Source organism: Rissa tridactyla, chromosome 1, assembly GCF_028500815.1.
Source record: "Rissa tridactyla isolate bRisTri1 chromosome 1, bRisTri1.patW.cur.20221130, whole genome shotgun sequence".
Taxonomy (NCBI): Eukaryota; Metazoa; Chordata; class Aves; order Charadriiformes; family Laridae; genus Rissa; species Rissa tridactyla.
The window spans coordinates 117,118,721-117,362,513 of NC_071466.1; the positions used below are offsets into that span (position 1 = coordinate 117,118,721).

Sequence of the window (243,793 nt, forward strand, 5' to 3'; positions counted from 1 at the left end):
AAGATGACTGGGAAATACACCCCACTGAGATCTCACAGCGAAAAGGAGTGGACCATCACGATGAATATACATGAAACCACAATGGTGATTTTGTGAACAGCCTGTTACCAGCCAAAATTCAGTACAGCAACTAGTTGTTGCTTAAGGTTTAGCATGTGCTCAAGTGCTGTAGGAGTCAACAAAGCATGAACTGAGTACATTCTAGTTCGGTTAGGATGCATCTGCATCTGAAGACAGGGTAAATCTACATCTGAAGACAGACTAAAGCAGGAACAGTTTCATTGTTTTCTCATGTGACCTTCCAAGTAACTCTTCCCTTTGCTGACGAAAGCTGATTTTCCATCACGGGTAATTATTTAGCTAATACAAGAAAACACTTAATACAAATTGCCAGTCTCAATACAAGAAACCTTGTACTACTGGACCAACCATCACCTTAAACTCTTTAAATATTGTAGCCATTTATATAAAGAATGTGCCATCAGGAAAAACAGGTGACCTCTTTGATTAACGGTTTATTGACTCGTACATTCAAGAAGCTTTTCATTCAGTAACGAGGGTTATACATAGGCTCCTATCTGTCTCCTCAGCAGTTACAGCTACTGCTTTCCTTGGCCGCTAAGAAATGTTAAAATAATAAATCTTTAACAATTATTTTTGAAGAGGCTTATACTGAAACGCTAGCCAGAACTGGTGGGTTCTTCAGCATTTCATTTAATCTTAGACTAAAATCACTTGCTTTTTAAACAGTTTCTCAGCCTTCCCTCCTCAATAGATAGAAATTTAGCATCTGGACTCCCTAAACACATTTTGTGCAGTAATTAATACACTGCCATGTACTTATTTGTATGGTATTTATCTCTACAAATAATTGTTTTTGAAAAATACCCAAGTTTTCTAAAGACTCTTAGCCTGCAGCAAGATGTTGCTATCCTTTTTACTTTTAACAGAGGCTCAGCTGAAGGCATAAGGAAAAATACGTAGAGTTCCCAAACTGCTCTTGCAGATCTCATCCCTTTGGGGATGGGGGAGTGTGGATGACATGACAGGGTGGGGGGGCAGATTAAGAAAGTTAGGATTTGAAAGCTATATAGTTCAGCTAAAAAACATAACAATAAAAAAAATTGTCCCATATTTTTCCCCAGCCATCTACCACTACTGAGATGTTGCCCTCAGGAAACAACAACTTCATCTCCCCTGTCTCATACAGAAGAGACAGTGATCTCTGGAGTTTAAGCGCCAATGCTTTCTTTACAAGTGGAAACTTGAACAACTAGGAACACCTGAAAGGATAAACTTGACATCATTTTCTACAGAGCCTTATTTGCAAGCTGTTAGATTTCATTTGTACAGTGCTTTTCACTACAAAGCACATTTGACATTAGTTCTGAGAGTTAGTTTAACTTTCTAACAAGACACAGATGTGGTATCATCTCTTCTGATAAAGCAACTTCATAATTGCTTAAAAGCTATTCCCTCTTCCCCTTTTATATGCTTATCAACTCCCTCGGGTACTTGTAGTCACTTTCAATTTCATTTTACCATAGAAATACAATTGCTTCAGATCTCATTGTCAAAACTCCAGGTATTTTTCCTTTGCATTATCCTAGTGCGTATATTCAAAGATGTTTGGGGAGATCTAGGATCTTCTCCAGAGGAAATACCTGTATTCGTAGTTGCACTGGTTTCAGCTGGAATGAAGTTAATTTTCTTCATAGTAGCTCGTATGGGGCTATGTTTTGGATTTGTGCTGGAAACAGTGTTGACACAGGGATGTTTTCATTATTGACGAGCAGTGCTTACATGGAGTCAGGGTCTTTTCTGCTCCTCACACCTCCCCACCAGCGATTAGGCTGGGAGTGCACAAGAAGTTGGGAGGAGACACAGCCGGGACAGCTGACTTTGACTGACCAAAAGGATATTTCGTACCATATGATTTCATGATCAGCATATAAAGCTGGGGAAGGAAGAAGGAAGGGGTGACATTTGGAGTTATGGCATTTTGTCTTCCCAAGTAACCATTACACATGATGGATCCCTGCTTTCCTGGAGATGGCTGGACACCTGCCTGCCAATAGGAAGCAGTGAATAGACTCTTTGTTTTGTTTTGCTTGTGCGTGTGGCTTTTGCTTTACTACTTCAACTGCCTTTATCTCAATCCATGAATTTCCTCACTCTTCTGATTCTCTCCCCCATCCCTCTGGAGGAGAGTGAGCAAGCGGCTGTGTAGTGCTTAGTTGCTGGCTGGGGTTAAATCACAACGGTACTATGCAACAGAAATGTTTCATTTACAATTTTGAGCATTTGCAGTATGCAAAAGGTTTAAAATTGGTCCATGAGAAAATAAAACTCACAAGATGAGAATAAAATATTCTGAAGACTACACTAACAAGCATGGAAATATATATACACAAGTAGATTTGTTTTCAGTATTTAGAATGAATATTTTTCCTCATTTTCTTGTCTTGAATCAATTGCAATCTCAAGCCTTACTCCTCCTGGTTCAAGCACACACAGACAGACACATAAGAGTGGATACAGGTATTTTTATTCCAGTTTCTGATCCACTGTTCACACTTGATGACAAAAGAAAGCTTTTCCACTTCAGCTTCTAGCTTGTTCCTCTTGCCTGAATTTACTTGCCTGTACTTATTAGCTTGCTTACTGAGGTCTCAGTGATTCCAGATGCTCTGGGGATGTAAGCAAAATCTGATAGCCCCAGCAGGGAGCAAAATTTCAGTAGGTTATCCTTGCCTTCAGAGACATAAAAAAAAGCATGCAATCTACTTTTCAGGCTGCTACCTACTCAGGCCAGTCTTAGTCAAATTATTTTCCGGTGATCCCTGAAAATCAATTAGGTGCAAAAATTATCACATTAATGATAATACATGCAGTGGATGTAATAGCTTAAACTTAGAGAAAATCCTGTACCAGAACTGAAAGTTTCCATCTAAATTTCTTGGTTAATGTTTTAGAGAATTTAATAGAAAAAGAAAAGTTTCTTCATACACACACACAAAAAAAAAAAAAGAGAAAAAATCTTCCTCTTTAAAACTCTTTCGTTCTTACTCTGCTTTTTTTCTTCCTCTTATCAAAGGTTGGAGGGATGATAAGGAATACCAAGAATACCAAAAGGAATACCAATCCCTTCTCATAACAGGTTTGATTTTTCAAATGAAATGGAAAAGAGTTACTCCTTTTTCTTTTTTTTTTTTAAACCCACGGTTTGTTAGGAATACATGGAGAACTTAGATTTAACCAAAAATACAGGAGCTATTTCAGAGACTCAAAGCTCCCTAATTTCTTGCCTTCTGAATGAGCTGATATATCATACCATATAGTAATATAACTGGATTGTCAGCATAAGAGAAATTAAACTCCTAAAAGACTTTTTTTTTTTTTAGGGAATAAAAAACCTGCTTAAAAATTTGAATAAGTACTTCAACTTTTTAAAAATAACTTAAAAAATAATTGCTGGTTTAACCAACATTTTGGCAAAGGACAAACAAAACAAATTCAGTTCCTGAGCTTCTATTAGTCAATTGAAGCTCAGCCAGCCCCTCAGCAGAGGTGTTGCCAGTTTTCACCAGGCAGAACGCTGGCTGCAGCTGTTTCACCTTTAGTGCAGAACCTACTTTGCGGCACTACACACCAGCTGTAACAGTAATAGTTATGCTACCGTTGTTAATCTGAGGCAAATAGATTCCTGATCATAACTGCAAGTTTACTTTTCCTTTGTGCTGTGTTTTCTTGTTGAAGGTGTTTACCGAGTACAATGCAATTTACTTAGGGACTAAACTGGACAGAAACCCAACAGGTCTCTGCTTTCAGATACTTAAGCCTCTGCACACGGTGGGCAGACTTTTAAAAGCAAATACCTGGTCTACATGCAAGCAACGTGCTAGTCTTTTCTCCCATTCACTACTGTCAACCACTAGGTGGTAATGTTCACTCTGCGGACCTTCCGAAAGACAGCGTAAACTCCAGCTGACGTTCAAATAAATTCTCTTCTCACTTACACTGGTGCAACGATGTAGTAACCCAGAACTAAATTTGACTTGTTTCCTTTCAGATCAACAATTTTATTTATTTTTAACTGTGCTCGGTTTTATGCTAAGCACAGAGAAGCATGACACAGCACCCCCCATGCACTTGCTGCTGTTTGTTCCTTGGACCTGTAAACTATTCCAAAGCAGCTCCACCTACCAGAGATCAGTTTCCTAGAGTGGAAGTTTAACAGGGCAGATGCATGCTGCATTAGTACCACCAAAGCTGATATAATAGTATTTTCCTTTGTTTCTATGATATTGGAGCTAAGAGATGATATAAGAAAGAATACTTTTTTTTTACTCCCAGTAAATTCAGGATTTATGATTTGCTCATGAAACATTACATTTACGTTACAATGAAAAGCATACAGAAGAGTTCATACCAATTATGCACTGAATTTAATGAAGACTGAATATTCCTCTATGCATCTAAATTCTTCTGTCCGCTGAAGAATTTATGAGCAAGCGTGACAAAAAGAGGAGGAAGAAAGATGTATTTCAGCACAAAACCCGTACGCTTCAAGAATTGCACGGAATGAAAATCAACATGGAAATATTCTGAGCACAAGGCTGAGAAATTAAAGCTCAGTTTCCACTCCCAGGTATTTAATCACAGTATTTTCCTGATATTACCATTTCCCTTGTTCTTGCACCTGTTTTATGAAGTAGGTGAAAGAATGTAACTGCCACAATTACTTGCAATTTTTTTTTTTTTTTTTTCCGGGGGAGCTGAGGAACAAGGAACAAAAGAAGGTAAAACCATGTTTCTGGTTCTGCAAAGGAAGCAATTTAAATGAAGGTGTTTGTTACAGAGATTGAGAGAGAAAAGAGTAAGGTAAAGAACTTGGTTAAGCTATTTCAGAGACCTCCCCGAAAAAGCCCAGCTGTCCAGGGGTTAGATATATGTCTGACTGAGAGCAGAGATGTGAAGATGAATCTCTCATCACATTGCAGAATGTCTTTCCTACAAAGTGAGCAAGACAGTCTCCCTTGCTCTCTGTGTTCAAATAACAGAATACTTAAAGGTTCAGACAGGAAAAGCTTCAAATATCATGGATGGAAAACAGGCAGAACCTAACCCAGCCATACTTGCTCAAGAGATGAAAGCTTCAAATTACTTCTGTGAAATCAAGTAACAAAAGAAACGCTTTTGTGTTCAGTCCGGTGTCCTCCTGGCAACTAGGCAGACCCCTGTGCAAACATTTACTGCATCACACACGGATGTTGCCTGCATTGCAGTCTGACATGTGGGAGAGCCCTGCGTACAAATGCTCACCCCATTAAAAAAAACAAATCACTATACTGGCTACTATCATTCTCTGTTGTAGAACAAAACCAATCCATCACCATAGTCAAGGTGGCAGGAGGAAAGCAGCTGCTTGAACTGCAAACTTCACTCTTGTTTACAAGTCTCTCGAATAGATTTGCAGGTATTACTGCAATTACTTGGGAAAAATGGGGGAGTTTTAAGAAAACAGAAAGAAAGGAGAGCAATCCATCTTATCTAGATAACTCATCAGAAGATACAGGCACTGAAAGCAGGGGAAAATTGCAATGCACAACAAACTCTCTGTTTTATTTCACCACCAAAGAAATCTTTTATAAGAGTGGATAACAAGATAATTTGAATTACAGACAAATAGAACTTCAGGTCTTGGATTTTCTCCTCTTTGGATAAACCGTAGTTCCAAAGGTCAAACTGAAGAATGGTACAAAGCAAGCAAAGCCAATGGACCTGTACCCACTTATACCAGGTCATAATTTGGCCTACTTCTTTTTGTGGGTTTTTTGTTTGTTTGTTTGTTTTTTTGTGGTTTTTTTTTTTTTCTTCTTTTCTTACATTTCCTCTCTGGCTCATTTCATGAGAACACAACAGCCAACTCAAATTAATTGCATCTGTTAGATTTGTGCTTTCTTCCACTATATCTGAGCCTCCCTGTGAAGGATTCCTAACTCCATGTAAGAGGACTCTCATGAGTTGTCCTTGACTGTACTCCTCATTGAACCACCTGGAGACCCCACAGTAATATTTTTATGCAAAATTGTATTAGATCTTATAAAAAGGAAAAAAACTTATTACTTTTCTTCCATACATCTGCATTCCATTTTCTTTAAATAGCTGGAGAATGGTAGAAAGGTCTGGGCAATGTCCAGTGAAATAGACTGGCCACTGAGCCATGGCCTGAAACTGTGCTTCGCTATCATAAAACAGGAATTATTCATGTAAGTACTTCTCAGGTATTTATAGGTTGTGTTGCACATATTTCAGGAGTCCCTTCATAGAAGCAGTCTGCCAGCTAACAACATCAAATATGAATGTTCTTGAAAAATTCTCAGCCATCTTAAACTAGTAGGGCTGCAGCTGTATCTTCACAGTGTGAAGATACTCAATGTGAAAGCTTTCGATGCTCAAGAATTCTCAGGAAAGAAATAAAGAGGGATTTTCCTCCCCTGTCTTTATGTACCTAAAGTATAAAGATGGAGTATGATTAGGCCACTTTAGACTACCTTACCGATGGAGAGATATAGGTGCTTTCAAGACATGTTTCACCTTAGATGTTTTTGTCATTTATTTTAGGAAGAAATGAGCTGCTTGCCAGAGGTACCCTCCTCCAGCAATAAAGGGACCCTACACATGGTCAGAGGAATGCTATGCCAAATAATTACACTTGACATTTAGCTATACCATTATACTAACTATAACCAAATGGAAAATACGGGTAAAAACAGGAAGTGACCCAGACCTTGACATTACAGACAAATTATAGACAAGTTAAGTAACACAATCTGGCCAAAGCTGAAGTAAATCAAGCAGTGTTAATACAATGACTACAGAATGATTTCTTCTATGCCCCAAAACATGTGACAAAGAGGACCATATAGTTAGAAGCACACACTTAATGCAGTAACCAGATGCTAGCTCTTTTAAAGCGGGTATTGACAACATCTGAATGGGTTTTGTTCCTGTATGACATCCTCACGTGACTTAACTTTATCAAGGTTTTCCAAGCCAGGCCATCTTTCTTACTCGCTCTTTAAACATAACATGACATACTCACAAAACCAAATAAAATATTAACTAAAAATCATCAAAACCTGAATTTATATCTTAAGTCATATTGAACTGGAACAAAACGGACAACTTTTTTACATGAAAGCCATGTTTTCTGGATTGTGTTTTATGGGAGGCTTTCGACACTATTTCCCCACAATATTCTTGTATGCAAGTTAGAACATTATGGTCTGAACGGGTGAACAACTAAAAGGATTAAAAAAACCCCAAACAAACAAACAAACAACTGGTTGAGTGACCAGGTCAAAAGGCAGTCATTAGTGGATCCTACTCTACCTGGATGCTTGTGACAACTGAAGTATTTCAGGAGTCTGTACTATGCCCTGTCCTGTTTAATACCTTTATCAGTAACCTGGAAGGTGCAACAGTATGCACTCTCATCAAATTTGCAGATGACACCAGCCTGAGGAACCAGTCAATATACTTGAAGGCAGGAACATAGACGGGCTGGAAGAACAGGCCAACATGAACCTCATGAAATTAAGCAAAAACAAATACAAAGCCCTGGAAAGGACAACCCCCTTTCCTGGGCACTGCTAAGCCGGAAGGAGCTCTAAGAAAAGGACCTGGACATGAGTCAGCAGCATGGTCTGGCAGCAAAGATGTTCGACAGTATCCTCATCTGTAATAACAGAAGTACAGATGGCAGACTGAGTGAAAGGATGATCCCTTCTCTACTCAGTACTTGATAGACCACAACTGGACACTGTGTCCAGTTTGGGGTCCTGTAGTAAGAGACAGCTGTCGACAAACTGGTGCAAAGATCGACAAAGTTCATCAGGGTTCAGTGGTGGTTGGTCAGGGATTGGAACACTTGTCCTGTGAGAAGCTACAGGACTGGGGCTTGTTCAGCCTAGAGAAGAGCTGGTTTCAGGGGAATCTAACAGCAGTTTACCAGTGCCCAAAGGCATTGAAGAGTTGGAACTAAACTGTTCACAGCAGTGCATGACAGGAAGATAAGAGATGACAGGAGTAAGCTGAAACAAGAGCAGTTCAGACTAGACACAAGGAGAAACTTTTTCAGGGTAAGGATGTCAGACAGTGGAGCAGTTTGCCCAGAAAGACTGTAGAGATTTTCAAGACCCGTCTGGGATAAAGTCCAGAGCAACCTGTTCTGATCTCATAACTGACCATGGTTTGGGCAGGAGGTTGAACTAGAGACCTCCACAGGTCCCTTCCAACTGGAATTATCCTGTCATCATATGAACTCACAACTTTGACATTTAATATTAAAGGAAAATTTAGCATTAAGTTATTGAGAAACAAGTTGTGATGAAACACTGGCTGTGATGAAAACCCAGATAAGTCAATGGGAGTTTTCTTTGTACATCTGACTGGAGAGCTTCAAACAGTCCTCTTCTCTGTCCAGAAGTCAAGTGCAGGAGAACACTTTTCACACATTGAAGGCACTTCAACATTTTGTTCCCTGCTTTCCTGCTAGCAAATATATTACTGAAAAAAAACAAAAATCAAGAAAAAAAAGCAAGAACAGTCATTTTAGACCTTGCTCTTGCCTCTGCAAACACGCTCCTAGAAACTGCAGATCAATGACTTGTAGAAGAATCAGCCAGATCTGCTTCCTTAGCCTCTAAATGACTAAAATCCGTACAGCACTTGGGAGAACTTCGGGGTGTAAATAACCTCCATGCAGATACAAAACTGAACAATCTAGAGAATAACTCTCCTGCCCTGGATATCCTGCTGTATTCCTACAAGTATTAGAAAAGGTGTGCACTTACTCCAGAAGGTAGAGTTGAACATCTTTTAAAAAAAAAAAGTAATTGTGTATAATACATACAACGTGTGTTGTAGGCAACTGGTACTCACTTCTGATTCGTCTTCCTGAAATCAATCGGAGTTTTCCCATGAGAAGGAACAGCCCAAAGTTTGAACAAAATACATGCCCATATTTCTGCTCAGGGAAGCGAGGAGAGGGAAGCGGGGTGGGGAGCATGGACATACCAACACATTTCCTATAAGTTTTTATGATTCCTCCCCTCCACACATTTGAGCATTTGAACTTGTTAGTAGAGCATTTTGGGCTCAAAAGTAATATAATTTCTTTTTAAAAACCTGAAGGCTTATTCTATTTTATGATCTGTAATTTTTAAGCAAATAAGTCTGAATAACCACTAACTTGATTTAGAAGCCACACAAGTCTTACAGATAGCAACTAGCCTACATACGGGGTTTGGGTTTTTTTTCAGCTGTCACATCTGTGAAATACAATCATCACAGTTACCACAGTAAGATTGACGTTTTTGCCCAAATTCCAGCATCTAAACCTCTTAAGAAGAGCCAAAGCTTTGAACATCTGTAATTCTGATAGAGTCTGTTATTTTTATGTGGTATCTCTGTTTACTTCAGACCAAGACAGCATAAAACTTAAGACAAACCTGAATACAATACCCACTTTTTTACTGTAGCGGGATGCACATAGCTCTGGCCTTGAACTAGACCTACAAGAGGAATCACCATATAACACTAAAGGTACAAAAGGATAGTCTACAAGGTGTTCTGGTAGATTTTTCTTTATGAACTTCTAGTACAAAAGCACTACTAACGATTGGCTGATACCTTATTTAAGTAAAGTTCCACTTAAATGCTTGCATCCATCAGGGACATTAAAAATAGCAAGAAGCATCAAAACTAAATAGAGGTCAGCAATAAAACTATTTTATCATGGGAGCATTTTCTTAAAAAAACCTCAACCACTTACAAGCATAATTTCTGAGATGATGGCATTTCTTCTTCAAAGACATTTGACATTCAACGAAAACCATAAGGATACAATAATACATTTGAACGTTAAGCACCTTATCCATAAGGCAATTATCTATATACATATTTTAATCAAACTTTTGAAGTGGTAGGAGAGATCCAAAGAGTTAAAGCGATACCAAACATTTGCTAAATACACTTCAGTAATTGCTTGCTAGAGACGGATTAAAGAAAATCTAAGAATTTTAGTAGTTCTTTCTAAATTTAAGACAAAAGATTTGAAGGTGTGTGTTGTTAAGTTATCTAATTAAAATGTTAGCTTTATCTATAAGGTAATTCTGATAATTCAAGCAGGAAGGAACTGGGTTCCTGTAAAGCCTATCTGGTTAAAACTTCATGGTTTGGCATGATGATTTCTTTCTGATGCAAACAAATATGAGTTTTCAGTTATTAAGCAAGGAGACAAAGCCTTGTGACTGGAATGTGGATCATAAGGTTAGGCTGGTTTGACATCACAGCTTTTAGTGAAACATAAATAAAGTTACTGTAGCAATTAGGGTTTTTGACAGAAGATTTGAGGGACTTGTGACCCTAGCAATGTTGCCAATATGATAGGTGAACTCTTTAGTTTAATAATGGAAAGATACCCTGAATAAGTCATAATATATATATAGAAAATTTGGATTTACTGTAGTAAAGTCATCTTTTTCTACCAAGAAAAAAATACATTAGCAATCTTTTTTTATTATATCCTTCATATTTCTAAGCATAGACTTAACTTTTAATAAGAAAGAATTTCTTAATAAGAAAGAAAGAATAAGAAAGACCCTTACACGTCTTGATTTCTGCCTGCAACTTTAACAACTTTAGCGTGACAGAGCAGAACCAACCTTGAGAGAAATAAATAAATAAATAAATAAATGCCAAACAAAGCAACAAAGACAGGAAGTTTTATTTCTAGAATGAGGCCTAGCAAGGAAATTTGCTCAAAGATGCCCAGTCAGTCTGATGCCAAGGGATACGTAGCTTCAGTGCTGGGAATTTTTCAGTCTGAAAATGCAGTAGTGGTTTCTATTCTCAGTAATATAGTTCATCCAGCTGCTCTAAGGAATACTCTAGCATACAATAGCTGCTACATCTGACTAAATCAGTGTAAATGCTGGCGTAATGAGACATCTCCCTAAAGTCCCACAATACCAAAATTTAATGTAATATCTAAATAAAGATATCTCACAAAATAGCCACGCAGACTTCTGGAGTTTATCCAGCACTGTAGCTTTCCAGAGAGAGATCTAATAATCTTGCTGATTTTTTTAGTATTTTCCTTCATATGGTTATTAATTGCTCATAATTGACTACTACATTCAGATCCCATTCGATCAGTACCTTTATTGTTTACTGTCCCAGTTTACCTTCCTAGATGAGAGAGGATGAGGTACTGTTAGCCATTTTCTCCTCTACCCATTATCCTGAATCTTATCTCTGTTTACTGGATTTAGTTGCAAATGATTTGAAATAAATGCCAAAGCTGACATACAAACAGAAGTTTAGGTTTAAGTCATGTCCCTACCATGGTCATGCTTACATGTTGAAGTATGAGATATTCTCCAGAGACAGAGATATAAAATGAAAACAATGCAATGCCACAAGCTTTCAGCTTCTGGATCGTAGGTCTAGGTGCCTGCACAGCTTCAGAAATCTCAGTCAGGGGCATTGCGAGGAGTCTGCACAGAATCTCACACACATTCAGACCTTTTGAGCAGCCTACAGTTTTTTTAAAAATCAAATGGTGCTTTCGAGAATGAATAAATCTCTTGAGAGGGATCCCTAATACCTAAAATTCCTTTTTCTTTTTTTTTTTATTTAAAGGATTTATCAGCAAACGTTAGCAAAATTTCCAACATTCTAAAAGGTGGAATCTTTAAATTAAAGATATAACCACAATAAACACTAGCTTAGCGGCACATGGAGAGAGATACGAGTTTTCTTCACTCATTATTACCTTCACCACTATTCATCTCCTTTTTTCCTTTCCCCACACAAGGTGTATAGTAAGAGCATTCTATATTTTACTGTTAGGATTTACATTCACCTTCTGTTGCTCTTCCTTCCTTTATTTTAATGTTTTCCCTTTAGAGGATTCCAATCAGTACATTTTCCATTTCATGGAGGCAACTTTTGCTTCCCTATGTTTTCATCACCTTGTCTCCACTTCCGCATGACTTTTCAGGTCTCTAGCTCCCAGTATTTCCACCTCAGCAAATAACCTTCCTCAGCTCTTCTCATCTTCCTACATCAGTGAAGCGCATCTCACCAGGCCCTATTGACACCTTGTCTTTCCCCTGCATTGACCTTGAAACCTCAGAGCCCGGCTGCGGGTCCACCAGGGTGATGTGGTGCCCTTCCTCTTCAAGCAGTCCTGTACCACAGAACCTCAGCAAGAGGAGATGGGCTGGGGACAGGGGCTGGGGACAGTGACTGGGTCACTCCCAGGCCCCAGCAGGACCCTCAAGCTAAAAGCAGAAGGCCCCTGACAAAGCTTCTCACGGTTTTCACACACAGTTCTTTTTCAAATATAAAAATAGTAATAAAAAAAATTTAAAAAATCAGAAAACCATAGAAATTGGAGTTGGAGAAGATACATAAGATACATCACCTTTCCACATACTAACATATTTTTCCCCTACATTAATTGTAAGAAGCTTGTTTGATGAAACTTAGAGTTTTTCACTCAAGTTTGTCTGAGGGCATTAAATGTATTACGTACAATGCCTTGCCTCCAATAAAGCTAAGAGGTGACCCTAAATTAAAATTCAAAGTCAGTATTATCATGGGATATATGCAGAATAAGATGAATAAATGCTGACAAATTATAGGACAAAAAAAAAAAAAGAATAAAACGTCACTTGTCACTGTCAGGCCTCCTGTCATTGATGCTGTTTTCAGAATGGTTGAAACATCAGGCTAATCAAATGACCTAGACGGTTACACAGTTAAAAAACATTTGTCAGTTTTTAACTGAATCAATCAAGGAGTAGGGTTTGCTACAATGTACCTCTAAGAGGACTACACAAAAGCTGCTTTAAAAATATCGAGACCATCAAACTAACAACACTAAAACATTTTAAGCTGTAACGTGCTCTGCTCTTCATTTATGCCACTGTATGTAGAGAGGGACTACCCCTTCTTCAACAATTACAAAACATTAAAAAGTTCCCAATTTTTTCCTGTTGAAAAAGAAATTTAATTCGGATGTATTATTCCCCTCCCCCGTTTTTTCTTCTAGCTCTTCAATTTCTACTTTGTGTGTTGATCTAAATTCAAATACATCCAAACATTTACTACTCTTACTTTTCATTATAACCCATGTTACCTGCCACTTCAGTCGACTCCACCCCGGCCCAAAAAAAGTTTCTGTATTTCTGCCCCAATGATCTTTGAAGCTTCTTAGTGTCAAGCTGCCAACTCACAGGTGCATACCACTGGACTGTATTTTGTCTTAAGGAGAAACCTGTTCAAATAATTGTGTAGGTTTTATAAATTGTGTCCTTCCAAAAACACAATAAATCAAACGGAATATACCGAAGTTATCTCCAATGCTGAAGAAGAGTGCCTCAGTCTGCTGGTTAATGACCCCGAAGCAGAGAAAGCACTACTGCCAGAGCTGGAGACGTGCATTTTTCAATGCAGGGTTGCAATCTAAACAGCAAAATAGAGTATTGTTGTTATACACTTTTCCACTTCATTCTTTACAGGTGGTGTAAGAATCTACTGTTTAAGTAGTAACTACGAGAACAAGTACACCCAAGGAAAAAAAATACAGTGTCAGTTTGAGAAGGTATTTCTGTTTACAGGGACCACAGTGCCTGTCTCAGGTTTGTGAATAAAGTAGCAGCACGCAGCTGATACGGTGGTATTTTTAAATCTTGCCTTCAAATATCAGATTATGTTCAGAGCCATTCTTTTTTTTCTTGCTTACAGCAATAGTCTGACATAAGCAGAGGCTAATGGCATAGGATATTTATACAGTGATCTCACAGACCTTGGATCTGTGCAAGCAAGTTCCATTAGTTAAGTCAAATCCCAAGACAGTAAAGCTGCCTAATGCCATGTCATGGTGTCACAGGGTGTAAGGTCACAGTCACTGCATTTATGGAAGAGCTCACTCCCAACCACATAGTTAAGTCAACGCCATCATTTCCTTCCCAGATATAAGGGCCTCGAGCATGTTCTCCACGCTCATAAGGGTCTCGAGCAAATGCCCATGAGGACTCAGGGCCCACTTAATGCACGCAGTCCAGGGGGGCCCCATCCCACCACAGCCATGGCAACAGGGCTCCCTGACAGTGCTGTGTGACAAGGAGCCTGCGACCAGGGCCAACCCCCGCCGCTGGGAGCTGCTTTCGGCTGAGGCTCCCGTGCTCCATCCCTGCCTGAGCTACAGCCCAACGGCATCTCAGCCCTTCCGTGCCTGGCCATGGCCGCCACCCAGGCTGGGCCCACAAGCAGGCTCACAGCCTGGCCTGGCCTCAGGGAGGTGCCTGATGCCTGGGCCACCCCCCGACCCCCAGCTTCCCCAGCTGGGGCAGCAGGACAGGCCCTGGCTGCCAGACCCTGCCCTGATGCCCCTGCTATGAGGAGGACCTGCGGCTCCCGGCCCCTGGTCCACCATAACACCAGGAGGCCCAGTATTCAGAGACACGCAACAGTCCTGGTTTGGTTTGTTTTTAAGTTTATATGCTCAACAAAATTAAAGCCTGACACTTTTATGTTGTAGCAAGCTCTGATGAGCAAGTACTTACTGGCCAAAATCACCTCAGTTCAATCAAATTATATAAATCTTCAGTTCTCAGTATTGCAAATTAGATTAGTAACTGACTGGAGCAAATGCAGTCAGTTTTGAATTAGGAAAGTGAATAATACAAGTGGATGAAAATTTCTCAAATACTTTTCTGAAAACTAGTTTGTTTTTTTTTTGAGGGGGTGGGGTATTCTTTCTTATTTTAAAAAACTATTTCACAGAATTGATGTATTTTGATAATGAGCACTTAATGAGAGTGACTGAAGAACACCCAATGACCCAACACCGCAGGTATTCGTCTGTGGGCCAGGAGGTACCCAGCCTCGAGTCCCTCAACAGCTTGCTTTAGACCAGGGGCAAAAGACAGGAAAACCCCGAATCCCAGGCTGAAGAGTCACTGTCTCTTGTTCTGTCCCAGTGAAAAAATGGGGGCAGTAACTCAGGCAAACCCTCTCAGGTTGATGCCAAACACCAAGCTGTGGCAGGCAAGACCCTTGCTATCAGAGGTGTGCAGCTGTCAGGCAGTTGAAGCGTAGCACCCCTAAATGGCTGGATGTTTTCTGGGCTCCGTGTACCATAGCATTGCTCTCTACAACAGGAAAGAAGTTTCTCTGCGGCAGCAATCCATATTAAGAAACCTACCATAGGAGCAATAGACATTGTATTGTGTGGAGGCAACGCTGTGACCTTCTCTGGAGTGCATTTCTCCTGCACCTTCGTGGCTGTATACACTGCAGAAGCTGGCTCAGGAATTCAGCCACATTGAGGACTTTTCTTTCCATTGGAGCATACGGGACCAGCTCAGGTTTAGGAAAAGGCAAATGGATTTGGAGAGACAGAAGCCTGGCAGGAATTAGGCACCAGAGCTGGACATCCTGATCTGGGAAAAAGAAAGGAATGCAACAAGGCATGACGCTCAAGGAAAGTTTTGGTGAGTGATCTTTTAGAGAGTGTGGAAGTCTGGCCAGCAGCAGTATACCTGCTGGTGCCGTGTGCTGCTTCTCTAACACTTCTGATCACTCAAGCTGCTTTTTCTTATGCTGCTGCCACAGAAGAATCTGCGTGAGCACCTGGCACAGAACAGAGCTCCCTGCTCATAAAAGCTGCATCTATAATCCTACTGCGCTGTAAATTATTTTGACCTCCAAACAGAATGTGTCATGGACTAGCAGATGTCCTGTAAACTATTTCCTTCCCTCTTTCATTCTGTTTAGGTCTAGACACATACATTAAGACTGCAGATTAAGCACTGAAGAAACGTTGCTGAATGCCACGACACGCTTCAGAAAGAAAGGCAGCCGCTATTTACCTGCCATGCTGCCAGTCTCCTGCTGTATTTACATCAGGCCTCTCTCTGCATCACTTATCACAGAAGGAAGGGAAGACAGATCCCAATGAGGGTAAAATTTAAATACACTTTTCCACTGAGTCAGTGCAGTACATTTTACCTGTGGTTTTAATCTACATATTTTACACCACTATTAAGTGTTTAAACCACACTCAGATTTCGTTGTATGTGCTTGTGAATTTTCTTTATTTTCCCTTCCTCTCTGCTTCTCCCAAGAGATAACTGAATACAAGGTAAATGGCAGTAGTATCATTTATTTCTTTCATTGGCAGATACGCAGGCCAATCTTACCCTATACTATAAACAACGAAAATTAGAAGGTCATCTGTTCCACATTGTAATAATGCACAGAGACTTTTTGTCCTCACAGGAATTTGATGTTCTAAAATGGATTTTAAGTGTAAGGTCTCAATTCATTAAACCTTTGACACTGCATTCAAAGGAAAAGGAAAAGTGATTTATTTAATTATAATCCAGTCTTCCTGTTTGCTTGCTATTACTACCCTGAAAGAGGAATCGGGGTGGTTTTTTGCTCCTGGTATGCATGGATTTCTTGTGTAAAATCATATTATAAACCCTATTAAGCTGACAAAGAGCTCCATTAAAATGATGCTAAGGATCCTACTTCAAATTATGCAGGGTGAATTAATTAGCTGGCAGCTACCTTTACAGAAGCAAGCCATCAGCTACAGATACGTCTGCTGGGCAACTGTGACCCTACCTGCCTCAGGCAGCCAGTCCTTCACTGAGTATGACTGGCCTAGAAAAGCAAATAGAAACGGTTCATTGCTATTTTTGGAGTAAAGTCATAATGATCACACACACATATTACTTGAAAGAAACTTTTCTTAATAAATTCATACAAAGCAGTCTTCCACTATGAAAAGTGGGTTGGAAGGGTTGGTTTGTTGCTTTTTTAGTAACAGGAGGAAATAGAAGAAACGCTGTACTTAGCTGTCCCTGTAAATTTCCAGGGAAGCAGTTCTAGTTGTAATGTCAAACACTAACAGATTAGTTTTGCACTCCAGAGAAAGTTTGAAGTACAGGAGTAAGCCAAGAGCTGACTCAATCCATGCTTCAAAGTATCACACTCTCCCATCTGCAATCTTCCCCTCAATTTTCCACTGCACTGCCCATTTTAGCATAGACCCTTGTCTGTAATCACAAATTACAACCCGAAATAACCAACATTTTCATCACAGACAACAACCTATCTCTGAAGCGTCATCTGTGGGGGTTTTTTGCTCCATGGAAGTATAAAAAAAAAAAAAAGGTAACTTGTTGGAAGTTCTCCCCCTGTGAACATTGTGCACATTTTTTCTGTTCATGTTGCATCTTTCTATTTTGGCCCAGCTTAGAGTAGTTTAGAGACCTCTCCATTCCAAAATGGTAAATCCTCCTTGTAGGAGCTAGGGATGGAGAAAAGAGCTTGAACAGTTTTCTGGTTTGATTGTTACAGGGGTTATTTTCTAGGGAAGCATAAAAATATTTTGTGTGTGTATATCTTTATAGAATACACACAGCTTTTATAATGAAAGCTCAAAGACTTTTTGGAGCAACCCATGCCTGGTTACCAAGAATTGAAATGTAAGTAATGCAGGAAATTCCCTTTTTTCTTAAAAACTGGAAACTATTAAGTTCCAATTTTCCATGCATTCAGTGTGAGAAACTCGTACCACAGGGAACCAAACATGTTTGGCTTTGCAATTCAGTACCAAAAACTGCAGAACAGATAATGAAGAGAGGCAAAAGGAAAACTGAAAAATCGGAGTAAATCTGCAGATACATATAAAACACTGATTGCTTTCAAGAACAGGTAGGAATCTTTGTTATTAACATGGCAAAATAGGATGAAATATGTATTTAACTAATCACAAGTGAAGAGATGCTTTTGAGCCATAGTCCAAGCTGTCCAGTAATAGAACGGTTTGTGACATCAAGGAATAAACAGCTGATAACAGATGACTCAAAGAGCTTCTGCCCCTAGTCATACTATCCTATACCTTCGTGCTCACATACTTGTACTTTTATTCATATAACTTGCATGGCCTCAAGTAAAGCCTATGTTCTGTTGATCATCCGTCACTTCCAAACAGGAAAGAAGTTCCATAGTCACCAACAGTATAAAACATCTCAGATTTTACTGCAAAACATGTTTGTGTAATTGATAAAACCATATATTTGAAATAAAATCATTTTAATACCTAAGCAAATTTAATAGAAAAGGCATACATAGAAATGACATGAATCTTTCCCTCCCTTTCTCTTCATACATGTATAGTTTTTTTTACACAGAATCCTTTATACAGTAATACTATTTTAAGCAAGAGAAAGCTCAATTAGTATCTCAGCAAAACAAAACTATGTTGCCTTAATAGGAACAGCCTGTGACTCCAAGAGAGCAAGCTGTATTCACTGCTTCCACAAAGTCCAAACATTCAACAAGGTAGTCAGACATTGCATAAGCAATTAAGAATGGGACCCAGGGTAATGTAATACGAACATAATTCACGAGATAAAGAACTTTAAATGCCAGCATGTCAAGTATAAATTGGAGAAGACAGAGAAAGCCAAGCTCAGCCCTGTTTTAACTTCACTGACTTCAAATATATCTCTGAGGAACAGGACATATGCAGGCGCAGCATTAGTTTGAAAAGTCTCTGTATTTCAAGTTGTCTTATCGTTTTTTCCTCTTACACCTTTAAGCCTTCTGATGCTATTATTTAAGAAAATAAAACAACTGGCTTATTTGATATTAAGAAACAAAGAAATGTTCTAACATAAAAGTTGGAACAGAAAAAAAATCTATAGGTTTTAATACAGTCTGTAGTCCCCATTTCACCTTATCATAGGATTCTTTCTTATAAAAAAGATTTTGAAAACTGAAAAACATTATTAGGTCAGGCAATACTGTATTTTAAGAACATATGTATGTTTCAGGCAGTTCCTAGCAAAATACAAGCACAAATACAAATGAATCTTTATGCTGGTACCTTAATACAGACATTATAAACACAAATATAAAAGTGCATTGCAGGCTGCTGGTGGATGAGTACTGAATTCTTAACTACTTCATTTGTCTTGTGTGGGAGCACAATAGATGTCATGCAGCATTAGGACATTTAGATAACCTTGTGCCCAAGCCTTTCGTCTCAATGATCTGAGTACAATAATGTACTACCGGAGACATATGTTCCTAAGCGTCCATTTGTCAAATAACAGGCAGTCTGTCAGTGTATTTATATTTCCCTCATGACATACCTGTAGGTAATTTTACAGAGGGAAATGTCAGTAGAAGGAAGACACCCAATTAGGACAGAACTTTAAGGCAGAACAGAGACTAACAAATATGGGAAGGATATAGGATCACAGAGGTCACATGTTAGCAAGATGCCAAAAGCTACAAAATCCAAGCAGGCTATTACTTCTTATTAATGAAAACTTCCATGAAAAAGTGGAAGAGATATCATTCTCTTTTGGAAGGGGAGGGAGGAGGCACAATTTCCCAGAGCTTTCCTGAAATACTATACTATTTAGCAACAGTTAGTGATGCTACTTAAAATGCTTTTTCAGAAACCATGAAGAAATACAATGGGGGATTTTTTTGAAGGCACTAAAATGAATGCCATGATTAGGCTTACTCTCCAGTAAGTTACAAGTTACACACATTAATTCATGAAACAATTTTGTTGAAGTCCTGTTTTATACACAGTTAATGCATTTTATTTTTTTCATATCGCGTCACTTTCTACAAATGGACGTTACACGCCACATTCAAATGCTCAAAAACCAAAGAAAACTTGCATTCTTTCTACTAGCAAGCAAGCTTTCTCCCTCTTCTACATAAAAAGTCACCTCCAATTTAACTAACTGAAAACATTAGAATTAGGTTTAAGAGAAGGCCATCATTTGAGCTCTGCCATACTTCACAATACAAAGCTAGGAAAAGGCTATAACATTAGAGATACAGTAGCTTTAATTAATCTCCAATAAAGACAAATATTTTTCTTTTATATATATGGGGTGTTTTCTTGTTAATTTATGTAAATCATTAAATTATTAAATTATTGAGAGAAAGAATTAAGATGGATTGCAAGGACAAGTTAGTTTCCAAATATGTCTCTGTACCTATGCTAAGGAAAAATAGTACAAATACATCAGGACAACTTAGGTACTTTGGCCAAAATTTCCTGAATGGAACACACTTGCTTTTAGTAAATTTACACTTCTGTCATAAGCATCTTTCACTGGTCATCATTAAAGGCTGCCAGTTTACTTAGTGTGGTGATCTAACATGAAGTCATTTTAGCCACAGGTCACATAAATCAAATATACCACCCAACACATACATACAAAGAAAAACTAGTAGAAAGACAAAAATATCCTTAGAAACAGATCTTATGTTTAACTTGTTAAAGTTTTCAAATCAACTATCTTGAGGAACCTTTGGTTTAACAGTTAATTTGAAATACCTATAAAATTGTGTAAAAATATCAAGATTATGCTTTTGCTTTTATCAAGATAATCGCTCAAGAACTGAAACAAATTCAACTAAGTAATGATTCTAGGCAACAGCTTCACTTTTCTATTTATAAGGTCTGTCCCTCTATTCATAGCAATGAACAAGGTCTAGTAACCCAGTCCTTTAAACCTGAAATCAGATCTTTCATGAGACATTTCTGTTTTGTTCTCTTGTAAAGACTAACTCCTATAACTCCAGTCACAAGCACTGTTGGGTTTTTTCTAACTGAAAAGAAAGGCTGCAAATTCAAGTAGTAATTTTTTTTTTTTTGGTATTTTCAGGGTCTACGTTATTTAAGAGAGTCACTTACCATTAAAAAGTGTTTCTTACCCTCAGCTTCTGAAATTCAGTAGCTTTCCTGATAGAAAATACATTGCTCCAAATGCCTTTGAGAAATTTCCTAGCAATTGTCTGGGATCTCGTTTGAGAGAATAAGATAAGTGTCCATGAAGTATGCATGTGTATACTACGGGGAAAAGGATAAAGGCCTGAATTTTTTCCTGTTTATGAACTTAATCTGATAGATTAATGTTGACGACATTACAGTAGAATATCATTGCTCTCAAATCTCCAAGTTTTCAGTGGATAAAACAGCAGAGATGAATGTGCATAGTGGTATTTTAAGTCATCACAAAGATACAGTAAATAAACTCTTGCCAAGAAAGACGGAGTAAATAACTCCAGAATATTAAGTGCTTCTGCACATGTTTACAAATGCCAATACTCTTCACAAGGAGGGTTATTTACTTTCTGGGTTTAAATAATGCTTACAAAGTGTTTGCATAGTCATTCTTACATGAAAACAGCAGACAGTGTTTCATTTCTATGGGTACCTGCTACTTGTTCTGGTATCTAACTCTCCAAATTGTTTTATCTGTAGTAACCAATCAAGGAATAAAGTGCAAGAAAATATTGTTAAACTTTTCCTCTTTGGAGGCTGACATAAAGTTTCCAAAGCCATCCACAAAGCAAGTCTTGGCTTCCAACATCAGTTCTGTATTAACTGTTGCATAATTTCTGTGGTGTTATTTAGGGACTTTGTGCAGCCTATTGGAAAAATAAATAAAATTTAAAAAAAAAAAAAAAACAGAAAAAGAGGAAGGGGTTGGGATATCTTTTAAGCCATCTAAAGTTAACTAGATATGAGTGGAATAATTACTGTCTTTCAGGGGGTTGATGACTAACCATGGATATTTTTGAAGCTACTGCTAAGTATTCTAAATTTTGTTTCATATTGTATTCTCAGCTGGGCTGTAGCATGCTAGAAGTCTTTTATCATTTTCAATATACAAAGCCTACATAGTTAAAAACAATAGTGGTATTTTACAAAGTAAAGAGAAGAGCCTTAAAACAGCAGGTGCCAAATCTGTAGCTCAGAGATAAATTAGACATTCATGCTTGCTTAGAAGGAAGGTGGATTTTAGTCTATTTTCCTCCCAGAAGTTGGCATGAATATTTGAAGACTTCAATAAAAAGTATTCAAACCCTCTTAAACTTCACAACAATCATGTCAAGATCTTGACCATATTAGAATGTAAGGGACGTACTGGTTAAAAGGCATAAGGGATATACTGTAGGAACAGCCAAACTTGAGGAAAATAGCTGAAACATAAACACACTTAAAGCTTCCAGGTCCCAGATGGTACTCGGGTGGCATAGCAAGGGGACTCCATGGGGTCAGACAGACTGCACAACAAATGACTCTGTTATACCATATAATTTCACACAGCTAGCATTGGCATGGAATAGTTAGATATTAGCCTATCTTGCAGAACCAAAAAATCATACATTAGAGATTGTAGCTTTACCACTCTGGCCCCTAGAATTGCTTTTCCCTTTGGGCAGAGTATATTCTGGGCCAGAAGAATGTCCCGAATGGTCCTTCTTTATTTAAATAGCAGGCAGGAGATAATTACCCTGCCCAGCAAGCCCTTCTGAGCAACATACAGTTTTTAATGTCTTCAAAAACAAGTGCTGTGTAACAAAATTACCTCCTTCTGGTATGAGAAGAATCAAGCTGTTTGATCTATGAGAAAAGTCAGGCCTCCATATCATTACCTGGGTGACAGTGGTGAAGTAGAAAAAAATTAAAGAAAACACCAGGAAAGTGCAGAGAGTAGCAAGTGTGCAAAGCTATTTTTGGATCATCTTCCCATTTTTATAATTCAATAGCATTTGTAATAAGAACATCACAAGCTGGCTTTCAATTCAAAAGTTTGTTTCAGCTTTCATATTTTTCACATTAGCAGTCATAAACACAGCTGTCTACAAATTTTATTATAAATTTAATCATGCAGAATGTGGGTAAATAAATAGTGCAACTTCCAAAAAGACAACTGCTTCCACTATAATTTACAGTAATAAAGTACTAATTTTAAAGTTTCATTGTCATCAAGACACTTCAATAAAAGTATTCACAGTGTAACCCTGATAAAAAAAAAATAAATTTAGAGACTATTTCATGTTGATCAGAATGAAACATATCCCGCAGTACTGTTTGTCTTGCATTAAGTGGCTAGTGGAAACTTTTCAGCATTTCTCAAACACTTCCTGCCAAGCAGCACGAATTTCCTTCTAGGACTAGTATGGATAACCAAATCAACATAAATCCAGCCTATTAGTCAGTCAAGGATTTTATTGTCTTGTTGCCTCAGAGAGAAGCTAAGATGAGCCCTCCTTTTCCACTTTCCTTTGAGATGCTGCTACCTAAGCACGGTCTGTCCAGAAGCAAGAGCACAAAGGAACGTACATGTACCACTGAGATGTGTGAACATGTTCTGCTCATGCTCTGTTGTGTTGGCTTTCTGCTTACCTGGCAACAGTAGGAGCAGAGATAGCTTATTCCAATGGATATTTACCTGAACTTCCAAAACACAGTGCTGCCCCGTCCCAGCTGAAAATAGAGCAGCACGATAGGGAAAAGAAATAAATGCAAATAATGCAAAGGAATCAGTGGTGAGAATGCCTCTCATTAAATGCTCTGCTTGTAGGCAGTTTTCCTAAGTATAAGGACTACGTATGATCAATACTGCCTTTAAACATGTGTGTCTTTTCACCTTTATCTGCAGTTTCTATTCTTGCCGGGTTTATCTCTGCTAATCCCAAAAGAAATGCAGAGGTGGCAAGCACAATTCAAGTTTCATGAAAGTGATCAGTCAAATAGTGCCTGCAGAACTTTTACAGGTGTCCCCGTACTGAGAGAAAAAGCTCCTACATGAGCTAGCACGTTACAAATCACCAGAGAATCCCGGTGAAAGAAATACCTCCCCCAAGCCTATAATTCGGAGTCTGCAATTACCAATTTCCTCATTTCTGGTGCTCAGGCTTGTACTTGATAACAGAGACAAAGAATTCCAACACAGCATTCTGACACACTATCTGAACACTAACAATTGGTATTTCCCGATGCACACCTCTATTGCCCTCATTACTGCAACAGTATAGTAACACTGTAAGCCATTCTCCATCCCTTTCTTCTATGAAGACATTATCTGCAATTACATTACTAATTCAATAGAAAGCAGGTGGTAGCTTCAAAGTTAATGAGAATGGAACACAAGTAATGTTTTGTTTTCAGATTAAGAATTCCCTAGAGAAATGACAACTTCATAAAATCACTTACAAAACCAGGCTCTGCCACTCTGAAGCAATAGTCCAAAACCTGAGCACAATTATATTACCTTGTTGGGACTATTCCCACAAAGGATTGGTTCAAACTGCAATCAAATAATCAAAAGCTAAATGCAAAGGGAATCGTCCTCATATCTCAAAAGAAAATGAGGTTCTAGGAAATAATGTTTATTAAAAAAAGTTTTAGAAGAGAAAAATCTGAACAAACCTTAGTCTTAGAGCAGCTATTCATGCCTCTGAGTTTTCCTCACTAATACTTTGGGATTTTGTGCTTTTAGCAAAGTTATCTTCCTAGTGCTCTCATTTCTTTCTCGATGGCTTTAGAAAGTTCAATTTTGTAGAGCTCTTGTATCTGTTTGGTCACATAGAAAGGTATTTAGCCTTCATCAGAAGTTATTTCCAAAATCATATCAAAATACACCGGAAAACAAACTACCAAAACCAGTTTTAAGCAACAGAAATTCCGCTGCACCTTTTCACAGTGGGACCTAACAAGATATCGCACTAGGTACATAACCCCTTTTTGTACTTGCATGACCCAAGAAACTCCAGAGTTAATAAAAAGCCCTATTTAGTTCTATGGACTTCAGAGTAATTGTGCCACTATTCTACTAGAATATGCCCTAGAAACCCATAGAATTTTAGTTTCTTAATTTGCTCGTAAGGAGCAAGCCTTTCTGTCAAGAAAAAAAATCCACTTCTGGAATGTATATAGAAATCAGACAAAGCAAGAGAAAAAAGCCTCAACTTAACAGACATGGCAACTACTAGAAACAAAAATACACTATACATGAAATTAATTCTGGAGTCTCTAACTTCAGTTATTTCGAAGTTATTTTCACTGCAGTTTTTGTTCCTTGTGCTTGTCCTATGGCCTATTTCTTATTTAGAAAGAAAGAGAAGAGAGAAAAATGAACTTCCATTCTGAGAAGCACTTAGATTGCAATGAAGTAATAATAATTAATGGCATAATGAGCTTATTGCAAGTTGCATAATAACATATCAACATTATTACAACTAACTTTTAGCCCAAGAAATAAAAATATGTAAAATGTTTCCAAACAGGAAACACAGGTAGAGAGAGAAAGCAGCTTTTCAAACCACAAAGATGTTATATTAAAGTCAAATCGTACTTCTGTTGACAGTGCCAAGAAAGCTATGATAAATTGCAAGTACTAAAGATCTCAGTTTTACAACCACTTTGAAAAATGGCTTCTCTGTAAGCATAAGACAGACAAATGACATGCTTCATTCGCCCTAAAATGGCCAGAACAAACTAGGTGTTGGTTGAATTGCCATTCTGTGAAGCTTCCCCAGGGCCTCAGTGACATGCTCCTTGCTCATGCTGGGCTAAACTGATTTTAGCTAAAAACAATTCTAGTCTGCCAACATGTTTGTGCTCTAAGTTGAAATCCATACATAAAGAGAAATTTTATGCTAATACATTTTCAAAGATTAGACAAGCCAAAGCAACATTGCCTTCAGAGACTGGAGTAAGGACTTGCTAGCTGCAAGGACAACCCCATCCATTAATCCTACTGCTGCATTTGGACCTGCAGCAGAATGTTTCACACAGTATATGAAGCTAAGCTAAGGAGTAATACAAGGCATAAAGTCTCACCTTCTGACGTTCCCCAAAAATTCCTGAGAATGCACTGTAATTGGTTTGCTTTAAAATATGGCATAATTATTATTCTCCAGTTAAATATAACCATTGCTTTGTTATCAGTGCAAACAGACCACACATTTAGAACAGCCGGTTCTTGCATGCTGCTATCAGCTGACATGATCAAATACAGTATTAAATATCCTCTTTATGTGTTGAGGAAAGGGTAATAGCAGAACTTTTATATTCTAGGGCTTCAGACACTATGAAATAGGGCAGAAATGGCTGCAGTGAAAGGCTGTGATAGAGAATAACTTATGTGAGTAGAACCAGCAGTCTCCAAGAAGTATTCCTTCATAACCTTATTCTTTTTCCCAATGTCCACATGTGTTTAGGATTGGCAGAAGATTACATCATTTCCCCTAGATTAGATCCAGAAATTATCTTCCACACATAGAAGATTCTCAACCCCCTCCTGGCTGCTTACTGCTCCTGATCTTGCCTCAAAAACCAATTAAGTGTCTTTAGGACAGCTCCTTTATTTGCACCTTGCTGATAGTTCAGAAACACGATAACATCATTGCTCCAAGGCTCTTGCCTTGTATCTATCCCCATACTCAAAATGGCATAAGATGACTATAGCATACAAGATCAGAAAAAGCTGATATTTCCGACATCTACAATTCCAGAACGAACTAATACTACCCAAGTTGCATTTAGTATTTAAGTAGATCTATGGTCTAGATACTGACCCATGCAATTTCTTCACAATTATTAATCATCAAGGTTGGATAGGTGTCAAGGTAACCTGAAGAGTGGTGTTCAAACTGGCAATGGAGCACAGGTCTACTTAGCACTTGAGCACTACCTGCACTTGAGCAACTCTTCTTGTTTCCTTATCTCAACTTGTTTGCTGTGCAACAGCCCTCCAATCTCACGTTATGCTGACACTGGGTAACATAGTGCCACAGAAAGGTTCCGGAAAGGTTCCTTTTTTGTAGTCAATCTTTTTCTCTCACTGTTCTTTTATTCCATGACTCATGTTATCTTCACATTTAAATAGAGAATAGAAGGCCTTTATCTTATGGTTCTTCACAGAGCGCATTAAACATACACAGCAGTATCCAACACCAAAAAAAAACAAACCCTATGCTCTCTAATCTTCCAATCTAATCATGCTTAAGCAGCAAAACTACAACTTCTTATGAAATCTATCAGCATACTCTCTCCAACACATCTTTACACAGTAAAATGTCACTGAATTCTGAGACAGTACTCTGCGCTTCATATTTTGAAGATCAAGACTCAAAATAACTTTGCTTCAAGAACTCTGTGAAAAGTCTTTCTATTCTGCCACTGAAAATAGGCTCTCAGACAAGATCCAGCAGGCTTCATTCCATTATGTTAAGCTTTTTAGAAAAAGACATTTAGATGTGTTTCCTTCTTGTCCCAATAGTTTCAGCAATACGGCTGTTCTCTAGAGAGTAGATACAGGGTTAATGTGCATGCAGCTTGCCTCATCACAAAACTCCTCTGTTGTGCCATCGTGTTACAGACTGCTCCGTTAGACACCAAATGGGCAAGACAGGACAAAACAGAAAAAGAACAGAGGTAACATCTTGAGAAAGTTAAGAATCAGCATTTTTACTTTCAGCCTGGCTCTTTTCAAATGAGCTGGTAAGTGAACCTCAGTGGCATTTGATATTCAGGCATAACTTTCTTTCCCTTCTATTCATCTGGAGCAACATCTGGAGAATGTTATCCTAGTTTAAAAATAGGAAATAACCGTAGGCTAATCAAAATGGGCATGTAATGATGAGAAGCAGCTGCCTGCACAACATACAGGGCCTTCTAATTGTTCACACCATTATTCCTCTCCTTCAGAATAAGACTCTTGGATCTGCTGTGAGTAAAATCCGACTTGGGAAGGTGTAGCTCTGTGGTGGCACACATTTACACTGATATTTTTACACAGAACTTCAAAAAAATCAATTAAAGGTCACTTCAAAAAACTGAAAGCCAACAAGAGGAGTTAGAGTCATTGAGTATTAACGGTTCGTCATGAAACAGTAGGAAACAGAGTCCTGAAAGGCATTTGCTACAGCACTTTTGGAGACTTTCAAAGACAGGCTAAAGTCAGTATTAGTCATGGATGAGCAACCATTCTCAGGCTGAATGTACCCCTGCATTAACTGGCTTTAACCCAATTCCCAGTTTAAGTTATAAAATCCTTTCAATACCTCAGTAAGACAGCTCAACCTGATTCTGAAAGAACCTTTTGCTGTACTTCAGTTTACATTTCAAATATTATAATGCCAGTTCCCAATGGCTGGAATAATAGTTTCAGTAATTGTATCAATAAGGAAGTGACCCGACGTTTAAGACAACCAGTTCCTTATTCCATCGCTTTTCATAATACACCCTGTTAGAGTATATTGCAAAAATATGGCGATAATTTACTGCTGTAATTTGAAAACAATTGACTGATCATATGAAGCGGGACACAGAGAGTCTTGAAAATAATGCAGGTGAAGTCCTACACCATCTAAACATCAAATATCCCATGAAAGTTTATTTTATAACTTGTTCTGCAGTGGGAAGGCATTAGACAATACAAGTCAAATGACATGCTTCACTGGTTTAGTTTTTGTCCACACTCCTAATGACTCAGGAATACTTAACTTTTTTTTTTCCTTTTTATAAAATGACCATCATGCAGAGAAAAGCTGCCATGCTGTCATGTTCTTACATTCACTTGAGCAAATCCTTTCACACACATCATTATTATTATTATTATTTCAACCACATTTTGAAGAATTTCTCACTTTCTGAACTTTTCACTTACGAGTTAATCAGTAAAATCAGAGTCCCAAGAACATGGTAAAATGAAGTTTAGTAAAAGTCTCACAATAACAAGATTATCCATTAATCACTTCAGGTTAAAACGGATATATGGTAAGACCTTACATTTATCACTTTTGCCACTTGAAACAGACTGAAAAGCAATCAAATTCCACGTTACTACCTGTTTCTTCAGCAGAGCCCTGAATTCTGCTGATCCGACAAGACTGGTATTCACACATTATACATGCAAACTATCAGCAAGGTCATTAATTAACACTGCTACTAGGAAAGACAAGGTAGTGCTTTGGGACTGGAGACATCTTGCTGAGCTTTGATTATCCCCTTCACATTTAGAAGCAGCTCCTTAGGCCTTTAAAGACACACATTTAGTATTACAGGGGTCTGTTAGAAAATTCAATTGTCCTAACAAAAGTACCAGGGGTGAACAGAAGATTTTACAGTTCAGCACTACCCTATTCAAAATTGTTCACAGGCAATAACCACCATTCATCTTGTGAAGGAAATACATAAAAAGGACAACTCATTGAGGACAACTCATATCAGCTGCTACAAGGAATTAAATGAAAGGAAAGGAAATCCATTAAAAAGAGAACAAAAAGAACATCTGATGCATCTCATGTGCATAACAAACAAGAAACAATCTATTAAAGTTTAGCCTATGCTGACATTGATTTTTCTGCAAGAATGGATATGACAACATGCATGTTGTCAAGATTTCCTCTGATGTGGCTCAGGATGAGAGAGGAAAAAACTCATTCAAATTGAAAAAAAACTGAAGAAAGAAAATAAAAATTGTGTCATCCAGGGGCTCTGGTTCACAGGGCAAGGCTATCTAAGGCAAATTAATACCACCAATAACCACTGTTAATGATTATTTACAGGCTAAAAAGTGTCCCATTTTTTTCCAGAAAGCTCTTGTCAAGACTCCAAAAAAAAACCTCCTGTAGAATCAACATGGCAAAATGTGTCATGAGAAAATGCCTGAACAGTTATCAAACTCATGCCTGGTAGCAACAGAGGTGGTCAGCTCCCACCAGTTTACACACATCATTTCTGCATGAGCTGCAGTGAAAATAACTTTAGAAAGTAACTACTCCTGAGCTCGTGTAAATGTATACAGAATGCATACAAAAAGCTTTACTCCGAGAACACAGTTAGAGCACAGCTCATTAAAACAGCATACACTACTCACTCTGTTGTCGTTAAAATGAGACAAGCCAAACAGCAAACCCTCTTGCATAACCAGTTGCTTAAATAAGATATAAATAACAGAGCATATGCTGTTTTTCAAACAACTACCCAGATTTTCAATGTGGTTGCTCCTTCTTCTTACAGTGAAACAGCAATTATTTCCAGTGGAATAGGCCCACCATCTGAAGCTATTGAATACACTTCAGTTTCCATCTCTCTGAAAACAGATTAGCTTGTATTAACATTGGTCTCATGATTTCATCATCAGCCAAAAGCACCCACTTAGTGCTTTCTGGGCCACAAAGAATGGCAAGATCCCTCCTCTCTTCCCGCGTCACCAAAATAAAAATTTTACAATATCATAAGCCTGGTCGGAAGCACTTGCACCTTAGAATTAGAGCCTGGATAGGTGCCAACTAGCAAGAAACAGCAACTGTGACAGTCAGGGAAGCCCCATTTTTACACAGGGCCCTCACCAGCAGCACCTGGGAAAGAAGGGAGTCTATTCCTCAGTCTTTCCATGGCTGTCATAAAGCCAAGCATATAAGCCATCCCACCAGTGACAGTCTGTTAGCAAGATGAAGACTTATTCCCAGGATTTTCAATGGGAGCTAAACTGTGAGAGAGTCTGAAGCCTTCATTCCAAAAGTAAAGTGGACATTGGCATCTGTATGGAGGTAAAGACGAGGCTATGGTATTACAGTTAAATGAAACTTCTTTGATTAAATTTAGTGTTCATTTGAAGTGTGACACAGCCTTAAAAAGAGACATCTCATATATTCTGAATTATTTAAAGCTTACATACAAATTGATAAAAAACCTGAATAAACAGTCTTAAAATAACTTTTTAAATTAGATTGTTACAAACCTAAAAGCAAAATAAAAAAGGAAAATAGGTTGGATTCCTCCCCTGCTTTGATCCTGTATTTTTAAACACATTTCTCTAAACAGGAGCAGAAGATAGTATCCTAATTTTGTAGAGGTATAAACTCGTTTCACTCCAGCAAGAGATTACTTCATTTATGCTTAACTCTCATGTAAATCCAGATCAGTTCATTAGGTATGAATTTTCACATTACATTTCAGAAACAAATATTCCAGAATTTGCCTCAAACTGTATGTCATTCATACTCGGAGCTAAGTTACACTGTCAAATTATGTCAGCCATATTAACATCTGAGCTCCCAATTTCTGATAACCATCCATGAGAGTCTTTAATCTGTTTTTCTCTCTCTCCATAGTGCTTCACTGCTTGTACTGGAAAGAAATCTTATCTAGAAGAATGAAACAAGTGGAAGATATATTTCTGATTCTTCCTCTTCATGTCACTGTTCCTTTCTCAGTGAAATGAGGAATAAAAAGGTCAGTAGCTATCTGTCTTCTCTGTAGAACTAGCACCTTCCATAGCAAGAAGCCAGAGTGGAGAGTTTCAGTTGGCTAATATACGTCACTGACCTGTATTGCTGCAGTGATGAATAAACTTTTATGACTACTTTAGACCTTGCACAGCAGTTGGGAAAAAAAAAAAAAGATATCCTTGTTTACTGGATGGTTTGTATTCAAAATGAAAACCAAGAATACAGGAAGCTTCTAGGGAAAGCAAGATGCTGAATAAAACCAAGAAGAGTCCACTATAAAATGAGCACTTATTTGCTCTATTTAATGGATTTAAAAAGAAAGACCAGTTCCACTACTTGTAAAAGATTTCAGGAATTCCTAAAGACTAGACAGACTTGGCAAGTTTGAAATGTTTTTCCATTGATGTTTCACTAGTTATTAGTGTGTTTCAGAGAAGGATTAACCTGTAGCCTAAGCTACAGATTTCAGAAAGGCTCTCCATAAACATAAAAAATGTTGATCTAGATTAGCAATAAGTAAAAATGGACATAATTTAAGGTAATATAAGAGCAAAGGGAGTGAATCTGATCAATGAGCTGACAATCTTCAATAAGACACAAGTGATTTGTAGGAGTACGTGGTTACAGAAAAGTTGAACAGCAGTTATCTTCCTTAGTGTATAAAACAGCCTCCATGCCTGCTGAAGTCCAACACTGTCTGACCAGGTTCTTCTAAATATTTGGCACGAGAATAGTTTAATGTTTAATACATGCAAATGTACTTATTCGCAGATATTTGATGTTATGTGGGATTTTTATTTAACAGAATGATACAGCAACATATTGAAATCACAATATAGCAATTGCAACATACAGTTCAATCACAATACAAATGTGATTCTTATTACTAGCCTCGATATGCTCACCATCATAACTTTGAACTTCCTTTCGTTGTTAGTTGCTCAGTTTTTATACGCTGTTATCGAGCTAAGACAAGTATAGACTGTCCCCATGCTGGTCTGGATGGCTCAGGAGGACATTCATGATCTTTCAATTAACTTTGACAAAAACATTTGCACAACCCGTTGATCTACTCAAATGATACAGCCGGTTAATCTAAAACAAAGACCATCCTCTGGTCCCCTTTATTTGGGGAAAAGTTCAGAGTGGGTTTTTGGGGGGTTTTTGTTGGTTGGCTTTGGTTTGGGCTTTGTTTTGGTGTGTGTGTGTGGATTTTTTTTGGGCGGTTTGGAGGGGTTTTTGGTGTTGGTCTTTTTTTCTCATTTGTTTGTTGTTTTTCAACAACTGAGGTCAGTTACTCTCTACTTTCGTCCCTGAGCCAATCACCCTTGCCCATCTCCTCTGAGCCTTCTTCCATTGCAGGGGTTAATTGACTGGTCACTGTGCTGTCTAGATCCCTTAACCTTGCTGTCTCTCAGCCTTGCCTTCCTCTGTCCCGTCTCTCCCTTCCCTTCATTCACCTCCTCCTTTCTCACCCACCTTTCCACCTGGAATTGCAATCTCAACATCTTGCAGAGGGGGAGAGAGCGGAGCCCCGCATGGCCTGTACATACCTCAGCCAGGTGCTGTAGCTGGTAGCAGATACATCAGAAACACTTTGAAGCCCTCTCAAACATCCCAGGAAAATACAGCCATACCTTATATGCAGCCAGCCCAGGATATACACAGAAGATTAAACAACATTCAAGCTAACTGTCTCTTTTTCTAATATGAAAAAAAAGTTCTAAGCCACAAACCCTTCCCCTTCCTTGCAACGTGCCATGACTGAAACGAGATAACTGCCAATTGTCAAAAAATTTTAAGGAGCTTCAGAAAACCCTCTCTTAACAAAACTCTCAACTCCACCACATAATCTTATTTACATATTGCTAAACAACATTTTGTGTATACGCCTGACAAATTAACCCAATAGTGCATATTTTAGTGGTTTAGCATAACTCAATTTGCATCACAATATAGCTTGCTATTTGCAATTGTTTTTATTATAGATAAGATGCAAACACTCATCAGTAAAAAAGCTAATAATAATAATGTGGTATGTACTTAAATTTCCTGGGCACAGTCCTCTGTCATTTTAAAATGAAAACAAGGAATCAGAGGACTCCAAGACACCTTAAGAATCATACTTCAGAGAATCCATACCTAGCAAGCTGCACATAGCAAACTCTGCCAGGACAATTTTCTCCAGATTTAGGCCAATGACATCAATTTTTACCATGCATAAACATTTGTCTGATATTTCTACACAGCAGACACATGGTGGACAATCTATATCTCAATTTATCTGTGAGAGATTAGGAAATATTTAATGCCTTAGTTTAAGAATTAAATACCAGGTTAAACTCATAACAAAGCCCTTAAAAATGACTACAGAAAAAGGACTATTTTAAAAAGCTACAGAATCATTCTGAGGCTGAGAAGATGGTAGCTTCCTTGCAGAGAAGTTGAATTCATTACTCCCTATATTTTAAGGGAAGGATGAAAACAGTGCCAATGTTGATACTTGAGCTTCACACTGGAAAATGTGGCCCCCTGAAAACGTGGTGGATTCCCTCAAGTGCTGGGTCCTGCTCCCAGTCAAAGTGACAAAGCCGCACAGTGGTAGCCACTGAGTGTTCAGCACTTTTCCTTTCTAAAGGCCACTTACCTTACTTGTTACTTAAGAAGCAAAAATCACATCCCATGAAGCTAACTGTCATTATCCCCTTCTGAAAATGTTTTCCAGCACAGTCAGCAACTTTTATAAATTCTTTCACCTCTACACTATATTTATCCCATGTAGCTCCTTACAACCTCTGGTCTTAGAATTGCACAAGCTCCTTAAAATTGTCTCACTTCATGTACAGCATTTTTGTACTTTTCTACTTGAAGTTAATGTATTTTTCTCATTACTGTCACACAGCTGTTTCCCCAGCTCTTTATTAAAGAATTAACTCCTTATTAAAAACTTACCTGGACACCATCTGAGGACATTAAATGTGCAGAACTTCCATCCCATTTCAGTGTGGTTTAAAGTAGCCAAATATCTTGTAAACCTAAATTTCTTGAGCCTGAACTAAAATGCTCAGTTCCCAAATGCCTTTCAGCTGGATTTCATGAATATCACATCAATATCCTTAAAAAACGCCAAAACTTCTCCACAAAAATTTCTTTACAAAAGCAATTTTTTTGAGCCCAAATAATCAGAATGCATTAAGAAATTCCACTAATATGTTGCAGATAAGTTGTTAGGACCATCACAACAACTTTAAAAGTCTGTTTGCAAAACATGCAAAAATAACAAATATTCAGAAAACTTCTTAATCCCACCAAATCAAAAAAGAGCTGGTAGCAAAATCAGTGACTGCTACAGGGTGTCACAAGTAGCTAGCAAGTTTACAGGAGAAAGATCTGAAATAAAGATTTAAAATTGTCTTAGCACAATAGCACTTTTTCAAGTATATCATATCTCAAATTCAAACCTCATTCCTTCAGCCTAAAGTATGCCACATTTTTTTCCTATTTTAGTGCATATATTATCACATCATACCATAGTCTAGTGATGCTCACTTTTGAAAACGCTACTCATTCAAAGACAGCTTTGCAAGAGTTATTGTGTTTATGTTGCTCAATGTATAATAAATATAAACATTGCCTTTTCCTATAGCAGATGGAAAGTTCAGTTCTTAAGATTCTGATTAGCAAGAAGCTCTTGTTTTGGTTTTATGTGAGAAAGATGTGGATTAAAATCCAATTGAAGTCACAGGAAAGAACTTCTTCAGTGATGAATTAGACATTTAGCGGCAGAAGCATTCCATGATTTGGTATAGATTATGCTGAATCAGTAACTTAGAAAGATTTAGGCTATAATAAAGAAATGAAGTTTTCGGACCTTTTCCCATTCCTGCAGTGTCTTTACAGGAAGTAATTTGAGGGCTTAGAAGACCCCCCTGACCACAATTTTTTATAAATTCCTAATGAGACAAAAAGGCTGTATTCATCTTTGAATAATGATGAGCTACCCTACAGCCATCTACTCTGATACATGAATAACATGTCTTGGCTACATCTCCAGAACAAAGCTTGTGTCATTTGGTTAAGTCATCTAAAACCAATAGTACTTACTGGTATACAGCAGCGGTAGTCGTCAATTCCATAGAAATTGCAACTTTCCACAAAATGATAATTCTTACATAGTATCCCTTTAAATAAGGGATAAAATAAGACAAGGGATAAAATAAGAAAAAAAACCAATAGCAAATTGGTGTGCAGTATCTGCAGCATACATGAGGTACTATGAAGTCGTATGCAAAGTAAGGTAAAATGAAACCACACCTAAAGCATTTTGATTCCAATTCAGCAAACCAGAGTTTATTGGCTTTTCTGTAAGAAGAAAGCAATTTCTATTTCTACCTGGTAAAGGTCAAAATTTTAATTTCAATTTGAGAATGAAAGGATTTGAAATACTGCAACTTCCAACCAAAACAAAACCCAAGGCTTTGAATTCACTGTGCTCTAAATAACTAGAAACACTGCACATAAGACTTTAATAAATAAGCTGCTGCGGAACTGATTCAGTGCTTATAAAACATTGTGAATGCTACTTGTTGGTTTGTTTTTGTGGGGTTTTTTTTGTTTTTTTTTTTCTTCCCTGGATTAGGGTACATAACAGCTCCAAAATATCTACCCTGTGGAAACAAAAAAAAACCAAAACCCTGTAACAGTGTCAGAAGGCAGGATAAGAATCAACATGAAGCAGGTTTATGACTTCGATTATAGAGAACTAAACATGCCCATCAAACAGTTATCTAAAGACTGTTGCTACAGCCTTCAGGCAAGATCTGTCACAACTATTGGCCAGGAGCAAATGGAATCAAAATGGGAGGAGATAACATATAGATTCAAAGATAGTCCAAGACTACCACGAGCCATAATATTATTTATTTGCTAATTTAACAAATCTATTCATTTTCTCATGAACCTGTAAGAGCTATTATATTATACATTAAGTAACTAGAGGTGTTATCAGTAGGCACAGCAGTGAAAAACCCATGGGTTTTGAGCTGAAAATGTGAGCAACTGGTAAAAGTTTCAGCGAAGAAACAACCTTAGTTTTTGTACTTCGAACAGCAAATGAAGCTGTTTTATATCTCATTTCAAAAATCATGCTTTGAAAGCCAAAACCCAGAAAACAACAACCAATTTTTTGAACTAGCTCTATTATAAACCATGACATCAACAACAAATGTGAACATAATACACTCTCTAATACAACATATTCCTTTATATTTTGGATCCAAACATCACAGCAAGAAGGGGACAGTACAATTCTGTGGCACTGAAAGTACTACAGACATCTTTTCTAATTTTGCTTTTCTTTTGGGAAATTTTCTATAAGAGTACAGACTAATACTATTTCCCAAATACCGATGTCACTGAGATTGCAAATGGACCATTGGAAATATAGTTACATACACAGCTGATTTCTCAGGCCCTTGTATTCTTCATGGGTAATGCTTCACCACAATTATTTTCTTGGCACAAATAGCGATGTAATGATAGACATGGGCAAATCTCTTTTCAGTTCAACAAGTCTCCATACAAACCAATTTTTCCCATCTCAGATTTTAATATTAAGTGCCAGAGTAATATGATAACTGCCTACTCCTCACTAACACATGTCCTTCCCAAAGATGAGAATTTTCCATTGTTAAGCTATTAACTTGAGGGAGAAAGAGGAAGGGGGGAAATCTGAGAAAATAACCTAGCTATAGAAAAGTCTTAGAATACTGCCATCAAAGGATTAAAACATGTGTGCATGTGTCAGGGGAACAAGAAAAAAGTTGTACTCTGTTCACTTACTTTAAACTTTGACAGTGATTAAAACTGATTATTTTTTTATTATTATTGTTGTTCAGACAATTCTATTTCAAAGAACCACAGAGTAATAGAACGCTTTGATTTGGAAGGGGCCTTAAAGATCATCTTAGTTCCAACCCCCCCACCATGGGCAGGCATACCTTCCACTAGACCAGGTTGCTCAAAGTCCCATCCAGCCTGGCCTTGAACATTCCCAGGAAAGGGGCATCTACCACCCTCCTGGGCAACCTGTTTCAGTGTCTCATCACTCTCAAGAGTAAAGGATTTCCTCCTTATATCTAATCTAAATCTCCCCTCTTTCAGTTTAAAACCGTTACCCCTCATCCTATCGCTACACTCCCTGATAAAGAGTCCTTCCCCATCTCTCCTGTAGACCCCTGTTAGGTACTGGAAAGGCTGCTATAAGGTCTCCCCAGAGCCTCCTTTTCTCCAGGCTGGACAACCCCAGCTCTCTCAGCCTGTCTCCATGGCCCTCCTCTGGACTTGTTCCAACAGGTCCATGTCCTTCTTATGTTGGGGGCCCCAGAGCTGGATGCAGTACTCCAGGTGGGGGTCTCATGAGAGCTGAGTAGAGGGGCAGAATCGCCTCCCTCGACCTGCTGGCCATGCTGCTTTACATGCAGCCCAGGATACAGTTGGCTTTCTGGGCTGCAAGTGCATGTTGCTGGGTCATGTTGAGCTTCCCATCAACCAGCACCCCCAAGTCCTTCTCCTCAGGGTTGCTCTCAATCCATTCTCCACCCAGTCACACAATGTGTCATAAAACATAGAGAGAGAAAGCTGCAAACCTCTGATCAAAAATGCTCTTCCCCTTCTCTGACAGATGGACCCCAGTAGACCAGGTTTCTCAAAGTGAGTCCCATGGTCTAAGTAGCCAAGCCCCTGGCTGTGGTACCAGTCCTGTAACCATTTGTTGATGCACTAGCTTCCACTGGCCCTATCAACCCCCTTCCCTTTGACCAGAAGGAGCGATGAAAAAATTACCTGTGCTCCAGACTTGCTTACCACCACTCCCAGGGCTCTGTAATCCTTCTTGATACCCCTTCAGACTTCTCCTGGTGGTATCACTGGTGCCCACGTGAAACAACAGCAGCAGATAATAGTCGGGACTATAGCCTCTTGGTAACACCCCTGATACGAGCCACCGGTAAGCAGCACACCTCCCTAGAGAGTGCATCAGATCAGCAAATGGGTGCTTCTGTACCTCCCTGAAGAGAGTTGCCTATTACTACCACCTGTTGCCTTTTCTTAGCTGCACTGGCTGTTCCACAGGGAGCAGATCAGACTGCCATACTCAGCTCAGGCACCTCTCCTGATATGACTGGTCTTTCCTCTTCAGTCTGCAGAGCAGTGAAGTGGTTCTGCAAGGGCATCTCAGGCTTTGGAAGTCTCTTGGAGGAATTCTCTTCCTCCCGCTGGTCCATGTCGTTGCAAGCTTCCTTTCTTCTGCAATATTGCTCCCCTGCCCCTTCTGTGTGTGCCAGTAGGGGAGGTTTTGGTTGTTTGGCCATGGGCTGTGGGTCCACTGAAGACTGCACTTGGAACGAGCTATCTAACTCTTTCTCAGCCTCCCTGATACTACACAGCCTCCTCACCGCCTCTTGCAGCTCAGCCACCTGCTGCAGGAGGTCCTCCACTTGAGCAGGCAGGTCTCCCAGCTATCCCTGCCCCAGGAGAACGGTCTAGGCACCTCCTGCAGTCTTAAGTTTATACTAGTAGAATAATTCCACTTGGATAAATTACCCCCCCCAAAAAACCAACCAAACAAAAAAAAACCCATGAAAGCTGCCAGAAGTTAGTTCTCAACTTATTTTTCTTGCATTACAATATTTTTAATAGGTCACAGCTGGAGACAAAAGATAGGAAAAAGTCATGTAGTCAGGTGTCTTGGCTTCTGAAAGATTAAAAATAATCCCTTGGACACTTTTTCCTAAATAAAGACTCTATCTATAGTAAAACAATCCAAACATTTTAAAAAGTCCTGTGATCTTTGAGTCAGTGTCATGTGGTATTAGACTCTAGGCTTTACAACAAACTGATATGACTTAGTAGTTTAAGGGACTATGTGTAATTAATCAGTAAATTATTTATACAGCCATGAACAGCTGCTCTGTAGGATTCAAGACATGATCCATGATATTTATAGAACTATTATGCCTAGTCCTGCTTAAAAACTGGTAAACAATGCAAGCAAAATGACTATTAGAAAGCCACAAAAAAGATTGCACGTAGGAACCCTAGCCTAAGCCTCTCTCAAAATATGAGTACCTTGTTCACCTACATTATTGTAAATATTACCAAGAACTTGCTTTTTTAAGTTTTGGATAACAACTATAACAATACTGCTAAATTAGAATGTTTTTTAACTTCTAGTTCAAAACAGGGACAGATGATACAGCAGAAGTAATTCACCTCATAAGAAGCACTAAAATTAGGACACAGTAAAGCTTTTGATGAATGAAATTTGTAATACCCTTAGCAGCTGTGTTTTGCCTTCATTCTATTAAGATGACTGTTTCTCAGAGACTAATCTAATAAAACATAATAAATTATGTCTGTTTATCCTTCAATTTGAAGACTGTAAAGCTTCTAAGATATCACTGTCTTATTCAGATTTTCTTCATTTTGAGTAAGTGATAATAGATAAAATGGTTTTGTGCGTTTAGAAATACCGTCTTAGTAATATTGAACAAGCTGATTTCCGCATTTTACCTTGTATGTTAGTTATATAATGCTTTTATATTACAAAAATATAATTTCAAATTATGTTCCGTTTTTCATGTGGTAAATGCAGATAGCTATGACTCTGAAATACTAGATAATCAGTTGCCTGTTTTTCATAGGGCAGAAGTAATCCACTTTTTTTAATTAAAAATGTTCCAAAGCTATTTCTAGAAAAAGGCATTATTTCCTTTTTTCTTTTTTTTTCCTCTTTCATTTTTAATTTTTTAAATCAAATTAACATGTGAATTGTAAGAAATGAATTATACGACAAGTGTTCAGTTTTAGAGCATGCTCTGACAAAGTAATAGTGCAGGGAAGGAAAAAAGTGAGCAATTTATATGACACTTTGAAATAGTATAAAATGATGGCAAATAAGTTGCTAGAATTCTGAAATTTTCACATAAATCTTAGTATATTTATGATAATCTATTTACAAAAAATGCTTGAGAAACTGTCCCAAATGTCACTATGAGGATGTTCATGGTAAGTAAACTAGAATAATTTCAATATATCAGAGCTAACTTGTACCATTTTAAGGTTCACAGACCAGATGTCATAAGTCAAGTAGAAACAGAACCGAAAGGTAATCCTTTACATAACAGCGCTCCTATTTATTTGCCCTAAGCAATAGCTTATTCTTCATTCTGCTATATCTTACACAAATCCCATCTTGTTTTCTACTGCTATGGGGATAGTAACATTGGCATTGATGAATGAAGAGCAAAAAAACCCACATAACGTAATCCTGCCCACTCTCGTTTCCAGATTTCTTTCTGGTACAGTAGATTCCTATGTGTTTTCATTTTCTTGAATGCTGTCATTTATTTTTATTTGATAAACCAATTCAAAGCTCATTCACATGCAAAGCTAAATCAGACACTGTTTCATAATTCTGATTTATGCCCAGATTTTGCTATCTTCAACCCCATTGAGCAATATATACCTAAAATTATTCGCACTGATATCAATATAAGTCGAGGGGCAGAATATGGTCTTTAGAGATTACTAATACATTTGATTTCTATCAGGGATATCAAGTGTGTTGACTTTTTTTTAGCCTTGTTTTGAACATTTGGAGCCAGATTTATGCTAAATGCCTATGAACACAGACTCAGGCTGGAGTAAATTTGATACAAAATAATTTTCAGGACACTGTTTTCTAGCCAAAGAACATAGCTTCTAAAGTAGCGGAGTCATTTCAGTAAAAGAACATGCATACTTACCAGCTGCAAGTATTTAATCTCAAAATAGCAGAAGAGAATTTGCTTATTTGACAACACAAACAGCCGGCAAGTAACGCAAAGAGTACACCCAAAAGATATCTCTCAAATCCAAATGGAATACATACTGAGAACTCCCAAAATGAAATCTGTATCCACAACCACATTTACACAGATAGATAGAGGAACAACTGCTGATATTTCCCAAACAGCTCTCAGGAGCTAACACCCCTTGCACTTTTACATTTTAATATCCTGTTTTCTTTAGCAGAAGGCATCTACAACCAGGCTAAGAAAGAATGAGATGAGCCAGCGTGCGCTGTAAACACCCAACCTATCCTTGTCTGCTATTGTGTCTTTTGTCACTGGACGTGAAAGGGGAGATTCCTCCACTTAATAGTATTTCAAACTGTATTAGTGTTATTTATCTGTACTGTAAATCCAACTGAAAACATACAAAACAGAGCAACACACATTTGTTATGCTGATCAAAAATAAAACTTCAGGTCACTAACTTTCTTATTCTATTCATATTCCCTTTTTCCTCCTTCCCCTAGGGTTTGTGATTAAGCAGCAGAAAGTGTGGGGTTGGGGCCTAAAGTTTCACGTCTCATAACGGACGGAAACCAGTCACTGACAAAGGTACAAAAACCAAAGCAACTTGCAATATAGCTACCAATTCAGTCTTCTCCAAAGCTACAGAATATATTCAGTTAGCCTGGATTCCTCCTGCAGTGCATGACTCTCTAGAGGCACATCACCTCTAATAAACAGAGCAGAGATTAGTGTCTCTGCTGGAATCAAGATAGGTAGAGCAGTCCAAAATTGAAACCGATCCTTTGGATAGGATACAGAAGGGGAGATTGAGGCTTGATTTTACTTTTAATTCCATCTTTCTCCTTGTTTATCTCTACTTATGCAGTCCACCCTTAAAGACTTGAGATTATCTAAACTAAATCTCCTAGCAGAATATCAGCAAAGCCTGAAAGCTAATCCAAACTATATTAATACTAAAAAAACCAAAAAACATTTCAAAGGCAGGAAGTGCTAATTGAGGAGGGAGTCTTTTCATTTCGTGATTTGGAATAACATTACGGCTCCCAAAAGCTTGGCAACTAAATGTTTATCTTGATCCATCTATGATGTCCTTTTTTTTGCTCAAATTTAAGAAGTAGAACTGAAAAAAGTACTGAACCAGTTGTAACTGCTAATTTTCTCATATTTTTTTTTTTCCCCATCAGGTCTAGTTAGCAACCACTCAGAAGCACTCACCCTCTGTCTCTGCATTTAGGCAGGAGAAGGTCAGCACTTGGCTTTCTGCAGCAGACTCTTGGTGAGAACAGAGTTCAACCTAGCATCTCACTCGGCACATCTGTGCTGAAGGTTTATTGGCCTGCAAACCAAAATAAAAAGCAGCTTGCTAATTGTGATGCAGATTTGGAAGGATTTACCTAGCCTGAAATTACCTGAATATTTATAATGGATTTATAAATGTAACTTTTGAGCCCTGCCATCCAACCAAGAACTACCTTGTGCAGTAGAAAGCAGGAAGCCAAAGTTTCTGCGGGAATAAGATAGCACCATTTGTCACAATGGAGAAAAAGCAAAATGCTAATCGCTTCAATAGCCTCCAAATGATTCTTTTCCTTCTCATTAGAGATGCATCTCACACATGGGCTGGCCTGAATGTTCCCTGATTATGAATCAAAAGACAAAACTTAACAGATACTAAGATTATGGAAGCCATAATACTGTTGTCTTGGGATAACTACTCAAATTTATCCACCATCTGTGCTAAGTCTTCCATCCTTTTTCCCTTCCTATATAAAGCTTTATGCAGCTTCTGTAGGGCTTGGGCACGTTGAGTAACAACATAGATGTTCTCTCTGGACACTAGAAAGTGAAAACATCTAAAAAGTATTTATACTGGTGTAATTTTTCCCCTCAAGACTTTTTTTCTTGTGAGTCCAAGTTTATAAAATTATATATATGTGTATTTATATATATATATATATATTCATTCTTCTTTGCTTCAAAGGCAGTACTGAGGACAAAAGAAGGAGGGGCAGAATTGTTTGAAGACAAAGAGTAATACTTTCATTACAGCAAGATTTGACAGTTCAAAGTGTTCTTCTAAGACTCTGCAGAGCCTGATCCCTAGCTTTCTCATGCACAGACACACTGACTACTTCCACGAGTTTTTACTCACATGCTTCTGTTTCATCATGGTATTTTAAGCAGATCTGCTCTGATACGTTCAAGGTAGAAGTTTTTCATTCAAAACCACCAGCATGTGAAGCTGTAAGTTTTCAAGGACATTTTAGTGAAATTTTCAGGAACTCCTAGCATAAAAATTAAAAAGTTGGACCTAACTTCAGCATAGATGTTGGCATAATAGGGCAAAGTCCTCCCCGGCTGTAACAGACTCAATAACTCATTTCTTACACTTTGCCCTGTTTAGACACAACACCAAGACCATGAAAGTCGGCTGCAGAAGGTTCACCTATTTAAACAAAAAAATAAATAAAAAGCTTAAACATGAAAAAAAGGGAAATTTCAGAAGGATTCACTAGATGTAAAACAAGCTTCCTTTTGTGGTCTCATCATAATCATGGAAATGATTTTTACGTAGTAACAAGCAGTTAGCTGCCAGTTTCACAGAGATGCAGAAATACACCTCATTTATTGACATGCGTGAAAAGAAAAGGTTATGCCAGATGTATGTTTTAGTACGCGAGAGAATTTTGTCCTTGCTACTTTTCATTCCTTTGTCATCTTTAACCTCTAACTCCCACTGCACGTTAATGGGCATGATACCACCACAAAGGAGTTCTGGCAATCCAGGTGTTAGTGCTGCAGTGAGTAGGATCAATTATTTTAATACTACTTGAATCTGTGGGAATAATGGCTCCAGGCAAGCCAGCAGCCGCTACAAGCATTAAGTACAAAGCACCCAAAACATCAGGTCCCACAGAGTGGCTGAAACCTTTGTCTGAATTTACAAGTGTAGTATGGCTCCAGGCTTCTGTCTGGACACGAAAGTCAGCAGGCCTAAAACTTTGTGTTTTACAAAAAGAGAGTCCTGCAGCAGTGCCATAGAGAAAGAGGGAAGAGGCACAGAGAGCACCTGAGGTCCCAGTGCTGCTGCATTTTGGCAACTGTGTCTTGACAAACGCGCAATCGTGTAGTACATCTGCAAGGGAACAGCAAAGGAAAGGTTTCTTCCCTGTTTTATGAGCTCCTGAGCCTAACAAGGACCACAAGCAGCACAGCAAAAGGCTGCCCCACCCCCAAAGACACTCGCCATTTGTGCCTGTGAATTTGAGCTATGAATGAAACCAGTATTACCTGGGATACATTTAAAGAACAAAAAAATACTTGAAGTGAGACAACAGATATTCTCTCAGCTCAGCTCAAAAGAGTGATAGAGACACAGGAAAGATGAAACAATAATTTTGTGAAAGGCTTGGCCTTTTTCTCTACAGGTCTTCAGTTAATTCAGGAAAAAGCGAACTCTTGCTGAGTTGCACTGCTCCCTGAGGAGTTACCAAGCAGCAATATGACAAAGTGTTTCTCAAATAAGCCAGCATTTCTTGACCAACATCTTCTATTAATCAATGTCTTCTGTTAATCAACAATGTATCAATAGCAATTACTGATCTTTGTGTAAATACAGATAAATGAAACTTAACTCATCCATACTGACAGCAAAGTGGCAGCAGCATCAGATCTGCCTTTCCAAAGCCTTTTGGTTCCAGGAGCTAGCCACACACTATGGATATGGTTCTGTAAGTCTTGCGGCACACGCAACCTCTGTGATATCTGAAGACTGACATCAACACCTTGGATTCTTTGACTGACCTTTGGAGAACACTAGATTGCCTCTTGGAAATAAAACAAGTTTCTTTTGTGGCAGACCTCATATAAAGACACTATCAACAGAACAGCTTCAGCCAGCCCTGTATGCAACCCAGGCAAAATGAGTTACAGTGCTGACAAGTCCACAGCATATTCCACATGTGTTCACATTTTACTAGTCAACATCTTCAGAACAGGAATAAGGACTGTTAAGCCCTAAACATTTCCGTTCCCCAAACCATTACAGCTAGTAACTGGAAATAATTTTTCACTTGATAAAACAACTGCTGTATGAAGCAACTTATATTTTGTCACTACAATTTTGGATTTCACTGCACTTTCAAAGCACAGGAATAACTTCAGAATTCATGAGAAAGGTCTTCTGAGCAACAGTGACCCTGATGTACCTTGTATTTGAAAAAAGGTTGCTATAGGATTAGCTCATAATTCAGTGTTCACAATACTCTGGGGTCAGAGGATCCTTGCAAGAGCTAACCATCCAGCCAGTGCTCCACAGGCAGGATCCGCCCCCATAGCGCTATTACTTGCATGGTTGCAAAACTAACAGATAGAAGATCTTAAAGCCATTAAGAAAAAATTATTCACATTTATAAAGATGAAAACTTGACAGGACTTAAACTCAAACACCTCTAAGTCACTGGCTACTATAATTCTGAGCTGATTGCCACTGCAATATTAAGACCTATAAAACCGCTTCCAAGGACGAAGGGATCACAGTGTACTAATGAAATAGCTTTGATTCAAAGGGTTTGTTTCAAGAAGAGCACGAGTAGCACAGCAGGTGAATTATGGTATAAAATCAGCCCGGAATGACAAGTCAAGTGAATTTCACAGTAATGAAATGAATTAGCCACGCTGACAGATGGAAGCAAGAAAGATATGCATCAGTATGTTAATTGTGCAAGTCTGTCAATGACTTCATCAAGTTTAATTTGTTTAGTTGCCACTCTCCATAGCCTCTGTGGCAAGACCACTCCATCTGTCTGGAATTATCAGACACATCCTCTCTTTTCTTAATGGGTGCGGCTTGATCAGACAAGCAGTAACTGGCATGGAGAACTCTAGGCTATTTAAGTGGCAGATCTCAAGAAAACAGACAAGTAATTTTCAAGAAGACAAACAAAAACAGCGTTAGAGCTTTTAATGCCACGGAAGTGCAGAAAAGCCAAATTACCAGGTAACAGCCACAATGAACAGACATCAAAACAAATACACTATTAGAGCCCTTAGTTGTAGTAGGTCTGGATGGGATGGGGCTGACTTTCTTCATAGCAGCCTCTATGATGCCGTGCTTTGGATTTATGATTAAAACAGCATTAGTAACACAACAGTGTTTTGGCTATTGCTGAGCAGGGCTTACAGAACGTGAAGAGATTCTGGGGTGGGGTTTTTTTGGTTAGGTTTTTTTTCCCCCTCCACTCTGCCTCCCAGCTAGGGGTATGCAAGAAGTTGGAAGTGAATACAACAAGAAAAGCTGAACTGTATTGACCAAAGGGCTATTCCATGTCATATGACATTGTGCTCAGCAATAAAAGCTCAGGGAAAGGAGAAGGAAAGGAGGGACATTTGTAGCTATGGCATTTGTCTTCCCAAGCAGCCATTACATGTACTGAGGCCCTGCATGCCAGGAAGCACCTGGACATCTGCCTGCTGATGGAAAGCCATGAACAAATTCTTTGTTTTGATTTGCTTGCATGCACAGCTTTGCTTCACTCATTAAACTGTCTTTATCTTGATCCACAAGTTTTTCTCGCTTTTGCTCTTCGAATTCTCTTCCCTGTCTTGCTGTGGGGAGTAAGCGAGCTATTGGGTGGGGGCCAATAACCCGCCACACTAATTTAGTGCAAAAATAGAAATAGCTACTTTAGAGTTTCACTATCGGTAGATGGGCATTTTCTGGCTGTGATGCCCACTAAATTCCTACTTTTTTCCTGCTAAATTCTCATTTAAATAAGCAGAAAGCACAACAGCAGCAATGCCAACGCAAATATGCATAGCCTGTAATTATTAAGACTATAAGAGAATACACGGTCTTCACAAACAATACGAAGTATTGGTTTAAAAGCATTTGGATTCAGAAGTATGCAGATTCACATTGTCACAACATTTGTAAGGTGTATATATTAGGAAAGAACCTGCTTTTCCACTTGAAAAGACTTTGAACAGAAATGAACAGAAGGATCTAGTTGCAGTTTTTCAAAATCAAAACTAAGATTAGCCTCAAACCTGAAACATTTTTAACCTAGATATAACACTCACTCAAATATGAACTACAATCTTTATTAAAATAAACTGGACTGGTGGTATCCAGCCTTATGTGCAAAGTGGGCCACATAGCCTTTTAACAGAAGCAGTGAAGAGCTCCCACCAGAGCCCTGCCTGGGTGCCTCCTTAGCTCCGTGGCCAGCTTTTCCCATCACATCGTGCCTGTGCACAGAGGTACGTGACAAGGTTTAACTGTCCCGCGTGGCCTATCAGAAGAAAAGAGATTGCAAAATTCATCTTCTACCTAGTGGAAAGAGGTGGGCTCAGTCCAGTAGGATCTTCCAGGTAATTCCATGCAACTGCTGTCATGTGATTTGCCAAGGTTTTTTTCCTCAAAAGCCAGCCTGTGAAATAGCTTAACAAGCAGACTTACACAGTAGGAAGCTAATCACATACACATTTGTAATAGGATAAAGGATTACAGGAAGTCCGGATATGAGTAAGACTTGGTTACAAATACCACTCCAGTTAATCAAGCTGGTGAAAACCTGAACTAAAACCATCATCTTTTCTCAGCCGAAACAGCAGCATGATGGGGGTCACACAGAACTGAGAAGAGCTGCTTCTTTTCCCAGTGTGCGGATCAAAGCAAGTCCCCATCTCCATGCAGAGTCACCTATATGAGCAGCCCCAACACCAGTCCAGTCCCTTCCCCCCATGGGGGGCCTTCCAGACACTCCACTTGGCCCAGCATGCACCCCTGCTGCAGCCATACAGGACCTAGGGGGAGGCATTTACTTCCCTGGCTGCAATCTTGTCCACTCCGCCATCTGAGGAGGGTCATCCCTGCTTATGCTCGCCACAGAAAGTGTGCTCTCACCCACAGCCTTCTGCCTGATCCCTGAATCCATCCACCTAAAAGAACGAAGACTAAAACTGATCAAGGCCACCATCTGTGGCCCACCATTTGTCTGGCCAAAATAAAAGCAGAAACCAATTGCCTGTGAAAGGACTCCTGCCTCTTGGAGACCATGGACCAGCACCTGCGGCAGCCAGGGCATTCCCCACTGGCAGGACCATCCGTCTTACTGTCCTTTCAGCAGGTGGCTTCAATGCCTGGAGAGACTGCACAACCTGGCACACAGCCAGATCTCTCTGCAAAAATTGTTGGCAAGAGTAAATAAGAGTAAAGTTTAGTCATCCAGAACAGTCCTCAAACTATCAACAGAAAGGAGCATGTTTTCACAAGTGTTCCTAAGTACTGCTGTGACACTTACTCTTCTCCTAACCCATACGACCAAAGGAAAAAAAAAAACCAAACCAAAAAACTCCCCCCGCACCCGCCCACTCCAAGTTTTGTTATGGTTCCCCAGATCTTTTCTGTATTTCCACAGTTCCAAACACCGTATCACAAACATACCTAGATGCTGCTACTTGGTGAAACAGCTGTTAGGTCCCAAACTCCCATCTCCCACATCTGGTGCACAGTCACCCCATCCTACCTGGGCAGCAGCATATGTGGGAAGAGCAAAGGAGAGACCTGACCTAGCCAGCACAGCTCAGGGAAGGGAACAATCTGCTGCTGTTCTCCCCAGTGCTGCTGGGAGAAAAGGTGAAGGTGGTAGGAAAGGGTAAAGCTGTTTCCTGCTCCAAGAGGAGCATGGGATTAATTTTCACTCCCTTCTCCCTCACCCAGCCAGCAGCCATCCACATCATGCAAGAGCAAAGTCACGTGGTTGGACATCATTCCGTACTTGGGTTTTCTTAGCTAGAGGGAAAATCATGTTCCAGTGCTAGCCAGCAACTAAAGTTGCCTTTTTTTTTAAATCATCTTGTTACCCCATTACTAGCATACCATGTTCTGCTGCAGACTCATCAAAATGTTTAAGAACTCAATAGATGTATATCAATAGTGTTATATGGAGTTGGAAGGGACTGTACATTTACAAAGCTATTTCTTAATACAATTCGGACTCTTCATAGAGCACTTCCCTGTATTAATCCCTTCAGTTTCAAATTCCCTGGAAATAACTTGATACCCATAAATGCAAAACGAACGCAACTGCATAACCAGTTTAAAATTTGAAAAATCCTTAGGAGTACCTAGTGTGGGCATCATTTTGGTGAATTTAAGATGTCTGAATAGGAAAGGGTTTTCCTTGGCACTAGTAAAACCGAGGGCACAATAATTGCGAGACACACCAAGTTGGCTTTTCCAAAACAGGGGTATAAAACCAGCATTACTCTCTGCCTCTCCATGTTACTGTCACAGTCATTGGGAAAAACCCTAATTTCATTCACAGATATTTCACAGAAGAAAATAGGTAGGATGTTAATCTAGTCTGGCTTCACCCACAGTACAACTTTTGCCCCTCAAGTAGGCAAGAGTGCTTGTGATCTTACCAGAAATGACAGCACCATTTCAATCAGATGTTCATCCCATCTTGCCGGAAATTAATCAAGGCAACCATTATTGAGGTCAACATCTGATTCATGCTCTGTAATTAATGAATCGCTTTCACTATACACATGATCAGACTCAGCAGTTTTCTCTCTTCATGTTTTATGACACGTTGTATGACTGAGCAGAGAATGGATTGAGAGCAGCCCTGAGGAGAAGGACTTGGGGGTGCTGGTGGATGGGAAGCTCAACGTGACCCAGCAACATGCACTTGCAGCCCAGAAAGCCAACTGTATCCTGGGCTGCATGTAAAGAAGCATGGCCAGCAGGTCAAGGGAGGTAATGTGATTCTACCCCTCTACTCTGCACTCATGAGACCTCACTTGAGGTACTGCATCCAGCTCTGGGGCCCCCAAAATAAGAAGGACATAGACCTTCTTATGGAAGGAGCATTGGAGCAAGCACAGAGGAGGGTCAGGAAGATGATGATGAGAGGCCTGGAGCACCTCTCCTATGAGGACAGGCTGAGAGAGTTAGGGTTGTTCAGGCCGCAGAAGAGAAAGCTCCAGGGAGACCTTAGAGCAGCCTTCCAGTACCTAAAGGGGGCCTACAGGAGAGATGGGGAGGGACTCTTTATCAGGGAGTGGAGCAATAGGATGAGAGGTAACAGCTTTAAACTGATAGAGCGGAGATTTAGATGAGATATTAGGAAGAAATTGTTTACTGTGAGAGGGGTGGGGCACTGGAACAGGTTGCCCAGAGAAGCTGTGGATGCCCCATCCCTGGAAGTGTTCAAGACCAGGCTGGATGGGACTTTGAGCAACCTGGTCTAGTGGAGGTGTCCCTGCCAATGGCAGGGGGTTTGGAACTAGGTGATCTTTAAGGTCCCTTCGAACCCAACCCAGTGTTATGTTTCCCCAGACGTTTTTTGTGTTTTCACAGTTCCAAACACCGTTTCACAACCATACCTACACATTGCTAGGTATGTTTCTATGATTCAAGAACATATCCATTTCCACAAATCTGGTATGCCACATTTTATAATGTCTGCACTGAAATAACAAACAAGAGTCAATAGTAAAATATAAGTGAGAGAAGTGCTTATTACCAAGGAAATCAGTGCTTTTATTTTCCCTCTTTTGCTGTTCCTGAGATTTTATTAGTACAGTTCTGGCACTCTTTCTTCTTTCTGCATCACACCACAGTATACTATTGCTATTAACACCACCTGCATTTGTATATATACTTATACATATCTACACACAGACAAGAGGACATGTCAAGAGGAAATGCTACTCAGACATTTCGGAGTGGTATGATAAACTTGAACAACCATTTTAATTACTCTCTCCCTATTGACAGTGGGACTCAACCCAACATCAGCCTCTACATTTCTAGCAGAATTCTGGCAGAACTGATCAGGAGCCTTGGCAAGGGACCTTGAGTTTCACATACACAAAGAGGAATCATGGTTTTCAGCAAAAAGAATTTGAGGAGCAGAGATTTCCTATTTCTTAGCTCCCCAGAGAGAAATCTCAATGTAACACCTAGAAACCACAGCTGAAACTACATTAAGCAATTAACTTTAAAACCTGTGCTCAACTTGAAGCCTAAAATGAAAGAAAGGGAAAGAGCTGCTGTACTGATGAGTGATTAATAACTAATGTTATTAGAGTGGCTAAGCAGCAGGTCAGGATTTTTTTGTATGAAACATTGGATACTTTGCTGGCATCAAACATTTTCACACCAACATCCAGAATTTTTTTCCTTTCAGGTTCATCAACAATTTTTATTACTGCAAAGTGCTATCTTTTGGCTAAATCCATTAGGAATAAACCCCTTTGCCTTCATTAATCCTCTTCACATACCCATTTCACTTGAGCTTTGTTAAAAACTCTCCCTCCTCTGATGTTATCCTACCATTCCTAGGAGGAAGAAAAAAAATAATCCCCTATTCAGCCACACATTCATCACATACCACCTACAGAAACAGATTTCTCACTAGGTTCAGAGTATTTTCCTTAGTACCCAGTAAACGGACAAGAAAATAAAACAGGATAAAAGATACATTTGTGTGCTAATTGTAATATCCCTCCTTCCTCCCACAGCTACCCGTTTTACTTGATCCACTGAATTCAATTGCTAAAAGAGAGGTGTGAAAGAACTTACTGAATTTTTCAAATTACTTTTGGCTAAAGCAAACGCATTCCCATCACATGCAGTGAACAAAAAAAAAATACAGAGCAGACCCATTTCTGATACAAGCAGGCATGACACACTACAAGGATGTCTCAAGTGAGGCAGGAAATGAAGAGATGAAAATTGTTCCATTTTTGCTTATTTCATCACAACTTTTTATTCCCCCATTTCACGTTTTTACTATGAACATCACAGATATCAACCAATTTTCTGTCTGTGATTTTACAAAGATGCAAAAATTAATCTTGTGACGTTCCTTGATATATGATATCTCATTTTTTTTGAAGAAAAATGCTGATTAATTCACAACGACTAGCCTAAACGCATCGTGAAGGATCAGAACAAGTGCTGATGCCTCCATCTGCGAGAGTCACTTCAGGTTCCCTTTCCAGTCAGTGGAGAAAAATGGGCATTCATAGGGCATGAATCACATCTCGTGCTAGCATCTACTACATCTGAAACAGGTCAGACAAATCATGACCTAAAAGCACCCGTGCCTCTTCCCTGACTATTAAGTGTCTCGACTGGCTAGAACCCAAATAAAGACATCAATGATGTGGAAATATAATGGTTGATGATATGAATCCTGCCCTTTGTGACTGGAGCACAGTACACGGTATGGCGATTACCCCAGTGGTCTTTACACAAAGCTTTTCCTGCACTGTTCATTTTTTAGTCCAGATGATTAACACCATGTGAATAACGGATACGTCTGTTTGGCAGCCAGGCTGAGAAGCTGAAAAAGAAAAACTTATTTAGATTGTTACAACAAATGTTAGACACCTACTTGGAAAAGACTTCATGTACTGGCAAAGTGGGCAAACCCCATATTAGATCCTAGATGTGTGTATAAACGGGTGGAATAAAAGAAAGGGAGAAAAGGAGGGAAGAGTGCATATTCCAAGCATTACAGGGGCTGAGGGGGTGGAGGAGGAAGAGAAGTTTGAGTGCACTACTTCATTTGATTACTGAAATGGTTTACACATTTCGTAAACCTTTTGGAGGACATTCTGGGGGAGGGGAAAGAAGGTTCACTGATTTCCATTTTTTTATACTAGTGACTTCGGCTGTAAAGAAATGAACTTTCCACTTGTAATTGTGAAATTCAGTAGTACCTATAGACAGTCTGAGGAACATTGCCTGTTGAAATTGAGCATTTTAACCCCCATGCTTTCTTCCCTGTATGGTGTATATATGAGCAGGTGTCACAGATGAGCCACCTCTACCTGGAGCTACAGGAAGGTAACTATTTCTCTGTAAGTGTTGGACTTCACTGCCAGACTGAGTCAAAAATCATGCACAGCAGTCAGGACTTCATCTGAGTGCTCAGTATTACAGCTCTCTTGCTTAAAGATAACCTACTTATACTCTTCCACAGTAGCCAAATGCAACTTAAAAAAAACAAAAACAAACCAACAACAAAAAAACCCCAACAATCCAGGTACAGGAAAACCACAGAGCCCTTGCAAAGTTGTTTCTGAAGTAGGAATGTCAGCACTTGGTGCTGCAGTCTCATTTTCCAAGTCCCCAAGATCCTAAGTGTCTATGGTACCTTTTTGTGTAAGACTTTTTAAGAATCTGAAGGAAAATGTCTTTTGCCTGCTAATCTTGTACGTACCTCACTGCAAGTATAACAGTACTTCTCACTGCTCTGCACAGTAATTCACACTGAAATCAAAGCTATGCAAGTTCTCTCCCCTCCATCAACTACTTCTGACTAGTTTCAGCAAAAAAGAGTGTTTCCTTAGCTCTAGCTTAAATCAAGAAATCACAGAATCTGTAATTTCAGCCATTAGGCAGTTGAAAGCTAATCAGTCCTGTTTGATATTCAGCTGCAAGCTTTTGCAGTGCTGGAATACTGGACCAGTTTAAGTGATCAAATACCTGGCTTTAAAATATTCCAGAATGGACTAATGGGATGATCACAGCAATTACTTTGTTAATAGCTCACAGGCAGGAGTATAAGCTTCTGTGGGAAGTTGCTGGTAATCACATAGTGAGGCACATTTGGTTCTTACACCAGAAATCATCCATGAAGTTGCACAGCTTCTGAGCATCCAAAACTGCAACTTGATTCTGGGGATGGGAAAGGACAGGGTATCAGTAATTTTGGCAGTAACAGCAGCCTCAAAAATATATGTTTGATTTAGCAATCACAAAAAAAGAAACACCAGAAAGCGGTTAGTAGTTTGAAAGCTCTGTCTAAAAAAGCTGAGCAAATACAGCACAGATACAACAAAAGTACTTGGGATGTTCTGTCACTTCAAAAAGAAGCAGAAGGGCATGTATCCATCTGTCTGCCTACTTCCAGGTCAGCAACTCAAATTAAGATGAGATGATGACAGGGATGGAGCATTTGGGCATTTTGCCTTTGATTCAATGCTGTCTGCCTTCCAGTTTCTGAGAAAGCTTTTGAAGGAGCTTTCAAAGCTCTTTTTGGATCATGCCATGTTACTTCTGGTTAGTGCAGAAGTTCTGAAAGCCATTCAAGAACAGAAAGCAATTACAAACATTCAAAAATCCACCTGGAGTACTGCGTCCAGCTCTGGGGTCCTCAACATAAGAAGGACATAGACCTTCTTATGGAAGGAGCATTGGAGTAAGCACAGAGGAGGGCCAGGAAGATGATGATGATGAGAGGCCTGGAGCACCTCTCCTATGAGGACAGGCTGAGAGAGTTGGGGTTGTTCAGCCTGGAGAAGAGAAGGCTCCAGGGAGACCTTATAGCAGCCTTCCAGTACCTAAAGGGGGCCTACAGGAGAGATGGGGAGGGACCCTTTATCAGGGAGTGTAGCAATAGGACGAGAAGTAACAGCTTTGAACTGAAAGAGGGGAGATTTAGATATTAGGAAGAAATTGTTTACTGTGAGAGGGGTGAGGCACTGGAACAGGTTGCCCAGAGAAGCTGTGGATGCCCCATCCCTGGAAGTGTTCAAGACCAGGCTGGATGGGGCTCTGAGCAACCTGGTCTAGTGGAGGTGTCCCTGCCCATGGCAGGGGGTTTGGAACTAGGTGATCTTTAAGGTCCCTTCCAACTCTAATCATCCTATGATTCTAGAAATTCTGCCTGCAACAGATTATTTTTTTGTGTGTCTGTGAAAGACTATGTGAATAGGAAGTCTCAAATGCTGAGATACTAGTAAGGTTGATTTTACCTTATAAATTTCCTACTGTAAAAAAGCTACAGAAACTGTGAGATGTTTCAGTGTCTTTACCCATGCATTAGACCAACTATGTAAATTTATAAAGAAAGGGGGAGGGTGGGATTGATACCTAACACTTTCCACACCGCAGAATGAAAATGATGGGAGAAATGCCTGCAGAATACCTATTTAAAGAGTTTTTAAAATCTTGTCTTTCATCAGGTTAAGCACAGCAGTCACAGAGGTATTATCTCTCTTCATTTCCCTACAATATCATCTTGTTACACATTCTGATGAGCAGTCATGTTTTAAAACTTCACTCAGCACATGCCAAAGGAGGGGTGTGGGGGAAGATAGTCAGGGAAAACACTCAGAGGCATTAAGACTTTCATACTTAGGAGACAAATTTTAAACCTCTTGACTTCAAAAATTTTAGTGTAACATGTAGTTTCAACAAGTACATATCTTGGTTGTGCTGGTGAGCAAGCGTTACACATAAGTGACTATGGAAAAAGAGTTTCCCTCTATGGCCCTACCTTACCTATAAAATTGCAGTAACACAAAGGGCAGAACGATAGTAGGCACAAGACCAGGGACTTGCTATAGTGCTGCCTCTTCAGGAAACCATTAAGGTAAAAACATTTTAAGGGTGAGTGAGAGTGTTACTGTACATCAGAAAGATGCTTAAAGAAAACAAAACACTGGAACTACGGTGTACTGCAGCATCTGGATAAGGTTGAGCGCAGCGCAATTTGAAGCAGGAAGGCAGAGGGGCAGAGTGCTCTGGGAGCCAGCGCACAAGGTGGAGAGACTGAGACAGACGGACAGGAGCAAGAACAATGATGAGGCTTCAAGGAAAGGAAAAGAAATGCCATGGCTACCAGAAACAAAGGGTCACTGCAGTAATTACAATTACTGGAGATCATACCACTTGTCTGTCACATCACAGATTTCTTACACAGCTGTAAACAACTATTTCCTTTCTCTGTCTCCCATCCCTACCTGTAGAGCTGAAAGAACAGCCTGCCTTTGTTTTATCTGGGTCTTGCGTGGATAAATGTGTTAACCATGAGTGGTTCAGATTCTACTACCAAGAAGGCAGTTTTGCTGTAGCAAACCTACGCTTCTCCCCCCAGCATTAACTGCAGCCTGCAGCTCCTAAATGTACAATTCTTCCCTTACCAGCAAATACTGGTGAACACCACTGGCAAATGGCATGTTAGATCCTCCTAATTAATGGAGGATCTGCTCACTCAATGAAAGCCTTTGGTTGCTAACGGTTAGCTTTATTCATTCACAAGGAAGATGAGTTGACACTGGGATCAGCAGAGTTCCTGATGATCCTTTGCATTTTTTTGATGGATGGGCCAATGCACAGGATGGGGCTGCTCAAGGATGAAGCAGTCTCATATACCAAAAGAAGTCTTTTGCGTAGGAGCTCTGTAGCAGCTGCAGCTAAAGGGAACCAAGCTTTGAACTTGATCTGTGCTTTAAATTTATGTAGTGCTCTGTGTTGTAGACACAGAAAGACTGCGTCTTTAGTGTCTTCATTTAGGCATTTCAAATGAGTATTTTTTGACCCTGACATTTGTCTCTCCATTCTCCTAAAGTAAAATGGGAAAACATCACTTTTCCTCATAGAGCGCTTTGAAAATAGATGCATTAATGATAAGAAGGCTTGTAAGATACCACAGCGAAAAGCACTACAGAAAACCATTGTTATGACAAATGCTTTGTAGTCAGATCAGGATTTGGATGACACTACAAGGATAACACAGAGGGCCACTTTAACATGTAAAATCTTAAACTAATATCAACTTGCTTTTAATGCCATCCATCTCACAACTCTGCGTGAAGCAAGTATCCATGGGACAAATAATATGTGACCTCATAATTAAGAGCAATTGTAATGTACATAGATGAGGGAGCTTATGTAGGGTGGTGTTTAAAGAGCAAGATGAAACACAAATTGATTGCATTAAGAGTGACAAAAACTTTGGGGAAACTTGTCCAAAATAAACAAGAATGAAGACATTACTACAGTAGTAGAAGATAGAGAGAAGGAAGTACACTACAGAAGTAGGCTTTTTTGTATACTGTTGAAATAAAAAAAAATAAAAAAAAGATTTTCCCCTTTCTTAGTATCTTGAAGTCTCTATTGAAGACAAGATCTCAGGCTAAATATATTACTACTGTGAGCCAGCATAGCAGCTCCTATGTTCTATAGTTAATCACTTTTTTCAGCAGTGTGTTTTCACTGAAGTCTGCTCTTTCAGAGTGCCTATTTTCCAACAAGCAACGGAAGCCATCTGGCCACTTCAGAAGTGAGAAATCAAACATGTAAAAATTTTGACCTTTTTAACAGAAAAGATAGTTTGTTGAAACACCAGAAAGATCTTTAATTCCTATGCAAAGAAACACTGATATTTCTAAATGTGGAAAAGCTGTCACGGAAAAGTAATTCCCCAGTTAGCTTTCACTTTGTTTCTATAACATCTCATTAGTCACTTAGGAAAACTCAAATACCAATCAGATGTTTAAGTCTTCCTAAGTTCCTAGAGGAAGCAGAATTCCCACACAGCTGCCATCCATGTTCTGCCTGTAATATGGCTAACAGGAACTTTGATTTCAAAGATTTCCCCATCAACTTCCACTTTCTCAACACACTAATGATGGAATGAAGTGAGAGAGAATAGAGAAAAATTCTTAAACTCATAATATTTTATACACGAGAAACACCAAGAAAGCATCGCAATCAAGGGACTACTGAAGATATTTCAGTGACATGCTTTACACAAGTATTACAGAGCAAGGATGCAGTCCTTTTGAAACCTTTTAATGTAGGACTTGTAATCAATCTCATCATAATCCAGTTCAGCACACTGATGACCCACTCACCATCCAGGTAAGAAAATTCAGGTTCAAAGCCGGGCAGCCAAATGAAACAATAACAAAATAAAATAAAATAAATAGGAAACCAAATACCCCTCCAAGTAACAGGTTGGTAATGTTGAAACACAAGAAGTTGCCAAACAAAACTTCTACAAGCAGTGATCCCTAATCTGAAGGCCAAATGGTTGATGGTGTTGTTCATATCCACATTGCCAACCACAAATAAAAATTTAAATTAGAAATGCAAGGACATATAAAGAAATACTCATTTCTTTTCCAAAATTATATGGAATGCTAAAGCAGATAAGCAATCATGATGTGAAATTTTTGCTTTCTGTTTAAAGTATGAATGACATTTATTTTTCCACAGTATTTGCTTCTCATTGGCCATGGCTTAGAATTATGTTCATTACAAGTATAAGCCATCCTCCTCTATGAGCAGAAGGATGTAGAGTTGCTAGGAAACAGAAAGTTAAGATCATAGTGAAAACTTCCCTGACAGCTGGAGGAAATACTTCTGATGAAGTCCAACTGGGGCATTCAAGGAACAGAATAAAAGAGACAATGGAAGTGGGAGTCTTTTCCATATTTAGTTCCTCTACCTTAATAGAACATATTGTGTAGGCAAATTCCTGCATGTTATGACAAAAACTTACCTTTGAGGCAACAAGCTAACAAGAAATATTAAAGAGAAAAGAGCTTCCTCCTCACCCCACCCCTCCAATCAACTAAATACCACTTACACCCCACATAACGTACTGCAACGTTTACAAACTAACAGCAAATCTTCAGGTTGCAATTTGGGAGCTCATCAGCTGAAAGTGACTGCATAGGATCAGAATGGGGGTGAAATCATGGGATAGCTGTGACCAGACCCAGGAAAGGCATACCTCAGAAATATTTCAGGCAATCATAAGGACTGCTTACTATGGTATTGAACACTCATAATATCTCATCTTTAACATTACGCCCTTCAGTCACCAATGTTCAGCTTGAGTTAATCCGGAAAGGTGAAGACACATAGGAAAAACCCCTTTATTACGGATATTGTGTTATGAGAACATGAGAGTTCAGAAGCTATGTTATGCAAACAGCTACCATATATATATATATATATATACACACACACGTATGTTTCTAAATCCATGTTACTGGGCGTAGAAGAGTTTCATAAATGAGATTTCATCTCTGAAGTACAAAGAATAACTATTCTCTGTTTGTAATTGTGCTGCCTCTAAAGAGTTCAGGTGGTTCATTTTGTATCGGAAGACTAAGACTTCTGCTTATTTAGCCATGAGAAGTACACGTAGAAAGCAAGACCTCATACCAGAAACAAAGCATATGGGATAATGAGACAGAATATCTGCTCTCAAATACAACATAATACACCCAGGGTTATATTATAACTCATTCCTTATCAGACCTCTGTGACCATTGAGTTAATTCACTTCAGGAGCAGGTGCTCACCTGAGGTTTGCTGGCATGCTAATGCAAAGAGAACCACCCTCCCTCCTTCCTATTTTGCAGTTGCTGCATATTTGGGGTTTTCCCCCACCTGCAGAGAAAGCAAGTCCTCCTAGAGACAAGAACAACCATTCTCATATCGCTATCCGTCCATCTGTGGAAGAGTCAACTGCTGCAGCAGCAGCTGCCTTGAGATCTGAAGACCAGTGTGCTGAAGGCATCCAAAAGATTTTAATTTCTGTTTTCTTGTTCCCTGTAGGAGGCACAGTTTCTTTGACCTGCTCCTTCGCTGTCCTCCAGCATGGACTTTCAATTTCAACACAGAGAGGCAAGGAAACTGAAGCACAATATAGGCTAAGCCTGGGTACCTTCCCAAGGGTGTCCAAGGGGAGCTTAGCACCCAAGCCCATCCCGTCTCAGTGCACTCCTGCCACAGGGCAGTTCCAGAAGGATATATCTGAATTATGCCAAAGCTAGATGTTAGGGGCAGTGGAGAGGAAGACACTGCCCTCCTTTATGCTTCTTTCCAGTAACAGTCTTGGTCACACTTCTGTTTTCGTCAACCCTACATTCACACCATCAAATATCATAACAAATTAACATTATTTCCAAACTGTGCACGGTGATATATAACCAAAGATAACACACAGGTGAAGTATGAGCTCCTTTACAATCCATATCAATCATAAGGATCAACATTAATACCCGCTGAGGGTGGATCATAAGAGAGAGACTGGTGAAACACACTTAATATATCAACAATGAAGACAGCAAGCACCGGCATCGCAGCTGGGTAAGAGATCATCATCATCTCAAGCAGGCTGTACAAATACTCAGTGTTCACTACAGAACACTAAGAGAAACAGAACACTTAAATATATCTAACAAAAACATGCCATCCAGTGTTTTCCTCTCTGCCTTTCTCCACAAAACACGTTATTTAACCCACTGCAACATCAAGTAGAGAATGAAGTGCCCAGCACTTACTTCCCACAGGTAAACAGACACAGTCAAAACCACGGTTGGCAAAGTGAAGTGGGTGCAGAATAGGGACTGAAACACAAAGGCCACGTCTGGATTCCTTCCAAAGGGTGTGCAAAAGCTACTTTTGTATTTACAGATCTTTGCAGAAAATCTCTAGTGAGGGCTCCAAATATTTTTAACAACTGAAACTTTAGAGGACATAGCTAGTTACCAGTAAGTCTAAGCATACCGCTTCTGCATGTGACCTCTACCTTGCTTTTATTCTTAGATCACCACTGCTATAATAACCCTATTAGTATTCTTTGCAAAACCTGCTAACAGTTCAGTTAGTGTCTATGTACACTTTGCAGTATTGGTCTGATCAAAAAAAAGCTGAAGTCTCCTTGGGCATTGCTATAATAAACATTCATCTTAGAGGACAGGATGTTTTGTCAATACCTTTGTGGTACATTCTTGAATGCACTGAAATCCAATACAGCCAAGTAAAATCTGTCATTTGAAAGGCTACATGATGCTCTGCAGTGGGAGGTTGGCAAGGCTCCCACTTTGTTCCACAAGCAAATTCCAAAGCTCCTGAAGTTTGTGAAGATTCACCATTGATACACTGACCCCTTACAGCTGATGCATCAGATGAGGTACAAAGATCAGGCTTAAAACCAATTTAAATGAATTTTGCTGATGCTAGGTCAAGGATTCGGATTTTGAGCAATATATTCAGAATATATTCAGTTCAGAGTAGGTCTGCAAAGCCCCAACTCACAAAACATTAAGTGTCTGAAGGCTGACACTGAAATAAGTCAAAAATTGAAAGGAATATTCTAGCACATACTAAAAAAATAAAACCAGTGTTCCCCATTGTTTTCTGTCTATGATGATTTTCAAAGACAAACAGCATCAGCAGGCAGGTGAACAAAGGAGAAAAAGTTGAATTAGACCACCTCCACATTTTAACGCTTGCTCCCTCATTTATCAAGATCATTTGTAGGATGCCCAGATTTTTAACAACAGGAAAGCAGCAGGAGCCTCTGCAGGGATTTACGTGACAGATAAGGTCTGCAGAGGATCATGGGCCCAACATGGAGACCAAGGCCTCATCTTCCCCGCTCCCAGCCATTTCACTGCAAGACCCGTAATGCCCCAGGCCTGCTTTCCAGCAGGCAGAAGTATCATAAGTCCTGTGCCCTCTAAAGACACCTGCTGCTAAAAATCAGGGACAAGGCAGTGACTCAAAGGCTGTGGAACTAACATCCAGACACTGCTGCGATGCCTGTTGATTCGAGGCACGTAGCTGCGTTTCGTTTAGCACCTTTAGCCCTCTGCTCCTCTAAATAAAGGCAAATACCCTAAACCAAAATCCTTATAATTGCTACTTGCTGATCAAGATGTTGTGGGAAAACCATTTAATATTTTAAAATGAAGGAAAAAAATGTTAAAAAAAACAGTTCACAGAAAACAGAGAAAATGGAACAAGAGGATTCCTACTGTACTAAATCCTTTGTCAACCTGGGATTTCTGAACATGAATGCTGAAAGGAAGGTTTCCACTGATTACCCCTTGTTCAGGAACTAAATTGATGGCCACTTCCTCAGACATCACTGTTTTGGCTCTGAATACTAAGTCATTCCTATGAGCGATAGAAAAATCCTGGCTGAGAGGGAAAGATTTTGCAAGAAATTATCTCATTTAGGTCTGAATCACTGCCTGTAGCCAAGTAAAATTGGGACAGAGACATTTTCAGGTGTCAATTCAGGCACTCTAACTCAATATGTACTTTGAATAAAGTCCCAGCAGGCTATTCTGGGACATTCACACAACGGCGACTAAAAAACACGCTTTTTTTTTTTTTTAATAAAATTAACCCAATCTAACTTGCCAATGACAGAGCTGTTTTGCTTGCAGTCTAACAGATCCTCTAGTGCAATTGCCTGCAGGATGTCAACTAACAAAGTTTCATTCTAGAATTATAAACATTTTGTGGGTGGCTAAGAAAAGCATGGATCAAGGCCACATAACTGACTGAAACCTCCAGGCCAATTACTGTTTGCTATTTATACTTGCTTCATGCTTAAGGTATAAAGCCTAGATTGTCCCTTCGCTACATGCATGCTCTGACCCTCCAAGATGAAATAACTTAGCAATTTTCAGGACTGCATTAACTGCTGATTAGTTGGATGCTAAGTCAATTAAGCATGCTTCATTTTCATTATCAGACATGGCTGAATACTCCATTTATTCATTAAGCAGAGTGCCAAGGTCATTATAGGTATTTTGAATGCAGTCTTCCATAGAGTGATATAAACAATCTTGTCTTTGTTTAACATTTATCTATTTTGTATATAGACTTTAAAAAAAACAAAACCAAACTGGCGTTCTCAATTAGCTTGCATACCAGCCAATAATCCTCAAACAGATGGTTCTCTTGCATTACCTTTTAGAACTCTCCCCACACTTCGTACTACTATCAATATTATAAGTATTATTGGGTTTTGGCTTATGCACGTATTTTCTAACTTTTCCAAACATCAAAACTGAACTCATTTCCATGATAATCGTTTCAATCCCTGCAAAGCACCACAGAGATAACAGACACTTGTGCTGTGCAGAGACTGAGCACCCACACAACAACACACCTGGTACCCAGGGCATCCTTCCAGGATAGGGGTGACCAGGGCATGCAGCCCTGGAGCCAAGGACCTCCGCATCTGAAAATGCTAACACTAGACTTTGGACTGAGGAGTCTAAGCCTTGCCTTCACTTTGCATACATTTCCTTTGAAAGCCCAGTGAAGAAAAAAGAAATCACTACATCAGGAAAACATTTCAGCCTGAGCTGTTTCTAAAATTATTTTTAATTAAAAACAAACAAACAACCCCCCAAAAAAACCAGTCAACAGTTTTCCCCTAGGTATGAATTCAGACTGGAGTTTTAGTAAACCACCACAATAACAAAAACCCCAAACACAATACCACCCCCCTAAAAAAAAAACAACAAACCCCCACACCCCAAATTTCTAATTCCTTTAAAAGAACTTTGCCAATTCCTACCCTGAGCCTGCTTAAACACACCAAAAGGTCCTCAACCTTAGACTTTGTGTTTTCTAGTTCACAGCAAAATGTCTCTTCAAAGCTTAATTTTGAAGTTTCCTAATAAAGCTATTGAAACATGCTCAAAGAGCTATCACAGTTTTACCAAACTTCAGTACATCTGATGGAAAATCCCTAAGCTGAAAAAGGAACCCTCCACAGTGAACCTCTTTCTATGAGGCAATTTGGAAGCAGCTAACAGTACAAGCCTGATGTAGCTACTTCAGGGACTGGTGTAAAGATTCCTCCCTTCTCTGTCCACTTTCACCCATCCCTCCCACAGAGTCTCTACATATGCATCCATATTCTGCATGTCACATGAAAATTCGGATACAAAATTGGTGCCTCTGAGGATAGGGACCCAGAAAGCATCTCTTGTTGTCCTTTCCCGTGATCTATAATGAAGCTAAGTCTATCTGGATGGACCAAATTAATTTTATGTGAAATTTAATTTGCCAGAATGCAAACAGTAACCAATGTAACCCTTGGGTAAAAGGAAAGGATGTTTGTGGGTGGTTTAACAGAAGCTGGGGACCAAAGCACTTCTAACACCATGACCTTAAGTAGCACAGGAAGCAAGGATACATTTTGGAAGACAAATCAAGATCTGGGAACAAGACCCTCATTAGTGACCTCTGTCTGCCTCTTCATTATCTGTATATTAATAAAATCATGGAAGTTCATGGACTTCTAAATCCATGACCACCAGTGATTTCATATACCAGCATGGGTCCCTTCAGCTAAAGCTTTTGTTATTTGATGAGGTTGATGTTGGAGGAAACATTGTTGTAACAATTGGTCCACCAGTTCAATGGGATAATTAAGTAAACAACAGAATAAAACGTATGTAATTATGAGGGTTGAAAATTATTCAGAAATAAAGCATGATAGCATATCAAAGTTATTTTTGCAAAACATACACAGGATATATATATAAGATATATATCTCCTATATCCTTGTCATAATTGAATAGTTTGCAGCTAGAAATTAATGTTTATATGTAAAGAAAATATTTTTAAAAAAATAAGTATCTCTTCCTGTTATAGCCTAACAATTTTCAGAGATGGTCTACTCTTCAGCACTACTTTCACTTGATATTTCAGTTAGAGGTATTACCAAAACAGAAACAGATTGAAAGTTGATTCAAGATTATCTCTATATTTGTGTTAATTATTTTTCATTTTTTGAGCCAGTCTATTCATATGGTGATGTGTGGGCATGGTATTTAACCAGAGTTTTGGACAACCAGAGGTTATGGTTTTGAGCTACAAACTGACACAACGCGGGGGATAGAATGGGGGCGGGTGGGGGAGGGGGAGTGTAGAGCAGGAGAGAAGCAAAAGGGCAGAAGATCTCATGAGTTATGTCAGTCTCTAAACTTTCCAAGACAGGAGAGGTGATAGGACTCACACTGTTTTATCAGTTCACACTGTTCATTTTGAAATCAGGTAGACTGACAGCTTGACACTAGATATTCTCCAGGAGGGTAAAGCCAGTTGACAAAAAGTCATAGTCTCATCTGTCTTTCACTGCTTCTCAGCTGCCCTTGCGTCAGTCTTTTATCTGGCTGCTGTTGCAGCTGTTAGATTTTTGTGATTTATAGGTACAGCATCTTCCCATGAATTACAGAGACAAAGTGGCATGCAGTTTGTGATTTCTGTAATTTTTTTGTGCTGTCTCTCAGTAAGACAAATCTCTCTCCTATGATAGAATTCCAGAAATAAAATTAAAAAAAAAAAGCTTTAAAATAAAAGAGAGGCAAATTCAAAGTCAGGCATACCAAAATCAAGTGCACTCAGATATAAAGAGTAAATTCACATTAACATTGGGCTACACTATGACTCTATGTTCCTATGCGATCAATGAAGCATACAGAGGGCAATTCAGGACGCCCCAGGAGTATAGCTCTCACCATGGACCACAGAGAGCTATAGCACTTCATTCCAGGCTTCTAATTTAGTTAAAGGTGGACTCTGAGGTATTCACACCATCCAAGTGATAAAACGAGGTCATTTACATTTGTCTGCTATTCACCTAGCAGGCTTGAAGAACAAAATTCAGTCCTGGCACAAACAGAACGGAATGTTAATTGAGGCGAGTAAAACATTTGTTTGCTTACCACAAGGCTGCCTTCCATTCCATGAGCACGAGGACATCATGCAGTTAAGCTCAGAAAATCCTTATCTTCTGTCTTTTAGTTAAGTGTTTTTGCCACACACCTCTTCCTGTACTTGAGCAGTATGTCTCCTTTGGTTTTTCCGAGCTTCTGGGAAGGGGACTGTTGAAGGTCTGAGACTATTCTGAGTTATATCTTTATACTTTGGAAAGTTCTTGCACAAGCTCTACTCCCACATGCCAGCCTTATCTGACTTCATTGACATAAATAATGGGAACAGCAACTTCTACCCAAGGCCTTGGTTATACCTCACCTATCAACTTCTATGACACTAACATTTACTTCTTTCAGACATGAAGGTACATCTTGATATCACAGAATAGAGAGAAAAAAGCCACCAAATAAGAGAATTTGGATTATACTTTTTGAATTCTCACAGCAGTCGTAGTATTTTATCCTGGTGTTTTACCCTCACTGAAAATGCAAACAAAAATGAACAGAAATCCTCTATAATGAAACAGAAAACTGAACTCTTACGCCTAGGGATTCAAAACAGAAAGGAGGTGTGTCATTCCATCATACACTGAATTAGCAAGATGACTACAGGTACAGACTAAAGCTCAATCTATGTAGTTTAACCAAAAGATGAAGACAGAAGATTTGATTGCATTGCCTGTCTACCTGCAGGAAAGAATTCTGGGTAAATAAAGGGCTTTTTAATCTAATTTCCAAAGGCTAAAAATCAAAGGCAACAGGTTCATTTTACACTGATCATGCTTACTTTAAAAAGTGAAGACAGTTAATTAGCAAGATATCTGGTTTAGGGACATAGCTTTCACTCCATAAGTTTTAAGCCAACATGAGACATCCCGTAGAAGGTGCAGGAATCACCTGACAAGTTTCCACAGGTTATTCAAGGTAGGAGGGTAAACACGCTATTTGTTTCAAATGTCTACACTTAGTAAGAAAAGAAAAAAAGCTATGAAGACTTTAGCATGAAACAAAGACAGGTCTTTCTATTCTCAGTATTCACCTTTAATTAAAAAAAAAAAAAAAAACACCCACCCAAAACAGCCTTCTCCTCCATATCATGTTGTCACCTGTTCTTGGGACTGCTCACCAAAACACCAATATGCAGCAATATTATTTCTGTTCTCCAAAGGCAAGATTCACTTCAGTCTATTTTAAACACTCTTATCCCAAAGACTACTCTTGCAGGGTACGGCAGGCAAAGAGGAGACTGCTAAAGCTTCCCCCCAAACATTTTTGCCAAATATTACATCTATTTTTTTTTTTTTTTTTTAATTAAGGGCACCACCACCACCAGATTATCATAGAAGAAAGCTGGGATTTTAGTTTAGAGCACAACACATCTTCAGGTAATGCCTGGATCCTCATCCTTAAGGTCCCACTGGAAGCATAGCCATGTATCACCAAGGGCTATCCCAAATTACCTCCCATCCCGCTAAAGGAACATGCACACTTTACCCCCACAGGAACATTCTGTAATTGTCTCTAATCTCAGATGACTCAGCACCAAGGTTTTTTGGGTTCCAATAAAATCACTATCCAGTTGGTCGATGCCAATCAGAGCACATCTGTGTCCATGTCTACTGGACTTCCATAATCAGGTTGTCAAAAGCAGTTGGCATTTTTGGTTCCATGAGCTGCAAGATGTATTTTCTCAATTAATTGCTTCTTTCCCCCCCCCAGTGAGCTCTTTGCAAAAATACCGGATGAGTGTCTTAATATATGCCTTTTTGCTACTTTACCACAAGCTCTCTGGTAAAATCAAGCTTGCATTTTATAAAAAAAAAAAAAACAACAACTGAGAAGAAATCACCTGACTTTGCTGAGAAATTGCTATATAAAGTAATACCATTAGCAACAGACCACAAGGCATACAATGTCCAAAGCCAAGAAGAAAAAAAAAGAAAAAAGAAAAAGGAAAAAAAAAAAAGAAGTGAAGAATTAGATGGTGGCTGTTTTTAGCAGCATGGTAGCACTGACAAAGCTGTAGATGTGAACTGATTGTAAGATGTCAACAGAGCACGAATATGCTCCTATTATGTACTGCTGGCAAGACGCAGTAACAGCCTAGTTGCGGGGGAGGAAAGGAAAGAGAAAAGTGAAAGACGACAGCAAAATAAAGTGTTACATAAGGACAAAGCATTATTAAACCAGATACAGGTGGGAATCCAGCTTCAGAGCTGCTGGCTCCCTGCCCAGCCCACAAAAACATGCTGTTTCTCGAGGACAGGCACATGGCAGATTTAAAGTCCACAAGTACATGATGTTGAGCAAGAGTGGCTTGATTTAGCATCTGCCTCAAGCAAGAGCATTCCCCAAGACTCACAGGGCAAGATAAAGCCACCCAGCATTTTGGAATAATCTCCATCCCGCGCAAGTTCTTTCCAAATTGAATTGAATACATGAAGCAAACCCACCGCATTTTCCTTAAAAGGTACAGGAAGTCAATTCAACAATTTGCATTAAAACATCAAGGGAGAAAAAAAAAACCCCCACACCACCATCCCCCCAAAAACCCACCCTGCTCTTCCCAGCAGAATAAGCAAGAAATCAGGCTTTCAAGTACCAGGGACTGGCAACAACCTTCACATTTCAAAGCCAGAGCTAATTTCAGGGATATGCAAGATCAGCAATTCTCTAAGCTGCAAAGCTAAAACAAGACAAAGCCACACACAATCAATAACTTCAGAATCCTTAAAAAGAATAAAGCACATTTTTCTTCGACTATCGTTTTACAGATTACATGCTTGACTGCAGCTCTATCCAAGAGAAAGCAGGCTCCACAAGTTGAAGAGCTGCATCAGTAGAATTAACTGAGGTTAATTAACTGAGTTCTGTTAAACAAGGTAGCTGTACTGAATTAAGCATACATCCCCATATCACCATAATCATAAAAACTTCTGTTTTTTTAAGTTCCAAGTCCAGGAGATGCTTCAGTGGTACGTGTAAGAATCTGCACATCACGATTTGAGGCAATATCAGAGAAATGCATATCTGTACCTTCTTCCTCCTCCTCCCTATCTGTGGTGAAAATATAGCTCACCACCAAGTCTACATTTCAATTAGCTGGCAGGAAGCTTGCAAAAATCTGCAGTAACCCAACCTTTATTCATGTTGTGCTGCTTATATAGGATGAGTGATCTTTGCTTTACTAAGCTAAAACAGGAAAATTATTTTATAATAGATTTTAAAGACGCCTCTATACGCTCTTCATAAACCTAATGTTGCATAAAACTTGAATTTTTTTAAGCTGAAGGCAAACGTCGAAAGTTTAGCAGGCTCTATGCTACAATAAGACAAGGATCTTAAACTTGCGAGGTTTGAGATAAAATTCTTAGCATGATGGATAGATTTTTTGAACGGACACAGGGAAAGAGATTATGGTTTTGTTTAAGCAAATAAAAAGAAAATATTTAGTTACTTAAACGATTACAGATGAAAAAAGGACTTCTGCTTTAAAAGAAGTAATTTTAAGTATTTTAAGAGTGAGCTGACATTCAAAGACCAATGATACTTTTTTCACATAAAGATGAATCTTAAGGAGGTCAGCAGGAAGAAACAGATCTGTCAGAACAAAAAAGTAGACTCTTGTCTAAAAGAAAAGGCTGGATCCGAAAAACATTAGTTGAGCAAGGACCTAATTCTCCCCCCAAAATAGCTCCAAACTCCCTCCTTCTCCAGGGGGGGCAACACTGAGCCTAAAGCATGTGCAGCGCTTAACCATGTTCAGCTAAGGAAAAAGATTCAGATCTTATTATCCTCAGCACAAAGCCTCTCAACAGTAAAATCAGGTTCCAACCATTAAGTAATACATTAGTGAAACCACTCCAACAGTGTTCAATTCCACTATGTACTACTTTATATTATTTTTAAATTGTTGATTTGATGAAGTGATTTCCTACTACCCCTCCCCATGGAGTCCTGTCCCCAGGATTCAGGTCACTGAAGATCCAGGTTCTGTGTTTAGGTGCTCCAAAATAGAAATAGCAATTTCAGCCCCTGTGGTCAGGGACGACAGAATGCAGAATCCTTTTTCTTTCCTCAGAAAGGAGGAAGTAATGAGAAACAGTTTTTTACTGACAGCTGTTTGAGTGCCGATGGTTGGTCTCTACTTAGGACGACACAGTCTCACCAGATTGTGTGTGCTTATTAAACTGTAAGTTTAACTCTCCAGGAAAGCAATTAATCTTTCCATGGGTAATTGCACTATTTATATTTAAACAACTTACCTTCCTGGAAGCAGTCTCCCAACTTAATTTCATCCACAGAATGTCCTTCTGATTTATTTATATATTTTTTTTTTTAATTGCTCCCCCCATCACTTTATTGTATTTTCACACTGATTTTGCTCTTCGTTCTCCAGGTCTTTCACTAATGTATCTACTTTTATGTAAAATGCCAGGACATACACCAGGGTGTTTATGATGACCCCAGATGGGTGCGTCTCCACCTCCTCCTTACAAGGAGATCTCTAAATAGAAATAGAGAGACTTTCAAACACAAGACAAGTTAGATTATTTTTTGTGTGTGTGAGAAAATAGGAAAAACTAGATTTCTTTTTAGCATAGACAGCACAGTGACCATGTCAGATAGAAGAGAGTTTCCACACATCTATCCTCCTGGCCACCGTGCCCTCGCAAGCTGACCCATGATTCCAGCCCCAGTTTTTGTCCCCTCAGATAGTTTTTTGAGCCCTGCCTAATCTCCTCTTCTCCCTCAGGTGGTCTTAGTCACTCAGAGGTTTTATCAGCTCACTGCTCCCCACCACCTCCGCAACTCTCTGCCTCATTCAGGTGAGCCCATCAGCCTGCTGGCGCTTGCCCTGGGTCTTGTTCTGGTACCAGCAGCCAGGATCTTAACTGGAAACCGCTAAGTGGGGACGAGAAGTTACCCATTCTTACCAAATTTCTACTGCTAAGACAGACAGATGCTTACTGGAAAAAGCCCATATGCAGCCTGGAAAGACCAAAGAGAGTGGCAGGTCCTGAAACATTATGAAGTTCCATCAACATTGACACAAAAAGCAAATACAATCTCATTGCTGAAGCTAGTATTACAAATGGGTTTCTTTTTTTTTTTTGGGGGGGGGTGAAAGAAAAAAAAGTGCCATTTTCTTCGTGTTATGCTAAAAAATCAGTAACAAGTCATTCTTAAAAGGGATGCAGTGTTAGAATCACAAATAAGCTGTCTCATCCATCCCCACGCCTTCTTGCCCAGCTCCTCTGGAGTCAGCCCCAGACCTGAGCATGTATTTTTTTATCCTGACAAAACACCCATTGGAGATATGGCAGAAAACTACAGAGCTACAAGGTTATATTTCTCCTGAGAAAACTAGCATTTTCCCCAGATGTCAAGAACCATATGAATTTCCTCCTAGTCCGGTAACAATTGCAAGCTGCAAATTTAGAGGTTTTTCAGCACATATCCTGAAGATGTAGTCATATTCATTCACAGGAATGACTGTGTATGGTGGGAAGGAGAAAGCAGCACGTATGGACATCTATTAACCTCCTGATTCGGTGTCGCAGGAAAAAAGATAGCAAGACTGAGATAGATTTTAACTAAATTTGTATACTTGCCTCAGTCTAGGAGTGAGCAATAATAAAATAAAGAAATAGCCATTCAGGGAGTACAAGTATCTTTGAGTTAAATTTTTTTCCAGACACAATGCCAGACGTTGTCATTGTCCAGTTTTGTTATTGTGGGGAAGACTCCTCCCTCTTGTGCTGTACTACAAGAGAAATAAAATCAGAACACATTAAATCTTTGGGTCAAGGGAAGGAAGATGGGCAATGTCCCTCCCTCCACGCCGAGCACTGTGCTGTGGAACCCAGCAGCAAAGCTTGCAAGTCCAAGGGTTTCCAACCCAACCACCACCCTCCATGAAAGCAAAGGGACATGACCAAGCAAAATATGAAGGCCAGCTTCCTCTATACTGCTGAGCATGGCTCAGAACAGAAATGAGTTTAGTTCAGGCTTTTATTAAGTCACACAGTAAGATGTTCTGCCACCTCTGTATTTTATAGCCAGCCTGTTGTGCAAAATCTTCCTCCGCTCCTGGTTCACAGTCCCAGGGTACCCTGGCAATGAAACACACATATGACGTTGCATGTTGAGACAATTTAAATAGACAAGAATTACAATGAAGAGCAGAAGAAGTGGGAAGAGGAGTTTTTCAGAATGTGTTTAGTTTAAGCATACCTGTGGTGAAAGCTTCCCACTGATTTCAATTCAGATTTCTTGCTTTAGCGTTCACCTTTTCAGTGACATACTGACTTAAGGCAATTCCAAATAGGAGGAAACCAGAGTGCCCTTAAAACAATACTGAATCAAGAAACATTAACACAGCCTGAATCACTTAAACACAGATATTCTGTCTTTGACAATTTTTACTTCGCTAAAGAAAAGTCTCCATAAGTTTGTTCTCTGAACAAAGACTACTATCTTCAAACATTTTCTTGTGAGGATAAAAGGGGAAGATCCCTCTGTAATAGTTTTCCCTTGCTTTTCCCCGCTCACAATTCTTAAAACATTTTTTTAAGACAAAAATTCATGAAATGCCTTGTTCAAAGATGTTCCACAGATCTCTCGTGGGAAATGTTATTTGCAATGAGACATTCATATGGACATCAACTGGGACAACCTCACCTGTAGAGCAGTTATATGTGAATCTTAAGCTAAAATATTTCAGAACAACCTTCACAGCAGTAGTCAATTGGCAATTTAAATGTAGAGAAGAGAATAATTACTCTACCAAATATCTTGCAACCCAAATAGTCACAAAAGAAGCTGAGAAGTGACATTTCTAGGAGGTGTATGCATCTTCTGTGTGATGCAGTAATATCACGCACACAGAAGCCAACATAGCCCAGGAAGACTGGAAGATGGAGAAACTGCTGTATGAAAACCCTTGCAAAATTGAAGGTGCAAAATTGAAGGTGTCCATGAGAAGGGAGTCAGTGGCTTCACAGAACTCAAGTATGTCCCTCCAGTCCTCCCATATCAGCCAGCAGATTGCCACTGCAGCTCCGAAAGCCACTGACTGCCCTGAACATATCTTTTTGATACAGCTGGAAGAGTTTTGATGGAGGACACAACAGCTTAATCTGATTTGGAAAAAAAAAAAAATAATAACCCAGAGACCCCCCTATAAAGGAGCAGAAATGGTGCTGCAAAACATTGCTTTGTACCATTCACTGACATACCATGAAACTTGACTTCTGATATTTCTATTTTCCATGAATCAAAAGAGCATTTCACTGGCATTATAAGTGTGAAATGGCATCCAAAATGAAAATAGTGCTTTTACCAAATCTGTGACATTTCTCTCTCCCCCCAGTGTATCAACCTAACCTGAACCAAGGTTTTCTGAAATATCAACTATATGCTTTCATAATTGCTAAATGTCTTGAGTTTTAACTTAAGCTAGTGAAATAAAATTTACTCAAGTAAGGATAGTAAGGTAGACTCGGCATGCAGTGCTTGCATAGGAAATTAATCTGTACAACTACGTATTTAAAAATAAATAAAACATTGATTAGCTTAATGCAGACCTTTCTGCCTTCTCTTAGTGAACCCATACCCTATGTTCCTAGAAAATATGACAGCCAAGGCAATTTAAGGTCAGAATATATATCTGCTGTCAACATTATGCTCTGGAAGCCTTCCCTTCAGCCTCTGACACCACATCTAATACGGTAGCCTGTACAGACGCAGCTTCTGAACAATGTTACATTAGGGGTTCAGAGTAGAATCCCAGTCATCGGCGGAACCCAGCAGATACACATTTTATACCACATTTGCTGATAAAAACGTACTTCTGTTGGATAAAGGCTCAATACAGAGGCAGGGAGACGTGATGTAAAGTAAAAGGGAAAATTACAAGAGTGAAAGGTAATTTTATGCTCAAGGACAAAACTTGTCCTGGTAAATCATTTCACGCCTATGAATCCTCTCAAGCTGGAATGTAACGGAGTTCAGATGACTTTTGATGCCACAGAATACAAGCCGAGCCTCTAGATCATTCCTTTCACCCCTGCACTCCAGCTCCAGTTTTAGTAGTTATGAAATTCAGGATGCCAGGTAGAAACAAAACTTTAGTTATGCAGATAAAAGAAATCCATAGAGATTTTTACCCTGATTGTGATATCTCTGTCCTAAAATGAAAAACAATAGAACTTTTATTAGGAAATCATCAAGAGTAAATCCAAGCCCTATAGGCTGGTTTGTAGAAGGAAACATTCTTTATCAAACTCAGAACATTTTCCTATTTTTTATGACACAGTATTGGTTCTATGTGGATGCATGGGATACTTCATAATAAGTCAAAATACTTAGAAAACACTCACTATTCTTTAAAGAAAAAAGTGTGGTTTCCACATAACCAGAATAATCCACAACATAAAAACCTGCTCTCTATACACAGTCCAAGCTAAGGCCTACAAGAATTTTAGGTAATTAAATTTCTTTAGGTTTATTTTTTAGGTTGTTGTTTTTTGTTTATTTGTTGCAGTTTTTTGTTGGTGTGGGGTTTTTTTTGTTGTTCTTGTTTTGTTGTTTTAAAAAAAAACGTTAAACATATGGGACCAATCTAGGAAGTTCCTTGAATCAGGAAACTTGTACCTGCTTTTAAGGAGATGACAAAACAAAGCAGGAAGATTAGTCTTGTACAGTTGAAAACATCGATACATTAAACCTTAATTTTCATCTTGTTGAAAAAAGTTTCTTTAGATTTTCGTTGATTTTGGACACCTTATTAAAATGTTAATGATGCAACATTAATAAATCTACTTGGTGATCATGGCAAGTACAATTCCCTAATGAGAAAAATTAAAAGTTACTTTATTACCAGATTTTTAACTTCATATTCATAATTTACACAAGAGAATGCTAAATATACCTTCTGGGAAGGACGTACCTAATGCGAAGGGTATATTAAAATAGATTGATATTCATGAACAAGGTTTGGGTACTGTACTAAGGATCAGGTGTGAAAGGGAGTTCAAATTCTGATTTGCTACTCAAATTGAAAGCTCATTTTAAGAACTAGAGAAATATTACTGTCATTTAGAAGAGTGTTTTGAGTAACATTTCAGGTGTTCTGAGATTAGTTAGATGAGTAGGATGAGGGGTTGATCATGTACTGAGTGAAATGATCCAGTGCACTTGCATTAGAGTCGCAGTAAGACTATTAATAATAGCAGCTTTATCTTCACATCAGCTCTAACCATTGTCTTTGAAGGTTATTAGGGATATTAAAGTGACATTGAAATTCACGTCATGGTTAAATATAATCTGTATTTCTTCAGTTTCCATACATTTCCTTCAGCTTTGCAATTGCTACTACAAGTACTGCATATTCTTACAAAAAAAAAAAGTTGAGTCTGTGTCTCTGTGGAGTTACTTATTGAAGATATTTCCTTCTTGTCTATAATTTCAAGTCATTACATTCAAATATCATGGGATGTTGCTTTCATCTAAAAAGAATTAGTCTCTTTCTCCCTCACTTTTTTTTTTTTCCCCTACCAAGAATAAACAATGATTACAGATCCCTTGATCACGATATCTTAGAAACTCAAAAGTTACCCTAACTATCCTGGTCAAATTCAGACTTCATCCATTGAATTCCTTACAGTGAATGACACACACAGAAGCCCCCATAGGGTCAACATTTGCTCATCAATGCCATGAACAGTCAACGCTGTGGGATGTCACTGCAAGGGCTGCAGACCCTTGTAGGTAGGGAGCACTTGTCAGAACAGCTATGAAGATGGATTGAAGGTACATCAGCTACTTGTGTGTGGTCATGGCGACCTGTAGAAATGTTTTGGGCTGAGGACTTGCTAAGCTTGGTGCTGATGCACCTTCTGTCAATGCCCTGTAAGTTACAGGGGAGTCAGGCACATGGAGCTTTTTCCATTTCCCTGTGTCCCAGGACATTTTACAGTTGGGTCCCCTTCACTAAAGGCAGCCTTTTTTCCATTAGTGGAAGTCATATCAATAACCAGAATTGTTTGTGGCCATGCCAGGCACATTTCAAAGCAACTGGAAAGTTAACTTTGAAAAGCACCTATTGCTTGTTCCCCCTGCTTTTTCCTGTCATAAGGTTATTGCAGGAAGTGGAAGGATGCACTTCCACTATACAGAAACCCTCCTACTTTCGCATTTTGTGCACTATATGAAGCCTTATTACAGATTCCCTCTGTGCCACAGAATAATATTGAAACATGATTTTGCAGAATATTCAATACCTTGAAGGTACAACTGTTTCCACTAATGCATTAACTTCACTTAAGGGACCTAGAATAGTGCAAAAATCAGTCCTCCATGAAATGAGGCTGTAGATTTTGTAAGGAAAAGGGGAAAAAAAAAAACCAAACAAACACAACAGCATAGAACCCTGATATAAGACATTTTGTGCAAAAGAGCATTAAGTTTCCCTGGAACTTTAAAAAAAAAAAAAGTGAAAGCTCAAGGGTTGCCCCACTCCACTCCCAACATCTTTTTATAAAACTGATGACCTGTAAAGGCCTTATAAAAAGAGCAGGGCCATAAACACAGCTGTTATCTGGGCCTTCAGTGGAGGGACTATAGGGATAAGCTAATCTCATGTGCTATATTTATCTGCACAATAACAAACATGATGACTTTCTCTTTGAAAAATGGGGAGAATTCCCTTTGTGCTACAGCAGCCTGCCAGCAAGAGGCAAGCCAGCAGGAGCACAGAGCTCCAAAACCTGTGAGTCTGCTTTCCTCCCCCACCCCCGCAAAGAAAGGGCAATCCATTTTATTTTGCCTCCACTTGGGTTAAAAAATCTATGAAGTCAGCAGAAGCGAGATGGCGACCGCAGTTCTCAGGAGGCAGGTTTCATCCTTCGATGCCTTTTTATTTTCCTGGGTGAAACAGTATCTTCTAAGAGAGACGTGGTGGCCCACCTGCTGTTGAAGTTGAGCCAGAAGGACCTGAAGGCAGCTTGTTTAGGATCCAGGGATGAGACCACCAATAGTTACTCACCTCAAAAGAGAATAGGATCGCGCTATGCATTTTGACAGTTTTTCCCCTCTCCTGAATTGCCCTATCTTGTGTGTTACGTCATAAAGAAGTCTCACATCTAAAAACCTCTGGTATTGCACCAGGAGACTGCAGATTGAGGTAATTAGACTCCAGTGTAGGTGCACAAAAAGACAACAAAGAACTGCACAATGTTTCAGGTAAATGAAGATGACAGGAGGCTGAAGAGAGCCACAATGAACAGCTTATTCTTTTCAAATGCTATAGCACAAATAAAGAAAACCGAAGCATATTAAGCAGCAGAAAAGAAAAAAAGCGCTTTGTTGCTTACCAAGTGGATAAAATTAAACTTGCTGTTCCACCTTGCGCTGACAGACTGATGTAGTTTCTAGGTCAGATACTGAAACAAACGTTTCCAAAGTAGTTACCTGACCATTCTCCTGGCATCCTCAAGCTCACAGTCCATCTCAGGAATGCTCAAAGAACTCCATGTTTGGGAATAAGTAGAAAGGGAGTACCATCTTCTACCAAAAAACAGTGGCAGCGAGTAAGATGATGGGACATAGCCATTTGGAGAAGAAAAGGAAAAAAACAGAGCTGGAAGAAGACAGGGGAAGAGGGATAGGCAGGATGTCTACAGGAGAAAGGAATGCAGTGGCACAATGAATGTCTAGGGATGGGGCAGCAAGGAAACAGGATCAGAGCTCAGCTGACAGGCAAAGACTGAAGGATCCTGGTTTGCCAGGAAAGAGGGGACACGGTATGGATCAGAAACAGGATGTGCTGGAGTTGGAAGTGAAAACAGAGGAGGAAGAAGGCACTACTATAGGGTGAGAGTAGCAGTGAGACACAGCCCTGCCCACCAGGGAGGACCCCGCAGTTTGGGGGAGAAGGAAGAAAGACACAGAGGGGCCCCTGAGGGAACAGGAGCACAAAGGCACTGCCAGGGAGCTGCGAGCTGCCTGCGTGACCTTGGGACAAGCACTGAGCATCTGCAGGAGGCACTGCAGGAGTGTCACGAGGGTAATAATTTGTCCTATGTTAAAATGATCACCCATGTATGGATGGGCTGCTGCACTGCAGATGCTGGCTATGGCACCCAAGGACAGTGCAGACCTCAAGTCATCTGCTCGTCCACAGGACAGGAAAATTTTGTTCAAATGGTCATGTACAAGCAGGTGAAATCTGCTGCTGCTGAGGCTGAACGCATCAACATGCAGCCTCTGCTTCTTCCCTCCTCTCCCCCATTTTTCATTCTTCCCCTTCCTTCCCTTCTTTTCCTACTGCTGCTCCTGTTTCCCTGAGCTCACTAAATCCTTCAGTTATACTTGTCCTGTCTGGCCTCCCCTAATTGAGCCTTGCTCGATTTTTTGTTGCTATAATAAAGATGAAAAACATCCCTAATATTTGAAGAGGAGATATTCAAGCCCAGCTATGTGGAAATACAGTAGTATAGCACAGTCTGCCCTGGAAAGCGAGAGATGAGAAAAGAAGAGAAAAATAACACCCCACATTGTTCCTGTTGTACCAAGACATTTCTCAAACTTTTGTAGACCTAGCGCTGAATCATTTCAATATGCAGCACAGTTACTGGAGACAACCCTGATCACGTGCATTGACACGTTACATAGCATTCATAATCTCCAAATAGCTGTCCTAATGCAAATTCATTTGTCAGTCAGGCCTGCAACTTTTCAAGTTCTTATAGAGAGCTTGGAGGACAGTGTTCGGAGTGTCTCTTAATGGGCCACAAAGCAGACAGCCCATCAGTATTTTTGGTACAGCAGTTTGTTAAACATTTTGGTTTTGTTAAATTAAGAGATGCTTTTATCGTTGCCATGAAAAAAAACCATCATGGCAGCCGCTGGAGTCAGGCGAAACTGAGGCGGGGTCTTGTGAATGTGCATTTCTGCCAATGCAGGTCAAGTAACCGAAGAAGCAACAGGAACTATTTGCAAACTTAGTACTGTCAGCTCATGGAACTCGATTCTTGTAATGCAAAGAGTCAGAAGAGCCAGCAATCTAGTCATTTGGTAAAGGTTAAATAGTTAACAGGCCTTATCTCTCAATAAACCAGTGCAGTGATGGGATCTCAGTATTCTAGTATTTTTTTTAAATCATGAAACAGTCACTCAAAGATCTGTAGAACTGACTGCTGTCAGCTAAACAAGATATTGTGAAACACGGCCTTTTAACTTGTTTTTACTTTTATGGGGGAGATATACACACAAAATCAGATCAAGTGTAAGAGTTCCCTGGTTTCGCAGCCTGTCACCACTACCGGCCGTTAGCAATTGCTGAGGGCAGAGTATCAAACCAGGCAGGCTTGTGCCCATGCTTCTGCAGAACCAGCACCGCTGATGTTTGGTGCAAAGATCTTCTGAACAAGTGATGGTGTTTTTTCAACATCATATAATCCTTGACAGTCCCTCTCCCTCGCCACCATGAATTTCTTCAGCTTTTAGTTTCTATAGTTTGCCGTGACAAGGAGTCATGCAGCTTAGTGGGCAGCCATCTGCAGTGCCACTCAAGTACCTCTTCTGCCTGCATTAACACAAGAAGCACTTAAGGGTTTTCAATGCTTCTCAAAAGTCAGATTATCGCTTCAGATGAAAGGCTCTTTCTAAAGTTGTGTTCTGCAGATATTGCCACCCTGTATTTACACATTACCAATAACATCGGTTTCACAGTTCTTAAAGGCACATGTGCTCCGTTGCTACAGCGACTCTGGGCCTTGCAAAAATGTTCAAAGCAAAAACTTTCATTATCTCCCTTTCTGACTTCCAACCTTGATCTTCTGGACTTAACCTCCCCGACAACCTCATCCCAAATCTCACCACCTCAGGTGAGCCAAGATCTGTGCAGCAGAGCAAACAACACCATTATGCATGCAAGAGCCACATCATACAGCAGCACCCACCACTAAACAACACCAGGGTAAAATATCCCTCTAGTGCTCTTCTCTGTGACGTCCAGAGGAAACACCACATCAGATATGATTTAATTTCTTTGGTTTTGTGGTGTTTCTGTTTTCTTCCTGAGACATTAAGTATTCGCAAGTGACAGCTTCTGCTTTAGGCTTAAAAAAAAAAAAAAAATGAAAAGTTCTTTTTTGGGGTTATTGAGGGACAAGTGTGGGGATGCTAAAATAAGCAAACAAACTCCTTGTAAGGAGTCTTGGCATCTTAGTCAAGCACCTGGACACTTCGCAGGCAAAGCATAACATGTCCACGTATTAAAAAAACTGTGAACCATCTACTACAGGCAACATAAGTGAACTATTTCAGCTCAGTAGAGCCACGACATGCATACTGTGGTTCATCAGCTCTGAGAGTTACATTACACCTTACCCATTTTATGGAACAAATTACATAACTAAATACATTCCATGTTCCTCTGAGGCAGCTCTACTATGGCTTAGAAAATCTAGCAATAGTACTCTAGTGAAAACCTTCTTTCTAACAGGTTAAAAAGGTTTCTATATCTAATTGCTTCATAGTTTCAATTTTAAGATGTAAAAATACATATTCCCCCACATTTCATAGTGATCCCACTTCCACAGGAGAAGGGCACAAGTTGGAAACACAACTCATTAGCAGGATCTCCACAAAGAACTGGAGAAGTGTGCTTGCCCCAGATCAACCAGCTCAGCCCCCAGCCCCGCATTGGGCAATCATCTTTCCTGAGGAGGGCAAATAAGTGCCCTGGGGCACTCACCGCACCCTTGCCTGCCCATCTCTGCTCTCTATCTGTGACTGGAGACCTCCTGGCATGAGGGACAGCTTTCAACAACCCCTGCACCTTTCCCAAGGGGTAATGCAGCCCAGAGTCCCTGCCCATCTCGCAGATGACAGGGCCAGTGGCCACCCCAGCTCTCTGGCACACATGCTTCATGGGAACCAGAAGAAAGATGCTTAAGGAAAACACTGCTGCCACTCAAAAACTACCATTTAATGATCACCCAGCCTGTCTCGGAGCAAGCAGGAGAACTGACAAGCAAGTTTAGCCCTGCAGCAAAAGCCAGTCCCTGTTGGCCAACTCCTGCTGTCAGAGGGTGAAGCTATATTCAGCCTCCAAAAACCTCATGAAGGTGGCCCAAGCCAGGCAGGCACTGAGGTATGTTTCACAATGTTCTCCACTAAGCTGTTATAAAACATAAGTGATTGTAAGTGGATGTTTTGTCTTAAACAGCTTTCAGCTGCAGTATATAAAGACAGCTTAGGCTAGAGAAACGTCTTCAGTGAATTTTGCTAGCAACAGTTCATCATGAGAAGCCAGCGTGTTTATGTAGTAGCATTACAGGTTGTTACTGTGGTTTTATAGGTAAAAGTAGGTCAAATGGATTAATACAGCAGCCCTGACAACATTATTGTTATTAATGTAGAGGTAGTTAACTTTATCACCAAACGATGTACCCTTATCTCATTTTCTCAGTACTCTGGAGCAACCTCCGCAATATCATGCACATATTACATAGGCATCAGAACAGCAGACAGCTGTGTGATTAAAGACACTACATTGCTAAGAACACCAATTCCTAAGAAGTTATGAATCATGAAATAAAAAATTAAAACTAATTTCTTTTGTGTGGACATAAAGAAAAGCTTTAATAGAATTAGATGTTTCATTTGGCTGTTATGCTACAGAACTGTTCATGTGCTATTAAGTAATTTGGTTGATTAACCCCTTAGTACACTGAAACAAGGCTGATAGAAACCAAATGACAAATTCTGCCAGGATCTTGTTAATCTGTACCTGAAACAAGGAAAAATATTCTTGTTATGCAACAGAATGGTGTAAACTAACATCATTCTTACATAAGTAGAAAACAAAAGCAAAACAAAAAGTCCTGTAGTTGCAGTTGCAATAGTCAGGGGTTTTCAAGAGGCCTTATGTCCTCTACTGTAAAATCATAGAATCTTCATGGTTGGAAAGGACCTTTGAGATCATTGAGTCGAACCATACACACACACAAAAAAAAAAAACACCTACAAAAAAAAAAATTTACTTTTTTGTTTAAAACTAATAAAATTTCACCTGCTTAAAATCACTCATATCACTCAAAAAAAATTATCACAGTCATTCAAAAAAATAAAATACATCAGTCTTCCCTGGCTTTACACCAAGCTAAAAGTCAGCAATTCTTTAAGTACTTTGGGACTAACCTCCCCCAAAACTTCCTATGTATCTATAGGAATATCCTTCATTGTCTTGTAATGACATTGACCATGCTGAACAGCAACTTCTATAGATACCGTTTTTCATTACACTACCCTTAAATCTCTAAATTGAAAATTGCTTCATGAAAAAGGAATTTAGAACTTAATATTTTTCCCTGAAAAAGTCTCAGCTGTATGTAGCATTATTAGTCAAGTAAACAACTTTGATTTACATGTTAAACAGGGAAAAAGAAAGTTATAAAACGCCTGCAGCTTTCAACCTGGTTTAAGCAGGGCTTAAACCTGCTTAAGTCCCACCAGGTCAGGAGATCCAAGGAGCAGGAGGCAGCATTCAGCCAGCTGGCATCTGGAGGTGCCAACTTCTTGCAGAGAAGTTGCAGAACATAGCCATTGTAGGGTTTAAACAACGAAACTACATACACCAGGTACACTTGTCAGATGTTTCACAGAGCCACTAGAATTGTGCCAACCCACAGTCTCCCAACAGACAATACTGCTGCTTCTCTGCTGTAGCCCTTGCCTGCATTAATATAACTGGATATGTTCTTACATTGCTGGTTCAAATTCCAGATCGCACTCCGTGAGTATGCTCCCCCTCCAGCTGCCCTCACCTGTTGCCCACGATTCTTATGTCTGCCCCTGGCGCTTCTTGAATAAACATATGATAACAGTCCATGTAACTGAAAGGGTTATTCTGCAGTCATGAGAAAGTAGAGAAGAGCATTAAGACTCCTCTTTCCCAGCAATTCAACTCATATACAACTTAATCCATTGTGAAGCTTTCTTCAGTGGTTCTTTCTATTCGTTTTGCCTCCAGTGTAATGCTCCCATTCTTTGCGTGACTCCTCTTAGCAGGATTTTTTCATACCACTAATTATTTTTGCTTCTTCTACCTCCATCTCTACTCTCTTGTCAGAAGCAGGCGAAAAGCACACGCTGCTTTCCAGGTGGCTGCACACCACAGTGAGGGTGACTGACATTAAGCATTATCTCCCCTGTTCTTCCCAGAAGGTGGTCCACAATTGGACACTGGCTGCTCTTCATAGTAGTCTCAATGATTTACTACTTGGCGGTGTGATCAGAAACAGCAGTAAGAAGTCTGCCTGGCTAAATCCAAGATAAATCTCTCCAAGAAAATTCATTTCTCATACTAGCATGTTCCACCTATCTAGCAATAATGGTGTGAGAGCCCATACTTCATGATTTAATGTAAACGGGCAGCACAGTAAGGGTGTTGCAAATGGGAACTAAGGTAAGGAAACAATTCCACAAGATCACTCAGGAATTTAAACATTTGCATGAAAGTGCTTGAAAAGGAGCACAAAAAGGTGAGGGAGCTGTAAAATATTGTAGTAACCAAAAAAGAAACAACCAGAAGTATCAGCAAGCAAGAAACAGGTGGAGATAGAAATGAGTTTTATTTTAGAGGAATTTTGTGTGTGCCTCGGTTGCACAAATAGCAGACTGCAGAAGCCAAAAATATTTCCAAGGCTACTGAAGGTCATTTGAAAACACCGGGTAGGGGGAGTGGCTGGGTTATGGAGAGGAAGCTTCTTCTGAAAGCAAAAGGCCCAGAAAACATTTTAAAAGCTTTTTCAACACCTTAACATCAAAAAAGATGACAAGATATCCTTTGAACATGACTATCATGAGATGGGGAAGTCTAGGATTCCAACATGTACAAGTAATTTAGAACTAGAAGTTACAGGAAGAACAGGAAAGACTGGTTGTAGTTGCAAGACCCTACCAAAGCAAAAAGCTTACTTGAATGCCACACGCGCAGAAGAGACAGTTGACTTCGTCAGCTGGGCTATTAGAAGCACTGAGGATACAGGGTAGAGTTACCTTGCAAGAAGATTGCTATCAATCTGCCTGTTGTAACTATGTTCAACAAATCCTTAGACAGCTCTTTGAGAAAGACTGTATGTTCAATATTTCACCCCACACCACTGCAAAGAACAACAGGCTACTACTAGCATGAATACTTCTGGTAAGTGCAGTCAAATACAAAATTGAGTCTCTTTTCCAATAGTTTTCCAGCCTTTTTATAAAAATATCACATGTGTTTGTGTTTCAGAGAGAGAATACAACCCAGGGTTCATCTGTGTCATAGATAGTTAGCTTCTGCTAGAAAAGAGGTTTCTCTCCCCCTCCACCCCCCGCCTCCCTTGCCTTATGGTGAAGACACAGGAAAGAAGAAATATAGGTAAACTCTACAAACACAGTTTGGAGTTACTTCATTTCTTCGGATTACATCAAGAGAAGTGTTTTTGTAATGTTTCCCCATGGCAACAACTATCTTTCAAATGAAGACCATAATTTCTTATGTTTTCAGCCATCACTTAATCCAGTTTAGCATCTGTACTTGCCCTTCCTCCTAGTTTTCTGCATCCACAGTATCTCAAATTGCTGTTTGTGACCAGTGCTGAAGGACGTGTTCTCTCAGTTCAAGGAAGGATCAAGTCTTCTTTTCCCCTAAAGCAGAAGCAATGAGCAGACACTTCAGGATAAGTAGCCAGATCAAATTGTCTAAGGAAGAAATAAAATCCCAGATTATGAACCCACAGAGCATCTATTCTGCAGCTGTGGAATTTTCCCCGGGGCTTCACTGAAATTCAGTTCCTTGGTAAAAGCGAGGAGACAGGATAGATTCAGTTGTTTTTCCTACTTTTGTTCTAGAGAAGAAGCTGAAAAAGAGCAAGCGAGAGAGAGAGAGAATGTGTGCGTGTGTGTGTGTAAATCCCAGACAATAAAACTGGAGTCTTGGACACTTTAGCCAGCATATACACTTGCTCTTAAAGAATTAGGGTTCAAACCAGCAGAGAGAGATCCATGGGCACTCCAGGCAGATCTCTAAGGGAACTGGCCGAGGGAGTATTTATTTACATGCAGTAGCACAGAAAGAACAAGGACAGAGATGCCTGCTGCACAACACCTGGTAGCATGGGGCACCAAAACATACTGGCTATTCATTTTCAGTGTTTGCCTGTGCTATTATTTCCTTTTTGCAAAGGCGACAACAACTAACTTAGTAACTTGCCCATGAGGAGGGAAATCTGAGGTTTGCACTTTTACAAGAAAGCTGTTTCACTGCAAAACCATTCATTCTTCTTTCCGCATGACAGAAGCTTTTCAATAGCATTACTGGAAATACACCAGGGACACCTAAAACACAAGCCACTCTCTCCAAAAAGCTTCAGTTTGGAAGGCAATTCGTAGAATACAAAGAAAAACAAACCATAAAGCCACGTAATTAGCTGAAATATTACACAGCTGCAAGAAAACACCAGAAATGATGCCATGACAAACATCATATACAGAGAAATAAGTGACACTCAAATTTGCTGTAGTGAAAGAAACATCCTCACCAGCTCACAAAGGTCCAGGTTCTTGAGTGAGTTTCAGTCTGAGCACCCTGGTCACACATTAAAAATAGAAACTCTAGCAGAAAGTGAGGGAAGGAAGCAAACCAAGCTTCTGGGAAGCAAACAAACAAAATTAAACCTGCTTAGAGATGTTAGAAAAGATTTCCTCATCTTGGGAGCACCCAGCATGCATTAGCTGGTAAAATACTGAGAACTTACTTCTCAAATGTATTTCTACATCAGAGCTGCTAGTGTCTGCCTACAGAAGCACAGTTCTCCTCTGGTATTTTAGCTGACACTGTAGTAGGCTCTACAGCTACAATGAATAAGTCTTTCTGAAACAGTAATATAGAAAACTAATGGTGTTTTAAAGCCCAAGTCACTACTACTTGCTTATCTCTACAATGGTGACACTGAAGGATCTTGAGAAATCCCAACCTTGTAGGTAATTCCTTATGTGTGCTTGGGGGTTTGCCAGAACAGCTTGGGAAATACCTTTGTTTGGTACTTAGATGCCAGTACTGATTTATTTTGAGTTGGTAGAAAAATCACAGCTAGAACACACAAGGTACCATCCCACCTGATTATACAAAAATAGCTGTGCTTAGTGACTGCTGTTCTTCAGCCATCTTCACATAATAACCTTTTGAATTTACATCCTCCAGTGTATAAGCAGACTGATGTCTTCTATTCCTTGCCTTTTCAGCTTCTTCAGCAACCAAGCTTACATCAGATTCCAGATACTGTAAATGAAGCTATTGCCACTCTTTATGCACAAAGCACCAGTCTTGCTGACTGGTCATTGCTCTCTTAATTCTCCTTGATGGCAAGCTATTCCAAATATACTTTGTGTGGTCTGGCTGAGACTTTTCTGTCAGATCCTAAGGAAAAGCATGGGTGGCATCTAAAATTATGTTTAGGATGAAGAAAACAATGTTTAGAGCAGAGGATTATCCTGCGTGACGTGAAAAGGGCATTTGGGAGAGAAGCACAGTTACATCACCTGCTCAAATTTGAACAAAACCAGCAGATGTTCAATGCTTGTCTTGTTAGAGGTAGGTTTCCATTGGAAAGAAAGGCCAAAGCCAAATTCTGAAAGCAATGAAAACAAATTAACCCAGGGCTGTTACTGCTGGGCTCTGCCAACATACACATCTATCTGGCAGAGCGCAAGACCAAACATGCTAGTTAAGTAGGTTAGTTCAAAGTTCACCTATTCAACAGAAACCCAGCTTAAGTGAAGCTAATTAACAATAAGGACCTTTACAAGGGAAGACTTTACAAGAACTTGGGCAGAACATGAAGAACAAGGCAAAACTCTTCACTAAGCCAAGAGAAATTAGTGGTTCTCCCAAAATGTTAATGGTCAGAAGTTGTGAAGGAGGATAACAATATTACACAGAGAATCCAGATAGTGACTTGTGTCGTTTCTGTGAAAAGAATGGCTAGAAAAAGTAAAGAAAAAAAAAAGGTACATTGTCAAAGACCACTCGTAGAGCAGTAATGTCGAGCTGTTCTGTGTTAAGTAAAACTGTCTGGCAGACATTGAAGTATATAGAAAAAAAAAAGCGTGAGCTGACCTCATACTTAAGTGCAAAAGACAGCAAGTAGGATGTGACTAGTCATTCCACCTGGGATAGATAATGTATAAAAAGCATCAAGTGTACAATACTTCATAGAATCTTGTTTTTTTCCCCATGCTGGAATCCCACGTTAAAAACAAATGATATGACTAGACCTTCTTTACATACAGATGCAGAGAAAAGGATTTGGATGTCCTCTAAGCAGCTTGCGTTCCTACTATAGCAATTCCCATTCAGGTTGATAGCAAATGGAAGAAAGAGCAGAAAACTTCAGTGTTAGTGATGTTTATCTGGGAATTTAAATGGGAAGAAGAAAGGCCAAACCCACACATCCCCCAAAACACAAGTGGTCTCTAGTACTAACTTCTAAGCTATAGACATTTGTCAGGGTAACAGATGCAAATATCCAACAATTAGTCCGGAGTGTAACAGACACATTAGAAAAGTGTTCAGTTTTCTAAAGCCTGCAGCAATAACCAGCTCGGCTTTAGCCATGTCAAAATAATAGACCTCCCTGCCTAAATTTCACCTGAAATGCACAAAGAATACATTTCAGAAAGAGATTCCTGGACAGCATTAGGAAAGCATGAAAAACATAGGACGGGTACATCTGTTGAAATAAATTGTGTTAACTGTCTAGCTTGAAAAGACCTGATTTATTGAACTGTAAGCAGATATTTCAAGTCAAATATCTTCTTTCTGTAGCGTGCAGAAACTAAGCCACAGTTCTAGCCATGCAAGATAATGAACAGTGCAACGCATTAACACCAATATTTACCTTTCTTTTATGCTTGATCAATAAAAAGACTTGGAAACCATTTATTAGTTTACTTCCTGTCTCAGTCATTCTGGAAACGGTATCAAACTAGCTGTAAGGGAAACAATAAAATGAACCACATTGTAATGTTCAGCTCTGTCTTATATTGCTCAAGAATTGCTAACTACTAAGATGATTAACATCTTCTAAGACTTGGAACTAAGACTGCATCGTTCAAACAGATGCACTCTAACTCAACAGCACCTTTTGCAGAAAACCTGAACAGAGGTATATAAGACTCTACACGCTATTACAAAGCAGAGATAAGAAAACACAGCTCCATGTCCTTCATAAGTCACTGGGATTCAAAATTCATTTGTCTAGCATATCGCATCTTATTAGGCTTTTTTTTATTTCCTCTCCTTACAACATTATACCTTTCTTTTCTAATCGAGCCAGAAAAATACTGCAGTTAAAATGGGTAAAAAAAGCAAGTAATAAGAACAGAATTAATAGCATGCCTGTTTGGAAGATAAGTTCATTTGAACCGTTACCAGAGAACGTAATGTCAAGTTTCAGCTGCACAGTTTGGTTACCTGCCCTCAACTTTTGGAAAACAAACAAACAAATAACACTCCAGCACTCTCCCTGATAGCACTTTGCATTTCTACAATAAGTCGCGTTTTTTACTTAATGACCATTCTCACAGGTAACACGTATTTACGCACAAGAGCTGAAAGTCAAGACCCCGAAAGATTTGCATTTTTGCAGTCAAATGCAAAAGGTAAAGCAATAACAGGTAGCAGTTGCCTTGTCTGCATTTGAGTATCAGAGCTGAGAGCTTGAATTTATTTCATCATTTCAGGTTACCAACCGAAAATGCACTGTCTCTGAAAGACTCAGCCAGCAAGAACTCAAGTCATAGCCATTTTATCTAACATTTACCTGAAAATAAATTATTTACAACATGGTAATCCAGTGTGTTCATACACTGGAAACCTTATCCCTCCTGCTTTGTATCAGTGTTTTTAATGGTCCCGCTAATGGTAAGCTGCAAGATCTTTATTTAAACCTCGTGCTGGATACACAATTCCTAGGCTCTCTCTGCAGTCAAAGGAGAAAAGTACATGTCTCTCTAGGGAGCAATTCACCCTCTAAGAGACACCTCAAAGTCTCCAAAAGGTATCAGTCTGTCTCTGATGACTCTAAAAGGAGCCTTGATATCTGACAGACTGGACTTTTAGACGACGTAGTCAGGGAAGGCTGGTTACACCCTAGTGAATGCAGAGGCCAAGTACAGCACAGGATGTGCCATGGGATCTCTCCACTCTAGTCTTTTCCATGACAGCATACAAATCCAAACTTACTGCTAACTCATCTTCCCCAGATATATCATGCTACTTGATCCGATCATAGGAATCCTGCTGTGACATAACGGTAAGAACAATCATGTCCAAATCCCTCTTTCACTAGGAATAGGAAGGACACTGAAGCACCAGGGAGACACCTCATTTTGACACAGCCTGGACAGTAAGCAAAGCAGGCAAAGCATTTTCTTCACTACCCTTTCAAACATAATGCTGTACTAATTACTACAAAGCAGGGTCACTCTCCAAGATGCAGCAGCAATAAACAGATCTGCTGCATGGCCACTGACAGCAAATTACATACATCTTGAGTTTTCTTCTGAAGACTGGATTAAGTTAACGTAGAATTCATAATGTCAGCTTCAACACATTATAAAACAACCAAACTTCAGCAGAGAGTTGCATAGGTGAGCAACAGCAGTTGGGCTCATTCTGCAGTCACGCACTTTTGGAAAGACCCTTCCCCTTTCAGGGTCCCCATTTCAGGGACAGAGACACTGCAGGGTTACAAGTATAGTAACTCCACATCTATCTGTATGGCTTTCAGGAACCAGCATCTTAGATATCAGGAATGTACAGTAAGATATACTGAAAGCATTGAACTATTCGTCTTAGTACTTCAGCAAGCAAAATGATTATCCACTTCACACTGGAGTGTTTTACCTGTTCCCCTCAGCTCCCTTTGATAAAAGAAAAGCTTTGTTTTGTAGCAGGAGTTTTTCAAGAACAGGGAGCTTTAACTCATAAGTAGTGTATCAGCTGCAGTGTGTTCTGGATGTATTTATCCACCAAGTTGGAAATACTGCAAGCACCACCGAAGGATTCCAGATCTTTCTGGAGACAAGTCCCAGTGTAGCCCAAATCATTAGTTTCCCCAATGGCATGAGGATTCAGATATTTTTCTGCATGATAACAATATCCATTGTAGCAGAGTAAGAATTACAGCACGTGTACTATGGTAACTGAAGAATCACCAGTTCGGCACTAACAGCTTTTCACCTTAACGAACAACTAGATCTTTCATTGCTTCATGCTCACCCTCCCTTTCATGCCCTTCTTTTTTTATGTTACACCCATCTTATCATTACGCTGCCGTATCACTATTTTGCTATTTTCAGTTCAAAAGCAGAGCAAGCTTAAATGGTTATCTACATCTAAAAGCTTCAATCACTAAAAAGATTTAGATACTTATTGCATGACTCAGTCCTAATACTTCAAGCAAGATTTAATGTATTTTTTTTTATCTTGATCTCAAAAGATCATTTCTCTGACCAGCATCACTCCGATGCTGTCTTTTTTATGGTGCAAGAAAAAGAGAGAAGGAAAAATCTTTCTTCTTCTGGAGTCCCCCTCACACGGAACAATTCAGCTATTTCCTTTCTTGCTTAGCTTCATATTATGAAACTGCAAACACCACATAGGAATGTGACCAAAGTAATTTTTCCTATGCCTTTTTTATTTTAGTAAAGAAAACTGCTTTTAAAACTTGAGGGGTAGATATTGCACACCAACTTCAGTGTAACAAAGATGAATATGGTAACAATACAGTAGAATTAAACAAAAAAACCCCAAACAAAACAACAAAAAAACCCCACCACAACGAGTTTATTTAAGGTCTCTCCAGAGGCTGGTCCAGAAATCCCGGCCAACAGACAGTAAGGGGCCTATGCTAGGAAGGGCAATGAAGCGTATGTTGCTCCCATGACACCTGATGTTGAAGTACGTACTGAATTTCTTCATGCTCAAGGCTTTCAGCATAGCCCACAGTTGCTGGAAACACTTTCTTGATCATCTCTACAAGCTTTCCACCATCTGCAACATGCAGGGGAGATGGGGCCCCATGCTATCACCCTTGGATTGCAGTGCAGCGTGCTGGTGAGCTCAGGCACTAACAGTGTCTTAAGCTCAGAGGTTAGAAAGTGCCATGATTTTGGCTAAGAAACGCCTTGCTATTTTCCTGCTGACTTAACTCATACTATACTCAAATCATCTTAAATGAAAAAAAAACACAACCCCACATGAAAAAGAGAAAGAAAACACAAGCATTTATTCATAATTTTAAAGAGGCAGCCACAATTTTATAAAAGGTAGTTTTCTTTCATTTCCTCACCTACATTTAATCTATTTATGTCAATACTCTCTCAAAAAAGTCTCTCTTTTGGCTGGCCTCCTCCTCCCAACAAGGTGGTAGTCAGGAATTCAGGCTTTGTGCATATTTTCTTTCTCCTTAATACAGTGTATTAGACATCACTGTCAAGCTCTCTTTTCTTATTTTAATTATTATTAGAGGTGGGGGAGAAAGGAGGGGAGAGGACAGAGTAGGCTATCTTACCCCTTCCCCAGGGGAAGGCAATTTTACCAGCCTTGTAAGCAGAATAATTTGTTGATACAAAGATGCTAAAAATGAACTTGACTCAATGATATCACAGCAAAATGAAGATGCAGAGAGCGTTGCTAGGATTAAGTACTTTTATAATAGCCCTGCTCTTAATAATGAGCCAAATTTTTCTAAATTTCGCAAATGTACATCTCTAGGAAATACAAGAAATAGCAACATTTCAAACTACTGGAAGTGCTGTGAAAGCACAAATCAAAACATTTGCAATTCTCTTATGCATTCATCAAATAGGGATCGAAAGAAGACTGGCTTTAAATTAACTGTCTCACAAAGCACTACAAAACACAACAATAATGGAAATATTGATATTTAGTCCGTTATGCTAATGAAAAATTAAATGAACCCGTAGACCTTACTGCGATGAATTCAGACTTTTAAAATATCTTATCCAGACATGATTGATATGTCATTATTTTCAAGCTCAGCTATATTATTCTTTACAATCTTTTCAAATTCACAGTTTAAAAGCATGCCTTCCAAGCAGTTTGCAGTACCTCTGACAACTACGGAGGTTCATTTCAGGAGAAAGTTTTTATATAATGGCCTTGTCACCAGGTTGGGGAAAAAAAAGTCAGAAAGCCTTATCTGTATCTTTCTATAATGACAATTAACAGCATAAGATTATACATAGACCTAGCAATACGTTGCTACACTAAGCAACTCAAAAAAGATCACATAAGTGACAGTACAATATCTGTCCATGACAACATATACAAGGGCAATGATTACTAAAACTGATGAATGCTAAAAAGAGAAGATGAACTCACAGATGAGAATTTTCCTTATGCAGACAGACTGTGGAAGTTATGTTTCATCTTCAAAGAGCAAAGCTTTGTATTTTCTTTAGAAGTGCACTAGTTGTGGTTCATAAAGTTATCATAAATCACTATTGCTGTGTTTCAGCAGTCACCTTATCTTATCAAAACTTTCTGACTGTACTATTTCCTCAAGAACCTGTAATGGCATGAATTTTGGGATTTGGGTGGAAGCAAACTGGAATAAAAAACGTGTCTGGAAAAAAGCGTAGGCAACCAACAGGAAAGGTAATTTAGAAGACAGCAAGTCAAAAGCATTTCTAGCTTGACCCAGAAGTATTTCCTTCCATAAAGATGACTGACCACACTATGCTCAAAACTATAGTTGAGGTCAGGTTCTTTCATTCTCCTCCTTGTACAGGCTCCTCAGACAACACATCTTCTCTGTCACCTCATAGCTTTGAGGTTATCAGAACTCCACAGTAGCTCCCAAGTTATGCGTTACAGGAACTGCAATTATACCACTATCTGGTCTTTAAAGAATGAGAATGCAGAGCGTATACAGCTCCCCTGAAGTATCACGGTGTTGGGTTTTGGTCAAACTACTGCATGCTGGTTTTAAGCCAAAGTGTTTGGAACTTGGTTTTTCCAGTTAAAAGCTGATTATATCAAAATACTCAGCCAAAAAAGTTATTCCGCAGTTCTTAGGAGAGTGACATATAAGCTCACTTTTGGTTGCAGGCAAGATTTATACAGACAGTCAAGGGATGTAGACTCTCTGCATGTGGGGAGAAAAAAAATAAATACCTCCAACAGACACATAGATAATCTGCTAAACTCCTGCATATGCAACTCTTGTATGGTATACAGCATGGACTCCTGCCGGCAGTTTTAGGCCTTTCTTCCAGAGGCATTATACTTATCAGCCTGTGCTCTATCATTATGATCTGGATCAATAAACTCCATTTCTGCCTTGCTTTCTAAATGTAGATTCTCCACAAGCCATGTTGAGGTTTTGCCTCCCCTCAGTGAGTTATTTTCTAGAGCACATCAGCTTGCTGCAAAGTAGTCCCTGCAGCAAAGGTCTGGTTTTGACTTCTGGGCAAGATGGAAAGCTTGCTTTACAGCTTAAAATTATTAATCAGATTTATTTAGAGGATTAGTAAATCCCCGAGTTGTGGTTTTAAGATACGAAAACTAGCATCTCCTCCTTGCTCAACTAAAATATTGTTAACTCACTTTTCTTCTGTAAATCTTCTAACTACTACAAGGAAGCAAGATGTACTTTGTAATGTTTCAAAGTCTGCTAATTTGATAATAAAACCCCTCCCACATACTGGATATTTTACACACAGTAGCCAGTATGTCCTGTGCCAAAGAGGAGAAGAGGAGCCTGAGCTGTGTCATGTAAGCCTCTGGCTCAAGAGGTGCAAACACAAACTAAGTACCATTAAATCAACACAGAAGTCACAAATAAACCAGCCACCAGGGAAGGGAGGGCAGGAGCCAGGCAGAGTCCCAATGCAATCCCTAAGCCAGTTCTGTAGGATGGGATCTGGCCAGAAGGTCCCCCATGCCTCCCTGGGGGAAGATAGGTCCTTCTCCCTCAGGTATTTCCCACATCGCTTCTCTTAGGACAGTGGGAATGATCGTTGAGAAGATGACCAGTCACCTCTTCATTAAGCTGCACTAAGAAAAGATGAGACTAATACTGAGGCAAACCAATGTTTTGTTAGGAAGTTGGGTAAACTGCAGTTGATGTAAATCCTGGAACAAACAGCCTAGAGGTGACCAGCTCCAGGTGCTGTGGCAGAGGACAAGTTTGCTGAAGGAGCACTCTTTTTCCCCCTCTCTGAGGGGAGACAAAAAGGACTAACACATACAGTCTTTTTCTCCATGCACCAGACTGGCTGCACTAGAGAGTGAGACCCATTTGTCTTCATCAAGATCCTGCTTGTCAGTCTTGGGAGGAAAACTCTGGACACAAAGCCCTGGCTTTGCTTTCAGCCACAACAGTAGTGACAAGAGAGCAGAAAAGAGGAACAGCAGCTGACACAGCACTGCTCTCGATGGTTCTTCACATTGAGGTCTCCAACCAGCCCTTCCAGCAGCTGGTGGGTGACCAGAGCATAAACTACTATCAGACCGTATTGTCAACGTTGGCAGGATTACCATTACTAGACTATACTGTCCATGCTGGTAGACATACCTACGAGGAGCAATACGTCATGGTATAACATATATTATGCCCAGAAATATGCTATCACAAATCAGAGGATTGCATATGGGATGGAACCAGCCCCAGGAAACCACATTCTCATCCACAGGCATGGCTGAGTCAGCCACCAAAGACGTGGCTTCAGCTACCAGAACCTCTTTAAAGGAAGTGTGCCCATTTACACTGCGTATAGACATGCCTCACAGGTGTAATGCATATGCCAAATATGTTGCCCCATTAAAGAGATCACGCATTTCCCTATAGTGCATCTTTAGGGGCCAATATTAACCAGGTCAGGACAACAGCTGCAAAATTGCAGTAATTTCACCCCTCCACCACAAAAGCTTTTATGACTTTAACTGTTAAGGTGAACAAGCCACCACACACTTCTGCATTCAGTGTCAGAGTGGTGCACAGCACATTGACAGTATTGGTGAAATCCCAGCTTCAGTCATGACACGTACACGGAAGAGAAGTGCAGACCTGCAGGAGAAGGGCACCAGTAAATCCAGTGGGATTCCCACAGTGTTCTATGTGAACATTCACACATATTGCAGCTCACTTTGCTTGGTCTTTTGACACAAAAGCATCACAGATCTGTAGCCAGAAATACTAACACTAGGGTTTTTTTGGATGGGTGTGAGAAGGAAATACACACACCAGCTCCTCTGCTTTTTTCACCCCAGAAGAGTCAACTGCATTTGTCATACCAAGCTTAGCAGGAACCAAAGTATCTCTCCAATTAAAACTGAGTTACTATCAGAGGCCTGTTATATCACCACTTTAAATCAGCAAACATAGGTCCCTAAATGATCAGATAGTTTCTTAGATAGCAAGTGAAAGGCAAGATAATAGTTATCATGAAAATCCATTCTAATTGCCCATGCTTTGAAAGTGATTAAAAAAAAATTAAAAGAATTCAACCCTCTCTTCTGCAAAACAGTTCCTGCGGTTGCTTAAGCAAAAGGCAAGATGATACCATCTCCTCTCAAAACATTTGCGTCAGAGCAACAGCAAACACCACATTTCCGTGATCACACAGAATTTCTGGCCAGTACCATTTTCAGGTTTTGTTTTTCTCCTTCCCCAAAAGCATGACAAGTCCATGCAGAGAGCACATCATAAAGAATAGGAGCAAGGGGCATGTAAGAGTCTGTTCAGTTCCATATCTCTTCCGATAAATTGATAGTTGACAAGTGAGTAACTGCTGTTCACATACAATTACTCGTTCACTTGAATTCAAATATACACTTGCTTTGGATTATTGCTGTGGGTAAGCCATTTCTTACCTTCTTTCTTATCCTTCAAGTGTCATGGCAACTTCAAATATTTGAAATACAAGGGAAGCATTTCACGTTTAGTAACAGCTCCGTTTGTAATAAGGAAGCCTATATTCCCTGTGTTTGTGAGCTGTACAAATGAAACCAAACAAGTAATCGCTGCTTGTACTAACATGTACCACCATCAACACAATGGAATTACTAAGCATACAGCTCTGTTGGATGCTTTAGGACAGAGTTGTGCTCTCCCAACCTGTGACACCAGCAGTGGGACAAAGCAAAACAACACTTCCATGGTTACTTCCAAAAGGCCAGTCACCATGGGGGTTCTCCATGATGATCTTGCTCAGTAACTGCAGTAAAGTTGTACAGACTCAGTAAAGTTGCACAGGCTTCTTTAATAAAAAGGACACCTGTACAGACCTGGAGACCAGAGTCAAGTGCATCACCACTTAGTCAGGCTTAGAAAGTTGCTGTGACACAAACACGGCCTTTCAAGACCTGTCTTCTGACACTTTGCTTCGGTATGTTTCCTTTCACTACATAGACTTGCCATTTTTGTTTGCTTAAGAGCTTTTTCTCTTTTTCTCTTTCCAGTCTAACTGCAAGCTTTGGCAGGACATCTCAGAAGATCCACACAGAAGAAATGAGCACTTTGCAGAAGTCTCCCACATACTCAGGGGAAGAAATGGGATCAGGATAGCAAATATCGTCCCCCATCAAGGAGAAGTCTGTCTAGTCAGGCATTAATGACAAGGACTAAAGCAGAATCTGCTCTTTTTTGACGTTATTTTCTCTGCAGAAATGTGGGTTTCAGTATGATACTGGACAACATGTACTCTACACAGGGTTACTGTCCCATGCCATTTTGGAGTGCATCCATCCATACCCGGAGTCTGGAGACAGTAGTTCTCACTCTTGCCAGGAGCATTTGGAAAGTAGCACACACTCAGGAACCCCACAGCCTTACACTTCCTTCAGCAGAGGAGACTGGTACTACAGAGACGTCACCGGACTCCAATTGTCTTTTTCCCTAGGTTGTTAACAGTCATTTTTTTCCCACTCTCCCATGTATAATCCCCCCAGTGATGGACATGTGCTATATCATAGTCAAGGTAATGGGCTTAGTGCAGGACAGTGTCCTATTGCAAGAGCAATTCTACTCTACACTGTAGCTGCACCCTTTATCGTAGAATGGTTTGGGTTGGAAAGGACCTTAAAGATCATCTAGTCCCACCCCCCTGCCATGGGCAGGGACACCTCCCACTAGACCAGGTTCCTCAAAGTCCCATCCAGCCTGGCCTGGAACAATTCCAGTGATGGAGCATCCACAACTTCCCTGGGCAACCAGCGCCTCACCACCCTCACAGGAAAGATTTTCTTCCTAATATCTAATCTACATCTCCCCTCTTTCAATTTAAAACCATTACCCCTAGTCCTATTTTAAATAAATGTGAAAAAGATCAAAATGCCTTAAAAGACATGTTTTATATTTCCAACAGGTAGCTGAACTTTGCTAAATAAAGCATATACCATTATTTATGCATTCCAGTATTTATTGTTCTTAAGTATTGATCATAAACTGTATCAATAAAGTCAAGTGTACAGACTGAAGTATTAACATCTGACTAAAAAAAAAATCATAATTCAGGCAAGATTTGATATAAAAAAATAAGCTTGATGAACAGAAAATGAATTTTGATTTTGGCAGTTCAAGCCTCATTTCCTTTGATTTATTATTTTTTCTTCTTTCACAACTGTGCTGCTCTTTTGTTTTACAAGTGAATCTAGAAAACAGTGCCAAAAATGCATAAGTGGAAAGACTTTTTATTGCTTCCAAATTGAGGCTTCTACAAATACTACAAAAGAGATTTTCAGACAGTTTTCCAGATTGCAGATGTTGGGATGAACATCTCAACTTCTGCATTCTTTAACCAGCATTTAAACCTTCAGATTTTTCCAATGATTAGTGTAAGTTCTACAAGTAAAATATTTTCCCTGAGGTAAAATATGTAGTCATTTTCACCAAAATTGATAGCTGAACTCCCACTCACTTCAGCGGAATCTGCATATAGACAAGGATGTGCATTATTAGTATGATAACATTCAGCGTAATCAAGCTAATGAATTTGACAACTTGAGACTGAAAAGTACAGATTGAGGCATGTGCTGTTGACAAACGTAGCAAAACATGACATTTTCAAGCAAAATATTGCATACAGAATGAAATGTTAAAAATGCAGTTTAATTAGGTATATCATATTTTTTATTATTTTGAAAAGACATAACTAGAAAAATTTCCAAATGGTTGATTGGAGAGAAAGAAATTTTTTTTCACTTTCTTCACTGAGATGGAACTAAATTCATTTGCATATGAGGAAACTCGTGAACTCTGTACTAGGAGACTTTTGCAAGTTAGAAAAAAAGTTAGTTCAAAAGTGGCAGCTGATAGTAGGCAAAGCATTTCTTGTTCCAGATATGCAGTAACTTATCTTGTAAAATAACCAAGCCTCTCCAAGGTCCTCCAAACCAGGCAGCACTGTTGGCTTGAAGTTACATTCACTGAAGTAAACATTTTTGTTATTCTTTTATTACTGACTAAATCAAATTTTGACAGTCATAGCACATGTGAAGCACATCACCTTGCCAAGCATTTCGGCAACATGCAGAGTAGCATGTATAATACTTGCCATACATCAGTATGAATTTTCTTAGAAGTCTCAGATGTAGAAATGCCAATTGAATTGTCTCCCTAAACAAATTTTAAAACATCATTCCCTCTCACAGAGAAAAATATAATCCTAAAAAGATTTTGGGGTGGGGGTAAGGAAAGACAAGCAAGCCAAAACTATTTTTGCAACTAGTATCCAAACATTGCAAATACACCTACTCCATTTCAATGATACCGCTGACCTCGTTTAAAAGACTTTAAACTTCTATTTCAAGTGAAGAGAAAGTTCTGATTCTCCATCTCCAAATATTTCATACAGATTTACCTCACTCATCAACTCCATCCTCCCTCCATTTTATCCCATAATCCTTTCAGATCTTCCAGTAACCAATTATAAATCAAAGTGTATAACATAGAGGTATAAATTAATCTTCAATCTTACAGTTCATGTTGTTATTCAACCTTCATAAACAGCTTATTTCAAGAAGTAAAAAGAGCTATTCTTTCTATCCTTGAGATGTTATTACTCCTTACTAATATCAATAAAAATGTGAAATTAATATACTTAAACAACCCTGAGTCTTTTTAATCCCTTTGGAAAGGCTTTTTTATCAACATTTATCTTACTATTATCAGCATTTATCTTATTATACTGAAAATGTTGAACAGACATCTGTACACGTTTTTACAAGAAAAAGGATATGTTATTATGTGGAAAAGAAAATCGGTGGATTCATAGTAGTGAGGCTTTAGATCCTTTAGACCCAGACTCCAGCACAACAAAGTTTTGTTTATCTTTATTTGCAATGAGGGGAGGGTAAACATGCATAAGCAGACAGGGATGATGAAATGAGCTAGTATACAATAAACACAATTTGAAGAGATAAATGGTTTCCATCAAAACCCCTTATGTTCAGATCCATAGCAGCAGGGGAGGAACCGTTTGGTTCAAACATCAACCTGACTTTAACTTGACGTAACACCATTTTGTTATCTATCCATTCACATTAGCATCACCTAAACTAGGATTTCCCACACACACTTCAAAAGTCCCAAAACAAGTGTGGACAGGAACACCAGGGCTCACACCTGCTCTTGAGGCAGAAAAAGCACACCTTGCATTGTTTTGAAAAAAGCTTTCAGCGATTTGAAGCCACATTGATGATCTGTGATGTTTGATCCATACAGTCGTCTCATGACGATGTTCCATAAGTTTCTTCATTGCATCCAGAATCAATGGGGAGCTCTGCTAATAATTTGGTGCCTCATAGTCAGCAGAGGTATCGGCCAGGGTCTTTCAGATGTAAAGCATAATGACTGAATATGCCAAAACAAAATATCATCTCATCTTGCTTTCTGTCTTGTGAAAAATTCTTCAATCACATTTCATTATTCAGGTATATTTCCCTCCCACTTAATCTTTTTTAATTTTTAAATCCTACACAGATTTCTAGGAGTATCTGTGGCTGAGATTAACGCCACATGCAGCAGACAAGCACCACAGTTCACAGCACAGGCTGTTCCCTCTGCAATGAGCAAGATGTTTCTTGTCATACATAATTCACTAAGCAAATTAAACATGTCAGAGTCAGTGAATGTTGTGAAAGCTCACAGAGAAAGGGACTCTTGGAGCTCGATCAACAGATGGGAAACAGCAAGGTAATAATGGGCTCGCCAACTACTTAAAGGCTGAGCTTTAAAGATATTTTGACCATCTCAGAGCTGTAGTCAATATACCAAGGTGAAACTTAAAACACATTTGGAAACTACTGAAAGAGCATAGGTTCTTGGCAAGATATCTCATTGAAATAAAAATTCTTCCTCTCCATACAAGAGGGGTCAACTTCCCCCAAAGTGCAGAATTCAGATAATAACTGGAGTGTTGTAGTAATAAACCAGAGTAGAAGAATATCATATGTTTCTTAGTGAGGCAGAATTGTTTCTTGTAAATACTAGTGCGGCATTACTCAGTGCATTCTGTGCCAAACATGAAAAATTGAAGAGGTGTGAATGCAGTGCTTTTAAAACCTTTTATGAAGGTTTAAGTTTATCAAGATTAAAACCCTGGCATAACATTCTCTTGTTTGACGTCATTGCTAACACTCCATCATCGCTTACAGATCTTTCTTCGTGTTAGTTCTGGAGATGGCTTAGATAGAAACCAAACCATTTTGTTGCAAATGCCAAGTCAAAATGGATAACCACTACCTTGTCACAATTCTCCTTTTGGGTCCTTCTCATGAAAAGGAGGCAGCTTATGCCAACAGGCTTGGCAAGTAGCCAATCTCTGTAATAAATCACATTTCCTAGTAATTATACTATCATTCATAATAAATTGCATGGTCTTTTCATTACTGTAACTGCAATTCTTTCTCTCCCTGTCTCCCACTAGTCTTTCAATAAAGGGCTGTGGGTTCTCATCTGAGCACCAGAGGGTAAAAGGAAAGAAAGAGTCAAAAGGGAAACCTAAATGAGTAAGGGAATGTGGGGGACAAGGAGGAGAAAGGAGTTGGTATAAGAAAGCAAGTTAAACAAGAATATGCAATATTCCATTACAGTAAAGACAAAATAGGCATCCAGGTCTCTGCAGTGACTCAATGATGTTTTTCACTCAGGGCCAAGACTGCAGCTCACTGCACTTGTACACGTAGCTGAAAACAGCGTTTTTATTCATGCAAATTAAGCTGCAGTCACCAAGCATCAGAAAACCAGCTCCACCAACATTAATTAATAGGTTCTCACCAGTGAAGACCTCTTACTGTCATCATTTCCCCACACGGACACACTTGGGACCAACGGAGAGATAAATGCTTTAAGAAACATTCGAAAAGGTCTTATCAAATAGGAAAGCAGAAGACAACTGAAAATTACTATATTTATATTGCAATTGAAAGTCTAAACGTTTTCAGTAAATGATCTCCAAAACAGTTGAGGCATTAAATTTCCCATGTTTAGAATCTTGCGGTATCAAGAAGAGAACCATATAGTTTTAAAGGTCTGGCTTCATTTATTCATATAAGTGATATTTCAGCATGTGCTATATCCATGCAACAGCATTAGTGTTCTACAGGTATCTTTTTTAATTTCCACCAAAATACCTCAGCCATTGTAATTCAGCCTAAAATCCATTAAAGATACTATACTGTGCATAAAAATTGATGAACAGTAAAACTTTAAGCTAATGTAAGCACTCATACCTATGAAAGCATCTGTTTAATTTTTACAGGAAAGCTTATTGGGGTATAAAAGGGTGGTATGGAGCAATGTATTTTCTCAGCTAACCATAAATCCTTTAATTTAATTGGAATTACAACAAACAACAAATCTGGGCCTACCCTGTGATTTCACAGCAGCATCCTGCTGTAAATGACAGTCTCAAAATACCGATCTAAGCTAACATTAACTAAAGCTTGTAAAATTGCTGTTCAATCTTTCTCACAAGAAGTGACAAATAGCATGATTTTATATCAGCAAAAGAAATAAATATTATCAATATGAACCATGCTGTTCAACAGTTTAAGTGATAATCTGAACTTTGAGGAAGCTGAGAGACAAAGACCTCAGGTCAGGAAGAAACAATTCTTCAGTATTAAAAAAAAAAAAAGAAAAAAGCAAAGAGTTGTTTGTTGACCTTGAACTGCTTTGGCTTCAAGAAGTTTGTTTTAATTTTTAATCAACACCTTCAAGTACAGTTAAGTCCCATCTTCCTCCATTTTACACAGCTGCTTATTCTCCTCCCTATATTCCCATGAGTTTACAAATTCAGATTTCACCAAAAACGTGGGGTTCAGGCAAACTTATAAAACCATCTATCTCCATTTGTCCTCCTAAAAACCTGCTTGCTCCCAAAGGAAACGCAACATATCACATAACGGTTGAAATGGACGGCATATGATTCCAAGACATACTAGCACTTCCCGAGTCACCCAGCACAAATATCAGTGTTTCATAACACAACAAGAATGAACAATTTCATGCCAGGATTTTTTCCCATCTCCGGTACGGGCACTGCCTCCAAACAGCGAAACTCTTTGTCCTTAAACTAATGAGAAGCACTGCTAGCAGTCGACCCTCAAGAAGTTGTGTGACCTTTGGATATTCTGAGGAGGAAAACCCAAAAGCTCTTGCAAACATCTGCATTTATTTGGTTATAGAATTAATGATGCCAGCCCATTTCACAGCTGATACATGAAGCAGCAGCAGCTGATCTTTCAGTCACTGTGACTGTAGCCTAGATTTTAAAAATGGATTACACTGTCTTAAACTTCTCTGTACTGTGATTTTATGAAGGCAGTGTAATTTAATTCCTTGTTTAGAAACAGGTACATCCCTGAATGATAGATTTCCCATCTAGACATCCAAGACACTGGACAGACCAGGTTTTTCATAGCTAAACCAACAGCTTCTTATTAAATCTATAGCCGGGTGTGTGTTATTGCAAGCGTGTGCCTGCACGTGCACACACATTGCAAGGAATTTAGGAAGTTCACAGAAAGTGACCTTTCTCCTAAGTGCAGAGCCCATTCCACAAGATACACAAGGTGAAAGCCTCCTTTGGTCTGTTCAGGGTACTTCAGGACTAAAGTGGTAGTTAGGAGCGTGTAAGTGAGGCACACACAGAAGAGTTAGCTAGGTACTGCAACATCTAGTGATGACGTTCAGCAGCAAGTATGACATGGTGAGTTCAGAAATTTGATGATGGAAAAAGGGTTGGGAGATTATGTTTTTCATGGTTATCAAGCACATTCAAAAGCTATACAGAAATGTTCTGTCCTCTGGCATACATTATGGGCTTGTTTAAAACCCCCTTTACAGAGCTCTCTCTCTACTTACACATTGATTACCTTGGCCATTGCACTGATCCCTCTCTCCCTATTCCTAGTTTCCTTACAGAGCACTGAGGAAGGTGGCTGTCATTCATCCATCACCTCACTCCCTTGCAAAGAGGCATAAGCACTCACACAGCCCAACAGAGTGGGCAAGTGCATAGGAAGAAACTCGTGCCTCCAGTAACAGCATGCTTCAAGTTTTCAGTGACTGACTAGTAATCGATTGTCTCAAAACTGAAGGTTTGAAGGTTCTTAACAGCACAAAGCTGACCAAACTGCTCAATATAGTCCTCGTCAAGAAGGATGCTCACCATCAATCTACTGTGTCATTTTGGAGTTGCAGCTTCCAACACCCTAATGTTAAGTATTCAGGCCTTGTATGTGCACTAATACATTTGCATTATATATCTAAAAGCATTAATGAACTTATTTAATAAACACTTTTCCTTTGGGTCACATATCTGAAAATAGTATTTGTGAGGTTCCAGTTTCCAAGACTTCCTAAGTCACAGCACTGACCACCAGGGAACCCTCCCCTTCTTCCATCAGTGAAGACCTCAACTGAATTTGGGTCATTCAAAGGGATGTAGCAGTCCCTGTAGAGAAGTCCATTAACACAAATACTTGTCCAGAGCAACCAGTAGGCAGAGCTTTTCCACAGGTTACAAAGAAACCAGGGTCAAATCCCCATGTTACTTGATGCAGTTGGAATTTTTGGATCTGACACACTGAACAGGACTAGATGCAGCTTTGAGTAGAAGGAAGGTTTCTACGAAACCACACCACTACCACTGTTCCTGCATTTGGTGCCCGTGTAGTTTGACAATATGCATTAGGAGGATGTGCAACAGGCTTAACCAACACCTAACAAAGCCTCATCACAACAGGGACCGACTATTTCCTATCGTGGGTGGTTCCCCCTTCCTGATCGTGACCAGAAGTTTTATCCAGGATCCAAGAGGGTTTCTCTTCCAAGTCCTGTCTGAACAGGCACTTTTCTAAGAGACATTTCCATTGCAAGTGCACTGTGTGGTGGGTTGACCCTGGCCTGATGCCAGGTGCCCACCAAAGCCGCTCTATCACTCCCCCTCCTCTGCTGGACAGGGGAGAGAAAATACAATGAAAGGTTCACGGGTCAAGATAAGGACAGGGAAAGATCACTCATCAATTACCATCATGGGCAAAACAGGCTTGACTAGGGGAAAATTTATTTAATTTTTATCAACAAAATCAGAGTAGGATAATGAGAAATAAAAACTAAATCTTAAAACACCTTCCCCCCCCATCTTTCCCTTCCTCCCAGGCTCAACTTCACTCCTGATTTCTCTATCCCCTCCCCAAAAGCAGCATAGCAGGATGGGGAATGGGGGTTGCAGTCAGTTCATCACATGATGTTTCTGCTGCTCCTTTCTCCTCAGGGGAACGACTCCTCACAGTCTTCCCTGGCTCCAGCATGAGGTCCCTCCCATGGGAGACAGTCCTCCATGAACTTCTCCAGCTTAGGTCCTTCCCACAGGCTGCAGTTCTTCATGAACTGCTCCAGACTGGGTCCCTTCCACAGGGTGCAGTCCTTCAGGAACAGACTGCTCCAGCGTGGGTCGCCCACGGTGTCAAAAGACCTGCCAGCAAACTGCTCCGGCTTGGGATCCTCTCTCTCCAGGGATCCACAGGTCCTGCAAGGAGACTGCTCCAGTGTGAACTTTCCACAGGGTCACAGACTCCTTCAGGCACATCCATCAGGTCCTCCCCGGGCTGCAGGTGGATATTTGCTCCACCATTAATCTCCATGGCCTGCAGGGGGACAGCCTGTCTCACCACAGGCTGCAGGGGAATCTCTGCTCTGGTGCCTGGAGGACCTCCTCCCCCCCGCTTCACTGACCTTGGTGTCTGCAGAGTTGTTGCTCTCATATATTCTCACTCCTCTCTTCTAACTGCTGCTGATGTTGTGCAGTTCTGGCTTTTTTTCCCCTTCTTAAATATGTTATCACAGAGGTGCCACCACCACCACTGATGGGCTCAGCCTTAGCCAGCGGCAGATCCGTCTTGGAGCTGGCTGGCATTGGCTCCATCCGACATGGGGGAAGCTTCTAGCAGCTTCTCACAGAAGCTCCCCTGCTACCAAATCCTTGCCACGCAAACCCAGTGCACACTGTCACCACTATTTTGAAACATCCTCACATCGCCAGCAGGCCTCAGTAAAAGAAAGGGGTTACTGTGATATTATTGCTGCTTACTAAGCTTTTTTAACAGATAGAAAACTGGGCCATCATTTTCAAAAGTGATATTTTCCATACATTAAGAATAATGCAAGAAGTCACTGTTGTGACAAAAAAGTATTCTCCACAAAGCATTCCAGATAATTTTAAAACATGCATTAAAAAGATATTTCCCCTTTTTTATCCCTCTCTCCAGTGGTCAGTTAAGTCAGGTTTCACCGCATTGTTCCTTTAAAGTCTGTTTTACTGGTGATTGAATGCCAGAAAGATGAGCAAAATGCTGCCTGCAGTATTCAAGTTTATTTGTCACAGCTTGAAATTGGGTTGGGACACTGAAAGCATTTCAGAGCTTGTGCAAATCCTCCCTTTGGATTATTTACAACCTGTTGATGCATATTCAGGAACACACCATAAAATATCATTAAAGTGATAAATCTGTCTTCGACTACTATGAGCTCCCCCACCTCCTCACACACTTCGATACATTGTCAGTTGTAGTTTTCCTTACCCTGCTAACCCAAATAAGATGTCTTTTTAATAATAAAACAGTCAGATTGAAAGTGCATGATGCTGAGATACCTCTGTGATATCCTTACCTATGGTGCTGTGAAACTGATACAGGGACCATTTCACTGGAAAAGACGGATGATGCTGGAAGAATAACAGGAGTGACAGCTATTTATTGTAAATGGATGCTGCAGGTATCAGCTGGAAGCTAAAATGCATTTCATTGTAACTAATTACATTTGGATATACAAGTAGCAAAAACATACAAACTGTTCCCATCCATGGCAGAAAAATCTGCTTTCTTGACACCAACCTTCAACAGCAACACTGCTGTTACTGCAGTTTATAGTCCAAATTATTTCCTTTTAACACTCCAAGCCTCCATTCTACAAGCATCTCTTACTTCCCCCGCGCACCGCAGTGTTTTGTCTCTTTTTACTCAAGAATCTTCTTAAATTAAAGTGAAGAGAAAGAAGCAGTTAAATTCTTGCCATCATTTCCCTTCCCATAGAGTAGGCAGAGTAGGTTTTGCTGGAAATATCCATATTCTAAAATAGGGAAAAGTCAAATTCCCCTGGAGTGCAGTATTTCTTTGCTTTATCACAAACACCTGTATACTAAATGGCATCTGTCTCACTGAAGAAGGAAAGTTTTCCCTCCTTCTGATGCAGTCAGGTATGCAGCGTACTGCAAGCCATATTTCATGATTATTACACGAAAGAAGAAAAACCATCCCAATATGTATTCCCTTTCCCCAGGTGACTATCAAATTGCAGCCAACCGTCATTCACAGAGAGACTGGGGACAAAGCAGAAGTGCTTATTCAGCAAGCAGGAGAGTCCACAAGTTAAAGGGATGGCGTGCATTTATAAGTGAGGATTTTGGTCGCAGTAGAAGTTGAATGCATTTTAGCAATGTGCTATTTCTGCCAATACCATCCTTGATACTACAGGGCTCGGCACAGTTCCAGAAGAACCGCACACATAGTGAAGGAGAAAAGATTAATCCAGCATTTTATTGCTCAAGTACTACGAGATCTCACATGCAAGCCCATAGAAAAAAAAGAATAAAATACCTCTCCAATGAATCTTACAAGACAGCCAAGAACAACAGTTTTTTGCTTTTTACAGGATAACAACTAAAACAAAGGAATCTTTCCTGCCAACACTCTTCCCCAAGGCATTGCCCTTGCCTTGCCCTGTCTGAAGCATCCTTTAATCCCTCTCCTCAGGACTGTGCTACAGCAGCAGCAGACAACATGCCAGACCCCAGCTTGAGATTCACTGAGGCCTCTGTTCTAGGAAATACATGGTCCAAAGGAAAATGGTACACTACCTGCCAACTGCCTTTTGCTTTATCTGCAAGCTCTTAAACCACACACCCACTAAAATAAAAGTAGTCCTACTTCTTAAAAATGACTGGTTTAACTGCTCCTGCATCACGGCACCAAACCCTGTCTTCGTACCTAGCGCCATACAACTTCACATACACACTTCACTTCCCTCTTCTCCTTCATACAACACACCCACCACGCAAGGAATGTTGCCATCTAAGACAAACTTCCCTATCTAATGGAAAAAAGAGAAGAGGAAAAAAAACAGGTGAAGAATTCCTCATGGTCTGACTATTTATTTAACTAAGCAGAAAAATGCACTGCCAGGTTGATAATCCGTTTCCCCTGTTCCTATCCAGACTCCTAGACAAGTCTTGGCACTGCAGTCTCCAGAAAAACTGTTTTCCTGGTACGGCTTGCCCCTTCGCTGAGCAAAGTATTCAGAGGCTAGAATTATTATCAGATATCTCAAACTGGTGGTTGCTCAGGAATTAATCAGGAATTTTACCCAGGATTTTTTTTTCCCCTGAAGAGAATTTCTCTTTAACCTGTCATCTTCTGAAGATGATTTGTTCGCCTCACTTATACTTGTGTAGAAAGGATACTTGTGATTTGGTATGATTGTTCCCCCTATTTCTCTGGTTTATGGCTGTGTTATATATGTTATCTGCAAAACCAGGTGACCATTGCTTGTTTATTAATGTCTTATTCTTACTGGAAGAGGAAAAATAACAAATACTTTCCATTAGACTACTGTATTATAAAATGGAAATATCATATGTAGCAGCTGTCAACATGGTTTAAAGGGCCTTTTTGTTGCTGTTGTTTCTTGAAAACTCTTTCAAGTCCAAAAATCAGAAGGTGAGAATTAATTCCTAAAATATTATCTCAGATATTGAAAAGGGAAACAAAACCTGTATCTTGCAGTTATTGTTATTTACTATCAAGTTATGGCCAAGCCATTTTAGCACATTTTTTAAAGACAATTTGGACCATTTTAAGGCATGTACACTACCATACAGGTCAGTGAGATGAAAGTTAACGATAGCAGGCAACACAAAGGACAAGAGCTGGATAAAAAGAAGAGTTGTCTCCAGTCTGTGGGCATAAGTCCCACATTTTGACTAAGTTGCTTCATTTTGATTACGCTACCCCAAGAATATATTTTTTTCAAGCCAGATATTAGCTTTGGTTTACACCAAAGCATTAACTACTAAGCAATTCAAATAGTTAATAAGATGGCCATCAAACATGAAAATTGTGTTTCTCCTGTAAGTAAAAATAAATTTGCAGTATCAAAAGACTTCCATAGTGGTTCCAAATTATCACAACTGTTGTCCAAAATTTGCACTATGCCTAGTGCTTTGTTTACCTTTCCTTAAAACTGTCTGTAAGTAACTTCAGATGTAACAAGGGTATTGAACTGGAAGTAAAATTATACATACCCTGGAGGGGGTAAAAAAAAAAAAAGGTAAGCTGTAGTTAATTACTGGTTGTTACTCTGAACAAGAACACCTGGAGAACATTAGGGTCAAGATCAGCTGCATAAACAATAACTGCCATCCCTACCCAAAGTGTCAGCTTCTCCAGATCTATAAAGCTTTCTGAAGCAAAAACTGTTTCCTCTCCAAATAAGGCAAGTTCAGCTGATCATTTAGCATTTACTCTGGGTCACATGACACAATAAATTCCTTCACCTGAAAATCTACTTGGGGACTGTGAGGCACCTGCCCGGAAATCAAATTACTTCCAGCTTTTCCACAGGACAAGAGAAACTGGGATAGTTAATTTTCATGTAAGCATTAATATTCAGTAGGTGCTCTTTGGCTATTTCAGCCACCCTCCTAGAAGAGGGGAACAGCCGCTCTGAAGAACTGGGCTGCTTTTCTATGGGGTAGGCAGTCACTCATCCCACTATAGGCACCAAGCCTAATAAGATCCCATCTAACTGCGCAGGATCGGGGGGCCTGACTGCAGAGCAATTTGCAGAGAGAAAAAAAAAATCAGGTTGGGGGCTGTCAGAAATGATAAATGTTTCAGAGACTAGTGTAGGAAACACTTAAACAAGTCACTAGGTCACGCCAAGGTCTTGAACGCAGGTAACGATGTTGTGCAGAGAGGACCTGCGCAGGGTCAGGCACTGCAGCCTCCCAGGGAGGCTCCCCCAGAGAAGGCCCGTGCTCTGCAGCTGTGAAGCGGTCTCAACACTTTTCACTTCGGTTTCAGACTACACATCAACCCCAAAACACTCCCTGTGTGTGTCCTAACTCACATCTCAGCCTGGCCTCAGAGGAGCAATAGCGCTGGCTTTAGAGCAAAAGCGTGTTGGCTCCAACTTGTAACACAGAAAGCATTGGCCATTTTATGTACAGCACGATGTTGGTATGAAGGCGTATTGTAACAGTACACCGAATATTGCACAAAGGGAGATGGATGCAGACATGCTACGTCGAGATTTACAGATATTAGAGAAAAGCTTAAGACCGTTCCTAAATATTTAGAAAAGCTTGGCAAATTTCTTAGTCTCCAAAGATTCTTTTTTAGTGTTGCAGCCTCGAGCAGAAGACTAGCAGCATCCTTTGTTTTTTACATTCACAAAGAAAAGTGAGTGTGCAAATTCTGCTGCATATAAATAAGGCATTTGAATATATTGACTATGGGCTGTAAGTCTGGGTAAAATTTACTATCCGCTATATCAGTATAGAAGTAAAAAAAAGGCACCCTGATGCTAACATGAGCTATTTTGTGGAAGGAAAAAATAATAATGAATTGGGTTACACAGAATTCAAAGTCTAGAAGGCAGGGTGTTCGTCAAACTTGATAATGTTATTTAGCAATACAAAGTAAAGCAAATAACTTGCATGCCACAATTCCCCAGTTAATCTTTATTGATTAAGCTTTTGTTAGAAAAAGGCCATTGGCAGTCCATATTCTTGGACAAGTGCTTAAAGCAAGTGTTGTAACTTATATCTAACCATTTGTTCTGTGAAAAGCATTTACAAGGAATTGTTTTTCACTCTTTTGAGGGGAAAAAGTGGGAGTCATTTGCAACAATGCAAGCAGAACAAATTGGAAAAAATGCATTCTATTTTATTGGGTTATAAAAACAAGTTATTGACAAAGTTTTCTAGAGATACTGTTAGTATGTTCAGCCTTACATCGTACTGAAAAAGTCGCTTTTCTATTTCTAGACTTCAGAGAAAGCTTTGGAAAAAAAAATTCTCTAGTGCATCAGAAATAGATAATGAATTATAAGCACGTTAATTTTGTGCAGCATTCCATTTATCTGTAGCTCTCTTGAAACTAAACTACTTTTGAACATTAGTATTTCAGTCACCATTCTAGCATGTTTTATTCCCGCAAAGCACAGTTTTCATCCTGAATAAGTCAAGAAAAAAAAATTGCAAACAATTATCAAGCAGTTATATTATTGCTGTAAAGACATTAAGTAGCTGACTCACTTAAATCTAGTCGAAATACAGCACTCCGTATTCTCAGCACCCTTCTTGGCATCCCACTTTTCAAGAAAAGGTCAGTAAACAATAGCATGATACCAATAAACTTGTAAACAAGTATATTTATGGTCATCTCTCGACATTGTCTTATGACCCCTTTGCTTAAAATAACTACAGGCTTTTATCCCAAATAATTTTTATTTCTAATTTTAGTTTGGGCCATGATATTTTGATCCACACTGCAAGGATTTTTGCATAATATTACTAGCGTCTGAGAAACTAATTGTAAAATAGATACTCAATATTTGCTATATAAATTTGCAAAGTCAAAGGAACAAATCCTGAAGATATTTTGCATATCCCTACATTATCTCAACAAATAAAAAAATTCATTGTCCAGAGTCTACAGGTATACATCTTTGGATAGAAAGAAGCCCAATAGTTTTCTACTTGATGAGTTTTACATCAAATAATTAACATACAAAATTTCTTGTCATCTTTTCTGCAGAACTTGTAGCATTTCAGCTTAATATTCAGCAAAAATAAGTGTTCTTCTCTACTTCAATGTATGTTGGATCATCAGCAATATATGATAAACAGAACATCCTAAAGATCAGTATATTCAATAACTCCAATAAAGCACAAAAAAAAGCCAGCTTCAAATAGTGGAAGAGCAGAAAGAGTCAGACGCGTACCTAAAAAAAGACCATTTGAAAGCACAGAGTATCTCAGGCATAAACTCTCAGTAATACCTCAGGTGCCATTCTCATGACCCTTTTGGTTTTTTCCAATCTTATATTGGAAAGGGTTATCATAAACAGACAGTTTTACTTAGGAAAGGAAGCATGGGAACAGGGTAGCGCTAGGAGTTTCGCATCTTCAGCAGTACTACAAACCTGTCTGTAAGCATTCATTAAGTACAAGTGACTACACAGAAAAGTTAACGGGTACTCTTGGCTGACTTCCATCTTGCTTCACTAAAGTCCTTGATAAAGTATTTTGCTATTTCCTTAAAAAAACCCCACCTTGATAAACTGCAACCCATTCATACTCCACTCACCCCCCAGGATTTGATTCAGGCTAATGTACGTACTTTTTAACAAAGGGGTGGAAAAACGCATATGCTAAGAGTTAAAATGGGGATAAATCTCTTCGGAGCATCAAAGCATCTGACAACCTTAATTCCAAACATTTATCTTAAGGTTAATGCAAATTATAATTTTACATTCTCAAAAGCATGCTCAGAGGAAGCTTAAACTTTTCAGAACAGTAGGATTCATCCCCCCTACGTTATAGCCACAAACATTTCCACCAAAGGCCACGCCACCCACTAACAACAGGATCTTGGCAACCAGGGCAGGTACTCCACATCAGGCACTTCCTCATCGTTAGGTACAACACTCACAACATGCATCAAAACTATCTTTGCTCCTTAAAACAGCCTTGAGAGTCACGCAACAGTAAGGTGGACACAACGAACAAAGCCAAGACCCTAGAGCACCTACGGTTCATGCAAGAGGTCCCTGAGGCAACCCTGGGTGAGGCCGGAGCCCATACCCCGCAAGACAACCCCTGCAAGGCTAAGAGCCAGATACTAACTTCTTCTGCACATAACCTGAGCAAAATGCAAATGTACCAGCCATAAACCACCTTACCTTGATTTAGCTGCAACAGATGAGAGGAGAGATGTGCTGTGAACTCAACTGCACTCACCTTTTCTCTGACATCCAACAGGCCAAAGCTTTTGCCTACAGCCCAAATACTGCCACTCCAGGTGCCAACTTTAAAACTCCTACCGTAGGTCTTCTCTCAACAGCTAAACCTTCAGTCACAGAGCACCAAAGCAGCGGACTAACAGCTTGCCCAGAAGGGCTGGAGTTGCAGCTGAGGTTTCATTTTCCAGGACACGCTGTACTACTGAAACAGAGAGCCCAGCCACCCACTGGACCAACACAGGCTGCAGGCACTTTAGCACCCCCACCTCCTTCAAACAACCAAACCTACCTACTTTGTTTCTATCCCTTTATAGAAATCACATGGCTATTTCCCAGCTGGATCTGATGTCAAACAAAGACAGCTGGCTCCCTAGCCTCAAGCTCCTCCTGACCCACAAAGCAGATCAATTTTTAAATTTATAAACTCAAAATAATGTTTTTATAGCTTTGAATGTGTTTTATTGTTAACTGCAAATGCTTTCCGTGATTCACCAACAGATTCATGAATGAAGTTCCCATTTTCTTACATGCAAATAAAAGTTCAGGAAACCCACCTGCAAGTCTTTTGGTGAAGAGCAAAATATACTTGGGAGGAATCTTGGTTTTCACCTAAGACTTTCTTCATTCCTTGCAAAGATAGTCTCATAAAAGTAACTGCAAGCAGTAATGGTTAAAGTTCAAAGAAAGCAGTAGCTGAACTTCACAAAGATGATGCCAAGAACAAACTAATGAGCCACTGGTCACTCCTATATCAAATAAATCTTAAGATTATGAATGTGATAGATCTCCTAATCATATTTTACTATTCCTCCTAAATATTCTAGGCTATTCTAAGACAAAACAGGAGTAGGAAGGAAAGCTGCCCTCAGGCGTATGATAAGGATTTTGAAAAATTGCTTCTACTAAATGTTAAGACCAAAGGTTTTGTTAGAGGTGGGGTAGTGGAAAGCAAAAGGTATGCACAGCACAGGGGTTACAGGGAAGAACACGCCTCAGAAGGTATCTTTCTTTATGAGGGAGTAGGTGAAGGTCTAATGCCTTTGGGTACATGCAAGGATTTGCAAGATAGAAGAGACAGAAAAACACAAATGGAGGGAGAGAAAAAATATGCAGAAAAGTGGATGTTCCTGGGAAACGTATGAAAGAAAAACATTCAAAGCTCCCTGGTGACAGAAGGAGCCCAGCATCTCTCAAAAAAGAGGGAAGGCATGGGGGGAGTAATGCAAGGCAGAAAGCTTAAGAGAGGTGGTTATCTATTGGGAAACATTTGGGTGCGTAGCGAAAGCTTTTAAGGATAAGAGCAGAACTGTCAGTAACTTCCTCAATCATCTTGTCTTTGGAGAAAGGCAATTGTCACTTGAAGGTTTCCTTCCATTGTAGATAGCTGGAAGGCTGACTGTAGTGAATGACCATGAACTTTACCAGCCTCAGATCTAGGGGATCTCATGCAATACCAAGCTGGTCAATATAAATCTATGTTTGATTATCTTTCTTTTTTTGTTTTAGAAAACACGCTAACCACCAGTACTTCCCCATGAGAGTCTCACTATCACTTACAAAGTTACATTTAAATATATCTTGAAAAATAAAGGCATAATCTAGCGATTTATTTAGAAAATAACACAAAATAAACTTTTTCTATATTCTTTCAGCAGAACTTTTCACGGTTTCAAATTCATCTGAGATTTTAAAGAGTTGCTTATTCAGGAACAGAGGAAAACATACAGATAGATTGGGGGGGGGGGGGGTGTCCTAAAATGCGATTTACATTTTCACAAGCCAAGAAATTGGGGAAAAAAAAGATGATGTTACACATTTCCAGACATGTAGCTTGGTGACAAAGCTGCTTTTTTAGAAAACAGGGACTTTTAAAATCTCAAACACTTTCATTCCATAGTCTGTATTCAAAGCAAATCCACCAAGCTCTTGCACGAAAGAAGGTGAATAATCAGCCAGCTATACACTATTCATTAATGATGCAAGAAGCTATTTCAGAGAGTGGGATCTTTAAAAGCAAAGGCTGTCACAGAAAGATGCATTTATTTAGAAGCCATTAGAATATTTGTCTCATCTATTCTTCCATATCCTCACCTGAGCTCAGTCTGTTTAAGAACAATGCAATCAGTCAAGTTATTTAATAATGAAAGATTCAAAATCTTTGCAATAAATATGTCCCTGGGCTTTTCATTTTCCAGTGGAATTTTCTAAATATGAATCAAAGCAGCAGAAAACAAAAAGACTCAGAAATGTCTGAGCAAACCGTAATAATTTTAACTTAAATTAAACATTATCTATCTTGTGCAGTCTATTTACTTCTTAGTCGATCAGGACCACACACAAAGATTTCTTTAAGAGAACCAGTAGCAGCCGTTTAGTGCCAGGCTGGGTTGGAAATTTATCAACATCTTTCTGCTTAAGAAGGATAAAGGAAGGGGAGAAGGATTTTTTTCAAGAAGAAGTCCTGCAGTCTTAGTGGAAGTCAGCACTTGGTGGAAGCAAGCAGCGGCAAACACCAGTTGCGCTATGGAAAAAGCTGTGTTGGTCTCATTTGGCCGAAAGCAGCACAGATGTCCATGAAAAGTGTACAAGGGATGCTGGACTTGACAGCACTGAGACAAATGCATACACACCATTTACACACTGTGGAAGACATGATTTCCTTTCGCTGTTGCTCCTCTACTGTTTGACTCCCTTTTTCTTCTTCTCCAGCATGGATCCTGAGTGCATTTTGAATAAGATTATGTAGATACCCGCTCTGTCCTTCCTGATGACTGATGTCATGACTTTTTATTTCCTGCAGAAAACAGACCTAACTACTCCTAAGATTTAGATTTAGAAAATTTTAGCAGGTCTTTAGAAAAGACCTGATTTATTTTTTTTTTATATCACGGGGGGGGCAGTTATTCACTTCAGCAAGTTCTCATTAGTTTTGAAAATATCTCCAAGATGACAAAGAGTCATCTCCTCAGTGAAAATGACTGAGTCCCACAGACCTCAGTAAATCTTCAACAAATCTGAATCCGAACAAAATCAGCCCACTTACTGAGACAACAGCTCTAGGGCAGAGACCAAAGTTGCTTGTTATCAGAATAATTATGGTAGCCTATTAGCAGGGAGTGAAGCTCTGGGGGTTTTTCTAGGCAGGAGTCTGACTGATCAAAATGCTCTTAAGATACCCAAAGGGAAAGACTGTTGTAACATCAGAATGTGTTATGGGATGTAGTTTACCTCTTGCAGTTAACATTGCTTCCATGTGCTTATTCACAAGGATTTTGAAATGTCTGTATGTGAATTTGAGAGAGGAAAGGCACAGCTTCTTAGTGCTGACAATATGGAAGGGAAGTTCTTCATTTTAAGTAGGTGGGTATGTCCTTTCCTCTATTCTCCACAACTTTCTTGTCCTCGGCTGATATAAGGTAAGCTTCAAGAGGTAAGAGAGCCAAGAAGTTACCTCACCTGCAAGTGTTTTTGTTCTCTTTTATGCCCATTTGCGGTTTTATCTAATTAGATGGGAAGAAGAGATTGTTACCTAGCAATAGTATCTGCAGTCCTTACACAGTGGACACTCCATCTTTGGTCAAGGCTTCTAATAGAAATCATTCTAAGAAAAAAGACAGGAAAAATAGAAGCAAACAGAAACAAACAAACAAACAAAGATGATATGCAAAAGGGACAGAGACAAAGACCTACAGAAATGACGCGACAGGACAGGAAAGAATCCACCCAATGAACAGAGGAGCAACTAATAGAGAAAAGGCAATGCCTGCAGAAATTAGGAGAAAGCACAATAAAGTGGAACACAGCAGAGACTAGTCCATACTCTTTTCTTCAACTAAAATTGCTTCAGATTGTGTTGAAGTGGAATGAAATATATTTTCTCTCAACTGAATGCTGGCTTTCCTTCTGCAGAGCTGAATTCTGTTACTGGCATTTTGGCATATATTTAAGTAGACACTATGTCTTTTTGCCATTTTCAGAAGCCATGCCCATGCCACTGAGTTTTTTATCAGCATTGACACATCTCTACAAGGACTGCTGACATCAATAGTTCTCACGATCAGTATTTATGCGAGGCATTTCTCTTTGGGGAAAAAGATATACTCGTTTTTTTCATTACCGAGCTGAGGTCTGAAGTTGTTGTTTCTATCGCTGTTTTACACGCCACAGCAAGCCTTTTAGCTTGAGGTATCAGATATATTTTAATGATGTGCTGAGTAAGGGCACTGTCACCTGTAGCTATAAGCATACTGTACACCATTTTGCCCTGTAATTAGCATTTCTTCCTTTTGCTAACCAAACTCATACGTTTCCAGTTGCATACGGCTCTGATAGCAGCCTCTGTGTGTTGGTGTGCGCGCGTGCAAGCGCGGTCACAGCAGCTGACAGAACAGCAGCACCCAGTCAAGTGGAAAATACAATTTCCAGAAAATAAAAACATGCATTCCCAGAGACAACAATCTGCCTAAAGAAGTAATCTGTTAAATGTAGTTACACAGTAATTTAGCAGTGAAAATGATCAAGATTTCTCTCGTGGCTCTCATCTAAATCTTCCCTCAGACCCCTGTGGTCTTTGTTATGGTTAGGAACAGATTTGATACTTTCTAAGGGCTGATGTATCCACCTAAACTCTTAGGCAGTTATCACTTTGGATGAATAACTGTATTGCACAGTCTCTAAACTTTACAAAAATATGAAATATGCAGGACAATCCTCACTCTTGAGGAAAGGAGGAAAGCCTGTGGATTTTGCCAGCTTCTGTAGTTCTCACTACATGAACATACACATTGATATACGTTGGCTTGAAGTAAACCACTAAAACCCCAGCAGACAACTGAAACGGGAGTTACTAAATGTAAGAAAGAGATAGTAAACTTCTTCCTGACATAATCCAGTTGTAAATCAGGATATAAGGGTCCTTCTCCTCCCTCTCAGCTTCCAGTTTTCACATCCTGGAAACTCTGTAATGATTATTTCTGGTAACAGTAAGTTTCGTGCTTTTGTTCTGAGTGACTTCCCATTGCGTTCTTCTTTTCCTGTCCATCATGAGAAACCACTCATGTTTTTTAAAGTCCCAGTCTCTTTTTTGTTCTTCAACTACTGAGCCTGTTACAGGAGATGCTGTACACCTCCTTTCCCACCCTCTGTCCATAGGTGGTGTGTCATTTTCTTTTTCCAAGAGGAAGTCTCGGCCTCTCCATTTTTCTTTGGAGAAGAGTAACCCACGGTCTGCCGCCAACCTGCCCCATATAACATGCTAAAGCTGCTGTGGAGCATGCTTGAGCTTAATGCAATGGCCTCTGTGATGAGAGCAGGTTTGAATACGTGGAGTGTAAGTATTATTTACAGAGGATAAATATTTTCACATTTTTCCCTGTCTAGATACACAGCAATGAGATACACACATTTAATTAAGCCAAAATGATCGGCTGTTTTCCTAAGCAGCAATCTTCGTTCTCACTTAATAGTCAGACTTTTAGAGAACTGAGAGTGTTTTAATTAAAGGATGCAAACAAACAGTCTGATTTTGAGAGATGCTGAGCACCTGGTATTGCAAACCGCAGATGGTCTGTCACTGCCCCTGCTGAACTGCTCCACTGACCCTCATTAAGGGCACACCACAGCACATTACTGTGACGGCTGGGCAAGGCAGAGTCAACGGGACGACCCTCCCTACTCTCTAGGCATCGTAATGTAAATATTAACATCATAACCCCTGTCATCTAACTGCAGTCAGCCTGGCATCCGTATATCATATTTTATCCCAAAGGTGTAGGTATTTATAGCGAAGTAGAAAAGGCAAGAACTGTGGGGCATCGGTCCCTAGGTCGTCCTGGGACTCAGCAACAGCTCCTAAAGATGGCTCCGATGCCAAACATTGGCAGCTGAACTGCAGGGTCAGCACGCTCCTTCTCACCTCTCCTGTTCATGAAGTCACCCGTTGAGCCCCCTCACGCTGCTCTGAGGGGGTTCTGTCCTTGAGCTGAGCCTGCTCCAAATCTCTGTGTCACGCTGATTCCGTCTCCCTTCACACCACACAAGCTCATCAGGATACGTACAATAGACAGATATGCTCAGAAAGGAAAGCAAAAGAGTAGAGAGAATTAAAAAGGGGGAGAAGATGGACAACTAGAGCTTTTCTAAGAGCAGAGCAGTTAAAATTGAAGAGGCACGAGTATCCCCTGCGATGCTGAGTTGTTGCCCCGATAAACGTCTCTGCCAAGGAGGAGTTGCTTCTCCAAGACCGTATGGCCCACAGACCAAACAGCAAATTTTATACTTACTTTTCATAAACCTAGTGGGAGGAAATCTCTGCTGGCAGCACTATCATCTGCCACATTAATTTCTTACATCAGTTTAAGCTGTTTTGTCTTGTGCTTGGTGTCGTTGGTTATGCCTGGGTAACCACAGTCTGGGCTTCTTCTCCACCCACCCAGAAAGCAAACGTGTCGTGTCCAGTGGTGGCTCTGACCGGCGGCTTAGTGGGGCCCATCCCCATCGCAACTGTAAAAACCTCACTAAAACCTTTCTTTGTCCATCAGTCTGAAGGCTGACGCGCAGTGGGAGGATAACACAATGGAGGTAAGGTAACAAGGAGGTAACAACAGACGCGGCAAATACCAAGTTAGAATGCGTAGCAGGTTGCTACCACACATAACTAGTTTACACAGTGGGGTTTTCTTGAGGGGGAGGGGGGACAGTCAGCAGCAGGAAACAGTTCACAGAGCTCCCATACTTTCAGGCACCAGCACCTTAGACCTCACTGTGGATTTTACTGGCTGTCCACAAGGTCACAGAGAATGGGAATGTGACAACTCAGACTGAGCACAAGGTGAGTGTAGGAAAAAGCTACAAAAGTCCTTCACAAATGAATGGGTATTTTTTTGTGGTGTTGTTTTCTGCTTCACAACTAAACACTCCTGTATTCTTAGCATATGAATAACCCATATTGTTCTTACCTGGTACAATACTCTTCTCCTGATCCCAGTGTATTACATGCAGACACACACACTACTCCCTGCTTCAAAATATTCTGCTGAGATCTCACAGCTAGAATACATTAAAGAAGCCACTGCCTGTGCCTATATACAGCTAAGCTCAGCCTTGTTTGCCGTAACTACAGCGCCTATGAGAAACAGCCCTTGGCCTCTGCTCTCCTCTGAACTCTGCCTGGGCATCATCTCAGAGTGCTAGTTAGCACAGGCTACCATCGCACCCGTGAGAGTGACACAAATTAAACAGCATAGGCAATGATATGTTCACGCTCAAATCCTCGCCCTCGTCCTGCTTTGTTTACTGGAGAGCTGTGGCTCTGCAAGTCCGCACAGGCACACCCTGAGCTGCCGAAAGAGAAGGGAATAGCAGCTACCCATTAACCTCCTAATCCATCTGCAGCACAAAAGTGGAAGCTTTACTAAACTCTTCACCAGCACGCTATTATGCTCTTCCAGAACAAAAGCCTTTCTTTTCTCAAACCCATGTCTGGAAAGCAGGAAGTATATGAGGAAAAAGAAAAAAACAGCATCCCCACCTGATTAACCGCCAGGACTGTGGATACAATCCAGGCAGAGAGGACAGACAGCTGTGAGCAAACCCCAGCCACCACATGTACATTAGTGAATGGGAAAGAACAAAGCAGCGGGGAAGAACTAAAGCTTCTTAACACCCCTGGAAAAAAACATCCCAGAAATAAACAGAGCCTGCAAACAAAGGAATTCCACACAGTAAATACAAATTATCCACCTGATTTATCACACAAGGGAGATTTAAATGTGATGAAAAAGCCCGCAGACTTTCAGACGTATCAAGTCTGTAGTGTCGAGAAGGGAGGAGAGCTTACAAAGGACAGTGGTTCACAAATCAGCTCCAATCCTTCTTTCACTCCGTACCGATGTGAGGCAGAGTTTGCAGACAGAGAAAGAGGAAAGCAACCTGGACTTCATGGCTGGATACTGGAATTTCAAACACTGTAGTAAACTGAGAATTCCCTCCCGCTCTCTGGTCCCACACCAGCTTTACATGCCAACTCATTAGCATCTACCACACCAGCCCTGGGGAGGGAGAGCTGAGGTGCTGGAGAGGCCATTAGCTGGCGCACAGGGAATAAGTAACTCCATACGTCACGTCTCATTCCCAAGGCTCTGAACGCTTTCTTGATCCCCCGGCCCAAGGTGCTAAATGCAGAGAGCTGAGAAAGGCCGTCTTTTGAAGTGGAGGGTGACTGTGACTCATGACAATCTTCCATAGCCTTGCTGATGTCTCCAGATGCAGATTTTTCTGATTTAGCTTGTGGAGATTTTATAGTAAAATGGTGAGAGTTCACTCTTGGGGTTCTCCTGGCCACAGGCATACCTGGAGAATCGTCTCTGAATAAATTTCTGAGATGCTGGTGACTAACTGTCAGCTCAAGGAAGATGCTAGATGACTAGCATCATCACTGGCGATAAGCATTGTTTGGAAACGAAAGATAGGAATGTAATCTTGAATTCAAGCAAACCAATAATTCTATTGTTCATCTAAGAAAATGTTTCTCTCTGCATCAAGTCTCTCAGAAAGGGACTAAAATGGATGTCACAAAACTCAACAGCCCAGCCACAATGCTGAATTTTTATTTGCTTGTTATTTGTCATTTAAACAGTCCATTATTATTATTTGTGTTGTCATAGTGTCTTGGAACCTGAGTCCAGGATGAAGACCTTAATGAGGTGGGCACTGTGGAAACTCTGAGCAAAAAGACTGTCTCCAAAAACCTGAGATCGAAGTACATAAGAATTGTGGTCCTTCTACCTCCAGTAAATGTAGTGGCCCTGTATGCAGCTACTACCTGTCCATTGACATCTTTTTTTTTTTTTTCCCCCAAATGCAGGAGATTAAATAGCTTTGTCTAAACTAACGCAAATATCACTTAAGCTAAGTCAAACTCTCCCACCATTGCTTCACTTTGTTTGACACACACTTTTTCTAAATGGCAGTTTAACAAAATCAAGAAATACTTTTTCATAAGCCCAATGGCCGGGTGTGCTGTTGAACAGCTTGCTGGAGGGGTAGAGTGGATACTAAAAGTACAAATGTGTTCAAAAAGTGTCTGTAGACACTCTCATAAAAAAGATCTTTCAAGGCGATTACACACAAAGGCACAGCTAGCTTTTCAAACTTGTATTCCCTGAGCTTCAGCAAGGTGAGAGGGTGTGCCAGGACAAGGATCTCTCTGTATTTGCCCAGGTCTTACACTTATTCCTAAGCACCCGCTGCCAGCTCTCCTCAGAGAGAATATAATGGACTTAGAAGGACTTTCTGTCTGACCCAGTATGGCTGTTCCTATGTAAAAGAACACAACAAAAAATTTACTCTGAAAAACCAGCTTTAAATTGCTATCTGTTATAATCAAAGCAGAAAAGCCCCTTCTTGCTATCATCAAAGCTGTTGCTGTGAGGCACACCAGCTGAACAAGATGCCACCACACAGAGCAGGGGGCAGCTTGGCTGCTGAAGTACAGTCTGAGGATGAGCCACAGTTTGAAACCAAAAGAGCACACAAAGAACAAAGTTGCAATGAGCAAACCCAAAGCAAACACCACAGGAAGCAAGAGGACCTAAGGAGATATTTGCAGAAGGGGCTGAGAGACTACTTGCTGACACTGTGGCATCCAATGCCCTTGCACGCTGTTTTGCGAATTACTGGAGAATTTCTGCCACCATCAATGTCACTTGCGCAGTTTTCCCTAGGAGAAAATCTTTTTAAAAGGTTTACAGGCACTGCAGAAAAATCATATACTACATTGTCAGTTCTAGAGATGTACTTTCACATTTCTGTTAGACTGAGTGTAATGGCATCAATCTGAAGCCAGATGCAGACCACAGAGCAAACACAGGTTAATCATAAACAGTCAACTCTTACTCATCAGGAGCAGTGGACAGAGCGGGACTGTTTTGCTTAACCTCTGCTATTTCTAAGGTCACCTGTGGCATAATTAAAACTTAATTCATTAGTTCAAACAATGGCAGGAGATCCATGTGACCGGTAGCTGAGGGAGGAGAAGACTTTATTCACTAGTGCCAACACCTGCAAAAGAGAAACCTGCGTTCAGCTCACATAAAACTGGAACTTAAAAAGCGTACAGAAGACAAGTCCTAAGCAGCCACCTCAGAACCTGGCAGGCACCAAAGGATCCAGAGACTGCTTCTAATTAGACTAATGAAATCACAAGTGTGGCTGTATGATGCAGGTAGTTGTCAGAGCTGCTGTCTAAAAATGTTTTCCTTTGCCTTTTTGAATAACCAAAGGTACAAATGAACTTCTAGCACTTTCAGCTTTTTTAAGCTTTTGTGGAATAAAAGTTTACAACGGCATGTAGGGGCCAGTTTCACTGAAACACATTTTGGTTTGCTTCAAAAACAAAGACTTGTATAAACAGATGTCCAAGCGAACAACAAACATGATGAGCTGAAGGAAAGGGTATCTATGATTTACTAACTAGCCCATGGATTACTTAGTACCAAGACAATATATGCATCAGGGAAGTGAACTGCACACAGTGTGTAAAGAAGAGCTCAAAGCACTGCTTGCAAATAGATTGTCTATGTGGTACTCAGCCTCCTCGGATGATGGGCTAGAAGCCACCCCTGGGATGTGTTGAACCCCAGTGCTGAGTGCCGAGAAGAGGGAGAGAGAAGGCACAGAATAGATGTGTAACTATGTGTTGGCAGGTGCTGAAGAGCCTGGGGCTCAGCCCAGGGGCAGCAGGTCAGTTATCTCCCACGCGTGTCTAAGCGCATCGCTAAGGTATCACTCACTTCAAAATCTCCCGGTCCAAATACATGACTGCCAGCTGCTCTTTTGCCTTTGCAGAAGAACTGGACACATACTTGTCCACCTCTGCACCGCATTACATGCAGCCTGGCACCTCTTTTTCTCACAGCCTGCTCACAGCCTTTTGGAAGAGGCTAACAGCCTCATCCATGAGCACGCACTTCTGAGGATCCAGACTCCCACAGAAGTCGGGATGCTTGAAACACACCTTCCCCTCCCCCCCCCCCCCCTTTCCCCCCCCCTCCCCACCCCAAGGCAGAGACCGAAGAGACGACGCCTAGGCTGCAGCCTTTCCTCCCAATTTAGGAAACGCCGCGGCCCCCGGAGAACTCGGGGAGCCGGGAAGGTGGCAGAAGCTCAGGGCAGCCCCCTCAAGGGACCCCTGCTGCTGCCTGCGCCGTCAGGCGGGGGGGATGCAGGGGGGACACACACACATCCCTCCCCGTGGCACATCGCAGGGCAGCTGGGGGGACGCATCCCCGGGAGCGGCGGGCAGCGCGGGTGGAGCATGGCGGGGCCGAGCATCGCCGCGCCGCATCCCGGCGCCCTCCCCCGGCGGCGGCCGCCCCTCCCCGCCCTGCCCCGCCCCGCCCCGGCGGCTCCCGCGACGCGCGTAAGTTGCGAGGCGGCGGTGGGGAGCGGAGCCGCCTCCACCGCAGCCCTCCGGGCCGAGGAGGTATCGGGGCGGCGGAGTTTGCCCGGCCGGCGGCGCCTCCTTCTCCTTCCCTCCCCTCGTCGTGTTTTGCTTCTCTCTCGCTTCTGGCGGGGGGAGAGGCGGCCGCGGAGGGAAGCGCTTTGCTCCCCGCGCTCCGGAGCCGGCGCCTGCCGCGGTGCGGATGCGTGTGGACGAACCCTCCTGAAAACAGCTCCCGACGTTTCCAAAAAAAAAAAAAAAAAACCAAAAAACCAGCAACACCAACACCAAAAACCAAACCCAAACAAACCACCTACTTGGATAATTAAAACGGTAAATCTAGCTAACTTTTCATTATATTGCTTGCTGTGTGCTTATATGTGTAGATATTTATGGCTTATCTGGCTTCATTTTGTCATCCTTTGGTTTTAGTTAATTAGCTTCTCTTGTGCTGCTGGAGAACTTGAAATGCCGGGGTTTTGAACAGAGCAGGACTCTTTCTGCTTTATCCTAAAGTTGGACCGAGGAATAAAAACCTTCCTAGTTCATACCAGCCTTGCAAATATGTTTACTTGTTTTATTAACCTGAATGTAGATGAGATTTCATGTGGCAGCATCTCTTTGAGTTTGCTTTTCCTTAGTTTAATTTTTGCCGATGCTATCTAATTCAGCATAGATTTGTGTATGCTACACACGTGCAATCCTGTATGCTGATTGATTTTTGTATGCTGGTACTCACACCTGGAAATCCAGGTAGGCTTTGAATCTCTTTAGTTTATGATGTTAACAAGTGAACTGTCTTCTGTTTTCATCCTAATTCAACTTGTAGATCCTGCCAATACAAGGTCAACCAAACCAAATCAAGCAGTATTTCTCAGCCCTGTAATTACTTAGTTTCCATTTAAGTGATGAACCAGTGATGAAACACGGTGCAGTTTTTACAGTTTGTACAATTTATATAGCTTATTAATCCAGTAGGCTTTTGTTTGAGAGGTTATTAATTTTATACAGTCAGTGTATTAGCTGGATGCTTTATGAGACTGGGCAACCCCAGGCTTTCTGCACGTTATGAAAACTGACTTTAGGAGATTACATGTCTTTGCTTTGTTAGATATTATAATTTCATAGACATTTATGTGCTCTACTACGAGCTGTTCTTAGAGTATTAACCTAGCAGACACTTACATGAGGAAAATAAAAATGAGAGGTCAGTTAAAAAAAATAATAATTAGTGTATATATGGAGAAAAGACTGCCTGATTCTCATAAAATAAGCGAAAATAAGAGTATCAGTTGCATAGTTGGTAAAAACGACTGACCTGAACTCTGCTGTAAAACGTGAGCTAAACTTCCAAATTTAACTCAGGAAAAACTTAGTGTAGAGTCTGCAGCTCTTAATTGATTTTGTTTCTTTCTTTTCTGAGAAGTCATTCATGTGTTGATCTTACCTACCTGTATGTACGTGTGCATATACACCTGTACAGGCACATAAAACCAGCCTGAGAACAGCCAAGCACAGGACTTGTGATTCCAGGTTTTGAGCTGCAGAGGACTACAAACAATGCTGGGGAAAGGGAAAAAGAGAAGACATTGACAACATTTACTTTTGGGCACATATTTTAGGGATCTTAACTTGGAGGCTGGTCTCAGTAGTCAAAGAGAGATGGGACCCCACGTGTCCTTCAAAGCGCCTTCTGCTCTAAACTGCTGCTTGCTGTGCTTACATCTCTATTTGAATTCACCTTCCAAAATCTTATGTTCATCCACCATTTATCTTGTTAGTGTTGAAAGTGGGGTAGAATATGCATTCATTATTTATTTCTAGTCTGCTAAATATTAAGATCTGTTGACCCAAGAGACAAATATTTTGCTTAGGGACTAAAAATAATCTTTGTTCACAAACATACAAACTACTGTGTGCTGACACTGCACACTAACTTTCTCCAGTGCTGCATTAAAGGGGAATATGGAAGTAGGGGGCCTTGTTTCTCCTGCAGATAGGACATGAGTGGTTAAGTGACTGGTTAGCGGCGCTGCTCAAACCATTAGCAACTCTGGGGAAGAGCTTGAACACTGCAAAAGGTTCAGCTGTGACCTTTGCATCAGGTTGTTTTAAGGTACAGTCAGCATACTCCTCTTGGTACCTCTGCCCCTTTGCAATTACCACTCACAGGCATGATGATAGTGCCTTCTTTCTTTGCTGTGATTTCTGCCAAGCCTATCATAAATCTCTGAAAGTTTCTTCATTTTGTCTGGGGAGACTGAAGTGCTCGGAGTGTCAATGGAGGAAAAAAAATAGATAATCAGCTCCAAGCCATTGTGAAATCTTCATACAATAACTGAAATAGAGTTTTAGGTAAATCAGAAATTCTGCTCTCCTAAGAATCAAGCCTCTGTTGTTTTTTATTTGTCCCAGAAGTTTCGGACTCTCCAGCTCTCACTTCCTTCAGTGAAACCTACAAATAAGCAAGTTTCCTTGCATAATTCCTCCTCCTCCTTTCCTTCCTTCCCCCCTGCGAGCTCCAAATTACGCATTTTTTTTTTTTAATCGAGGCAGCAAATGAAAGGGCTAACAGAATACACTCAGGCAGGAGGCACTCACTGCTTGTAGAATCTGCCTTCTCAATACTAAAATTCCCCTTGAGCTGGGGTTACAGACAAAAAAGGGCTCGTGCTGCACATGCCATCTCTCAGGTGCCCATGGCATTTTGTGCCAATTCTACACCTGAGGATGACATACCACTACTTTAGTGTTCAAGAGGACATAGGTGATTAAAATTCAGGTTTCTTTTATAACTTAGCGATGCCCGTCTGTTAGAAGTTACAACAGTAGGTATTGGATCTGAAAGAGTAACATCTATTTGCCCCAGTATTCTTTAAGTTATTAATTGGAAAAAGCCTAACATGCTGCCAGATTCAGTGGATTGCCCCTAGTATTAGCCCTTCATCCAGAAACAAGGCAAAAAATACGCATAGCTTCAAAATGAAAGGGAAATTTACTTCAAGACAGCTTTAGTATTTGAAATCAGTTCTTATACCTTTGTCTTTTAAATGACTAATCTCTACCTGTGGGTGTCCATTTTACCTGTGAGATAACTTTAGAAACTGATGGAGGCAATTTGTACTATAGGATTTTAGGTGATTAACAGTAGGTACACAATATAATGTATTTTCAGTATTTAGTGGGTTGTACCTCTTGGCTTTTTTAAATGTTACATTCTTGCCTGCAGGGTTTCTCTGCAATTTATGATCACAAACAAAGGTTACAGACTCTCTAATTCAAGCTTCAACTGTTATGGCATTTTTACAAAAATGCTCATTTACTTTGTCGTAGAATTTAGCAGGAAGGATCAGTCGATGTGACCCATTATTCTGCAACTATTGTGTGAAGAAGTGATTCTGTCAAAAATGCTTCCCCTCGTTATACTTTTTTGCAAACTAATTATATATACCGGACATAATGTTGCCCTCTACCACTACATTATGTTTCTAATTCTAATAAAGTTGGAGAAGTTTCAATGCAAGAACAAAACAAAGTAGATTTTTCAGTTGACCTTTAGTGTCCATGGTGTGAAAGTTGCACAAGGCAGCTGCTCCTGGTGGACAAGAAGTCCTTCAGTATACACCCTTCACATTCTAATTAAGACCAGGGCACACTTCAGAAAGTGTTGGGGATGTGTATTACATATACTTAATTTCAAGCGTTACTTTCAGGACTGTTCATCTCACAAATTAGTGATGGAGCAAGAGAAGGGAACTGGTGGTCATTTCCTTCACACTCTCTCCATGTCTCCTGTTCTCCTGCAGTTCCTGGAGGAAGAAAAGCACGTCAGAGTACAGTAAACTATGCAGACCTAGACATCCTAAGAACTGACTACACACTTCTGAGTTCCCCTTTCCTATAGTAGGAGTGTATAACACGGTAATTACGGTAGCTTACTTGGAATGGTAGAATTAGGAAATGGGGTTCAACTACAGCTGTGCATCTCTGTGTATGCATTTGCAGGTTTTCTGCAGGAAAGGGTCAGAAAGCCCAAGAGTAAAGGTTAGGTAGCTAGTTCTAAATAGCAAACACGGATGGTTCTGCCATGAAGCATCAGCAGCTCAGCACCACAGCCCAATCTAAGGGCTCCCACATCACTGGCTTCATCAAAAAAATTAGAGGATTTCTATAAAGCACTAGTTGTGATATTGTCCTTTGAAAAACTACATCAGCATACAAGCAAGTAGCCTAATTGAATATGTTTAAACATTGTTTCTTCTGGTCAAAATGAAAGTTGACTTTTGAAAGTTTTGAGTTGAGTGGCAAGAGGCCCAGAATTGAAGATAGGGCTTATCAAAGTGAAAAAATGGCCACCTAAATTCAATTTTATTATTCCTTTTCCCTAGAAATGCTCCATCACCATCTTAGGCCTTATGCATTGCATTTTCTAAGAAACAATTACGCCACTATGTTAAATGGCAGTGTTACTTTTTCAGGCTTTGACTTAACTGAGTTTTCGTTCATGTTGGAAAATATAAGGGTTTGATGGCAAAAACATCCAAAAAAGAATTAGAAACTTAGATAGCCCATGTGCAAACCCAGCAGTAGTTACGCTTTATGTGCTAAACAGTTAAAAAGTCATTCTCTGCCACAGGGAATACTGGTTTGCATAGAGAGCTTATTAGCAGGACCATCGCTCTGAGGTGCAAAGAGAGGCTAAGCTGATCTAGTGTATGTACTGCCTATATGTGTATGTACACAAACATGCACACCAATTTCACGGAGGCCAAATATAAAACCCACATGAATGAACAAAAAGTTGCAATGAATTCTGAAGGAATATTTGGAATGTGACCTGCTGGAGAAAGAGGAAAGGAGAGCAGAAACGAAAACTAGGAAAATCACAGAAAGGTCAGATCCATTATGCAAATTTTGGACAGAGTGGGTGAGAAGGACTGGAATGGGCTTACCTAACCCAGAAAAGCTGCTGCTTCTGCAGTAATGAGAGGTGATTAGAATCTGATGGATGTCTTACAATAACGCAAAACGAGGAATTCCTCCAAAGGGTACTTTGTACCTATTGAAGTGTGGTTGCATTTGACAGCTTCTCCTGACTTAAGAACTTCTGAACTCTGCTGCTATAAGTTGCAATCAAAATATGACAATTTTAGAAACTTTTAACCTTCAAAATAGAATTTATGAGCATTTAATTACTGTACCTGTGTAGTCATGTCTGCAATAACAATTATGGGCAAACAGACAACAGTCAGATTCTTCTTCCCCCTGTTTCACAGTAGTGGGAATAAAAGTTTATTTTAATCAAGTTTCATTCCTTTTCCCCATAGTAACACTTCCTTCCTAGAGCTGTCCGTAGTTGGTTCCTACAGCAGCTGAATGAGGAGCGCAGAACAGTTGGCTTGGGTCTTTTCATGGACAGGAATGCCAAATGTTCTCTGCTTATTGCTTCCTACTTCTGACAGAGGACACGGTGCTCTGTGAATCACTCCTAAGGTCAGCAGCACAGCGTGACTTCAGCATCACAGTGCATCTTCTCCCCCCCCGCCACCCCTTTATCCCAGTCTCACCATCTTTCTTACCGTACAGCAGCTGTGTTTTAGTCAGACCACGATCTCCTCATCCCCAAGTGTCTGAGTTTCCTGGTCTTTCGAATTCCTGGATTGTTACTGATTGCACTCGCATGAAAGAACTGACACTGCCCTGACTGAAAAACTTTCTGTGTGGGTAGCAATAATCATCGTGGCTGTTGTTTTCGCCCAAGCCCAGAAGGCAGTGTGCATAACCCTTACTGTAGGGCTGCTGCAATATATGAAAACCAAGCATTTTCCAGTTGTAAGTGCAGATGATTTCTTTGTATCATAACCACATTTGTTAGCCTCTAGATGCATAGATTTGGGTCATAATTGGATCTTTTGCTGAAGAAAAGTGATCCTTCCTCTGGGAGAAAAGGAACGTTTTCCTGTCTTTTTACTTATCATGAACACCATTGATTTGATACCGTTAAAGCTATTCAGTTTATTTGTGCCAAACAAAGATTATCTATGAAGTTCCATATGGAAAAAGAGTAGCTATCAGTACTCATTCTCTTATCCTTAGCTTTGTGCTAGATTATAAGAGATCAGCATGGCTTGGACAAACCACTGTAGATAGGCGGTGATGGAGCCCATGGAGTACAAGTTTCCTAACTCACTGCGATGACTGTGGTTCACTGAGTCACTGATGAGAAGGGCGTGCTCTGAAACCGAGACAATTGAAACAGAGAGGTCTATTATCAAAAGATGATCTTTGGGAGAAATTTCAGGCTGTGGTTTATTGGTATCTCAACCACTAGAGGATGTAGGCAAGTTTGGACCACATCCGTATTGTTTACAGATGCAGCCCAGTCAGTTATCATAGTATTTTCTTCCAACGGGGGTTATAATAAATCCTAGTAACTGCAGGGCAAGCTTCTAACTTTGCCACAGACACAAAGCAATAACTGTGGTTTGGGTGAAAATACTAGGAGGGGTGTGCACCACTGTCTGAAAAAATTTATTCAGAAAATAGGTCTTAATAACTCATTGTAACAGTTACTGTCAAGTTGAAAGGGTTGCACCACTTGTCATTGTCCAGGAGATTCTCCTGGGTATCATGTAATATTTTAACTAATAGTTTAATAATAATTAGTATTTAATTATTCATTAACAGGTTAGCTGAGGGAGTAACTTGTGCACTTGGTGGTACAAGGTTGAGGAGGAATGCAAACGGGTTGAACAATTGAGCGAGGACTTAAACTTGTTTTAAGAAGTGTAGCTCAATAGGACAAGTATCAAGGATACTCTTGGGCAGGAACAACCAAGAGTGCAAATATAACAGCGGAAATGACTGACCGGGCAGAGATATACATCCCAATATATGTCAGCAATGTCACAGAGCTGATTCATGTTCAGATGATGTAACCGGCGGATCCTTTTTCAAAAACTGCTACGTGGCCATCCACATCCTGACGCTGGGCATGCAGGGAACGGGGACAGCAGGGCTGTTCTTCAAGGGGGAACGTGCTGGGAGCCGAGGTGACCCCAGCACAGGCAGTGCCTCACCGAAGGGCTACAGGCAAGTGCAGGCAGGCAGAGCCAAGTGCTGGTAATGGGACCCACTGACAGCCCCAGCACAGTGAGGGGACAAACCAGGGCCAGGGGCTGCCAGAAGAAAAAAAAGGTGACATTGACGTTATTTAATGACATAGAAAAAAATCCAAATGTACCGGACACAATAAGCAAATAATATAATTATACGCTTAAGAAAACAGGAAAGTCAACTTTAGAAGTCTAAAAGCATTTTGGTCTCTGTGAAAGATGCATTCGAGGCTGTTGATTTCTTTCCTAGGGAAATGACTTCCGTTCTGTCCTCTCTAACGCTTGTATCTACATAAACAATCTTCTATATTGGGTGTGCCCAACATAATGGCATCATTACCATCTCTTCTGCACAAAGAATTTTTACATTAGGGTTATAAATTAAGCTCACTTTCACTCTGCCTTCTATTGAAGGCTTTTAATTTTTTTCTTCCAGCCAACCCTCAGTCTTCTCAAGGACTGTACTGCAGGTCTTATTATGAAATTACCTGAAGACTGACAGTTGCCAGTGCCAAAAAAGGCCCCTGCTGTTTTGGAAAAGACAAAATGTGTGTTTCTTTTCATCTAGACCAAAAGTCTTGGGTGGTTGTGAGGTTTGGAAGTTTTTTTGCTTGTTTGTTGGTTTTTAATTAATACTTAACGGCTGTTTATATCTAGAATAAACAACTATTTTCTATTAATAATGAGGATCCGTGGGTATGTGTACACCGTCATTTCTGCTGTTAAGTCCCTGTCTCCTAATCATCCAAACTGCATCAGTGTTAGTTTGTTTGGACTCTGTTACAGAGCAAACCAACCAGTTTCGTGCAAGATAAAAGCCAGGTGTGGATTTGGAGGTGATGTGCTGAGGAGGCCATTTCAAATAAGCTTAACAGTTTAGACTATACACAGATTGGCATCTTTCTGTCCTACACAGTATTTTCCATCAGACTTTCTGCCCTTAAGGGCCTACAAGCCCCCGTGCCCTGTCCAAGGACGTGAAATCTATCTCCCCCTTGGTATTATGCTATCAAGATACCATTCCGCTGGGTCAGCCCTCACACCAATTTAGGTATTTTGAACCATAAAGCCTCTCAAAAAAATAATAATAATTTCTTTCAGCCACAGGGACCTGTGTTAGGTACCATGCAGTGGGGGCACAATAGTGGAGTTAACGTGAATATTGTGGGCACCAGCCACACTTATTCTAGGGAGCAGGGATCTCTCAGCAATACAAGCATCTTTTCTATTTGTTTAAGATATACTTGGTTCAGGCTTAAATTTTTTGTTTGCTTTTCAGATTTTGACAATAGCTTAGTGACACTAATTTTTCTCTTTGGGGAAAGCAGACAAAGCTCTCTTCAGTCCAGGGCAAGCCAGTTACTGCTAGACAGATGACAAAATCAAGCAGCAAGACGAGCAGCCTAGGATGCCTCCATTAATTTTTGACGCAACAGTCGGTGGTGCTTTGAACTATCTCCAAAGACAAGTGTGACCTAGAAAAGACCTATATTTGGATACAGCTACTAAAGAAAGACAAGTAAAGAGGGCTTAAGTGTGGAGCCTGCTCATGACAGTGTGTGCTGGCAGCAAGTACCTGTAAGTGGTGGGCTATCCAGATTCCCAAGTGACAGCAAAGAACAGGAGCTTTCCAAACGCCGACAGTTTTCTAGAAAATTACTTGCTTTTTAGTGAAGCAGTTGCACAGTCTCTGGCAAACAACAGTTGGAGCTGTGTATACATGATATGGTTACATGATTTGGTACTCACACCGGAATTCTCAATACACTGTAGCCACCTAAAAGCCAAGCGTGTCATCTGCATTTAGTTATGTGATCTTTATTCAGCGGCAACAACTCCGGGTGTATATCTTGTTTTTAAGATGACCTATTAAGCTGTCATCTGTAGCTGCTTTACCTATAACAGATAATGCTATCAGGAGAAACAAGCGCTAAAATGGAGAATGACTTTACTTGCCTTTGTTAACATTCATCTGACACACCAAAAGGCTGCAGCTGGGCCAATGCAACCACACATGGAGTGCAAGTTCACCATGATGGTACACCTTAATTACCTCTTTCTAGCGTGGTTATGTGTCTTCTCTCAATTCTCAGGTAACAAGTCAAGTCTGCTGCTCATTAGCCCCATTCTTGATCTTAGCCTGAAACTATTTATTGGCTCTCCTGTTAGTTTGTTAAGCTAATGCTACTCGTCTCCTGTTATATATAGCTATATGTAAGAAAAGAGCTGACCAACTTAGTAATTTCAAACTACTAAATCTCTCTAATAGAAGAAAGAAAAGGGGCACATAGCTTGACTGAAAGCTCACCTGTTTTTTAATATTAAAAAGCTAAATTCAAAAAACATACCAGAAAAGTGTGAAAAATACGAATGAGAAAAAACAGACATTAGGTTTCATAGAATCATAGGGTTGGAAGGGACCTCTGGAGATCATCTAGTCCAACCCCCCTGCCAGAGCAGGGTCACCTAGAGCAGGTTGCACAGGAACACATCCAGGCGGGTTTTGAATGTCTCCAGAGACGGAGACTCCGCCACCTCTCTGGGCAGCCTGTGCCAGTGCTCTGCCACCCTCAAAGGAAAAGAAGTTCCTCCTCATGTTTAGGTGGAACTTCCTATGCTCAAGTTTGTGCCCATTAGCTTTTGTCCTGTCCCTGGGCACCACTGAAAAGAGCCTGACCCCATCCTCCTGACACCCACCCTTTAAGTATTTATAAGTGTTGATAAGATCCCCCCTCAGCCATCTTTTTTCCAGACTGAAGAGACCCAAATCCCTCAGCCTTTCTTCATAAGAGAGGTGTTCCAGTCCCCTAATCATCTTGGTAGCCATCTGCTGCACCCTCTCCAGCAGTTCCCTGTCCCTCTTGAACCGGGAAGCCCAGAACTGGACACAGTACTCCAGATGTGGCCCCACCAAGGCAGAGTAGAGGGGGCGGATGACCTCCCTCGACCTGCTGGCCACGCTCCTCTTGATGCACCCCAGGATGCCATTGGCCTTCTTGGCCACGAGGGCACATTGCTGGCTCATGGTCATCCTGTTGTCCACCAGGACACCCAGGTCTCTTTCAGCTGAGCTGCTCTCCAGCAGGTCAGCCCCCAACCTGTGCTGGTGCATGGGGTTATTCCTCCCCAGGTGCAGCACCCTACACTTGCCCTTGTTGAATTTCATAAGGTTCCTCTTTGTCCAACTCTCTAGCCTGTCCAGGTCTCTCTGTATGGTGGCACAGCCTTCCAGTGTGTCAGCCACCCCCCCAGCTTTGTGTCATTGGCAAACTTGCTGAGGGTGCACTCTATCCCCTCATCCAGGTCATTGATGAATACATTGAACAGGACTGGCCCCAGTACTGACCCCTGGGGAACACCACTCATCACTGACCTCCAACTAGACTCTGTGCCCCTAATTGCGACCCTCTGAGCTCTGTCTTTCAACCAGTTATCTATCCACCTTACTGTCCATTCATCAAGCCCACTCTTCCTAAGCTTCCCTATGAGGATGCTGTGGGAGACCATGTCGAATGCCTTGCTTAAGTCAAGGTAGACCACATCTGCCGCCCTCCCCTCATCTATCCATCCAGTCATGCCATCATAGAAGGCTATCGGATTAGTCAGGCATGATTTCCCCTTGGTGAATCCATGTTGAGTACTTCTGATAGCTTTCTTTTCCTCCACATGCCTTGAGATGATGCCCAGAACAAGGTGTTCCATCATCTTTCCAGGGATGGAGGTGAGGCTGACCGGCTTGTAGTTCCCCAACTCCTCCTTCTTGCCCTTTTTGAAGGCTGGAGTGACATTGGCTTTCCTCCAGTCCTCAGGCACCTCGCCTGTTCTCCAGGACCTTTCAAAGATGATGGAGAGCGGCCCAGCAATGACTTCCACCAGCTCCCCCAGCACTCTCGGGTGCATCCCATCAGGGCCCATGGACTCGTGAATATCCAATTGATCTAATTGATCCCTCACTCGATCCTCCTCAACCCAAGGGAAGTCTTCTTCTTTCCCCGTTACTTCCCCCAATGCCTGGGACTCCTGAGGGCTGGGCCAAGCAGTAAAGACCGAAGCAAAGAAGGCATTCAGTATCTCCGCCTTCTCCGCATCCTCCGTCACCATAGCTCCTGTCTCATTCACCAGTGGGCCCACAACTTCTCTGGTCTTCCTTGTGCTTCCAATATATTTGTAGAAGCCCTTCCTGTTGTGCTTGACATCCCTGGCCAGGTTTAATTCCAAGGCGGCCTTGGCTTTCCTCGTTTCATCCCAGGTTTACAGTGAGATTCTTTGTGGGTTTTAGACGCTATCCTTCATAAGCAGCTGCTGTCTCAATGGTTCACATCACTGGTTACATGAAAGATTTCTGTCTAAAGCATGATGTTTAATTCCAGAAAAGCAGTCATTAATTTCTGACTTCAAAGGTCTGTAAAGCACGTCAATCATTAATGACAACTAGCAAAAATTCTGAATGTAGCAATAACTTAATATTTAAAAAGAAAAGAGGATAAATGCATCTTGCATATTTTCAGGGCTATATAATACAGCATTCTGCCATGAACAGTACTTCTGAATATTTAAACACTGTTTCCTTCACGGGTACTGGTGGGAAAAGAGGAGAACGCATAAGGAAAAGGCTGGGTTGTGAAACCAAAGAGGAGGAGAGGAAAGAAAAGTGGGCGGAGTACAAAAGTAGCCCTCAAACTCCAGTGACGAGGTAAGGAAATTTTGTTTAGGTGCAAAATGTGAAATGCACATTGATAGTTAAAAACTGGAAAATAAAAACGTTAACTGAGGGACACTGAGCCAGAGAGCAGAACTACATAGTTTTGAAAACACATTCTGCCTTCAGCATCAAACTGTTTCTTGTCTTGTGTTCTGAAGAACTAAAGTTGAGGAACAACTGTAACTGATGCAACTGGGGAAATAAAAGTCGTGGTGAACCACATAACCACTGGAATGATGCAATTTAAAGCAGTAAAATTATTTGTGAATACACCTAAATAGTTTTGCCAGAACAAACTTTGACAAAACATTGAGCGCAGAGACCTTCATTTTTTTAACAGTTTTGACACAGCAGCAAAGGAAGACAGTTGCAACAAGATAGCAGTATTTTGGTTTCCCTAATAGATAGTAATTAGAAAGCACGTTCTAGACACAATTTCTTGCTCTTCAGGGGTTTTCCACTTTGCAGTAGTCTTAACCTCGTGAAGGACCACGCTCTCTGGCTCTCCTGCTCATTACAGGCTGTTCTCAAACAGGCTTGGAGCCACTCAACAGCAGCAAGAATGGCTCTCTAAGCAGCCTGTTAGGGAACTCCTGAAGGTACAGATGACCTGGTTCAAAGCACCTTTTTCTCCATGTAAGAGGGCCGAGATGTGTTTTGGTTAGTAGCTGTGAAGGGAGAGGAAGAAGAAACCAGCACTTTGTGTTGCTAGGTGTGCAGGTGCCCACACTTTGAACTGTCTACCCTTCACCAACACTGACAGAGCTGACCTCTGCTGGAATAAAAGTGAATAAAAAGAAATTCAAGGGATGCAACACTCCACGTTGTTTATTTTTTTATTTACATCCAAATGAAGAAAGGAATGGGATTTTTTTGGCAAACTCCTCTTTCCTTTTCAATACCTATTTGCAGAAAAATCCCATTCAATTAGTCTTTCTCAAGAGATGTTTGTGAAAGCTACCTGGTGCAACGCATGAAAACCAGAGCGGGAAACAATACACTAGAAGCACTAGATACACTGTGTTGCATCTAAATCACTTGCAATAATGGTCTGTATCTGCTGTATTTGGACATATCCTGAGGCAAGGACGGAGAAAGAGGAGCATGAGTCCTGATTCTCTTTGGCAAATGATTTCTGCTACAGACGCACAGAGATGATTCTCTTCCTTAAAGCACCCATGTGGTCTCCAGTACTCTAGCATCGCCTGTTTTTTACTGAATGTTCATTTTATTGATTCAGAGCAAGAGGCAGATCCCTGCCTATGGACAAAGCCAGGGATGATACGTGAGGTCAGGGAGTTTGCCTCTCATCTTTCTAAGTGATATAGCAATAATGCCAACTGACTTCTCAGGTGTGTGGTGAGCCTAACTGGTGACCATCTGCACAGTTACCAGGACTGGTGCAGCATGAATATCAGCTTGTAACAGTCAAAGGGAACTTCATCCAGTGGTTTAGAAATTGCTCGTCTCTGTCTCCATCAGAAAATTCACAAGGAAGAGCTTTGTACGAAATTTATCTGGCAAAATTTGGGATTAAAAGGGACTTAAGATGCAGAAAGATGAGAAAGCAAATGGTATTTTTCTGGCCTGGATGCATCTGTCTACTGAAATCTCACTTCCAGTGTGTATCAGAGAGGTCTGCAACCAAGAAAGAAAGAGAGGGGAAAGTAAATATATTTTTACTTCTTTCATAAACCTGTGAGGCACCTTGGTGGAAGTGTCACAGGAATCGCGGCAGGCTCTGTGCTGTTGCATTGAAGTTAAAAGGCAGACTGACAGCGAGACGTGTTGAAAATAAATGTAGGACAAGGCACCATTTAGGCAGGAAGGAGCAGCACTGTAAGCATCAGGAGCTGATTTAATTCATCAGAATTTACTTCGCTTAAAAATGCAATTCTGACCTTTTTACTGCCTTTTGGGGGGGTTTTTTGGGTTTGTTTTTTTTTTATATATAAAAGCAATACTTATTCTAGGTGCGGACAACTCTTCTAAAGTTTCCTTAACTGTTATTGAGAGAAATACTTTTCCAATGTCGTAATTTTGTGATGCCTTTCCTGCATATCTAAGGTGTAGTATGTCTGTGACTAACTGATTTTTACTTTCTCATATTTATTGAGACAATATTGTGTAGACTTCTTTGGCAGTGACCTGACATAAAGCTTTGTCTGTTGAGCCCAAACGCATTTACCTTCTGGAAACTCATTCGTTTAATCTAGAGAAGTGTAGATTATTGGAAGAATGATAAAACTACATGTGCAGCCTGAAAATGAAGCCATTTATATAAAAGAGGTTTGGTCTTGTACAGCTGTAGGTACAAGTCACTGACCTAAGAACTCAAAGCATTGCAGGGATATTAAGAATATAAAAATATAGGTTTTAATAAATTGGTGAAGTAATTGAGGAAGACAGGAAGAAAAAGACTTGTTCATCCTGACTGAAGCAGAAAGCTTCTTTCTGTGGTAATGAGAACAGATCAGACTCCTCATGTTCCCTGTTACAAATCTTCTGGACCAACACCTCTCAAGCAAGTGCTATCGCTGGATGCACTGCCCTTTAAAGAGTTGTAGGAATCAATGAGAGTAAGGATCAAGTTCTTGCTTTGGGTAAGGAAGACTTTGGCACCCTGTCTCCTTTCTTCAGACTCTCCTCTTCCTGCCAGCTCCAAAACAGCCGAGCTGCAATAAAGAAATATCCTGGAAGTGTGGAGAGACCCTGTGGGGAGAACTGTCCTTCTCAGCTCACAGCTACCTCCCAGCCAGGGAAGAGAAGGAAGTTTTGATGGGGGGGGGCAGAAAGAAGGGGAGAAAAATACCTTTCTTCCTTTCTTTGCATTTTTACCTCCTTCTAAAACCTAACCTAAAAGTGAGAATCAGATTTTTCTTCTGGCTCTGTAGTGGAGGGAACTACAAGAAACTGTTCTCACCTCTCATTCGGTGCCTTTAAGAGTGAGCAGCGTCACACTTGGCTTTCAGGCAAGAGCCTCATCTCCAGCATCTACAGGGGAGCAGCTCATACACTGCAATAAACTGGCTTAGAGTCAATTCAATTTAGATCAAAGTGATGATAATGTGCTAAAGCAAGGAACTAAAGAGGTAATTCAGACGATGTTTCTGCCTTCTAAAGGTTATCCAACTAGCTACTCTGATGCTTTTTGTTTGTTTGCAATTTAGATTCCAGGTTATTTCTAAGTACTCAGTGTCCAGACCCAATTTTTCATGTGTGTGCAAGTGCTTGTCTGTTTTTTACCCTGTTTTGTATATGTGATTGGAGGAGCCAATGAGAGGTAGAAGAAGGGTCCCTACCAGAATCAAGGAAATATATGAACAAACAAATTAAAAAGATAAAAATATTCCTCGTGCAGTGTTTGCTTTTCAGATTCTCCACTGTGATAAGAAGGCGGCTGTACCACAGCCCGTGGCACTGTGTGATTATAAAAGCAAACCCTTATTTGATCAGGCTGTCCTACTGTTAACTTGCCTTTTCTCAGGCACACGCACAAGCCACCACCACCCCTTTATGCTTGGTGCTGACTGCAGCACGACTTGGGAGGGAGTTTTGAAGGCAGGAGGCTTGTCTTGGAGGTTTGGGCCACGCTGTCTGAGAAACTGCCTCTCCTCCTTGCACCATGCTGAGGAACCAAACTAACACAGTCACAGAATCACAGAACAATAGGGGTTGGAAGGGACCTCTGGAGATCATCTAGTCCAACCCCCCTGCCAGAGCAGGTTCACCTAGAAAGGTACGTTAGTTGCCACCTAACTGAGGTATGAAAGCTGCTGCTACCTCCAGCTTCATGTGGGCTGTGAGGGATCTGCTAGTTCTGGAGTTTCCTTCCCTGCCTAGTTCCTCTACATGATGAGCGGTCTCCTTGCCCTGGAGAACATGCTCCATGCCAGCATCTGTGAGTGGGCTGCAGGGTGGTTCTTCCTTATCAAGAAGGCAGGAGCTGGGATGGACGTTGGAATAGTACTTCCCTGCTTATCTGGAGCAGGGAAACAGAAAAATCATTTCTGAGCTGGGGGAAACATTAATGGATTGCAAAAGTTCAGCAAGTCTGAACTAGGCATTCCAGTAAGAGTAGTATTCAATATGTAAATATACATATTAAATATGATCTTAAAGAGGCTGCTAAATCAAAATGCAATTGAATAAACACAGACGACAAGAAAGAGATGGAACAATTACAGGCAAGAGACTGAAATAGAACATCTGTTATATCATCTACCTGTTTTTCCCTGATAGAACCCAAGCACTCTCACTAGACCTTTATGAGCCACAAAATATACTGTCAGTTCAGCCTTAACAGAAGACTAGCTGGGGATAAGGTACCGCGATTAAAAACTCACAGAGACTATAACAGAATAAATCACATTATGTAAGTAGTTAATTTTCATAATTTGAAATTACTTATCTTTTATGCAGTCAGAATCACAATCTAAGCTGTTGGCAACTACTTTGGAGTATTTCTGGACATAGCTTACGAGTGCTGAAAGGGAGGGTAGGAAGCCGTTTTGTAAGCACATTTGTAATACTGACTCTTGCCCTGGGATACACATAGAAGTCACGTCAAAAGTGATGACGTAATGGTCAGTTCCATTCCATATCAGACATCTGATATGCCAAAGTACAATCAGAAACAGTGGAAGCAGGAGTCACAGAGCTGGCCTGAGAAGGGAAGAAGGGCACAGATCACATGAGAGAGCTTTCCACCCTGCGGGGAGCCCGAGGCTGCCCTTTCCCGCAGCACGGCTCTTGGAGTCGCTGCTGGCCCACGGCGCAGAGGCTTGGATTTAACTTCATCCTCTGACAAAACACGTGACCTTGGTCTCACTATTTGGTCTCCCTGTGTCTTGTTTTCCTGACTCATAAGGCAAGGTGAGGAGCATTCCCTCGTTTAACAAAGAACTAGGAAGAGAAATGCATTGAAGAGTAAGAGGTATTTGAACTCTGCAAGGATGGGCCATGCGTGTATTGCTCAGATTGACAGATCTTCCTGCGATGAGCTTCCCCATGGCTTTGAGTTCAGTGTGACTCAGTCTGTTGTCTTGGTATGGGAACATGCAAAAGTTTAAAGGACAAGAATTAGCAAGTGGTGGTTCAGTCTTACAGCTCTTCCCTCCCAGCAAGGTGACAGAAGGCTTTCACAGCTTGTTCTGCAGACCTTTGCAAGCCCTTTCTATCTTCCCTGCATGCAGCAATGCCAACTGATCATCAATTTTCTATATGGCTTTTCATCACTGAAATGTTGACGCTTCAATTATCTGGAGGCCCTGCGCTGGTTGGAATTAAAAAATTAAGAGTACTTCTATCATAGAGCTTAGTATAGCGACTCCCAATGAGTTATCCAAGCAGTGAAACTTTTGAAGCATGCTTTCCTGTAGTTCTTGTAAGAGTTTTCAGTCCTTATGTTCTCTGATACAGATTCTCTGATGTCTAATAATAAGTTGAACACATGCTGTGGTCTTGCCATTAACAGGGGCTTGCCTTGTGTCTATTTGGCAGCATGTTTTCATCAAACGTATAGGGACTCTTGATCTCTCTGCAAGTTTAGTTAAAACTGGGCAACGAGTTCAAAAGGAACTCATGGGGACCGACAGACAGCACAATCTTGTAAGTGCTATTTCCCAAGGAAACTGGATTAAAAGGCTAGCAGCTGGATACATGGTAGGCTAATTCAAACCTTCCTTTTCTGGCAGTAAAAAAAAAAAGGTGAGAAAATATGTTTTTAAACAATGCTAATTAGCAGAGTTTCAGTCAGAGGGAAACTGACTCCCCAAATTATTTATTTTTTTCAGTAATAGGGTCTAGAAGAAGGAGTTTTATGTCCTTGGATGACTAGAAGAAGTTACTCCAAGTGCCCCTTTTTATTAATTACTGATGATTTGCTTTGTCAGGGATTTCCACGGCATGGTGTCTCCTTTGAAATAATTGCAAAATCATTATCTCTTTAAGGTTGTTTTGAACAACATGACGGAAGCCTCCCATAGCTTGTTTTCCTACTGGAATTTTTATCCTTCTTGATTATCGGCTGTGTTCCCATGACAATTCCTGTACTCACGCATCCCAGAATTAGCTCCTAACACGTTCCAGCCTGATGGTACATCAAGCCCACTCAGTGCTCTGGAAACTACATGTGCGCAATAGGCTCTGAATGTGTGGGGAAAGGAAGGTCTCTAATTCGGGTATTAAGGCTATGTGATTGAAAGACGGGAGAAGGGATGGAGAGAAGGGAGTGGAGGAAGTAAAAGATGCTTGTTTATTCCTTTTTAATTTTTTTTTTTTTTAATTTAAATGCTTCATGTCTGTAGGCCAGCATCTACATAATTAGCATATACTTTTGGTGAAATGGAACACTTTCTTGAAAATGACTTATCAATTCATCTTCAGAGTCAGCTTATAAGGCAAGCAGTTCTATATTTTGAGTTAACTTTCCTGCAGCTTTCCTTCATTGTACCCACAGTTTACCTGGAAGCTCCCAGTTTCCATGAGGTGCTTAGGTGCTATTTCCACTTTAAATGCTGCTACATAGCTGGGTGCATTCCAGCTGCAGAACTGATTACCTTTCTCAAGATTGCAACAGTCATCTTAGTCAAAACCTGAGTAAGTCCTAGTACAGATATACTCAAAAGAGAAACACCTCTGTGCTCAGTTCTAGCTGCCAGAATAGTGCCAGACCTGATGCTATATATCCAGCAGGGCCACTAGCTCGGAAGGGACCATCTGGATACTCCACTGCTGCAAGCTAAGTCAAGGTCCATTGACAAAAAAAAGTTTCCAGCAGGTGCTGGTTTGGCTCCAAACAGCGATGACGGTTTGCTAGGAAGGCTACCATCACGTTCCCATGTTCTATGGTCAGCACTTGTGTTTTGCAGCCAAGGCACAATGAAGTCCAGTCAGGACTCCTGATAGATCTTGGTGGACAGCCAACACTGCCAGCAGAACATGTTCAACTCTGATACAGCTACCTAGAGACCTGCTAGCTAACTTTTATCTGCTGGTAGTTGAGTTTCACAGATGAAAGCCGTTCTGAGGCTTTCTGGATGTTTTTGCCCCCAGCCTGTTCTGAAGAAGCTGTCCAGACTGGAGAAGTAAAGCTCTTCAACATGACTCCATCTGAGAACAGCCTACCATCTCACCATCTGTCACAACAGCATTTTCTAACATTTTCTTCTCCCTCTTGGTGCTTCTTATGCCTTTTCAAAGTTTGCCCTCTGGCATTCTCCAAATGGCACAGCAATGTTAAGCAGTGACAAATACACCTTGGGACACTTGCATTTATGGAATATCAAAAAGTCTTCTCCCTCCCAGCTAAGTACCTTTTTTTCACTCAGTATGACGGTGCCATGAGGGTTAAAAAACCAAGCTAATTATAATGCAAGCACAGTTACCAAGATAGCAGGTATAGGAGAAAATGCAATTGAGATAGTAGCTTGCTTTACCGTTTGAATGATGCTCTGAGCTTTCAGTTACCTTTACCTTTTATAAGATATATTACCCAAAGTAAGGTATTTAAAGATGCATACAGATTTTCAGTTTGCATTAATCACAGTCTCAGCACTATTAATGATTTGATTTAGAAAAAGTTATTGCAAAAGCGTCTGTTTGCTATGCAATTTGTGCAGCCCTTCAGATGATCCAAACCCAAATTTCAAGTAAAGATAATACATTCAAAGGCAAGAGGGTCTCTCTGAGGGGTCACCTATAAAAGCAATATTGACCTCTCCTCCTCACAGAACCTCTGCAAGAATCCTTCCAACAGAAACATTGCTGCCTATTGTGCCAGCTGCCATTGCCATTTCAGCAAGACCCTTTTTGTTCCTCAGTGGCAAACCTGATTGCGTCTGTCCCCCCACCATAAGGACAGCCAGCAGAGTTGCACAAGGAGGTTACTACTTTTTTCTCTGCCTCTCACCAGTTTCCCAACAGCCCTTCCAACAATTCAAAACCATGCAGGCACCCTCCAAGTCCCTGTGCCAATGCTGGTCTCCAGGCTGAGCCCAAGGCTCTGCGCAGCTCAGCCCAGCAGAAGACCATAGGAAGGGAATTCCAGGAGTGAGGGAAAAACATCACATTACTGTTGCTATGGAGATGAAAATTAGCACAATAACTATTGTGTTCTCTTTCAAAGCTTCCCAGTCTCCAGTTTCCCTCGCTTTCCCCTCATTTCTCCAAAGCTTCCCCCGCTCCACCACTGCTTCAGTTGTGTCCCAGCAACATCCCAGCACATCTGACAGACTTCTGGGTCAGGAACTGGAATGGGAATGGCAGAACAGATAAGCTGAAGTCTGGCCAGGGACCAGAAATGGAGAAAAAAAGTGAGGGAAGGTATTGTAGAAAGAGAAGAGGAAAAGGGTTATAAGAGGCAGGGACATGGAAAAACAGCTTTTGGAGACGGCACAGAAACAGAAAACACTGTGGTACCATATGGTTACCCCCTACCTTTCCTTAACAAAGCTCTGCTCCTCGTGGAGAGTGATGCATAAGCTGTACACTACTCGACAGTGAATACTGAGACTGTCATCTTCCCTCCTGTATGCACCAGCCTCTCCCTTTTCTTCAGCACTAAGAGGAAAAGCAAAGCTTCTATGAAGCAAATACAGCATTACACTTTCTTCTGAGAGGGAGAGCAAAACTTGGAATTTGATAATTTTAAACACAGTTTTCCACATCCACATTGTTACATTCAATTAAACGGTTGTGCCATTTCTGATGGGGTTTATGTTCTAGTGCCCTAAAGCTTGCGCCACTTATGTACGAGTTGTTGTTGACATGAGTTCAATACATTTCTACAAAATCACCCATGCTGTAAACATAATGCCCTGCCCTTCTGCAGAAACAATAGAAAAGGATTAAAAAGGGGTAATAAAAATTCAATTGAGCTTGTAGATGAAAATTAGGAGGACAAGGCATTTCTGATCCACTAGGCTTCACAATTAACCGCAGGTGCTGGAAGCAGCATCACCGGCTGTGTAAAGTGTCTCTGAACACAATATTCACCTGCCGATACTGTCGTCTCTTGCTGCCACAGCCATTGTGCAAAACCCAGCAAACGAGCCTTGCTCTGCTACCTCTGACCCTGCAGCAAGCACCACCTCTTTTAATCTTCCAAAAACATATTCCTCTGCAGCCACCAAAAGTACAGTTGAACTTTTATTTTGCGTAGCTGGCTAAAGACACCATAAGCCAGTTGATAAGCAGAGGATAAAATGTGCCTCCGAGGAGAGCAGCAGGATGCCTGGCCCTGCCCGGACACCCCCCACCAGGGAGCAGGGCACCAGATGGAGGGAAAGCAGGCTGCAGAAAGGGCCTAAAATGTGTCTGGGGGCATTCCTACTTATGCCATTTTTATATCATAGAATCACAGAATGGTTTGGGTTAGAAGGGACCTTAAAGATCATGTAGTTCCAACCACCCTGCCATGGGCAGGGACACCTTCCACTAGACCAGGTTGCTCAAAGCCCCATCCATATTGAACACTTCCAGGGATGGGGCATCCACAGCTTCTCTGGCAACCTGTGCCAGTGCCTCACCACCCTCACAGGAAAGAATTTCTTCCTGATATCTAATGTAAATCTAGCCTCTTCGTCCTATCACCGCACTCCCTGATAGAGTCCCTCCCCATCTCTCCTGTAGGCCCCTTTAGGTACTGGAAGGCTGCTATAAGGTCTCCCTGGAGCCTTCTCTTCTCCAGGCTGAACAACCCCAACTCTTTCAGCCTGTCCTCATAGGAGAGGTGCTACAGCCCTCGGATCATTTTTGTGGCCCTCCTCTGGACCCACTCCAACAAATCCACGTCTTCCCTGTGCTGAGGACTCCAGAGCTGGACACAGTACTCCAGGTGGCATCTTACCAGAGGGAGTAGAGAGGGAGAATTGCCTCCCTCGACCTGCTGGCCACGCTGCTTTTGATGTATCCCAGGATATGCAGCCCATATATCCTCATCCTGCTTCACATCCTTTTCTAAAAAATGAATACTGATTTTCTGAGCCCAGAAACCGAGCTACTGGAAGTTCGTTTGGTGGAGGCAGAACTCACCAAAACTACCCCTTAGTTTTTATCCTCCTTTATCCAAAATGACATAGGAACTGGCTGTTCATGCCACCTGGCTTGTGCATGGCACATGCAGCCAGCAGCATCCCCGCAGTGCCAACTCTGGGGATCTCGCTGCACCACCTTCTTTCCCTGCTGGCTGACAACAACTTGAAAATGGGCATAGTTTGCAAAGGACACATGAACAATACAGATGACTTTTTTGAGTCTTTGCTGCCCTCCAGACCCAGCATTTCCCAAGCCTCTTACACAATTTCTAACCGAGCTTTGAAGGGAAGAAAACCCCACAGCAAATTGCTTCCAGCCCCATGATGGGAGACAGCACCATAAGACTAACCTTTGCTGTGGTCTCAGAGTCACTGCTGACCAGATTTAAAAGGGCAGAGAGAAATGACTAATTTTGGCAATTAGTTGCTGTGCAAAAATTTTCAAATAAAACCGTAATTTCTCATAACTTGTCCTCATAGGCAAGCCTTCAAAAGCAGGAAAATTAATGCTTTCCCTTCAAGAATTTGAAGAGGAGGGAGAGTCTTCACGCATTTATCCATCTCTACAGCGTATTTTATGGGAGCTTGGGAAAGTCCAAAAGCAGAATAAGGTTCAGTGAGTCTCTCAGCCCAACTGTAATTCCACCCTCACTATCTCATTCCATCCCCCCTTCCCTCCTCCAGCCCTGCAGAGGGAAATACCTTCAGACTAGAAGTCCTATATTTGTTACTCCTGAAGATTCCATTATATTTCTGGTGAAGACCTACGCTTTTAATACAACACATGTAAGGACACGCCTTTCCCAGAAAACTTAAAACCAGACACGAAACAGACAGAAAAACTGCTCTTTCAATCTCAGAAAGTTAAGGAAAAGACACCCCCAATCAGCACTTTGATGTAATACTTCTCCAGACAACAAAGCATCTGACTACTTTCTTATATGCTTATTACTAAAAGGTTATCTTAGTAGCAAACTGTAAGGTTAAACCTGAAACTCAGATGCACTACAGAATGGCGAAAGTCTGAAAATGCAGGAATCATGGGGATGGGTGAGGATATTAATAATTATCCCATTCCTTGAAAATCTTGTCTCTGTTTATGAAATAAATTAATAAATAAAATTATTACAAATAACAATGATCTTCTAAATGAGAAAGTATCAGGAACAAGAGAAGAAGCAGGGTATGTTTTTTTGCTCGCATGCCAAAAGCGCGGTATGTGAAAATGTCATTGCAAAGTTCCAAAATCACAGCCAAGAGTCTCGCCCAGCAGCTACGTAGTTGAGAGAGGGATTTACCTGCTTAACCCTCTAGTGATGCAGTAACTTTGAGTGCAATTTTTTACCACATTTCCCTGTTATGCTTTTGAAAGACAGGCCGATGAAATCCATTATTTTGTGAACTTTAAAGAAAGACAAGGGATTACCAAGAGAGTTTTTTTAGCTATTGTACCCTAACCTTTCTGTATTTCTGAGAAGTTTTCTCTTTAGGATTATTTACTTATCTTAATCCCTGGATTTTTATGTACCGCACTTAGAACATAATTTTTAATAACATTACATACTCATGTTTCTATTCAGGGGTCATTTCATAGATAAAACACTCATATGAATGCCTAAATTATTTCAATTCTCAATCACAATGAAAGTCAATACAATTCAAATACCCAAACTACAAAGATGGTTTTTGAAAATGCTATGTTAGGCTGGGATCATACTGTCTTAATCTAGATACCACTTGCATCCAAATGACCTCACTGAGATATGTTTGTTTTTGCAAGGATGATTAATTTCATTTTCTCTCTAACATCTTGAACAGTACTGATCACCCCATCTAATTTTGTTCAGTGATGGTATTAGTTTCACGGTGCGAATAAAATTTAGCCCAGTGTCTCAAGAACCTGAGCATTATCCATATTAACAAAGAGTTATTGAACAAGATTTCTTTTTATAATTTTTTTTAAGCCTGAACACAATACAGTCGGTGTCAAGGTGCAGGAGACTTTCTCACCCTTAGCAGGGTCCAGTTTGGACTAGTTACTATGTCATGAAACAGCTCAGATGGATCACAGTGGTGGTCTGTTACATGCAAAGCCATGCCTGGGTCTTCGACTCTGAATGATACCTGGATGACAAACAGTAGAGCTTCTCCAGGTACTCCTTCCCACCTATACCAACTTTATCCTATAGGAAACACGCTACTTTCTTGGCCTCTGGTACGAATGCCACCTGACAATTAGCAAGAACATCTAAGGTGACGTAAAACACAGAAATCAAGGCTGAGCAATATTAGTTTGAATCTTGAACAGGCAGAGTCATGCCACGCCGTCCAGCAGAGAGCTGCTAGATGGTGACAACTGCTTTCTCTCTTCCAAGGAGTGCAGTGCACTTAGCAAAAGGAGTTAAGACTTTTGTACATAATGGCGTGTAGGACATAAAGTACTGCTGGGGTCTCTTCACTGTCATGTAAAAATCACAAATGTTGCAGGAAGTGCTGTGCTCTGATTGCAGTGTTTTTCAAGCCCATTTTCACTTTCTCTTGCACTTGCCTTTTAAGCTTTGATCACAATGCTGTACAGCTAAAGGCACCTGAGAAACGGATTGCTAGGCAACAGATGCTGCAAAGGACAGCTTCCCCTCCCCTAGCACCGAGACGGCAAGAGACCTTACAGTGCTCAAAGTTGCCTGTTACAAAATATTCAAGGCAAAACCAGCTTAATGTTATGAAGGCAGTCAGGTGAAGCAAGAAATGACTTTGAAAGTAGGTGTTAAAAATAAACAGCAATAGGGAAAAGAGGCAATTCAAGCAAATGAAAGAGAAACATGATGGGAGGCAATAAAAGGCAACGTTAAATAAGGAGTTGATATTAAAAGTGTGGGAGCAGGTAGAGAATGAGAGGAACAAAATTAGCAAAACACAGGTACAAGGCAGCCTTGAAAACTTGCGTGAAAGCATAAATATATATATAAGCTTAATTTATTGTCACTCTTATAAAAGTTTATTTACTGCTAAAAGTCTGTTTAGTGTTCATTTTACACCACCATATCAAAAATTATGTCTACTGTGAAGAAACCGATACTACTGTTGTGTTTTTCTTCGGAACGACCAGAGAATTTTACATCATTTCTACTCAGTCCATAAATGTCATCCATGAAGTAAATAGAAAAGTTCCATTTGACCACCATTTAGGAGAGAATGCAGAAGTTACATAAAAGCTACATAAATCTTTATAGAACACAAATTGGTATTTCACCCAGAACATAACTTGGAAGCCAACATCTAAATGCAAAATGTACACACTAAGCAAGCAAAGAGAAGGCTGCATCTGTCTAATGAGAGTTTCTTTTAGGATAACAAAAACAAGCTGCTAAAGTAACCTGACCTGGAAGTTGTGAAACATAGTACAGTACCACATTTAGGAAATGTGTTTTCCTCATTTAAATCCTTAATTGCCTTTTTAAATATGTAAATAGGCTTGCCCACTAGGATGACCAGTGGCAACAAAAACAGATGCTGGGTATGCAGAACCAACAAGAAAGTACTGAGCAGCAAAGCAAGCTGAAGAAATGCCGACATACAGTGAAAATTAGACTTTGCAAAGGATATTAAAAACAACAAGGGGAAAAATGGAGTTGCTATGCAGGAAGAATGGGACAGAGATTAAAGATAATCCAGGTACAGCCCAAAAACTAAGTAAATACTCTGCCTCATTTCAATCAGAGGAGATGATGTTGAGCATGGAACAAAAGCCAGAATGGCTAAATGGAATCAGGTTAGGGAAATTGCTAAGGAGCTTATTTGGTCTTTTGAGACCATATAATCGTCACAGCAGAATTCTGGAAGAACAGGATGCAAAATAGCAGGTAGAGTAACTAGTATTTTCAGTAATTCTGCTGGGTCAATCCATTCTTAAATGACTACCCAATTGCAAAGAGGTTGCTGAAAGACTGTTTGAGCTTGCTAAAATAAGAGCCGAGATGAGGATAGGGGTTCTGTCTACAAACATATCATTGAAGTAAAAACCAGAAAGGGAAAATAATGTTTTAGCTAAAGGGCAATGTTGACATGACAACAAACACATCATGAAGTCAGAAAAACATTTCTAACCTTCAATGCAATGAGGTTTGGGAACAATCTTCCAACAAGAGTAACCGGCAAAGAACTAGTGTTCTGTGTATCAGTTTGGAAAATGGATTTAGTGATAAATTTGCCTGAGGCAGGTAGAAGAGAGACCATTCCTAGTCCTTTTTTCTGTAAGTTTCTTTATAATCAAGTCTCCGTGATTCCTCCACAGTTTTGTAAACATTTGACTAGATAATGTTCCAGGATTTGGTAATAAATCCTTTGCCTTGTTACTGCTTGCAGTCAGCTTAACTATCATCTGTCTTGCGTACCTCTCAGTCCAACAACAAACAGGGTACATCTATTCCCTCACAAGGCAAAGGTTTCTGTTGGACATGCTGACATGGCACAAACTTTTCTAGTTCTGCCAGTTGATACTTGATCTGAGGAAGGAAATGGAAAAGTTGAGCCCTGCCTGCCGTAACAGTGGTTAAAATCCCTCAATGGCTCAACCACCACTCCCTGTAACCTTAGGCTGCACCCACCCATGCTACCCAGGGGGGAGACACATTTAAGGAAAAGTAACCAAGTATTACCTCTCGGTCCACTACTTTGAAACTTTAACAGAGTTTATGGAAAGTGTGTCAAAGCTAAAACGAATTATTGTGAGTGTTGAAATAGGAGAATAGAAAAGAAGGCACAAATCTTTTCAGATAATTACCTTTATGCTTTTCAAGTTTGGAGTACATGGGATATTCCCTCTACAGGTTTAACCAAACTTAAGTACATGTTTTCTTTGGGAACCCTTTAGCCAGCTTTTTGCCACCGACACATCACCTTGGTAGATCCCTTTTTCCATTTGCTCTAAATATCTGACTTGTTTCACAAATATACTCTGAAGTTTCTTATTAAAAAGCCTTGCAATAGTCTAAGAGAAAAAGGGTTCCGTGAATAAAGAATAATGTTAACTATTCTATTTTTGGAAAATGGGAGTGCAGTGCCAATTAGCCTGCAGCAGTCTGAAGGCAAAATTCCCCATCCCCTACCAGACAAGGTCACTGAAGTTGTGTGTCATTTTGACATAACCTTTTAATGCATATACCCATTTAAAATAATTATTTTGCATGCCAAGCCATATCTTCTTCTTCTAAGTTCATTTCCACTGTGTAATGGATGGTTTGAAATCCAATTTAATTTAGTTTTGTGATGCAATTTTCTTCCATGCCTACTATTTTCAGTGCATATTACATCTTCACTACTTCTGAATGCATCTTATATATATATTTGCAAATGCTACTTAATATCTATCATAAATTTCAATTCCGTAATTTCTCCTTCTAGTCATCTCTAACTTCCGCCATTCATGAAAGCACAAAAAAGTCTGTAGAACAAATATGCATTTCAGTTGTACTCTGTATCCCAGTCACTGAAAAAAGACATTTCATAGCTAACCTGTATTTATTTATTCCTAAACCCAATTCCTTTTTCTAATGAATCTTCTTAATGTATTTTTCCTTTATAACAATTGATATATAGTTATGCAATTCAATTTGATGACGGACTTTTCTTTCAAAGCTAAAAATTAAATTTGCTAACAGCTTTTTCCTCATCCTCAAAACATCAGTTTGAGGTATTTGAAACACCTCTAAAGCAGAACTAAAGAGAGAAACAAGAGAACTGAGGATTGTGTGAAGCCTCAGAGAATCCACTCCCTGTCTTCCCCAGCTGAAGCATGGAAAGGGCCTGGAGGGAGGCCAGGACCTTGTTACCCTCGGATCCCACATGGAGGAGGGTTTGGGGACTGGGTTTTGGGCAAGTTGTTTGGGTTTTTTTTAAATTTGTTTTTGCAGTCTCCATATGAAGTTTTTCCTGCTTATGCAAGACTAGTTTTTTTTTTAAAAGAAAAAGAGATTCAACTTTAAAAAGAAAATTCTTATATACTCTGCTTTTTAAAAAAATAAAAATCAGTCTATCTTAAATCTGGCAACTTCAGATGCTAAATTTCACACACACTAAACTTCAGAGAGACTTCTATTAAAGCTGTTTTTTCTACACTTCTGTTTCACAGAAGGGACAAGTTAGTTAGTTACCAACAGTTTTTTTTTTTATGTTGCCTTTGAAGAGGTTCTGGACCCGACTACCCCATTCTAAACAGATTTAGCTTGATCACAATGAAACCTTTGGGAGAGGGTGGTAGTCTTTCTACTTCTATGTAAATGGTAGTTCTGCCTGCAAAGCAGCCATAAAAGCAGTAGGCAGGAACTTTTTAAGTTGTTGTCTGTCAGTTATTTACATGTACAGTATACATTATTTGCAAGTTAAATTTATTTTGTTTTCCGCAATCTGCCAGTTCTACAAACTCAGGCTGACAATCAAGCAAAGTTCTTCTCATACATAATTACCTTTAGCGACGAATCCTCTGGCCAAATCGATTCACTGACACTAGAGCATTTTGTTTCCTGTCAGCATTTTCTGCACAGCCCATGCAGACCAGAACTTAACAAACAATGCTAATATACAAGAGAATGTTGACCCTGGTTCACTGCCAGCTCACCTCCTCCGCTGGGCTTGCACACCAAAGAAAACAGTTAAAACATCAGCTTTAAATGCAAGCTAGTAGCTATGACTTTGAATACACATAAATAACATACCGAGTAGGCAGTAATTTTACATCAGAGTGGGAGATGTTAGATAAATCTCTTCTCAGTGCAGCTTTTGAAGTACCTGGGACTGAGTGCTGCTGTCTTTCACGTTCATTTCACTCCGCACTTGTGGCACCTTCACTTTACCCAACCCCATGAAAAAAAAATTTCCAGGACAAATAAGTTTTCAGGGCTTGGGAAGAGATAATTAGACAAGTACTTTAGTTTTGTTCATTAAGAAACAGTGCAGATTTTAGTGCCTAAATGTCCTGGTTTTGTTTTCATCTGCTTTTGGCCTTAGAAACCTGGAGAGCGTTATATGCATTGTGCATAGGTCATAGCATGGCCTGAACACAGGTAGGGCATTCCCTGTCTGATACAATAAGCAGTTATTTTAAATTGAAAGCAACAAACTGATAACTGCTACTTAAGGAATAAAAAAAAAATGTATTGTATAAAACACACTTTACCATAAGCTATTTACCTTATATCCAAACCAGTGGGCGAAGCAAAAGCTGATTTTCATTTGGAACACAGGTTGGGAATCCCTGCCCGTTTCATGTCAATATTCAAGTACTCATCAACAGGAGTGAACTGATGACCCCCCTTTTCTTTGTTCACACAGGGTAACATACACTGGTACCTGCAATCAATATTTACTTTTGTTGTACTGCTATCTGCTTTTCATAATAATTAATGGAATCATATTACGCAACACTGATCCAGCAGCAAGGAAACACCCATAAATTCTGCTTTGATGAAAGACCACTATGCAACACGTAATATCTGCCAGACACGTATGTCGTACCCCCTCACATCCAGAAGTCAGACAGTCCTTTGTGCCTAAGCAATTACGTTCAGTGGCAGGTGAAACTGTCTTCCCTACTTCTCCAGATGCATGAATTTTTCAGCTTATTGCCTTTTTGCAGAAGAGGATCAAAGTGAGGACAGTGATAAATATCTCTAACCCCATCCATATCAATATCTTCAGATATAAAGATGAAGAGCTTTAAATATGTTTGCACAAAGATTCTTTCAGCATTACAATCTGCAAGACATTATATACCTACTAGTGTCAACACTGCAGAAGTTTATAAATATACTCTAAGATGAAATTGTCAGTTAATAGCAAATAATCCTAACATTTGCTAACATAGTCAACAGAAGACTGTTTAAAACAGACAGATTGTTATTTACAGCTGTGCCAGATGAGGCAGTTTGAAAAATGTTTAACTGCTCTTTAGTTAAAATTTAAAATATATTCTTCAACATCTTTGAATATTTTTAAATTGGGGAGGTGGGTTTTTTTGAGTAAAATTTATTTGCAAATATTTTTATGTTCCCACTGTCAAATACAATTATATGTGCCTGTAAATAAAAGACAAATTGCCTACAGAAAACTATTACTGCAGCTCACACAGCAGAAACATTAAATATTAAGAAATGAATAGATCAATTTTAGTACAAAGTGACTGAACTTCGTGGGAAACTTGTGTGTTAGTTATTGTAATATATTATTTGAACACGACACTTATACTACACTATACACTGGAGGGGATTAGTGCCATCTGTGTGTCTAGCTCTCAGATAAATGGTCATGACAAAACCTTTAAGGAAAGGGCACTGGGGTGGTGTTTTGATTCAGTGATATATTTATTTAGACCCTCCAAATCAACTGCAGGTCTGTGCTGTTTTCTTCTACCCTTTTGCAATATCCCCTGAGAAACGTAAAATCATTTTGACAACAGATTGTATCAGAATGGCTGAACCAATGGGGCAGAAACACCGTGGCACGCAGAGCTGGACACAGCTTTATGGCTTAAAGCTAAAGGAAGCATTAGTTTGTCTAGAAAGACAGAAGCAATCAATAAAACAGAATTCCAATGTTCTCATCAGACCTTCAAGCAAACCGCTAGACAGCTAGTTCATACTTGAGCAGCAAGCTATACTGTTTTACAAGGCTTTACCAATTTTGTTAACAGTGTGTGCGTACAGGCTAGGTAGCTGGTGAATATGCCTGGGTCTATATGGATATTTTTTGCCCCTCCAAAACAGGTATGCAGACTAAAGCAGCTGAACTGCATAATTATCTTCCATTGCTCCTTGGATATGATTCAGCTCAGATCTTCAATGAGATCTCTGGGGACGTCAAGACTTCAGTCTTTGGGTTATCTGCTAAGACTTCTAGCAGTGCTATCAATTATTTTGTGAAGTACAGCCTCTGATCCACTGAAATCTGGGGAAAACTAATTTTACACACATCAAAACAGTGATTTTTAGCCTGGGCTGCATTTGAAATGGCAGCAGGAGATACAGGGAATTAACTTGTCTTCTACTGGCAACCAGTAAAAAGAGGAGGTACTGCAGAGGATGAATACTTGAATAGTCTCCCCTTTTTACCCCATCACTCCCTTGCACATGCTCACTCTCCACTTAGAGACAGAGGTCAGAGAGAAAGGAGGCAGAGAGAGGAGGAAGGCAGCAAAGACAGCACCTCTTTTATTTGGGGGAGAAGAGGGAGAATGCCTACAGCACCCACAGTACACAAGACAGTGGATCTCTTTCTGGACCACACAAACCAAGGGGTGCAAGCCGACCCACGTTCCAACTGCTCAGGAGCCTCCAGAGCAGGCTCAGCCAAGGTCACTTTGTTGTACCCACAAGCTGTACTACAAAATAAAAGTAGAGCCAAGGATGAATTCTGGCCCTGAGGCACAGGGCTTCAGGAGGACTCCCTTCCCTATGGCACACCAGGACATGATTTCCCTATGTGGTTCTGCAGTTCAGAACGCCAAAAATCACACCACCGCGCGGTTTTGGGTGCCATGCTGAGGGGTGGCGCAAGGACACAGGGGCTGGTGGGGTGGTGGTAGGACTGCCCCAAGCACAGAGCAAGCCCCATCCTTTATCTCTAACCCACAAAACCACGAGGGAACTCTCCTACCCTCTGTGGCAGGGCTTTCTCTGCTTTTGGTCTCACACGTTCAAAGAGGAAGATAAAGTGATTTTTGTTTTTAGATGCACATAACACATTAATACAGTGCATCAATATGCATAAAAGTCCTCACGTTTTCATTTTGGTGCACACCAGTAGCTTAGTTTTCTCTCATGGCATTGCCTAAAGCATGAATTTTAGCACAGCTGTAGAGTAGAATCTTTGACTTTCCATTGGTATTTTAAATACTATGTCTTCCCTGCACAAATTCTTATTGCAAGTGTAGGCATTTTGGATGTATGTCTAAGAAAACTGAGTGAGAACTTGTTCTAACCTTTTATTTGTGCCAAGTAGCTTGGACATATTCGCTATTTTATTAGCTGTTAAATTATCTAGCCTGTGTACTATTTCTACTGTTATAAGCTGGAAACACAAATTGCAAGATTCTTGTAAGTGGGGGGGCAATATTCTTTGTACTTTTTCACTTCTGGTTTATCACAGGTGGGGTGTGGCACTGTTTCAGTCTCTTCTTGTATAGACCCAAAGCTTCTGTGATTGTAATTTGTCTTTTACTTGTCCTAATCTTCAGTACAGAAAAGCAGAAATACAAGCAGGGCTAACGTTTCAAACTTGCAACCAAAAGTGGTTCTGGGTTTTTTTGTTTTTAATATGGTACTAATAAAAGTAGTCTCTACCACTCAGGAAGAGTTAGGAGTCAGAAAATGCAGTATTCCAGCTGGACAAATTTAAGATGAGTATTTCTTTTGTTTTATTTTCCAACTACAGTCGCTCTAATGGCAATGGTAGAAGTGTTAACACATTAGATCAATATCCAAATGGCTTCTACTCTTTTGGTCCTTTTTTACACTTCAATAGATGAACAGGGAAAAGGAACAACAGGGAACAGAAAGAAAAAAAGCCCCGAGAGACCTGAAAGCTGAGTTTAAGTTCTCTTGTTCTCATTTAAAAATGAAATTTGCAAAGTGATAAACCCATAGTTGTTAACTCATGGTAGTTTCAGATCTGGCACAGTCTTTTGAATGCTGTGCACATCTCAGGAAAGGTCTACAACCTGTTTTTAAAGTGCTCACTTGAGACAAAGACTAACTAAATAATCTATATTCCGTATTCTAGTTTAATATATACCTTCAAAAAAGATGTGTTATTAGGGAACATGAGTTTTCCAGGACTGTGGAAACTACAGCAAGTCACAGCAACTGGAGACTTCTCAAACAGTTAAAGGTCCCCTAAAAGACCTAATTTCTAGGGGCTCCTGATTCTCACGAAGAGCTGCTGCTGAGCACGGGTCAGTACTCTCTAGTCAGAGCTGTGAAGGTCTACCAACGCCAAGGTAGAACCTCAGATACTTGATTCCTGCAGGAGGTTTCAGGCTAAGGTCATCCAAATAATATGAGCTACCTAGCACCTCCACTGCCAGGTGGGTTCTTGACTGTATACTTAAGTGCATTACACAGGAATTGCCCTATGTCCACTGTCTCAGTAGGAAAAAAACCCTAGCTTAATAGGTGAGATTTGCCAAGTGGTATTGCTGATCCACTTCAAAGCACACCAGATTTATCATAGCCAATTTTCAGCCCAGCCAGGTATTCATACAAAAGATAGTAATTCATAAACCATGTATTACCTATAAATCTATTTTTTTTTATGAAGTTTTATCAATTGCTGCCATTGCTCAAGACAAGATTTTTCACACGTAACTGACAAACCTCTGTCTGAGCAGGTCATCCTCTACTCTCTGTAGGCAATGAAGAGAAAGAGATAGAATGCAAGTCTTCTCATTGTTTTAGACATTTTATTTTCAGATGCAAAGCCCTGCACCCTAGAAAGGCTACTGAATATAAATGGAATGCAAAAAAAACCCCCAAACTCCAGTTTATAGATGAGCGCATTACATGCATTCAAAGAAGAGTAAAAAAGCTGGTGAAAGCACAGATCTTATAAGGAGCAGCTGATGGAGCTGGGGTTGTTTAGAATGGAGAAAAGGAGGTTGAAGAGAAACCTTATCACTCTCTACTACTACCTGAAAGGAGTTTGTAGAGAGGTGGGGGTCGGTCTCTTCTCCCACATAACAGGCGATAGGACAAGAGGAAACAGCCTCAAGTTGCACCAGGGGAGGTTTAGACTGGATATTAGGAAAAATTTCTTCACCTAAAGGTTTGTCAAGCACTGGAACAGGCTGCCCAGGCAAGTGGCTGAGTCACCATCCCTGGAGGTATTTAAAAAGACAGGTAGATGTAGTGCTGAGGGACATGGTTTAGTGGTAACTTGGCAGTGTCATGTTAATGGCTGGTCTCGATGATCTTAAGGGTCTTTTCTAACCTAAATGATTCTATATGTCTACATTTAACCAAATGAATCTCTTCCCTGGAATTTTTCAGACTACACTGCTATCATTAGAAGTAGAAACTGCATCTCTTCTTTTAAATGGGTGGATTAGAATTGCTTAAAAATCATGCCCCTCTCAGTATTGTGCCACTTAAAATGCTGTGTTAAAGTTCCCCAAATAAAGGGACTCTCTTACCGTAAAAATATTCTTAATCAGATTGAGCCAGCCCTGGACACTGAAAGCAGGACAGAGATCTTTATAGCTGATTCACAGAAGATGTATTGATTCTAAACACTTAGGAATATAAAAAAATTAAATAAATAAATAAATAAAGCTCATTTCAGGGAAGTGTAATAAAAGATATAAACACTATGCTGAGCATAAAGGATGTCTGGCTGTCATTGGACCTGAAAACCTTTTAATTTTACAATGTATTCTCTTCCAGATGTAAAGATTGCTCACCCATGCTGCTGTCTGTGATTTTTTAGTTTCTAGCCTACAAGATTAATTAGCTGTTCATCAACCAAGGTGCATATAAGACACATGGCAAGAAAGATTATATTGCTGCTATGATGGCTTTTAAATAAGAGGTTTCTGGCATTTAATATTTGCTGAATCTCATCTATTGATTGCTTAGCCTCGGTGCTAATTAACAAATAGTCTTTACTTAAATTACCCCTTCAAAATATCCTACAAGAAATTCTTGACACACAAAACAATTCTTACACAGAATTTCTCTTCAGCATAAGCATTTCACTTCAGATATGGATTTTGTATGCAGCAATTTATTCCCTAGCTTTCTGTGAACTTGACTTTGTAATGCTTTGGTAAATTTCTTAAGCTTTCAGATGAACTCTTCTTCTGTTTGCCTGGTATGCTTAGCTGCCCACCTCCTCCTGTTATCAATGCATCTACATGTATGTGTCCCAGCGACAGCAATGGTGTTGTTTAGTTGGTCCTAATTTTAATCATCAAAACACTTTTGCAAACATTGTCTTTAGAAATTGCATGGGTAAGATTTCAGAGTATCATTAGTGCCTTTCACTACAGAAATAGTGGGAAAAGCAGATGGCATAAAGCTTCTGAAGGAGCAAAAGGTTATGATTAGAACTCACATCTCTGTAACATTCAGACTCCGTTTGAACCTCTCTTTCAATACCAAGCTCTGCTTTGGTGACTTAAGTCAGATGTGATAACAACCCTTTTCTGAAGTATTTTTAAATTATGTATCTTTCGGTGTAGAATTGGGCTGCTTTGCTTTTGTGCATCTAATCAAGAACAGAACATCATCTGCCCTCCCCTCCATCCTCCCCCATCCCACAACCTTTTCAGCATCCCTCGCAGTTCAATATTCCTTGAGACAGTAGAGATTTGTGCTTGGTATCTGCAAGCTTATCAGATGTAGACTTGTGGGAGGCATGGATTGTAATTTTGTGTGATTTGTCATTATTGGGGAATAGAATAGTGGCTTTTGTTTGATTAGAAATAGTCTACTTTAAACATTATTTCTTAATAATTTCAAGTTTTTACAGTTAAATGTATTTTGTTTGATTGTGCCATTCGTACGTTTAGCTCATAACTAAAAGATTACCTGATAAATAAATATTCTAGATATAGACAGGATAGCAGAGTAAAGTCTGGTAAAAAAAAAAAGCTATAGTAAAACTTCAAGATCATCTGCTAGTATGGCAATCTGGAGTTGTTGTTTTTAACAAGTGTCTTGTTTTTGAAAGTATCTACTCAAAACAATCAGTGATCAAATGATGCCTACGCAATAAGAATCCATTCAATATATTTTGTAGTATTTCTACTATATTCAAAATTGTATTTGTTTTGACTTTTACACATTTTAAATACATAAAAGTTTAGTAAGTCTGAGTACTTAAAATTATCTTAGTTCTGCCTATTTTGTTTTATTTATAACTTTAATGCAAAATAGTGGATATAGCAACTGAAACCGTGTCAGGGCTTGCGAGACTCTTGCAACCAAGACCACCAACTGCGTGAATCACATTCTTAGCATTTCATATTCTGGGTCACATTTTAGGTTTTATACGTAGTTTGGGAAAGTTTCGAGGTATTATTTGATCAATGAAAGAGATTTATGCTTTTTTACCCCTCAGATATGACCTTGCTGAATTCTGCCCAATATGACCAGAGCTCTTGAGTATCTGTGCCAATAGGCAATAACATGTTCTCATGATAAAAATGGAAGACATTTTTAGGAGATGGAGTTGTACAATGAGGGATCAATAACAAGAATTCTTACTATTTCCATGAAGATTATGTACTGGAGATGGCTAAAGGAGGAAAATCAGGAGGTACTGGTCAATGATCATATGGCTATGAGCTGCTAGTGTGATGCACTTGAGGAAAAAGCTAATGACACCTTAAGATGCTTTAGGCAAGATAGTTTTGAAAGTGAAGACTGTCCTTTGAAAGGCCTCACTGACACCCTATTTGAACTACTTTTCTGGTCATTTACATTCTGAAAAAATCAATGTAAGCTAGAAAGGGTACAGAGGAAGAACAGAAACATTATTAAAGGAATGGATTATTCAACACAGAAGTTACAAGAGTTTGGACAGTTTTGTTTTACCAAACACAGTTGAGAGGGGGCAAACTGGAAGGTAAGAGATCTGTTTCAAAGATAACATCAGTAAAAGTTGAAGTAAATACAAACTGGTAATGGATCAACTGAAACTGGAAGTTGGGAAAGAAAAAAAAAAAAAGTGTTTTCATGCTCATCTGCGTGATCTGGATCAACTTTCCAGAAAAGCACCTGGGAAAAGTAACTTGCACTGTTTTAAGACAGTTCAATCAACTTTAGGCAAGGATTTATACACCTAAGAATTACAGCAGATAGAAAACTAAGTCTATTCTACAGGTTCTTGAATTACTGGTGCAATAGTACAGCCAAAAGATTTACTTGCATGACACCTATACTGTACTAAACCTATATACTGCATATAAACCATTTGTTAAACCTATTGAACCTATAACTGTATCAAACCATCAGAATTTCTTTTGGTTACCAGCCAACAGCAAGAAAGTTCTTTCTGCCAATGACACATCATTTGTTTTCCAAGGTCTTCTTTTTCCTCTGAATCCTGTGAGATTAAGCCTCGCGTGCCTTTCAGCGTTCAGCTTTACTGCCCTGAAGTTGGACCCATCAATTGGCTGCAGCTAGCGACAGGCTGCAAGCAGCACGTGCCAGCTTGCCTGCCAGCAGCCAGTTCCCTGGGCTAGGGCAGCAACTCCTCTCCACTTCCCTCAAGCTAAGCCAAACTACCTCAGCCCAAGCTGAAAAAAGCAAAAAAGATGAGCCAAAGAAAAAAAATAATAAAGAAAAAATAGCATGAGATCTTACCTTTAGCGTCAGATGCAGTTTTAGGACCTCTGGGCATTTCTCACGTCATATTATCTACTACTGCAAGTACTTAGGGCATTTACAATACTCTTATTTGTTCCATGGCTTCTGTTATTTTACTACATCTCGGCTGTGTTTGTAATAGCATTATCAAGCAACTTGTTCCTGAACTGCTTGCGAACATGCAAAGTACATGTTTTGCGGAACTTCTAAATCAGACATCTGTGGTCAAATAGCCTGTGCATGCAGGAGGCTGGAATAAGCCTTAAAAACCATTAATAGCACTTAAAAGAAATTTAATTCTGTAAAACAAATAATTGTAGCTGTGAAACATATGTTTAATTAAGTGCTCTGAAACAGCAGTTGAATTCTTCTGAAGCTGATACTGTTTACCTTAGGTAGGAGCATTTTTCAAGCTGTTTGAAATAACTGGCAGCACGCCCTATAAAACTTACTCTGAGAAATTATATTGCTAAAACACAGTAAAATGCCCAAATCAATTTCCTAATACTCTTACAGCCCTGAGTCAAATTTTAACACCTCCCCCTCGACCAGCACCTCTGGCTGACAACTCCAGAGAGAAGCCTCTTTCTACTTATGATAATGTATTCAAATACTTACTGTACACAGAAATCCCAGAGTGTTTCTTGCTCCCCACTGGAACACTTCTTGAGGGTCTTAGCCTCTCTCCGGCTTAATTTTGGAAACTTTCCCTTCCCCAGGTGGCCTCCAAAAACCACCAGTTCCCTGATCTCCCCTCCCAGCCCACCATAAACAGGGACCAAATTGATTCAGCTGGGGTTGATCTACACCATCATGCTCCTTACCTGAGTCAACCACACAGGGCAGGAGGGAAGGCATTCAGCATACTATTTAATGAGGCTATTAATCATTAGAATTGTTTTTACTGAACAAAACGTGCTGCAAAACCAGTAGGCAGTAACGCTAACTATTATCGTTTCATCTGCAGTGACAAAGCAGCATGACCTAACTGCAGCTTTCCTGTAGTTCAGTTATTGTAGATATCACAGCTGTGATTTTCAAGAATGGCCTTGGTGGTTTGGACATGCTGCTGACAAAAACAATACGTGAATTTTGAGTTCAGTGTCATAGACAGCTTTAAAGATTAATTCATTCCTCTGGTTTTGTTTACTAACATCTAATATCTCTGCTTTTAGTTGTTTGTGATCACAACGCTTGCTGAAAGAGAAAGGGAATCTTAGGGATGTATGCACGACAATTCCTTCTCAAAACAGGAATGGATCAAAGACGAGACCACCCTCCCATATAAATGCAAGGCTGAATTCTACATAGGAGCAGAATTAGTATGCTGACTGAAAGAAAACTGGGGGGGAAGCTATATCCCTTATTTAATAATGTTTTTTCATTACAGTTTTCAAAAGTGCGATCTCCTTGAGCCACACGTTACTTCTGAAATGGTTCAAAACATGTAGTGGAAGTTCTAGGTGTGGGAGTTATAATATAAGCTATCAAGGAAAACAATATATAGATAGATACAAATCAAAACAGAGGAAGATGACCTATTTAATCATTTACATAGGGCTGTAGTACATTATGAGATCTCATAAATACCAATCCCTGTAACATCAGAGATTAATTTTCCTCATAGAGCAGTACCTTTACAGGCAATTATATACCAATTAGTATTAATTAAGATCACAAAAGATGAAGTGTCGTACAGGAAGCAACTCTCTAGGGTGCAAAATCGTGTAACATCAGGTCTACAAAGCATCTGCCTGCTTAATAGGTTGAATCACTGTCACGTCTAAGCACCTTAATCCCACCCTGCCAGGTAGGAAGCTATCAGGATCCACACACAGTCTCTTGTATCCTGCAGGTACTCTCAACCTGTTTTTCATACTTCCTAGGAGTTTAGCAATGGAGTCCGAAACACTGGTTTTAAACAAACTGCTGTAAGGATTTGGACCATGTTACCCAATGGGGCTCCAGTTTCTATATGCTGCTGGTCACTTTTGAGTTCAGATCACAAAAGGTATTCAAGCTAGAGACTGAGGGAAACTAAGTATTCCCAGTGATGGGCCCTTCAGCTCCGAATTGTGCTTTGCCCTTTCAACAGCCACATCCTGGAGACAGGCATGGTCCCTCCACACTGCAAGTGTGTTCCTGGTGCCTTCTCATCAGAAAAAAAAAAAAAGAAAGAAAAAAAAGAGAGGAATTTGGAAAATAAGAATGAAGTATCTACAAATTATAATAGATGGTTACAATAGGGAAGGAGATTTAGCAGAATCTTTGTTAGGGGAATTCAAGCCACCAGCAGCCCTGAAGCTAACATCCAGCAAGTAAAAAAGAGCTGACAACGAATGTCACAGCCCTGAGCCCAGCCAGCCAAAGCCCTTGAAGCAAGAGGTTGCAGAGCATGCTGATGCACTCAGTGTCCTGACATCAAGTCTAACCCTTCTCTGGATAGAAAGGCAGGTCACAGAGGGGACAGCAAGGTACAGGAGATAGTCAGTTCTCATCTATACATATATTGGAATGGGGTGAGAAGATGAATCAGTTTATTTGGAGATGAGATAATTAAAGAGGTTTGAACAGAATGTGCAGGGAAAAAACAGCTAATTATGCAAAAAGAAAAAAAGAGGGGGAAGTAAAAAGATTCTGGTGTCAAAACCACTAATTTATTAGAAGAAGAACATCAGCCAGCAGGTTGGACTGCACACTGGATGGAAAGCAATGAGGAAGACGAGAAGGCAGAATGATATGAACAAAAAGAAGCAGCAGCTAATGGGACAAGTTTCTGTGAAAACAAGTCTAAAGAGTTAGAAATGCATATGCAGAAGCCCCTGCCATGTACAGGTCTAAACGGGTGTGGGAGGAGAGTGGGGGGGTTCATGCAAGCAAAATCTGACATCAGATACTGATTTTTGTCTACTGTCCAAAGTTGCTGAAATGCCTCATAAAGAAAGCATGCTTTTACAGAGATAGGCTTATAATAATTTCTTCTCTTCAATCCTCGAACCCATCAAAGAAATTTAGGAAGAAACCTAAAATCATGCTAGCAAACACATTAAAAGGTGACTGTTAAAACAGATGTCATTTTAGTTTCTTTTCTCTTGCTGAACTCAAGAAAAAGTGTGAAACAGAATATAAAATGCTAGAGAGAAAGAGCTCTTTGCTAAAAGGTCATTCAAACCAGGAACTTCAAAAGATGTAAAGCCACTTAAGTATTCTGTAGTAATAGTCACTCAGCGAGGTGTCAGCAGTGAGAGACCTGTTCTATTAACGGATATCCCTCCAGACTATGCCAGTACCTGAAACGTTGAAAAACACTTATTTATGCTTTTACAATGATCACAAAGAAAAGCCTTCCCTGGTTTCTAGGTCTTAGGCAACAAATTTCATCCAGTTTTGTAAGGAGATGTCTCCTGCAAATGCTCTAGTGAACCTGCGGAGCAGAGTAACAAATGCTGGGCCTTATTCACAGCCCTGTAATCCTATGGACTCCTGAGGAGAAAGTGACACATCCAGTGGAGATCAAAAGTACTTAGCAGCAGAGGCTCGGATCCCTAGAGACAAATGAACAGCAGAAGAAATGCTCTGAGGCATGAAACAGCCAAAAGTACAACTACAGAAACTAGGTAAAGCCAAAGTCTGACAGGGTTTGGGTTTTAGCATTAATGAAGAGGTTAAACAGTCAAAGGAAATCTTGTTAAACACCTATTCCTTGTGTTCCTTGCTGTTGCGTCCAAATGTTATTTAAATTCTGTTCTTTCCTTAATTAGTTTTCAAGTTACAATATCATATCACACTCACAGTCAGTATTTTGCTTCTCCTTTTAAAACCCAGAAAAAACTTTGCTTTTATTGAGAGCTGCCTACTCTTGGTGCTTCAATCCTTCACTTATCTAGAAATATATGCATAGATATAGATATATACATATAATAGCCCTTATGATCTTGACAATCTATAGTAGCTGGATACTTTAACACACTATTCCTGTTCTTGTGAACGATGAGGACCAATATCCAGAGATTTGAAGACACACAACATAAAAGTGTTTACTTTAAAATGCTCAGAACAAAAGCCCGCTCTAAAAAAAAAATAGTCACCTGTATCTTGTCTTTTGCACAGGAGAGAAAGAGGCTGCAGTGATCTAAAGATACTAAAAGTGGCCAGGTCACTTAAACAAGCATCAGATCATTTACTGTAGACATAAGGGAAAGGTGTAGCTTGCAGCCTGCTCAGTTTTTGAGAGGGCATAGACTAAGTCAGGGTATATGCAGAAGACAGGAAGGAGGACGGGGTGAAAAGAGAAGCCCTAGGAAATTGCCTTTGGCTTTTGTCTCTTCCCTCACCTTTCATTTTTCCACTCATTTTTTCTCTCCCCACTCCTAGCAGCCTCCCCTGAAACTCTGCTCTTACTGGCAGCATCCAGCATTCACCCCTGCTTGCACCTACCCTCCTCTCAATCCTTCCTGCGTAGCTGGAGCCAGCTGCTCTATTTTATCATCAACTCTTTCCTTAACCTGCCGTGCAAGCCTGTTAGGAGGCAAAAATAAACATAATTCTTTAAACCCTGTTGCCCAGCTCCTTAACTGTAATCCTTGCCTGAATTGCAGCCTAAACCAGAGTAAAGCACTGACATCTTTCTCCTGCAAAAGCACCCATGTGCCAGTGGGTTTTGTCAGAAGTCCTAAAGGTCCTGCAGCAACCATCAATAAATCTTATTCTTCAGATCAGCATGAGCTATAGGCATTCACTACAAGTTATATGCTCAGCTTCCAAGTCTGCCAGTGCTGGAGCCCCATAAATCCCATTTGGCTGCCCCAGCAGTGCAGAGTCCCAATGTGCAGGGAGTCACTGTCCTCTTTCCTGTTTCCCATGCAACAGCCAAAGCAGCAAATGTGACTTTCCCCAGCCCACCGTCCCCCCTGCCTCACCGCTATCCTTCCCTCTGCCTCCCCCTCCCATGTCTGAGCCAGACCTGACCCTCATCCTTGGGATCAAAGATTTCAACTTTATCTCCACCAGTGACAAACCTTGAGCATATTCTGTCTCAGGTGTTAGTGCGTCCAGTACTAACCAAGGTATTAGCCGCTACAGAGACCTTTCCCACAGCAGAAACCCTCCCTGGCACTAGCTTTCATCTAGCCACGTGGGTCCTGTGGTATTTACAAGTAAATCTACTTCCTCAGGCTTTTTAAGCATAAATCATAAACCCAATACTAGCATTAGCCACATCCTCAGCAGTACGCATAGCAGTCCACGGCTAGTCATGAGCCATGTGTCTCATCTCCACCATTCCTCCAAACTCCTCTTCTTCTTCAAAATCCTCCCTAACCTGAAGGTTATGGTTAAGCTGAGGGCCAGCAGGATCCCCATATCCAGCACTCTTCCATCGCTGCATTGCTGTGCCTCTTGTCCAGACAAAATAGCTTGAGAAGAACAAGCCCAGTAGGGTAGGAGAGAATATCGGTTCACCTCACTCCTTCCTAGACAAATAAGGCCTGCCACAGACACATTTTGGCTGGTCTGCTTCGTTTTATAGTCCCCGCAAGCAGATTAGATGCTGTCAGAGATGGAGATGACAGCACTTGCTAGAAGCAGTCCCGGAGCAGTCTCAGTCTTCACAGGAACCACCCTGGGGCCAGTGTCAGACCTCCTTTGCAACGCATGATGCAAGATACAGTGACAGCAACTATCAGTTCGCACATTTCTGAAAACACACAGACAGGTGTCCAGGCCTTGACAGGTGCCATGTTGGTTAAAAGAGGCTTCAAACAACAGGACCTGTCTTAAAACCCTGGGATCATTCCTGTTTGAATTTCCTTGCTTAGGGGATTTGCTATTGTAAGACTGTTAACCTGAAATGTGACACACAAAAGGGAAAAAAACAGTACTCCATTTGTATTTTCCTCCTGACTAGGCAGGCTTGAAGTCCCTCCCTAACTCTCCATCAGGATAATGTGACATTTGGTTAGACCTTATGACTTCTGGCTTAAGCAGTACCAAGCTCCAATGCTGGGAACTATTTCAAGAGGTGGTGGAAAGGTGTTCAAGAAGGGGAAGCATTACTTGGGATTGACAAGTAAGCAGTTGTGTCTGCAGAAGCCAAGGGGGAGGGTATGAGCCTGAGATTTAAGAGAGGAAAATAATGAGATGAAACACTTCTTTGCCTTTTCATTATACATCTGGTTTTCTTAGAGATTTTTTTTTTCTGTGGGAATCTGAATATGAAACTGGAAGATGTTCTGCATATTGCCCTCTTACCTCACAGCTTTTATCTGAAATTTTGCAGCATCAAGTCTTGGCTTCAAATTCTTGAACTGTCACTAAACAACAGTGGAAAATTTATAGCAGAGTGAGTGGAGTGGAATTCTCATAAAAAAAAAAAAAAAAAAAGATTCTCTTACTCCCAAACAATATGATCTATGGGCACTTACATATTTTCAGTGTAAAATTGATTTGACTAATCTGTATGAACACTGTGTACTTAAAATCAATTGCATTTTTTCCATTTTAAAATGTTCTGATTTTGAAGACTGCTTTTCCTGCTACCTCTACGTTCCTACCATTTGTAATGTAAAGGGATGCTGATGACAGCGAAAAATTTGTTTTCCATGTGCTGGAAAGAAGTGAAAAACCCTATTTCAATTATGGTTAATTAGGGTAGCTTTGCCTAACTTTATCCCCTCCTACTGAAAACGCACGCCTCATTCCAGCCTCTTGTCCTTCTTTGACCTCTCCTTGCTTACCTAATGTTTTATTCATTAGTGAGATATGGCAGGAAATGTCATGTCATTAGCATTGAATTCGTCTGCTTTGAAGAACATCTACCACTTTGTGACAAATTGTATGGATTCTTCCATTAACAAATCAACAGATCTACTCACTTCTTTTAAAAAATCGTTAATCCGTTGTTACTACTGATAGCATGTTGCTTCTTCAAGGCAAATATTTAAATATTAATAAGTTTTAAATCCTAAAAGTTTCTAATAAGGTGAAAGCACTTCGACAGGACCTGTAGTCTGATCAGTATCTCCCTCCCCCGCCTCCCTTTCCTTATTGTTAGATGCTCAGTTTCTCAGATGTGTTATACATGGTAAATTGGTGAGATATATCTTGAAATTCCCAACTTTTCTGTGATATGCATCTGCTCCAGAGAACTGGCAAGCCTAAAAAGTTCAGCTGTGAATGCGTCAGCCTGAACCTAAAAGTACAGATTGGAGGTAGTGACTCATTAATTCACGATGGAGTAGCTTTGTGCAGCCAACTTTTTCCTACATTACATAGATCTGGGAGAAAAAGTTGGGAGGCTGGGGGCTGTTTTGGTTTTTTTGCTTATGTGTAGACTTCCATTCCACATTAGCCTCTAGTTTTGTATAAAATTAAGTAAATCTAGCTGTCTTCGCAGTGGGGAAAATCTTCAGAAAAGGCATTTAATAAACTCCTTTGTCTATCACTCATTTTTTTCTTGGAATTTGCCAAGATAGGCTCAAGTGTGCATAGGTACCCCCACCCACTCTAAGAAGGAAAAAAGAAAATTTCTCTGCAGAGACCGATCCAAATGAGTTTGTATGTGTGCGCATTTACTTAAGCAGCGAGAAACTGGATGAGGTGCAAGTGACCATCCTTAACATTAAAAAGTTGCCTGGTTTCTGATCCATAGTGAAAGAGAACATTGGAAAATTTCAAATCTTTCCACAGAGAATGGATAACAGATAGCGCAGCTATCTCGGCTGTCACAGGTGAGGTGGCCCACGGCAACTGGAGCAAATGAGAAATAACGTAGTTTTTACTCATAGGAAAAGGCCAGCCATCAGGAGTTTGTAGCCTGTAGTTGGAGGTTGTGGAGATGAATGTTTGTGTCTGAGAATAAATAATAGCAGCAATGGTCTGTGAATTACACTGGAATATAGTAATTACCATGAAGGATCAGATTTGTACCTCATCTTTAATCAAAACAAGGCAGAAGACTAAGGTGGCCACCCCGTGTTGGAGAAGAATAAGGAAGAGAAGAGTATTTTATATATTTGGCACTAGAAACTGAACTGCATGTTTTTTGAGCTATAACACACAATTTTTTTAATCTAAACCATACTGTGAAGCATAGACACTTTTAATGGATAGAAAGATGTGGTTTAGTACATGATTAGGTAAAAGAGATTTGAAAGCTTGTCCTTGAAAATATTTTCATTCAGGTGAAATCCAGACATCTTTACCTAAATCTGAACTATCTCTAATAAATTTTCTGTCCTCAATGTAAAAGAAAGTTGGCTATTTCTCACTTCACTGTCTTTTAGAGAAAAATGCAATTACTTTCATGCAGCTTTCAGGTACAAAGCAAAAATAACCAATGCACAGTATTTTCAAAATTCCTTGGTTTCAATAGCATTAAAAATTAATTTCGTCATAAAAGAAGTCCTACTTTTTCCTTATTTAATTATAAACCTCTCTACAATGTTCTCAAATACATTAACAAGAAAACGCCCTTTGTGCAGAAAGGTAAAAAGTGATTTATCACTGCATATAAAAACAATGTGCTCAAGAAGTAAACTCAGCCAGGCTGCTGGCTAATTTTTCTAAACTGCTGCAGCTTTTGTGTATGGCTTCAGATTGGAGTCCTGAACTGAAACGCAGTTTAGCAGAATGGAGAGTAATTCTTCGACTGCACATCACCATTAAATAAACCTGTTTGAAAAAGTACCTTTGAAAGTGGCATCCTTTGGAGCTGTATTCACCAGGACCCCACAAACACCAGCCAATTTTGAAAATATTGAGTAGAAGTTGAGATTCTTATATTGCCCAAATCATATCTTATCTTCCTTTTACAATGGTACTTGCCCTTACAAATATCCACTTTCTGTTAAGCTGTATCAGTTGCAGAAGTGATTCTTTCTTGTACGTTCTTGCAACTTCAAGGAAACTCACTCTGGTGAGAATTTGCTTTGGCTGAGGGGGAGCTTTCCCTCCGGTCGCATCCTGCTCACGTTCTCCTCCCTGAGCCTCCCTGGCAGCAGCTCTTGACGTTTGCTCCAATGCCAACCAGCATTGCTGAAAAACAGACCAAACAATGATGGAAATATTCCTAGGCTGGCTGAAGCTATTTGTCTTCAAAAAATACTTATAAAGAAAACAATCCAAACCAGTGAAAGATAATAGAAACACCTCCCACTTACGCTAGGTCTACAGGCTGTTTATTTACTTTCTCAGGAAGAAAAATATAATCAGTACCTTTAGCAGGCCCCAGTGATATCCATTGCCACTTCTATACCCTACACAGAAATTTTTCCCCAAAAGCTATTCATACAGCAGCACCTGCATCAGGAAGAAAGGAGTTAAATAATGGGAGCAGGTTTCTGTAACCCACCGTGGTGTCCAGTACCCCAAACTCTGATAGTAAAGATGAACCAACACAAAAGTTTTCTGTCTCCCAATCAGTGACCAAGCCACTGATAAAGTTTACAGCGAGATTTCCTCGCTTTTTCCAATAACTTTGTCTATATTAAGCTCTACATTAAAACAGCATCACCGTTTCAGGAAAGTTTGAGCTATATGATCACTTTGCTAAAAGAGTATTATGTAGGACTAAAATGCTGCCTGCTTTAAAGATACGCCCTTGATACGCAAGACATTTCTTTGTGAGACAGACAACATACTTAGTCTACCTGTTGTACCAGTCAAGAAAAGGCATATAAATTTTAAAATCCCAGGCCCTGTCCCCTGACTGTTAATCCCTGCCTTTCCTCACTAGAATTGCTCTGAGTGATTAAATGACAAAAAACCCTAAGTCATTTCAGTAACACAGCTTTCACAGAGAGATACTGGTGTACATCATGAGTTCAGATGATCGAGAACCAGCATGTTGCATCAACAAGTCTATTTAAGACAAGTGAAACTGTTATTTTCCTTTAATTCTGAGGAGACAGAGGCACTTAATTATTTCCTTAACTAAATCAAATATTGTTTTCCAAATGACTTAGAAAAAAATTTTTTCATCCCCCAAAATTAAAGCCTAAAATTTGGCATGGGAGGGACAGACAGAGATGTGCAACTCTGTTTAAAATTTTGTTGATAGGTTAGAAAAGGAGGTAGTTTTACTGCATATTTCCTTATCTTAATTAATAAAAAAGAATCATTTCTCCTTGAAAATGAAGTTCAAGCTCTTTATTAGTCTTAGTCAAGAAGTTTCCTGATCTGTCAAGGTTTGACAGACAAGTCCTGAAAATTGTGACAAAACTCTGTGGCTTTCATTAAATGTCTGAAGATAATTTAATTCCCTCTGGCTCAGTTTTGCCATTTTTTTAAACTGCTGAGTCACCTTTTCACCTTGTTGCAGGGCCTGAAGAAAGTAAGCTTTGAAAGAACAGAATATTTTTTTAAAAGCAGATGAAGGGGCATTTATGTTAACTTCTTTCCTCTACTTACGCAATTTACTGAGGAATGATCTGTACAGAGAAGTGCAAGGCAACTCTGGCTGCTTGGCCTTGCGTATTTTGTCTTATCTTCTTAGACGTCAACCCATCAAATAAGTTAGGGCTAATATAAAGTGCCCTTCCAAGCAGTTCATGGGCTCACATGGAAGCTTTTAGGTTCTTTATGATATTACATTTATCTTTATGAGAGAAAGTTCTCTCAGTCATGGTTAATCAATGCCCGGGACCCTAAATTGTTATAAACGTGTATCCATTATTTTGATTTGTGTTTCATAATTGATTCATGCTGAAGCAAAAGAGGGGGAAATGCATGCTGACATAATGTTGCTCTATTGCAACTTAAGTTATGTAATTCCTTAAGCTTATTAGTCAAATTGCTACCCGTTGTTGACATTAAGTAACAGTAATGTTTGCAGATGGTTAGGGCTTCTGTACCTTACCATTACTGTTTCCACACTCACAGGAAGCACTTATATGGTATACGTGAGGATACAATGACAGAACTCTGAAGTTCACAGTCTAATAGAAACAACAAAAAACTTGTGGAGGGGGAAAATATAATTCCGCAACTGCAATCTGGCATTTTTGTGGAGTTTAGAAGTGATCCCTGTTTGCAACTGCTCCTTCTCTTGTGCTTTTATAAACCAACAAACTGTGTGTTGTCCTCATGGTAGTAATGGATTTTTAGGAACAACGTACAACAGAGAAATCAGCAGAAAAGTTAGTCTTTCATCATGTTCAACAAAAAAAAAAACAATTTTCCCTTGCCATAAGATGAGGACAGCTGTGGAAGCCAGGCCAACTTCCTGGAGCAGCAGAGGTCGAAGCAAAGCATCCATCCAGTCTGCAGCAAGACAGGTTGGGCAGCCTCAACTTTCTGCTGCTCCTGCCCACCCCTGCTTTAAATCCTCATCTGCAATTAGTGACGACATGTTCTAATCCTCTTCATACAAGCTATCAGAGGATTGTAATGTCATATGGGAAATACCAGGGGAAGAAAAACTCGGAACAAAAATCCTTCTTTCTTACAAAAGCATTCAATAACAAAGAAGGGAGAACTAAAAATAAAAAGCAGACAGGCTGCATGGGAAGGTTTGTTTAGAACTAAATAACTTCAGAAAAACAACTGGGCTTTCAATGTATTGCTGTTCCTTTGTGGGATTGCAATCTTGTTTGAGGGTGCAATATATGCCTGCAAAATAACGTCATACAGAAGTAGTCATACTTGTGAGTAGATATTATCCTCTTTAGGTAACAAAAGAAATAATAATAATAATCAGATTTGTTTCTAGAATTGAGCGGTAGCTTAAAAATTGTCAACAAAAATTACTCATAAAGATCATCCTACATATTTAACCCTTCACTTACTGTTCATTTTCATTTTTGCTGCCACCTTCTTCACAATCAGATGGCAAAGATTTCTTTGAAGTTCATGGCAATGAACATTTGAAAGGAATAATTTATTTATAGACAGATGATATTATGTAATGCTACATCCTCAGCTTCAAGCTCAGAAATATTTATTGTGCTCAGAAAAATTATCTTTCTTATTACTATTATTATGCCTATGCAGAGTAAACACATTTTGAGCATATATCTTTTTCTTTCATTTATGGCAGGGAGTTTTTGACATTTGAGCATAGGCTCTTCCTTCCTATTTTATGCATTTGCCCTCTGGTCATTGTCAACCCCTGCAGTCAGAATAACAAATTCCTCTTTATTGCACTGTCAGTATGCTGTCATTATTGTGGACTTTTTCTTCTCCTGTAAGGCTGTTTTGTAAGTTTTTTTAAAAAAGATATACTACATATGTGGTCAGGATTTATAGGACTGTACTGATCCATCATTTTCTGACACAGCCAATGCAGTCACTGTAAATTTAATGCAAAAGAGAGTTCTCATCCAACTATGGACATCAAGACATTTTGAGAAATATTATCTACTTCTAAATCCTTCTCCCTTTTATACAGGAAACACAAACTCAGCTCAAGATCACAGATTGATTTCTCTTTGCCTTTGCAGTAAGGCTGTCATTTTCTTTATGCCACCTCCAGTTCCTGCTGGCTTTGGAGAAAACAAGAATTTGTGTGTGTGATTCTGAACATAGGTCTTCCGCAATATAGCAAATGGTGCTGCCAGTTGAGCTTTCAAAACAGCTGTCGGATTCACATAAAGCTGTTTTTTTTCCCATAATTATCTTAGCACAAGATACCATTTTGAAAGTCCTATTTAGTATCCTCCACACAGTAAGAAAGTCACTTTTAGTCTTGTCATGGAATTACTGCAGATGCTATTCTGAACTACAAAAAAGCTTGCCTTCGTATTCCACACATTTCACAAGACTTTTTCCATTGCTTTTCACAAGACCAAAGCCCTCATAATATCAATGTCTTTGCTAGGAAAGGAGGGCTGGAATTGATAGTTCTGCTTTTTGGTTACTGGCAGACCTCAACCTGACATAATAAATATTCAGACTTGAAGCAGGAGAACTCTGAGCCATGAGAAGCGATGGAAGCAATAAATATGAGTCAGAGATGGAGGCAGGTCCAGAATTACTTTTGCTGGCTTAATTTCTTAAAGGTACTCGCTGCCATACATAAACTGAGATTATTGGGATTTTGAGCAGATGTGAAACGATTTTATATTGGGTAAAAAGAGGTTTGTTTACGTTGTGAAATATTAAGTCCTGATATGTACAACACAACCCTCTGCATCTGTTAAAATCTTGGCTTCTGTTTATTAAACAAAATAGTTAGTGCATAGGATTTCATGCAATTTCCTAATTTTTCCCTTTAGCTGGGGATGTTCTGCCATAACAAAAATTACCCTGGTTGTAAATTTATCAATGGTTCCAAAAGTCATTATTTCTGTGGTTCTGTACTGTCTTCCTCTCCCATCTCAGTTTATAGGAATCACTATTCTAAAAACAGCCTCAGTTAAGGACTGGATATTAATTTATTTTTTTAATGTTCTTAGAAAGCTAAAAGAAAGCATAATCCCATATGAATTTTACCTGCTGGCTACGGAGGATTCTCCTTGGAGATGTCTGTTCAGTTCCCGTGCTGAACCTCTAGGTCCAGGGTACTTACATTTTAATTAAACTGAAAATGATGGGAGGTGAAACAGCTACATCCATATTACTACATCATCAACAAGGACTCCCACATACATCCTCCTCCCTTCCCATCCCAACAAGGTCTTCACAAGAGCTTTTAGGCAGCTCGCAAATCTGCCTGTGCAGGAATGCCTGGCAGCACCCCAAGCCAACAAGGTGCAAATAGCGATCTAAGCACCCAGGTGGCCTCCCGGTCCCCTTCACAGGACACTGTCTGCCCATTTCGGACAAGAATGAGGTTATTGGATAGCATGCCAACAGGAAAATTCTCGACTACATGAGCACACACATTGCAGAAATATTCCTTTTTGCATAAAAGGACCATGAGAGAAAAAGGGAGCACAATTAGGGAGGGCCTGAGCGCAAAGAGCCAACTGCTTGCAAACACAGTTGAGATAAGGAGGATGAAAATATGAAGATGCAGAAGCTGGAAGGAAAGGAGAATGGGAAAAGGATAGACTGTAGACAGAAGGCATGTACAAAAAAGACTTAGAGTTTGACAAGAAGTAGAGGCTTCTTATCTTTCTACAAGAGCTAAACAAAATCTCTGAGGTGTGTAGGTGCTACCTAGACATTTTGATACCTATAATTTCTTACCTTGGAATGAAACATAGCATACAAGATCCCAAATAGGAACTAAAGCCAGCTTCCCCTCCCCTCCACCCCTTAAGACAGAAATCCTTTTGAGCATTTTAAGTTCACCTTTAAATTATCCCAGCTCTCATACACTCTTGCATTCTCATACAGAACATAGTTTTGCCATGTCCGATGGAGTTTGTTCAGGGAAGAGGATGCAGGCAACGGTTATACTACGAACTTCCAAGCAAAACCAGGCAAGAGGGTTACTCTGCTTCTACCTTGATCAGTTGTTGCTGATCATCTGTCAAATGCTTAATGAGATACAGCTAAGTACATTATTACTCACATCTTGAGTGCTGCATATTTCCGTAGTAGGTCATGCTGGTCACTCTACCTTCTGTCCTTCCTGGCCTTGCACAGAGATAGCGAAATTTGCATTGCAAAGGAGGGGAGGGAAAGGGAGAGAGCATGGGCACTCATTTTAGTATTTAAACTCTATTTTTGCTGCCAATAAGTTAGATTTTGAAGGTTAATGCTCTGTACTGAGAAGGAGACTTGTTTTTGAAAAATGTAAGTCTCGCGTCTACCAGTGGCATGGGTACAAAAGTACTAACAGCATTTACTTTTCCATGTTTTTTCAATACATAGACTGATGTTATAATTCATTATTTGCTGTGTGCTTCCCAGCACCCAGGGAGGCCATTGCCCTTCCTCTAGCAATAATGAAACCCAGACTTCCCGAAGTTGCAATGACAGCCTCGAGAAACCATGCTATTGACTATCTTAGCCTAGGCCATAATGTCCTGTAGATGGTACAACAAACAGGTCTGTAGCCATCCTCAAAACCTGCCCGACACAGCTTTGAGCTGTAAGAACTCATCTGGTACCACGTCACAGCCAAATGGTAGTAGAATTATATTCTGGCTAAATCACCATGTTATTCGATAACGTGTGAAAAATTATTAGGTTTTATCCTTTTTCCAGGAAATGAATGATCTTTCCTAATTTCTTTTCTCACTTGGTCTTGTTTTTGTTCATTTTTCTCTGCAGTAAATAGGATTTGACTATTAGCACCTCACTGATGCACTTGGGTGCTAATAGCATGAGATACACTAAACCTGCTGGCTTGGCTACACAGCACAGACTTCCTTCTCCTTTTCCTTTTTCTGACCATTGATCTTCAGAAAAATTCAAGGATGACTTTTTGCTTTCTCGCAGGTTTTTGGCAGTATCTGGTGTTGCTAAGGGTGATTCTCCTACTTCCAGTCCAATCCCCAGGCTTCCTGGCACAGAGGCACCTTTTCCAAGGCTATCCAAAACACAGGAGATGGTGAGTTGCCTTCTACCATCTTACACAGAGACTCTACACATGCATTTGTGAGGGATATACCTAATTTAAAGGTGACCAGATCCATTAAGTTGGGTCATCCATAGGGGTTCTGCAAAGCACGTTGAACAGAGAGTTTTGCTGAGCTTTGTGAAATTGACCTTTCTGCAAAGTAGTGCAGGAGAAAGAGAGAAAAGTCTGCACTGTGAAAAGCCTAAAGTAATAGAGGAGGCAAACATAGCCAGGTGAGGGTTGACCTACAGGCTCATTGCAGGCTTAACTGGGCAATTACCACAGTGCAATGGAAAGCTGCAGACCAGCCAGGGAAAAGATGTCAAAAAGGACAATTAGTTTGAGAAAAGTCAGGCAGTGGCCAACAGAGGGACAACTAAATAAATGGAAAACATCCAGCACAGTCTAAGAAGTTCAGGCACTGCAGGAGAAGCTTAGTCTGCAGTCCTAGATCTGACTGACCTTCTCTGCAGCCTTGGACATTTAAACACTCAACATCCACTTCAACTGAGGGGAAAAACAACAATGGTGGCAATATAACACTTCATTTCACAGATATATTTTAAAGACTTAACCTTTGTAAGACACTTTGAAGATGAAAAGCACAGCAGCACTCATTACTTTGCTTAACCAAATTTTTCTGTGCCTAGCTGAACTTAAAATCTTTTGATGTTAGCTCATCACAAAGATATTATGTGAGATTTTTCTCACTTTTATGTTGGCCTGTGGCCATTTCATGCCACTATATGCTTGTTTTTATTTCTGTTTTTCCTATGCACAGTCTTTCAAAGAAGTGACTTTTCCCATAGCACATAAATGTAGTTTTTTAACAACATGAAAGATGAAATCCCCAAATTCTTGTTTCCATAATGATAACATTTCATAAAGCACTTACAACTGGTTTGAATACAAAAATATTTAAAAACAGAAGGGTAAAACTTCCTGCAACAGTATCAGGAGACAAGACTGTCATTTAATATTGAGATGTCTGGATAATAAAGTAAGAAGAAACAAATTAAAATCTTCAGCAGCCAATTGCCTGTGCAAAGGCACACAAAGTATGATTGCTCATAAGCAGACCTGAAAATTGCACAAGCTGAAAGGGGGTAGAGCAATGTGTCACCGTTGGACATTCGAAGATATTCTTCCTGGGGTATTTAATCTCATTACTTTTTTGCTAGAGGAAGAAACAAAACCTCAAGGCTGATGTTTTCACATGTTTAGCACTCCTTACCCTCGCTTATATCTACACAAGTTCAGAGTCCTAGCATCTCAGGATTGTGTCCGCACTCTGGGTGTCTGAAAGATCTGGCAAGGTGCACTCTAAAAGTCTTACAGTGAGAGAGGGAAAGACAAGGTTGCTGTGCTTGTAATAAAAGAACAATCAAAAAGTGTCACTGGGTAACTGCAAAACTGATGAAAATTAAGTCATCTAATAGTTTCAGGGTAATCTTAATGAACCATAGAGATTTTAGTGAAAAAACAGGTCGGAATACAGGCCAGTCTCAGCCTTTGCAAGCCTCTCCTGCTGCCATGAAGAACACGTACAGAAAGACAAAGTGCCCAAATTTGTACGATTTTAAACTTCTAAGTTGGTTTTTAGTTTGGCCAGGAATTCCTCCAACTGCCAAATAAGAGGATGAACGAACCAGGTACTGGAGGTGTATGCTGAATGGGAGCTCTTCTGATCTATGACCTCACCCCATTGCTGCCTAATTTAGCTTTTAAAAAGGCTATTAAAGAATGCATCATAAATCAGGAGAAATTCATTGCATATCTGCACGTAGCAAGGAGGAATAACTATCAAAGCTTCAGGAAAACAGCAAGGTAGATGATGCTCTTTGTCTCTAACAGAATTTTAGCCCAGGAGTTGCGTGCTAGACTGCATGAAATGCGTGCTCTGCTCCATACTGGGTTCAACTATGAAAGTTAGCAGTACCTGAACCAACTGCAGGTAGGGGGTTAATGCCTCTCAGTGCAGCTGTGCCCATAATGCAGTATAAAACTCATCCTTTTCTATATATGGGAAGTTCATCAGATGTGGGGAATGTTTGGTTTGAAAGCTTCTCTCTGCTTTTCTCTTACCATTTTTAAAACCTACTTTCTTTCTTACTATTTGTTGCTTTGTCTCTAGTACAAGAGAAATTTTGGGTATTCATTAATTCTACTATAATACCTGAGGTGACATTACAGAGAGAAATTACCTGGTAGGAGAAAATGGAAAGGAATTATAAACAGGGTTTTTTTCTTTTTTTGATGGAAATGGGCTTCCTGGCTGCATGCTAGTTTCCAAAAGACAATGACAGACTGGCAGCTTAAAGAAAACAGGTCTTGACAGCACACTTTAGTGCACCGAACATTTTATAACAGTTTGTGTCATATAAAGCACTTTCATACCATCTGTGCTCCAGCAGCAAAGGGTTGCTCTGTCCCAGGCAGAACCTTTTGTCTTTGCATAGTCACAGGAGTCAATGGAGCCAGATACCAGAATTATAAGACTTGTCTCTGGCTGGATGTACGCGGAGTGTCAGCTTCTCCCGTAAGCCCTCTCTGTATTCCTGTCAGCACAGCTCAGCAGACAGGCAGGGACGCAGAGAAGTATCAGGCATGTACCACTGTTACGTTAGTGCCCCGTTTTGCTTAATACTGGGCTGACTTGCTGAGGAAAAGAAATAACATAAGCAAAGGAGGGAAAAGGAATGCAATTGAAAGGCGAGTGTGTGTCTCATTAGCGCTGCTACGCGAGTTCCTTATATTCTGGGGAACTAAAAATATTTTAATGAGGAAAACAGCACCTTTTCAAATATTTCTTTGTAGAAAAAGGCTTTATAAGGACGACTTACTTCTAAGATAAATATAGGTAACACATGCACTATCTGCAACTTAAATAGAGACCAGGAGGGAAATTAGAAAGCAGAGTATCCTGATTACATTAAATTGCCTTCTTCAAGTGGTGGTGGTTGTCATTATTAAATAATTGTATGTTTCTTAGTATTGAAAGAAGGGAAATCATCAATACTAATACTTACCTAAGTAAAAAAAAAAAAAGGATTATTCCTTATAGCACTATCAGGCCTAGGATTTTCTGCTAGTAAAATCCCATACGCCTATGCCTATGGCAATGTAAAAGTAACTGAGTTGCCAAAATGTTCTTTGATTTCTTAGAATTTAAAAAAAGAGAAAGATGTCTGAAAAGAGAAAACAGCCCCTCCCATACAGTAAGCCCTAAATGCAATCTCTGGTTTTAGTATTGTCGACTTTAAGGCTCAATACTTTTCTCATTATCATTACTGTTTCATGTATTTTTCTTATTTTAATGAATTTCTGTGCTGAGGCACATAGCTATTTTCTTGGCTATCTTGCTTCATTATTCTGATGGAAGCAGTCTTTTAATTTAAAACATTATTATTAAAAGTATTGTATGAAAGGTTTATCTGAAAGATATATTGTTTTGGCAATAGATGCAAATCAAAATGCAGCTGTCTAGATACTCAATTATATATTTTAATGGAAGACTTTGAGTAAAGCTTAGGCACAAAGGAGAAAAGTACTTATCATCATTTATCATTTAAATTACCAGCATATTTGTAGACTATTCATATATTTCTTATACCTCAATAAGGTCGAGACTGAAGCTAGTTCAAAGGACAGCAGTTAGCTTGTGAAGCCTCTGTCCTTGGAAAAAATTGCTGCAGTGGTGTTCCAAAAAGACAAGCTATTCTTGCATCTTTTCTCCAATGCATTAAGCACTAGTGTTTTTCAACATCAGGTAGGCTTATATTACGCCACTTCCTCTTTTGTAATCCACATAAATATTCACCATCTATTTGTCTTTGAATGTACTCCAAAGTTGGGTTTTTTTTTCCTTTGGGATCTTACAGGCTACTCAGTATCACTTCTGCTAAGGGTGGTCCATAACAATGCATACTAAATAATGCCTTCACTGGGATGCACATCAGAAACTAAGCTGTCCAAATTATATTTGGTTTTACTTTTAGTTTTGAAACTTGCGGGGTTGGTTTTTTTCTCAGCTCAATACAACACAACTGACTGTAGTTTACTGAAAATACTGAAGTTTATCAAATAGTGGTTAGAGCATCCTGAAGGCTCATGCTGACCAACAAACTCACACGATACCAGTTCATCTGTACCTTAGCTGAGGACATGCCATGGAGTTTAAACCCTGCAGCACTCCATGTAACTCGACCTTTCTTCAAAGCTGGTGTGTTCTTTACTGCTCAATCTTCTGCAGAGATCTCTGTAAGGCTGGGATCTGGGATAGTATCCTGAATGCTTATGAAGTCAGAAAATCATTCGGGCTCACAGAATCTTCTAAAATATTCAAGAAGACTCTCTCGTACCTTAGTCCTTCCCAAAGGGCAATATAATGCAGACTTGAAGTGCCAGCCTACCAAGGTCTCACGTTGCTGCCCATGTAAAGAGAGCAAGTACGCTCTGAAACCTCAAGGTCATGAAGTACTTTTCTTCCCTGTGCAAGTACCTCCAGCAAGACAGAGACATAAGCTTATGTCTCTGTGCAATTCAGTTTCTGTGCAACTGATTCATATCTAATATGCAGAGGGTTGGTGGTGTTTTTTTTAACTGACTTTGTATTCGACCACTGTTACTTGCCTGCTGGCCATCTTGTTGTTTTGTAGCAGTCTGTCATCTGAAAGCTAGCTACATAGATGTTCATACAGAAAGTCACCATATAAATACTAGCACTTCCCTATTTGTAGATAGCTCAACTAAAACAATTCCTGAAGTGTGTATACAGCAACATTGCTGGTAGGTATACGGTTTTTTCTCAGCAACTTTTTGGCCATCTGGTTTCTTCTCTGATCGCTGTACCTGCGCTCTATTGACATATGCACCCACCTAGTCTTTTGATACCTTAACAAGGAGTCATCATGATAGACAAAAGATAGGATTTAGAAATGGAAAACTGAAATGCAGATAGGCCTTGCTTGCAGAAGGGTTTCATTTTGAAATAGTATTTGCCTCCATTAATATAAAATAATAGCCTGAACAGGGCTTTTTGTTCAAAGACTTAGGACTTTCCCTGACATTCGCTCAAATCTTAGCAGCCTCAGCTACATTCAGAAGGACTGATAATTTAAAAATTGTTTTACTTTCATATAATAGAGTTCATTCAAAGAGCTTTATCTAAATTCCTACCTGTTAAATTTGACTTTGAGGTTATTTTAATTATACTAGAACCTTCTAACTTGAAGACACTGAGATGCTGCACTTCAATCAGAAATTCCAGACAATTGGTTTAGACACTGAGGCAGAAGAAGACGACCTATCAGAAGATTGTACTTAATGACATTTCTACAAGACATCTGAAAAGCTGACCTTTGCCAAGTGCTTCTTTTATCATGCATTGTAAGAAATGTGTTACTTCTTTAGGTTATAGCTGCAGAAGACTCTATCAGCTGAAATCATGCAAGTTGCAATTCTGTTGAAGTCAGTGTACTCCAGGGAGGAAAATTTTAGCTACAAACGAATAGGGTCATTTACACTTGAGCTAAGGGAAGGCAAGTTACTGCTATTTCAGTAAAATACATACATTTATAATAGTTGGGGGGAAAAATTGTTCAGACTTTAAAAATATGTTTCTAAAAACGATGGTAACTACAATATGTTTGATAAGTTTGTGTCCTGCTTTGAACACAATATGTCATCAGCTAAGCATGTTTAGTTGAATAAACTAAGCTCTGTTACTGCAGATAGGGTTAGTACAGCAAAGCTCAGCAGATTCCCTTTTGAAAGGCTCAGCAGATAAACGCTCAAATTTGGGATTTTATTCAGGACCTAAGATATAGTAATACAGATCTTTTCTGTTGGACTGGACTCTATTTCAGAGAAAAGACATCTCTTTCCCTTTCCAAAATGCCTCCAATGTTAGATTCTTGGATACTACGCATCGGGACAATGCTGTATTAGAATCTATTCCTGCTAACTATGTCAATAACGCAATTTTCCCAGCAAAAAAATTGTCATACATCCCTTGTTGTTCTCAGTCAAAGCTTAAACATTCAGTACCTGCAAATTTAGGGTAGGATTCATCTGGCCAAAGACAGGCATCTGTACCTGAACCAATCACTCCAGGCTTCCTTTTGCAGTAAAGGAGAGAAACAGCTGCTCATAAGGAGTGAGTCTTCTGGTCTAAATAGGTCAGCTCAATCTCACCCTGGTAGTTACTTCACTCCTTGCCCATAAAGAGTGCCTAAGGTGCCAAACGATATCTGTCTAGCAGAGATAAAAGCATCACATTGCTTTTACCTTAGGCAAACACCTAAAAGCAGGTAAGATGAATCCTACCAACAGTAGCTGGAAAAATTAGAAAAATGGAGAGTTTAATTTCCCTTTATATAAACAGCTCCATGAAACTCTCTCACTTTACTTTGGTAAGCAGCAATTTCCATGGGTTCTTCTGGGTAATAGTTGTTGCATGCTCTAAGAGTCCTTGCTGCAGAGCTGTTTTTTTGAAAGATCTCTGTTGTAAGGCTCGTCTATAGCTAAGGGCTATAACCCATGAAAATCAAAGCTTGTATGTAAGTCCTGAAAGAGTGTGTTGGTTTTTAATTGAGCCTATCATTAGAAATTTCTCCTCTGGGATCTTTCAGGTCCTTGGAAAGAAAGATCAATGTCTATAGAGAGGAAAAATGCACTGCAGCCAACTGAAAATACTACTTATTCTAAATACAGGATTTCTTGATATGGTTGTAACCCACAGCAGCTTGAAAAGATTAATTTGCTAATAAAGACTGGTTTGACAAAGCAGGATACTTCAGAGTCACACTGCTGACATGTTAGAAGTGATGGAGCAGCTAAGAGACTGCCGATGGCCTGGACATGGGATGAAAAGAAAACACTGCCTTGGATTTTTCCTATGAGCGAACAGGTATTCTTTGCAGAACTTAGTTGTCAAAAAAATCTATAAAGAATGTACTAAGACTGTACACATTGTGATTTATTTTTTTTCAGTAACTCAAATTTAACAGAGCTTTCACAATGATGCCAAGGCCATGTGTTTCACCAACAAGATTATCCCATGTCAAATGCCAAGGTCATAAAAGTCTGCTACAATTTCTCAGTCAAGAAAAATATTCACAGACATTTTACATTGGCAAAACAACTTAACTTTTCTATGTCTGCCTCTGGATAAATGGCTCCTGGAAAATTTTCTAACATATATTTCCTGGAAATGTTTTTTCCTTCTTTTCCTACTGTTTAAAAAAAAAAACCAAGGCAGACTGAAAATGTCAACCAGCTGGTTAAGGTTAGCTTAGAGAGTAGAGAACAGTAGAGCAAACAGCCCTGAAAAAAAGGGCTTTAGAATGCAAATTTTTCGACAGTCTTAATCAGATCTCTGCCTATCCCTGCACCAATCTAGAAATGCAGATTTAAGTCCATACTCGTTAAGATCACAAAAGGACTTGCTATTTACTTGACCAGGCAAACAAATGTCCAGTTCTCTGAGGTCAGTTACGAATGAATACAGTATTTCCTTCACTTTGGACAAGGACTTGTTTTAAAGCACACACATTATCTCTTTAACTTTACCTCAAACACTAGCAGCAGGGTAGAAAAAAAACCAAACAACAAAATCAGAAATTGCCTGCTTAAAATATGATTAATATCATTAAGATGAATTGCATCATTAAGCAGTTTACATTTGTTACTGTAATTTACAAAAAGGCAACTTTAAAATACAAAAACGCTATGTTTGATCAGAAGGAGACATTAAAGCCATATTTGAACTTCATGTCTTCATTCATTTTGGTGCCTGTCTCCATAAAATTTCTAGAGTTTAGTAAGTAGCAGCTATCGCACTGATCCACTAAGCCTGAGAAACCTGCTGGGGAACCAGGCAGGTATTCAAAATAACAGAAACTAACCATTTGGCAACAACACTGCTGGCCGGATGCCAAGGTTCTGCTCAGGAAGATGGATTCTTAACTGATCCGTAAGAAGAAAGGGCAAGACTTGAGAGTTTTGCTGTTCTCGCTTACAAGCTCAGAGATGTTGTTCTTTCTGGACTTTGTTCTTGTCTTTCTCTTTTGCTGCTTTTAAGACACACAAACAGAAGCCTCAGCCTTCGACACTTGCAATCTATGATTCCAAAGCATAAAACAGTTGCATTACTTGCAGGCTACAGATGTACCCTGTAACCAGTGACTGTAACCAGGAGCTTAAGTGCTGCACTGGATAAGCCATGACTGTATCTGAAGTACAAAAGCATGAATATGAAGTCTATCCACTACAGTGTATAGAATTATCCTGGAGTGGGTATTTGTTCATCGCTGTGTTATTGTAGTTGTGCCTAGAAACCCATCTTGTACTGAACAAACATCCAGTAGTAAGCGGTCCTTTCACTGAAGAGCTTTCAGTATAAACAGGCCAACTGAAAGCTTGGGAAAAACTGGGTTTGAAAATAATTGCGGTCCTGTTTCGATAGACAAATTGTAACAATTTCACTAAAGTCCTTCAGAAACTGAAGTTATGCCAGGCAACTGAAATCTGCATGTGTAGGGATTTAATGGTTTACATTTGCCTTCCATCAAATGCACCTTCCATTGTGAACTTGCATCCCTAAAAATATTTCTACAAGCAACTGTTTTATCCTATACATAGCATGTATATCTTCCTCAACCTGGTTGTCTTTGGGTTATACATAATGACTCGAAGCTGGTTAAGTAATGTGGCTTCAACTACGCACAACCTCACTTCAGTCTGAAACGCAGACAGGCCAGCACAGCCCTCTTTGCTGACAGCAAGCTATGGCTTCAGCCTGCATTTGCATTAATGTGCAGGACCAGAAATCTTCAGTAGTTGCAATTATGACAAGCAGGACCAAAAATGCACATGCAAAATCCCCATCCCTGTTTGAGTGGTTTCCTTTTTTTGCCTCACTTCTGACCCCTGACCACCAGAGTGGGACTTTAGCTCCCAGGGTGATAGTTGTTTTCCAACCTTTCCAGCTTTCCCCTGTCTTTCCACCCTAGTAGTTCTAAAGAATTTTTCCAATCGCAACGACAGACTGACCAAAGATACGTGTGACGCATAGGAAAGGTGAAGCTCTTTTTCAAGTTGTTAGCAAGTTGTCCCTGGAGAAAATCAAACAGTAGTCCTCACTTATGATCTATCCTGCCAAGATTTTGAAAGACAATCACCAGGAGATATGAATAGCATTTTTCCATCAGGAACGGCAGCTTTGCACCTTCCTCAGGGTCTGCCCCTATTGGAAAGCGGGGGGGGGGGGGGGCGGGAAACAAACAAAACAAAACACAGAAAACTTTGCATGTATTTGAAGGAACCCTGTGCTCTCTGCATTTTGTTTGCAGCCTCTAGAAGAGGTGAGCAAAGCCAAAGCCTTGTTTGGGGGTTTGTTGCCTTGCTGCTGTTGCCAGTTCTGGGTGGCTTGATTACAGACACTTTTATTGTAAACAGAAAAGGTGCACGCCCTAGCAGAAGCACAGAGTATAGCCATGCCTGTTTCAAACAAATTAGCCTTCTGAATTGCAAAATACTGAAAAACATTTCTCAGTATCTTAAATATTTCAGTGGTAGAAAGAGTTAGTGTCAAAGTTTAGCAGTTTATCCTGCAGAAGGGGAAGTCATAAGTTTGTGGAAAACAGGGAAGTAACCATGTTCCTGAGCTTATCTTAGGATCTAAGTATGAAAACCCAAGGCATATAGAAGAAAACCTAAGGAAATCAAACTAGAGGCTTTTTGTACTTTGAAGTGCTGAGCTAACTTGCTGACTCTTGTATCTCTCATTCAGTCATTCACTCATGAGATGCACACACAAAATGACACATTAAGTGACATATTTTATACCTGAGTGTGGTATGAGCTCTGGTACAGCAGAGCTCTTGCTTATTCTCAACTGAAGAAAAGCAAAGCTTAAAGCAGAAGCAAGTGAAACAAACAATGATGCTGATGGATGGAAGAGACTGAAGCCTCTGGCTAACCACAGCAGAGAAATCATCGCTAAATGGGAAGCTGCTACTTTTGTCACACTTGTGCGATTACAACCTGCAGGTGATACTTTTCAGTTCTCAACTGCAACTATGCTTTTCATTTCCATAATTAAGACAATGCTACTGGATTCAGTCTTTCACCATCCCAAGCTGCACCGTGTGTTTGCTGCCAAACAAATGAACGAGAGAGAAGAAAACTTTTCAGCCTGGTTCTCCAGGGCTTAGAAGCATTCTTTGAGTCAATTAACCATCTGGCAAAAGATTTCCAGCTTGAATACAAGGATCCCACGACACTAAACAGAACATGGTCCCTGTTAAGTCCTTTACATTTCACAACTATGAAACAACAGAAATAAGATCTTCCATGTCACTACTTGGGTTTCTTTCAGTGAGGCGCAAAAGATGTGCTAGTACTGGATCAAACCTTTGGGACAGCCTCTAAACACGGTCACATCAGGACAGTCTTACTCAAAATGGCTTAAAAATTCCTGAGATTAAAGTTACATGTAGAGCCATCATGTTTAATAACAGTGTTGGATCTTCATCCATGAATTTGCCATTTTCAATCTATTCTTATTGTTGGCTGCTTCGGCATTCTGTGGCAATGAATGCTGCAGCGTTAATAACTTCATAGCCAGTGTCTCATGAATTCTGTAATAGGGCATGTCCTTTGTCATTAAAAACATGCTGGCAGGTACTTCCACTGCTTCCAGTGGAATTTCTCTGTAATTTATCTTGCATAGCTAAAGGACAAATTTGTTACTTTGGGCCGCAAACTGAATATGCATTATAATGATTGAAAAAAACAGAGGGGATTTTGCTTGCACATTTCTCCTCTAAACAGTTCTAAATTAAATTGCTTACCTTAAAATAATCACTTTAGTAGTGGAAATTAAATTTCATAAACTTTATCCAAGTTTAGGATTCTCCTCCTCTGTGATAAACCTCTGGGACCAGCCAATACAGTTACAGCCCTGAAAATTATACATAAAATACATGCTTAAAATTTCAAACAAGTCTGACAAAACTATATGTATTTTACATAAGGTAATGTGAATTTTGAAATTCTTGCTTGGACTACCTTTACACAGGCATTTTAACACTGGAAAAAAACAACCCAAAACCAAAAAACCCTATTTGGTTATACTTTAAAAATAAGAAAAAAACCCCTTTATTAAGAAATCTTTTAGAATGTTTAAGACCAGATCTGAAGATAGTACTGACATGAATTCATTATTTACTTCAAAACAATTTATTCAGAAGTAATGGAACAGAAACAAATTAAAATGTCCCTTCAGATTTCACTCAGGGAAGATATTCTTTTATAGGTCTTTGACTCCAACCTCTCGACAGCTAAAATTAGCTTTGCATTACTGAAAGAGATAATGCACCCTCCTTATTATAGTCAGAGATAATACAGTAAATAGTGATTAGTTTTAACACGAGGTTTACAGCAGAAGCATATCTTAATTTATATTCGTTTATGTCCATGAATGATGTCAAGCTGTCCTTTAGGTTCACTATTTCCAAATTTTGATTAAAATTGACATTTATATCAGCTTTAGTAGTTGTTTTAAAAGAAAGTATATTAATATTTTAAAATAAACATTCTCTCTATCTCCTGCTGCCTGCCAGACAGCTTGCTCATACAGGGAAAAAACCCATCTTATGTCAGATTAAACCTGTTATGTATTTTCAGGGAATGTAATAATCTTCATATAACAGCAGAAAAGTGTACAGGAAAGTGATGATTTTATAGTGCCATAAAATGTGGCCTTTTCCAAGGATTTTCAAGACTGCAATATGCAGGTTGATACAATCAAAATCCAACTACATAATGTGGCTGAAAGCAATGAGAATGATGTAAAACTATCATGTGCGTTATAAGTAAGGTGGATGGTTTGGTGGCTTGTTTTTTAAGCCATCCTGCCCCTGTTCACTGCTGGAAAGACAACTCAGTGCAGAAATTTTTAAGCCCCTGCAACATGAACAAGCCCACCTGTCCAACATCTCTGAATATGCTGTTTATTCCAAAGGCTCGGATGTATTTCTTAATTAAGTCTTGACAGTTAAATTCTAGTTTATGGAAACAACCTATGGTGGTTTGCGAGCCAGCGTCTGTGCATAATAAAACAGCACTTGACCAGATGGGGTTTTTACAGTTCAGTCAGGTATGCCTCGAAAGCATTATCAAGGATAAGTGGTAGCTATTTGACTAATAAGTACACTGTGTCTGCCTCTGGGATGAAACACAAAGCTTCTCAGGGAGTCCACAGCGCTGTGAAGCACAGTCATAATGTTTGGTACTTTGTTCTGCTGCAAAAATCCACAGTTTACTTAGACACGAGGTTATTTTTCTGATCCTCTTCCCCTGGTATCACCGGTGTCTTACGAGCCCCTGTAGCCAGAGGTGTTATTATTGCCATTCTCTTTAATTCCCCTCTCTGACCTAAATACACTCATCTGCTTGTTAGTCTTTCACTTATAAATAGACTTTAAATGTTACTGTGTGATTTCAAACTTATGTTAACAGATAACACCACCCACTCCTACTAAAGAGAAATACTATTTTGCATTATCTTACAAGGTTAGAGCCATAACTGAGATAAATTTGAAACATGCTTTAAACATCTTAGACCAAATGCATGCACATTTCAGAATTGCTGTTATTAATATCTTTGCAACAATTATTTTCTTACTTCTTACAGTTACAGAGGAGATATTACTGAATAGTTAGTGTTGCTTTACAAAGGACAGCGTGGCAAAGATAATCCCCTTGATTTTAAATTCCGTTTTTCATTTGGAGCAATGACGGCCTTGACCTTGCTTGCCCTGTGGTTACTCCTTTACAAAGCCAAATGCACCAGTAAGAGTGTAAAAGCAGGCACGGCAAGCCAATGTTCAGCAGCATGCAAGAACCCAAAGGGACAGGAAGTGTAGTACCTCAGTTTAAAATTGCCAGCAGAAGCTGATATGCAAATTAACATGGAAGCCACTTAAGGGAAAGCAAGAATTCCCATTCTAGTTTAAGATATTTCTATAGAGGTATACATAATTTTCCACACAGAAGGACTAAACACCTAGAATTTAATCTCCAGCAAGGAAAAGAAAGCAGTACAATTGTAAAATAGGCACCTGAAGCTACTTTGAAATTGTCTCTGTGGGGCACACCAGCAAAAGAAACTTGACCACCAAACCAGCTGGTGTAGATAGTCTTGTATGCATGCTGCTCAGACCACGCATTCTCTGGAGCAAACACATCATTTGGCGATATCTAACTACATTTGTGGAAAGAAATGCGGGGAAAATTGCTGCATGTCCAGGGAGTTCCTGAAAGGTCAGAAAAAGATGTTATAGACCAGGAAGGTTCCGAGAGAAGTGCTACCTGCACTTCCTTCATTTGTACACTTTTCCATAAGCATACACTTGGGACACTTTTCTGCCGCATAGTTCTTATCATCCCTATATTTGGCAGAGCTGAGAACAGACATAAAGGTAGCCACAGTGACAATTGCTTACAGGACAATAGCTGGAATGAGATGATGCTCCAGGAAGGCACAATTCATTACAACAACTCATTTTACTCATCATTTCATAGTCAGCACAAGAGCTGAAGTCAACAAGTTCTGCAAGTTTGAACCACGGGCTGATCTCCTATGTGTTTCCCATGGAGTCCCTGCATACCTGGGCACAGACATCACTGCAAACAGTGCCAGACTTAGTACCTGCAGGTTTCTTTTTACAGTGGGCAATGCTGGATCCGTGACCCAGGGACAAAAGCTACCTTTGGTTTGAACCTATCACGCCCTCTCTGATGTTCTCCCCAAGCTAGTAGCCCTTGTGGCACCAGGACATAGTTATTATATATTATTCTTATAACATGTTTTTTCAGGTAAAAGTTAAGAACCTGAAAAGCTATGTCCCAGCCTACCAGAGTAATGTTTTTATACCATGCCACTTGTATTACATGACTGTGCTATGGCATGAGGGTGTAAGAATTTGAAGATACAAAGGCTGTTCTTGGAGGGGGACAGACATGGTGCTGCCTTGTGTCATCACTACCAGTTTGCAGCAGGCTCAGGCATAAAATGCTCCAGGCTTTGGTATTTGGGCTTGCCCTATTAGAAATTGGCTTGTTCTGTAAGGAAGCCAGTATTTATAATAAGAGGATCAGAGCCCTGGAGTAAAACAGGGGGCAAAAAGACAACATAGTCACAGTGCAAGGGCAGCATATCCCCAGGACAAGAGGGAAAACCATTGAGGATAGGCTTCATGAGGCATAACAGCTCACCATTTCCCAAAGCTTTTTCTAGGTCTACTACAAACAGGAGAGCAACTGAGGCTGCTTATATACATTCCGCATTGTGATCAGAGTTTGGAAAAGGTATTAGAGATGCAACACTAAGTTTAGAGGATATCGTCTCCCCTGCATCTGATAGGTAATGATGATAAAGCCAAACAGCAGTCCATCAGGTCTGTGAGTAAAACAGAATTAAATAGGACAATTGTGTGTCTCAGATAATTTCCAATATAATTTAAAAGTAGTAGCCTGCTAGTTAAATAAAAATAATAGATGTTCTTTCTGAATCAAATAAGTTTTTTCTTAGGATCCTAAATAAGACAACAGTAATGTCATAAAATGGGATATTAATATTTATACATGTAAATCATAGGAAAAGGAGACTTTTAAGAAACACGTTTTACGTACAGTGAAGTTGCAATCTAAACCATAGATTTCCATTAATATGTGTAACTGCAAGAAATAGTATTCGAGGGGTTTAAGCAAACTATCAGATTGGTATTTCTAGATGCAGAGTAATTAAAAATATCTTCAGAATGATCTCCAGATAAAAGTGACACACTGAAGGATGACTTAATTTATTCTCTGACACTGAGTAAAGTAGGTTTCTGTTGCCTAGAAATGTAAAACAAACAACTGTAAACACCCAAAGTGCAGATTCCAAAGGAAATATATTGAAACTGAAAATATTTCTTGTGACTTACAATCTTCCTAATCTTAGCACAGTAGCTTTTTGCATAATTATCACGTTGTAAAAATGCACTGGGTCAAACACGCACATTCTTTGGCTTATCTGGGAATGTAAGTAGTCTCTTGGTTTGTATGTGCACACGTACATGAAGAGGGTACAAAAAAAGACCCTGCAAGCCCTGCATGCCCAAAATGACCCTATAAACACTCCATCAACAAATCAATATATTGTTCACTTACAAGCAATCAAAAGTTGGAAAACAACAAGCTTAAAATTGTCATACAACTTGAATTCAGCTCCATTGGACACTGGCTATTTGTACAGTCTTTCACCTGACCATGCTTTGTTATTTTTCCCATGGGACACTGCTACAATTATTGGACAAAGGGACCATGCCCAGTGAAGAGACAGATCCTATTATTTTTTTCCAATTAATACTTTTTCCCCCACTGCACGTTAGAATTGCTCACTCCCTCATGGTCTTTTTCTGTGGCGTTCATCACTGTAGACCCCCGTGGGCTTGCAGCATTGCCCAGAGAAGTTGCTGAGGGAAGTTGTGGATGCCCCATCCCTGGAGGTGTTCAAGGCCAGGCTGGATGGGGCTTTGAGCAACCTGGTCTAGCAGAAGGTGTCCCTGCCCATGGCAGGGGGGTTGGAACTAGATGGTCTTTAAGGTCCCTTCCAACCCGAACCATTCTAGGATTCTATTCTATGATTGTTCTCATTTTGGAAACGGAAAGAAGTCACTCACCACTATGTACTAATTGCAGGATTCCAGCTTAAGAAGAGCATAGCCTTAGTTGCCAGAGGTTTTAGCAATGCACAGCACTTTATTTTTACTTAGAGAATACACCTCATGGATATCGGCTTTTCAAAGCAGCTTATCATTTCTGCAAATCAGACACGGGCTCCCACAAGTCAAGCACTGAAGGCTACACAAAGGGAGAAGAGCTTTATTTAACTGACTTCAGAGAGTTCATAAGTGATATTAGGACAGAAAGAGGGCTAAAACTCATTTTTAGGACCAGAGGCAAAAGTCTAATCCCAATCTTTTCTCTTTCATTACACAGACTTTGATTCTGTAACAAAGCAGGCAGAAGTCTGACACACAGCTACTTCCTTCTGTGTAAAATTCTGACTTATATCCTGAGCACCATCTTAAGGTTGCACGAGCAGCCTTATACCTGCTGTTTTCTCTCAATACAGCTATTTTGCAGAATTTTCTTCCTTTTAAAAACAACACAAAGGAGAGCCCCTGGAACATCCATCACCTATCGTTACCTTCATGCACAGACTTAATAACCTTGGATAGTCACCAACCAGCTTCTTTCACTGAGCTAACCACTAGCAGAAGATGGGTACATGTTTTGTCAGTGGGTGTTGCAGCTGTTGGCCGATAGGAGAAAAACAGAGGGATGGTGGGCACAGGGATTGTTCCCCAGCTTTGGGGAGGGAGCACTAACAACCGGCCACTTCCAACCTGTCTCCTCCCCACCAATCTCTCTCTTCACATTAGTCTGCTCAGACAGCTTTCCAAGGAGGACAAGTCCTACATGGTGGGATGACGATGAGTCTTCCCCCTCTCTGTCATTCCCCATCAACCTTTTCCCAAATCTTGAAGTTTTTCACAGTCAAACTGCTGTAAAGATTTTAATAGTGGCAAAATCAGACATTTTTCCTTAGCCTCCTTCTCTGAAACAACCCAGCCGTTTTAGTTCATCCCACTACAATTCATCCTGAGGCACAAAATCAGCATGATAATTCTTATTTTCTCAACGCTACAAGAAGTCAAAAATTACATCTTACAGTGGAAAATATGTGGATAGTTTTAGGCACCGTCACCTGAATTAATTTCATGATGATTACCTTCATCCCTAAGGTATGAAGTGGCAAGTTTATTTTTCTTTTCATTCTTCGCTAGCAAACCTGGAGATTCAATAATGTCATACAAAATACTGCATTATGACAGCAGAGCAATGATATGTCCTATACAAGCATTTGTCATTTTAGGTGTGGGATGATTTTTCAATATATTCAACAACACTTTAAAATATTTGCCTAAATTAGATTTTTTACCTTCTGTTACATGAATCCAGATTCTTTTCATCCATACAGGGGCATTCAAGTTAAATGGAGCTATTATCAACACTAGCAGAAATACTCTGTAGGAAATGTAAAGCCTCATGAAAACCAACAGGATGCAAAATAAGGATACTGTATTCTGTTGGGTGTATAGCAATACAATGACAGTTTGACTGGGTGTTTTTAATTAAATAAGGAATAGCCAGGTTCGTGGAATAAATACAGCAACGGTCCCTGTTTTATTCAGAAATGTGGACTCGGAACTAAAATACTTACCCTGTTTGCAATGACAGGTCATCCATTCCTCTCAAACACAACTCTTAACTAGCACTACAGGTAACAGAACTGAAGGGATACTAAAAATACAAGTTTACAGTTTAACTTCAGAGTTAATCTTATGTTTGGAATGCACTGTCTACAATCCAGATAATGCTGTTGTTTTCATGTTTTGCTCCCAGCACTTTTAACGAATAATGTTCAGGATATGAACACAATTTGAAGAAACATTAATCTAGAATATCATGCACATATCACTTTTCCCTGCCCAAAACAGCTGGCATAATTGTAGTACAAGTTTCCAGGTTAGTTCTTCCAAGTGATTTCATGATTTAAACAAGTCACCAGCCAGGACTAAGACGCTGGCAGAGAGCAGCAGTGATTATGAAAGTAATTTTGGAACATAAAGTAGGGAAGGTTGTATTGTATAGTTTCTAGCATTGTATTTTCTGCCTTATGTTCATTAGTTAGGTCACAATTTATTAGATACATCTACTAAACAAAATTTCATTATTGTGATTACTCAATTTATTGTGTAGTTTACTTTTTGTTTTCTTCCTCAAGCTATTGCCATTAATTCTTGGTGTGGAACCAGCCCATTTCATTTGCACTCAACTTATTTGCAACTTTCCATGACTTATGGGACTGCAAAAAGTTACTATTTAGAGAGACATTAGGTAATAAACTTTGCTTTTAAAACTAAATACTTCCTGTTTTCCTTAGACTAGTCCTACTTTTATTTTTTTAAAACCTTCCCTGAAGGTCCACAGTGTTAATATTTCCCAACTGAGTTCCAGTCCTCTTCTGGAACAAAAGTCCAAGCACAGACAGTTGCTTTTCTCTGGTAAATGCATTCTGGGTTGCAGCCCAACTCTGACAACTAGGCCCTAAATCAATAGCATTTCTCCAGCAAACTGGAGATATAGGCCATTTAAAAAGAGATACCCATTGTCCTTAGTGAATTTCAAAACACTACATTTAAGTAGGAATAATCACCTGCATAAAGCAGGGCTACGAGAAACTCTACAGTGAGGGCCCTAAGGGATCACAAGCTGGGCGTGAGTCAGCAATGCCATGCTATTGAAGGAAAAAAAAAAAAGGAAAATATTATACTGTAATACATTAAAAAAAGGATATAACAAAGCCTCAAAAAGAATAAAATCCTTCTGCTCAGCTCAGCACTAACAAGGCGTCACCCAGACCCCTCTGTCCATTTTTGAGCACTGCACTTTGAGAGAGGCAGGGACATATTGAAAAGCACCCAGAAAAGAACAAGGAAAAAATTTAAAAGAGCTAGAAAATGTGGCCTAGTAAGAAATATCAAAGAAATTAAGATCTTTAGTCTAAACAAGGGAAGTGGGTTTGAAAGCCTAAAGGTTGGTGCAGTGAGGGAGGGAATAAAACGGTCTCCATGCCCACCCAGAGCACAGCACGAAGGCGTGCATGGCAACAAAGAAGGTTTAGCTCAAATTTTCGTGTCTGCGTTGGAAGATCGTGCCTAGGAATTGTTTTATTCCTATTGATTGAGTGCCTTAAACAAGAGAAATACAGTTATTTGTCAGATGTGACAGTAACATTGGCATGGTGGGATAGTCAAGATTACTGCTCAAAACCAGTTTTCAAGCAGGTTATATTACTGCCTTGCACACACAATTTTCACAAAACCAATTTCACTTTCACAGAAGCTCAAAAGTGGGATTGACGTTAACTGAGTGTTTGGTTAATCTAAACAAGAGGCTTTAAGGGGTAGTAACTCTTTAAATATTATTTTTGCACCAGCACAGAGACTCTGACTCTCTGGATAAGTTTTCTTCCAACATCTTTTATTTAGAATCACCATTTTTTGAGGGGGGTTAAAAAATAAACACAAACAGCAAAACCCAAACTTGTGGTCCTCGGAAGTCTATCATTGCTCGTTTCTGGAAAACTCAACAAATATTCAGACTTTTATATAAACGCTTGTTTAAAAAAAAACTTATCAAGCATATTCAAACACTTATTTTGATTTTATCGACTTCATGTCTTCTTTTTGATCCCCTCTCTAAGACTCTTCGCATTCAGTAAATTGTCTGGAGGACTAAACATGCTCTGTTGTTTACCAAAGCGTGGTAAGGTACCTACCTATCAGAGGAATGCTGATGCAGGAAGCAGGGGATGTTTCAGACTAAGGGCTTTTTAGTGGCTTTCAGAGAACATAATTGCACACTTGGGAGGCAGTAACTTCTTAATTACAGTCCTCTGGGGAGTGGGAGGAATCAAAGCGCTAACGTGTCTGGAAGGGACTTGACACAAGTAGCCAAAGCGGCCTAATCCAATCAGAGGAGAAAACACTTGATCTGTACTCCAGAAAGCGCCCAGCCTTCTTCAGGCGCTCTATAATTAAGTTCTTCAAAATTGCTCCCCTCGGTGCACTTCTCTGCTTCTGCTCTTTTATCGCCTTCATCACTTAAATCACCAGCATGGTTAACAAGCCCTGATTTCTACGTCGTTTTCAGTGGTTTCTCTGGTCTCTGGAAACTCTGGTTTCAGTGGCAGGGGATGGGATCATGGCGAAGGCACAGGGCTGGGGGTCGGAGGCGACAAATCTGAGAGTTCAGCTATCGTTTTCTGCGTGACTCGTGTCACACATGCTCCAAGTTTTGAGTGTCTACTATGAGGCACCTCAGCTGAATGCACAGGGAACAGCGAATGCAAGAGATGATTCTAGAAATAATTGGTTTTTTTAAAAGTTAGGGCCTGGACGTTGGAAAGAACTTATGCTTCAGAACAGTGTTGAAGCATTTGCTAATTTTATTTATTTCAAAATCTCATCCAAGTTTAAAAAGAACTAAAACACGTTCCTGGATCAGGACATGTGACCGACTAAAAAAAGGGAATATTATCCACACCACTTCTAAAGCATGTCATTTAAAAAGGAAAGCAATTATTCATTCTTCAACCATCAGCCAACCTGCAGCTTATGGCACTTAGAAACAAGCACTTTCTGCAGGCATGCTTTTTCATAATTGTCCACGCTCCCATCCCTGTCGTCCAGCCCTAGTGCCAAACAAAATCAGGATCTTGGAGTTGAAAGAGAAAACACTGAGAAAACCAAAGGTGGTTTCCTTTACAAAGCAGTGTGAAGCAGTTACTTACCTTAGCTGAAGAGCAGAGTGCCGCCCAGCCCTCCAACCACCACCATTCCAGAGACCACTTTGTGAAGCGCTGTTCTGGGTCATCTTTCATACACACCGTGCATTTCACAGCAGGAAATGATGCAAGAAACTTTCAAGGTTATTATGTGTAAGTTTCAAGGTTGTTATCCATAAGTTCACTTTCTATGAATACAGCAAACCACCATATCCATGACAGCTAGTTAACACTGACACCACCAGAGATGTCCTCCGACTTGGGTAAACTGGAGGCTGGAACAGGGTATAAGACAATGAAATTGCAAGCCTAGGCATCTCTTTATATAAAATGGGTCATTTTTTAATGCTTACCAGAAAGAAAGGGAAGAAACAAGGGTGATGCACTGTAGAATGAGTGAAGCAATCTTTTTTAAAAATTGTAACCTGTAATTGTAGAAAACTAAACTTTTGCAGACAGACTTACCAAACTTCAGTTGAACTTTTGCACTAGAAAGGCATACCGTATGAGGCCAGTGCCTCATTAATACAGCCACAGTACAGCAAACCACGAAGGAAGAAATGGGGGAGGAGGACTGAGCTAATTTAGCTCTGAATCCCACTGAAGAGAATGTCACACTCACTCCCCCTCAGCAGTGGGCTTTTCATATGGCTGCATCCAGGATGGTTAGTGGCGGAAAAGAGAAATCGCTACTGCTGAGAGAGAGCGAGCCAGTCACTCATCAGCCTAAGTGCCTTTTTGCAGCTAACCTTCTCGGTAGTACACCTTTTCCCCTGTTAAAATATGTTCCTTTTAACCTAGTCCTCGTCTGGGTTGAGAGGGGATGTATTCACTTTGTAGGAGAAAGGATAGAACAAGGCACGTTGATTTCATGTTGTAGGTTGGGGTTGAAGAGCTGCATCAAGTTGGAGGATTTTTGTGGTTTCTCAAAAATAGGTTTTGCTTATTAGACCTTTATCACTCAGTGAACAAAGTGAGTCAAATATGTGTTTTGCTGTGAAACCTGTAGGCAACACTAGCCAGAATATATTGCATATATTTATCACCACTTAGCACATGCTGCTTTCTCTCTGTAAGCAGCAGCCTAAGAATATTCCTTTTCCATTTTCTCCATCATTTAAAACAAAGCAACTGTTTTCGTCTTAGGGTCTGTAAACCTTCATATGAACTACTTCTAAGAGATCCACACAAAACAATTAGGGAGGCAAAAAACAAATCCATCACATTACTGGTGCAGGACATCAGAGTTATCACACAGGGACCTACTGCAAGGTTCTTAGTAGTCTACAAATTGGCTGGAATGCGGAAGGTGCAGGGAGAAAAAATAAATTAAAAGAAAAAAAAAAGGTTGAAAATCACTGCAGAAGCTAAATACGCCCAAGTGATATCTGCATGGTCAACAGCAGAAGACACATATCCCTTCAGAGAGGCCATCAAAATAAAGGAAAGAATATGCACAGAAATATACCCATTAGTATTTTATTGTCTAAAATATTGGAGTGGGAGATCTGATCAAAACCTGAGGAAAAATTGGGAGTATCTGTAGTTACTATGATGTTAACAGAAAGGTTAACAAGAAAAACACAACATAGGTTAACTGGCCAGAAGTTACTCTATTTACAAATAATGGAACATTAATAGAGGAAAAAAAAGGCGTGAAGACAAGCCAACATTTTATACTGAACAATTATGAATGTACCAACAGCCTGAACATTAAGTTAAGGTTGCATAATGAGGCTAACGGTCTGTAGAGCTGCTTGAGTCATAATACTGTTCTCTCCTTAATGGGTGCCATAACCATTAAAGATGAAACACAATATTTGGAAGTCAGAAATAGACACAAAGCAGAAGAACATCACAGCAAACAAAAAAGCTGTTGTTCCATTCAGACTTGGGTACTGCACTGCAGGGTAAAAAGACAATTGTAGGCTCTCTACATCTCCCACTGTTCTACCTTCTAAAAGCTAAAGCCGATATACACTATCTCTGCAGGGAAGACCCCCAAAAGCCAACCTTAGTTTAGGGAACGTCCTCCATGGTTCCCTTTATAGTTAATGGGTAGAGAAATGTTCCCCAAGAGAATAAATCAGAGCAGAAACTTGCCTGTAAATTTTCTGGATTACCCTCTAGGATACTAGATTAGAAATGTCTGGCATGACAAAAGGCAGAGCTTCAGTCCGAAGAGACTTGGCCATAAATTTGAACACTGAGCAAACAAACATCAAGAAGTTCAACACAGCAAAGTGCAAAGCTGTGCACTCAGGGAAGAATAACCCCGAGCATCTGCAAAGGCTGGAAACCAAGTGAGCTGATTAGCAGCCCTGCCAAAAAAAGTCCCAAGGTTACAGTGGATGCCAGATTAACATAAACCAGCACTGCACTCATGTCACAAATAAGACAAATGTACGCATTAAGACAAGCGTGTCTAGCAGATTGAGAGGTTATTATCCTCCTCTAGTCAGCACTGATGAGGCCACACTTGCAGTACTTCATCCACTTTTGGGATGAGGGATGAGTTCAAGACAGATGTGAAGAACCTGGAGACAGTCCAGTTGTCAAGATGGTCAGGGCACATGGCTTGTGAGGAGAGGCTGAGGAGCAAGGCTCTTTTAGTCTTTGAAGAAGGGGGGATCTAGTAGACTGACGTAGGATGACCTAGTACAACTGCTTGAAGGGATGTTAAAGACAACGCAGCCAAACTGGTTTTGAGAGTGGCAGGCAACATAACAAAGGACAACATTCACAAATAGTGTCCTGAGAGGTTCAGGCTGGAGACTTTCTCACTGGGAGGAGAGTGCAGTGCTCTCTCCTCCCAGTTGCCCAGAGAGCTTGTAGTGTCTCATTTACTGAGGATTTTCAAAACTCTTGTAGGTAAAGCCATGGCTGACCTGGTCTCTAATGTTAGCAAGCCTCCAGCTACAAAGGGGAGGCTGGACAAGGTGAGCTCCAGCTGTCACACCCAACCAAGACCTCTGTGATTCTGTGTGACTCCCCACAGGAGCCTCACTCACTATTAGTGGGTTAAGGGACACAAGCGATGCCACACAGAATAAAGCTGTGTGAATGAACTTCTCTTTCTGAACCTGAAGGAGCATAGAAAAATGCAAATCTTTTTGTCCTTGCTATGGGTTGTATAAATTAGAAAGAAAAGCTCACTGTTCTCTTTCCTATTTCACCTAACCCATTAATGTTACAAACAATGCTTCAAAGTAGGCATCTGTAGGATCAGCCTCACACCTTGCAACGGGAAAAAGAAAGCTTTTGAAAATAATGTTGGCACACAATACAGATACTCATCAGCTACATTAATAATCTCTAGACAATAAGGAAGTTAATGGTCAAAGTAAGATAAAGCAATAAATTTCAAGGTGGTTATTGCAGGCTGGGGAACAAACTAAGATTGGGGGACAGTTAACAGAACAGATCTAGGCATTATATGATTAGTAACCAAACAAACAAGTCTTTGGCAGTATTTGTTTTTAATAGTTTTCAATAGTGGAGTACCTTATTTAAATGAAGTAGGATTTTAACTGGCACCGCATGCCTGCTATGGGAGGGGAAAACTGCACACTTAGTAGTAAAGCTATCTGAATACGTGCCCAGAATTAAAAAAAAAAATGTTTTTTTGTTAGAGATTTCTTTTAACACACATTCAAAGGCTTATTTAGCACAGCCTTCTCCCACATATGTGTTTTTTGCATTTCTGCATTTCTTGAATAACACCAGAAGTAAAAATTTTGCGAAATAGTAAGAGAAGGTATTTGACTAAGCCTGAAGCAGGAATTACAATAATTGACATCCCACAGAGAGCTTGTTATTTTGGAAAGTTTTGCAAGTTCAAGAGACATACACAGTATTCATTGGGTAAACATCCAAAATTGGCAAGGCTTATCTGAACAGAACTGCTTTGTGATTAACACAACACTAACCATACATGTCATATCTAGAGATTAACTGAAGCACGGTGCAAGCCACAGATGAAATAAAACATATCCTCTCCTTGCTTCTTCATCTCTCTCAGGAGCAGTGTGGTATGAAGGTTTTATCAGAAAGACTGCAATAGCTTCAGAAGCAAAGAAAGGAATGAGTTATAAAGGCCATTCCACACAAACATTGCTAAAGCTCAGGTTTAGCATCCTTGAAAGGATCAACCTTCATTTATGAAATTCAGAGCCCCTCTCTTGCCCAAGAGTACATTCTCCTGGGACAAGGGGAGGGCGGGGGGGGACGGGACAAGACTTCAGTAATAGTATTCTTGTTTTTAAGCACTGCAGAGTAGATAGCGTTTCTGAATAACCGCTCAGGAGATTAGAGCAGAGTAATTCCTGCCCTGTATTTCCAGTCTGTACAGTTGTACGGGGCAGATGAAAAGTGACATTAGCTGCTTGCTTGATGTTCCTGTATAAGCAGTAAGGTGTAGATAAAATTAATCTCTACTTGACCAAATTAGAAATGGGTAGCCATGCATGCTTGAATTTACACCAGTAGACTCAGTAATTTAGGGCAGAAGAGCAGTGACTTATGAGATTGCCATCACCAACCAAGAGCTTGGTTTATAAATAATAGTTGATCAGCGGCAACTCAAAGGGTAAGAGACAGAAAGATTAATCCCCAGTAGAAGGATTTAGCAGCGTTGTTTCCTGTGGAAGAAAGTAAAAATTACAAGTGACGAAGTGCCTCTGCAACATGCTATTGAGAAGTATGTGGTTGTACACACTTTGGAGGGGAAAGGGCTCTGAGGTGAGAAAGACAACTCGCACATTTGCACTGGGGGAGGATGAGGGAGGGAAGGAAGGGGGCTGTACAGCCGGAGGCGTTGCACCACACGGGAAGCAGCAGCATTCAAACCCAAAAGGGCTTACTGCTGAGCCAACATCAAAATTTCTCACACTGTAAAGGCAGACAAGCATTATAAATAGTGCATGAATGTCCAAAAAAAAAAAATATAGGTTAGCATATAAAACAACATGTACCTTTCTAAATAATTTCATGTGGCTCATCTACAGCTGTAGTAAAATCTTGATCTTTGTTAAGATTTATGGAGAGACTACTGTAGGGGAAAAGAACCAAAAATGTTGCTAAAAGAAGTTTCTAGTGACTATGAAGTGAGCACTTCAAAAGGAAGGAAAGAAATCTGATTTTTCCATCTGTTTTTACCCAGTGCTCAGGAAATACATTCTTAGTGAATGCACTGAAGGATCAGTAAAAAGACCTTGACCATTCTTCCAAGTCCTAGGGCTGTCAGAGACAAAACTAATTTTACCCTCAGTAAATAAATCAATACCTTAAATAATTCAATTGACTAACAAGACAAGCCTCTAGCTAAAGATGTCACCATGGACAACCAGTGGTGAAAGTTAGGAGAATTCTCTTTTTTTCCCTCTGAGAGTCTCCCCTGTGAATATCAAGTGATGGCCATTATTATATTATATGCAAATAATTTGTCTGACTTAGGAAATGTGTGCTGATACAGATAATAAAGTTCTAGCTATTACCAACACACTTAAATGCAGAGGGAAAGCCTCCAACAACAGGATGCCTTCAGCTACAAATTTTTGTACTCTATGATGAATAATGATGCATCATAACCATAAATGAGGACTAGATCCTGCCCTTAATCTATAAGCACAACTACTGACATTATTTCTGAAAGGCGTAACTGGCCTTTATGAAATTACATGGCTATATTTCTGCTCATCAGTGATGAACTACCAAGGGCACTGCAAAGACCTAACTCTTAATAGAAGTTCTATAAACTGGCTACTGATTTTCTGACCACACAGTATCCCCAAGCAGCAGATAGGTGTTATGTGATGATAATTTTGCAGAAATCTGGACCTTTGTACAAGAGCAGAAGCCTAGCAATAGGATAGCAAAGCACACGCAGCATGAGGCCAATGCAGGATAGATAAACCACTGAGCTATCAGGTCAGCTATCTCCCAAGAACCCAAACTAACAATCTCAAAATTACAAAGAGTTCAGTTTTGTTCTTCTCATAACCTAAAGCAGAATTCAGCCTTCACCTCACCTGCTTATGACAAAACTCAGGTCAGCTCTCTTTCCCTTTTTCTGCCTTTTTCTAGCTGTGATATGAGGATTAGGCATAGATAATCTGAGCTCCAGGTTTTGCAGCAGGCAAATGAAGCTGCTGGAAACATTTTGCCAGCTGGAAACCTCCTATCTGCCAGTCCCTCATAATCTCTTTTCTGCTAGAACTAGAAGAAAGAGTTGCTGTGACACCAAAGGAGGAGACAATTTTATAAGTTATATGCCTGGTTACCACTTTAGTTTTGTTACCTTTCAGGCTTTGTCACAACTTTGCTTGTAGTCTCTACAATTTTGCAAGAATTGCCATACAAAGCCAAAAATTCCTGTCTTAAAAGAATATTTCAAGGCTAAAGCAATACTCAAGCTGGAAACTGCACCCCATACTTCCTTTTTAGATGCCTGCAGTCACTACTGACTCAGTGTAAGGAGATGGTTAACTCAGGGGCTAAGAGTAATTACAACAGCTGCAGTCGCCACATGGCTAATTATTCAGGGAGCTGTACCAAAGCAAAAAGGTACAGAAAGATTGCACATCTACCTGTCCTTTCTCTTCTTTTCAAACGCATTGAAATGTAGCTCCTTTGGGGCTTGTCCTTTGCAAGGCAGATAGTAAGTCATGTAGGAAGTTGTTACCCTGTGCCTTTAATGATAAAGTACAAGTAATCACTCATTATCATGAGTATCATGGATTTCACAAATACCATGAAAAACATCTTATCTATGGATTAACAGATTAACAAATAGCTTAGTTTCAAGCAACCTCCTGTTTTGTTACATGCTGATATTTAGAAGTAAAGAAACTCTAGTTCACTCCTGTTGGAGTCTTCCATTCAGTATTCCCTGAAGTGGGGGGCAGTCCTCGTAGGGACTTTTAGCCAGGACAAAAGCATTCTTTTAAGCAAGTAGGTAATCCAGAGAAGAGAAGGTTTCCTCAGTGGAACCACAAAGTGAAGAAAGTGGTAAGTTATTTTGTGAAAGCAGTTTGTTTCATTTGTATTGAACACGAGATGAAATGCTCCAAGCAGCACTGAAAACAGTAATTAACTTTCATTTTCACGTAATATCAGTGACATTTTTCACCAGCACGCATAGTGTTGGAAATGCTGTTGCTCAGGGTACTGAACTTATTTACAACCAGACAGTCACAAGTGAGGGAACAAGAAAGAGAGAGAGAGAAATACCAAAAGATAACCACATTCCCCAGAAAATTCAGTAAGAATTGGTGAGCAACACTGGGAGGCACTTCCCAAATACATGGCCACGTCCAGGTGACAACGAAGCAGAAAGGCAAATGGTGCTGCACCTCCTGCCAACTCATAGCAATAACTTTTCTTGCAAACAAAAAATAGATCTCTGCTAAAAGGCAGCATGTGAAAAAAAAAACCAACAACAAAAAACCACCAAACCCAACACCAAAAAACCCCACAACATCTGGAGAATTAGGAACAGTTTTGACTATGCTACCCCTTCATATGTCCATTGGGGCTGCTTTTTTATTTTGGTAGTGTTTCTGTGTTCCCTTGTCAGCAGTGAGTTTGAAATGAAAAGGTAGGAACGCTTGAGACCAAATTCCCACATGCCTCCCATCCGCTCCCCTTGCCACTCTGAGCAAGGGGAGAAGGCGGTGGGGTGGCAGAAGGAAGAACATGCACAAGTGAGAAAATCTGTTAAGACCACATTTTAACAGAAACCACTATAAATACGCACTTGGGGAAATCACAGCACCCAGTATGTAAGAACTGAGTGCTATAGCTGCAGTTGGCACCCTGCCCCAGTCCCAGCAGCCCAGCATTGACACAAGCGGGGAACGCAGCCTGCTTGGCTTGGTGGCTTCCAGGGCCGGCACCAGCTTTGCGGGTTGGAGTTGGGTGAATTCGGAGGATCTGGTGGAAAAGTGTTTGCGTACTTTGAGATCTTGGTGAGCTTAACAGTAGCTGTTTTTAACAGCAGCTACTTTAAAAAAAAAGCGCTAGGTGAAAAGCAGTGTATATGAAAAGTGACTCTTGAAGTATTTTAAGGATTTTCTACAAATCAAGCAGTTGTGGCTAATAATAATAAATCTTTTAGAGTCTGAATATTACAAAGATCCTGACCCTCACTTCAATTTTTTAGTCTCCTGCCTCCAACATATCCTATCTATATGCCAACGCTACACATCCATGGTCCATGTTTTATGTATAAAATGTGTTCAATTAGAATGAACTACAATCATGTCATGAAATTATGTATAGCATAGCTGCATGATGCATATTTGGCTTTTCCCCATAGAGAAGAAAGTAAGCTTATATGCAAAGAGATCAGACAAATCCCTTCTTTTGCCTTTACAATCTTGAATATACTAGACTGTAAACAGGTACACAACATTTGAATAATACATATATCATAATACTTGAAAGAGTGGTAAGTATTATAAATAACAACTCTAAAAACAATACTTCCAGGAGAGATTTCCAACCTTTACAAGGCTTCCTAGGATTTACAGGCAGGAGTTCAGATGCAAAACCTAGCTAATAATGTTTTCCTAGAGCTCTTCTCTGAGGTAATTTACTCCTTGGAGTCCCTGTGGGACAGCATCCAAAACCTTCATAGGACACTCAAGCTTCTCAAAACCTCCAGGCTGCTGGAAAAAAATAGTAGTTAGCAATTTTCACAGCTTTATGCAACTTCAGTCCTCCTTCATTGTGAGCTTTCAGGCTAAACTATTAAAAACCCAGAAAAATTCATCTTTTCTTACACCCCCCAGGGGACTGATGAGTTACTTCCCAGCTAATTTCTTTGCTGGCTCTCCTCTCATTGTAAACTACTACTTTCCCTCCTTTGAGGTCCCACTGTTCAACTACAAAAGGAACAAATGACTCCTCTGGGTGTCTCACCAGGCTGTCCCCGACAGAAACTGCTATTGCTGACCCCAAGGCCACGCACATCCAGGGGCTGGGTGGTTCTTGCCCACCCAGCCTACAGACACCCACACAGTCCAGCAAGGTTAAAAGCACACACCATTCCCAAACCATAAACTGAGCATCCTCTACTGTGTCCTTTGGCCAATTTAGACCAATTCAGGCCAATTCAATACCCTGCTGCATGCACACTGGTTACTATCATTTAAGTGTTTCATGGGTTTCACTGCAGGAGGCTCTCTTCTGAGCTGACTGCAAAACAGCACGCCAGCACCTGGCAGCAATGCCTTTCGCTGTGTCTACCCATCTTTAAGTGTTGATGTCAGGGCAGGAGACATATGTAAGATTGCACTGGCTATTTTAACCATCTAGAAAATTACAGTCAGATAAAGTGATCCTTAAAGTGATTCTTAAAATTAAGTAATTCACTAGGGAAGAGAATCATTTATTTGTTTCTTAGAGGACTCACTAATCCTGCTAAAACCAGTGCACAGTGAAGAGGAGGCTGAAATGAAATATCATTATATAGGTCTGCCAAGCAATCCCTACAGCCCACCTGTCTGAAGTACTGCACTCCAAGCATAATTTGGTGAAGCCAACCCACCTTCTTTGCAAGACCTAGGCCAGCCTATATCCTCATTCTCTGCAGATGAGATCAGTGGGAGAAGGAGAGCCCACACTGGACCTCAAGACTGAGGCACACGTGGTTTTTAGGACAGAGCACATAGCACCTGTCAGGCTATGAAAAGCCCCAGGAAGGTGGAGGCATCAGGGTGTTGAAGGGTTTAAAATCCCCAGAAGCACCAAGAAATGGTGCTTCTTCCTACTCCAAATTATTTTCTAGAAACACATTTATTGTCCCATCTCAAAAGCTCTGAAAAATTTTCATGCATTAGATGGATTGTCGATGTGTGAGACTCTGAAGCCAAGCTCTGAGAGCAGAATTCAGTTTTGTCCACCTCCTTACTCTGAATCAGGATAACCTGATCTTGAGCTACAGCAAAATAAAAAGCAGCCAGGAGACCAGCTGAGAGGGAAAGGGAGGTGTTTGGTTGGTTGTGGTTTGTTTTTTTTTTTTTTAATAAATAAATAAATAAAAATAGCTAACCCCATCACTCATCAGGTATTCCAACGCTGGGACTCTTTGTTTGATGCCTTCAGTTTTGACTCAAGCAACTTAATTCAGAATGGTGATGGCTCTTGTTGTAACCAGGCTGGTAACAGAGCCTTTCAAACCTGTCACCAAGACATCACAGTGATACTCCATCTGCTTCTCAGCTGAGGTTTTTAAGAGACACCACCCACTCCAAGGGGGGTATCAGTCTTTGTAAATTGAGAGCATCCACTTCAGGGGCTGTGCCCTGCGCTCTGCACAGTCTGTGGTATTCCTGGCAGAGAAATTTCTTACTGGAGGTGTACGTGGTCAAAGAACAAAATAACATTCAATGGGCTGGGAAAGAGAAATTTTGCAACATTTTATAAGAGTTGTTTAGGATATTTTCAATACCAGTGACTTAGAGACAGAGATATTAAAGTAACCAATATATTAAGAAGGAAAAAAAAAAATCTGCCAGACTTTCCAGCAGATTTAGAACACAGAGACTGGCCAGTTTTCTACTGCTTTTTATCCTCCGTTACCAAAGGTTTCAAAAGCCAAAAGACTTTCTCTTCTTTAAAAGAAGACAGCTGTGTGCTTTACAGGACCGAATAGATTACCCTGCCACTTCTTGTAGAAGATCATGGTGGTTTGAGTGTATCAGGCTGTCCCCAGTAGAAGTTAAACACAAATGTTTCCAGGAGGCAGTAAATCTAGAGCCTCACCAGAGAGGGAAGAAATCACCATGAGAGGAAAAGGTTAAAGCACATAATGGGGGAAAATCCTTCCACGCAAGTGCAAGTTTCAATATTTAGGAGAATATGGGAAGGGAGGGATCCCTATGGAGCTGCATCTCGTAGCACAAGCTGTGGACTGCAGAAAGAAGGAAGGTGCAGCACCCCTCCTCTTTAGCTAAATCCTTGTTCTTTGTAAAGCTTCCTAAGGGGAGCAACACAAATAGGGCAGCCTCACCCTGGGACTTTCCAGAAAGGTTGCCTTGTTCCTTTCTCAGCACCGCAGGTGTGCACATACAAAGCCACTGAAAGCCTTACCTTCTAACTAGGAGCGAGCATACCTAGTACCGCCAACCAAAGGGAAAGGCCAAACGGGAAAAGAGACACGATGAAAAGATTGTTCCCCCAGCTCAAGTCATTCAGCATGTCAGCATACCCACTAGAAAAGCACGCCTCTGCTCTCTTCATCTCTTTGTGAAGGTGGATTTTATGTTTGGCACACCTGCTGGTGTAAACACCTCTGCTGGAAAGCGCACTCAATAGCCAGGTTAGGGAGTACCGCTGAGAGCAGCGGGGAAGATGACAAGCAAAGCGCAGGCTGGGGTGAAGATGATCCAGAGGTTTGTTCTGTGCTCTTTCCCATCCATTTCCCGTGGGAGGTAGGACAAGCCATTTAGCCTTCCTATACTTTCTCTTCTTTTTTGAAAGAAGAAGGTATAATATGAAACTCTCTAACACTGAGAATTGTTTTTTAAAGTGCTTTAAGATAATGTAATAGAAAACTATAGAAGTGTGCAGTCTGTTAGCTGTAGTTTATTAATAACCATTTCTTTTGTGCAGGGATGGACAGTAATAACGCCAGATCCATACATCGAGTCATAGCAGTTTCATCCATTTCAACAAAATGGAACGGAATATGTGTTCTCAAAGAGAAGACTGTGTCTGTCACACACAGTATAGGTAACATTTGTCCTGTCTCTAGTTGTGAAAACACAGAACTAGAGAGAAGGCGCAAGATCATTGATGATAGATTTCCATTCAAAGCACACTGTTTACAAACTGAAATGAGTATTTTCAAGATACTAGCAGCATCATGCAAATTAACTTGGAGAGGTAAGAGCCCTCAAATGTGAGGGCCTCACAGTAGGCCATTTTAGGATAGACAATATGGTTGTTTCAAGCAATTTAGTAGTGTCAAGATTAATGGTATTTGACAAATCAGGTTTGTCAGGCAAGAACAAGATCGTTACTGATGTTGAGAAAATAGGTTTGCAATTTCTTATACGATGATGAATAAAAGCACTACTTCTAGGAATAAAGGTGTCTATACGTCTATTATTGCTCAAGTACATTATGCTCTTGCCACACAGCTCATACTTGTTTACACTAACTGGAAGAAACAGAGTACTAAACCTCAGTGTGACTTTAGGCTTCTGGAAATCAATAGTGCCAAATCAGGTTTGCCCTGTAATGAACTAGATGTCAGTTGGCAAGTTCTCCAAGACGCAAAGTGCTAAGCAAGAGCAACCTTCCAGAGGGCACGATCACAGCCCTCAATCACCTTGAATTCCTTTGATGGGATGGTGACGGTGGCTGATGTCAGTCAGTTTGGGACCCCCATGTCCCCAGTACAGCATCTGCTGCCCACGGCTGATGCTCATTTCTGCTCAGCCAATTCCAGCAGAGGGGAATCATTAACTCCTCTCCTTGCCCCCACAGAACTTGAGCAGACTTTCCTTGCACCCTAGCTGCAAAATAAGAATTAATAACAAACAGAGCAGAGCAGGACTGAATCAAAACCCTGCCAGGCAGAAAAAGTTTGGGATGTTCACCTGCTGGGTCCAGAGAGGCCCTGGAGCAAGTCAAGTGCCAGATCACTGTGCCCTGAGGGTGGCTTGGGTGCTGCCTTGCTGTAAAGCTCATTCTTCTCCAGCACAGTAGCAGTGGATATTTTGGTAATTTATAATGGCTGGCAGACTCCATGGAAAGGAAAAGGGAACACTAAATCTCTGACCTAAACTCTCACATAGACTTAGCCTTCCCATTAATTAATGTACTAGCCTGCAGCTGCCCTGCCCTCATTTTTTAAGGCATGATGAGCCAGAGAGGTCCTTTTAGACTAGAAGGGCAGCACAGGAGACGCAAACTAACACTCCTTTGACTGCAGCTTTTGCGTAAGCACTCCATCTGCATGTTGCACAGCACATTCACCTGGCCAGATAAATTTTATAATTAATTACTCCTGGCATGTCTTTATGCAGCTCCAAATTTAACTATCAGAAAAAGAAAGCAACAAAAGACTCTTTTTTTTTTTTTTTTTTTTTTTTTTTTTTTTAAACAGTCTCAGTTCTTGAGGAATATAGGGCTGTTTAAGGATGCTGTTCCGGTACAGAAAGCTCTGTGAGAAAATCAACTGGCCCTATCTTCATTTGCAGTAGGGTCTGGTCTTCTATAAAGAGATTTGCTCCCATAAAATAGATTTCATATCTTTTTTTAATCTGTGAATAAAAGAAACGACCTCTTATAAGCATAATGCTTGACTGCCAAAATTTTGCAGATACCATGAGCTACTAAATGTACCCATGACCTGAATCTTCTATCCGCAAAATAATTTCAGACCCTCCAGTTTCTTAAAATGTTACTTCAATAGGCTGTTTGGTACAAGTCATTCTTCCTTCCCTGTGGTAGTTCAACTTTCACTGCTCTGACAAATAGCTTTTGGCTGAAGGAGTCTGCTTTCAGCTGAGGTCTGCAGAACAATGTGCTAACCAGAAAAGCAGACCAGAAGCTCCAACTGTCCTACACGCTCGGTGCTCTCCATCCAGCTGCCATTACCCCCTGCCATACCAGAGTGCATGACTCGGATAAATAACTATTAGCCACAGAAAGAACTGAGAAGTATCTTTCTTGCTAACTGACCTTTCATAACACACTTACTAGCTGTACTTATGAAAGTTTGAATATCCCAGGCTATATAGAGCTGAAAACTGTTTCTTACTGAGCTCTTTATTCTTATGAAGTACATCGTTTCAAGCAGCCAAAATTGTCTTCTGAACCAAATTAATTTGTGTAACTTTACAGCCTGGTAATATAAATCAGTATTATTTGCAAGTTCAGCTCTATCAAAACTGTCCTAAAAGATCCAAGTTAATTTTTTTTCTAAAAAACATATGCTGTCCTTTCTTTACAACTAAAACAAATTGCAGTTATATTCACTTTGAAGACCATATGTAACAGCTGATGCCCAATTCAGTCATATTCCCCTTGTAGTAAAAGCAGATCTTACAGAATCTGATCTTCTATAAGAAAACATAAGGACATATTTCCCCTTACGTTACTCTGAGATATTTAAATTTATGGAAAGCTATTTGTGACAACCATCAATGGCTTCCTGGAACTGGTGCACATTGTATCAAGCAGAGAATAGCATTTCTATGGCAACTGTCTCATCACATTTCAAAAAATGGATGAACAAGAAGCACACATCACATTCTATGTTTTTCGTTTCCTCAGTAGTATCTTGTCTTTCCATTCACCCATCTCTTTACGGCCAAGATAGGAATGCAACACTTTTCAGTTAAGTTCCACAGCTGCTGGCTGCTCAGCCATTTGGTCATTAAAGCTCTGAACTGATGCTGACAAGAGATCTGTGTTATTATTACTGCTTCTCCTACTGGCCCACAGCAAGGTACACCCAGCTATAACTTCAAGTATTCCCATTTTCCTAGGACATCAGACTGCCAAGGATGTCCAATTTATCTCTGCCAGAAGCCTTTCAAACAGACACAGCCACCACCGCCCCGGGCTGGCTGCTGCCACCAACCGCAGGGAGGGAGGAAGCCCATGGCTTATCCCAGCACAGCTGCTGCCATCGCCCCTGCCCTGACAGAAGCAGCCCAGCAGTCCTCTGGCTTTCCAGTCCAGCTCAGTTCCTACGCCCTACACCTCCCCTTCACCCCCGAGGCAGCGTTAGTCACGCTTTTTTCCCCACGCTTCAGAGGAGACCTGAGCCAGCTCTGCAATGCTATAAGCAGCTCGCCCATTTCTGAATCATACCTTTGCCCCAAAGGGCGACAGAAAGGCATCATTCATGTTTGCTCTGCTCTTCTAAACTCTTCTCTTTAGCGCACCTCGTATAACAGAGGAAAAAAATTGCTGTACGAGAACTGGAGTCTGACAAGCATGAAGGACGGAGGAACTTATGTTTGGGGACGAAATACACAATAGTAGCATCAGGGAGACTGGCTTTCATGCTGCAGGCTTCCATATTTGCACCTGTGCATGCTGAGACTGCAATGATCTGAACACAGAGGCAAGCTGCTCCAATTTTAGAGTTTCTGAGGAGAAACATAACGGTTATTTTTAACAAATAAACCAGTGTCTGCAGTCAAGAGAGACCTGGAAATCTCCTTTTTTTTTTTCACCCCCCTTTTCTTTCCAAAATGACCACTTTAATATCCCCAAAGAGAGAAAAATATTTAAAGCATTATGTGAAAACACTTCATTCCCCTTTGAAAAGGGCTATAAACAGCTACATCTCCTCATTCTGCACCTCAAACTGGGTATCACAGAAAAGACAGGCAAACAGCATGATTCAACCATTTCAACTTTCAAGGTCTTTTTTGAAAAACATTCAAACTTTTAGTGTTTCTGGGACTGAAACTTGTCAGTCACAACCCCCACATTTCTTTATGCTATGTTCAAAACACAAAATATGTAATTTCTTCTGTTAAGGAACTTTTGCAAATCTTTCAAAGAATGAGCAAGTTCTGCCTTATTTCACTTTTCTTTTGTTCAAGTTCTGAACAGTGTCAGTGTGCTCAGACTTAGAAATACTGCACTGACCTGCTTTAAAGATAAGCGTGCACTGGGACGGAGTTTGGTTTCCCACACTTTCTTCCCCGCCCCAACCACCCTATGATATCAGTGAGAGGCGTCCAGAACAAAATTGAGCTTAGGAGATAGTGATAGTGCCTCTTCAGTAAAATTTCTTCCTAGCAGGTTAATTTTTTTATTTTTTTTTGAGACACAGAATTAGCACTTTATATTGCATGCAGGCAAAGTATGTATAACTTGTCCTGCTACTGCAACTCTGCACAGTCAGGATGTGAACTCTCAATCTTCAACCAAAATACTCTAGAAACAGAAAAAGTGTCCATAGTCAATTTGCTTTGTACTACATGAACTCTATTATCAGCTTTACATGCTGTATTTGTAACTTGGCTTACTTGGCTTATTACTGAAAATGTCATTTTAAAATAGTTATTTTAAACATTTCCATTAGATACTTAATGTATCCCCTAAACCAGTAGTCCAGCAAATTAAAAAAAATTCATCAAGCCAGTAAAACATGCTTGCTTAGCAAATTTCTCTCCTGATTTGTCCTTAAGGATCACTTACTTTAGAAAGACTTTGTGTGTGTATGTATAATGATCTCCCATCATTTAGCATTAGCTGTATGCAAGCTTATATTCATTATATCAATGAAATTGTCCATACTTTAGTCTTTTCCTCAAAAATTAATTCAATAAGTCATGTAATTGCTGCTCTAAAAACAGCTATATATTTATTACAAAAATGCACAGAACAAATATTTATTGTGTTTATACTGCTTCATGCTGCAGCATTATGTTAATCAGCTCTCTTGAACAAATGAGTTTTATAGGATTCAAAATAGAGAGAATAAGATAATTGGAGAATTGATATTCTATTAATGAACCAATGTCATTATTGCAGAACTGACACAACTATTGCAGAAATCCTTGCTCATCTACACTGCACTGCAGTATCCTGGATAGGATTCTAGAGGCCTGGACTTTCCTCCAAGGAAAAGAAGGTCCGGAGAGGACCTTCATCATCCTGTAACTCTTCAAATCAGCAGGGAAATTGAAAACGAATAAGACAAGGTTTTATAGATATATTGTATTTTTCTATATATATATATATAAAACAAGGAAATTTAATATGACAACCCCAGTGTGCTTTGAGACCACCCACTTAATTGTTGGCTTCTGAGGACAGCCAACTCTGGGGGCATTTGCAAAGGGTACCAACCAGTCTGAGGAAGGTTCAAGTAGGGGACAGTGCTCAGGTATAGCAGGGTGGGCAGAGATACTGTAAAACATGAAACTTCCTATCTTTCTGGGTACAAAAGTCTTAGAAATCCCTGCCCATCGTCCTTTCTAAACACAACTGCAGAGTAACTCCCAAAGTTCCCCTTCCCCAGATACAATGCTGTCATTGCAATGCAGGAGCTTGAAGATGTAAGCAGCAGCAATTTGAGGACTCTAATCAGATAGAAGCATTCATTGTACTACTTGAAAATTATGAAAAGTCCTTTGCTTAACAGCATTATCAAAACTGCTACAATGCAGGAAACATTTACGTGTCTCTCACTAAAACAATGCTTCCTGCTAGCCTAGCAGTTGTAACTTTAAATCCCAATATCTAGGTCAAAGGAATGAGCAGAAAATTGCAGTAAATTGTCAGACAGCGCTTTGAGGTTGTGCAACTGAATGCACAAGACAGCACTAATCTGATGATGAGGGGGTGAAAATTTGATAAGCCATTCCGAAGCAGATGTTTCTTCAACAATGCCCCCTTATGCTGGTCAAATGGTTAATATAATCTTGAATCTGGCAAGAAACTTTAAACCAGTCAATTGGATGTTTCCCACAGAGAAAGTTATAAAACATTTCTGGTTGAAGGGAGGAATAAAATTATACAAAACATTGTTTGATTTAATACATTTTACACAGATTTAATAAAATTAGTCTAACTGATCTGAAACTACCAGGAAACCAGTCTTGCAGCATACATTACCAAAAGTAACTTTCTATGATTATATAATCAAAAAAAATGCTAAGAACAAATGCGACTTCAAATAAATGCAGATTAAGCAGCGAAATCCCTTGAAGCCTATTGCAAGTACCGGCATATCGTAAAGAGAGTGAAAGATATGGTGCAACAGCTTCCCATAGCAGAGCCTGTACCAGCATCACTCAGAACTGCCATTTTAAAATAACGGCCCAAAGGAGCTTCTCCAAGTTATTCACATATCACTTAGGAGAAAGGACGTGAGAGTCATTGGGAAAAAAGTCCCAATACCATCAGCATGAGAAGAACAAGGTAACTGAAATCCACAATGCCTTGTCAGACCTTCCCAACTTGAAACACTGTCCTGGCAAAAACGTGGGCAGAGGTGGTACTGGCAGCAGTGCAGAAGGAGCAGGTGCCTCCTTGCTGCACCTCACCTGGCCCAGGACAGGCTGGAAAACATGATTTGGGAACACCACGCCATGGTGTCCAAGAGGACCAGAGAGCAGCTGCTGGGAGGAGAGATTCACCACTCCTCTTCATCCCTGACAGTTTTTGCTTTGGTGAGGGCACCTGGCACACAATATATTCTCAGAAGTCCCACAGCAATTTGGGAGGTAGCAAAGGGTGATTTTTGTGCAGGCTGCCCAGCCCTGGCAGCAGGGTTTCCATCTTTGGCTCCAGTTATCCCTTTCAGGCTATGCTGTTTCCTCACTACCCCGTACAACAACAACAACTCACCCCCCGTACAACCCCATACAACAACCACCATATGACCCCCCCAATGCTGTTAGGAAAGATACCTATTCCTTTTGTCTTGTGTGTGTGTGTGTGTGTGTGTGTGTGTGTACACACACACACCATATATGTGTCTATATACACATTCTTCCAATATTATATATGGTTGTGGTTTAACCCTCGTCGGCAGATATGGCCATGCAACAACTCACTCACTTCTCCCAGTTGGGACTGGGGAGAGAATTGGTAAAGTAAAAGTGAGAAAATGCGTGGGTTGAGATAAAGACAGTTTAATAAATAAAGCAAAAGCCACACACACAAGCAAAGCAAAACAAGGAATGCGTTCACTGTTTCCCATTGGCAGGCAGGTGTTCAGCCATCTCTAGGAAAGCAGGGCTCCATCACATGTAGTTGTTACTTGGGAAGACAAATGCCATCACTCCAAACAGTTCCCCCTTCCTTCTTCTTCCCCCAGCTTTATGTGCTGAGCATGACGCCATATGGTATGAATAGCCCTTTGGTCAGTTGGGGTCAGCTGCCCTGGCTGTTTCACCTCCCAACTCCTTGTGTCCCCCCCAGTCTACTCGCTGGCAGGGTGGTGTGAGGAGCAGGAAAGGCCTTGACTGCCTAGCAACATCTAAAACCACCAGTGCACTATCAAAAGTATTTCCCATCTGAAATCTAAAACATAACTTTTTTTACTAGCATCTGGTATAGTGATAACTCTAGCCCAACTGAAACCACAACTTATATGTACATACAGTGTTTTCACATAGCCACGTACTTCAAAATTACGAGAAGCAAACGCTTCATCGTTACAGTTCCCTGCCTTCAAATGGCGAGGCCTCCCTAGTGATCCCAAATACTCACACATCTGCTGCAATTTCCTTTGAGAGAAACTTCTTTCACCCCAAAGGAAATTTATTAACATGCCAAGACTTCATTAAGGGCACTTTCTAATTAAACTACAAAGACTCATTGTTCTTTGCACAAGATGAGAAGAGAGTCACAATTCATTGTCTTTATAGAGACATATATTGGTTAAGAAAAAATATATATATTTAGCAGCTTGCAATTTCATGTCCTTGAAGTTAGAAATGCTTGTATAGTTTAATGCAGGGAAATAGCCAGCCTTTGCTGTGTTAGACATGGGCCCTCAACACATCCCAATGTCCATACCATGTTTTAAAAGTGTATAAATTCTTTGAGATTTTAATTCTATTGTCGTAGACTCACTAAAAGTTCTTTAGTTCCATAAATTGGGCCATTACCTCACATCTGAGATTTCTGTATTCGCATTTATGAGAAACTGATTATTACAAATAGGATAAAATCCAAGTGGTACCATATACTATTTTCCAATTAGAAGAGAGAAGGAAAAAGAGAATTTTAATGTCAAAAGGATTACAGGAAACTGCCTACCTTATAAGCAAGGAATTACAAAGACAGGCTGAAATGAGATGAAGCCTCAGTTCCCTATTGCCTCTTCGCTGAGTTACATTTTAGAGGGTGTAAAGATAGCTGGTGAACCCCTATGGGATAAATTCCCCAAGAGAAGTGACCTCGACATTAACATTACTACAAACTTCCTGAAAAAATACTTCTTGCATGCCCTTGCTCTGTTGGTTATCTTCATTGAGGAAGCACTGCAGCCCTGACATCCCCATAGCTTTTAAGCACTTCTACAATCTTCTTGGACCACTGTGTAACACCACTAAAGACATGATAAATGTTCCCCTTGGAAGTCTATCCGACAACTTTCTATTATTGGTATCTTGGGCAGGATTTATTTCCTGTAGCTCTAGAGGTCCACATTGCAAATTTTTATATCTGAATTAGTCTTCCTAGGCTCCCTTTATATTCAGTGGGGAGAAATAAGCACCTTCAGGCATAATTCATCTGACTCAACTGAAACATCTACTTCAGAATGAGAATAACTATGCCCTAGAGATGCCAGCTTCACTGTGTAGGGTAACAATGCAGGATTAGATGGCCACATTTAATCAAATAAATTCCACCATTTCTGGTTTAAAGCATTATTTTCCCCCCATGCTCCCAACATGAACCACAACACATGGGTACTGAAATATGCAGTTATAAGGGGAACTTCTACATGATAGCACGCTAGAGATTTCGCCCTCTAAAGAGCTGCTCTTGTTCTGAGAGTATGACATCTCCCAACAGAAGGAAATCATCAGTTTGCTCTAATTAACATGGCTGAACATGTGTACTAAAATGGACTTCCTCCATTTTCCATCCTTACGTTCAATGATTCGACAGAATACTTCATGTTTTTAGGTGCCTATTTCAATCCAAAACAGTCTCCGAATAGCACTTGTAGCTAATTGATTTCTCTTAATTTACTTCCAGCTTGCTCTCTAGTGGTCCATCATGGTACTTTTTTAATTTTGAACACAGCAGAAGGCCCTCCTGAGAGAAAAGCTTCTCTGAAATTCCCTGTGGGGCTTTCAAGCCACAGTTCATGGATGAAGAAGCAATGGGAGGACATACACCACCTCCAGCCATGCAAGAGGTGCACAAGGCAGCTGTCATTCCCACCCATTTCCTGAGTGATTAATCCTTTTGACCAGTGACAAGGACACAGGGTGCCAGCTGAATCTTGCCCCTTTGGGATTATTAACATGGGTGGCTGCTAGGGTCACTTCTCTTGAGCTTTTAAATGGGAATTTCCCAGAGGGAACACAGAGTGGTCACTCTGGGAACTAGCTGACTTTCACAGGCCCCAAGTCTATTGTATTTAGTGTCATTGGTGCAAAGACAGACTCAGCTAGGTTTTGTTTCATCCATATACTCGAGCAAGGTACCACTGTGTTAGAGTAAATATTAACTGTGGACTTTTCTCCACTATTAGGAGCTTAAGCCTAGAGATAGCTTTCTCCAATAGGAAAAAAAAAAAAAAAAAGTGCTTTCTGTTACCATTAATCTTTCATCCAGCTTCTGCCAAGACAAGCTTATTCATTGTAAGACATGGAGGTAAAGCTCAGCCTAAGAGAGGAAGCTGCCAATGTTAAATGTGCTTTAAGACAGCCTACCAACTACACAGATTGCTCAGATTTTCCTTCCTGAACTTCATGTGTGTAATTTGCTTGCTGAGGTGCCAAGTGCACCAAGGATAATGCAAGTTCCCTTTGTGGCTCATATGCAAGCATGTGGCATGGATAACCCGCCCCAGAACAACACTGGTGATGCCTCATCTGGTGCTGGGTCATCTGGCATCCTTGGCAGAAAAGCTCTTTTCTGGTCTCATTGCTTTCAAACAATACATCTTGCCAACAGCACTGAAATCAAATACGTGTCACAGTTTAGCTTCAGCAATCTGAAATGGAAAAATTATCAACTTCCTAGTTAAGCAACAAGTTAACTTGACAAGGAGGAGAATGTCGCCCTTCGAAGTGCAATTATTTTCAGCAACACTCTTTCTTCTGGAAAATTAGTTTTCTTCCTGGAGAAAATAAGGCATGGAGAGAAATCTTGCAAAAATTATTCTACATAGACACATCTGGAGTGACATCTTTTTATGTAAGAGACCTTCAACCTGTACCTCTGCTTTGGGTACAAGAAAACTCAAGGACCTTCTTCTGTCTTATTATTCTTAAACACATCAAGCAGTACTTAGTCAAAGAATTTTTCTACTGGCTGTACTTGGAGACAAGTTTACAGCTGCTGACCAGCAAAATTGTTTTGAAGTTATTTATACTCTGTTCTTTTGTTGCACTAGCAACTAAGAAAATTACTGCAGCCTTATAGAAGACATGATGAACATTTTGATTTGCCATGTCTGAATCCATGTTCTTAGAAGTTTAAGGCACTTAAACTTAGATGGCCTTTCCTTGGAGGAGACATCTTTTGGTGGGTGATTGTAATGGATCAATTAACAGGTTCAGCATTTGACTTCAATTCACTCGGCACTGGAGCTTCAGGAGAGCAGGCATTTTCTAACTGCCTGAACAGATGGTTGCGAAGCAAAGTACTTGCACCCTAACCCTAGCTTGCACCTTCAAAAAACTCATCTACAGTTCCACACTTGGGTGAAACCATATTTGCTTCAAGATAAAAAAAAATATTATAAATGCAAAGTACCACTAAGAACAGTAAGTGATCCTTAATAGTAAGCTCCTTGTCTCAAAGGGCTTTTCAGCATCCTAGATGCCCATTATATTTCCACTCATTTACTCCAGGCTTAATAAGTCACCCCGTGTTTTCAGTATTCCCTCTTGCACTCATAAAGCCTGCATTGTACTTTCTCCATCAAAAGAAGTCCTCGAGCAGTTCAAGCAAGAGCTAACAAGGCCATCTGTAACTTTTCAGTTCACTTAAGCTGGGTTTCTACCTTATGGATCAGAAGCACTGGACCAGAAAAGCAAATCTCCTACCTAGGACATGCATCAGGAATTATTTGCTGCTGGGTTCTCTGCTGCAGAGCTAATGGACAGTGCTCATTGCTCAGGCTACTTGCAGACTGTACAGATTGGCAGGGGAAATGTAACCAACTCGCTGCTGACAATCGGTATGGATGGGGAAAGAGAGCCAAATGGGAGCATTTGGTCAAATTGCACAGAAAGACATCATCCTAAAAGCTGCATGAAACAGAAGACTGAGCTCAACTTGTCCTCAAGACACTTTTGCCACTAGAGCAAAAGGAAAGTACTTAGTCTACCTCTCCTGGAGCACTAAGTCATTCTTTTTTCACATTGCTTTGCAGCTAAAGCAAAAGCCAAAAGCTTCTCTAACTTTACTAGTTTCTGTGTTTCTAGTACACGAGGAAGGAAATAGGAGGGGCAGCATCATAGATACTCCGTTGCTAATATCACCAAACATCTGAAAGGTTAATAAAAAAAAAAAACCCAACCAATTAAAGTGTCATGTACTGTTGGCAATTGTGATGTCCAAACATAGAAAATCTGGATAATTAAAGCTATATGTATGTGACTTTTACATTGCCACTCATTGTTATTACTGTCATAATGCTAGGTGTTGAAAGAAGGGCTACATCTCCTTTATAGAGAAGGTTTATTTGATTAACTCCATATATGCAGGTAGGAAAATTGCAGTAGTGCCTAGAGGAACAGAGGCACCATTAAGCCTAGGTATTGAATATACAATTGAACAGATAAATATAGTCCTTGACACAGTGTTGGCAATATAGCAGATGAGGGAAATGCTATTAAATGATACTTCATTCTTTTAAATTGCTACAATTTTAAATACTTAAGTATAATTTATTTCCTAAGGTGGATACTCAATTGTTTTAAATATTTAACCAAGATGAAATGTCCTTTAACGATATGCAGGAAGTCAACTAGATGTTGAAAAGCTTTCTCAGGAAATTGGTATATGAAGTTCTTTATCCTGTTTCATGGAGAACTGGAGATCTTTATGAGCTTTTCTGTGGTCACAAACAGAGCTCTAAGAAAAGCAAGCAGTCGATTCTATGCCTTTTGGCTAAAGTTAATAAATATAGAGTCTTGGTTGTCTTTTCAAACAACTCTTCTATATATGACTATAGCAATAGCACTAGAATCTTCTTTATAGCTGGTAAAAGATAATTTTTAACTACACAAAACTAGGTCCAGAAGGAGGCATTTGGATTCCTCACCCCCTACCAACCATTTTTCTAGCATCTGTAGCATACTTATAGGAATAAAAATACTCTGATTGAACAGGACACAGGATTTGAACATGCCTTTAACATTAGGATCAAATGGTCTTAAAGGGCAGCAGACTTAAATGAAAAGCAAAGGCTTGAAACAGCAAGCATTGCACAGAGTGGCATTTTTACTATAGTCAGAAGAAAGTTTCTACGCTCATCAATCTCTTTTTTTGATATATAAATGATCCAAATATTGCTTCTCCCATGGGTCTCAAGGAACATTTGTGACATTCTTAAAGGCAGTTACTTTTTAGTCTACCTGCTCTGAGACCACACATATAAATACTTAATCAAATAACTTATGAAAACTTTTCAAAGGCAATTGCCTTTCTCATGACACACCTTTCACTGGTTTTACATAACTGCTTTTAAAGTGCAAGCACAGTAATCATAGTCTATGGCAAACAGAATATTAAAACAACCTATTCCCTTACGTAAGTCATTGCAATTTATAACACCACTTTTATTATCAACCTGCAATGCAGCCAACACATGCAGCTGAAGAGGCCTGAAGAAATAACTGTTATAATGATTCTTATAAGATGAAAGTGGCGCATACAGCTGCAGTCAAAACCCAAATACTTCAGCTTTGGTTTCAGGCTGGAAAATAAAAAACTTTGTCATGCCCTGAAATCCAGAAAATTAAGAGCCCCCTGCTACTGATTTCCTAAACGGATGTCTCTTCTCAACAATTATACCGCTGACTTTTGTTAGTGCAATACCGACAATGACGCAACCGAGCTTCCTTCTAAGGCATACTTCTTACCCACACAAAAACTCAAGAAAGCACACTCACAACAGCTGAATAAAAGGTCACAAGTACCTCTCTCTACTCTTACATGTTAGAAAAAGAAGACCTGCCAAGACATCAACTTCTTGTACTTTGAAGACTGGTCAATATCCTCCTTCTGAATATTCTGTAAAAACTATCATGGCAGCAAAAGATTTTTAATTACATTAGGCTAAAAAAAAAAATGCATTATTAAGAAACAATCAAACAGTTCTTTCCTTAAAGCCTACTAAAGCTAACAGACCTTAAGCTTTGGTCTGGCAAGTGTGTAGCCAGAAAACATGTATGATACTGTCAGTGGCACAGGGCAAGGAGCCCCAGATGGAGTGCATCTAATTTTCTAGTTGGAAGGAAATCTCTGGAAAAAGGACTGAGAAATAATCACCTTGTGTTCAAAACCCCCAATATGTCTGATGAACAAAATCCCTTTTCGTTGCATTTCGTTATCCCACCAGGAGGGGATGAGAGAAGAGGAAAGAAAGAAAAAGGATCTGCTGCTTCCCTGAATACAGCATTAACAGCGGTCCCCTAAGGCTACAGCTATTCACCGCAGGTTTGCTTCAGAGACCCAAACTTATAATAATCACTTGTCTTTACGAGGTTACCTCGAGCAATGGGCAAGCACTTGACCGTGCTAACATCTGTAAATACTGAGCGTCGTTGTTTCAGAGCTGCTCTGCAGCATGACTTTCTGGGGATCATTAGTGGCACTCCACACCACAGCATCTGAGCAACCTTTGATGAAATGAAATGGCTCTGATTCAACTAGCCCACAGTCAGACCAAAGGAAAAACAATTGTAAACTGTAACAGATTATTTGAACTAGGTACTTCCTAGCCTAAGTGCATTTTATTCCTTACTTCAGTCCTTCAATGCCAGGACTCTCCACAGAGCTGACAATTTTCAATATATTAATGAAGCAGAAGTACTGGAATGTCCATTTTACGTACAGAGACAGAAGTCAGTCATTCACCCAAGACTTCACAGTACCTTTGCAGTCATGAAGGAACAGAAGGGACACCACCATCCTGCTTGGCACCAGCTGCTGGGCATCCGGGTTGAATGCCAAGGTGGCAAGGAGATGCCCTGGTGCAGAAGAGATAAATGAGTTCAGGGAGGCGTGAAAGTGCCAGCACACTTGTTTGATCCATATTGCCCCGGTCCAGCATCCAACAGGGACCTTCCCAAAACAGTTTTGGCGCAGATACCAACTTCTTCAAACTGAATAATGATCTCTAGCATTTAAACCGACTCATCTATTTCTTAAGCCTGAAGAGACACACTTTGCTACAGTTGTCTAAATTGGGCAAATGCAAACCAGCAATAAGGGCAGCTGAGTTCACCGCGTTGGGCAGGGACAGCTTCTTTTGTCCTGCATTACCCACATGAACACCATCATTCTTGCTGGATGTTGCTGCAGAAGTGCTATCCGCACAAAGAACATACTTCCCACTTGCCATCCAACTTCAAAACTGCTCACCACAGGAAAAGTAATTATCTGTTAATCATCACAGAAGTCAGAAGCCAACATAAAAGCAGCAGATATATAAAAACCTCCAAAACAGCAGACTGTGTCAGGTACTCATTTATCTAAATTAAAATCTTTATCCATTTCAATGTAATAAGGAGCATAAACCTACTGATCCCATTAAATACAGCTGAAACACATCTTACAGCAATGCTTTTCATCATAACAAAAGGTTAATCTAATGATCCTGTACTATATTCAATGGTTATTAGAAGTAGTCAAATTTTATTCTGGGGATTGGTTTGTTGTGGGTTTGGTTTTGATTCTGGTTTTTTTTTGTCAGGGTTGGTTTTGTTTTGCTTCTTTCTTCAGTTTTCTTCTGCGCTTACTTTCCACATTATATCTCATCTCCAACTGAAATATATGAAAAACCTTCATATCACTTAAAGGTCTGCAGCATTTTTTCCACTGCTAGCTGAAAATAATAGGGAAGCAAGGACTTCAGTAAATTTGAGCATTTTTCCCTCCTACAGCACTATCTCAAATCACATGATTTCTAAAAGCTCCCATGCTGTTTGTTATAGGGATTTTTAAAATTAAAATTTGGGCTTAGATTAATTGATTAATAAATGGTTATGTCTATGAGGTTTTCTTCCATGCAGTACTTCATATTTTCTAATGAATTGAGAGTATTAACCGTCAATATTGTGGTCAAACCAGGTCATACTGAAGTAATCAAAGTAAAAAAATTACAGGTGCAGTCTTAATAAAATTTTATTTCTAACACAACAGATTCTAAGATTTTAGGAAAAAGTTAGCTGCATGGCCTAAACAATGCAAAGAAATGTCATTATCAGAAACAGAGAGAACAAAGGAACTGGAATAAATTATTTGCAGAAGGAAAATACCATGATTGGTGGCCTGGGTCTAAAGCAATTCATTTGAATTGTCAGAAAGGATAATAAATGTTGCAGTAGAGGTCAAGCAACAGCAAACTGGGGAACTGCAACTAATGTTTTTTCAACCCCCAAAACCCGTAGGTAAACACATACAAACAGACAGAGCTTCCAAGTAAAGACAATATAACTGATTTCTCCAGATGCTGGCAACAACATTCATTTTATCTGTTCCAACAGCTTTTCTTAACACAGCAAGTCACTAACCAGACCCTGAGGGCCCAGTTATCCCCCTGCCAAGCAGGGCCTGTACCTTGGAGGTGGTAAGGAACGCGCACCCCTTGCACACCAGCACCTGGGCACAGACAGCAGCAGGAGTAGCGGGTGCTGGAGCTTGCTGTGCTCTGACAGCAAGTGCAACAGGGCTCCCACTCTCACAGGGGCTGAAAGTCTTACTGGAGCTCCAAATATCCACCCACAACCTTCAGGAACTAATGCCACTGCTGAAAGGCAGCTCCCTCCCCATCCCTCGCAGCGCCTGGGTGCAGTGTGACCTGGCCAAGCTGGGGGCCACCAGAATGGTGTGGTGCCCTCCGTCCCCAACCAGCCCTGTCCCGAAGCCCCCAGCAAGGCGAAACAGGCCACGGACAGTGATGGGGTCAGCCACAGACTGGCCACCCCCAGGTACCACACCAGCCGAGGCACAGAAGCAGAGCTTTCCCATGGAAGGGTGCAAGGGCACTTATGGAGGTGAGACCTCTCTAAGGTGAGGATACACACCTGTGGCGTGCCTACAGCCAAAGCACCCCCTGCCACCACCCCTTCCCAACCATCATGTCACAACTCTGGAGTGCCAGGCAGGCAAATATTATTTGTGTGCCCTTTTAGACTGATCAAGTATGTTTTTATGCTGGCTGCCCACTCTAGTTGTATAAATAAGTGAGCATAAAGTCACAATAGCTCCCAGCCACATCAAGCAGGCAGAGGCTCCACTGGCTCCCTTACCCAAGATATCACTGCCTGCTCACAAACTCCCTCTCCTGGTTTGGTTTTTGGTGGTGATTTTTGTTTTATTTTGGGGTTTTGGTGGTTAGTTTTCTGGTTTGGTTTGGTTGGTTTGTTTAAAGTGCATGCTCCAAAGAAACCACAGCTTGAAACAGCAAAGAAACCAGAGCTTGAATCTTCAAGCATTGTAGAGGAAGCCCACGTAACACAGGACCTACATACTTGAGACAGTCCTTACATTCTGCAGTGGATTGATCCCAGGGATCTTTTTTAGGATTTGCTGCACTACATGTTATATCACAAAGGTGCCAAGACGTAGCTGGACGGGCCATATACAATTGGTGTCATCAGCTAGTGATTTGGCTAGTTCTCCTCAGGCTTGCTAGCTTTACTTGATGCTGTTGACACTCAGGTCGACTGATTAGAGCAAGCACCCTCTTTATGTATGTGTATATAACTACCTGTAGATAGATCTGTACCTTTTTAAGAAAGCCTCTAAACCTTGGGACCATGAGGGGGAATGTTTGGTATGTATGACCTAGCTACATCCTAAAGATTGAGAATCAAGAAACAAAGAGGTAGAAGAATCCCAGAATGTAATGTCATGATTTAGTGTCTAAAAATGGGGAAAACTGAAATTAGAAAAAGAAACAAGGGACTATACAGATGTGGATACTTGCCTGAATCTGTTCATTGCTCCTTTCCAGAAGAGTTAATGTTAAAATATTCTTCAGCTTCAAAGAGCAAAGGCTTATTTTGAGCACTAAGGAAACATAGTTTTCGATAATGACTTCTTAAAATAGAAAACATAGAAATGATGGGAAAAAATACAATGCAATATATACATGTGTACCTACATGAGGGCATACAATGTGAGACCCTATACTATATTTCTCATTACTTGTCAACAGTATATTGCTGTCAAAATGTTAAAAGCCTTTTTCCATAAATTTCATCAGCTTCAAAGGGTAAAACTGAAAAAGCATTTTAGCAGAGAGCTTCAAAGACATGATTTGGTCTTTTCCAATCTCTGGTAGAAAAATAGTTTCTCATGATATACTCCATAGTTAAATCCTCCAACTTCCCAGTGTGAGAGTTGGGCTGTAAGCAACCCAGGGAAAGGAATTCAGCGTTTCCAGCAGCGCTAAGCACAATGCTGCTCCCATACGTAACAAACAAGCCAGATCATACAGAAGCAATGGCTCGCCTTTGATTTTTCCAGGCCTCTTCCAGTCTCTGAAGATCAGTGCTCTAACCATTTGCCTCTGTCCTTTACTCCTGCTTTTTACCATGTTGTTATGTGAAAGCACATCTTATAATCTTTATCTCTCTCAGGAACTACAGGGGCCGTAGACAGCCTGCAATTGCTGAGAATCCACTGGAGGTTTTTGAACTCTCATAAAGCAGTTCAGAGTATTGACATGCCTTCTGAAGATTTGGGCAATTAGATACAGTCAGTTTAATGCTTCGCTTCACTACCAAATTAATATTACATGTTGTCATGTGCAAGTACCGTTGAACACCTTTTTTAAAAAGTTCTTGTGAAATATTTTGAAATATATTGCAAGTACGCACCAAGATTACAAAGAAACGTTCTTATCACACAAAAGACAAATTTCATTTTCTCAGCATACAACTTAAGGAGAAAACAGTTGATAGAATTATTGCTTCTTTATGTTAGTATTATAATCTAAATCAAAAAAGGGTTGAACAAAGCTATCTTTTAGAAACGGCATGCTTTTTTCTGACTCAGGAAACAAAGCACTGAAGTGCTGTCTAAAGCATTCCTAGGATAAAATAGTATCTAAACTTCTCTACTAAGCTGAAGGCTTTCATAATCACAAAGTTATGTTTTAAAAGATCTTAGAAAGCCAACATCAATAGATTCTCAAGAGGGGGGGAAAAAAAAAAAAATCAACAACAGTAAAAAAAACCACCTTTGAAATTTTGTTTGGAAATAGTTTTTAGGCTTATCATTTAAGATTCTTTAGCTGCTTTATCAATGAGAAGTTTGGGGGACCAACGGAAGCTAGATGATCTTGTTAGACAATTGCTGTCTGTACTGAACTCCTGGCACAACAATAAGTTTGTTTTTCATAATTAATTCTGAATCATCTGCTTAAGTTTTAAGAAGCTGTTCACAGTCATCTGTGCTGTATGTCAAGTGTCACAACTACATCGGAATTACGCAAAGGAAAAAAGTTGTGTGTGACAGTCTGTTATTTTCCTCATCAGAAACAAAAATGAGTTCATAAAGTGTTAGAGAGCTTAATACCTTATTTAGTAATCACAGTGTCTGCAACAGGAGACTTGACGGATTCAGGAAGCTTCTTAAGGAAGATAAATCCTTATTTCTGTGTTTGGACATATTTTAACTGTCCTGCTGCTACAAGCTTTCTTGAAAGTGGTGTGCTCTTAAAAATATAGCCAAGGCCAAATGTTTCCAGGAATTTTTCAGCAAGCTGTGATGCCAGCTGTCCACAGAGGCACTCGTTCTCTGCCAAAACATGGTGCCGAGATCCCTGTGCTGGCCGCACACAAGTCATTTCCAGACGAGCTGCTGGCCTGGGCTCGCCGGTGGCTGCTCCAGCTCGCCTCCCTCCCAGCCTCACCGCAGCAACCCGCCCAGACCCAAGCAAACATGCCAGCTTGCTCAGAAATCCCAAATGCTGACTTCCACTGCACCGCATGGATGTGCTATTTGGCATCCTCGTTCTTCAAAGAAATTACAGTATTTGCATACATTCAATGTGATTCAGCAGCAGTGTGGGATATAGACACGTAGAAGTGCTGTGCAGGGTGTACTCCATCACCCCTCCTCCCCAGGCATTCCACTTCCTCTAATTCTCCCCCAACTTTCCCATCTGAAGCACTTTCCCTTATCTCCACAGCTCTCCTCACCACACACTTGATTTTATGCAGGCTGTCCTGGGCCTTATTTTTCCAAAAGCTGGTACTTTTAAAGGGGATCATGTTGCAATGCAATAATAAACTGAAAGAGAGAAAGGCATGCTCAGAAGCTGCAGACTATTCTGAAACTGTGAAAAGGAGAAAAGATAAAGCCCAATCTGCACTAGAGAATTTTTGCCAGCATAGCTGGATCCCAGATCTCAGACATAGATGGTTTATACAGGCCTGGAACAAATGCTTTTTTGACATTAGCACTTATGCCAATTTAGTGAGCGAACTAAGCTCTTCTGGCTAAGACATTCAGTTGTGTCAATGTCAGGATTTAAATCCCTTAAAAAAAATAATAAAAAGCCCCACACAATTGGCAAAGCATATGAAAGCAGCAAATGAGGGCTTCCTAGGTATCTGGTACCCCCTCCCTTTGAAAGATACACTCCCTAGACAGAGGTTTCCTGTGGTGCTTATGGAGAATCTGATCAGTTGCCTTACCACATTAATGCTCTGCCTCAGGAGAAAGCACGTATAAGAACGCTCTATGTTTTGTATTACCAGCACTGCGGCCCCCCATGCAGAGTACAGCACAAGTCACATCCTTTTTAGTACAGACACAAGTTTGAAGGCACAGAATCTGGATTTTGAAAAGATAACCCCCAACCTAACCGTACACACTGAATAAATCAATCTTAGCAGAAACATCTGAAAAACATTGCAGCGCCAGTTAGGAAGCACCATTTGCAACTGTACAATTATACCTCTCCGCCCCTTCACTACGTGAGCTCTACCAACAGGAGCCTCTGTTTACCTCTGAAGGAGGCTAATAGCTTGGATCTCTATGGGTTGGCACAGTACCACATGGTGTGGTTGAGTCCACTGTGAGTCAGTCCAACCACAGCTATATAAGCCAGCCTGACCTGAGGACAGTTTAGTTACTGCTCCTAAAATGAAAACTCCTGGGCCGGTTCCCAGGTTAAGATTTTATCTGACAGCTCCAATACAGGACCCTCCTGTGCAACACTCTGTAAGACTTTCCCAGCCTTCCACCTGTCTGTTTGGAGCTCCACCTGTGCTCTCAAAGTTCACTTTTTCCATGCTAAGCTTTTGCGTAGCAGTTTTGAGGAAGACTGTTCATTACAGACCATACAGACCACCCTCCACAGCTCATGCTCATTGCTTCCTGGGGGTCTGCAGCTTGCCAGTCTTTCAGGCAGCACAGGATCTGTTGTGCCATTCGCCTATGGCATGTTCTTCTCCACGAGATGGTGGAGAGCAGGGTCCAGTTCCCTTTGCTACCTAGACAAACTGCAGGAGCCTGCACTTGCCCTTCCACTACCCTTTATAGGGTCTGTGCCTAGAGCTGACGTTCTTCACTGGTGGAAGTCACCGGGGCAAGGCAGCCTGGCACTCTCTGACAATAAAGCATTGTCTGAAGGAAAAAACAAACATTCCTCCACAACAAAATCCTTTCCCACGGATGCATCACTTTGAGAAAGCTTTCAACAAGTTCTGCCTGTTTTTTCTGGCAGCATGTAGATTACTTCCTCTCTGTTTTTCCCAAGGAGACTGACCAAAAAAAAAAAAAAAAAGGACACCAAACCATTTCAAGTTCTACTTCCGCTAAAAAGTTGATGCCTTAATTTTCCTCCCACTTCCAAACCCACCAACTTTAAGGACTATTTTATTTGTTTTGCTTAAAATACTTCTTGGCCAGGGCTACATGTGCATCACTCAAAGGAAACAGCCTGAATTGTCTCAGTCCTGATAAAGAAAATATTAGAGAACTGCTGTTTAGTGCAAACCCAATGCAGATTTTACTGTCTCATAGGGTTATTCCATCACATATGGATAACAAGACCTAGGGAAAGAGCTTCAGTCTATGAGATGGTCAGGTGAGGACTAGAATGACATGGTGAAAAGAAGCACAGGGAAAGACACTGGGAAGTATGTGGTAAGATAGTCTTTATAAAAAAGCATAAGTCTCCGAAAGCTAGGCAGAGATGAGATGGCAGATTATGTGAATTTTGCCATCTCTCCAAACTGTAAGTGATTAACCACAGACTTGTACTATTCTTATGTCACACAGAACCCCTGCTGCAGAGGAGGAGCACACTGACGCGTCACCTTCACTGTTCTTCCAACAAACTCTTCTGAGATCAGCTCTCCTTCAAAGCTGCCCCGGTGAGCACACAGCAGAAAAATAAATATCCTACTGTTGTCCCAGGTGATAGTTTGAAAATGATGTCTTCTTATACTGTAGATTGAAATAGAGATCTTTTCCAGACACATATTGGAAGATATTGATTTATTTTTGTTACTGTCTGGGAGTAAACAAGATAGTTTCTTCCAGTTGAATAAAAGCTTTCACAATTATTATATAATAAAAACCACATTTGACAAAATTCACAAGAAACTAAGACATAAGGTGCCCACGTTATCTTAGAAGTCAGGAGCTATTCCACCAAAATGCCTATTAATGAGAAAACTTTTTTTTTTTCTTTTAAGTTGAACTCCTCCTTGTAATAGAGTGTAAAATAGCATAATAGAGTGGTAGGTATATCAGTGAAAAAGGTTTGTGACTTACAATTGTGCACGCGTGTGTTTTCAGAGGGCTGGCAAAGAACACATGACCCCAAAGCATAAGGATGAATGGGAAGCAAGAGAAACAAGGCTGCATTATATTACTGTTCAAATGAATTAAAACTACCTCCAACCTCCTTGCTCCAAAACTGCTTTGTGATTCCTACAGGCTTCAAGACCTTAATGTGAATGGCAGTGTTTTGAAACACAAGCAAAAGCATTCCGCATTTTCACTTTGCTGTACAAATTTTGTTGCTAATCATTAAAGCAAGCAACTCCTACAGTGTGAAACTAGCTGTACAAATTATATAGAGAGATGGGTGAATAGTCATTTTGATACATTGCCAATCCAAAGAAAAACTTGAAACAAAGAAGACAAACAAAAACCTTGCTTTTTCTTCAACAGAACTAAAATAAAATTTTTAAACATCTTTTCTTAATACAGAAAGGAACTTTTCAGGCTCTTAGATGCAAGCTCAAGTAAGGATAGGTGCCAAAGAGCAGGGATAGGAAGTGAGTGGCCCACTCATGATATGGAAAGTCCTAAGTTCAGATCCCGACCACCCATCCAAAGGGGTATGTAATTCCAAGGACAGAGTGCTGACCACATGGTTACATGGCACTTTGGCTGTCTGTATAGAATGCTTGCCATCATGAAGGTACCATTTTGCTCATTGTAGAGCTTACACAGGTGAATGGGGTGCCCAGACACTGCTTCATTTCTCAGAGATATTTATTTACAGAACTCAGAACATCAGCGGCAGAAGAGATGGCAGGAAGCAGCTCCCACAAGCACTACGGTCCAGGACCTGGTCCTCTGGGGCTGTTCCACACCATATACAATATAAGAGGCAACTATCCAGGCCACTATCCTGACAGCTCTGGACTAGGGATTCAGACCAGCCTCAAATAAGAGAGGAAACTGAAACCCCTTATCTAATGAATTATAGAAATAAGTCACTGCCATCTCCTCTGGAGAATTATGAATACGGTTCTGAAATTTTCCCTTTCTCTAGCCAAAATGATCAAATTCATAACAGGTTCACATTCCAGTCACTCAACAACTGAAGCTGCATTTGGGAGGCATGCTTACTGTTTTATATAAGCAAGTCTGTCATCTTGCGGACCATGCTGTTCTTGCTGCTCCTCTCCCGCTCCCCCCCGGCCCCTGCCACCCAGAGGGCTGGCTGAGAAGCTGGCTTGCCTCCCTCCCATCCCCCTCAGCTAGATTAAAACAGATGGCAGAGGCACATAAAATAAAGCGCAAACACAGATGAGTGACTAATTTTCCAAAAGGAGACAAAAAACCAAACCCTCAACTTCCAACACTAGAAGCAGCAAGGAATGCATAATTACTTTCTGAACATCATTCTTCCATATACCAAATGCGGCAGTTGCTACAGATATGATGACAATAAGCAGGGGAGGTATCCTCCCGGCAGGCTTGACAAGCAGCATAGGGCTACACTGCAGTCTAACAGATGCAAGTAGAGAACATGGCAACGGCATCAAGGAGTGCATCACAGACTAATCCCACCTATGTAGCAACACTGCTTCACAGACAGGTTTTGCTGAGCTCCCTGCTCATGGTTCACAGAATGGTAGGAGTTGGAAGGGACCTCTGGAGATCATCTAGTCCAACCCCCTGCCAGAGCAGGGTCACCTAGAGGAGGCTGCACAGGAACGCGTCCAGGCAGGTTTTGAATGTCTCCAGAGACGGAGACTCCACCACCTCTCTGGGCAGCCTGCTCCAGTGCTCTGCCACCCTCAAAGTAAAGAATTTCCTCCTCATGTTGAGGTGGAACTCTTATGTTCAAGTTTGTGCCCGTTACCTCTTGTCCTGTCCCTGGGCACCACTGAGAAGAGTGGTTACCTGCCTGAGTTTAAAGCTAGCTCAAGCGGTACCTCCCCAGGAACTGCAGTGACACCTTTGAAATGCAGGAGGCAAGGAGCTGCTCCCCATGACAAAGGCACAGGAGCCTCTGTACTTGTTTTCAGCTACCTGCCTCTGGCACGTAGGGTTGCCAGGTTTGGGCTTTGAGAGTCTGGTATTTTGCAGACTAGAAAACACAGTGCGCTTGGTAACGCTCATGAAGTAATGAAGCAAGGACCAAAGCCTCCTGGAGGGAGATGTGTCAAAGGAGTCACAGCCAGCACGCTGCAATTTGTACAGCCTCAGTAGGAAACATGAAGGTGAGTTAATTACATCAGGGAGATGAGGACAGAAGCTATTTCAGTGCTTCACTCTACCCCTTTACCAGAGATTACTGCCTTTGTTTTGGTCCTGACAGAGCTGGTGCTTGCATCTCTCTTGCCTGCATCCAGTGGCAGAGGGCAAGTTCACCTTCCCTGGCAGCTTGAGCAAGTCCTTAGACTTCGTATTTCAGCTGCTTCAGTGGAAGCGCTACCTCCCTCCAGTTGATTTTGCTCCAGGAGCAGTAACATGAGAGAGCAGACATATGGGGTGGTAACTTTCAGGGCTAAGCCTGTCAGACTTTGTCATTTTAGCCATTTGGGATTATTTCTGTTGGCTGAAAGAATTTAAAGAGCCATCCAGAAAACTAAAGCAAGCATCATCTTTGTTGTGCCTGACACAAAACATACTGCAGCATATCATTTTGCCAACACAAGGACTCTTAGACTGTAACATGGCTAAGAAAAGCATCGAATGCAGGTTTACTACGCAACTTCTGTGCCTTGCTTTCAAGGCACAGAAATGGACTTTTCTTTGCCATTCTGTAGGAAATCAGAGCACCAGCGCTCAGGCAATAAATGGACTTGTGCATCTCTAAGCTGGAGGCACCTGTTCTCCAGGACTCTCAGATTTGTTTCCTTCATGTGTTAAACTGATATCCAGGGCACACTGCAAAGCCTACTGATTTACCTGTGCTTCTCTTGAGGGGTGGTTGGGAGGCAGAATTCCATATTATCTTTAGATGATATTAGTTCAATTGATTTATCTGTGATTATCAGTTATTTGTGGTCTGTGTTTTTAGGAATGGGTCTGTTGTGACCTTCTACAAGTGGAAATGATAGCTCCAGTTAATGGAGACTCAAACAGCAAAACCTAAACAGCTTTTGAGATACTCCCCCAGCCTACCAATACATTTCAGTCCAGAATGTGCCCAGTTCCATGGACTGAGACGGTACCACCCAAAACAGGGAAGCCAAAGCATTGCTTCAGCATGCACATACAGATATTTGCTGACAGATTCATAACGCTACCTCCACTTAAGTAGCAGATACAGAGGATTAAAGAAAAAAAGAAAACTAAGAAAGAAAAAAGATGTCTTAAGCATGCAGAAACACGGACTGGGTATGGAAAGCTGGCAGTCTTGTGATTTCTGCTTCGCACTTCAAACTGCTGATAGACATCTACTTTACACTCCAGGAACGGCAGGTTTGCAGCAGCTGCCTTCAGCTGGCAAGTAACTTCTCTTACAAACCTGCCAGTCACCCCTGCCTTGTCCCAGGGGATGCACTATAGCTTTAGGACCCTTAAAAAGAGTTATTAGAAGAAAAGAACTTAAGGACAGCACACTAAGAATCAAGTGAAAGTGCTCCTCTCCTCTTCCTCATCTGTTGGGATGCTAGAGTTTAGGCTCAACAAAGTACATATCCCTTATCAGATCCAAGTACAAGCTCACCGTTCTTAGACAGATTTGTTTAATCCAAAAGAGGATTATTTCCCTCTACTTATATTTAATATGATGGATCATCACTAAGCTAATTGTCATAAGTATATCATAGGGTTGGTATCTAAACACACACAGCCACATTAGGAAGGATTTTTACAAGCTCATAAATACTGGTTTCAAAAGCAATTTTAGCTCCCAAGCAAGGCTGGTACTTCCAACTACTTTACCCTTCTACGGTTATTTCAGTCTTACCTCTAGTAAGCATCTGGTCAGCCTATACAGGACTAAATGAAAAAAACCCAGGATAGCTGAAAACAAGTACAGTCTTCCCTTTCATTGGGGAAAATAAGTTTGTAGGACCCATTTCCACCTGAGCAAGAAAGCTAGACCTTTCTAACTGGCTTACAGATCAGTTTGGCCAATAGAGCAAGGGATCCTGCTAGCAGGTGAAACAGGTCATCATTTCAAAGCCAGCTGAAGCCTGTTTGAGTGAGAGACACAGGAGGATTTACCTGTGCCACTGGCACAACTTTGTATTTACTTAATGCACAAAGGCTATTATGTCTGTAGCATTTTAAATACCCCTAGTTCAATCAGTTGCTCATTTTGCTTTCTGAGTACTGTTACGGTTTTTAAATAAAAGACACATTTTGCTAGGAACCCACATGGAAAAAAGCAAGCAAACACCCCCCTCTCAGTACACTCAGAAAACTTGTATTCAAAAGCAGTACTTAAACTCTAATCAGCAAGTTTTCTCACTGCCTGTGCTTAAAGCAATATAAAACAAACCAGGCCCAAAAATCAAGAGCTGTAAACTTGTAGTTCAGTCTAAACTCAGAACCCCAAAGAGCAGGATCGTGATGCCCTTCCCAAAGGCATTTTCAGCCATGTTACTCCAGCAACCCGTGTTCCATATTATTTTCCAGGTTTACTCAAAGGCAGAGGAGTGCTGTTTTGCAAGCCTGTAAGGACAGACTAATGCTATTGAACAAGATCAATCTTATTACTATTTTGTAAATCTCGGACATAAATGGGTGGGTTTGGGCTTAATAATACACACATATGCTCCTGCAAAACTGAGAGCACCAACAACATTTCCTTTTCTTTGAGTGCCCACTAGACAAATTCAATGTTTACTTTTGTGATAAGGCTGCACAGACATTTTCCCCCATGCCTGCTAAACAAGATGAGTAGGATGATATATGTGCTTTTACAGAGAAGGAAGTACTTACGTTCTGGTGACCTTAACATGCCATATGTGGGAGGGAAGAAAAAAAGATTTGTAGAAGTGGCTAATTCCTCAAAAAGAATGTTCATGTATCCAAGATAACAGACATGCTATCTTAGGTGAACAGCAGCTTCCTTTGTTTACAGGGTTCTTATTCAACAATCAAAGGCTAATGTTTTAATGGGTCAACTGAAATACCCTACTTGTATTTTAATGGCAATTATAGAATAATTTACTGTCTTAAGATCAATAAAGTACAAGACTTCATTTTCACCAATCTTAAATTCAGGACAATATAATGCAATCAAAGCTTCAAGTCTTTCAAAAGTTTTCCAACAGCTGCATGTTGAAAAGGTAATAATAAAAGACAACACTTCCAACTGCAGCAAGAGCAATTCTACGGAATTTTATATATCGATGATAAACTGATAGATTCAGTTTAGTCCTTCAAGAGGGGCACTGAGTTGCCAGTTCCACAAAAGTAGCCTTAAAGACATTTGGACTGTAATAATTGCTTTGAAAACAGTTACCTGTCACTGCTGAACCCATTTTATAACTGTTGAAATACAGATTTCTCTTCATTTCAGCTTGGCTGCAAGTTTGTTTTCATTCACCGAAGTAAATTCACTGCTCAGAGAAGAGAGCTCCAAGTCTTCCATGCTTCGTTTTGAAGTCTCCTGTCAAGTATGTGGCCACAGGGAGATGGCCACACCACGGGGCAGAGGGACTGTGCCTGCTCCGTGAGGCAAGAGCTGGTAGACTCACAGGGGGACAACAGCAAAGTCCAAGCTGGAAGTACAGCGTGTCATTACACCAGTATGCCCACACCACCCAGGGGTATCACCTGAGATTAGATCTTCCCTCCACATATAAGAGATAATTCATGCTACTAAAAGAAGGCAATGCAAATATGCAAAGTAGGGTAGCAGGAAAGTACTCCTTTAGCTATTTTACAGAGAACTAACTGAAGCACTTCAATGAATTTGCTCAAAAATTGACAGGGAAAGCCTACAGCAGAGGAGCAGAAGCCAACTCTCCTGCATCCTAATCCAGTGCACTGATTACAGGAATATCCTTCATACTCCTAAAAGTGGTTCGGTTGCTTGCAGAGGACAGAAGCCAGTCATGGCCAATGACTGAATTGAGTTCAACTTAGCAAGAGACAATCCAGAATAAATTCATCCTGGAAGTGATCAAAAGAGAGAGAAGCAGCAATCCTTAAATGCTGCCAGTGTCTCAACTCCACATATTTATAAAACTTTTATAGCTAATGATCACCCAATAACCTTGCGCAAATTCCCACCACAGTTAGCAGAGGACCCCCATCCCACTCGGACAGGAAAGCCACCATACCTTGTGTGTAACTGGCAGTCCTAAGCAGCACAGCCCACTGAATGGCTCTGTAACCTCAAAAGGAGCCACTACCTTGGAGGGCAGACCTTGTCACCATACTGCTGTCTCCCTTGGATGGAGCCCCGCTCTTTGGTCTGCACACAACAGTCCATGGGGACCACTCTGGACACCTCCTGCCGGGGCTGCAAGGGCAACAGAAGAGGGTCTTAACGCTCCATGTAGGAACCAGAGGGCATCTGCCCAGATCAAAGAGCAGGTTATGTCTCACGAACAGGAGATGCCAGCACAATTATCTAACAGTAGTACACAAAAAACTCAGTGTGGTAGTCTTCATTACTGCTGTATTTCTATGCTAGCAGCCTGAATGAAATGTGGGTGTACCAGCTGATAATCTTAAAACCACACAGAGAAGCATAATCAATGCACATGGCAAGTACGCACATTTCCATCACTTCTTTGCTTTCTTTCCAAGCACTTTCCATGCTTCTTAAAAGAGCCTCCAGATCACTGCAGCACTAAGGAAACCTACTTATTCCTACACACCAGTTTTGCTAACCCACCCATACTATTTTCCTTACTCCGTGGCCTCAAACTGAATAATCTTTCAAAAGCTATTAATCAGCTTTCATTATCTCTCAATTGCTTTTTGCTTGCTTGCAATTAAGGACTAACATCCAAAGATTAGAAATTCATAAGGTAATGAACCATAATGAGTAACTGTTCTAAAATATGATCAACTGCTGGATATCAACAGAAGTCTGATTTTTTCCCAATAAACTTTTTTTTTTCCCCATGTATTTATACAAGCTCAAAAATGAAGATTTATTTAGCAGAAGTTGAACATTCGCCAGAAAATACTATATGTGTCTATTTCTTCTCTGGAAGGCAGCTAGCTATAGACAAAAATATCTGCAAACTAGCAATTACTGTGGATTCAGAAGGTTTTAAGGTGACACCGACATGAGGAAAGATCTATTTTCATGTGCATGAAGTGTATTTCAAGTTCAGGGAGAGGGACACAGAGAGAAAGAGAGCACATGCATGCTGTAATTAGCTCATGTACAGGACAAGATTATGCCCAGCATTTGTAAATATCACCACATAAAATACATTTCCTTTCCTTGTTCTTCCACACAATTAAATGTTGGTCAAGCAATGTTAAAAAACGTTTTGAGTAGGTCAATAGCATATTAAACACTGCCTAGGTTAGAATATCAAACCAAATTACTGAGCTGGGTCCAAGGTTATCTATGGTATATGAGATTTTTTTTAAGCCACTCCAGCATAATACCAAAAAGCTTTAATTATGTTAATTTTTTCCTAAGAAAAATTATTAATTTATTTTACATATTTCCCTACATGTGGCATCCAAAGCAACAGAAATGCACCCCACTCACTACACCCCAAAATTTGTCAGACAAAATCCCACTTAGGTGTTCATCAGGTAGATCTTACACACACAAGAAATTGCAGGTCAAAACTTGTAACAGGACAAAATCTCATCTTCTTATGTGAGTTACAAGCTCTAGTCTAAAAAGCTACAAACACCTAGTTCAGCTGCAGTCCATAGAGCGCTCAGAAACTCTTCTTGATAAGAAAATAGGGTGCACACACCCAGAACATAACCGAAATTTTTTTCATCAGTATTTCCCAGCTTTTTGCTTCCTGCAGAGCCATAAGAGAAGTTATACTGTTTCTGTAGAGAGTCATTAGCAGAACAACCAGCATCCAAGTTTTCTGCAGTTTTCTATGTCAGCAATCACAGAATAGCAAAGCTTGATGAAAAGTAATGATATTCTCAAGATTCTAATCTATTGTAATATTTCATTCCGACAATATGCCAACCATTTGAAGCTTTAAAATATATTCAGCTGTTTCATTTTAGAGCTGTGTAAGAGGAAGCACTAAAATGAAACTTTCAACATGCAACTGTTTCTTCTCCTGTACTGCATTGTACTGCAATGTTTCACGTTTCTGTTTTCTCATGAAAACTATGTCCCAGTTTATAAAGCCCATGGTTTTCTATACATAAGGAAAGACACACATGCTTATGGGGAAAAAGGAGTTTATACAGAAAAAAGAAGTATTGTGCCCGCTTCCTGTGGATTAAAGTTTTCAACGGTCATTGCACTGCTTAGCGGAGTAGACAGGGCTAGCCGAAAAGCAGTATTAGTACTTCCTTTAGGATGAGACTGTCCACGTTTAACCAGTTTCAAGGCTCCGCTACAATCCAGTCAGAGTAAGCATTTAGCAGGAGGGCTGGCTCAGCAGCCCAGGGGCCACAATGATGCCACTGCCCTGCTTGAGGAACACGCTGGTTTCTCCATGCAGCAGCCCACAGGGCAGTGCCATCTCAGGCGCCACAGCACACTCCTCTCCCCTGCCATACAAACATGCCCTTCCAACAGCACGACCAAGGAGAAAGAGGAGGCCCCTATTCTGGAGGCAGAGCATCCCATGTAGTGCTAGCCAGGAAAATCTCTGTCCGGAATCAGAATCACTTCTAATGATAAGTCTGAGGTTCTTGTAAGTTTGGGGCCCATAGTCTTCTAAGACAACAAAAATCAAGACTTCCTGGAGACTGACGATGCACTTTCTGAATGTTTTTACTTTTCCAACAGGTAACTGCTACGGGTAAAGATCACCTTTAAAAGGGAACATGGATTTAATAAACTCAACTGAACAGAACAGTACATCAGAAGAACTGTTCAAATGGGTGACATCCAAGATTCTCATTTCCATTACCCTGTCTGTGCTTGCACTAATGACAACAGCCATCAATTCTCTTGTGATGACTGCAATAATTGTGACAAGAAAGCTCCACCACCCTGCCAACTATTTAATCTGCTCTCTTGCAGTGACTGATTTCCTTGTGGCAGTCCTAGTGATGCCTTTCAGCATTGTCTACATTGTAAAGGAGACCTGGATCATGGGGCAAGTGGTGTGTGACATTTGGCTGAGCGTGGACATTACTTGCTGCACATGTTCCATCTTGCATCTCTCTGCCATTGCTTTGGACCGGTACAGAGCAATCACAGACGCTGTGGAATATGCACGGAAAAGGACACCTAAGCATGCTGGCATCATGATTGCAGTGGTATGGATCATATCCATTTTTATCTCCATGCCGCCTTTGTTCTGGCGGCACCAGACAACCAGCAGGGATGACGAATGCATCATCAAACATGACCACATTGTTTTCACCATTTACTCTACATTTGGCGCCTTCTATATCCCGCTGGCCTTGATTCTGATCCTTTATTACAAGATATACAAGGCAGCCAAGACATTTCACAGAAGAAGCGTCAGCCGGATTGTAAGGGAAGAGGTAAATGGACAAGTGCTTTTGGACGCAGGTGAAAGAAGCACCAAATCAGCTTCAATGCCCAGCACAGCGGAGAAGACATCAGATCCCCTGGTAGACTGCGATAAAATCAATATCACCCTACGGAGTCCCAGGTCTGAATCTAAGCACGAGAAGTCCTGGAAAAAACAGAGAATTTCTAGCACAAGAGAGAGAAAGGCAGCAACTACTCTGGGTCTGATCTTGGGGGCATTTGTGATCTGCTGGCTCCCTTTTTTTGTAAAAGAAGTAGTTGTTAATACCTGTGAAAGATGTTACATCTCAGAAGACATGTCTAATTTCCTAGCATGGTTGGGATATATAAATTCCCTTATTAACCCTCTAATCTACACAATCTTTAATGAAGATTTCAAGAAAGCCTTCCAGAAGCTTGTGCGGTGTAGGCAATATCTTTAAGAGCTTTTGTTCATGTAAGGAGAATATACTAATTGTTTTTTTAACCTGTATAAATTTATATAACTGAGATGACATTTGTTGTATTTAAGGAAAAGCACCAAGACTCTGTATTTACATTACGACTTTTTTGTATCAGTAGTACTGGGAGCATAAATTGCCCAGGTTTTAAGAGATGGATCATATGGGATCAGTTTTGCTCTGGAAAAAAGAGGTAGCATATTGTGGCTCTGATCCAGTTGGGATTTGCACAGCTGCCTAGCTTGAAGCATAAGGTATTACCTTAAATATGAAGGAAATATACACTTGAAGTAGACAAAGAAAGAAATTTTTTTTTTTTTTCAGAAAAAGGCAAATAACTCTCAATCATCAATGAAATTTTAAGTAAAACAACACACAGGTTTTAAACCCTAATCACAAATAAGACAGAAAATACAACTTGGAATTAAGACGTGTTTTTATTAGTTTGGCACAGGCCTGCAACATAGAGCCAAGCCATTCCCAGCGAAGGGTAGTAGCTTTAAACATATCTAGCATCATCCTATGTTGATTAGCTGCAGCTGCAGCCCTGCCTTCTCCCAGAGATGAAGAACTTCCCTGTGTTATGCCCTTGTAGCAGCCCAGCAGCAGGCAAGGCACTTCCATGGGTTACCATTTTCATAGCGAGCCATTGCTTGCCCATGACAGATGTGGACATAGCCCCAAGAGAGACAGCCAGACAGTTGGGGCACCCCCGGTGAGCTGGGTACATGTAGTGCCCAGTGCTCTGAGACACCGCTTCAGTAGGGACTAGGGAGAGTTAAGCTCATAAAGAGCAGCTGGTCCTTATGGAGATGTTAGAGGGGATGAGATACTCCTTTCTTCATGTCCTCATTCCTACCTCACACGCCTGGCCAGGTATGGCCCCAGGGACTTTCTCAGTACCAAATCCAGCTACACAGTTTGTTTCAGGGCCCCCCGGAGCATTGATGATGGTGTGTGGCTTAGTGAGGTTTGGTTGAGGGTCACCTAATGAAACACTTGGGCTGACAGCTCTGGCTCAGTATGTTCAGCCCTTCACCCCCAGCAGCCTGATGTCCTCCAAGTCCTTTCTCGACTGCCTGAAGCATTAGGGCTGTGCACCCTTTTTCCAGGCATGTGAGAAAGCGGAGACTGACCACAGTGCTGGCAGCGTGGCTCTCTGGAAACGGCTGTGCAGCAGCTTCTCCAGGAAGGGCAGGGGGGGCGACCCAGTCTGCAGTGCACACCTCGGCAGGGGATTCTGTGGGATGCTCACTGCCTGTCACCTCTAAACCCCTCCTTCCCCCAGAGCATCCATCCCCCAGTTCCATGTCCCCAGTCCCAGCAGAGCTAAAAAGACCTTGTAGGCACTTCAGCCAGCGCTGGCAGCTGGTTCTGTCAAAGATAACCACAATGAACAAATCCCTTTGTGGGCTGCCTTCTAAGGTCTCAAAGATGCCCCCTTGGCCAATCTTGATTTACATGCTCTAGATGCCAAACCACAGCCCTAATGAGTGCAAGAATACCTCTCTCCTCAAAAGCAGCAGTGCAAGTTTGCCAACAGCTAAAGGTACTAACGGAGCAGTGGGCTTTTACCCCTGAGTGCAGATGAGTCGCTAAGAGCCACATCTAAGCCCGGGGATGGGCTGTGCACTTTTCAGGACAAACAGATTCAGGCTGTGTCACGAAGACCCCGGCTTTGAATTCATTGCCAGCCATTCAACGCTGTCTAGGAGGAATCGGGATTTGAGGCTCCTTACAGGAGCAAGCACTATTGTCATCAGCAGCAGCCTCCTGCAAAGGCACTCTGATTTGGCACATGGGCCAGCAGCTTAGGGACATCAAAAAGAAGCTGAGACATGAGATCACTATGCACACCTGTAGTTTGGGAAAGCTATTACCAGTGTTTGCAGTTGTTCTTCCAAGAGACTCTCAGCGGTTTGCATTAGACAAGAAAACCCAGAGAGAAGCCATCACTGTTGTTTCTCTCTCCCCCTCTCACTCCCATGTATTACAAGCGCTGGAATTCCATAATTTTTGTATTTCACTCACTAGCTACCAGCTGACACAACAGCTGTCTGAGGTGTTTCTTGCAAGATGACGAGGTCTGAAATCTGAGATATTTAACTAATTTGTTTCTGTCACTTACGACTTACTGTATTCTGCTTTCACGTCAAGGTCCAAATGAGAAGCTATTCAGAAGTACTAGGAACAGTGCACTTGCTTTAATTTTGCTTGATTTTAACCCAGCCAGGAATCTAATGGAAAGCTCACTTGTCATGCCATGTAGCTCTAGCGCAGCAGTAGCACAGATACATTTTGAAGATACTAGGATGCGACAGAATGGAATTTGGCTCATGCTCAGTGCAAGCTAGCGTACTTTACTACCATTGCAGTCAGAGCACAGCCTCTGCAGCTCCATGACCTTGACAATGGCTGTATTATGCTGAAAGAAAAAAAAAACTGCTTTAAACATCAGCTGTGCTCTACTGTCTCCAGAAAGAGCCGTGGAATTCAGCTTTCTAAAAGGATTAGCAGAAGGCAGCAAAGAAACCCCCACTGAAACATTTAAGATTGAAGACCTCTGTTTCCCACGTTTCCTGACTACTGAGTCATAACATTGGATTTGTAGGGGCAGGGCTTCCTCCCCTGCTTCTCCCTTTATGACTACTGGAGGGTAGAGTATATTGTTTATCCTCTTACATGTAAGAAGTTTGACAATATTTTGTGAAATCAAATTGGAAAAAAAACCAGGAGATGCTTTCGAGGAGAAAAGATACTTAAAATACTCATATTTAAATAATAATGGATTAAACTCAAAGAATGGAACGATATGTAGATAAACAGAAAATAGCTGTCATTTATGCATTGTTAACAGTATTATACTCTGAATCTAATTAAGCTGCTAAACATTTCTCAAGATGCAGGGTGGTTTCTTTTGTATCATTTTCACTGAGCTGTATCTGCTCACCCTTCAACACCCCAGTGGTGGAAGATGCAACTACAAGAAATCTAAGCAAATGAGCAGGGAGTTATACTATTAAAAGCTCTTGCAGCTTCTGTACTATCATTTCTTGGTGTCTGACTGCAACTCATCACTCGTTCTCTAAGAGAATCCACTGTGCCGAACACTTTATCACACAACCCCACACTGTATCATTTCATCTCTATCATTTATCCATACATGGTGACGCGTTAAGAAAAAATTTGATTTCCTCTTCCAAAATGCATAAAGGTGAAGATTTCTGTGGGATGCTGCTTTCTTCTCCCCATGAGGTACACAGGCATCCACTGGAGCTTGGTACTGGATTCAAGGAGGAAGAGGGAGCAAGATTTTATGCACTGGAGATAAGATTTTTTGCAAGTAGCTCTGTGCCCTGTGAGAGTTCAGTCTCAGCAAATAGAAAAATTTATGTCTGGTTTCCTAATTTACATTAGAAGATTGTGTGTGTGTATTGCAGGGAAAGGGTTTACATCTCCTCTAGGTTTTGCGCAAAGCTTCCTGGATCCCTATCCCTGCTGCAGCTGCCCTCCCTGTTGCTGTTTGCTGCCCACCCATCCGCCCATCAGTTTAGATTTCTCACACCCAGAGAACTGG

The 243,793-nt window shown here is 40.4% G+C and overlaps 1 protein-coding gene and 2 long non-coding RNA genes across 3 annotated transcripts; all 3 read left to right on the top strand.

Moving 5' to 3' along the window:
* The first annotated feature begins 15,190 nt into the window (after positions 1-15,190).
* On the top strand, positions 15,191-31,162 carry LOC128918808 (uncharacterized). The gene is made up of 3 exons (XR_008469716.1): positions 15,191-15,575; positions 15,859-16,044; positions 31,048-31,162. It is a non-coding gene; the product is annotated as an uncharacterized LOC128918808 (long non-coding RNA).
* Positions 31,163-123,455: 92,293 nt separating this feature from the next.
* Positions 123,456-235,882, top strand: LOC128915776 (uncharacterized). Its single transcript, XR_008468749.1, has 4 exons — positions 123,456-123,777; positions 175,985-176,096; positions 229,726-229,820; positions 235,673-235,882. It is a non-coding gene; the product is annotated as an uncharacterized LOC128915776 (long non-coding RNA).
* Positions 235,883-239,066: 3,184 nt separating this feature from the next.
* HTR1F (5-hydroxytryptamine receptor 1F) lies at positions 239,067-241,850 on the top strand. The gene has a single exon (XM_054216556.1). The coding sequence runs from the start codon at positions 239,098-239,100 to the stop codon at positions 240,196-240,198; it is 1,101 nt and encodes a 366-aa protein (XP_054072531.1). The 5' UTR covers positions 239,067-239,097; the 3' UTR covers positions 240,199-241,850.
* The last annotated feature ends 1,943 nt before the right edge of the window (positions 241,851-243,793 follow it).

Excerpts from the sequence above, each read along its gene's own strand:
- HTR1F (XM_054216556.1), top strand. The coding sequence starts at position 239,098 with ATGGATTTAATAAACTCAACTGAACAGAACAGTACATCAGAAGAACTG.